The sequence below is a fragment of the Vipera ursinii genome, assembly GCF_947247035.1.
Source record: "Vipera ursinii genome assembly, chromosome: 1".
In the NCBI taxonomy this organism is placed as follows: domain Eukaryota; kingdom Metazoa; phylum Chordata; class Lepidosauria; order Squamata; family Viperidae; genus Vipera; species Vipera ursinii.
Window position 1 is genome coordinate 273,788,512 of NC_139512.1, and position 243,793 is coordinate 274,032,304.

The following is a 243,793-nucleotide window of genomic DNA, read 5'->3' on the forward strand; positions in this document are numbered from 1 at the left end:
ATAATACCTTCAAAAATTCTTAAAATACGTATTGCTAATCAACTGAATCAAGGTATTGATCCTTTGTTTGGCCAAAAACCTCTAATAAAACATATCCAAATTAAGATCACTTCATAACATCAATCTTTTATGTGAATTCCAATCATTGGCACCCTTCAGTCTCGAGGGACTATGGTATCGTGCTCTGGAAAGAGGTCCTAAAGCAGCATCTGGTATGGCTAAAAAGGCCAATTCGAGAGTGGCAGTCCCTTCCACACTGAGGGCAGATACAATCTGTCCCCTGTCCAGCCCCCAGATATTGCTGGTTCCAGGACTGCCTCTTTGCCTCAGCCTGCCACGCAAGTGTCTCTTTGAATTGGAGAAGGCCATGCTGCGTCTTTAGCCTCCAAGCTGAGCGATCAGAGGTCAAGGTTTCCCAGCTGTTAATGTCCATTCCCAAGGCCTTTAGATCTCTCTTGCAGATATCCTTATATTGCAGCTCTGGTCTCCCTCTGGGGCGCTTTCCCTGCACTAGTTCTCCATACAGGAGATCTTTCAGAATCCGACCATCAGCCGTTCTCACGACATGCCCAAGCCAGTGTAGACATCGCTGTTTCAATAGTATATACATGCTAGAGATTCAGGCACATTCCAGGACTGCTCTATTTGGAACTTTGTCATGCCAGGTGATGCCAAGAATACGTCAAAGACAGCGCATATGAAAGGTGTTCAACTTTTTCTTCTGCCATACATAAAGGGTCCAAGACTCACTGCAGTACAACAGTGTGCTCAGGACGCAGGCTCTATAGACCTGGATCTTTGTATGTTCTATCAGCTTCTTATTAAACCATAACCTCTTTGTAAGTCTAGAAAATGTGGTGGCTGCTTTACCAATACGTTTATTCAGCTCAGTATCTAAAGAGAGAGTGTCGAAGATAGTTGAGCTGAGGTACACAAAGTCATGGATGACCTCCAGTTCTTCTGCAGAGATTGTAACACAGGGAGGTAAATCCACGTCCTGATCCATGACTTGTGTTTTTTCAGGCTGATTGTTAGTCTAAAGTCTTGGCAGGCCTTGCTAAAACAGTCCATAAGTTGTTGAAGGTCTTCGGCAGAGTGAGCAGTAATGGCAGCATTGTCAGTGAAGAGAAAATCCTGTAGGCATTTCAGCAGGACTTTAGACTTTGCTCTCAATCTAGAGAGATTAAAGAGTTTTCCGTCTGATCTGGTCCAGAAATAAATACCCTCTGTTGCAGTTCAAAAGCGTGTTTCAGCATGATGGCAAAAAAGATCCCGAATAAAGTTGGCACGAGAACGCAGCCCTGCTTCACTCCACTTCGAATGTCAAAGGAATCTAATGTTAAACCATCAAAAACTACAGTGCCCTTCATTTCCTCATAAAAGGACCTGATGATGTTAAGGAGCTGAGGTGGACATCCAATCTTGGGGAGAATTTTTTAAAGGCTGTCCTTACTAACAAGTCAAAAGCCTTCGTAAGATCTATGAAGGCTACCAAAAGTGCCTGTCTTTGTTCCCTGCATTTCTCCTGCAACTGTCTAAGGGAGAATACCATGTCAGTAGTGGATCTATTGGCTTTGAAGCCACACTGTGATTCTGGATAGACTCTCTCTGCAAGCACCTAGAGCCTCTTCAGTACAACACAGGCAAGCAGCTTCCCTACAACACTGAGAAGAGAGATTGCGCGGTAGTTGTTACAGTCACCCCTGTCACCTTTGTTCTTATACAGTGTGACTATATTTGCATCCTTCATGTCCCGTGGTACTCCACCTTCCCTCCAACAAAGACAGAAGATTTCATGCAGTTCAGTAAGGATGTTCTCTTTGCAGCACTTCAGAATTTTGGCAAGGATATTGTCTTTCCTGGGTGCCTTGCCAGAGGCAAGGGAATCCAGGGCCGTGTTTAGTTCTTCTAAAGTTGGTTCACTGTCAAGCTCCTCCAAGACAGGCAGGCACTCAATATTATTTAATGCTTCTTCAGTTACCCCATTTTCTCTGGAATATAACTCAGAGTAATGCTGCACCCAGCATGCCATCTGCTGTGCTCGGTCCTGGATAACCTTGCCTGTAGCAGACTTCAGAGGGGGAGATTTCTTCTGTGTTGGACCTAAGGCCTGCTTGATGCCATCATACATCCCCTTGATGTTGCCTGTGTCAGCTGCTATCTGGATCCGAGAGCAAAGCTGCAGCCAATAGTCGTTAGCACATCTCCTGGCGGTCTGTTGGACTTTGCTATGAGCAGTTCGCAGAACCTGTAGGTTGCCCTCACTGGAACAGGCTTTATATGCAATTTGAGCTCTCCTTTTTTCCTCGATGGCTGGTGTCAACTCCTCCAAATGGGCTTCAAACCAATCTGCTGTCTTTCTGATCTCTTTACCAAATACTGACAAGGTGGTGTTATAAACAGCATTCTTGAAATATTCCCATCGTTCAGATGCATTTGCTTCAGCCGGGCCTGGGAGAGTTTCCTTGAGCACTTGTGCAAATTCTTCCACTTTGCCCTGATTGCGGGTCTTGCTGCTGTGGATTTGTGGTCTTCCTTCCCTCTTTGAGTGATGCAATCTCTTTGTTTTCAGTTTTATTTTGCTGCACACCAAGGAGTGGTCTGTATCGCAATCAGCAACCTGATAGCTGGGTGTGATTGTAATACTGGGAAGGTTGGAGTGCCTGGTAAGAATCAAGTCGAGCTTGTGCCAATGCTTCGATCTTGGATGTCTCCAAGAGACTCTGTGTTGAGGCTTTGTTTTAAAGAATGTATTGCTAACACAAAAACTATAGTAGCAGCAAAACTCCAGCAGGCATTGATCATTTTCGTTCATCTTCCCAATGCTGAACTGACCTAAACAAGTGGGCCAAGAATTATAATCAGCTCCAACTCTGGCATTAAAATCGCCAAGAATAAACAGTGGTTCTTTCTCAGGGATTTTCTTGATAGTAGCAGCCAGATCTTCGTAGAATTTGTCTTTGGATTCTACTGAGGATGATAATATCAGTGCATATGCGCTAATAAGAGTAACCAGCCCTGCTGTTGAGTGGAGCTGCAAGGACAGAATTCTTTCATTTCTTGCAGCAGGTAGAGTAATGAATCCTAGTAGGGTGTTTCTGACTGCAAAGCCAGCCCCATATTCCCTAGTCTCATTTGATGGTTTTCCCTGCCAGAAGAATGAGAAGTTTTTCTCCTTAACAGATCCCGAGTCTGTCAGCCTTGTCTCTTGAAGGGCAATGATGTCCATCTGCAGTCTGCTCAGCTCCATGTCGATGACAGCTGTCTTACATATGTCATCTATTTCTTGCAAATCGTCAGAAAATCTGGGGGTCATTGTCTGAACATTCCAAGTGCCCAACTTTAGGGCTAAAATTTTCTTATGTTTGTTGCATGGTGCAGAGTTATTGATCTGCTTGTCGGCTTGACCCTAAACCCCACACACCCTGTGAGGTTAACAGACCATGGCAGGGCAGCACCTTACTGTCTGGGGGCTGCCCAGCTTAAGGCGGGTGGTTGCTGCTCAATGAGGTACAATGACCTCTCCCACCATCGAAGGTGGTCCCTGGCATCACGCTCTATGTCAATCAAGCAAAGACTTATAACCGCTGCCACTTCCCGTGTTGTTTCGATGCTGTATGCAAAGCTGGAGTGTCCTCTCCAGAGCACGAGACCTGGGTAAATTAATATGGAAGATAAACTGTTACCCAAGCAGCAGATTCCCCCCTCTCCATGTCGCTGAAATAGTCCAATGGAACGGTGAAGCCGATACGATTAGTTCCAGCTGCGTTGCAGGAGTTACCAGAACGTGATTGTACACAGTTACAAACTGCTTCCAGGACTCCGGCTCCGGATTTTGCCTTGAGGTTGACTCCTGAAGCCTTTTCCAGTAGTAGATATAGCCACAAGGCAATGAAGGTTTGAAATCAGAGTTTCCCTTCTCCTAGAAGATGGTTCTGCCATTTTATCCACCTTTGGGGCATAGAGCCCTCTTCTACCTTCAAGGCCATTGACCGTCTTCTCCTGTAACCCTGGAAAGGGGGCCTTACGAGGTGCTACCAGCCAGGCCAGCTGGACCAAGGTTTTTTAGGGAGGTATTACTCCTCCAGGGATTCCAATCAAAATCCAACTAATTCCCTATTAATGTCCAAATATATCTAGCAATTTTTAAAGCTGGAGAAGTTAGCTTTTGCTTACCACAGCTTGATTCAAGATCTTGCCAGGATTTTAAAAGAGACACATACTGGATCAGTAGATGAGCCTAAAGGGAATAATAATAAAAATGTTTTTATTCTATACAAATAGAGATAATATGTTTTTATTCCATACAAATAGAGATATTAAAATTCCCCTAATAACATTGAAAATCTGGCAGATTGTAACTGCTGTTTTCATAAAGCAATCTCAATTTATCCAAAAAAGAAAAATAATTCTTTCTGACATTTGCTTTTTGTTTCATCTACTACTGTTGTTGGTCCAGGACCATCATGCACTTTTGCACAGGTACACCACGTGTGTCAGTTGTGGCCCTTCCTTCACATAATCATTCATGCTCTAATCATGGACTCAGACTGGACTAGTGAAATGTGCTTTACGTGGGACTAACCATGAAGACCATATGGAAGTTACACAGCTGGTTTCAAATGCAGCAGTATTGGTGCTTTTCATCATGCCCATATGTCATTGTTGCTTTGTGAGCTGCATTCATTATCCCTTGGTTTCTGGATGCATGCAAAGTCTGGCTTGTCACTTATAAAGCCCTCTTGGGTTGGCACAGGGACAGGGACAGATTATTTGCGGAAATGTTCTGTCTGGTACAAAAAATTGTTTTTGCTGTCTGGTACAATCAGACAGAGTACATCTAGGCTCATCAACTGGTACCTCTTTTAAAACCCTAGAAAGTTCTTGAATCAAGAATTTTGGGTCCCTTCAATTAAATGTTGTCATCTTATGGGACTGAAGTGGCCACTCATTTTACCACAGGGTAACTCTGGGCAGCTTACAATATGTACCGTAAATGAAATACTACAAAAATATGTAAATACACAATACAGTAGCTAATAGATGGGGAGGGAGGGAGTAGGACGAGCAGGGAGGGAGATAGGCTCTGATATCAATTTATCAACTGCCCCTCCTCCTCCTTTGGAGCCCCAAGCCAACTGGCAGAGCCAGGTCTTTAGGCTCTTGCTGAAGGTCAGGAGGGTCGGAGTGGACCTCATTCTGGGGTGGTAAGATGTGCCACAGGGCAGGCACAATGGCAGAGAAATCCCTTCGCCTGCATCTTGCCAACCAGAATACCCTGGCCGACGGAGCATTCAGCATGCCTCCTCTGCTGTCATGGGTGGAAGAGGCTAATCCCAGTGGGATGAGTTACCCTTCAAGTTTGTTGGAAGTCTCTTAAGACCCAGCCCTAGGGAAGGAGACCCTCTGTTGTTTTTCTGGATGTTATTATCTATGTGCTATTTTTCCAGGCAGTAATATTCCTTTTCAGTGATTGAGGGACAACTGTGAATACTGTTCACAATAAGCGTTCTATCCGTTTGCACTGATTTAGTCTTTGACATAAACATTTATTATGTACAGTGAGTGATTATCTTTGATCCAGTAGTCAGAGAGATGGATTTTGAATCTACATTCTGAAGATTTTTCAGGCCCGTTTGGGAGTAATATGGTCCCTGTGCTGTAAATTCAGTCTCTGAAGTTTAGATAATGACTTGCCATTTCCACAGGGTTAGACTTGACTTCAATAATAATTAGTACATAATAGGAATCAATTTCTGGAAGTAAGAATTAGAATGCCAAATTCTGAATTAATTCCAAGAACCAGCGAAGAGGTTGACAATATTAACTATTTCTGAGACCCTGAGCTACTAATTGATTGTAAATGTATATACTCTTGCTTGTCTGTCTTGCAAGTAGACTATGACTCCCCTCATCATGAGTGTTCAGGATTGTAAGAATAATGATTCTGTACCTAAAGAGCAGAGGAGGTCAAGGTAAAGAGAAAAATTTATCCAGCAATTATGGTGGATCTACACTGCAGGAGCAGATACCAGCTCTAGAATTGTTACAGCATTCATACCGGTAGTCCTCATTTAGCAACTGCCTTGTTTGATGACTGTTTGAGTTATGATGGTGATGAACAAGTAGCTTTATGATCAATCCTTGCCTTTGCAACCTATGATGTCTACAAGCAATGGAAAGCTGAAGTCAGGTCACAATCACAGTTTCATTTAGTGACTACTTTGCTTAATGACCGAGTTGGTGCAATTACAGTCACTAAACCAGAACTACAGGTAAACATGCATAACAAAGTGTATCCTTTTTGTATTGCTTTATTTTTTGCCTTATAAGCTCAGACAGTACATTTTTTGTACTGTATTTTGTCCTCTGTGTGTCTTTTAGAATGCTGACTGATCACTTTCCCATCCCAGAATATTCTAACTTGTGTACTAATTACCTTGATTTTTTACACATGACCTGTTTAGAGGTAACAGAGAAGGCCTTTATTTATTTCTGTGTGCAGATCTCATTATCCTATTGCTAGTCAAATCCCATCTGGCTGTATAACATGGGTGACTTTAACTTGGTTCATTATTTTGAACGGTACACACATATTTTGTTACACATTAAATTGGACATTTACTGAGGCTGGTCCCACATAATCAGTTACCGTACTTTAGTTTCTATAGCTAGTTTCTTTTTATTTAAAATCTGCATTTTCCGTGACTAAGAAGACATGAAAAAACCCAGGAAAGGAGATGGCTAAACACGTAAGCATTTACATGCATTTCATTTGATTTACCTTCCAGCGTCAGGCAGGTTCACCTAAAAAGGAATATTTTGAAAGCCTCCCACCTGCCCAATTTTTGTTCTTTTAACAAAGTCGTAAAAAGGGGTATAGCCAAGGCAGTGAAAACAATTCACGTGCTTTCTAACAATTGTCTGAATACTCACCCCATGCCTTATCAACTCTTGTAAATTGGCAGAGAGCCCCTCCTTTTTCAGTTCTATGAATTACAGCCATGGGGTGAAACGTGAACTTGGAATGGTTCCTCAGAGGAGAAATGGAATGCTTCTAATTTTCTCCTGTTGCCCGTTTCATTTAGAGACGAGCAAAATCAGGAATTAATACAAAGTAGGCCATTTGGATTTTACTTTTTTTTGCAAAGTTCAGATGGTTGGGATGCAATTCTTTATTTAATGAGAAAAATTGTGGGGGGAGTGGTTGAAATAAATAGCTTTGGCTCATTTGGAGATTTAGTAGATGTTTCTCAAGTAAGTATTTATTACATTAATTTGGCTGTTCTAAAAAACATCATAAATCTCAGGAAATTCTCTACAGTATCTTTGTCTTTGGAGTATGCCAAGCCATGATCTTATCCTCCCAAGTAACTATTCTGTTGGAATTAGCTACTTCTGACTTGGATGCAAAATTATCTTTCTTAAATGGAAAGAGAGGCAGGCAGGCATTTTGTAACTCAGAGCCAGTCTTTATGGTCCTTGTGGCCATTATTGTTCGGTACTTTTTCTGCATGTCAGTGGCAGAGGGATAACTTCTGTACAGAGTTTCATCTATATCGAAGGATAAGAACAACATTCTGACTTCGCAAATTGGAGTTGTTACTTATTTGGAATTCATTTCCTTTGGCATCTTTCTGTTTAGCAATGCATTCCTCGTGAAACCATTTTCGTTTACCACTTACCTTTATTTCCCCTTTCCTGTATTCTTTTCACTATTATTGTCAAAAGTAAACAACACTTGTCATGTAATTCTTTCTGGAGTTTATAAAGGCTATACTTTTGTGTGCCTTTACAAAGAAATGTTTTTTTTGTTGCTTATTAAATAGCTGAATGCACAAGAATTCCTATCAAAATAATAGATTAGTGTATGTTTGTCCTATCCCAAGGATATGAAATCAGGAAGCACTAGAATTCAGTTTCTAACAGTGAGTCTGAAACTATTAATTCTGTAGGACCACAGCCAAATAGGACATATCCGACTGGAGATTTTCTTCTCCATAATGTGAGAAATGAATATTAGCACAGAAACTCTGGAGGGCCAAAACCAAAATGAATTGTGGCAGGAGGTTCATACACTCCAGGACTGAAGGGTCAAAAAACTAGACAAAACAAAACAAATGGACAAATCTGTGCTTTCAATCTCCAAATACGAACTGTAGCTTTATAATTACTTCGGCCATTGACCCTCAGTTATTTGGTTAAGTAATCAGAGTTTGAAGAGAAAAGATAAATTCTAGGCTTTTAAATTAAAAAAATATTGAATCTTGGACATAATTGATATATAAGATATTGACTGTTCAAGGATTGCAGGACAAAGAACCTTGAATGACCCCTGCAAAGTGTGTTGGTTGTAGACTCAGTTTTTACAAGCATTACTCATTGTATGAGGCCATAACTTCTCAAAGCAAAGAATTATTACTCTGCTACAACTCTGCAACAAAGACATATGTCTTTATGGGTATGTATTTATGGATCTCTCTATCTCTCTGTAAGCACAGCAGTGGAAACTCTTGTTTTAAGCTGAATTCAGCTAAAAAAAAGAAAACAAAAGATACAAGACTGTTTCCATAATTGTTAAAGAATAGTAAACCTCATTTGTATACTATCAAAGTGGGGAAATCAATCATGTATCACCCCAAATGAATACCCTAAGTATGCAATCCTTACATTTGACAAAGTCAGTCAAATGTAAAAATGCAGACTACTATTTATAGTTGAAGTTAAACCTAACATTTCCTTTCTTAATCCTTCCCTACACTTTTTTTTGTGTAGCATCAATGTATATTAGAACATGCATGGACAGTGTAACAACGGATAAGTGCATTAGAGTTTATGGGAACTGTAAACCCTGGATGACTGCAGAGATACGAACACTCCTGAGAGCCCGGGATTCTGCCTTTAAGGTGGGGGACAGGGACAGATACAGAGAGGCCAGGGCAAATCTCAGAAGAGGCATTAGGATGGCAAAACTGTTGTGACTCAGGGCCAGCCTGTGGGCCCGACAGCCGGGTCCGATGTATCGGAGGACTCAGATGTGGGGGAGGAGGGAAACGAACCGGCTGATGATGATTTGGAGACTTTGCAGAGTCCTCAGCCGGGAACCTCTTCTCAGCTGTGTGAGCCCGAGAGTGCGGAGGATGATGACCCACAGCTGGCCCTGTTCAAGGACGCCCGACGCAGGAGGCAGACGAGCAGGGACAAACAAAGGAAGGCTATGGGACTCCTCGGGAGGAGGCACAGGGAGACCACGCCCTGAGCTCTCTATAAAAGAAGTGTTTGGGGAGGGGCTAGTTGCTGAAAGCAACTTTTTCTTTGAGAAGTCAAGCTCTTGTATTTTTGTAACAGTGTAATTAAAACTTGGCAGAAGCCTTTTGATCTTGGACGCTTTCCAGACTCTTCCTTTGATTAGGGGTGCGAGAAGAGGGCTGGTTTAGAACAAAAACAACAATACAAACAAAAGGTGGAGAACCATTTAGCGAACAACGATCCGAGGCAAGTATGGCACGGACTGCAGCACTTAACCAACTATAAGGGCAGCACGAGGAGCATGGCAAACACCGATGCCTCGTTGGCTGAGGAGCTGAATATCTTCTTCGCCCGCTACGAGGTTAAAAGACCAGACCCCGTAGCCTCTGCTGGCCAGCCTTCTGACTCTCAGCCACTCACCCTGTGTGAACACCAAGTGAGAGCTGTATTAAAGGCTGTGAATCCCAGCAAAGCCGCAGGCCCAGATGGGGTGCTGGGGATAGTGGTCAGGAATTGTGCCGATCAATTAGCAGGGGTCCTGACAAGGATTTTTAACATCTCCTTGCAAACAGCATGTGTACCATCATGCTTGAAGGCAGCTACCATTGTCCCAGTCCCCAAGAAAACGGCAGTTGAGTGCCTGAATGACTACAGACCTATTGCATTAACGTCTGTAGTCATGAAATGCTTCGAAAGATTGGTTCTCCAACATCTTAGGACATGCCTCCCACTGGACTTTGATAAACATCAATTTGCCTACAGGGGAAATAGGTCAACAGACGATGCCATAGCTACTGCTTTACACTCTGTAGCAAGTCATCTCTAGAAACCTGGAAGCTACGTCAGGATGCTTTTTGTTGACTACAGCTCGGCTTTCAACACCATTTTGCCGAGCATTCTCATCGAGAAGCTGACTGACTTGAAATTCTCCCCCGCTATCTGCGATTGGATTCAAGACTTTCTTAGGGATCGGGTACAAACAGTGAGGGTCGGGTCTGCTTTGTCCACCCCCCTGAAGCTTTGCACCGGCACGCCACAGGGCTGTGTGCTTAGCCCCTACCTGTACTCTTTATACACTTATGATTGTGTATCATCTGACCCATTCACTGTGATAATCAAGTTCGCAGATGATACAACTGTGGTGGGTCTTATTACAGGTGGGGATGAGACAGCATATAGGGCGGAGGTACAAAAACTATCCATATGGTGTAGTAACAACAACTTGCACCTAAACATCAGCAAGACGAAAGAGATGGTGTTAGACTTCCGGAGAAAAAAAGAGGAACCTGCCCCACTTTACATCGGGGAGGACTGTGTAGAGAGAGTTCCCTCCTTTAAATTTCTGGGAGTCTACCTCTGTGAAGATCTGACCTGGAAAGTTAACACAACCCAGGTGGCTAGAAAGGCCCAACAAAGGCTTCACTTTCTTAGGATCTTGCGGAAGAACAGGGTAGAACAACAGCTAATGACCCTCTTTTACCGGTCTACCATAGAGAGCGTCCTCTCATATGGTATTGTGGTTTGGTATGCCGGTCTGACAGCCGCGGATAGGAAAGTATTACAGAGGGTAGTGAGCACAGCACAAGACATTGTGGGCTGTTCCCTGACACCACTGGATGACATCGCCAGGGCTCGTTGCCTTGGAAGAGTGAGGAAGATTCTCAGGGATGACTCACACCCTGGACGGTATCTCTTTACTCTCCTACCATCCGGTAGGAGATATAGGAATATAGCCAGCCGTACCAACAGGCTGAAGAACAGCTTTTATCTGTGGGCTATTAGGCTTTTGAATGGGATATAATCTTATGAAGAGTTGACTTGGGAGGCCGGTGTGTGGTGTAGTTGGTTCACATAGTGTGGTGGGATGGAGGGTTTGTTGTCACTGTGTGTTGGGGGGAGAGAGCACAGGGGGAGGCTCAGCTAATCTCAATGTACACATGTTGTACTTTGACAATAAAGGTTTATTTATTTATTTAGTATTGTACTTCTAGAGTTTCAACCACTTTATCAAGCTATTTGGAAGCTTCCTCAAACTGAAAGGAATTCTTTCCAGATCTTAACGGTTCTCTTTTAGATTGCTTAGAATGAGAGTAAAACAGAATTGCAACAACAGAGCTACTTCCCATTTAGAACCAATTCACCACTACTTAGAGTGTTGGCGGCAAAGAACCTTTTTGTTACTTTCTAACAATCTTCCTGTGATCTCTTGGAAAGGTGGATCTTTGCACTGAAAACCAAGCTTTGCAGATGGCCATTTGCTTGTGTTTCCTGAAGTCTTATCAGTGCAGGAGACAATTCACTTTGCATTTTGATAAATATCATTATATGATCTGGTTTCAGAAGCAAGTGAATTTTATCTCCCCTCCCAATCAATGGATTGAAGTTCTAATAAAAAGTGTAGTGGGGCAAAACATCAAAGCATCTGCCTCTTCCAAATGAGAGCCATGGAACCCTTAAAATGGATACCAGTTTTTAGACAATGTTAAAATAGAGCAATTTTGCAAGATATCATATGATTAATCTTATTTATTTATTAGCAATAGCAAGTAGACTTATATTTAATTTAATTTAATTTAATAATTTGATTTCTATACCGCCCTTCTCCCGAAGGACTCAGGGCGGTGAACAGGGCAATGCACAATAAAAATTAAACATTATGCCCTTAAAATTAATACATATTACAATTAAAACTATTTATAAAAACCCAACCCCATCCCATCAGACCAGGCCAGCTTGTTTGAAAAAGAAAGTTTTGAGATCGCGCCGGAAGGAGCGAAGGTCGGGGGCCATCCGGAGCTCAACCGGTAAGCTGTTCCAAAGGTCTGGCGCACCCACAGAGAACGCTCTCCCCCTGGGGGTCACCAATCGGCATTCTTTGATCGGTGGCACCCTGAGGAGGCCCTCTCTGTGGGAGCGCACTGGACGGAGGGAAGTTGACGCCAGCCGCAGGTGTTGCCGTAGGTAATCCGGACCCATGCCATGAAGGGCTTTGTAAGTCATCACTAACACCTTGAACCTCACCCGGAGAGCAACCGGTAGCCAATGCAGCTCGCGGAGCAAAGGTGTAACATGGGAGTATCGGGAAACTCCCAAGACAACTCGCGCGGCCGCATTCTGCACCAGCTGGAGTCTCCGGGTGGACCTCAAGGGCAGCCCCATGTAGAGAGCATTACAGTAGTCTAGACGAGAGGTCACGAGCGCATGAGTGACTGTGCGCAAGGCATCCCGGTCTAGATAGGGCCGCAACTGGCGCACCAGGCGAACCTGGGCAAAGGCCCCCCTAGTCACAGCTCCAATATGCTCTTCCAAAGAGAGCTGTGAATCTAGAAGGACCCCCAAGTTGCGGGCCCTATCTACGGGGGGTAATAACTACGGGGGGTAATATATTGCTTCATAGTGCTTTACAGCACTTTTTAAGCAGTTTACAGAGCCAGCATATTGCCCCCAACAATCTGAGTCAGTCAGGATCGAATTCCCGGCAGTTGGCAAAGTCAGCCTGCAATACTGCATTTTAACGACTGTGCCACTATAGTCGTATATAGTGATTTATTTCAAGAACTTAGGGCAGGATGCATAACACAATCTTCTCTCACTTTTCCCTACAACAATCATGTTTTGGGGAAAAGGTTTAGATTCTGAAAGTCTGGATAACTGGCCCAAAATTACCAATAGGTTTCTGTGGCTAAGGGTGTACTGGAACCTGAGTCTCCCCAGTACCATTCCAGCACTTTAACCACCATTCCATATTGGTTCATGCAAAGGTTCAGGTGAGTATGTTACATCAAATATTAATTAAAACTTGTTTTGTTTTGTGGGTGCGTCAAAGTCAGTCCTAACTCTTAGTCATTGCTTGGACAAGTTCCTGCAATTTTCTTGCAATATTTTTAGTTTGCCATTGCCTTCTTCCTAGGGCTGAGAGAGAGTGACTGGCCTAAGATCACCCAGCTGACTTCATGCCTAAGGTGGGACTAGAAATCAGAGTTTCCAAGTTTCTAGCCTGGTGTCTTAATCACTAAACCAAGCTGGTTCTTTACAAAAATGTTTGTAATGAGAGAAATCTGCTGCAGTATTGTCACCCTAATGATTGCAGGGGTGAAAATGCATCTGGATCCGTACCAATCAGGTTTCAGGCCCGGGTACAGCATGGAGACGGCATTGGTCACGCTGGTGGATGATCTCTGGCGGGCCCGGGATAGGGGTTATTCCTCTGTCCTGGTCCTATTAGATCTCTCAGCAGCTTTTGATACCATCGACCATGGTATCTTGCTGCGACGTCTTGGGGGGTTGGGAGTGGGAGGCACTGTTTTATGGTGGTTCTCCTCCTACCTCTCGGGCCATTCGCAGACAGTGTTGGCAGGATGGCAGAGGTCAACCCCGAGGCCCCTTAGTGGTGGGGTGCCCCAGGGGTTGGTCCTCTCCCCTCCTGTTCAACATCTATATGAAGCCACTGGGTGAGATCATCCATGGTTTCGGGGTGAGGTATCATCAATATGCTGATGATACCCAGCTTTTCATCTCTACCCCAAACCGACCCAGTGATGCCCTCAACATGATGTCCCGTTGCCTGGAAGCGGTATGAATCTGGATGGGGAAGAACAGGCTCCAGCTCAACCCAGCCAAGACTGAGTGGCTCTACGTACCGGCATCTCATTTAGTCCAAGAGGTTCCGTCTTTGGTTATGGGAGGAGAGGTGTTACCTCCTGATGATAGGGCACGCAACTTAGGCATCCTCCTGGATACATGACTCAGTTTTGAAGATCATATAGGAGTTGTGGCCAGGGGGGCATTTGCCTAGGTTCGCCTGGTGCGCCAGTTGCACCCCTATCTGGACCGAGATGCTCTACATATGGTCACTCATGCACTCGTTACCTCCCATATAGATTACTGCAATGCTCTCTACATGGGGCTGCCCTTGAAGACCACCTGGAGGCTCCAGCTGGTGCAGAATGTGGCCACGAGGGTTGTGATGGGAGCATCCCGATACTCCCATATTACACCCCTCCTGCGTGAGCTACATTGGTTACCAGTTGTCCTCCGGGTGAGATTTAAGGTAATGGTTCTTATCTATAAAGCCCTACATGGCTTAGGCCCGGGATATTTACAGGACCTTCTGCTGCCAGGAACGACCTCCCATCGCCCGGTGCGCTCACACAGGGAGGGCCTCCTCAGGGTGCCATCGGCTAGACAATGTCAGCTGCTGACCCCCAGGGGGAGGGCCTTCTCTGTGGGAGCGCCGGCCCTGTGGAATCAACTTCCCCTTGAGCTCCAGATGGCCCCGGATCTCCGGTCCTTTCGTCGCGGCCTTAAAACATTTCTCTTCCATCAGGCTGACCTGGACTGCCGATAGGGATTTTTAAATAGAATATTTTTAATATTTTATCCTTTTATCATTGGGGCTTGTTAGTTTAATCTTTTTTAACATTTGTATTATTGTGTTTTATTGTTGTTAGCCGCCCTGAGTCCTTCGGGAGATAGGGCAGCAAAAGTAAATAAATAAAAATCTCTGCAGCATTAAGCAGGCTCAAGGTTGACTCAGCCTTCCATCCTTCCGAGGTAGGTAAAATGAGGACCCAGATTGTTGGGGGCAATTAAGCTGACTTTGTAATAATGCCGCTTGGGGGGTGGTGGTGAAAGCCCTAATAAGCAGGCATATACATAGAATGAAGGCTACTGCTAAGCTTGTAAGCCGCCCTGAGTCTTCGGAGAAGGGCGGGATATAAATGGAATTAAAATAAATAAATAAAAAATAAAATAAGCATTATGATCCATCAGTCAGTTCTGCTGGATTTCTACTCTTGTTTCACTGCATAAGAATATATTTAGGAATTAAAAACATCTGTATATGAATACATACATACTGTACATACATGCCCAATATACTGTTCCCATTTACGACAAGGTATATTAGTAAGAGCCTGGAAAAGGAGTAAGAAATAGTAAGCCATCAAAATGAAAGGCTAGAATAGAATAGAATAGAATAGAATAGAATAGAATAGAATAGAATAGAATAGAATAGAATAGAATAGAATAGAATAGAATAGAATAGAATAGAATAGAGCTGGAAGGGACCTTGGAGGTCTTCTAGTCCAGCCCCCTGCACAAGCAGGAGAACCTATATTGTCTCATACAAGTGACTGTCTAGTCTCGTCTTAAAAACCTCCAGTGATGGGGTGCCCATATTTTCTGAAGGCAAACTGTTCCACTGGTTGTCCTCACTGTTGGGAAGTTTCTCCTTAATTCCAGTTTGCTTCTCTCTTTGGTCAGTTTCCAGCAAACAAAACTAATTTATGCTAAAATCATTTCCTATACCTCTCCATACCATCCCCTTCTTGCCAACCATCCTGGCTTCTACTACTCCATGCCTTGTATTTTATTCTTTAAACTTCTCACCTTCTCTTTCTGAGAGGGATGATTATTTAAGGTTTTCTTGTGGCTTGTTTGTTTTGCAATGAGATGATTCAGAAAAGAAACAAGACTTCCTTACCGACAAAAAAGACCATGTATCTTATACAGTGGATCAGCAATTTGATTTTGGGGATAATTAAAGTTTACTGGACCTGTAGCTCTGATTCAGAAAGCCCAGGAGAAAAGATATTAATTAGCATGCAACTATTAGTTGGACATCATTATTTTGCATTAGCATTTCCCAATATAATGGTATGAGGGCCAAAATTACAAAAATACAGTATTGGAGTAGAATAGAAAATAATAGCTGTGATATTTGAGTGTTTTGCAGTTCAAACCTACCCTATAGCCTAGGCCAGGGGTCTTCAAACTCGGCCCTTTTATGACTCATGGACTTCAACTCCCAGAATTCCTCAGCCAGCATGCCTGGTTGAGAAATTCTGGGAGTTGAAGTCCATGAGTCATAAAAGGGCCGAGTTTGAAGACCTCTGGCCTAGGCAAAGAAAATATTGTTTTGTAGGTCATGGAGTTCCCTAACTTTGTGTCCTTCAAATATGTTAAGGTTATCCAGAGAGAATGGCTGTCGGAGGACACAAAACTGGGGATGGCTAATCTGAGCATTTAAATATTTGTAATATAGACAAAGTGAAGTACGGTACAATGAATAAATCTTTTAAGAAATTCTATTTGGTAACCAAAACAATCTAAGTATTTTGGAAGTGGCCTTTACGAGCCCTGCTTTTAGTTGCTATTTAGGGTGCTTTAGCATCTGAGTGGAACTGAGAGTCTCAGAGATCATTTTTGTGAAAGTTCTGCGCAATATGTATGAGTTTTCAAGTTGGATGGATAAACGAGGTTTAAAACTGGCTTCAGTGAAAAGGGTAGTGAGCTTGGGTGTGGAATGTAGATCTTTGTTGCCATCTTACCATCAAACAAAGAAAAATGATTACTTCAGGCAGGCAGTCTTGAGTGTCTTGCAAATTTATTCATTTTGTTTATTGCTATTGATTTGGTTGTTGCCATAGATGGTGACAGCATTTCAATGATTGACAAATATTGAAAAGCTAACTAGTGTTACCTCCTGGGTGGATTTGGATGGAAGGCCACCAGAGTCATTTGAGAGTTAGACAGCACACTAGCAACAAAAGGAACAATAACAACAATTTCCTTGCGATTTCAGTATCGGTTTAAAAAAATTAACTTCACTGACTGCATGTCATGGATGGAAGGAAGTAAAAATGGTAAAGTTTGTGCATAAAATAATATTAGAAAAATGATGAATAGCAAACCTCGTTCTATAACAGAATTTTCTTTGGGCAACTGAGATTTAAAAAAAAAATAGGGAAAAAGCTATTCTGCCTTGACAAGATGTTCATTGCTACTTGCTCAGTCACTATTTCAGGTACTTGAAGCAAAGAACATTTCCTTTCTTTTCTGAACAAAAAAAATATTGCTGCTCACTCTTCTACTTTGTGAGAGTGGCAAAAACTCTATGATTGCTCCTTTTTCTTTTCTTAAGAAGAAATTCTGTATAGAAATTCAGTTAGCACTAACAACATGCAATTTAAAGCTTTATTGTAAAGGACTAAAAAGAAATATTTTTTCTGCCATCTGAGAAAATGGCTCTAGTTCATTTCCAAAACAAAGCAAAAAATCCCATCACCTCTATCAGTTGCCAACTAATGTCAAGAGAAGTTAGCTTTGGGAAGAAGTGTCTACAAAATAACTGTGTAATTGCAGGTACTGTCTGGATTAAACAGCTGAGAAAAGTGGAGTAGCCTTGGGTTTTCTTTAAAAATATTTCAATTGAACTTTGAGTGAGGATCAGTTGTGGTTCAATTCTTTTCTCTCTTGTCTATTACTTAATGTACATAGTGCAATATGGGGTAAACATACAGGCTATAGAAATATTTCATATTGCATTATGCACTTTGCTGAATGGTAAGCTAAACACTGTGTTGCTGTGAGGATTCCCAGGGGTGTGTATGTAATGTATCAAAAAAGTTAAGGTGGAGTTTGTGATGATCATAAGATGATGTCCACCATCTTGACTTTTTTTGATCCACTCGATGGATACCCATAATACTAATGACTGTGGATACATTCATTTATTTATAATTTTATAGCAAACTAATTTGGATGGGTTCAAATTGGCATACATTAAAAATGAAGGGATGCAAATGACTTGAAAAGATGCAATAGTGGCTTCCGGTCTGCACGTGCGGCGCTGGCGGACGTTCCGGGAGAAACTTTCCCCCCCCCGCCATCCAGTCTTTCTTCCTCGGAGGACCTTGCAAAGGGTTAAAAATCACCCTGGAGGGGCGACCACTGTGAGGAGGCTATCTCTCTGCAATCGTGGAAGGGTGGCAGCCCTCCGTTTGATCTGGAGTTACTCCTCTGGCCCAAAGAAGAAGAGATCGGCCGTTCCCTGCCGAAAGCCAAAATCACTATCAAGCACAACAAAGCAATCTGGAGGATTTGGGTGAAACCTTACCCTTCTTACTTCCTTAATTACTTTCCTGTGGGACTTTCTTGAAAATCTTTTCCCCCCTTCTTGAAACTTCGGTGACTGCTTACTTGGGGATTTACAACCTTAAAGTCTCAAAAGAAATCAAATTACTAAGCTAAATAACTAAGCAACTCTATCTGTACCTCTGAAATTTTTGGGCCACTAAAAAGTTTTTATTGTCTATTTTTACAGGGACCTACTGCCCTATTTACTACTAAAAATGAATTAATTGGATAAAAGACTTATATTATATTACTCTGCAAAACAATTGTATATGCTATTGAGGACATCTTGTGGCAAAACCTGGTATAGCAAGTAAACCTTTTTTTTTTTTTGCTCCGAGACCTGGCTCTAACAGATTTGTCCTTGACATTATATTTAAAGATAAAAATTGGGAACACCTGGCACTGAAAACAACCTTTAGGAATAGTGGAGGTGGACATTTATTGATTTTTATTAAAATAGCCTCCACTAAAGGCCTATCTGTAAAATATTAAAGAAATGGAAGAATATATCCCACCACTTAACTATAAACTCATACTTGATACAATTTTGGCAATGACTACAGAAATAAAAGCCAAACTTAAAGACAAATTTGATAGCACAAATGAGACTCTTACTTCAATTGATGAACTGACAATCCAAAATGAACAGAGGATAAGGAATTTAACAACAAAACAGGGGACTTTAAATTACAACAAGTACAATCTACTGAGAGCCTTGAAGCCCAAACTTTGATTTCAACTATAAAACCTACAATCCAACAAAAGCTGAAGAAAGCAATACTAAGATGGAGGATGCCAAAGGTCTTCAAATACAGTACACCAAGACTTCAGCTAACCAAACAATAATTATAACACCAGACATGACCTCTTACTTAAGCCAGATGGATTTGAAGGAGGAAGAAGACCAGAGTAAACTAAGAACAACTGCACTACGCCAAACACGGAGATTGGATTTACTGGAACGAAAATTTAATGACTACAAAGGGGTCACTCTCTATGAAAAATTCGTAACTGGATGGTCTCTCTGGATTCAAACAACGTGCGTAGGAAGAAAGGGAGACCCATTTGAGAAGTTAAAGGCAATGATATGGAAGCCTGCCTGGCACAAAAAGAAAGCTAGAATTAGATTTAAATGAAATTTTCTTCTTTTTCTGTTGTAAGTGTTAGGACTTGCAATAATAAAGCTTAAATTTTCCTCTCAACTGTTAAAAGATATAAACTGAGTCTATATTTAGGATCTAGATTTTTAAGAGAATGAAAATTAGCTACAAATAATAAAAAACATACTTTCTTAACTATAGATGAATTGTAAGGATGGCAAATAGCATATGTATCTATTTCAGATATGATAATTACTATATAATGAAATAGATTAGCTATCAGAACATAATTTTGAATTATATTATAGAATTTGCAATGATATAATAAGATATTATTTTAAAAATGGATGAACTAGTAAGATGTTAAATAGAATATATTTGTTGTAATGATAGAGCTAAAAAAAAATCTTAATGGGCTAAGGGGAATCTTTAAAACATACACGTTGATTTTTACTTAACTTTTAGACCTTTAAAGGAAAGGAAAGTTAGCTATTAGAGTTGACTTATATTACAGAATTTGGAAGGATAAAGATATTTTCTCAATAATTAGTGAACTATTAAGATGTTAAATAGAATAAATTTGTATAACATAAGAATGAACTGAAATGAAAAATATATGTATTTTAGACAGGATAATTACTATATAATGAAATGGGGAAATGTGGGCTACCCGAAAATTAAGTTTTCTTTTATATATTATAGGCTAGTTCGGAATATCTTATTCCAATTACGTAAAAACAGGACATGGATATGTATATGTGAAAATATATTGAAAATTGTTCTAATTGATTGTGTTATAATTATAAATGCATTAATTTGATTAATTTGACTATGCTATCATAACTAAGGGAATTGGAGAGGGAATTCTTGTTGATGTAACTTGACCTATCTACAAATGACTTTGTTATTTACTATTGTTTACTTTTAACTACTCAACCACCTTATTGCTTCATAAATATCTGGATGTAAAACTGAAAAATAAATAAAACTTGTATTAAAAAAGAAAAGAAAAGATGCAATAGTCTTTTAGAGTGAATAAAAAAGTATTACTGACCAATGCTGTTATAGTTGAAATTATAATCCTTGCATATGTAGATATGGTTCTATTCATGTCCCAGGCATGTCCCAGGTTAATGTTGCACAATCCAATCTGGGTCAGTCACCAGGACTACAGGTTTTTTCTTCCAATCTTTCAGAGTCGTGCTGGAGCCCATTTTCAGCGAATTTCTCTTTAATAGTGTGTGTGCTTTGGGCTGTTCTGTGTGTGGTATTTATATGGTGTCTGTTATATGTGGCTTTTTAAATGTTGATTGGGGTTGGCTGACTATTAAATTGTTGTTTGTTGTTTGCTTGTGCTGCCAAGCTCTCACTTCCTAAATACTTGATAAGTTGGTGGTAAAACTTGCTTCTATTGTCTATGTATCTGGCTGAATAAAGGAGTGATTTTGGCTTAGAGTATAGTATTTTTTTTCCCTTCTGTTCAGTCAGGTCCAGTTCTTGGAGACTGCCTGGACAAGTCCCTGAATTTTTCTTGGCAAGGTTTTTCAGAAGTGGTTCTCCATTGCCTTCTTCCTAGGGCTGAGAGAGAGTGACTGGCCCAAGGTCACCCAGCTGGCTCTGTGCCCAAGGTGGAACTAGAACTCACAGTCTCTCAATCAAAGTGGCTCTCTATTGTAATTAACAATAGTTTAAAAGAGGGTCTGCAATCTCTTTGGGACCACACTTGGCTTTTTCATTTACTTTAAATTTTAAAGCAACTAAAACAGAGTTAATGTGCTTACTCTAAATGTATTACATATTTTTTTTCTATTCCAAACTCCAATTATGTATCTCTGATTCAAATTAACAAGAGTTTGTTTTCATATGCAATGACCAGCTCCTTTCAATCCAATTCTCTATTTTATGCTGGATGAAGTTCAAGGAGGAAGTTTAGGACTTGACCAAACCTATATTAAGCTAACATTATAGGCTGAAAAGAAATGTTACCCAAATGTTTTGGCAATTTTCCTATTTTTGCTGAACCTATTTGTACCTATTTTTCAAAAATAATTCTTGTATTTATATACTATAAACAAAAGAGACTGACATGGTATCTCTTTCAGATAGGTCATATCTCACTAATTTGATGCAAAAACATTCCTTTGCAAGGTCAGAGTGGAGGAAAGCAAGATTTCTAATTAATCACTAATAGACGAGTCTTTCCCAATTTATAAGTAGGTGATGGTGATGGCACTCTAAAGTCTTTGAATCTTAAATTGGAATATGTTACATGCCCTCAGTGCTATTTCTTTTATTATAAATATTTTATTAATTTTCTAGTTTTACAGTCAAATACTTAATAGACAATGTGTTGTCTGAGTCCATTAGAAATTCAGTGGTATATATTAACTTCTTCAATCTAGATCCAATATTTCCTCTCTTCTTCCAATAGTACCTGTTTTCCCACATTGGGTGAAAAGAATTCTTATTGTTATTAATAAATATACAATTGAATATTAACATCTTTGTTACATTTTTCTCATAATATCAATAATATCAGTTTTAGATGACTTTTCTAATGAAAAAATATCTTAATTGCATTTGCACTTAATATCCATATGTTCAATCAGTATCTTGTTTTCACTTTTTAAATTTTTTTTAATTTCCCCTCAGTATTCAAAATATCTCTACTGTTTATAATTTCAAAGTAAGTTATATATGGGTAACCAAAAGCTTCCCTTATTCAAACTCTTGGCATTTTCCTGTTTCCCTTCTCATACCAAAATCTAATATTCTAATTACAATTCTAATCAGTGCTATTTCTAATAAGATAAGATAGCTTTGTGTTCAATCACAGCTTTGCACTACTGCTGTCTACTGCTCTTAGTTTATGAGGCAACAGACAGAAATTACATTGTGTTGCCAGCAATTTCTGTTGTGGGTCTCTGTGGTTGTTAGAGGCAACCTCCTGATCTTTTTTCAGCCATAATCTTTGCACGTACTGTAGTTGATTGCACTGGAGCTAAAAACTCTGAAAATCTCAACTTTTGCTTAGTGAAGTATTCCTTTTTTGAGGATAAGAATAAGGCATGTACACTGCAGAAAAGAAAAACAACATATGAATGTACCATTAGATGAATAGAGATTTGCTGCTGAGTTTTGCACTCCCTATATTCTTGCCTATAAAACTGTAATGTAGGTGAAAAAGTCTTTTAATGTCCATTTCCAAAAATAATGTATGTTTTACAGAGCTCACATAATTAATTTATATTTCTACTGAGCATATTTGTTGTAGTACAAATATGCAGAAACCCCCCCCCCCCCAGGTCTTAACATCAGGAGACTTCTGGAATACAGTGTTATTCATTTCTGTAGCATGCTGGGTTTTTTGGAAGGGAATTGTATGGTCCATCTGCTGAATTTTAACTGTACCCCTCTCTTTCTTAAATTATGTAGCTCTATTTTATCTGATGACAGTTTTCCTCCTTGGTAAGCATGTATGGATAAGATAAAAGTGTTTTATATTTTTTTAAAAAATTCACATGTAGAGGCCACCCGACTCCTTGATAATTCTGGGTAGCTTACAGATAAAATAAGAAATGTAGCATATAGAGCGAAAAGTAAAAAAGAATCATGGGAAACTGTACATAAAGCCTTTCACCCAACATGATAAAAAGTGGGGCCCCTAAATATTCTAAGTCCTAAGACAGGCGTAGGCAACCTTGGCTCTTTTATGACTTGTGGACTTCAACTCCCAGAATTCCTGAGCCAGCCACAAGATAACCCCAATCAATTGATAGGCCGAAGAATGTCCCCACTTTGATTGTACTGGGTGGGCAGAAAAAAATAATGATAGGCAGGTGCCTCAAATAGCCAGAGCTTATGGTCTGAAAATGCTAACCAGCATCTTGAATTGTATCCCAATATTGCCACAGTTTGGACCAACTGTAGCTTCCACATGGTCTTAAAGGCAGCCCACCATAGAGCACGCAATCCAGTCATGAAATGACCAAGGAATGAGTGACTTTCTGGGAAAAGGCACAGGTGTCACTGCATTGATTCCTCTATCAACAATACTGAAGAAGTTGGGGCATAGCTATCAATCATTTAAAACATCTGTCAGGCTATCTCACCTCTTTTACATGGATGATCTGAAGCTCTTTGGAAAAATACTATCTGAAGTGGAATCACTGCTCAACACTGCACTGGACAAATATACCACCTTTACCATCAACAGGGGAAAAATGTGAAAACTAAAGGAATCAAGATGCCCTATGGTAAATCATGTTAAGAGTTTGGATGAAGATGGTCACTACAAATACTTTGTCAAGCTGACAGCTTGATGCTGTCAAGATCAAAAAAGTTATAAGTGAACACATAATGAATGAAAAAGATCTAAATATGTTGTTTATACATTTTATGTTTTAACTAGCTATGTTTTATAGTGTTTTTTTTTAAAAAATGATTTAATATTTTTAAAAAATCTTTGATTAGGAACAGCTCAGAGTTGGTTGAAAGATGGGTGGCTGTATAAATGTTTTAAATAAAGAAACAAATAAAATTTTAAAATTTAAATGCAGTGGAGGAGCAATCTAGCAATTAATATGCAGGTAATTCCAGTTAATAGATACACGAATTGGACCAGAAGAAAAAACGACATTGGTAGAATATCTGAAAGACAGTGAAGAAGATGCACTGAAGCTGGCATATCACAGAGACCATACTGATCTACAAGGAGGACCAACAAAATAATAGAAAAGAGACATGGTAAGATAAAGTATTACGTGGCCAATACATAAAAAATAGCAGATAAAGTAGATAAAAAGAGATGGCAATGGCTAAGAGCAGGAGAGTTGGAGAAAGAGACAGTGAGGCTAATTCTGGAAGCCTTAAAAACAAAGCCAGAAGGCAGCCACAGAGAATAAATACCATCTCTGCAAAGAAGCAGAAGAAACAGTGGACCACCTACTTAGCTGCTGCAAAAAGATCACGCAGACTGATTACAAACAGTACTACAATACTACAAATAGTATGATAAAATAACAACAATAGTGCATAGGAATAGCTGGAAGAAATACCATTTGCCTGCAAGCAAGAATTGGTGGGAACACCAAATAGACAAAGTAATAGAAAATGAAGAAACTAAGCTGCTCTGGGAGTTTAGAATTAAAACAGTCACGCACCTGCTACACAACACCCCAGACTTATAATAGGGTGCCTTGACTACAATCCCAAAATATTTGAAGCACCACATGAACACCATCAGCTTTGACAAAATCACTACGGGTCTTGGAACAGCTTATATCCTAAAATGGTATCTTTAACACCATCATATAGCAACTTGTTCTATCCAAGGTCCTTGGGAAGGACTTGATAGGTGGATAAAATGACAAAATCCAGTTTAAACATCTGGCTGACTGTGTGACCAACCATTATAACATTGATCTGTTGAATATTCTCATTGATCCTTACTATTGACAATTTTGGCGAACTCTGTTTCAAATACTCATATTTGCCTTGCTGTGTAATATGTCTCTTTTCCATATTATTCTAAAGTCATCCTTCTTGCCACAAACATGTATCTTAGTAAATTGTAATATTTTGCAATTGTTTTTGAATTATGCCTAGTAAAGAGAATTGTGGTTTCACTTTAAATTTGATTTCTAAAATTCTCTTAATAGTGCTTTGTATTTGTTTTCAAGACTTTTGAGGTTGTTTTTTTACCATGTCCACTATGTGTGATAAAATACTCTTTTTTGTTTCATAACATTTCCAACATTTATTACTATATCTTTTGTCTACCCTGGCAATTACTGACTGAGTTGTATACTACCCATAAAAGATTTTACCGTATACCGGTTTTCTCTTGTTACTTGGAGCAAATTTTATAGATTTATTTCATTTTTTTTCTTGTTACATCGTGTCTGTTTAAAATTTTACATCCATTTTATCGTGCAATTTTTTTTTGTACTCTCATATCTGAGTAAAAGTTTACATATGTGCCATGGTGGGTGATCTTGCTTCCATATTACAGTTTCAAATTCTGTCATTTTTTTAGAAGCTCTCCCTTATCTCTGTTATTTACTTAACAAATGGCATGTCATACATGGACTAGTAATATATATTAACATTTCACTTTGATTAGTAAAATACAACAAAATATAAATTTAACATTTATATTTTGTTGTATTTTACTAATCAAAGTGAAATGTTAATATATATGTTCTATGTTCATATAGTCAAGTCCATCTAACTATTGAAGCACAACATTATTTATATATATAGATGTTGGACCGGTATATGGCCCTCAGCTTATAGCTCGTCTCAATGCGATCTATAGTTTGGCGTGGGACCCCCGCAGTCACACTGAGGGGAGAATGCTGTATCCCATTTATATGGAGAATCCTAGCAGACACTGTGTGATTTGTGACTCCTATTCAGGATTGCCCTTTGCTGGCATGGTAGTTCAAAGCCTGGCACCTTTCTTGTGAGGTCATTTATATGTCAATCAATGCCTGGGCATTCAGTGACTCCTTTGGCTGTCCATTGGGAGTCAATGTTAACATTGTTGGGCAGATGTTGTATAAGTTCCAGTGTGGGCTTCCTGGATTGGAGTCGTCTGGGTAACAAATAAGGAAGGTTGGCATGCACCCATAAGAGTGAGTTATTCATAACAGAGGATTATTAATTATTAATACCGTGATGAATTTCATCAGGCACCACTAAAAATCTTAAAATTAACACATCCTAGGATATTATAAAAGGCAAGAAATAGTTGCTGAATTAAGGAAATCTGGGGGAGGAAAAGCCCTTACTGAAATCCAGAATCAAACTTTTTTACCCCAATATGGCCCAATCATGGTCTGATGTCTCTGAAAACATCTGTAAAGGAAATGTTGTGCTAAAATATTTTTAAAAATATGTCTTTGACCTCTTCAGTTATTTCAAAGGCCCTTTCCTAGGTATCTTGGCTAAATGCAGGTAACCAGCTGGCCATGTTTCTTGTTCATTGTCTATGCTGAGCATCCATATTGTTATATTTTGGGTACTAGGTGAAGACATTATTATTATTTTTTGCAAGGCATTTAGGATTTAGAATTTTTATGGATAATTTTAATGTGCCAAAGAATAGGTATTTTATATGCTTTATAATTTTCCTATGTACAATTGTATTGTTTTTTTATTTTAGATTTTTTGTGTGTGATTCATCCAGAGAAGTTTTTGTTGAGTGGATTAAAAATAAAATGAGTCAATACATTTTATTAAAAGGTCATTCATAGTCCTGTAACACTGTGAAATCAACATTCATGATGAAGAAGCCACTTTTAATTTTCTGGAAGCACAGAATTCATTTCAGGAAATAATTGGACTGTCTATTGTGTATGGTGTAACGGTATTATTTCCTTACCCATTTAATCATATGTATAAATAAGTTTCTTTGAGTCCAACAGTTTGGGAATTGTTTTCAGGAACATATTTGCAGATTATTCATGTAATTATTCATGTTCATTAGCAATTCTGTCTACCAGTAACAATAAAAATCATATAAAGATTTTATAATCATATAATTTTTTTAAAGTTACAATTGCTGTGAAAAGGAACTGCCAGGGGATTATTTTAATCAGATATTATACTGATTAAAATAATGGTAAAATTATTTTAATTTTACCAGATGGTAAAATTAGATATTTCTGGTAGTAGCTGTGATAAAGTGGAAATTCTCTTTTATTTAAAAAAAAAACTGCCTATGTGACACATGTTACCTGAACAATATGTGAATGTAAAATTATATTGTCTATTGTTAAAATGAAGTAATTTATGCTATGCTCATTAAATACAAGATCTTTTAGACTCACTTCAATGTTATAAAATAAGATATGGAAAATCTTTGCAAAAATTTGCTTTTACTTGTAGATCTCTTACGATTTGTCATAAGTGAGCATGAATTTATGACTCTTTAATTGTTTAAAAAATAGCAAGAACAAACTTTATTTTCTAGATAATAATCTTCAACTGAGGAAAAGTTTGGTGTAATTAAAAACCAGATTGTGAAGACTACACCATGTTTTATTTGTAATTTTTTTTACAAAGAATATTTCACCTCTCAGATGTTCCAAATTGTCTGCACTCAATATCCCCCCAGATTCATGATTTTCCCAATTGGGAATTGGGCAGTTCTGAAGATTGTGAGTTCTGGAAATGAAATCTTAACAGCACTAGAATAGGTGAAATTTAGAACAGCTCGAGTAAGATCAAAGAGACTGCATTGTCAATTAGTTTATCATAGTTGGAAAAACATTAAAAAACTCAGTGTGGAAGATTTTAGTGGACTGAACATAGAGGTAAGTCTATTTATATTAGAGAAATTAGAAAGATATGGAAGCGTAGGCAAGAATACACACTACAGCTTTCAGTTTAATGTTGTGATAATTTATTTTGCTGTTGTCACTGTGAAACGTTTAGCACTTCAGAATAAAAATAAGAGGAAATTTCAATTGCCATTTCTCTGCTATCCAGTTATGACATGTTAGGAAGATCTACTTCTGATATTTGCTTTCGTGACCATACTGTATATAGGATGTCAGATGCAAATAATAAAGGCATAAACAGAATTTCAGTGAACAATTTTCTCTGAATACATTTCATACATATAATATGGAAGGAATATATCTTTAGTCTCAGCATTTCCATACTTGTATATTAAAATGTTGGTAGAGAAATGCATCTTAGCAATAAAAGAACATATAAAGTACTCATTAAAACAGCAATAATGGATTATAAGGTATCTATGGATGTGTAAATATAGGTAACTATGGCTAGATGAATACACATAAATCAGCCTATTTATGTTGCAAACCCTGCAAAAAATACTAAAAAAGTACTTGAGAATGTAAGTATTGAATCTACAATAGATTTTGAAACCTATTTTGTCTTAAGTTATAGTTCAGAAACCTATATTATAATCTCTCTTAATGTTTAATATGTGATAGAGCAGTTGTTATGTATATAGGGGATGTTTCCACAGTAATGAGCCACTGATACCACAAGGTGGCATGGTACCCTGTCCAGATTGACAGGGTAGTCCTCGGCGGGAAATCCTGATAAGTGGATTGGTCCCAGGTATACCTGGCTAGGTATATAAGTGGGGCTAATAGCCCTTTGTGTTGAGTCTGTGCTAACATCAATAAAAAACTGATATGCTGAACCCTGTTGTCCGGAACCATCCATGCGGTCCAGAACCCACTACACAATAGTGGTGACGAGGATGGGATACTGCTTCACACAGAGCTGAAGTCACTGGGAAAGGAGGAAAGGCAAATCTTTCCTAAGAACCTTCCTAGTGAAGCAGTATCAACGGACTGGGCACACCATGGCTAAGTTCGGACAGACCAGTGAATTCCGTTTTAACATCGATGAACCCGAGCAGTGGGAAGTGCACCTGGGGCGGATCGAAGGGTTTCTGCTGATCAACCAGATCACGGAAGACCGGATGAAAGCAGCAGCCCTGCTGTGCCTCAGTGGTCAAATCGTGTATGATGTGGCCGTTGGATTGTGCTCACCGACACCCGTCGCATCTGTCCCGTATGGAGAACTCAAGAGTAAACTCGCTGAACATTTCATGCTGTCAAGGTCCCCAATCTTTTGGCGGTTCCAATTTTCCCAGTGCATCCAGCTCCCGGGCGAGACAACATCTCACTATGTCGTGGCTCTGAGATAGGCTGCCCGTTTGTGTAAGTTCCCTGATCTCAAAGATAGAATTTGAGACCAGGTGGTGTTCAGGCTTAGAGACCATCGGTGCCGACAAAAAATCCTCGCAAAACTGCCGATGAATCTGCGAGAACTCCTAGACGAGATAATGGCTCATGAGGCAGCCAATGGCGCCGGTAAGCTCACACACTGTCCTGGCAGCAGCCCAGGAGGGACAATAAATCATGAATGTGCCATGAACTGTGGAAACAGAGAAATGGACAGAGAGGCAGAGATAGATGTAGTACAGCAAAGGCCCGGGAAACAGCCAACACGGTAGGACAACGACAGAAGCCATCGGAAACACACATCAGCCAGCAAAAGCACTGCTTGCAGCTGCAGCTGCAGAGAACCAAGAGCAGCCAACTACTCCAACCAAAAATGTGCCAGCTGTGGAGGGAATCATCCGAGAGCGACCTGCAGATTCCAAACTGTGAAATGTCGTTCCTGCGGCAAGACGGGGCACATCGCAGCTGTCTGCCGGAATCGCAACCAGGACAGTCTGAACAAATTACAATCCATGGCATTGGCACTTGAAGGTACTGTGTCCCCACAGCGCAAATCACCAAAATCTGGGGGGAGCAGGCGGACCGTGTCTCATACGGAGATCCACCAGTTGCTCAAGCCAAAAATTACTATACAGATTCATCTGCAAGGGGTACCTTGCACAATGGAGCTTGACTCTGGCTCCGCAGTCTCAATAATTTCATATGAGACATTTAAAGGAATTTGCAACTGGAGCAAGCAGAGGGTTCCTTTAAAGCCTACCACATTGCTGTTGTCTGATTTGCAGCACACCCCCATTAAAATCAGGGGAAAGGCCACCATGATTGTGGGGTTCAAGGAATTCCAGGGTCCTTTGGATGTCCTGGTGACCGACGGGTGGAGGACTAGTCTAGTGGGGCTGGACGGGTTCGATGCCCTGGGCATTTGGTTGGGGGGAGTACATAACATCCAGCCCAAAAGTCTCTAATCTGTCTGCAAAACGTTTGCAGATGTATTCGATGACAAGCTGGGTAAATACACGGGGCCCCCATTAAATTTAAGCTAAACCCAAGGGTCCTACGGATTCGTATCAAGCCCCAAAGAGTCCCATTCGCCCTCAAGTACAAGATTGAGAGCGAATTGGACAAGTTGGTGGAACAAGGGGTGTTAGAGCCCGTGGATTGGGGAGACTGGGAGACCCCTATAGTGACCCCACTTAAGGATAATGGGAAAGAAAGAATATGTGCAAACCTTTGGAATCATTTACCGGTTGAGCTCCGGATGGCTCCTGACCTTCGCTCTTTCCACCGTGACCTGAAAACTCACCTATTTGAACAAGTCGGCCTGGCCTGATGGGTTTGGGGTATTTTAATTGTAATTTTAATTAACTTTTTATTGTAATTGGGCTATTCTATTTAATTCTTATTTTAACTTTTATATATTGTATTTTTATTGCATCTTATTGCCCTTGATACCGCCCTGAGTCCTTCGGGAGAAGGGCGGTATATAAATCAAATAAATAAATAAATTATAATAAATTATAAGGCCACAGTAAACCGGGCCTTGAATCCGCACGCTTACCCGGTCCCGACGGTCCAGCATGTCCTCTCTGCAGTACAGGGCAGCGCCATCTTTGCCAAGCTCAATCTTGCGCAGGTGTACTAGCAGCTCACGGTTACTAAGAAAACGGCAGACGCTCAAACAATAGTGACACATAGAGGCGCTTTTAGAGTTAACCGTTTGCAGTTTGGCATCTCTGTAGCTCCAGGAATTTTTCAAGTAGTGATGGAGAGGACTCTGAAGGGCGTACCTGGTGTATGTTCTTATTTCAACAATGTTCTTATTGCTGGAGAGTCTGAAGAGACCTTGGCTGACAGGCTGCAGGCTGTTTTAAGTAGGTTTCGCTCTGCTGGGCTCAAACTCAAAAAGAGTAAGTGCAGTATTGGAGTGGCATCCACTGAATTTTTTGGGTTCAGGATTGATGCCAAGGGAATTCATCCTACTGACTCCAAGGTAAGAGCAATCAAATTGGCTCCAACCCCAACTAATAAGGCTGAATTGCAAGCTTTCCTGGGGTTACTTAATTTCTATCATGCGTTTTTGCCCCACAAAGCAGCAATTGCAGAACCTTTACACAGACTTTTAGATAAGAAAACCCCATGGAATTGGACAACGGCCCATGAACAGAGTTTTTAGAAACCTCAAACAACTATTGTCCAGTGACTCAACCATCACACATTTTATAGAAAATAAGCCCATCTGCATTGTGTGTGATGCATCCCCTTATGGTGTGGGCACTGTATTAAGTCACATGGAGGAAAACGGGGAGCAAAGGCTGAACACTGTCAAGGGCAGAAAGGAATTATGCACAAATTGACAAGGAAGCCCTGGCAATTGTGACAGGAATCAAGAAATTCCATGACTACCTGTATGGCAGGGAGTTCACTATTTTTACAGATCACAAACCATTGTTGGGTGTTCACAACTGATAAACAAACACCACAAATTCTATCCCCAAGGATGCTAAGGTGGTCCATATTCCTATCTGCATCCACTTGCAAACTGGTCCACAAACCAGGGAGGGACATGGGCCACGCTGATGCATTAAGCAGATTACCGCTAATGATCACTGAACCTGACCCAGCACCTGCGGAGCAGATCCTAGCCATCCAAGATCTTTCAGATTGCCCCCTCCAGGTGAAGGACATTGCTGATGGCACCACATCAGACAAGGTACTGTGCAGGGTCCTGTCTGGGTGGCAGGAAGAGTCCAGGTCCAGATTTCCAGGCATATTTCATGAGAAGGCATGAGTTGTCTTCTCATAAAGGATGCCTCTTGTGGGGTAGCAGAGTTATTATCCCGGAGAAGCTTTGATAGAGGGTTTTGCAGGCGCTACACGAGGGCCACCCTGGCATAGTCAGGATGAAGGCATTAAGCTAGGAGTTACTTATGGTGGCCTGGTCTTGACAAGGCCATAGAGGAGCAGGTAATGGGGTGCTACACATGTCAAAGATCAAGGCCAGAGCAGCTGCAGGCCCCCGTACACAAATGGGAAGTGACACGTACCCTGTGGTCCAGGGTGCATATTGATTATGCGGGGCCTTTTCAGGGACAACTGTTTTTGGTGGTGGTTGACAGTCACTCTAAATGGCTGGAAGTAGTTCTAGTTTCTAGCATGACCACTGCAAAGACTGTTCAGGTGCTTCGGGAACTATTTGCCACTCATGGGTTGCCTGATGTGTTGGTCTCTGACAATGGCCCACAATTCACATCTGCTGATTTCAAGGCATTCACCAGGGCCAACTCGATTAGGCACGTCACATCCACACCTTTCCACCCGTCGTCTAACGGTCTAGCAGAACAAATGGTGAGAACAACTAAGGATGCATTGAGGCGCATCATCAGCGGAGACTGGCACCAAATGTTGGCTCAATTCCTCCTGGCACAACACACCACACCATGCACAGCAACAGGCAAGAGTCATGCAGAGTTACGGTGGGGTTGTCGCCTCATTACTAAGTTGGACAGACTACACCCCGACAGAGTGGCCGCACAATCAGAACAACCTCAAACTGACACCGCCAGAGAACTTCACATTGGAGAAAGGGTTTGGGCCCGGAACTATGGGCCAGGCCATGCCTGGATTCAGGGGGTGGTGGTTGACAAAACGGGGCCTGTATCATACATTGTAGAGGTGGAGGAAGGCCGCCAGGTCAGAAGACACATAGACCAATTGAGGAAGCGGTCCCCCGAAAAACCTCAAGTTTTGAAGTCAGATCAACCGGCCTCTTTGGAGTTTGGGGAAGGGGGTAATCAATCTGACACCGGACAGTTACCTAGTAACGTTGGCTGGGCTGAGCAACATCAGGACGGGCCCCCCAATGACATTGGGGTGGATAGGGCTCGGAATCAGGACTCAGTTGATGACTCAGTTGATGACTCAAATGTGGACCTGGTCAACAAGAACATGGAGCAAACCCTGAAATGGTCAGCCAGAACTCATAGGCCACCGGCATACCTAAAGGATTTTGTAAGGTTTTGAGGGAGGGGCACGACGTGTTTCAAATAACCGGATTCACACATTGGATGTTTCTCATTATTGTTTTTATTTGTTATCATTATTATTTCAGTATGGGGGAAGGGGTGTTATGTATATAGGGGATGTTTCCACAGTAATGAGCCACTGATACCACCAGGTGGCATGGTACCCTGTCCGGATTGGCAGGGTAGTCCTCGGCAGGAAATCCTGATAAGGGGATTGGTCCCAGGTATACCTGGCTAGGTATATAAGTGGGGCTAATAGCCCTTTGTGTTGAGTCTGTGCTAACATCAATAAAGAACTGATATGCTGAACCCTGTTGTCCGGAGCCATCCATGCGGTCCAGAACCCACTACACAATAGCAGTAGTCTTCAAACTTGGCCCTTTTCTGACTTGTGGGCTTTAGCTCCCAGAATTCCTCAGCCAGCGTGCCTTGTGGACAAGTCAGAAAAGGGCCAAGTTTGAAGACCCCTGTGACAGAGCATTATCTCTAGGCTATTAAATTCAATGAATAAAGAACATTCTAATTTATCAGCTTATTTTGCATATGAGTATGCACTTGTATTAGGGAAAGAAATCTTCTCCTTGTTTTCAAAACCCTCTTAAAAAAGACTTTCCCCCATTATTGGATTCACAAGTTTATATTTTTTAAAACTCCCAACCAATATTGTTCATTATGTTAACTGGGAATTTGGGAATTGTGATTACTGTACTATTAATTAAGGCAGGCACTGGGACAGAGAAGGCATACTTTTGGGTTCCCAATAGATGGCATTGTTTAATAGAAGAAACCTGGAGTATACTAACCTTGTCAGAACAAATTATTTGGTAGATACTATGAGAGAGAGGTGTTCTTGTAAGTAACCAGATCCTGAATTTTAGCTTTATAGCAACTTGAATTGCACATGGAAGCAAATTGGCCCCCAGCGCAGCTTATAAAGCAGAGCTATTACATAGGCATATCAAGCCCCATGTAGAAAGCATTGCAGTAGTCAAGCCATGAAGTGATCAGGATATGAATGACTGTTTGAAGAAGTTTCCTCATCTAGGAAGGGTGCAATTGACGGACCAGATTAAAGTCTAGGAAAACCTCCAGAATCTAGATAGCACACCCTGTGACTGAATGAATCTAAAAGGTGTCAGATTGTATAAAACCATAGGTCAATAAAAACGTAATGAACAAGCTAACCAAAGTCCTAAAACAGCCTTGTTCAGAAAATTTACTAGGTTACAGGGTTGTTTTCTAGATTTGCTAATTTGTCTGTCTATCTGCCTGCCTGTTTAACGTATTAATGGCCTGAAAGCAAAAAAGAAATAAAGTAGTGTTTTTTTAGTAGTCTTCTCTCCTTTTCTCCCCTCTTCTCTTTTAAAATCAATTTCCATTACTTTAGTTACCTGGAAATAATTATTTCTTATTTCAAAGTACTCATTGACATTCCATAAAATTTAAAGCAAGATTCTGTGAAAATGCTACAACATGATTAAAAAAAAAAGAAAGAAAGCATCATTAACAATTTCTCAACCAACTTGATTTATGTAAGAACATAAAAATAAAAGTCTTTAAGATATATGGATTGGTCTTTGGGCATGACATTTCCAATTGGCCTCCACATTAAAATTTGGCCTCTTTTCCCTAGACATTCCTACCACTGTCAAATCTGAACTTCAATACAGTACCACATTTCCTGAATTCTGTTTTTTGAATGTTTGTGTCCCTCACAGATTACATTTTCTAAGTAAGTAATAGGGCTTCAGAGTAGACTTGAAGGCTGGCAATTATGCAATAGATTGATGTGCTATTGGCAGGGTTTTTTTTGCATAAAAGCCACAAAAAAGGAGGTAAGACTTTGATTACATTACACATTACTTTTTTAAAACACCCCTACCCCCACCTCACAGATGGTCTGGCTTGTAGGGCAAGTTGCTGGGACAAAATTATTGTGGTGAGCAATAGCATTGATTGGGATGTGTCAAACAAACTAGGTCATTTGCTTGTTACCCAAAACACAGCATCCGACCTGAAATATTTTAGTATGCTTGAACAAGGTCATTTATTGAAAGAGTCCTCCTTGGGGTTTTCCCTCTATGGGGAAGGAAAAGTTGGAGCCTGAAGTAATAATTTTAGAAATAGGTTTGACAATTAGATTCTGAAGATGATAAAACTTGAAGGATTTCAGAAGTACAGGCATAGCTTGTTTTATTGTGCTTTGCTTTATTGCACTTTGTAGACATTGATTTTTTACAAGACCCTCCACCAGCAAAAAGATTACAACTTGCTGAGGGTACAGATGATGATTCACTTTTTAGCAATAAAGTACTTTTTAATTAAGGTATGTACATTGGGTTTTTTTTAGATGTAATGCTATTGCACATTTAGTAGACTATAGAGTAAACATAACTTTTATACGCACTGGGAAACCAAAACGTGTGTGTGTTGCTTTATTACAATAGTTGCTTTATTGTGATGGTCTGGAAGAGAACTCACAATATCTCTGAAGTATGCCTGTACAGTTTTCAGAATGACCTGGTGGTTTTTTTTTTTGTTTCCTAGTAATGTAGTGATGCAGTTAGTTTATTTACTTATCTTCATTCGTGTTGCTTAAAGGAATGTTATGCCCTTCTAACAGAAGCTTGCTATTACTCTTTGAACTGAACACAATCTGAAGTTTCTTCCCAATAGATTTTGAAGAAAACAGAATATTCCAAATAAGGTTGTAGGTTAATAACAATGTACTACTTAAAGAATACGCTCCCCTCCCACTCCAGAAAAGGAAGAGAAAATATAAGAAGAAGCAAGCACTGAGTGAGAGAAATTTTGAATTTTTTATTTCAGACAGAAATCTTATTTCTTTTTTCTTGCTCCATTGGTTCATGAAATGATTTATGATTTTAAAAAAGTCTTACTTTGATTTACTTTGTTTGCCTTTATTGGCAACATTACCAGTGTACTGGTTTGGCCTATGAAGTGGAAAAGCTATAATTTTAATTGTCATTGATGTTTTCTTCACATGGAAATTTGAAAAAGACTAGTACTACTTTATATACCATAAAATAGGACATATACCTTCATATTTATTTAAAATACTTCATACATAAGCATTTCCAAAATATATTAGATCTATTTTATCTTCTGGGTATGGGAAATGGATTTTACAACAGTAAAATAGCCAGCAAATTATGTGACATGTTTCAGGTGAAAAGTATACTTTTTAAGCTATGTAGAACAGTAGTTTTGACTATCCTATTCTTTTAATTACAAATACATCTTTTTCTGTTAAAATCAATAGACTTAAATAGTTTTGTTTTCATTGTCCCATAGAAGAGATCAAGCTTGATGTCTATATGGAATGATCCCTTCTTTCCCACATTATTCTTCTCATTTCAATTATGTTCATAAATTCTTCCTCTTTTGATGTCATGTTATTTTTGCTCTCTTCTTCCTCTTTGTCTCAACAAGCAAAAATGGCTGAACTGCACATTTCTTGAAGCATTATATGTAACTAAAAGGAGATAAGCATAAGCCATCAAGGCAGGTATTGTAATGCACGATTGTGTGGTTTTGCTTGTTTTTTAACGTATAGTAAACTGATTGCAGATATAGCACACACTTTCCATAACTGTTGGTATATGGCAGAGGTCCCCAACCTTTTGGGCACAAGGAACTGGTTCCGTGGAAATAGATTTTTCTGTGGACCGGAGAGTGCGTGGTTTTGTGTGCTGCCTGCATCTCGCGGATGGGGCTTTGCTTGTTTGTGCGGACCGGTTGCTGGCATGCCACAGCCCAGTACTGAGCCACGGACTGGGGATTGGGGACCCCTGGCATAGGACTAAGTATGCCTTCTTGGTCAGCCCAAGTATGTAAGCGCCAGATGTTGGGCATTATAAACACAGTTGCACTTGAAGCACAGAGTATAAAGAGCTGGTCAGAAAACTGCTTAATATTGAGAAGCACATTTTGTTTCTAAAGTGGACATTAAAGGGAGAATTTCTTAGACCTGTTTTTACAGAATTGAGTTATCTTCTTGCTGAATATTTAAAATAGAGAGTTACTAAGTTTTGTCATAGAAGTCGCTGCAATTCTATTTGGGTAAACTTACAAATATGCTTTGTTGCAACTACTTTGTGAGGTTTGGATTATACAAAGCAACTAACTAACTAACTAACTAACTAACTAACTAACTAACTAACCAACCAACCAACTAACTAACAGCATGGGCCTGACTTGATAAATCCTTTTTTAGAATTGTAGATATCTAAAAGAGATACAGAATCCTTTCTGTTGTTGCCTGAAACCCTATGTTATAAATGATGTTAAAAGGGTTACAGTCAGCTGGGTATTAATCTATAGCATACTTATAATAACCACATAAAAGGCCTGCACAACCTGAAGGTTAACAAGCTGCATGCAAGTGACCAATATATAGGATGGATAGCGAACAGGAATTTTTAACTGGAATCTTTAGAAAGCCATTTTTTATATCAGATTGACAATCTCCATACTATGCCCATACTGCCTACATTGAAAACAGCAGCCTTTTTAAAAGTGGGGTAGGTACCTCCATGCCCACTAGGTTATACTTAAGCAACTCACCAAGTCTTTTATGCACTCTTTTATGCATATAGGTGTAGGAGTTGCGCTGCAATCTAGAAAAGAAGATTCAAATGCACACATTGCCTCTCTCAGCCCCTCTTTAAATCATGCATCCTTGTACCTGGGATTCTTTTACGGAATTCCAACCGGTGTCATGTGTATGACCATAAACATTCTGAATCACACTATCAGATTCCTGCATGACCCTAGAAGTGATAGCACTTAATTTGCTCCTGGGAAAAACCAACCCCGGAAAGCAACTTCATTTTCCTCTTCCATAAAATACTTGCGGTACAAAACTCTTGATCTTTTGGGTCAAGGATTGATTTTCCCACCAGTTAGGTAACAGTATCATCCTTTATGCAATTAGTTGCATTTTTTAAATGGTCTATAAATGATTATTTATTCATACAGTTTCTGTGTTGGCTAAGTCTCACAATTCTGGGTAGTGAAAAAATGTATATTGGAAATAGGCTGACATTGGGTGGAAGAGCAGGAATCATCAAGAGTCCCTGTTACTCTTAGAGTTTATGGCACTCCATAGTTCTGGCTCACCCACTACAGCTGTGAATATGTTTTCCTTTCAGTCATCTTTGCATTTGACCTTCCATCTATCCTTTGGATATATGATCATCTGTTTCTGTACCTTTCTCTCCACTTTCTATTTTTTTCTTTCAATCCTGTCCGTTGCTTTGTCGCTGCCTGTTTCTTGCTGTATCCCACATTTCCATAGGCATCTGCTCCAAATCCATGATGATGCTAAAATGGGGAAACTTATCTTGTGATGTCACTACTGCAAGCTCTGTTGTTTGTTTTTTACTTGCATTGTGATTCACATGCAGGCATAGGGTTTGCATCATTGTCTATTTGTAAGAGATCAGAAATACTGTACAAGCAAATCTCATCCAATAGTTGTGACACCTTTGAAAAATCCTAAGTATGCATCCAAAGATCTCAAGAAGTTGGGAATCCTTTAGCAGGGATTTAGGGAGAGCTCTTTTAAGTTTGAGAATGCCCAGAATAATGAAATAATTTCTGTAGAAAAGGGCAGGTACCATTTAATAGAAATACAGTATATCTGTTTATTATGCTTCTTGCAAAAGAAGGCCAGAGGAGGAGGAGGAGGAGGAAGACGAAGACAAAGTGGAAGAGGAGGAGGAGATTCACAGAAGTTACTGTTGTCTTATTACCTTTTAAAATCCTACAAATGAACAGCTAACAATCTATACTGCAGATGCGTGCCTCTCAGATTGTCTGGGTTGTTTTTTTCTTGAGAGACATGCATTGTTCTCAGAATAGCATTCAATTTTCTGTTGAATGACCTTTTGGGAATGGAACATATATGTTATTAAGGGAAGGACATAGAACATTCTGATGGCTTTTAAAATGATTACTCCAGATGTGATATAGACTCCCAATTATTATTCTTGGTAGTGGTACTATCTTTCTAGTGATTTCATGAGTCTGCAAGCTCGGGGAAAACCCTGACAGTCTGTTATGCAAAACACTTGTCAGCAAGCAAATTACAAGATGCTTAACAATTATTATTTTTTTTAACTCCTTGTTCTACAGACAAAATAGGAGTTCACTCCTATCATTTTTCCCATTTATGCTCCCCTGGAATCTTATGCCCTCTCTGACAGGGGAAAAAGGTGCTTTGCTCAAAAGCATTTTAACATCCCATTCCTCATCCTTTACTCAAAGACTCCTAATAGGATTTGTGGATTTGGCTCAGAGCTCGAAAACACCATCACTGGAAGTACCATGGATTCTTGAAACTTACCGTACGGTATTCTAGTTACTTACTTAATGCTCTTTCTCTTTCCACTGATGCTTGGCTCAGTTTGCCTAGCTGTTTTTAAGAATCCTGCACCATTTTTTCCATGCTGCAGGCTTTCCTTTCTCCCATAACTCCCTTCTGTCCTTTTTATGACTCACTGGCTATTAACACAGTTAGGCCAAACCAAATGTATCCCACCAGGTTCATCATAAAACTTCTTCGTGTAGGTACATTTCACACTTATAGTAATGGATAACCGAAATGTTGTCAGACTAGTTTAGACAAGCTGGAAATCGCTTTGTGGAAAAAACTGCTGTTATGTAAACTGCTATTATGTCTTATTAGATGAAAGAAGATGGAAATGTTCTATAGCTTGAGGGAGAGCATGTGGGATTCTAAGTGAGTGTAATAATTATGTGAAATGTGTGGAATCTATGGCTACAGAAATCATCCCATTAACAGCTTTCTAAAAGGTTAAGCATACTGGAAGTGTCTGAGAGTTGTCCTTGAATGCTCCAGTGCTGGATGTTCAGCTGATGCCTTTATCCCTATTTAGATGGTGTTTTGGGGTAACTACACTAGCACAGTTAGTGGGCTCCCTGCCATATGAGTAAGTAAGCCATAAAACTGAGTTCTTGTTAGCATTTAGCAATTGCGTTTTTAGTTGTTATCCTATTCCCAGATCGGTATCTGTATCTAACCCCAATGAAGCCAAAATGATGAAAGATCCACCCTTTTGCAAGATCCACCCTTTTGTATCTGAAAATATCTGAAAAAAAATCACAAAAAGGAACACAAAAACATAAAGGGTTGAGTTTGCATTGCACCCCGTGTTTTGTCACTTGCTCCCTTTGTCATCCACAATTTCTACTGATTTCATAGAAAGTGTGGACTATTGTATTTATTCTCAAAAACCATAACTTTATAAGAAGCTCCATGAGAAGCAGACAAAGAATTGAATCAGTAAATCAGTATACATAGGTTCCTGGTACTTGTTTAAACAACAGTTAACATAACTGAAATTCCACTGACAAATAGAAACCTTTGTGCAAACATTCTGAAATGCTGCTGACTTAAGTGAAGAATATCTTTGTAGGCAAGGATATTCTGTATGAAGATGTTTGCCTCTTGCCAGTATAATTTGCATGTTATGGGTTTATTAAAATACTTATTGAATTAGGGGGAGGAAAATATTTGATCAGGAACTTGTATGTGAAGTCAAACAACTTTTTTCTTGAATGAAAAAAATAATGCAAGGCTTTCATTTGAGAAAAAAATGAGTGAAATTAAAATGTTTTTAAATGCCTTCAAAAAAAACCCCAACTCCAGAGTTTTGTGATAGTACCTCATTATTCTTTCTGGTAACATCATTGTGGTTTCTAGAATATTCTCCCAAATGCAATTGCTTTGTAGCAGCAATATTTGGAGCAAATCCCAACCACTCTTTCCCGTGCTAGCCTTGCAAAGAAGGAATGATACTTTACAAGATTCCAGGAACTGGATGATTCCTTGGATTTTACTTTTATTTTCTCAGAATTCTGAATGAGAGCAATATCCCACGTCAAAAAGTAATGATCAATACTAACAGTTAAGCTGATTTAAAAATAGAGGGTGTCATTGACAAGAAGGCTCTGCTGTTCTGGGCTCAGATCCACTCATGCACTAGAAACAATTCAAGCCTTAAATCCACCAAGAACCTTGGAATTTAAAAGTACCTTTTGTAGGGTAATTTGTGTTTTAATTAAAATCCAGATATTGCACTTCAGTGGGTGAAAATAAAATATTGCTTTGCAGGCAGAACATATGCATTCAGAAGCCAGTAGGGCTGAGTGAAGGAATGACTACCAGTAGGCAAACAGGCAGATACTTGTGATTGTGCCACAGAACAATGTAATTTGTAAGGCATTTAGTACTACTACTTGAGAGTCTAATCAATTGGTAAGAACAGGCATTTCATGAAAAGGAGATTCTTACTGTCAGAAGTCCTTTTTGCTTTAACATGACATTTTGTATACAAGTTCCAGTGTGGTTAATTGGAGTTTATATAAAATAAAGCAGCTATGTATAAAACATAGATACAGGGAAGTTTTTTTCATGGGCCTTCTTGATGTCCACTGGGTGCTTTATCATGGTGGCTGGGGAATTCTGGGAATTGAAGTCCACACTACTTAAAAATGTCAAGATGGAGAATCACTATTCTATTTTTATAAATATATTGTATTGATTTTTTTAATATAAACACCTTGATATTTGGTAAACAGTGTGTTATCTGGGTTTATGTTTACAAAGTAATCACTAACAGTCAGTTTCTGTATTCCAAAGTCCACATAATAGTTTTGCTTGATTTTCTCTTCTTCTAATAATATTCTCTTTGCAACCTTAAATTAATACAATTCTTATTAATTTGATAGGTAACAATTAAATATCAAGATTTCTCTAAAATTTCTAATCACTATTCTAGATGATCGTCAAATGGCAGAAAAGATGCAGGAAAAAAATTAACTCTTGTTTCCATTTAGCGTTTGTGTGGATTTTTGCACATTCTCCTCTCTTGGGAAAGGAAACTGGGAAGTTATAAGATAGGATGGGAAAAGAGATAGATTGGAAGAAATATATATATATATATATATATATATATATATATATATATATATATATATATATATATATATATATGTATATATATATATATATATATATATATATGTATGTGTATATATATATATATGTATGTGTGTGTATATATATATATATATATATATATATATATATATGTATGTGTATATATATATATATATATATATATATATATATATATATATATATATAAAACAAAAAGGGTTTGTAAAGATTTTGTAAAGACATTTAACTTCCTGTGAAATATTTCATAAAAAGGCAAGCCAACTCTAAGGCATTATTTTCCAAAAGAATCCACAATCTGCAGTCAAAATTCCAACTGCAGACATAGACCAAAATTTTTGTTTCCCTGTGAAAGAGGAGGAAGCAAAAAGGGAGAGTTTTTTTAATGTAAAAATATTGCTTGCTGAATCTCTTTTCCTTTCCTCAAAACCGTGTTATTATGCTAGCACTCCAGAAGGAAACATTCAGAGATCAGATTGATACTCTGGAAGTCAGGATAAGGAGGGTTGGACCTGAACCCGTGAAGACAGTTTCCTCCAGATATGTGCTGTGTTTCCCATATCAGTCCCTCTTAGAAGTTTTGTATTCTCCTCTGTATAATTCACTTTCAGGCAACTCGTTGGTCAGCATTTGACTCTTCAGATCAAAAGGTTAGGTAAGCAAAAATCTCGAACAGGAGTTGCAAGAGTTGAAGGCAAGAGAAGGCACCTGCCCAACTTTCTCTTGGTGATAAGAAGAAAGCACACAATGAGCCCAGGCTGAGGCAGAATAAATGTGCTGCTATTTCAAAAGGGTCACATCATACTGACCAAGAGAGCATAAATCGCCCTCAGCAAAAAGAGGATCTGCAGCCATAATCAATAAACCCAGTGCTTTTTTTGTAAAAGAAAAAGGTGCCGGAACTCACACATGTCATACAACCCGCCTTGCCTATCCTACAAGGTTCCATCCAAAAAAGGTGCCCGAACTCCGTTCTGAGCGTTCTATGAGAAAAAAGCCCTGGATAAACCTGTCCTGTGATCTAAAACACGTTGTCAAGTATTCTATGTATGCCATCCCTTTGCCCTCCCTAGCTCTCCCCCCACTGCACAGTTCAAGCTATGGCAGAGATGGGACAATGGCTATACTGTAAGTAGAGGGTATTTGATTTGAAAAGTGTATTTAGTAATTTAAGTTCTGTATATTTTATATTTGTAACTGGAAGAGGCAGAACCTTGGCTTTGCTATATCCTGGCAAAAAGATTGTCCAATGTATGACAAAAGCAAGGATTGGCAGCTGTTACTTTTGAAGAAAAGCCCTTCAGGAGAAATAGAAAAAAAGATACAAATAGATCCCAATAAATTACAACTCTAGAAATAGTCCTTGCTTAATGACCAGTCACATAGCAGCCATTTGAAGTTATGTTGGACTCTCCCAAAAGGCGCTTATGACCCTGGTTCTGGAATTGTGATGGCAGCACACCCTGTGGGTAAATGACTGCATTTTTAGTGCTTGGCAACTGGCTCATTTTTATGATTGGTTGAAGCATTCTGCAGTCATATAACTCTGTTTTATATTTTTTTGCCAGTTTCTGGCCTTTTGTGCCGCTTTCTGGAATTCAGAACAAGCTTGTAAAATTGGATTGATCATGTGGGTACCTTGACTTACAACTGTTTTGATTTAGAATGGAAATTCCAGGCTCATTATGGTTGTAAGTCAAAAACCACCTCTACTGGATTGAAGACACTGTAGAATAGTGGAAGAAATAATAATAATAATAATAATAATAATAATAATAATAATAATAATAATAATAATAATAATAATAATAATAATAATAATTTTATTTATATACCGCCCTTCTCCTGGAGGACTCAGGGCGGTGAACAGGGCAACCATATAAAAATACAAAAAATACAAAAGTTAAAAGAGAATTAAACATATGCCCAAGCTAAAAAACAGTAAATACATATATTAAAATGACAATAAAAACCCAACCCATCCCCCATCAGGCCAAGCTGGCTTGTTCAAATAAATGCGTCTTCAGATCGCGCCGGAAGGAGCAACCGATTCCATAAATCCGGGGCGTCCACAGAGAAGGACCTCCCCCTGGGGGCCACCAAACGACATTCTCTGATCGGTGGCACCCTGAGGAGGCCCTCTCTGTGGAAACGCACAGGGCGGAGGGAAGTTGATGCCGGCAGCAGGTGCTCCCTAAGGTACTCCGGACCCATGCCATGTAGGGCCTTGAACACCATTACCAGTGGTGCGGGCTACAGAGAATCTGCGGTGTTTACCTCCTCCTCTTTCTACCCATGGAAGCATCCTAGTTGGCCCTCCGGTTAGAGAACTCTGGGTTTTTGTTTCAAGCAGATAGATCCAAAGATGTATATATGTAATATAACTGCTGATCCAGAGATTTAACAAAGGGTATTATTTGGCTTCACAGAGCAACTGTTCTATTTAGTAAAATGCTACTTTTTAATAAGCAGCACTGCTCTCCTTGTTTTTTTTAAATTATGTATAGACCATTATAAAGTATTATAGTAACACGGCATGAATCTAACCCATTTACATATCCACATATATGTACATGTTCCATATTTTATGTATACATACATGTATACATACTTTGGATTTGTGCTGAAAAAATGCAAAATCTGGTTAAATAAAAACCACAAGAATACAAGTATCCCAACCTTCAGGCCCTCACCTTAAAGCTTTGGCTTGAAAGTTCCATTACATAATGCACACAGGTTGCAAAAGCTTGTAATGCTTGCCAGGGACCTCTACAGCAGGCATGTCAAACTGCTGGTCTGCGGGCTGGATGCGTCACACCAAAACCGCGTCCACCCCATTGCCGGCAATGGGGAAAAAGTCCCAATACGTCGTGCGATGTCACATAATGTCATGAGTTTGACATGCCTGCTCTAGAGGAAGGTTTACATATCACATGTGATAGCAGAGTCAACCAGCTGTAGTGTGCAGGAAGACAAATACCACAGAAATTCAATCTGCTACTTCCTCTTAAGGCACAAGAATGAATTGGGAACTAACCAAAGGAAAAATCACTCTGAATGTTGGAAAGGCAAAATGGTTGGCCTCATGAAAACACAAGGTTTTCCAGAAATGCACCGTGTTAATTCATTAAACATTAATTAAATATGAATTTAAATTAAAAGAGGCATGTGTTCACAGTTCAGGAAATTTTAATGACAACCTCATCCTGCAAGATTTTGTTTTGCTTTCCATAATTAATCAAACTGATTTATTCAACATTATTAAAAGACATCAGTTAAAGTTTCTTTAGAGTGGGTACTACCGCAAAAGCCTAGGAAGACAAAAATTACAATGATCCAGCATATCAGCAATTTTAAGAGGCAAATATTAGTTACCTACTAATTCCATCCCCACCCAATTTGTCTTACTAGTCATTGTTTTGTTGACTGTCAACAGTAAGATCAGTCCCATGTGCAGCTATTTTGGAATGCTGCTTTATTCTATAGCATGTAGGGAAACACAGAAATGACCTTGGAGAAAACATGTAGAAATAGTTATTAAAATAAAAGCTCAAGAATTGAAGACAATATAAAACAGAAACGGAAATTGGCTGGGTTTTAATAGACTATGTTTTGTTGCTTACAGCCACTTACTTGGAAGCTATGGTTGTATATTATTTTAGAAATGTTTATCTATATTCTATATTTAGCTAAAATATTGATGCTTGAAGGAAAGCTGTAATTGCTGCCCCTCTTTTTATATCAGACTCCTACTTGAAGCCAGTCACATCAAATTGGTTAGAATAGAATAAGAATAGAATAGAGCTGGAAGGGACCTTGGAGGTCTTCTAGTCCAGCCCCCTGCACAAGCAGGAGAACCTATAACATCTCATACAAGGTGCCCAAAAAACCCCTTAAATTTTACCGTCAAAGTGGCTTCTCCCTTAACTTTAACGTGAGGATTTTGAAAATCGGTCAGGATTATATCTGAGGGCCTTAGTTTGGCCCAATTGTTACTGCACCTACACACGAAGTTAAAAGTGTCTTGAGAAATAATTGAAACTGCAGAGCCAGAGTCCAATTCCATCTTACATGGAACTCCTTGTAGCTCTACCTAGAGCCTGAGTTTAGGTTTGAGGGGTCGTCGAGCCCCGGTGTGGCACACGCTTCTACGGCTTCTGAAAAACCCCACACTAACTGGACCCTGGGCCCCAGTACCTCTCCTAGTTGGTTCTTCCGACTGGTGTTTGGGTGGCCGGTCTCTCAGGCGGGCTCTGCAAACCACTGCGATGTGGCCTGTCCTTTCGCAAGCTCTGCACGTGGCTGATTGGAATCTGCAATCAGCGCAAACATGGTTGCCGCTGCACCCCTTACATCTCGGTAAGAGAACTGCCTTGTAATTATTCTCTCGCTGCAGGCTGTTGTGGTGTTGCACGTTGGGTTGCTTTTGGAGTCTGTTGATTTGGGGCTCTTCTTCCTCAGAAGATTCCACGGTGCATTTGGTGTCCTCAAGGTGGATCGTTTCTTCAAACTTTGTCATTTTGGTGGGCTGTACTGAACTGCGCCCCTGGCGGCTTCAGCGGCCATCACCTCATCTTGTGCTTCAGAAAACGTTAAGTTTGATCTACCAAAGAGTCTCTGCTGAAGCGTTCGGTCCCATAGGCCGCAGACAAGCTGGTCTCGTAGTCGCTCTTCTAAATTTTAAAATTTGCAAAGGCGTGCGGCCTGCCTCAGGCCCGCTATGAACTCTGAAGCTGATTCACCAGGTTGCTGCACTCTTTGGTCGAACTTGAACCGCCAAGCCATTTCAGAGATCTTGGGCTGGAAATGTCCGGTTAGCTTCTTTTTGAGGTCTGCGTAGGAGACCGCTTCAATCGGTGTTGGCGCAAATAGGTTCTCGGCCAAATCAAAGGTTTCCAGGCCACACACGCAGAGTAGCGGTCCTTCTTCCATGATCTGATTAGCCCTGAGGTAGTTCTCTACCTGGGATAAATATGATGGCCATTCCTCTGGGTGCTTCATGTCAAATTCTCGAAGTTTCCCAACCTTCGGCATTCTTTCTTTGCTGGTTCCTGCATTTCTTTCCGAATCCTGCTTTCCAGGCTCAGGGAATGAGTCCACTGAGCACGAGGTCGCTAGCGTAGCTTGCTAGCCAACCTTGAGGGGGGGAAAATGCGTTTTCCCTCTGGCGTGCGCTGCCTTCCCCTCGTAGACTTCAACTCTTTTTTCAATGAAGCAGGATCCCGCCCTCGTCGCCAGTGTTAAATAGTGGGTTCTTTGGCGCAGGAATGAAGACAAGGTAACTGAGTACAGGGAAAGTGATATTTTATTTCGTGCAGAATCTGTACTGGCAAATGGCTGCAACTAGCCACAATATATAGTCTAGCCCCTAGGCGGCAGCCAATAGGTTTGAAGCAACCATTGCTGCCTAGGGATAGCCAATTATATCGCTGGAGACTTGTAGTCTGGGTTGCTAGAGAGCCGTTAGCTGCTCCAGCAACCCACATGGTATTCCTAATGAGCCCAGTACATAACATTACTCTAACTTCATCTTGCCACAATGAAGTGAAGCCCAACCAAACTGAAGAGTTTCTCACATCCACCTATTGTAAATCACTCTAATTGTTTCTGGGGATAACCATTTATCATTCAAGACCAAGCATCTGTAATGGAAGTGGAATGGACGGTTGCCAGAAACAAAGTGCTTTTATTGTTCTTGATTTAGAGGATTTCTGTACAGCTCTTATTCCTGGAACTGGATATGTTCTGTGAGAATTGTTTGACATATTGTAAAGAACCAGCCAAAGATATATGGCCATCTATTTTCCTTGTTCTCCTATTACATGATGTGCAACTTTATTAAATTATTATTAAATATACTCTCTTTCATGAGACACACAGTTCTAGATATAAACTATCTAACAGCAGTCTCCTAGTATTTCTTACATATGTGTTTAGAAATAGAAATTCAGTGCTTCTCATGCACAGAGTAAGGCTGATTGTTCTCCAATACCTTCTCACTGCTTCATACAATTGATACCACAATGAAGCTCTAATTGGATATCTCTGACTGGTTATAATTTTGTTGGTGTGTCAGAGGCCTGCCTTTCAGTCTGACGGGAGACGATAGTGGTCTCCAGGATAAGGAACACATTTTTGTCCACCCTCTTTCATGTTTAGAGGTGAGGCATCTTTTCCAGCAGATTTTTTAAAGGTGAGGTGATTTCTCCACTTTAATTAGCTTCAGCTGGTCCAGTATGCAACTGCATAAGCAGCAATAGACGTGCCTCCAGATGTCAGTGTAACACCTCTGCATTGTGACCTGTTCTGGTTGCCAGTGTGCTTTAGGTGTGATTGAAGGTACTGATTATTTATAAAGATCTACATGGCTTTAGGGCCTGGTTATTCAAGGGACTGCCAGGATAATTTGACCCTGCAGGGTTAATGGGTTCCTTTGATTAAACAATGACACTTCTCCAGATTGCAGAAGGATACCTTTTCTGTAGCAGCCCCTATCTTCTGGAAACAGGTTCCCTTTGAGATCTGAATGCCCCCAATTCTGTTGTTTAAAAGAGCAGGGAAAGTCTGGCTCTTTCCTTAGGCCTTCGGTGAGGGAGAGCAAAAAGTCTCACTTTATCAGGCTTGCTTTCTCTCTCTCTCTCTCTCTCTTTTAATCTATGTTTTATTGTAGTTTCTTTAATTGTTGTGAGCCTCCCTAGGCTTGGGTACCATACAGATTTATTATTAATGTATGTTTTTTTAACATTTTTGCATTCTTTTTGTAGTTTGTTAGCTACTATGAATGCTCACTAAAGTAGAAAAAGGATGTGTGCATAGAAATATATCAAATAAGGCAAAAAATAAAAAAACCAGCAAAATCTAATAATATTATATAACGTTATTCTAATCTTCCAATGCCAATACATTACTCAAAGTATTTTACAGTATTTAAGATCAGTACAGTTTAAATGTTTGGGAAACAGAGCCAAAAACCTATGTACATGATCAAAACTAAAAATTACAAAAATATATAATTAAAAATATAAACAGATAAAGATCAAAGATAATGTAATGTATTGGGCCTATTTACATGAACTATTTTCACGTGTCTTTGAATGTTGCTTGAGATTGCTTAATCAGGGAGTCTGTTTAATGGTTGTCGGCTGCCCAGACATGCAGTCTCCAGGACGAACATTGGTTGGCTCTAGGGTGGGAATAGGTTCCTTCAAACCTATTGGTCGCCACCTAGTGGCCAGCCATATAAGTAGCTGCGTAGAAGTGTTGGTTACTAGTTCTGTTTCTGTTCTACAATAAAGCAATGTTCCTGTTTGAACCCTCTCGTCTCGCCACTTGCAAGAAACTCAGTACACAACAGATAATATATTCTTCCTTTTACTTCGCTGTAGGAGAGAAAAATTGATAATTAATTGGTAACTAATTGGTAAAATCCCAGCAGAGAGAATGCCTTCTTGGCCTTCCAGTGTGGAGACTTCCAGACTCCATCCAATATGGCTACCAGAAAAGCTCTTTCTGTCTTTTACACAGGTAGAGCCTATGGAAACATCTTTCCAGCAATTTGTAGGAAATGACTAATTTGTCTGATATGAGAGGGAGTAGTCCATGATGAGTCTTGGATTAAAACTCTTCAGAACTTACTTCTCTGCACTATGCCTGGAAACAAATGGATGTCCAGAGTAACCCTTGCAGGACTGATATCATATAAATACAACCTGCAGCAATCAGATTCTTGCAGATGTAAAGTATTCCTGGGAACCTCTGTTCCCAAGTTCTTGTCCAATTAGCTAACCTCACTTCTTCACAAAGGATGAAGGAAAATATAATCCTATTTATATAATCCTATTTATATTTTAATTGTCAAACTGATTATGTGTCAGTCTGATTGATTCCTCTTCATAGTGTTTCAAATGGCCATGAATATTACTGAGAGTCTAGAAGAAAATGACCAGAAATATTATATAAATAAATTAGTGGCCTATGCAACTCTAGTTTTGTTCATGCTAAAATCACCAGGAAATTCCCATTGAAATTATTGAATATTCACCAGCACATAGACAAGTAAGGGGACACAGGAGAAAGTATGAGCAGTTGACAAACCTGTCATTTTTAATTCTGGAAGATTTGTCTCAGGATAAAGAACTTTGATATCCTGTTATATTGTTGCTTTAATGATTTCTGGTCCACCTAAATAGACAGCTATTTTCTGTGACTGAGTAACAAAAGAGTTGAACCACTCATTTATCACACCATTAAAAAAACATAAAGTGCAGCTCCCCTAAACTATATTCTGTTCAAGTTTTATTGGAATGAAGAGGCATGTATAAATAATGTAAAGAATGGGCATTATACAATAGTAATTATTTATAACTGGCTGTGTGCAATGTCACTGTCTATTCTCACTTCCAACTGCTTTGATGTATTATAGCATTTCCGCTTCCAGCAGAACTGGAATATATTTATAAGAACGGCTTTGCATTGCTTTGTAATTTTATTCCAAAAAAATGCTTCAGAGTGAATGAGTGCAAATCTTTTACGAGTTTAACTTCTTGACATAACTACATCGTTCTTCGGGATCCCTTGGAAAAAGACATAGCTGCTTAAGAAATTGCAGCCCCATGGCATATATGTGCACCCTGCAAACTCCAGAAGACCTTTTCATAACTGAAAAGAAAACAATGCATAGTTCTATTCCTAAAGCATATTGTGCAATATCTAGGTAAAGTTGTGGAATATTGTGTCTTTGAGCAAACTAATGTACTGTGAATCACTACATTTGATATTAAGAGGGGAAATTATGGTTTTCGTTAAGGTTTGTTAAGGTCTTTAAAGCATTGATTGATTGATTGATTGATTGATTGATTTGTTCATTGATTCATTGATTCATTCACTTTCTATAGCAACCCATCTCAGCCAAATGTCTCTGGCCGGCTTATAATTCTTTTAAAAAAATTAAAATAATAATAATAATAATAAAAATACTTGTAGCACCCAAGATAGTTAACAGTAAAGCCAAGAAACAGGGCCCTTAACACAGAGGTCCCCAACCTTTTGTGCACCAGGGACCAGTTTCTTGGAGAGAGGTTTTTCCGCAGACCGGAAGTTGCATGGTTTTGTGTGCTGCCTGCATCTCTTGGATGGGGCTTTATTTGTTTGTGAGGCCCGGTTGCTGGCATGCTGTGGCCCGGTACTGGTCCATGAACCGGGGGTTGGGGACCAACCGCATTAACACATTCAGAATCCCAGTCCCAAGTACACAGCCAAAGTTTTAAAGTCTTATTAAAGGCCAACAGGGTTGGGACCATTCTAATTTCCAAAGGAAGAATATTCCACCAAGCAGGGGCTACAGCAGAGAAGGCCTGTCTTCTAGTTCTCACCAGTCAACACTCTTTGGCTGATGGGATCTGTATCATGCCCAATCTGCTGGATCGAATTGGAATAGTAGAAACTCTGGCGTTGATGTCAGGTCAGAAATTGCCTGATAGAAATTAATCACATTTCATTATGATTTATTAGTCACTAAATAAAGTGCAAAATTCAGCACAAGAAGGAACTTTCTCTTGAAAGACTAGTGGACATGCAGGTTCTCTAATTCAGATGTTCTTCTGTGTGGTGGGCTTTAACTTTCATAATCCTTAGTTTGCATTGATGATCACTGACTTCTGGAACTACTGTGCAGAGCTGAAGTCCTGCACAACCGGACATAACAGGTTGTGTAAAGGGGAAAATTATTTATTTTACTCTGGGGACTTTGGGGCAGAAGGTAACATAGCTTCTGCTGACTTGACAGCCATATTGGAGCTTTTCCTAGCATGTTGAGGCTTGCCTTCTAAAATTTATGCAAACAGAATTCAAAGTAGGTGGGGCCACATTTTATATTTCTAATTTATTGGGGGGATTAATTATTATTGGAAATTTTTTTGCTCTTATTTTGTAAAATAAAGGGGAGTGCAATATCACTAAAAAAGAAACTATCTTTTTTCTTTGTCAGCAGAGGGAGATTTGAGAGAGAGAAAGTTTTTTAGACTACGGTATTTAAAAAAAAACAACCTAGAGGGAATGTGACCTTGAAGATCACAGCGTCTTCTCTGCAATGAGGAAAAATCCTATGTTTCCCTCCTTTTGGATCAGATAAAAAGACTTAGAGAAATCTAAGAAGTTAATGACAAGTTGGGAGAAGCAATGTGGGCTGTTTGCAGGAAATAAGGTGAGAAGTAGTAAGTGGGCAAAACAGATTGGAAGTAGAGACAGGAAAAAAAACAGGAAATGCAGAGAAGTAAAGTTCATGGTGAGGACATAAGGATCAGGTAGACAGGGTGACAGAAGCCAAAAAGATGAAAAATGATTAGTGGATAGAATTAGTAATTAGGAAGTTATGGCAGGAAGTGGCGTGCTGGATACTTTAAAGCAGTGTGTGACTGTGTGTGGGCTCGAAGGAAAGGCTTTGAGACGTTGAAGGCAAGGGAACTCTACACTTTTTGCTGTCCTATCAGAAAATCCAAATCAAATCTGGAGCGATACCATCTTTTATGGGTTGAAAACAATGCAAACCAAAGAAAAACAAACAAACAATCCTAAAGTAATAAGTAACCCTGATGTTCTCTCCTTTGGCACTGGCACTTTGCTCTTTGATCTTTTCTGATCTGTGAATTGAGATTTCTGCCAAAAAAGAAAAAAAAAGAAATGGTTACTGAAACACCGAGGTCCTATTTGTTCCACTTGAGAGATGAAGATACATTCTTGTGTTTACACAATGCGTTAAAAAGCCAAATAGCTAGTAACAAGTTTCATTTTTACTAGCACCTTTGTCAATGCAAAAATGGGATAGCCTTTTTTTGTTTTGTTTTTTTTCTTTCAATTTGATTGGAGTACTTACTGTTTGGCAAATACACTACTGATTTCATATTTCAGTCATATGTGATGCTTAGTAGTGGAATGGTACACAAGGAGTAGCTTGTTATTTGATGTATTAAATCCTTAGCAGTGTTGAAGCTCGGTTGAACAGTTATGTATTAATAGAATTTTGCGGAAGCAGAAAAGGCAAGGGAAGGCAAACATTTGTTCCAATGTGAGCCGGGGAAAGTATTTTCCAAAATGGGGGACAGTTAACAGTAACAAGTGAACCTTTCCTTCCTGCCTAGTTATTATTCTTTCTTTTTACCCCTCCATCCAGAGTCAAAATCCACTCTGAACCTGCACTGAGGGACCCAAGCAGATTTGGAGAGTAGGTTGAGATCAGTGGTGGGATTCAGCCGGTTCCCACTGCTTTGGCAGATCTGGTAGCTAATTTTTTGTTGCCCAGGCCCAGAATGGACTTCCGGAAATGGCATACAAACAGAGAACCAGTTGTTCACATGTTTGAATCCCACCACTGGTTGAGATGATCTGTAGTGGAGAGGGGGAAAAAGGACATCCCAATCTGCAAGAGCAAATCCACTCACTTTTGCTTAGAAGATCAGCTTTAAACAAATGTTTCTGCATTTAGACGCAGGAAGATCCGAACTGAACAAGAATGGTAGCATTGGTCTGGGAAGGCTTTTTGAGAAAGAATAACCATGCAGTACTACTAAACGGAAGGAAAAAATGATACCTACTCTGGAGAGGTAACTTTGTTGATTTCATACTACCTGCACATCTGGTTGCTTTCCAGTTGCTAGAAACAAAGAGCTTTTGCACACATCTCTGCATCTTGAGGAAAGCCTTTGTGAGCACAATCGTCAAACTCTTATGACACTGGAAATGCTGATTTCCTATCTAAGCCCTCCTTCCCAGCGTGGTTTCTTAGCAGAGAGGATTGTAGATTATGTCAGCCATGAGACGTTGTATTCCAGATCAGATTGAAGGTACGTTTGGAAAGGCTAGCAAATGGATCATTCAGCTTTGTAGAAGCATTGAACGGTTAAACCCTGGTGGAGCAGTGGTTAGATTGCAATATTGCAGCCTAACTCTTGGAGTTAGCTTGGAGTTTGATCCTGATAGGCTTAAGCGTATCAGCCTTCCATCCTTCCAAGGTCAGTAAAATGAGAACCCAGGTTGTTGGGGGCAATATGCCGACATTGTAAACCACTCAGAGAGTTCTGTAAAGCACTATGGAGCAATATATACATCTAAATACTATCGCTATTAAGCAAGATAGGGAAATCTATATTTCTCTTGATGCTCCCAGTATCACATACCCTTAGCTCTGCTGGCTGAAGTTACTGTTCAGCAATATATTTAACCAGCTGGAATGTTTTCAACTTTGATTTAAACTTCAAAAAAAAAATCAGTACAACAAACAGTGTTTCATAAGAGATTAAGTAATATCAGTAATACACTGAAAGAAAATCAATTATTGAGTCTCCATCTGAACCTACTTGAAAAATGTTTTTACATATTCTAACAAGCAGATGTTACAAGAAGATATAATATGGCACCAACTTGCAAGTAGGAGCATATTATGGGTGTTTCTCTTTCCTCTAAGGCCGATTACTGTCAGTGTTGCTGGGATGGAGTGCTCTAGCCCTAGAGTCCCATTCTGCTCTCTTCTTTAAAAACATGTACATGGAATTGCTGATGGGAGGAACTCCATCAGCACTGGATGCAATATCATCAGTATGCAGATTTATTTATTTAATTTCTATAGCCACCTATTTCAGCCAAGTGACTGGCAGAAAACAATTCTAAAACAATTAAAATATTAAAAAAAACAATACAAAATAAGTACGTACAGCAGCCAAGAAAATTATCATAATAATTATTAAGTAAAGATAAGAAGTAGGGCCCTTACACGTTGGGTTATATATCTGTGCCCTTGGTCAATCAAGTGAGCTTGTCAAAGTATTGTCTCAGAGGCCAAATTCCTTATATGGAATTGGGGGTACACCCACATAGCTGAAATAAACAGTGGATATCTGCCATTGTAGTTTCATTAAAGTATCCAAAATCATGCACATAACAAGACCTGTTTTTGGAAAAAGGTAGATAATGGAACTTCCACCTTGGGGAAAAAAAACCCTAAAGTTAGCTTGTCAAAGAGATAGTGTGCTGATGGTCATGTAGTGGAGTTGCAGCAACAATGACTACATTCTTGGAAGAGGGGGAATCTTCTGCTTTTGAAGATATAAAAACTTGTGTTAGTGATGCTGGCCTTGCCCTTTTGTACCTTTTGAAGTTGTTGGTAAGCTTCATGTTAGTAATCTTTACAATAATCTTGAATCCCTGGAAAGAATAACTCCATATTGCAGCTGTGTGCGTGTGTGTGTGTGTGTGTGTGAGAGAGAGAGAGAGAGAGAAACAAGAATAGTGGTTTGTCCAATGATAGCTATTCATGCCTGAATTCTTGCCCTTTACAACACAACATCACAGAAAGGAATTTATTAGGCTCACCAGGAAAATATAGTATTATTATGAGAAAGCTGTTGGAAGGTCACATAAGCCTCACTGTATATTTGCATCTGTTTTTTATTTAATAAAAAAAATAGAGAATGGCGGAGGTGGATCAGGGCCACACATGATGTGTAAGGAGAGATTTAATTATTCCCTCTCTAGCTATGAACCTCCCAAATTTAGTGCCTCTCATCTGGCACTTAGAAATGTACTAGTACTTCCTTGTGTATGTGTTCGTATGTGAATTTCAGAGTGCTTGCATAGGGGGAGGAAAATCTATCATGCCACAATCGCCATGTGGTTTGGACTGCAAAACTGACTTTTGCATTTAAAAGTCCTAAAATCAGGCACTATCCCAAGAAAAGACATAGCTACTTTAAAAGTTGCAGACAAATGCTGTGTTGGCTCCCACTGCAGCAATGTTTAAAACAAGACTTTAAAACCTGGCTCTGTCCCCAGATTGAGTTAGAAGGGGTAGTAGACCCTGGCGGGATGTTTTGCTTCTTTAACTGATTAATTTTCTCTAGACTTCGCTTTGATAATACATTTTCTGTTTATATTGTGTTTTATTTTACTTTGTAAGCTGCCAGGTGTTGTAGCAAATTGGGCATCTTATCAAACTCAAATCTCATAAATCTTAAAAATGGCATAAATAACTAAATGTTTGCATCCCTGTATGCTGCAAAGCATGATGTGTGTGTGTATCAAATTATTATAATTATTTTCAGATTCTGTATTTGCAAATTTGCCTACTTGCTAAAATGTAATTGTAACCCAAAATCAACACTCGGAGCACTTTTGTGGTCATTTGAGGAAATGCACTGAAAAATTTGAGTTGCCCGATATTCAGATTTCCAGCTGAGGTCAAGCAAGATGATACTCTGCCTTGTTACAGATCCCATACAGTAAATAAATGTCCTATATGTCCCTTGGGATCGATATTCAGTATCCACAGAATTATAAAACAAAGTCCTATAAAGAAACTTACTGCAAATAATGAGAATCAACCGTATTTAATAGACTGTGAAGCATTCTATGATGGCATACTCCATTTAATAATCCATTTAATATGGCATACTCCATTTAATCCATTTAATACGGCATACTCCATTTAATCCTCCAGGGAAAGATTGAAGGCAAATGAGGTCCAGGCAGAAGAAGAACATCATGGCTTCAAAATCTAAGGGACTGGTTTGGACAAAATTCAGCAGCACTTTTTCATGTGGCTGCTGATAAATACAGGATCGCCAACATGATCGCCAACGTCCGATAACAGATATGACACAAGAAGAAGAAGAAGCATTCTAAGGCCTGACTACACATTTAGAGTAGTGGAGCCTACTCTAGTACACATTTAGAGTAGTGGAGCCTACTCCTTTTGATCCTAAGCCACATGGAACCATTAGTACTTCTAAGAAAAGGCAGTTTTGAAGAGAAGAGGAACCAAATGTAATTCAGTTGGAAAGAAAGTTAAGTTACTTGATGTTGCCACCAAAAGACGTCTCATGCTCATCAGGATACACATATGGGTCATCTGAAAGCCAGTAGGGAGCAGTGATTAAGGAGGTTAAGAGGGAAGGCCCAGGTTCTACCTCTCCTTTAGGCCCAAAAGCCAGCTTGGTGACCCTGTCTGAAGAGGATCACGGTCACACAGGGTGTGTAAGGAGATATTTAATTATTCCCTTTCTAGCTATGAACCTTCCAAATGCTAATGTCTCCCATCATTTGCACTAGTGCCAGCCAGTCATTCCCTCTAAGCCCAAAGAATTGTCAGGCTCTGTGACAGCTGGCTGAGAAACAAAAGCCTTTGTCACAACATGCACTGATTGCTTCACTGTGTGAACGGCAGAGGGCACAGTGCAAAACAAGAGGACACTGAAATCAAGTGGAGCAAATGCTAGAAAACAACAAACACACACCATGAGTTTTTTTTATATACTTTGTAGTTCGAGTATGAGTAAAAAATAAAATTCAGCTGTTAAGGACCTTCAGTAAACCAGTATGGTTGGTTTCAGTTTTGCTCCCTACCGCTTAGCTTCTTAAGCTTTTTTGCATTATATTGTCTCATTCATACTGAATTCATTCGTAATGATCTTGTATATTACTGTTCTTCTAAAGACAGCGTCTGCAAGATGGAATTCAGACAGAGTCTGGGACTAATCAAGTTTTATATCTAATTATTATGATAGAGTTTTGTTGCATACTTCAAGCTGCTTATTTGTGGTTTCCCTACCAATGATGAATGGGACTGGAGACAAACTGCCTGTCACAGTTTGGTAACTCATCATGGCCAGCAAGCTAGAGGGTGTCTCTATCTGTATGTGTCTCTGAATGAGTGACAGTTTTCTACTGAAAAATTATGTTAGTTCTTCTTGCAATTTCACATGATATTTTAGTAGATGAGTGTAGAAATAACTCGAACCACGATATATATTCTAAGGGTTTAAGCTTTATCCTGTTTCATAGGATGGTAGTCCAGAACTGAAGTCAAATTCCCTATAGATGTCCACAGGCAGGATAGAATAGCAGGCAAGTGAAAAAAAATTATTGTGTTGTTGCAATGCAAACTCAGCTCCTCACTTATTTGTAGGCAACATCGCAACACAAGTATGAAAGGGCAGAGCTTGCACCATCATGTTACAAAACACATTTCATCATCTTGGCATTGCTCTGTTAGGGAGAGACATTTTGTGTGAGTCTTTGTCATTTTAGTGAAATAGAAGCAATTGTGTTTCCCTTTCCCTTTGATGGAAATGAAACAAAATGAAAAAGCCTGTTCCTTTTGCAGGAGAGTTATAATCCTGCAGCTTTCTATTCTTGACAAAATAGTATTAGATATTTAGATATTAATGGAGCAGGATAAACATGGTAATCTTTACTTAATTATCGGAATCAACGTATTCTTGTTTAAAAGGGAACAAAAATCAATAGCATGATTCAGTGTAAAACATCCTCTATTCAAATCAAAACATCACATTTCAAGGTTTATTACTCTGGAGAATACTTAAACATGTTTACTTCCTAACATAAATATAAGTTAAAATCAGGATAGTTCCCTTCCCTTTCCTTCTCCCAGCTGGAAAATATAATGTATAATAAAGACACATGTAGTTATTTTCACATTTACTGAGTTTATATCCCAGCCTTACTTAGAACATTATAGTATATAACAAACATACAAACATAAAAGTGTAGAATCTCACTAATATCTTTTTCAGGGCCTGTGGAAATGCTGGGAATGGGATCTGTTTTATTTTATTTTTATATATTAATATTTGCTCAGTAAGTGAAAGTTGCACCATAAAAAAGGCTGAGCGCCAAAGAATTGAGGCCTTTGAACTGTGGTGCTGGAGAAGACTCCTGCGAGTCCCTTGGACTGCAAAGCAATCAAACCGGTCAGTCCTAGAGGAGATCAACCCTGACTGCTCTTTAGAAGGCCAGATCCTGAAGCTGAAACTCAAATACTTTGGCCACCTAATGAGAAGGAAGGACTCACTGGAGAAGAGCCTAATGCTGGGAAAGATTGAGGGCAAGAGAAGAAGGGGATGACAGAGAATGAGGTGGCTGGATGGAGTCACTGAAGCAGTATGCGTGAGCCTAAATGGACTCCAGAAGATGGTAGAGGACAGGAAGGCCTGGAGGAACGTTGTCCATAGGGTCGCGATGGGTCAGACATGACTTCGCAGCTAACAACAACATTTGCTCAGTAACACCCCTGTGATTTTCCCAAAGGGTTTAAGCAAATTCTTTTAAAACATCTGTAGCCTTGTCCTAAAATAGTTCTCTCACCTCTAAAGTTATACAGTTTAGCTAAGTAATCATAGCACTTGTTTTCAGGTTTGTTAAGGTGAAAAAAATCATTTATGCTATTTAGTGTGCAGTTATTTTTTAAAATGCTACATTATGCGAGAGACAGAGATAATGAGAAAGTGCACAGAAAGGTCTATGACTTGGGTCCATTACTTAACAGTATACCTTTCTTGTAAAAGCAATTAGGAGTTTTGTGACATGTAAAAAACTACAGATTGACTATTGCATGTTCCATGCATCTGACTAGGTGGACTGATGACAATTTGTGCAATTGATGACAATTTGTGCAATTGTGTTATAAGTCTTTAGGGTTTCACAAGACTCCTTGTTTGGTAGAAAGAAAACTACCATAGTGATCCTCTAGTAATGATAACTCTTTAGCTGCCTAAACAGTGATGTAGTTAAAATTCTAAAACTAAAGTTAATTAAATTCTTTAACTGTGAACATTTTCCTTAAGCATATGGGAGACATGTCTTCAGTTGAACTTTGTTGTAAAAGACTTTATAATTATTTTATACCTCCTTAAATAAGATGACCCAACAGAGAATTTATTTATTAGTCAAATTTATATGAAGAAACCCAAGTGAGGTTGTAGGACTGTCGGTTTTTTTTAAAAGGCATATTGTACTGGTATTATACTTTAGAGTTTCCTCTATTTTTTGCTGACCTCTAATGGATTTTTGCAGTCTAGATCTGAAGTTCTAGTTTAGCACATCAGCAGAGAAAAGGAACTAAAGGAATTGGTCCAACGCTGCTTCCAGTCAGTCTCACCATCCTAGGCCATCATCATTCAAAAATACCTGTTTCCTTTCACCCATTGTTTCCAGGATGTCTGTGACAACACATCTGCTGCTGAAGACCCATACTGCTGGACCGATTCCTAAATCTCCATTTTGCATTAGTTTCTTGTGGGTAATCTTTTGAAAAAACACCACTTGAGAATGGAATATCTTACAGTCACAACCACCATGGAAATATAAGCAACATAATCAAACCCATCTTCTGAAGCTCATAAAATGTAACCACATTACTCAAGAGAATGCTTTTGGAAAGAACATATTTTTAACAAGGAAGGATATGCTTGAAAAGACCTGTAGAGAAGAACAAGTTGCTCAGTAAACCTTTTTGGCAGCCATTCTGCCTCAACCAGGTTATTTTTCTCAGCTGTCCCATTACTTCATATTTTATATCTCAAATGCTATTAATAAATACACCATTGGTAGCAAAGGAATAAGTGGATATAGAAACTCTCTTTGGCTCACTAGATTATTGCATATATCAAGAGAGGTATATATTTAGACAGTTTTGATCTTTCTGTCATAAATTACTTGTTTTGCTGCTTTGTCTCAAGAAATGTAGCTACTTACACTTAAACCGAGCTCATTAGCCATTTGTTTTACTTTAAATACATGGTGGGTTATTATTTATTTATTTATTTATTTATTTATTTATTAGTTTTTATAAACCGCCCTTCTCCCGAGGGACTCGGGGCGGTGTACAGAGGAAGGGAAGGTATACAGACCGAACAATAAAATAATAAGAAACACTAATGCACACAAACTGGGACCCCAATTAACGCTATCATGCCAGGCCAGCCTGCTGGAACAAAAAAGTTTTTAAGTCGCGACGGAAGGTACGGAGGTCAGGGGCCATCCGGATTTCGGTAGGTAAGGTGTTCCAGAGGGCTGGCGCACCCACTGAGAATGCCCTCCCCCTGGGGGCCACCAGCCGACATTCCTTGAGCGGTGGCACCCTGAGGAGGCCCTCTCTGTGGGAGCGCACAGGACGGTGGGGTGCTGACATCGGCAGAAGGTGCTCCCGTAGGTAGTCCGGACCCATGCCATGTAGGGCTTTGAATGTCATTGTTAGCACCTTGAACTTCACACGGAAGGCAACCGGAAGCCAGTGCAGCGCATGGAGGAGAGGTGTGATATGGGAGTATCGGGAGGCTCCCAAGAGTGTCCGTGCCGCCGCACTTTGCACCAGTTGAAGCTTCCGAGTGGATCTCAAGGGCAGCCCCATGTAGAGAGCGTTACAATAGTCTAGGCGAGATGTCACAAGGGCATGGGTGACTGTACGTAAGGAATCCAGGTCTAGATAAGGCCGTAGTTGGCGAACTAGTCGAACCCGGGAGAAGGCCCCCTTGGTCACAGCTCCAATGTGGTCTTCCAGGGAGAGCTGCGAGTCTAGGAGGACACCCAGGTTGCGGGCCCTATCAGCCGGGGGAAGTAACTTGTCCCCAATGTTAAGCAGTGGGACGTTCTGACTCTCCTGGCTTGCCGGTACGTACAGCCATTCAGTCTTGTCCGGGTTCAGTTGAAGCCTGTTTCTCCCCATCCATTCCCGGACCGCTTTCAGGCAGCGGGACATCACGTCTAGGGCATCACTGATATTGTTAGGAGTTGAGATAAAAAGCTGGGTGTCATCAGCATACTGATGGTACCCTACTCCAAAACTGCGAATGATCTCACCCAGCGGTTTCATGTAGATGTTGAACAGGAGAGGCGAGAGGACCGACCCCTGAGGGACTCCGCAAGCGAGAGGCCTCGGGGTCGACCTCTGTCCCCCTGTCAGCACCGACTGCGAGCGACCCTGGAGAAAGGAGGAGAACCAACGTAGAACCGTGCCTCCCACTCCCAGTCCCCTGAGGCGTCGCAGCAAGATACCATGGTCGATGGTATCGAAAGCCGCCGAGAGGTCTAATAAGACTAGGACAGAGGAATGGCCCCTGTCCCGGGCTCTCCAGAGATCATTCATCAGAGCGACCAATGCCGTCTCCGTGCTGTAGCCCGGCCTGAAACCCGATTGGTACGGGTCTAGATAAACCGCTTCATCCAGGATCTGAGGAAGTTGGTGCGCCACCACGCTCTCAACAACCTTCGCAAGGAAGCGAAGATTGGAGACTGGACGAAAGTTATTCAAAGAGGATGGGTCCAAGGTGGGCTTCTTGAGGAGAGGTCTCACCACCGCCTCCTTCAAGGCGGTGGGGAAGTGACCCTCACTCAGAGAAGCAGAGATGACCGCTAGGAACCAGCCTCGTGTCGCCTCTCGAGCTGTATAGGCCAGCCAGGAAGGGCACGGGTCCAGTAAGCATGTGGAGGAGCTCAACCTTCTCATAATCCTGTCCACTTCCTTAGGAGTTACAGGATCAAATTCTTCCCAGATGACGTCGACAAGACTGTCCATGTCTTGTTCTTCCATCTCAGCCCAGTTGGAGTCCAGACCAGTTCGAATCCGAGCGATTTTATCCAGCAGATATTGACCAAATTCCTCGGCTCGACCCTGCAAGGGTTCCTCCCTCACCTCTTGGTTTAATAGGGAGCGAGTCACCCTGAACAAGGCAGCCGGGCGATTATCTGCGGACGCGATGAGGGTGGAAAAGTAGTTGGATTTTGCCACCCTTATCGCAGCGAGATAAGACCTGGTGAGGATTCCCCCATCACGTACATATTTATTCAGCAGATTGCTCTTGTTGAGTTTTTGCACTTTGCAGGCAATAAGCACAAATACCTACTTATAAAAGGTTGCTTGCGGTGGATGTCTGAATGAATACATGGAAAATTCTAAAAATGATGGCCATATTTATTTATTTTTATTTTTATTTTAATTCCATTTATATCCCGCCCTTCTCCGAAGACTCAGGGCAGCTTACAAGCTTAGCAGTAGCCTTCATTCTATGTATATGCCTGCTTATTAGGGCTTTCATACACCCCCCAAGCGGCATTATTACAAAGTCAGCTTATTGCCCCCAACAATCTGGGTCCTCATTTTACCTACTTCGGAAGGATGGAAGGCTGAGTCAACCTTGAGCCTGGTGGGATGCGAACCTGCACTAATTGTAGGCAGCTGGTGTTACTTAAGGAGGCATTAGCCCACTGCTCCACCAAGGCTCTTTAAATCTATTTGGTATTATAAATAGTTCTGAGTATTGGGTGGCATTAACTTTTGAAACAATGTTTCAACACCAACCATATAAATGATTTTGCAAAAACCTTAGCAGCCTCTGAGCACATGACAGATGTCAAGCCTTACCATTTCTGTCAGGAAAGAATATACCACCAAAAGGAAGATGGTCCTGAATTTCAAAATGACTCTCCCTCAAAGAATGATAGTGAGAGGAATGAATGCAAACCCACTCAAATATCCTATAAACTACATGTAGTCCTCACTTAGCAAGCATCTATTCAAAGCTACTGTGGCACTGAAGAACTAGACTTATGACAGGTCCTCAAAGTTGTGGCCATCTTTGATGTCACATGATTGTGTTTTGGGTGCTGGGCAACTAGTGCACATTTATGACATTTGCAGCATCCCGCATTCATATGATTATCCTTTGAGCCCTTCACAGCTGGATTCCAAGAAGCACAGTCAATGGGGAAGCCAGCAGGAGGTTATAAGTCACGGTCTCATGACCTTGCACTTAATGACTGTGGCTGATTTGCTTCAAGGCCGCAGTTGGAACTGTCATCAGAAGTTGATGCAGTAACATGACATTGGGTTTGACGACCATGACGCCTAGCAACAGAATTCACAGTCCCTGTTTCTATCAGTAAGTGAGGACTCAGCTCAGTAGGCAACTCCCACCACAATCAATCCAAGTCATATGTGCATATGTGACACATTTGTATGTTTACAAACATGCACACTCAAATATGCACAAAACTCAAAAAAAGGCAGTAGCCCCCCAAAACAATGACAATGCATATTAATTGAATTAATAGTAATTGATTGAAACCAACTGTCAATGAAACAATGCACCTCGCGCAAAATGAAATGAGGCCTGCCTGCACAAACCATTATTTCACACACTAGCTACTAGTCTGTCACACATTTACTCATTTACACACAGTAGATTGTAAACTCAAGGACACTTATGGATTCCTTCTGTCATAAGTGCCATTGGGTTCTGAGGCACTCAATCCCACATAATTAACTTTTTGATTTTTGGACCTCTTTAAATAGAGTATTAGCCCTTTTCTATTTTTTTCTCTCCTCTATATACACATTGTCCTCGATTTATGGCCACAACCGACCCCAAATTTTCAGTTGCTAAGGCAAGACAGTTGTCAAGTGAGTTTTGCCCCATTTTATGGCCTTTCTTGCTACAGTTGTTAAGTGAATCACTGCAGTGGTTAAGTTAGTAACATGGTGATTAAGTGAATCTGGCTTGCTCATGGACTTTGCTCGTCAGACGGTCACAAAAGAAGATCACATGACCTGGGATGCTGCAACCATCATAAATACATGCCAATCGGCAACTTTCTTTATTAGGATCATGTGACCATGGCGGAAACAGTGAAAAATGGTCATAAGTCACTTCTTTCAGTGCCGCTGTAACTTTAAGCAGTCCCTAAAAGAATGGTTTTGAGTTGAGAACTACTTAGATAGTGATTACGTGACTGCAATAAACCGTCTTCCCATCTATGGAGCTCCAGTGACCGAGGTTTTGAATTTTCTTGAGTCCTCACTAGGATGGACAACTATATTACCAGAGAAGGCTTTTATTCTCTCCATGAGGGAGATACATAGACTCACGAGCAAGAAGGTAGACCTAGAGACATTGGGGTTGCCCCCTCAAAGCAGAGGCATTAATTTCTTCTCCATTTCTCTTCCCCTTCTTCCATTTGCTTGTCTTTGCATTTCCTACCTTGTTCCCTTGCTTTCAGTAGCATCTTGAGTTTTCCCCATGCTCTCAATGAATGGGTTTCAGCCTACATGCATTTCAACTGAGCTGCACAGAATGACAATTTCAGCAAAACTGGCATAGTTGGTGGGTTGTTACATTAGGGATGGTACACTATTAGATTCTAGTCTTGGAGACTGAGTTTCCCACTTTTTCACAGCTGCAACTATTTTATAATCGCTTTCCCGTTATCTGGACCTCCTATTCTGCAGACACCTTAATGAGCCCTGTTTGTTCTTGACTTCAAAGTGAGTCTTTTCTCTTATATCCTGATAAAACTGCATTTTTTAAAAAAAAACACCATCCATTCGTCATATGGGTCTTTTTAAATGGTTAAGAGATTATGAAATTGCATTTCTGGTCATCTATAACCTGTTTTCTGCTACAGGATTAAAGCTAACTTCAAAATAATTAACAGCTAAAACATCTGTTTCTTTAATGAGTCTTCTGTAGAAGAGTATAACACTGCTACATTACATGATTGGCTGAACAAATAAACTTTCTGCATGCATTATCTAGCCTTTGACTTAGAGCTTTTATGTAGAAATGCTATTCCGTTTCAAATTTCAGAAGATGCGTGAGCAGAGTTTCATTGCTGTCTCATGAAAACTGTCAATATATGAACACTCAGAGCTGCATAGTTATCGGTTCACTTGTTCTCAGAAGCATGCTTGTAATGTATTCAGACTGATAGAATTTCTCTAGGATCTGCCTCTATAGTCAGGTATGTGATTTTCTTTCTTTCTTTCTTTCTTTCTTTCTTTCTTTCTTTCTTTCTTTCTTTCTTTCTTTCTTTCTTTCTTTCTTTCTTTCTTTCTTTCTTTCTTTCTTTCTTTCTTTCTTTCTCTCCAGTCAAAATTTAAACTAAATGAGACCAGTAGAAACTACACAAATAGATCAAGACTTCATATTTAGAATAATACTTGAAATAATTTTCAAAATTAAATAATTAGAAATGTTTTAGCAGTTGTATGAACAATTATAGTTATGATCAATGCTATGTTGTGACTGCTATACTATATTGCAGGAAAATATAGGACTTTATTGGACTTCATATATTGTTAACATGTCCTGCAGAGTTGGCAAATATATGTGGGATATTAACAGAGACATTTTGTCATAATTCATAGGATTGTTTTAAAACTATTTCTTATCAGAACTGATTATCAGTTCAGTCCTGTGCATGTATAATATATGTCTAACTAAGGAAGCAGATCTTAGAGAACATAATAAAAATCTTCTTTGAAATAACCTAATCTGTTTAATTCAAATTGGCTAACTAAAATTTGTATATTTTAGTATTATGGGAAAAGTACATTTTATCAGCTATTATGTCACTATAGCCATGTATGAATGGTGTAGAAGTACATAGAAATCCATGTTTGTCAATGGGCTTGACAAATAAATTATTTCTGTAGAGTATGATATAGTAAAATAAATATTCTGATTCTCTTTTAATTATTTTAATCTGAGTGTGCCAAAATCTATTTACTTCGACATTCCTAAAATTATATTTTTTAATCTCCAAACTAAATATGCAGTAGGAAACTCAAAAATTCCAAATGAGTATTTTTTGCTAGATTTCTCTTCTTCTTATAACTAACGTGCAATAATGCAAGCAGTGCATGTTTAGTTTTCATTTCTATATATTTTGCTTCATTTTAAATTCACATCAAAGACTTGTGCTGATAATAAGTATGAGACAACAGCAAATTTAACTTATCTTTCTTTTTTCTTTTTCTTTTCTTTTTAAAAAAGCATTGGGCTGTATAGCTAAATAATAGAAATCAGGATCACTGCAGTAAGCACGTATGTTTGTGTGCCTTTTCTCCTACATAGATATAGTCCACCCTTTCATTTCTGTTTGGTGGGATTTGATGGTTTGTGGCTGGATGCACACAGGAGCAAGTGCAGCCACACAAACACACTTTGCCAGACTGTATCTCTGTTACACTGTAGTCCTACTCAGGGTCATTGCACTGTACACATTACATATTTCTAGCAAACATGAAGATGAACAAAACAAGGAGTCTAGATAAGCGGAGATAAATTGGAGCCAGTTTATTACTAAATACAGTGTAAACGGAGAGAGCTTTGAGTCAGCCCCTCGCTGTGATTTTCTCCTGTGCCCGTTTTTGACTACTGGAACCACATATAGTAAAAAATTAAATGACTAGAATAGTGGAACAATTATTTGGTGGAGATCCAGAACCAATTGTTTTTGGAGTGATGTTTAAACCAATGTCAGGCAAGGCAAATACCTGGCTCAGTGCCAGCACCTTTGTAAAGTATATTAGCTCAGAGGAAAAGTTAGACTCCGAGGCAGAAAGAGAGAGCCAAAGAACTCCTGGTGCTTACCTGGCTTGTGTGTTCTTCTAAGCTGGGATAAGCTGGATACATACATGATTGCATAAGGTGGCTGAGGAGCAGGCTTTTGCCAAATGTTTCAACTCGATTCCTGCTCCCTTTCCAGGTGGATAGCCAGCTGCTGATTCTCCTTCAAGCACAGAACCTAGATATGCGACGTGTTCACTGCCACTGACTATGACCATGACTCTTCACACAAAAACCTCCGGGGTTGCCTTATTGCACCAAATACAAGGCAATGAACTAGAGCCTCTCAGCAGAGCACAACTGAAGATTCCTCTGGAACGGCCGATCAACGAAATGTACGTGGACAGCAACAAGACCGGGGGGTTTAACTATCCAGACGGTGCTGCCTACGATTTTTCCACTGCCGCTCCAGTGTACAGCTCCAGCAGCCTCACTTATGCCCCAGCGAGTGAATCGTTTGGCACCACCAGCCTGGGAGGATTTCATTCTATGAACAATGTTCCCCCAAGCCCTGTTGTCTTTTTACAGTCGGCTCCCCAACTTTCCCCTTTTCTTCATCACCACAGCCAGCAGGTACCTTATTACCTTGAGAATGAAGCAACCAGTTTTGCCATGAGAGACACTACTCCAACAGCTTTCTACAGGTAAATCATTTCATTGGTTTCTCTCTCTCTCTCTCTCTTTAAAAAAGAAATTCAATATAAAAAAGAGAGTTAAGGCAAGGAAGGGGGAAATTCAATGTTAGATATATGGGTATGCCTTCAGGATGGTGACTCGCTGTTGAATAATTAGACGTTGTGTTAGCATGCTGAAAATTAAAATCTCTGTTATGACTATTAAGCAACTGTTGTTGCTGTGTATGCTAGAAATGAAGTGCTTATGAAAAACAAGTCAGATTTCCAAAGGAAATCTGTGGCCTGGGGAAAAACCAGAACAGAAGCCCCAATACTGAGTTACTAAAAACAATAAACTGAAGCAAAAGTAAAACTCCCCAAAGTGAAGATGCCGGGAAATTAAAATGAACAATGCGAACTTCAGGTTTTGGCTCCTCTCAGTCCAGGCTGTTCCTGCTCTGAATTTATGTAGCTGAATTTGCACTCCATTGTCAGAAATATTTTGTTCCTTGTCTGCCTTTATATTGCACTGACTGACTTTTATATAAAATGTTCAAGGTACCTGATGATTCACCTTCCCAAACAGTTGTAACTGACTTAATGAGAGCATAAAACAGCCTTTGGAAAGTATACTTAAGGGTTTGGAGGGGAAGGCTCTTTACGCACACAGAGAGCGTGTTTTGAAATAGACAGAGTCTGTGTTTTCAAATAGTGTTTTCAAATAGTGTTTTCTGTACAACTCCTGGTATTCACATCAAAGAGTTAAGACCTAATTTTAAACGCGCAGGCACACTTTTAGGAAAACAAGGGGGAGTACCCGATCACTATTCTAATAGGCCTGCAGCTGTAAAGAGGCACTAGAGCTCTTTCAAGTAGGTGGCTCCTGCAATGGTGACAAGATAATAAAAACAAAACATAGTAAGCATTGTTTCACTCTGTCAGGTTTATAATTAGCAGGTTTAATTCTGCTAATGCAGAATTAAAATTAAAAAAATGCAGATATATATGCATTATGCATAATGAATTTAGGATCAAGCTACCTATTATGCTATATTTGGAGTGCGCAGTTGCTCTTTGCAATTATTGAAAAGCAAGTATGTGGGGTCCCTAATCTGGGTCTAGAGCCCCACACATAGAGTAGCAATTTTAATTTAATCTCCTAGCTATTTCCTTCCTTGTTACTATCCATTAAAAAAGAAAAGAGAGCCTTCACTGGATCCTGAATGAGAATTTGGAAAAAAGACAGTGACAAGCACGCGTATGTGTGTGTACTTACACACACCGGCACACAGAATAGGCAGCAGAACTTAAAACAAATGCATAAAAATATGCCTGCATTACTGAAAAGAATATCCCAATCATATCTGTTCTCCATTAGTTATTTTGTTTAATGTTCTGCAATAAAATGTGGACTTAATTTGCATCGATTGAAGTGAACCTGTATCAAATGTTAACTGTGCGGTTATTCTACCTTCACTTTTCATTCCTCCGCATTTTAGAAAATTTGTGATTGCTGCTTCACAAACCATAATTGGTATGTGGTTGATTTTGTATTCTATTTATACCACAGAATATTTTTTAAAAAATCCTTGATCTCTGGGTTAAATACCGAAATGAAATCAAACAGGTGAATGACAGTTACAGAAAAAAGGGAAAATCCTTGGTGTTCTCTGAGGATGGTTGTTTGCTTGAAGAAGTTTCATTACTCCAAAAGAAGTCAATAACAGATGCATTCATTCTGCAGGGATTATTTTAAGACAACAATAAAAGCTTACTTAAACTTCAAAATGAAAAATTGAAATCAGGAAGAAAGGATCTGAAAGTGTTTCTCACCTGAATGGAAAATACACCATGTGTAGTGAGACCACACGTGGCCTTTGAGGAATAGCCATATCTTGACATCTATGTTGGTGACTCCGTAGGGTGGAAAAAAGCACTCCATGTTCCCTCTCGGCAATGGTCTTGTTGGCAGGCTTAAAAAAACCCATCACTTGATTAATAGTGCATTTGAGGAATGTCCAATGCCTGTAATTCCATTAGGCCAAATCCTAAAAAGCGGGGATTTTGCTGAGAAACTTTGTTCAAAACTAGTAGCAGAAGATGATGGGTATCCCCAGACAGGTAGCATCCAGAACGGCTCTCTACCATTGACTACTTTGGGCAGTTTAAAGGAACTCAAAGACAAGGCAAAGTCTAAGTACTTCTTTGTTTTGAGCCTGAGGATACCATTCTCCTTCCATGTATAGGAGCCAGTATACCTATAGCCTGGAGGAATGTTGTCCATAGGGTTACGATGGGTCGGACACGACTTCACAGCTAACAACAACAACAACAACATACCTATAGCAGATGTTAAGGACAATGGTGGATGAATTACCTGAATTGTTGACTGTTTCTCTTCATTGGAGGAGAAAACTGTATAGGCCATTTTAAGGACTTTGGCCATCAACAAACTGACATGGCATATAACTTTGCTTTCAACAAGCTGGGGAATTTAGGAGAAACACCTACCTCTGATGTTACCCAGATGTTTGCTAACTGAAGAGATCATTCCTATTTTGTCACAGAGGGCTAATTTTGCCCAAACAACTACTTGGACCCAAGGATCTGAGTTCTCTTTCCTCAGAACATTTTTACTGGGAAAGGGAAGGGATTATTCTAGGATATGATCTTATTTGCGATGGGACATAACATTTCATTGAGGTGTAATTTTTTAATTCAGATAATGGGAACATTTAAACAAATATGAGGAAATAAGTGTATTTCAACAGGTCTTTAGGTTTGCCTGAGGAGCAATAGGGAGCATGGTGTGTTTTGTTGCTATGACATTCTTCAGGTCCAAAAGACTTTGCAATTTTGTATCAGTTCATTTTTTTATTAAATATTCTTCATAAATTTAAAGACTCTGATATTAAGTTAAATTACTGTTCTGATTTGTTAATCTAGTCGCTTTTAATAGCTATGCAGTGCTTGTAGCACTTGGCTCTTCAGCTGGCCAGTGATATTATTTTAATAATTGTGCAGTGCAATTCTGCACAGGCTTATTTAGAAATAAACCCAAGTGGTCATCAGATTTATTCCCCCAAAGAGTAAGTGCACAAGTACAATTTCATCTACCTGTCTCTTATATATTTGGTTCTGTTTTTCTAAAGCTAAATTTTCATTAACCTTGATATATATAGGGCTAGTAATTAATTATTCCTAGGTTTAGAGGTTGTGCTTTGCCTATGAATTTTCATCTAAAGCAAATAAAGTTGTGTACTAAATATTATGACTAGATGTTACTATAACAAAGCTGGAATATTAATTTGTATCTTTGGATGTTGAAATAATAAAACAGGAGAGATTTTAGCCTTGCATCCTTGATTCACAAACTGACCAATATACAGTAAGGTTGCATAGGATCTGGGCAGAAAAGAAAATGTTTTCCTATAATTAATTCTAAATTTCATATAGAGACTGAAAGATCTCTACAGAGAACAAAAGGACAAAATTACTACTGATACTTGTTACTCGGAGTCTCTTATGAAGATGCTTCTATAAAAGTTTATAATTGTAGACTATGATTTTTTAATATCACATTTGTCTGAAATATGTATACTGGTAACATTGATAAGTTACTATTTCTACTGGCACTTTCCTATTCTCCTAGTCTGCTATGAATTCACTTTTCCCAGTATGCAGAGATCATAAAGATAGTAGAAGAATGCTGTTTTTAAACTTCACTAGCTTCATTCCCCACCCTGCACCCCCCCCCAACCCAACAGCTCTGTGAAATTACCTCTTGGTGGCAGTCAAAGAACAATGTTCTGTCTTTTACAAGGTTTTTCTCTTGGCTGCAAAATGGGAAAAATCATGACATGCATCCAACTATTTTCACTTGGTTCAGATGATGATTATGTTCACTTTTTAATCTAGTTCGAATCTCCCCACTCACCTTCCCATTAGGTTTGATGACATTACGATATTACGTCTGGTTATTTCTGTAACAAAGCTTGAGTGTTGATCCCTACCTTTGGATGCTTCGTGAATAAAACACAGAAGATGCAAACAAATTCTTCACCTCTAAATATGTGCTAGAGTCCTCAGGTCACATTTGGTCTTCTGTAACTTTCCACTGACCATCTAGTTGTTGAATCTGAAGGTACATGCTGTTCAATGGCCTCTTAGTTGAGAGGAAGCTTTGCAATGTCTCATTGTCCAGGTTATCAGACTAGTCATGGGCATGTAATTGAGTAGGATTTATTGGTAGAACTCTAAGTGATTTGCAGTAGAACAGCAAATGTATCCCAATTGTTTAAAAACAATCAGGGTTAAATTATCTAAATCTATATTAGACAGGCAATCCCTAATCCGGTGTTTTTCAACCTTGACAACTCTAACATGTGTGGACTTCAACTTCCAGAATTCCCCAGCCAGACTTCCTGTTCCTAACCCAACCAGTTCCTAAGGTTGAGAAATACAGACCTAATCTGTGGGGCCATGAAAATCTTATTTGTACATGTACTGCATGGATCATGGAATCTAACAGGATTGTTCCCTTGGAATCGCCATTTTTCATCTGTTTCTGTTGCTTGTTTTTAGAGTTTTGTCCTCCCATGTACTAATCTGTTGATCAGCTGTATTATTCCTGCTCATATTTTGGCCTGGTGATTTATCTCTAGTTGGTTTCTCAGTTCTTCCTATCTGCCCATTGCCTTACTTTCCAGTTAAGAATATTCACCAAGGTATAGATGAACTAGAAAAACCTTTATCTGGTCTCCTTGAATGGCTGCTTTTTTGTGGAATGCTTTCCAGAAACAGCTTAGCCATAACTAAGATAGGAGATGCGGCTGGCCATATCATTCACAGCTGTGTGGCTTCAACCACAATGGCTGTTGGAGTTAAAACTTCATTTTTGTGCCATTTGTTATACTTCCTGTAAGAAATCAGAGTACCTTCTACTCTCGAATATAAGCATGAAAAAAAGTCCAAAGAAATATTTATGGCATAGACAGCACCACTTATTATAAAGAACCATGGTACCACAGTGATTAGAATGCAGCATTGCAGGCTAACTTTGCTCACAGCCAGGAGTTTGATCCTCACCAATTCAAGGTTGACTCAGCCTTCCATTCTTCCAAGATCAGTAACATGAGGACCCAAATTATTGGGGGCAATATGCTGACTCTGTAAACTGCTTAGAGAGCGCTGTAAAGTACTATGAAGCGGTATATAAGTCTAAGTACTATTGCTAGTACTATGACTATTATGACCATTTGTTATTAAAATCCTTATTACATTGTATGATTATGCCTGTGATTGTTCATATCTTTCTACCTGATCTGGAAGTCTTTATATCCTATCCCATTGTTGAGTCAGTAGACTGTCCACAGTTTTCCTAAACCTGATATCTACCATATATGTTGGGTTCTCAGTCACAATAGGCACCTTAGTTTAACCAAATAATTAGTTATAAAGGTAACATTGGAATTAATAATTTTAGTAAAGGGGGGGAGTGTGGCAAGAGAAAAACAATTTGCACAAATAAATTGGCCATCAGAGAATAGGTGAGTACATTTGTATTCTCTCTAGTGGGGTTCTAATTAATGGAATTAAGTTTAGTTCATGTGCATTATATTACATTATCATTTGTGAAATCAAAGCAAGAATCGGCTGTTATTAAAAGATTCTATCACTTTTGTTTATTTAGAAATGTTGTCTTTTGCCCTTTCAAATTAAAAATTACTACTGGACATAGCTGAAACAGAATTAATTATTTTTAAATCCAATGTTTTACTTACATTTGTCCCACTGAAGCTAATAAGACTAGACAGAGCTCAACTGGGCTGGAGTCTGGGTTAAAGTGTTCCAAATTTCACACATTAGTACTTATTGAAATATCAATGCAGGTGCCTTTGTGAGGAAATGTGGCTTAACAATGTGCTATACAACAATGATCAAAATACAAGCTCATTAATAATTAATATGTAATAGAGTGCCAATTAAGCAAAATGAATATTGCTGTAGTTGACTTGTTCCCAGTTCCACTGTTTTGGCCTTGAAACAGCATTGCTGTCAGCCAAGATTTCAAACACACAATTATGTTTGCCGTTTCGATTGCACAATTTGTGCAGCATGAAATAACTTGTCACAATGTAAAAGGTACAAATTTTATTTTTTTACTTTCTTCTCTGAACAGCATAGAACCTCCCCCTCCCTCTTCCTTTTTCTCCTTCTTCCCCATATTTTTTTATACCCAAACTCACAGTTTTTTCAGTAGGGTTATGGCTTTTAAATCTATTATGTAAATAATCTCATATGCATAGAAGATACTAGAAGCATAGTTAAACTAATGCAAATGCATGAGGAATTATCACAGTTCACTAGAAGTATTCATCTCCATCCTTCTCATGCATCTGTTCCCAGAGAGGTATCATAATTAACTATTAGCAAAAATTAAAGGTCTGCATAGGCTTGTTATATTGACAAACAGTTCATTTGTTCTAGATAGTAAGAATTCAGATATTAATAATTTATCCTATTGAACTATGGAGCTTCCCCCAACATAAACATGATTAGCTTTAACCTCCAAGGGGCTATGTAATAAAAATGCTGAGAAAGTCTTTTGAAGTATGGAAGAATGTATATGAAAAATGGGTATAGGAGTAATGATACGAAAACAAAGTAATTTTTAAACTTTTCCCCTTCAATTCAGTCAGGATGCCCTACACATCTTAAAACTCTATAAAACAATATATTAACTAGAAACATTAAAAAAAAACACCTCCAAAACAATTGGAATTGAGTGAAAAAGCATTCCATGGAAGTTTTTTTTTTAAAAAAAGCAGTAATCAGGAGCCTGGTGCGTGTACATTGCATGCATATATGAAGAAAATATTTTAATGCTTAAATTTGTCTGATAGGGTTTTTAAAATTTTCTTTAGAGAAGGTGTGCCATTGAGGTCATGTTAAAAAAGAGTGTTTTCCCCAATGACTATCCAAAAATAATCCCATCCTACTTTGTGATTAGAGGACATATTTGGGCCACCAGATTTATTACTTGTGGAACACACTCAACTCTGAAATTTCTAGAAATAAATTATTTTAAATGAGCCCCAGGTCTGTTAAAAGAGCAGAAAAAGTATGTTGTGAAGAGAAAGGTTCAGGCATGACAATCCTACTTCCTAAAACAAACCAATACCAAAAAATGTACAGGTGTAGTATATGGGGTACCTTGCTCAATAGTAGTAACTGTGAGAGGGATCTCAGAGTCCTAGTGGACAATCACTTCAATATGAGCCAGCAGTGTGCTGCAGCTGCCAAAAAAGCCAACACAGTGCTAGGCTGCATTAACAGAGGGATAGAATCAAGATCAAGTGAAGTACTAATACCACTTTACAATGCTTTGGTAAGGCCACACCTGGAATACTGCATCCAGTTTTGGTCACCATAATGTAAAAAAGATGTTGAGACTCTAGAAAGAGTACAGAGAAGAACAACAAAGATGATTAGGGGACTGGAGGCTAAAACATATAAGGAATGGTTGCTGGAATTGGGTATGTCTAGTTTAATGAAGAGAAGGATTAGGGGTGACATGATAGCAGTATTCCAATATCTCAGGGGCTGCCACAAAAAAGAGGGAGTCAAGCTTTTTTCCAAAGCACCTGAAGGCAGGACAAGAAGCAATGGATGGAAACTAATCAAGGTGAGAAGCAATCTAGAACTAAGGAGAAACTTCCTGACAGTTAGACCAGTGGAACAACCTGCCTCCAGAAGTGGTGAATGCTACAACACTGGAAGTTTTTAAGAAAAGACTGGACAGCCATTTGTCTGAAATTGTATAGGGTTTCCTGCCTGAGCAGGCGGTTGGGCTATATGACCTTCAAGGTCCCTTCCAACATTATTATTATTATTATTATTATTATTATTATTATTATTATTATTATTATTATTATTATTATTATTATTATTATTATTATTATTATTATTTCTATCTTGAAATCTATCTTGTTAAGTATCAAATCCAGCAGGTTCATACCTCAACTCCTAAGCAAGTTATTACATTATTAGTTCAGGGGGCTCCAGATATTAAACAGTAACTGTGAAGAGCTGTGTTTCAAAAGAAATTTGAAATTTCTTTTTTAACAAGTAGTAGCATAAAATATTACATGGAAAAAAATCTTTTGATGTGGGAAGTGGAAACAAAACATTACAATCCACATTCGTTTTATTTTAGATGAGTTGAGTTTCCAGCTATCTCTCGTGTAACTGGATAGACAGCTGGTATAAAAAGATATAAAATACCATATGACTGGAATTAGAAGTATTTTCCTTTGCAGTGTTGGCAATCATACATGGCACAGAACTGAACACGAGAATGGTGGTTGTGAAATAAATCTGGATTAACAGCTTCATTCAAAGCAAGTCATATTTCTTGCCAGACAACATAATTTTGAGGGATGAAAAAGAATGGCATTAAAATGTATTTCTGCTCTTGAAGTTTGTTTTTTAAGCAAATGACATAGGGATGGAAGGAACACCTTGTGGTATCCTTTCTATACTTTGTGAGAAGTGTAGATTGTAATTTGACTAAAAAATAATGTTTTATGTGTGTTAATGTCTTGCTTATATTTTGATCCACCCACTCAGTAATCTCTCTTCTGTGTTTTGACCTCATTCTGATATGTCCATTGTGATCCATAAAAAAGAGGGCAGGGCTTATATCCCATGATTGTGGGCAACATCTTGACTTTATTAAACACAAAGACACATACTCACACAAATCCACCCACAGACATACACCTCCCACCATGGACACCCTCAGGCTTACTTTTTTTTCCTAACGGCAAAGACTCTGGTGACTTCGCTAGATCATAGTGTAGGATTGTTCCTCTTAGGCCAGTCTTCCACATTTGATGAGGTACTGCACAGTATGCTTAACTCTCATTTAAATGATACCAAAGAGCTATCTGGTTTGGAAATAAGGCCAGGTTACTCTCCCTTTCCCCAGTTCAAAAAAGATTTCAAAAATCTCCAGGCATCATTTCTTAATCGTTTTGAAATGCTGAAAATGTTGAAGTGTTTATTGCCAACTTTAAGCCCACGTTATTTATGGATATTTATTTTGCTGAATTTGATGTTAGTAAATGCATATGTTATCCTTTATATCATGTTGAGACTGGATTTCATAACTACATAGAAAAAGATTCATAGAAAGAAAACTACTGTACCTTGTTAGCCTTCCCTTTTCTATGCACCAGGAGTAGATGACCTACAAGGTCCCTTCCAACTCTGTTGTTCTGTATTCTGTATTTGGAGTGTAAGATGCTTCCATTTCCAAGACAAAACAGTGTTTTGAACATCGAGTGGGTTGTTTGAAGCAGTGAGTGGGCTTTTTGAGGTTTCAAGCTCTTCACAAATGCTTGAAGCGCCCCATTTTGCTTTTATTTAAAATAGAGCATTTCATGCTAAAACGTGTAGGTTCCAGTTTGAAATATTTAATTTAACCTAAGAATTGAATTTATTTATTTATTTTTTTAAAAAAACTTTATTTAGCTTTCCTTTTCCATTGCAAGTCCTAAGCAAGACTTTCAGATAACGGTCCATGCCTGCAAGATAGTTTGATATGACTCTGGTGGTCTGGAACATTGTTCTGGTCTACATCACATTTTAATCTAGGCATTTGCCACGTGTACAGTAAGAAGAGAGTATAGTAGGTAGCAGTCCAAAAATCACAGTGCACACTCATGCAGGGAAGGTGGAAAGAATCATGACTAATCATTAAAGGAATCAAAGGGATTAAAAATAGCAACAGCAATAGCACTTAGGCTTATATACTGCTTCTTAGTGCTTTAGAGAGGTTTACCATGTCAGCCTATTGCCCCCAACTATCTGGGTCCTCATTTTACTGACCTCGGAAGGATGGAAGACTGAGTCAATGTTGAGCCCATCAGGATCAAACTCGTGGCTATGAGCAGAATTAGCCTGCAATATTGTATTCTAACCACTGAGCCACTAGGGCTCAATCAGTTAATCATTTATATTATACATAACGTAGAGAAAAGGAAATTCTGAAAAGGGAATCCTTGGCATTTTCATTCTGAGAAGTATTGTGTCCAAGAGTCCCTTTTCCCCCTGAGACAAAATTGACTCCCAGTGTAAAATATGAATTTGTAGGTTTATATATTGCTTTGATTTTAAAAAAGGCAAAAAAATGAATACTAACGGATTCCAGTTATAGAAAACAATGAAATAGCAAACCTGAAAATGAGCGATTGGTATTACAGGTAGTCCTCAACTTACAACAGTTCATTTAGTGACTGTTCGAAGTTACAACAGCACTGAAAAAAGTGACTTATCGCCATTTTTCACACTTATGACCGTTACGTTATCCCCATAGTCACTTGATCAAAATTCAGACGCATGGCAACTGAGTCATATTTATGACAATAGCAGTGTCCCTTCTGCGACCTTCTGACAAGCAAAGTCAATGGGGGAACCAGATTCACTTAACAACCATGCCACTAAGTTAAACAAATGCAATGATTCACTTAACAGCTGTGGCAAGAAAGGTTGAAAAATGGGGCAAAATTCACTTAGCCAATGGCTCGCTTTGGAACAGAAATGTTGGGCTCAGTTCTGCTTGTAAGTCGAGGACTTCCAGTAATCAATTCGATTACACATACTGAATATCTACCAAATTGTTGTCCTTTTTATGTAGGTAATGAGGAAGTCAGAAGGCTTAATTAGACATTCACTTACCCAGACTTCTCCATCACATCACATAGGCTGCCAATCTGCTCTTATTTTCTTTTATTGCCTAGAGTTAGAGCACGTCCTGTACCCATCCATCTATCCATCTATTGTATAAGGTTGCCTTACTCCATAATGACAAGATACATCCTATTTCACTATACCTCAATATGAAGATGTCAGAACAATATCCTTGCTTTTGGAATTTTGAATTAACTATCTATCCTATGAGAAACTTCAGTTGCCTGAAAGAGATATTACTTCTCTATTTATGATGTCGGACGTGCGGGCGGCCGTGTGAGGTTGAGCTCTGCAGGTCCGAGAAGATAGGCGTCTTAGGAGCCCCTCAGGGCTTTTTCCTTTATGCCCTGGGTTGGGGGAAGGGTGACAGCGATGAATTTGCAATTGGTTAGGTTTTATCAGCTTGACCGGCATTTCGCTGGGCTGCCGGTTTGCTATCTGCTCAGCTGCTCGGCTGCTCAGCTGGTTGTCGGGAGTTTCCGGCTATGTCGGGCGGTCTTGGCTTCTTCGGCGGTGGCGTTTGGAGTTCCCGGCGGCTGGCGGCGGCGGTGCTACGGCGGCGGCGACGGAGCTGTTTACGAGTTACGAGCTGCTTGGCCCGCCTTTTCTATCGTTTTCTTTTCGACCGGCCTGCCTCTGCTTTCTGCCTGCTTTTTGCCTGCATCGACGACGACGCTTTGGGTTATCCTAATGGCGACGATGATGGCGGCGGCGGTGGCGTTGTTCCCGGGCCGTTTTCGGGCCACTTTACCATCGACTATTGTGGTCTGGCCTGCTTTTACTGAACCGTTTGTCCCGCTGCCGCCTGGGCCTTTTTGGCCCGTTTTTCATCGGCGGTGGCAGTGGCTCTCCCCGGATTGTCTGCGGCCTTGGCGGCGTTCCGGTGGCTACGGTGGCTACGGTGATGGCGGCGGCAGTGTCCATAGCGGCCCAGCGGCAGCGGCTTTGATGATTCAGCGATGGCGTTATGGCCGGTTTGCCGGCCCCCCGGTTGGTTCTGCATATCCCAGATGGGTTGGCAGCCCCACTGTTTCTGATGGCCCTGAAGGTTCCTGGGCTAGCCGGTGGATTCCGGTGGAGCCCAGTGGAGCCTTGTGGACTTGGGTCATTTCGAAGGATTTTGGAAGACCGGTGGGGAATTTAATGGACCTGGGGGAGCCAATCTTTGTTGACCACAGTCTGGAAGGCCCTAATAATTATGGAACTGAGGGCCTATGGACTGGTGGTCAGTTACAACCTCTAGGAATGACGGGACAACGGGGGACTTGGCTGTTATCAGAATTGACTATGATGGCTTGTTTTTGTTTTTACAATCAACTGCGCATTGCCCCTTACACCCCAAAGGACAGAGAACTCTGGGTATTAGCCATTGTGAGAGGATGGCCGAATTTACATCTGCTGCCCCTAGAGGTGAGAGCTCTATGGGGCAGGCCATACCCAGTGTGGTTGCTCCAGACTTCCATCCCCCCCCCCGAGAATTGGCTCTGTGGCCGTAGTGAGAGGACGGTGGCAGGCCTGCCCGGGGGGTTTATCCAGCTGAGTGGCAGCGGCTGGACGGAGGCCTGGGACTCCCTCTCCGAATAGATCCTCCTCATGGACTATTATCTATGGACTGCCTGCGATCCGGACTGCTATTTATGCCTTCCTTTAAATATTCTTCCACGGACTTGTGCGCCCTCAGGGGTGCTCCCCCCTCCTGGGTGCGACCCGCCTTGCCAGCCGATTATAACCTCGAGGAAGGGCCCATTTATTGGGACCCTGAGAGTTGGCTGGGCACGGGTAGGGGCCTTCGACGTAGACCTAATAAGAGGCCCCTGATTATTTTTCTTTCAAAATTTTTTAGGGGGTTAGGGAGGCGGGAGGGTTCTTTTGGTTGTTTGGATAAGGGGGGCTATCCAACCACCGCTGTTCTGGCTAGGGCCGATGGAGATCGCAGGGGGGAGGAGCGGGGGTCGGTCACCTCCGGGGCTCCAGGGCTGGTCGTGGGGCTACCTATTCCCACGACATCAGGGAATGGCAGCAGATGTAGGAGCAGAGGGCCGTATCGATCTCAGGGAAGGCCTCTCCGCTGCTTACAAGCGGTGGGGCACTCCGACCCTCTGGCTCTACCCCAAGGGCCCGGGAGTGAGGGTGTGCAGCCCCCTGAGCTCCGGCTGGTGTATTTGAACGCCAGGTCCGTCTCTAATAAGGCTCCTCTCGTTCGTGATCTGGTCGAGGGTGAGCAGGCGGACCTGGCTTGCATCACGGAGACTTGGTTGGGCCCAGAGGGCGGGATTCCTCTGGTTGACCTTTGCCCACCAGGTTTCCGGGTGCTGCACCGGCCTCGGGCTCAGGGTAGGGGTGGGGGTGTGGCTGTTGTTATGAGGGAGACCTTGTGTCCGCGGGAGGCCACTGTTCCTCAGATAGTTGGGTGTGAGTCTCTCTTTCTGAGATGCGGCCCTGGTGCGTAGTTGGGCCTGCTGCTGGTGTACCTTTCGCCTAGTCACGCAGCAGCAGCCCTGCCTGAGCTGCTCGATGTCCTCTCTGGGCTGGTGGTTGAGTTCCCGAAACTTATAGTTTTGGGGGACTTCAATCTACCATCGCTGGGAGGTTCATCTGAGTTGGCTCGGGAGTTCATGGCTTCCATGACGGCCATGGACCTGACGCAAGTAATTTCGGGACCGACTCATGAGGGAGGCCACACCCTTGACCTAGTTTTCTTATCTGGACGGTGGTTAGATGATCTTGGTGGGGGCTCTCCAATTATTATGCCCCTGTCATGGACCGATCATCATCTCCTGCGGCTGGTCTTCCGTTTTGCCACCCCCCGCCGTGGGTGTTTGGAACCAATTAAATGGTACCGCCCCAGACGCTTAATGGATCCCCAGAGGTTCCAGGCAGCGCTGGGGTCCCCACCTGCCTCCCTTGCTCACAGCTCGGCAGATGCCTTAGTGGAAGCCTGGGAAAGGACGGCCACTGAGGCTCTTGACCGAGTTGTACCCCTGCGGCCCCTGACCCGGTGCAGATCCCGTCGAGCTCCATGGTTCTCTGCGGAGCTTCGGGAGATGAAGCGTCGGAGACGGGGCCTAGAGAGCGGTTGGAGGTCCAGCCGATCCGAATCCGACCGATTGCGACTAAGAGCCTACATTAGGTCTTATCTCGCTGCGATAAGGGAGGCGAGGTCTAACCACTTCGCCACCCTTATCGCGTCCGCAGATAATCGCCCAGCCGCCCTGTTTAGGGTGACTCGCTCCCTCCTAAATCAGGAGGTGAGGGAGGATCCCTTGCAGGGTCGTGCCGAGGAGTTTAACCAACATCTGTCGGACAAAATCGCTCGGATTCGGACCGGTCTGGACTCTGACTGGGCAGAGTCTGACGATCAGGACACTGGCGATCTTGTCGATATCACCTGGGAGGAGTTTGATTCTGTGACTCCGGAGGAAGTGGACAGGATCATGGGGAGACTGAGCACCACCACGTGTTTATTGGACCCGTGCCCTTCCTGGCTGGTTTATGCAGCCCGGGAGAGGACACGCAGCTGGTTCCAGGCAGTTATATCGGCTTCTTTGAGTGAGGGTAGCTTCCCCGCCGTCTTGAAAGAGGCGGTGGTGAGGCCTCTCCTCAAGAAGCCTGCCTTGGACCCAGCTGTATTAAACAACTTTCGTCCTGTCTCCAACCTTCGCTTTCTTGCGAAGGTTGTTGAGAGTGTGGTGGCGCATCAGCTCCCTCTGGTCCTGGATGAAGCGGATTATCTAGACCCGTACCAATCGGGTTTCAGGCCCGGGCACAGCACGGAGACGGCATTGGTCGCGCTGGTGAATGATCTCTGGAGGGCTCGGGACAGGGGATATTCCTCTGTTCTAGTCCTATTAGACCTCTCGGCGGCTTTCGATACCATCGACCATGGTATCTTGCTGCGGCGTCTCAGGGGATTGGGAGTGGGAGGCACAGTTTTACAGTGGTTCTCCTCCTATCTCCGGGGACGTTCGCAGTCGGTGTTGGCAGGAGGACAGAGGTCGACCGCGAGGTCTCTCATTTGTGGAGTTCCTCAGGGGTCGGTCCTCTCGCCTCTCCTGTTCAACATCTACATGAAACCGCTGGGTGAGATCATTCGTGGCTTTGGAGTTGGGTATCATCAGTACGCTGATGATACCCAACTTTTCCTTTCGAACCCAAACCACCCCAGTGATGCCCTCAACGTGATGTCCCGGTGCCTGGAGGCGGTTCGGGTCTGGATGGGGAGGAACAGACTCCAACTCAACCCCGACAAGACTGAGTGGCTTTGCATACCTTCATCCCGGGTTTATTCGGATGTTCCACCTCTGGCTATGGGGGGTGAACTATTACCCCCCGTAGATAGGGCTCGCAACTTGGGAGTCCTCCTAGATTCACGGCTCACCTTGGAAGACCATATAGGAGCTGTGACTAGGGGGGCCTTCGCCCAGGTTCGCCTGGTGTGCCAGTTGCGGCCCTATCTTAGCCGGGATGATTTGTGCACGGTCACTCATGCGCTCGTGTCCTCTCGTCTGGACTACTGCAACGCTCTCTACATGGGGCTGCCCTTGAGGACCACCCGGAAGCTCCAACTGGTACAGAATGCAGCAGCGAGAGTTGTGTTGGGAGTCTCCCGATACTCCCACGTTACACCGCTGCTCCGTGAGCTGCATTGGTTGCCAGTTGTCTTCCGGGTGAGATTCAAGGTACTGGTAACAGTGTTCAAAGCCCTTCATGGCATGGGGCCGGAGTACCTTAGGGAACATCTGCTGCCGGCATCAAGCTCCCTGCGCCCTGTGCGTTCCCACAGAGAGGGCCTCCTCAGGGTGCCACCGATCAGAGAATGTCGATTGGTGGCCCCCAGGGGGAGATCCTTCTCTGTGGGCGCTCCGGAGCTGTGGAACCAGCTACCGGTAGAGCTCCGGATGGCGCCCGATCTTCGCTCCTTTCGCCGCGACCTCAAGACGTTTCTGTTTGTACAAGCCGGCCTAGCCTGATGGGGATTGGTGGGGTTTTTTAATTTTTTGCTTTAATTTTAAATTGGTGTTTTAGAATTTTATTCCAACTGTTTTAATATGGGCAATTATTTAATCTTGTTTTAACGTTTGTATGTAGTATTTTATTCTGCCCTGTGAACCGCCCTGAGTCCTCAGGGAGAAGGGCGGTATACAAATATTATTAAATTAAAATTAAATTAAATTCTTCATCTTTAACTACCAGTTATCAGTTGTCTTCTGGGTGAGATTCAAGATTTTGGTTATGATCTTCAAGTCCTTACATGGCATGGGTCCGGGGTACCTTGGGGACCACCTGCTGCTGGCATCAACTTCCCTCCGCCCTGTGCGTTCCCACAGAGAGGGCCTCCTCAGGGTGCCTCCGGTCAGAGAATGTCGACTGGTGGCCCCCAGGGGGAGGGCCTTCTCTGTGGGCGCTCCGGAACTATGGAATCAGTTACCGGTTGAGCTCCGGATGGCACCAGACCTTCGCTCCTTCCGGCGCGGTCTGAAGACCCATTTATTTGAACTAGCTGGTCTGGCCTGATGGGGGATGTTAGGGTTTTTTTTAATGGATTTTTATATTGCTATTGTTTTTTATTTGGGCACTTGTTTAATTCCCTTTTAACTTTTGTATTTGCTATTTATATATGCCCTGTTCACCGCCCTGAGTCCTCCGGGAGAAGGGCGGTATACAAATTTAATAAAATGAAATGAAATTAAATATTTGGTAAGCCTGTGGTGATCTTGCTGCTTCCCACCCACCCCCGCCACTCTAGAATTTAGACTAATGAATTCTCTTCCAACTTGATATTTAGTCAAAGGTCTTTCTGGATTTTGAATTGATGGATCTGTAGTTCAATGGACATTGAGAAAATTAGGTTAAGAAAAATTCTTTTTCCTGGCTGGGCAATAGCTTGCTGTTTGCTGCAGATGTAGGTACATTTGCTTGCTTTTGTCAGTTCACTATATATGATCAGATGTTTCATAATGTCCATAAACTTGACATTGACCAGCAGCATTTATTTCATATTGAAGAAAACATTCCTTTTTTCTGCTCCTGCAGGAAATAATCAGTTGAACAGGAAACTATCTGAGGGGGAAAACTCAAGAGAATATTTTTAAATTAAATGTCCGATAAAATCATACAGTACTTTGAAATAATATGATTAAAGCTCATTAACTTAATGATTAAAGCTTAATTAGGCTAATTAAGTGGATTACTCTATACAGATTGTCTACATTAAAAGGATTTTAAAAAATATATCAGAAAGAAAAAAGTAGATCTCACTATAGCCCCAAAACATTCAGAGTCCAGAAACATGGATTATTTTTTACAAAAAATGTTTTTAAAAGTTTTAAAATACGAGCATTAATCATGCTTGTTTAAATACTTGTGTATTATGTCCTTAACTCACAATGCACCCATAAGAAACAAATAATTTAGAATTTCAAAAACTCTAAAGAGCAATAATGAAGTCAAAGGGAAAACTTTCTCTAATTTCCATTGTACTGATTGGATGGAGGGTTGCTAATTGTTTGTAAAATACCCACGTACACATAAGAACTGTCTGATTTCTTGATTGCTACTAATGTGCAATTGACATAAGACATTTCCACAAACACCCTTTGAACTGCTTCAGTATCTGTCTCTATTCAGCACTTGACCTGGTTTACTCTGTCTCAGTTTCCAGTGAAAGCTCTGGACTGCTGCAAAAGTTTTTATTGTCCCATTGGAGGAATGCAGTTGGTGGAATCTGATTTGCCTCCTGACTCCTCTTTCTTCCCCAGACATATTAAGCTACTGTAAATTATTTCTTAAAGAGAGGACACCTTGTCAGTGTTGCAGGCTTCCATCCCTGCAAATGCTCAGGTTTTTTTTTTTTTTGCAAAGCACCAAATGCCAACTGCAGCATGAACTGTGAAAGTGGAAAGTACAGTGATTGAATGCCATTTTTAAACTCTCTCCTTGGCCAGCTAATTAGGTGATGATATTGCCTCTTGTGCTGCAACCAGAATTTTTTGATTGGTGACAGAGAACACAACCATTGGCCTGCTTGCAATAGCTTTTGAGGTTTGGAAAGCAAAAATAGCAACGGAACAGAAGGGCTTTTGAAAAAATGATGATTATAGAGGAGAATAATGATCAAAGGCCAAATGCTGTTTATTATTTTATTGGTTTACACAGGCCTCAATGAATTTTCATTCATCGTTCCTGACCATTAAAATCATATTCAGCTGTGTGTAAAATTGCTTGTATGAGTGGTTTGTCACACAACACAAGAGAAAACCAATCCTCTAAGATTGTTATAATGTGATTTTATGACAATGTAAGAAAGGTCAGAAACATATTGTTCTGAGTTTGTAGCTCCTAGATTATACCACTTTACGACTATATCACCTGAAAACAGATTGCAAGAATCAGACCGAGGAAAAATATCATTGACTAAAACTTTAGTTGGCAGAATCTTCCAAATAAATAAGTAAATAAATGCTGCTCATATATATTTTTACATTCCAGCAGCATTGGACTCTTAGTTTTCCGGGTATTTCTGGAAAACATAACAGTGTTCAGGAATCATTCTTGATTTTTTCCCCCTGCAGAATAGGAAAGCTATCCCTAAGAAGTAAGAAACTCTGTTTCTCCAGGAATTAAGTGTTAGTATATTCAGTAATGCTGTGTAACACGTAGATAAGGGATTTTATATGAAGTCTTACATGATCTGTAACTTTGAGATGGGATTAACTTCATCCAACCATCTACTATTTTCTTTTGACTTACTCAGAGCCTGAATATCATGAGTAAGTAGAAGAGCCTTGACTAGAAAATTTTGGTGAGGAACTCATAAACTCTAGAGACATTGATTCAAAAGCCTGTCCCTTTCATGTTTGCTTTTAAGAAACACAAATCTTCTGCTGGAAGTTTTCTGTCTGAAATAATGAAATATAAAAAAGAAGATGAAGAAGAGCAAAGATTACTACAATTGCTATTTGGATATATATATCTTAGAAAAATCTTTGTTTGTATCTTGCACATTTTGGTTTGGCCAATCGCTCATCTTAAGATGCTGGTGATTTTTATAAGTTAGGGTTTTCCACCACTGTTTTTATTAGAAAATAGTTTAAACAGCCCAAAGCCAAACTATATAATAAATTATTATATGGTGGATTTTATTACCCACCAGTTTATTATAAAAAAGCCAGCCCACCCCCTATGACAACAACAACACAATCAAATCAGCCACTTGATTGGTGCTCGTTCAAATAGCCTGGCCCCAAGTCATGTAGGACGTTAAAGGTGACAATCAGCATCTTGAATTCTTGAAAAGAAGGCTTTTTGGCCTCAAGTATAGATGTCTCCTTAGGCATCTTTAGGGAAGACAGCAACAGATTGTATGGAAATAGTTTCTGATATTTCATTTATTTATGGCTGGTTTTATACTGGTGTGAAGCAGTCAAATTTAAAGCAGCTAGATGTGGCTATTTTAATGCATCACCAATGAAGACTGCATTCATGCCCCTACACATTCTGAAGAACATTTTCAAAGTGAAATCTGAAGAAATGCACAGCCTCCTATTTACTCATAAGCAATCATGCATCCCTGTCAGGACCCACCCCAATCCACATCTTAGGAAAACAAAAAATCTTGGAGTCAGTTCTAGTCCAAAAGGAACGTAACATCTTAAATATTGCTCAAGTACTGCATTAGATCTCTCACATTGCCCGTTACCTTGAGAATGATGAGTAGATGTCAATCCTTGGGTAGTTCCTAACAGGGATAAGAATTCCTTCCAAAATGCCAAGGTAAATTGCACCCCTCTGTCATATATGATGCATAGTGGTGCCCTGTGCAATCTCTAAATATGCTGTACAAAAAGTTTTGGTAATGCTTTTGCAGTTGGAATTTTTTGGCAAGGTATGGGTCCTGCTGAGGCAGCGACTCCTGTTCCGTTGGATGGCCCCGGGGTTTCAGGTGCTGGATCCCCTCCGTTACCTTTCCAGTTACGGGACCAGGCGCTGCCTCGGTTACGTTTTTCAGCTCTCTCCTCCCTTAGTGAGCTCAGGGTTGCTTTCATCAGATCAATGGCTTTTTCCAGGATCCACTCCTCCTCACTGGCGTGCAGGGAGCTCTCCATCTCTTGCCTCCATTCCGGCTGGTGGTCGCTCCGTCTCAGGGTCACTTCACCCGATGCCTTTTCCCACTCATTTTTCCTTCCAACGCCCATCGACCACCGGGGTTTTCGGTCGTGCTGCTCCACCGCTTCTTCCCCAGGGAAATATGCCACTTCAGTTTCCCATTGTCTCTGGGATTCCATTCGGGGGGGAAGACTCCCTCTCTGTGGGGCTTCCCTCCTTTCTTGCTTCGTCGCCAGACATAATATTTGTTGCAAAGTCCCCGGGTAAGGTTTCTCCCTTCCAGGTTGACTTTCAGTGCAAGTCCTGTCTACTGTCAGGACCCACCCCAATCCATGTCTTAGGAAAACAAAAACTTTTTGAGTCAGTTCTAGTCCAAAAGGAATCTTTACTAGGACATGCTTGGTTGTGGGAATACAAGACAGGACTTAGTATTATTTTACAAATTGAAATTTTATAAAGGGTACCCGGTTCAACCCCCCTTCCCTCAACCCCATTTGGTCAGCCCCCATCCTTCTACTTCGTGTCATCCCTTTCATGGGGAAAAAAAGGAACTTCGAATCTTTATGGTTATTGCTTTCTTCCTTTCCAGAATTAAAAGAAGCCAGATGCCTTCTTCTCTAACCCTCCCTTTTCATCCCCCCAGTTCAAAAGGTTCCCTTGGCCTTTGAAATAACCTAAGGCAGGCTGAATCCACATATGCTCCTCCTTCCTCGGGAGATGGCAGAATCCATAGGGGGGGGGATAATGTTTTAAACATACATTTATGAATGTGATATAAATGGATTCTGACAATCCCTGACAAATGTTGAGTGATGTGGGTGGTTAAACAACAAACAAGCATTAATATTTTGACTCTGTCTGGAGGGAAGGCCAAAGCCTCTTGTTCCATTTATGCCTAGTTTCCTGTGGTATAATTTTCAGTGGACTGTTCCTCATACCCAACTGGGCTGGGAACAGTAAAGAGATAGGGGAAGTTTTACTGTTTTTTAAATTGTTTTTACATGTTGTTAGCTGCCCAGAGCCACATTTGCAAGATGGCAGCCATATCAATAAATCAAATAAATAAATTCCCTTAGGAAAAGAGATTTCAGTTTGGGGTTATTTTATGTTTAATTCATTTTTCCTGTTTGATATCTACTTATGTTTAGTGAATATGAGTTTCTTCTTCTATTTAGAATTTTATAATTACACTTAGCACATCTTTCCTAATCCCCGCATTGACAGATTGTCTACTATTTTTTCATAATAGAGGCAGCATGCATATTTTCTTATGGCTATTTCAATTGGCATGGATGTTTTGTACCTGAATGTCAGCCTTACTATGTAGACCAGATTAAGAAACCAATACTGGATAGGTCAGGATTATATTTACTGTAACAGCTATAGGAACAAAATTTTGTGAGTCTGAATGTGCTTTTCTCCTCTCTCCCTTTATCTCCATGTGAACTCGGGAGGGACTTATCTGATATGTTTTTTCCAAGTTATTTTCTTGGACTGAGCTCAGGGCCTTTTTATCTGAGTACTGCTCCTCCTCCTATCTTTCAAGACCATCCCTTTTTTTAAAATAAAGATTTTATTAGTTTTCTCTTACATACATATATTAATTTTTCAACCAGTGTGCTGTCTGTATTCAAAAGGGCTAATACATAGTTAATTCCTAAATCCTTGGTTCTTTCCTCTAGCCATTTGTAGAATGACTCCCAGATTTGGCAGTATTCTGTTTCTTCTTTATCTTTCAATCTCATAGTTAATCTGTCCACCTCTGCGCATTCCAATATTTTTTTCACTATTTCTTCCTCTGGTGGTACTCCTTCATTTTTCCAGTATTGTGCGAAGACTATTCTTGCTGCTGTTGTGACATGTAGAATCAAATATAAACTTTGTTTATTGATCTTTTCTGGCATTATACTTAATAAAAAAGTTCAGGTTTAAATTCCACATTTTCTCCCAACATTTTTTCTAACCAAGGTAAAGGTAAAGTTTCCCCCGCACATGCGTGCTAGTCATTTCCAACTCTAGGGGCCGGTGCTTATCTCCGTTTCAAAGCCGAAGAGCCAGCGCTTGTCTGAGGACATCTTCATGGTCATGTGGCTGGCATGACTAGACGCCAAAGGCGCACGGAACGCTGTTACCTTCCCACCGGAGTGGTCCCTATTTTTCTACTTGTATTTTTACATGCTTTCGAACAGCTAGGTTGGCAGAAGCTGGGACGAGTTAACAGGCGCTCACTTTGTTATGTGGCACTCGGGATTTGACCCGCCAAACTGCCAACCTTCTGATTGACAAGCTCAGCATCCTAGCCCAATGAGCCACCACGTCCCTATAAAAATAATAATAAAGCCCTAAATTTCTTCTGAGGGCTCATGGAATGCCAACATCTTGTGAGATTTCTGTATTCATGAGAATTTCAAAAAGCTGGCATGATTTTGCAATCTTGTATGATTATTTCAATTGATCGCTGGAAGACATTCAGGACATTTCCTGAAGCTTACAGAACCTTGTTGCCAAAATTGGATGCAATACAGTCACAACCTCAAAAAATGACAACAGAGAAATTGTATTAGTATTAAATATGCAGTACAGGGCTGTTACCCAGGTATAATCTCCTGTATCCTCTGAACATGTAGCATGTAGTAATACAATTTGACAGACAACAAAATAAAAGTATGGGACATTAGTTCAAATTGTGTTGGTTCAAATAAAGTAAGGCAGTAATATATCAATTGTATAGAAAATGCTTCATTCTAGTTTTTTTTCCTGCTTCTGAGAGCCAGGAAGACTCCATCCAACATTTCTGTGGAATTCAAATAACCACAGAAACTTTTTAGCAACTGTTTTATTTTCAGAGCTAGATCAGACATGACATAAAACTGTATTTTTCCTTTCCCCAGTAAATTCTCCACCCAAAATGAAAAGCAACCATGAAATGTTCAGATGAGAACTGAAAAGCAGTTGAAATGAGGCTGATTGAAGCCTTTGAACTATGGTACTGGAGAAGACCGCTGCGAGTCCCTTGGACTGCAAGGCGATCAAACCGGTCAGTCCTAGACTTCTCTTTAGAAGGCCAGATCCTGAAGTTGAAACTCAAATACTTTGGTCACCTAATGAGAAGGCAGGAATCACTGGAGAAGAGCCTAATACTGGAAAGGTTGAGGGCAAGAGAAGAAGGGGACGACAGAGAATGAGGTGGCTGGATGGAGTCACTGAAGCAGTAGGCATGAGCTTAAATGGACTCCAGAAGATGGTAGAGGACAGGAAGGCCTGGAGGAAACATTGTCCATGGGGTCACGATGGGTCGTACATGACTTTGCAGCTAACAATAGCAACTTCTCTTTTCATTCTTCATTTAAATTCTCCCCTTCTAAACTCCAGTCCCACCCATAAAGCGAGATTATTTTCCAAATTTCTGTCAATATTATCGTTTATATGCACTACCCACTTTTTAAAAAATCATTCTACTATTGCTCTTAATGTGTGTTATTAAATCCACACCAGGCAGATCCTTGTTGAATCTAAAGGTAAATATCTGCTGCTTTGGTGAGACTTTTGCTCTTTTCCTGTGTTTATAGTTAGTCAATTAGTATGGATGCCACTTAATAAAAGGCATCCACAAAAGCGCCCTAAAAGAAGATGGAGCAATGACATCAGAAGTATTGTGGGCCCAACTGGCAAAGGAAAGCTCAGGACCGTATTGGTTGGAAACCCTCAGAAGAGGCCTTCATCTTGCACTGGAGAGACAATGGTTAGGATGATGATGATAGTTCATCAACTGTGTGCCGTCTCTAAACTGAGTTTATACTATCATAAATTGCAGAAATAATGTGACCATCAGGCCATTTTGTCAAATTATATGGATTCAAAGCCAAAAAGAAATATGACTTATGAAGTAACTTCACAAAATGGGTGAATTTCCTCACTGCACCTTTGCTTGAAAGTAGAAAGTCTACCTAAGATATGGAAAACGCATTTTAAATATGCCATATTTTGATACTTCGGTCTCAAATATGCCAAGATTAAGGCCATGCTTAGATCCTTCCACAGGAGTTCAACTTAAAATGCAAATAACTCTGGTTCTAGTCATAATAGAGATTAAATAGGCAGGATTTAGAATAATAGCATAGCTTCATTTTATTTCTTAAACCAGATTAGCCATGTTAGGGACAGTTATTAACAAACATGTAGAAATACTTACAATGTATTTTAATTTCCTAAGATTTCTGGCCAGTTTGACTGGGTCTTACTCCTCTATGTCATTCAATCTGCCCACCCCCATTCTCCATCCATTTTTCTTTCCAGATTGACCTGCAATATTCCAAAAGATAAACACTTAATATCTTTGCCTGTGGGAGGGTATTTTCCTCTTTAAAAATGTTTCTATACTTTTGTCAACTTTGCAGCTTGTCACGTAGAACCCCTCCACACTTTTTTTTCCAGTGGCTCTATTTTGTCAGCAATTGATACTTGAATTCAATATTACACAAAATGATGTTAATTTTCTTTCTTGTATAAATCAGGAAGTTCCTCCAAATGCAGTTTTCAAGAAGGAAGATCTTGAGTAGTGAGAAAAATTTAAGCATGATTTTGAAAGACCTTGCATATATAATAGATATATGTCTGTAACGGTGGAAACTTTACAATAAATGTTTGTTCACAGAATGCATAAGTGATATATAATATTCAACTTCTATAAAAAATGGCCATCAATTATTAAAGTAATGGCATGGTGGTGCTGTAAAAGATCAAAGATTCTCTGCTGAATATATGCATCTACTTTTCAGAAAGAGATAAAAAATGGATGGCTATCTACTAACTTAGCAAACCAATTTAGAAATGGTACACCATTTTCACACACCCCTTAATTAGTTGTTTAAAAAAATAAATATGAACTATATTTTCAGCAAAACAGAGTTAACTAAAACAGTGGAAAACAGCAGTTGCTTTCATGGACACCAAGGAACTAAATATCCATTATATGCAGATAATAATGGCAGCCTTATTATCTTACAATAAGAAGAAAAAATATCTAAGAGGTGTATCTGGGATCAGAGTAGTAATAAGCAAATCTTTTAGGGAGGGGTGGAAGGAAGCATTAAAGAAACTGCTTCCCACTCTTTTTTTTGAGGCAGGAAACACCTTCTTTAGTTAAAAAAAACCTAACGTTTGGAAAGCAGTGCTAATAATTAAAAGAAAGTTTGAAAGCTAAAAGCGTTCTTCTCATTTCAAAAGGAATGTAGGGAGTGTATTACCTATCAGTAGATGTATACTGTAATACATGGTAGCAGGTTGCGCAAGAAATGGACCCTTTGATCTTCCGAATACTTGGCTTTGAAACCTTTCCTCTTGTTTAAGAGATTTTGGAAAGGTTTTTTTTAAATACAACCTGTAATTAATAGCAGACATGAACTGTTTTTAAGTATATGATCTGATACCAGAGCAATCTGTCATAAATATTGAAATGTGTTCAACATAGCCCAAGAGAAAGATTCATAAACCAATCTAAAGGCTTGATTGCAAATGTTGAGTCTGAATGTTGTTTGCCTGACCCTGGGGATGCTGCAATGGTCATAAGTGTGAAAAATGGTCATAAGCCACTTTTTTCAGTGCTGTTGTAACTTTGAACAGTCATTAAATGAACTGTTGTAAGTCAGAGGCTACCTGTACAATAAAGGAATGACAGATGTACTGAGACCTTAACAAGGTTTCAATAACTGTTAATTGCATTTTACTGCAGTAGAAGCTGGAAACATTCACAAAATTCCACCCTTTATTTTAGTTTTTGTTCTGGGCACATTTAACTTTGGAGATGTTCCACTATATTCTGTGGAGCTCCCTTCTAAGGAAGTAGGAGTGAACTCCTCTGGTCCTATTGATTGCTAAGGGCACTTCATAAAATATGAGAAGATAAGGTTTAGCTCCAAGATGCTTACAGTTCAATGTCATAGGAATAGAGTGGAGGAAATGTGGAAAATAAACTTATTTACTTAGTTATTTTTACATCATCATCATCATCATCATCAAATTGGAAGGGACCTTGAAGGTCATCTAGTCCAACCCACTGCTCAGGCAGGAAACCTATATCATTTCAGACAAATGGCTGTCCAGTCTCTTCTTAAAAACTTCCAGTGTTGGAGCATTCACCACTTTTGGAGGCAGATTGTTCCACTGGTTAATTGTTCTGTCAGGAAGTTTCTCCTTGGTTCTAGTTTGCTTCTCTCCTTGATTAGTTTCTATCTGTTGCTTCTTGTCCTGTCTTCAGGTGCTTTGGAGAATAGCTTGAGAGGAAACATTTAATAATGAGAGGCATGTGAAACATTCTGTTCTCATTGAAAAAGTAGCAACTACTTAAACAAGTGGCATGTAGAGAAAAAGCTCTTTTTCCTCTTCTTGCCTTCATATTTCCCAAAGCAGAAGGCACTTGGGAGAATAAACAGAATTAAAGATGGCCTAATTTGCTTTCCCAATAGGTAGCAGTGGTAATACAGACACTGTTAAAAATCCAGATGTTACAGCATCTTCTTGATCATGGGATATGTTGTACATTAATTGGCAAAGAGAAAGGGAAAAAATCCAAAATGCAGGGAAGAAACCTCACTGTATTATAATATAATGATGATGATGATGAAGAAGAAGAAGTTGGAAGAGACCTTGGTCAACTAATGGACCTAGTATTTCCTTAACTTTTTTCCTGTTCTTTACATGTTGAAAGAAGCTTTTTTGTTATTTTTGACTTTGGTTGCAAGCTTTAGTTCATTTTGAGCCTTAGTTTTCCTCATTTCATCTTTGCAGGCTCAGGTTATTTGCTGATATTCTGCCTTAGTTATGTGCCCCTCTTTCCACTTTTTATATCTGTCCTTTTTATCTTTCAATTTATCAGAGAGTTCTTTATGCAGCCATGCTGGTTTCTTTTGAGAGCTGTTATTTTTCTTCTTTGTTGGTATTGTGCTAGACCGGGCTTTTATTATCTCACTTTTCAAAATTTCCCAAGCTTCTTGAGTTGTTTTCCCCTTGAGGATTCTCATCCATGGAATCCTATCCAAGCTCTCTCTAAATTTATTGAAATTAGCTCTCTTAAAGTTCAAAACTCTAGTTTGACTGTGTTCTATTGCTTGTGCTTCCACAATGTTGAATTCTAATACTGCATGATCATTTCCCCCCAAAGTTCCTGTGGCTTCAACACCTTCCATTATTTCATCTCTGTTAGTGAGGATTAGATCCAATATGGCTAATCCCCTAGTTCCCTTCTCTACTTAAATAAATCATTTAAGCTCTTGAAACATCCAGTTTTCCAGCTACAGTATATAAAATGGATCTTTCAGGACAATACTGATTTTGCAAAAGCATTTATTCTAACTGTGAAAAACCCCTTCCCTTGACATGGTGAGGTAGTGCTTTAGATCAAAGGTCTCCAAACTTGGCAACTTTTAGAGTTGTGGACTTCAATTCACAGATTTCCTCAGTCCCAGGATCAAGTCCACCCTTAATCACAGAGGTTCATGGGATAACTTTGGGACAGTCATTCTCCCTCTCAACTCAGCTCACCTCACAGAATTAGGGTTGTTGTAGGGATAAAATGAGAGACTATGTAATGTTTCTTGAGCTCCTAGAGAAGAGGTGTAATATAAGCTTAACAACAAACAAGTAAATAAATAAATGTCACCACCCTATTTTTTTGTTCTTATCTTTGTATGAGATCTCTGGTTCTCTAACTTCACCATGTTAACAATTAAAGAGTATATACTTATTCTTGGTATATACTATATATAATATAGGATTCCCAGCAAGCTATAATTTTTTTGGAAGTCTACAAATATAAAAGACTATTTACAAATGATTTACCAAATTACAATAAGTGTGGAATTGTTATAATAATGATGATGTTGTGAATTGGAATATTTAACAGGTTGAATTCATCCCTTCCCCACCATCTTATTTTTTTAAAACATGGTTGTAATATCCTACCATATTATTTTATGTCACTCATTTGTTAGTTACCATTTTTTTGTGCTTTTACCTTCTTCCCTGTTTTTCTCCCTACACTTATGATTACTCTTCATAAATATGTCTTTTTTGCCATATGAAACGTTTGTTAATATTCAGTTTATCTATTGGCCTTTTTTGGATCAGCAGAGAATCCACATTCGATAATGCATTTTAAATTTGTTTTGGATGACAGGCCAATCCCACAGTCAATGATTAATTCAATTTTATAAATGCACTCTCTCTGGCCCTGGCTCTTTATGTAAGGTTTCAGTGATTAGGGAACCTCAGCAGTTTGAAAAACATTGTGCAAGTTTTGTTATTTTGTAAAGGGCAGAGAGGGAAGCTGCTTTTGTAAGTCTGGGGTCACTTGTTTTATGTCCCTTTTCCTTGTCAAGGATCCATTTTCTTTCTAAAATATAGTCTAGATAGGTCTCTATAAATTACAGTCTTAGCTTGATTTGGGATGAAAGCTATATGAACATAGTGAGACTTCTTTTTATGTAAACATGCATAGATCGTAGAGTTTTATAAACTTGTTGTTGTTAGCTGCAAAGTCGTGTCTGACTCATTGCGACCCTATGGACAACGTTCCTCCAGGCCTTCCTGTCCTCTACCATCTTCTGGAGTCCATTTAAGCTCATGCCTACTGCTTCAGTGACTCCATCCAGCCACCTCATTCTCTGTCGTCCCCTTCTTCTATTGCCCTCAATCTTTCCCAGCATTAGGCTCTTCTCCAGTGAGTCCTTCCTTCTCATTAGGTGGCCAAAGCATTTGAGTTTTAGCTTCAGGATCTGGCCTTCTAAAGAGCAGTCAGGGTTGATCTCCTCTAGGACTGACTGGTTTGATCACCTTGCTGTCCAAGGGACTCGCAGGAGTCTTCTCCAGCACCATACTTCAAAGGCCTCAATTCTTTGGCACTCAGCCTTTCTTATGGTCCAACTTTCACTGCCATACATTTATAAACTAAGGCATGCCAATTTTTTTTTGTTTTATGAAAAGCAAATATTATCATATTTAATTAGTTGTACATCATTTCTACACATCGTTATCTAATATTTAATTAGTTGTGCGTCATAGTAAAATCCTAATATTAAATTATGGCAGCCAACATAGTTTCTTGTAAAGTAAAATGTTACAAAAAGGAGGAAGCACTTGCAATTTACTTTCACACAAGACTTACCTAGGGAAAACGTGGACAGGCCTTTTATACACATAGTAGGAGGCAAATTGCAGCACAAAAAAGCAAACGCATCCATTATGTGATCATCTTAATGGTCACTCGAAACCATATGCTGAGAGGTGATCTGCCAAATAACCTCAGTATAAGGTTTTAGGGTACAAAGTCCCAAGAGCAAAACCTTGAACCTGTCTAGCCAACCAGCGGGTTGCTTCATTACTGGTGTACTGTGTGTATAACCAAGAGCCCAATGTCTCCAATTGCCAGCTGCATTCACACTGACTGCAGCTTCTGGACCACACTCAAGAGGAGCCTAACATAAACCACATTCACAGTAAAGCAAAAAAACAAAGGTTCAATATGGGTAGATGGACTTCAGCAGTTGGTAGGAGTCGCTCTTTACAGCTGAGCTCCCTAATAACATCAGTGAATCTAGGAGCTTTCCCAAAAGGCTTAGTTGTCCTTTCTGAGGGAGCAGAAGCCCAAATTGGCAAGCATAGCCTGAGAATTTACAAAGCCCTTGGGAAAGTCCACATTTTGCCATGTGTCCACATTCAGGAATTTTCCACTGATAATCTCTTTCTTGCTGGAGCTCCCCTTCAACTTGATAATGTTCTCCCAGCATGTGAATGCAACTCCTGAATCAGACATAAAGAGAAATAAAGGCAATTTGCATTTTCCTTTGGGCTGTATAGATTCAACATATTGTTACTGCCAAAGCTAAACTTCTACCACTTCTTAACTGATTAAAGGAAGTCACAAGAGATTAGCCTACTCAGTGTTGCCCTCCGTGTCATCAAATATGAATGATTAATTTCAGGCTCAGCGTAGCATTATTTTAAAGAGGAGGGTGTTGATGGGTGCAATCATTCAATGCATTTCCTTGTTGCCTTAATTATCCCCATCTGACTTACTGGTATTTGGAAAACCTGTTTCAAGTACCAATCATTGGTTAAGGAATAATATATACAAGATGGTCAAATTGTCATTGACCAGAAAAGGCCTAGAATTGAAACCCTATAACAGATATGTAGTATAAAAAGGTTTTATTTCTGTGAATTTCCTTGGTCTACCAAACTGGATCTTATGAAGAAAAAAAGAAAGAAAAAATGACTAAACTGGCATGGATGTGAGTTCCTGCTGAAAGTGTCTTGGAGCTGAGATTTATTGACATGCTTGGCATGGTTTGACAGACGGAGTCAGGAAGGCTGACTGAGTTCTGAATGAGATGTGTTCAGTGAGGAATGCAAATATAATAAGCAGGGCAGTAGAGTCAAGGAGACTGTTGGTCTGCTGTGTAAGAAATGTGGAGAAGAAATGATAGGCAATAGAAAAGAGGTGCAATAATTTCTTTGCATCCATTTGCTATCAAATAGAATTCTCAACACAACTGAGTAAAGGAGAAGTATACATTTCAGGATTGAAAAAGGTATAGTAACACTGCCCTTCTTGTTTCCTTAGACAAATTTAAGTGTTCAGGATCAAATTCCATCCTAATTGTTGTGATTCAGGGTCAGCCTGTGGGTTCGGCAGTTGGGTCGGACGATTCAGAGGAGGAGGAGGGGGGTGTTGGAGAGCTTGCTGATGAGAGCCCTCAGCCAGGCCCCTCCCATCTGGTTACGACGCAGACCCAGCTGTGTGAGCCTGACAGCGTGGATGAAGATGACCCACAGCTGGCCCTGTTCAAGGACGCCCGACGCAGGAGGCAGTCAATCAGGAGTAAACAGAGGAAGGCAATGGGGCACCTCGGAAGGAGGCAGAGAGAAGCCACGCCCTGAACTGTTTAAAAGGGGAATGCATGGGAGGGCTGGTTTGCTGAAGGCAACCATTCGAATAGCTCCTGTTTCATGGTTCGTGTCTTGTTTTGCTCTGTTTTATGTTAATAAATTTGGCAGGCTTAGTTCCAGCCTCTTGCCTTCTTGTAAAGGGGTTGTCCCTGCCTTATCTGCAGGGCCGGTAGTAGGCTGGTACAGAACACTAATGTATTGGAACCGTCAGAACCACTTATAATAATCTTTGAAGAGTCCTGGTATTTCAAAAGGGGAAGAAGCAGCACCCAGGAAATTTAGAACTAAACAAAACATTTAGTTTATCATCCATATAGAGCAAGATAATTGAACAGTATTCAAAAGGCATATTTGCAAGCACTTTTAATGCTCACAGTGCTATTATTACCCAGAGCCAATAAAAGAGAATATTTGTAGCTTTGGGTTGAAATGAGGGATTCTTGGTGCTCTCTGAGCTTGGTTATTTTCTTGCAGACATTTCATTATCCAAACTAGGTAACATTATCAGTGCACTGATTATGTTACCTACTTTGGGTAGTAACATGTCTGCGAGAAAACAACCAAGCTCAGAGAGCACCAAGGACCCCTCATACCAAGAGCCAGTATGGTTTCTCGGTAGCATGTTGTATCAACCGGACCTTGTCTTTCTTTATGAGAGAAGGGAAGGTGGGAGAGGGAAAGATACTGAGATTAGTTTGGTATACCAAGGAAATGCTGTGGATATAATGCATCTTGATTTTAGTAAAGTATATTTGAGAAGACTTCTCATGATATCCTTCTGGCAAAATGATAAATGGATCTAGCAGGTAATGTAGTCCAGTGGATTTGCCACTACTTGAAAAACCATGTTTACTGATATTTACATATGATTCTGCATCAATGTGAACAGCAATATGAATTTCCCAGATCTTTGTCCTGAGTCATGTGCTGCTCAATATGTTTATAAATGATCCAAGAAATGGAATGGAAAGGAAAGTACTGGTCCAGAGCCCTGGTGACACAGTGGTCAGAATGCAGTACTGCAGGCTACTTCTGCTGACTGCTGGCTGCCAGCAATTTGGCAGTTTGAGTCTCACTGGATCAAGGTTGACTCAGCCTTCCATCCTTCCGAGATCAGTAAAATGAGGACCCAGATTGTTGCCGGCAATAGGCTGACTCTGTAAAACCACTTAGAGAGGGCTGTAAAGCACTGTGAAGCAGTATATGTCTAAGTGCTATTGCCATTTCTATACTTACAGAACTAGGTATACAGATGACATCAATCTAATAGGCCTAGTTAATACATCAAAGCAGTGGGCTTTTGGACACTAATCTTTTGGACACAAGGGATCAGTTGTGTGGAGAAAGGTTTTTCCGTGGACTGGAGTGGGCATGGTTTTGCATGCTGCCTGCATCCTGCAGATGGGGCTTCACTTGTTTGTGTGGACCAGTTGCTGGCATGCTGTGGCCAATCCATGGACTGGGGGTTGGGAACCCCTGCCTTAAATCAATTGTTCTCATCTGGGCTATGCTATAGGTCTAGGGGGCCATGGTAGGTTTCTTAGGGGGTTGCTTAAACTTAATTGCCAGGATAATTTCTCCTAATCCTCACAAACACTTTGTCTTTATATCAAACAGTTGACATTAATAAACAGTGCAGATAGTAAAGTACCTTTTTCAAATTAACAGCAACTATGAGGGGGAGGTTACATGTGGTGACAAATGTAGCCCAGAAGAGCCCATGAGCAAAATTGAGAACCCCTTCTTTAGAGGACAAAAATCGTGATTCAAAATGACCTCAGGTAGCTTGATCATAGGGTCAAGTCCAACAGGATGATCTTCAGCAAAGTCCAATAGTAAGGTCCAGTACTAAGTAGGAAAAATTAAATGCCTAGGTATTGTTGTTGTTGTTGTTGTTAGTTGTGGAGTTGTGTCCGACCCATCGCGACCCCATGGACAACATTCCTCCAGGCCTTCCTGTCCTCTACCATATTCTGGAGTCCATTTAGGCTCACGCCTACTGCTTCAGTGACTCCATCCAGCCACCTCATTCTCTGTCATCCCCTTCTTTTCTTGCCCTCAACCTTTCTCAGCATTAGGCTTTTCTCCAGTGCCTAGGTATATGATGGGGAAAACACTTTTGTCAGTTGTACATGTTAGAAAGATTAATGGTCTTTAGTGAAGTACTAACTGAACATGAGCAAGGAGTGACATTAAAGCCGTTAAAAAGGCCAATTCAAACTTCATTAACACAAATATCATACAGTAGTCTCATACTGTAAATTGACTAGCTCGTATTTGGAGAATTTCTGTCTGATTCTGGATACCAACCTTCAAAATGGCCATGGAGGAGATTGGATTTAGAGGAAAAATACCAGGATGAAACAGACTGGAAATGAAGTTTACTAAGAAATTGTTAAAGTTGCTCAGTATATTTAGCTGGCCAATGGGAAGATTGAGTAAAATATGCTACAAATATCTAAGTTTGTTATTTGGAAAACAGGCACATTTGTTTTGTGTTAAGAGAATGAACAGGATGAAATTAAAAGATAATTCATGCTGAACATTAGGAGGAACTTCCTCTTGTGAAGAGATGTAAACAGTGGGTTTGTCCTTTGAAAGACCATCCTCCCCAGAGACTCATATGGCCCCAACCCTCTAGCCTTCCCTAAAGGCATTGAAGACCTGGTTGTTTCCCAAGCATTTGGGTCTCGGGTAGATGAACTGTAAGTGGGGCCAACTATTTATCTTTGAGTGCCAGGGGATATGATTGCTGGGTTTGTATGTTTAAAACATGTAAGCCACCCATAGCTTACATAGGTGACATGGGCGGTTCTATAAATCATATAAATAAATGAGGAAGTAAGTGAGGCTTCCCCCTCACTTGATCTTTTCATAGGACATCAGAATGGAGAACTATTGGGAATGGCAGAGGACTCCTAAACTAAACAGAATGTGAATGTGAGACTCCATGACTATAACTATGGATGATTACAGTTGGGGTAGGCGAAGCAATGAATCATAACACCAGCATGCAGTGTATGGACTTGCATCAGACATCATGATGTAAATACATAACCGCAAATATGCAAATAATGCACATATCATTCTGACATGGTGGCTTGTTCTACCTGTCTATCCCTTCAAGTCCACCATTTTATGATTCTGTAATATTTCAGAGCTTCCTCTTGGTCAATTACCCTGAAACTTAACTGAATGCTGCTGGCAATCCGAGAGATAATTTTAAAGCCTATTTTAAGGTAATGGAACTTATTATGGTAACAGGCATTTGTTAATCACCACTCCCCTCCCCACAGTCTCCAACTATTTCCATTTTTTAAGATTTTGGAATTAAATAACTTTAATACAGTCTGAAAAAATGTTCACTTTTCTATTTATATAGGGGTTTGACTGCTGTGTAAGGCTTCATTTGGTAACTATAGCTACTTGTCAACAAAGTTTGTTAGGCTAGTAAACTCTTCAAGTGAGAAAGTAGTGACATTCCAGTGGAAAGGGTGCACTGAATGCAACTGAAGCACAGCTCGAGGTTGTGTTTAGGGTTGGTGTTCTCATTCATGCATAGATCTCCTTGGCATTTGTTTGCACAAATTTAGTCCAGACATAATCTTTGGTTTTATTGCTTGGCAATAAAACATAAAGACTTGGCAATGGAAAACATAAAGACTTCCTAAAATAAAGTATGTGCCTAAGACTGGTGGTTAAATGGATTTTACTAGAATTGCCAGTTGCCGCTCCCATCTTTGATAGTTAGAGTACATTCTATAACTAGTTTATATCTTGAAATGAGAGGAAATAATGCCTCCAATGGAAAACAGCTCTGTTAATGTTTAAATAATTTTTAAATCAAGCAAATCAAGAATGGGGATGGGGTTAATAAGTAAATATAGAAGAAATCAAAGATGTTTGTCTCAATGTCTGAAAATTGCATTTCCTGGCAATTTCAGTCTTTTAAAGCCTCTAGGCTAGTTCTTACTGAATTTAATCTTTTCTTAGCAAGACATAATAGAAGATTTCAAGGAACAACTGAGTCAGAGATTCTCTAAACAACCAATAGATTATAAGGTAGTATGCAATCAATTTTCTCTGTGTAGTTGATCCTGCTGTTCAGATATCAGTATAAATATCCCCGTTCCACTAAAGAGAGGACAATACTTACCATTTTATAAATGAAATTTTAATTCCAATCTTGCTTTGTAACAGACTATTTATGTAAGCCTAAGTAAGCATTACCAAGAAAAAACCACATTATTTCTCTCTTTTCCATTGTCCTTGGGTTGGATTTTAAACTGTTGGCTGATTAGGGCAAGAACATATCCTTAGTAAATTTCCAAGCACTTTGGTAACAGTATATAAATAATAATAATAACAACAGATTATTCCTAGAACATACCATTTCCTTGTTGAGGAAGTTAATTTTTGGGGGGAACCTTCATTTTTTAAAATATACATTCTGAGGAGGAGGGGGAGGAGGAGGAGGAGGAGAAGGAGAAGAAGAAGAAGAAGAAGAAGAAGAAGAAGAAGAAGAAGAAGAAGAAGAAGAAGAAGAAGAAGAAGAAGAAGAACAACAACAACAACAACAACAACAACAACAACAAACCCACACAAATGAAGAGAAGGCCATGTTTCTCTGTTTGAGAATATCAAGTTTGGGGAACACTTTTCCAATGACTAAGCACCATCTATATATGGTGAATACATACTCTTCAAGCAAGTCTTATTCACTTTGTACCAGTAGGCTGTACATCTTAAAACACACCCAGATCCTTTGCTGCTCTGGATTTCAAGAGAAACTCTTAACAAACCATTTCTCCACAATCTTCTGTATCCCATTTCTACCAGTCTGCTATGCAGGGCAACGTTATTTCTTATGGAAGGAAAACACATTTTCTAATGCATGAAGGATGAAAATACTATTCATGGAAATTAACCAACAAGGTTAGGGCCCAACTGAGCAGCTTTATAGCTCACTGTAATGTCCCATGTCCTCCTGAGTTGTCATTCAGTCTCCTGTGATATGTTCCTGAGTAATTTTTCAGGGAAAGGTTCAGCCAGCCAAACTGGACAGCCTAGCAGTTACCCAAAGTATCAGTAATTTTTTCTCCTGCTTCTGAGGAAAAAAAAAAACATAATTATCCCAGAATTCTGAGAGTTTTCTCCTCCTTCCCCCCAAATATATTTACTACTCAGGAAGAAATTTTCAGTCTGCAATATTCAAAATGTGTCCGATCAAATTATAGATGTATTTTACGAAAGGATTTTCTCCTCCTCATACCATGACATAAAATACAGTTTTAACAGAGCGGTTGGAAACTTAAGAAAATGCAGGTTTCTTTTCGAAACTATAATTTTTGTGACTCCCTGATTAGTTTCTTTCAACAGGAAAGAAACAAGAAGTTTCTTCCCTCATAAGCTGTAACAATGAGCCCCATTAAATCATCAAACTCTTTCCAGATTTTATAGAACAGCACTTGACAGCATGAAATGAATGATTACAATATAATTCTATGAAATTTCATTGTGTCATAAGGTTGCAGTCTACCAGAAGTAATATCATGTTATTCTGCAAATTATAATGAGAATAAAATGGAGGTTTAACTCTTCCTAATTAACCTATGTCCTTATCTTATAATTATGTTAGCTTTCAATGGGTTAATATATTTCTGTTGACTGCTTTGAGATGAAATTTGAAGCCAATTCAAATCGTATAAGGGAGAAAAGATATTAATGCTTACTAACAAAGACTTTCAAAGATACTTATTCCCAAATACAGATATCAGTCACAGACTCAAAAAGATTTTAAATGTAATATATATTTTATTATTAAAAACCATTCATGCCTTGAATAATTATCTATTAATGAAAGAAGAAATAATATTTTGACCAATGACAATCAGCATTATTCTTACATTTTAAAAGAGGATAATTTCTTTGTTAACCACAAGGGTTTTCACAGTACTTTACAGTACAATACTAATGCAGTGATTAAATAAAGGAGAATATTCGTAGTTCAGGATTGAAGTGAGGTGTCCTTGGTGCTCTCAGAGCTTTGTTGTTTTGTTGCAGACATTTCATTAACCATACTAGGTAACATAATCAGTGCTAGTGACGGGCAATAAAATGTCTTCAAGAAAATAACCAAGCTCAGACAGCACTAAGGGCAGTGATTAAAACGAGGTATAGGGTCATTTAATGGCTTTTACGTGCTAACCCGATTCCTTTCTGTTATCTTCACCTTTCTTCATATACCTCTGTTTTTATGCTTGAATTGCTCCTAGGTTACTGTTTTCTAAGCTGAAGAGGTGTATCATTGTATGAACAGGAGCATTCAGGACCTTTTAGGTTTTTTGTGCAGATGTTTCATGATTTTATGTCTTTCATCTTTCTTCTTCCCAAGTTTTTTTTTAAATTTGTACTTGGAAAAACCCATTTTAAGCACTATGTAACCAGTCATCAAAGGAATAAGAGCAGTATCAGAAAAGTGGGAAACTTTCCAGGAACATTGAAGAATGGAAATGAGCAGATAACTAGGCAACTAAGACTAATATTTCTTCAAAAGAGTTGAAAGTAGGAGTTAACAGAGAAATGTCTGGGTATTTTGGCTGAGAACAAGCTGTCTCCATACACTTCAGTTATTCATACACGGCTGTTTTTCCCCGAGTATCAGACAAAGAAGTATGTTTGCCTTTACAGAAGAAAACTGAACAACAACAACAAAAGGTTAAGTTTTGAAGTCATTTGGGACAACCTTGTGGTTATTTTCATGCTATGTTATTACTAAATTAGAATAATGTATGTTTGTTATTATATATCAAGTTGGCATAATTGTTCAATATGTACTGTCTTTCTGACTCATGAAGTTCCAGAGCTGAAAAGGATCTACCACTTAGATCTCAGAAGTATGATAGGCTCCTCCATTAATTGATAGTGTTAAGACATCATTTGATAAAATAACGCCAATAATCAGATAAACTACTGTATGTCAAGGGTAATATTGCCATGTTGCAATACCTCCTTCAAAGACAATCATTTCATGAATGGCCATCACTTGGCGATGCTGTAAGAATTGGTTCTTGTAGTGGTCAAGGTGGTAGACTAGATGTCTTCCTAGGGTCATTTCACTTACATTATATGGTTCCATTATATCTCCAATCTCCTTTTTGTGTGTGAAAAGTTGTGCAGTGTGCATATGTCAATCTCATGTTCTTACAGTAAGTTGACACAAAGAATAAAGGGACAAAAGGGGAGTGTAGTTGATATCTTTTACACCATACATTTGAGTTCTCTGAGTAGAAATTCAACTGTAAACATGTTTCTTCACATTATTTCAGTGAAATTTGTATCCAGGAATGTGTAGCATTATGTACTTAAATTCTTTAACAATGCATCCCTCTTTAAATTAGTTGGGGTTATTAAATTACTTTTTATTCTAATGGAAATGACTAACATTTCTCATTTTGGCCAAGCTGAGTTATTATCTATTTAAGGATGATATATAACCATAAGAAACTAGCACATTACCTTCATATTTTGTCTGTGAGGAGAGATGGTAGGAATGAGGGAGAAAGTTTTTAATACAAAATATCTGCTATTTAAAAAATATTAGTCCCATCTCCATTTGAATTGGGTCCAAGCAACATACGATTGGTATGTCTTTCCTGCAAATCTGAGGATTTAGGATCAAGAAATGTTTGATCAAGAAATGGAAGCCTCTATTGGAATCTTATGTAAGATCAGATAGTAGATTAGTCAGATTTTGCTGAATCTAAGAGAGCTATTCTTGTTCAGGTTGTCCTCAATTTATGACCACAATTGAGATCAGAACTTCAGTCATTAAGCAATGCAATTATTAAGTGAGTCGTCATCATCATCATCATCATCATAAGTTGGAAGGGACCTTGGAGGTCATCTAGTCCAACCCCCTGCTCAGGCAGGAAACCCTATACCATTTCAGACAAATGGCTGTCCAGTCTACTCTTAAAAACTTCCAGTGTTGGAGCATTCACCACTTTTGGAGGCAGGTTGTTCCAATGGTTAATTGTTCTAACTGTCAAGAAGTTTCTCCTTAGTTCTAGGTTGCTTCTTTCCTTGATTAGTTTCCATCCATTGCTTCTTGTCCTGCCTTTGGGCGTTTTGGAGAATAGCTTGAGTCCCTCCTCTTTGTGGCAGTCCCTGAGATATTGGAACACTGCTATCATGTCCCCCCTCGTCCTTCTCTTCATTAAACTAAAGGTAAAGGTAAAGGTTCCCCCGCACATGCGTACTAGTTGTTTCCAACTCTAGGGGCCAGTGCTCATCTCTGTTTCAAAGCCGAAGAGCCAGCACTTGTCCGAGGACGTCTCTGTGGTCATGTGGCCGGCATGACTAGACACCAAAAGTGCACGGAACGCTGTTACCTTCCCACCGTAGTGGTCCCTATTTTTCTACTTATTTTTCTCCTTAGTTCTAGGTTGCTTCTCTCTTTGATTAATTTTCATCCGTTGCTTCTTGTCCTGCTTTCAGGTGCTTAGGAGAACAGCTTGACTCCCTCTTCTTTGTGGCAGCCCCTGAGATATTGGAAGACTGCTATCATGTCACCCCTCACCCTTCTCTTCGTTAAACTACACATACCCAATTCCAGCAACCGTTCCCTATATGTTTTAGCCTTCAGTCCCCCAATCATCTTTGTTGCCCTTCTCTGTACCCTTTCTAGAGTTTCAACATCCTTTTTAACATCGTGGTGACCAAAACTGGATGTGGCCTTACCAAGGCATTGTAAAGTGGTATTAGTACTTCACGTGATCTTGATTCTATCCCTCTGTTAATGCAGCCTAGCACTGTGTTGGCTTTTTTGACAGCTGCAGCACACTGCTGGCTCATATTCAAGTAATTGTCTACTAGGACTCCGAGATCCCTCTCACAGTTACTACTATTGAGCAAGGTACCACCTATACTATACCTGTGCAGTTGATTTTTCTTGCCTAAATGTAGAAACTTACTTTTTTCACCACTGAATTTCATTTTGTTAGATAGCACCCAGTGTTCGGGTCTGTCCAGATCCTTCTGTATTTTAAGCCTATCTTCTGGAGTATTGGCTATTCCTGCCAGCTTGGTGTCGTCTGCAAATTTGATGAGTTCTCCATCTATCCCCTCATCCAAATCATTGATGAAGATGTTGAAGAGCACTGGGCCCAGAACAGAGCCCTGGGGCACCCCACTACACACTTCTTTCCATGTAGATGCAGTTCCATTGAGGACCACACGCTGAGTATGGCCGGTCAGCCAGCTACAAATCCATCTGGTGGTGATGCTATCTAACCCACATTTTTCTATCTTCTCAAGTAGTAGGTTGTGATCTACTTTATCAAATGCCTTACTGAAGTCCAAGTAAATTATATCTACAGCATTCCTCTGGTCCACTAATTTTGTCACTTGGTCAAAGAATGTAATAAGATTTGTCTGGCATGATCGGTTTTTGACAAACCCATGTTGACTTTTAGTGATGACTTTGTTTGCATCAAGGTGTTGTTTGATTATCTTTTCCAGAATCTTCCCAGGTATTGAGGTAGGGTTGATAGGTCTGTAGTTTCCTGGATCTATTTTTTTCCCTTTTTTGAAGATGGGAACTACATCAGCTCTCTTCCAGTCCTCTGGTAGTTTCCCAGTGCTCCAGGATCTTTGAAAAATATAGTTCAGTGGCTCTGAGATCACGTCTGCCAGTTCCTTGAGAACTTTGGGGTATAATCCATCTGGTCCTGGTGATTTGAACTCGTCTAGACAGGTGCTCACTTACCATTTTCTTGCCTATGTTAACTTGCATTTCTATTCTGGTTTTTATGGCATCAGTTTTGGTAGGTTGGACTGTTTTTTTCCCTTTGTGTAAAGACAGATGCAAAAAATGAGTTAAATAGTTCTGTTTTCTCCCTGTTGCTTGTCACCTTCTTGCCATTTTCCCCCACTAATGGACCAATCATCTCCTTAACTTTTTTCTTGTTTTTTTATATGTTGAAAGAAGCGTTTTTGTTATTTTTGACTTTGGTTGCAAGCCTTAGTTCATTTTGAGCCTTAGCTTCCCTCACTTCATCTTTGCAGGCACGGGCTATTTGCTGATATTCTGCCTTAGTTATGTGCCCCTCTTTCCACTTCTTATACTTGTCCTTTTTATCTTTCAATTTATCGGAGAGTTCTTTATGCAGCCATGCTGGTTTCTTTTGAGAGCTGTTGTTTTCCTTGGCACAAGTGATAAGCAAATCACATGGGCATTAAGTAAATCAGCTTCCCTCAATGATTTTGTTTGTCAGAAGCCAATTCGGAAGTCACAAATGGTAATGACATTTCCCTGGAATGCGGCAACCATTGTAAATGCATGCTGGCTGCAAGCACACAAACCATGATCATGTGACCCCAGTGACAGTTATAAGTGGTCTGGTAACACCGGCCATAAGTCACTTTTTTCAGCACCATCGTAACTTAGAACAGTCGCTAAATTAATGGTCATAAGTCAAGGACTCATTTGGATGGTATATAGTCACTTCAACACCCTCTCTTTTCATGGCACCTAAAGCTTAAGGATGACGGTGCCATCTAAATGTATTAATTTTGGTCAGAATATTCAAGAAATGGCTTTCTATGCTTCCTGTTTAGTTGTTTGAGAAATGGGACTCTCTTCAAACTTTTATTTCATTGGTTATATTATTCAGTGTGAAAAACCCGGAGACGTGAGTGGCCAAATGCACCATTAGGAAATAAGAGTAATGGGAATGATAGGAATGCAAAGTTTAGCTGCTTATGCTTGTAGGGAAAAATGATTGCGATAGTCTTGTCTGCATTATGTTCCCAGGACACAGTTCCTTTCAGGTATACATAAAGCCTCTCCTGAGGTGAACTCAGCTTCTGGGGATTATACAGACACCCTAATATTTGTGGTTGGCATCAATCTACCCCTCCCAGATTTGACAGTTCCTTGTAATGAATGATCATGCTTCATTAGCTTGGCGAATTGTCCCTCCCAACCAGAATGATATTTTCATGTGTTGACTTGTACTGCCACTACCCACTCACTAATGTTGGGATCTTGGTGTTTGCTTCTTGCAAACATTTCTTTACCAAACTAGGTTACTAAGATCCCAGTGTTTTCACCCTGAGCTATTCTCCAATGTTGAACTCACTATTGTTCCTTTTGCAGGCCCGGCTCGGAGACCAGACGTCACAATGGCAGAGAGCGAATGTCTAGCACCAATGAAAGGGGAAACCTGTCTATGGAGTCTACCAAGGAGACCCGCTATTGTGCTGTTTGCAATGATTATGCCTCTGGCTACCATTATGGGGTTTGGTCCTGCGAGGGCTGTAAAGCCTTTTTTAAAAGGAGCATTCAAGGTAATATAACATTGACACACCCGACATGTAACCTTCTTGTTCATTCTAATCAGGTAATGAGAGTGTTGTTTATTACTGAACAGACTGAAACTGTGGATCAGGATATGGCTGATACAATTAAACTTTTAGAATAAAGAAATAAACTAAATAGTTCACAGCATATTAAAATGCATATTTAGTCTCTGTTTAATATATACAGTGTGAATAGATTGAGGTATGTAAGCATGACTTGGAAATTAAAAAAAGACTACTCTGGACTATTATCTGTATTTAAATATTTTGTAAATAACTTAGATTTGTAAATGACAAATGTAATCTCAAATACCCATTTTGCTTGTTTCTTCAATACTTGCCTGCCCTATCTTTGAGTAATGCTGCTATTACAGTTCATGTAACAATAGTAGACAAAATAAATACAGGACTATCTAAAGGAAGCTTTCCATGAGGTGATTCCCCTAAAATGTGGGACACCTACTGTACAAATCCCAACTCCAACTCAAAACCGGAAAAGGCTTCCAGGAAGTCCTCAAACTGTTTGCCAAAATGAGGCGACTGCTTATGAATTGACCCAAGTAAGCTAATTATTATTGGAAAATTCTTAATTCTAATGGTAGCCAGGTAGATGTTTGAAAATACTAGATTCTTATGCCGAACTATATGTAGTCCTCAACTTAACAACAGTTCATTTAATGACAATGGGACTGAAAAAAGTAACTTATGACCGTTTTTCACGCTTATGACCGTTGCAACATCCCCACGGCCAGATGATCAAAATTCAGACACTTGGCAATTGACTCAAATGTATTAGTTTCTGGGGTCATGCGATCACCTTTTGCAACCTTCTGACAAGCAAAGACAATGAGGAATCCAGATTCACTTAACAACCATGTCACTAACGTAACAACTGCAGCGATTCACTTAACAACTGTGGCGTGAAAAGTCGTAAAACGGGACAAAGTTCACTTAACTGTCTCACTTAGCAACCAAAACGTTGGACTCTATTGTGATTGTAAGTTGAGCACTATCTGTATTACCAGCTTGATGGTAGGTTTCCCCCTGCCCCTCTCTTTCTTGGCCTCCTCTAACCATCCTGGGCAGACTTTCAGTATGAATGGAAACTGAAAGCCTTTCAGTCTTTAAGGTAGAAACAAAAAACGTATATGGAAGAAAAAGTAAATACATGAAAGAACAAAAACATACATTTCTCTTCCTCTGAGCTGCTCTTAATAGCCCAACTATTGTTTCTTGATTTGGGGATGAACAAATTGTTGCTAACACCACAATCAGTCCTGCCTATCCGTGATTAATAATTTTAAATTCCTACTTACTTTCCATTGCTCAGCACTTCCCCCTTTTGCCTTTCTCAGGAGAAGCTTCCTGCAGTTGAATCTATTACTGTCCACTGTCTTCTTAAAGTGACGCTTCTCAAGTCGTGCACTATAATCTGGTTACAGAGATGCTCTTTTTTTAAAAAAAAAAAGTACATCCCTTATACTCTAGTAATTTCACTGCTGCTTTAAGACTTTCTGTTTCATCCAAAAGCTTTTCTCAATTGCCACTAAGGGGTGCCATGTGTATTCTTAATATACTCTCACGTCAGTACATGTTGCTTTTAATTGATTTTCCATATCAACACGTAAGAGAGTAATCTCAAAATGGGAGAATGTCGGATAAGTGAAAATAGCAATCTTGTGTATGTACAACATTTACTTTATATATATTTACTCCTTCCCTGGCGAATGTTGAAGTTCCTGGACTAATAGAATAGTGGTGAAATCAGTGGACCCTGAAATATTCTTATCCTATCTCTGCAATAAACTCAGCAATAATGATGGAGTTCATAGGGTTGAGGAAGAGGTTAATAACCAGAGAAAGCTCACGAAGCGCATGTTGATAATCTGGAACATGAGTAAAAAAACATTAAAAGGATTGTGAAAATGATTTAGAAGGAAAGTTTTGGAGTTCACATGAGTACAGGACTTTTCTGATGCTCATTAAAGCACTGGTGTCTTTTTTCAGGCATCCACATGAGCTGAAAAAAGCTGCCGATTTGTGTGCTTTAATACAGAGCAGAGGGATTGTGACTTATGAAAAAATGAAGCAGTTCTTCCAAATGGTTTTTAAATGTATATCTATTATATTCCTTAATAGAAACAGGAAATATGTGAACTTCAGTTAGCTAGAATGTGTATCTGCACTTCTTTTGTGTAATAAATGGGTAACAATGAATAGTCTCCTTAATATTTTCAATACAGTAGAGAAGCATCACCTCATGGGAACCAGTTGCTGCTACTTACTTACATGAATTTAGTTTAAATTAAGTTTTTAGCAATTGAAAGGGGATCAGATTATTATATTACCTCACCCTCATAGAAGTATGCTCCATGGTTTCAAATTTTCAATTCTGCACTCATGGAAGAAAGTTTTTGATATTATATTCAATCATATTCTCTTTCTGAAAGAGATGGCTGGCATTATTCAGCTCCTGAAGTACTTGAAAATCATTAGTTGCTTGAGGTACTTCCAATCTATGGACCTTCATATATATTTTTTTCTATTTTCTTACAAGTTGTGAAATCAATCAAGGCAATACCCACTGTAACTTTCACAAGACATGGATATTCAAGTTACAAAAAGTTACTTAACGACAGTATCTTGAAAGTTCTCCAATTTATCTTGGAATGCTTCTGCTCTTTCTGAACAGAAGGCTATGAAGTTGAAGACATGAAGTCATCCATGACAATTTTTGGATGAGATTCTTATTGTATTATTGTCTTCTTTCTTCACAGAAGAAATGATGCGGAGAAGGAATATGTGTAGTCTTTCATATCTAGTTGTTCTGTCTGTTTTTTTTATTTATTTCTGTCTTTCTGGCTTGAGAAAGTCATTAAGGAGGGAAAGATGGAATATCTGCCCAATGTACTTTGGTTTTTTAGGCTGTTTTTCCCCAGTCTTTATGTAAAATATCTCAAGTTCTCATGGAGACAATATTCTGGTAACATGGTCTAGCTGTGAATTTTTCAGTCAGCTTCAGAACTCAGCTTCAAGTGCATATGAGACGTCTTTTGGTGGCTGAAGAATTGATGTACACGAATTAATATCAGTACAATAATATTTATCCAAAAAAGGTTCATGAAACAAATAAGCATTCTAACTATCATACCATGAGTCATACTGAGGGACTGATAACTGGCAATGTCCCTCTATTCAACGTCACAATCGATAATCAATATTGAATAAAATAGAGACATTGTTTTGCAGTTCTACAAATTTGTGATCTCCAAATCATTTAAGCCTAGAAAACCTAAAAACAGTAAGTTCTAGTCCCAGTTTAGGGTGACCTTAGGCCAGTTACTCTCAGCCCAATCTAGCTCACAGGACTGTTGCTGTGGAAAAAATAGGAGGAGGAAGGAGTGTTTTGTAGGTTTGTCTCCTTGAGTTATTTATAAAAAAATAATAATAAAGGTGCGATATGCACGTGTGTGTGTAAAATGCTTCCTCCTCCCTACAGCCAAGAAAGGTTAGAGACCTCTAATCTACAACAAGGTCACTAAACCCTGAAACCCAATAGTGCTACAGGGATTATTTTTAGGACAAAAATCTTCATGTTAATTTAAAGCAATAGGTAAAATTTTGCTGAGCTAAAACTTCCCAAATCCTTGAAACAACAGATAGGTAGGAAATGCTTCAGAGTACAATTCAGCAGCCTGGAGGACTATAGTTTCCATATTCTTCATTTATGCAACAATTTGAAGCTTAATGGAGTTCTTGGTGCAATAATCAATGATTAATCAGAAGTAAAAGTGAACAAACCATCTGATTTTAATTTTAATTTAATTTAATTTAATAACATTTATATACCGCCCTTCTCCCTGAGGACTCAGGGCGGTTCACAGGGCAGAATAAAATAGCAAATACAAACATTAAAAAAGATTAAACAATTGCCCTAGTTAAAAACAATGGAAATACAGTGCTAAAAACCCCAAGAAAAATTAAAAAACCAAAGATAAAACAACCCCAGCAATCCCCATCAGGCTAGGCCAGCTTGTACAAACAGAAATGTCTTAAGATCGCGACGAAAGGAGCGAAGATCGGGCGCCATCCGGAGCTCTACCGGTAGCTGATTCCACAGCTCCGGAGCGCCCACAGAGAAGGATCTCCCCCTGGGGGCCACCAATCGACATTCTCTGATCGGTGGCACCCTGAGGAGGCCCTCTCTGTGGGAACGCACAGGGCGCAGGGAGCTTGATGCCGGCAGCAGATGTTCCCTGAGGTACTCCGGCCCCATGCCATGGAGTGCTTTGAACACCGTTACCAGTACCTTGAATCTCACCCGGAAGACAACTGGCAACCAATGCAGCTCATGGAGCAGAGGTGTAACGTGGGAGTATCGGGAGACTCCCAACACCACTCTCGCGGCTGCATTCTGTACCAGTTGGAGCTTCCGGGTGGTCCTCAAGGGCAGCCCCATGTAGAGAGCGTTGCAGTAGTCCAGACGAGAGGACACGAGCGCATGAGTGACCGTGCATAGATCATCCCGGCTAAGATAGGGCCGCAACTGACGCACCAGGCGAACCTGTGCGAAGGCCCCCCTAGTCACAGCTCCTATATGGTCTTCCAAGGTGAGCCGTGAATCTAGGAGGACCCCCAAGTTGCGAGCCCTATCTACGGGGGGTAATAGTTCACCCCCCATAGCCAGAGGTGGAATGTCCGAATAAACCCGGGATGAAGGTATGCAAAGCTACTCAGTCTTGTCGGGGTTGAGTTGGAGTCTGTTCCTCCCCATCCAGACCCGAACCGCCTCCAGGCAACGGGACATCACGTTGAGGGCATCACTGGGGTGGTTTGGGGTCGAAAAGAAAAGTTGGGTATCATCAGCATACTGATGATACCCAACTCCAAAGCCACGAATGATCTCACCCAGCGGCTTCATGTAGATGTTGAACAGGAGAGGCGAGAGGACCGACCCCTGAGGAACTCCACAAATGAGAGACCTCGCGGTCGACCTCTGCCCCCCTGCCAACACTGACTGCGAACGTCCCAAGAGATAGGAGGAGAACCACTGTAAAACTGTGCCTCCCACTCCCAATCCCCTGAGACGCAGCAGCAAGATACCATGGTCGATGGTATCGAAAGCCGCCGAGAGGTCTAATAGGACTAGGACAGAGGAATGCCCCCTGTCCCGAGCCCTCCAGAGATCATTCACCAGTGCGACCAATGCCGTCTCCGTGCTGTGCCCGGGCCTGAAACCCGATTGGTACGGGTCTAGATAATCCGCTTCATCCAGGACCAGAGGGAGCTGATGCGCCACCACACTCTCAACAACCTTCGCAAGAAAGCGAAGGTTGGAGACAGGACGAAAGTTGTTCAATACAGCCGGGTCCAGGGCAGGCTTCTTGAGGAGAGGCCTCACCACCGCCTCCTTCAAGACGGCGGGGAAGATACCCTCACTCAAAGAAGCCGATATAACTGCCTGGAACCAGCTGCGTGTCCTCTCCCGGGCTGCATAAACCAGCCAGGAAGGGCACGGGTCCAGTAAACATGTGGTGGTGCTCAGCCTCCCCATGATCCTGTCCACTTCCTCCGGAGTCACAGAATCAAACTCCTCCCAGATGATATCGACAAGACCACCCGTGTCCTGATCGTCAGACTCTGCCCAGTCAGAGTCCAGACCGGTCCGAATCCGAGCGATTTTGTCCGACAGATGTTGGTTAAACTCCTCGGCACGTCCCTGCAAGGGATCCTCCCTCACCTCCTGATTTAGGAGGGAGCGAGTCACCCTAAACAGGGCAGCCGGGCGATTATCTGCGGACGCAATAAGGGTGGCGAAGTGGTTGGACCTCGCCTCCCTAATTGCAGCGAGATAAGACCTAATATAGGCTCTTAGTCGCAATCGGTCGGGTTCGGATCGGCTGGACCTCCAACCACTCTCTAGGCCCCGTCTCCGACGCTTCATCTCCCGGAGCTCCGCAGAGAACCATGGAGCTCGACGGGATCTGCACCGGGTCAGGGGCTGCAGGGGTACAACTCGGTCAAGGGCCTCAGTGGCCGTCCTTTCCCAGGCTTCCACCAAGGCCTCGGTCGAGCTGTGAGCAAGGGAGGCAGGTGGGGACCCCAGTGCCGCCTGGAACATCTGGGGATCCATTAAGCGTCTGGGGCGGTACCATTTGAGTGGTTCCAAACACCCACGGCGGGGGGTGGCAAAACGGAAGACCAGCCGCAGGAGATGATGATCGGTCCATGACAGGGGCATGATAATTGGAGAGCCCCCACCAAGATCATCTAACCACCGTCCAGACAAGAAAACAAGGTCAAGGGTGTGGCCTCCCTCATGAGTCGGTCCCGAAATTACTTGCGTCAGGTCCATGGCCGTCATGGAAGCCATGAACTCCCGAGCCAACTCAGATGATCCTCCCAGAGATGGTAGGTTGAAGTCCCCCAAAACTATAAGTTTCGGGAACTCAACCACCAGCCCAGAGAGGGCATCGAGCAGCTCAGGCAGGGCTGCTGCTGCGTGACTAGGCGAAAGGTACACCAGCAGCAAGCCCAACTGCGCACCAGGGCCGCATCTCAAAAAGAGAGACTCACACCCGACTATCTGGGGAACGGTGGCCTCCCGCGGACACAAGGTTTCCCTCATAACAACAGCCACTCCCCCACCCCTACCCTGAGCCCGAGGCCGGTGCAGCACCCGGAAACCTGGTGGGCAAAGATCAACCAGAGGAACACCGCCCTCTGGGCCCAACCAGGTTTCCGTGATGCAAGCCAGGTCAGCCTGCTCCCCCTCGACCAAGTCTCGGACGAGAGGGGCCTTGTTAACGACCGACCTGGCATTCAAATACACCAGCCGGAGCTCAGGAGGCTGCACATCCTCACTCCCGGGACCTCGGGGTGGAACCAGAGGGTCGGAGTGCCTCACCGCTTGTAAGCAGCGGAGAGGCCTTCCCTGAGACCGATACGGCCCTCTGTTCCTACACCTGCTGCCATTCCCTATCGTCGTGGGAATAGATAATCCCACGACTGGCCCTGGAGCCCCAGAAGCAGCCGACCCCCGCTCCTCCCCTCCGCGATCAGCCTCAGCACTAGCCTGAACAAAGGTAGTTGGACTGCCCCCCTCGTCCAAACAACCAAGAAAAGAACCCTCCCTCCTCCCTAACCCCCAAAAAAATTTTGACAAAAAACAAATCAAGGACCTCCTATTAGGTTTACGTCGGAGGCCCATAACCGTGCCCGGCCATCTCTCAGGATCCCAATAAATGGGACCTTCCTCGAGATTATACTCGGCTGGAAAGGCGGGCCGCCTCCAGGAAGGGGGAGCACCCCTGAGGGCGAGCAAGTCCGTAGAGGAGTACCTAAAACAAGGCATAAAAGCAGTCCAGATATAGGCAGTCCATAGTCAGTTGATTTAAGGAGGAACCAAACAGAGAGCAAATAGATGTCCCGAGCCTCCACCCAGCCACTGCCACTCAGCTGGGTGCCACCCCAGGACAGGCCAACCAACGCCCTCTCACGACAGTTGGAGAGCCTATACCAGGGGGGAATAGTCCGAAACATCCCTCCTGGGTACAGCATGTCCCCTAGAGCTCTCACCTCTAGGGGCAGCAGATGTAAGTTCAGGCCACCCTCTCACTGTGGCCAGTACCCAGGGGACTCTGAATCCTTTGGGGCCGATATGTGAATGGCAATAAGGAACAGTCCGAAAGAAGGGATGAGATAGTGTGTTACATCATCAAAGTCTGCCCTACTAGGCGGCCAAATCCTCCGCTGCTCTGTCCTTCGAAAAAGTTGATCATGGCCAGATCTGCAGTCATTGGGGTCTTCCAAATTATCTAATTCTTTTAGGTCCACAAATCCAATGGCACCAACCAGAGTCACAACTGGTGCCACGGGAAACATAGATCTTCCAAGGGACCACTGGGCTCCACTGGGATCCACCGGCATTAACCGGCTAGCCCAGGAACCTTCGAGGCCACCAACAGCAGTAAGAGTACCAGGCCATCTAGAAAGAGCAAAGTAAGCAGAGGGAGCAATAAGTTGATTACAGCGTCGCCGCTGAGCCGCCAGGGCCACTGCCACCACCGGAGCGTTGCTGCAGACGCCGCCGCCATTGCCGCCATTTTCTATAACTTGAGTTGTTTAAAAGCACATTTTTCAGAAGAACTTGATTGGACAAGTTCATAAAATTGTGAGGGAGGGAGGGTCTATGGAACCCACCTATTAAAGCACATTTTATCATTCTGTATACTGGATCTCAGTCCCTGGTCATCCAAGCAATGCTGTCAAGGTTTTGATGGAGTCTATGGCAATATGAATGGAGAGAAACAAGCTGAGGCTCAACCCTAACCAAAAGGAGGTGGCTGTTGATTTGGGTGCTGTCAGATCTGAAAGATCTTCTCTTTCTAGTTTCTGGCTGGGTCTTACTGGACTTTTGGCTTCTTCTTCAGGAGCAGGTGATAGCCATGCCTAAGATGGCCTTTAAACAAATCTATTTTGTGCAATTGCACCTACTCTTGAATGGGGGGGGAACTCTGCTCATGATCACTTATTTCTGATAACTCCTTATCTGGAGTATTGAAATGTGTTCTACTTGGGGCTACCTATGAAAACTACTTGGAAGCTATAGTTAAAGGTAAAGGTAAAGGTTCCCCTGCACATGCGTGCTAGTCGTTTCCAACTCTAGGGGCCAGTGCTCATCTCTGTTTCAAAGCCAAAGAGTCAGCATTTGTCCGAGGACATTTTCATGGTCATGTGGCTGGCATGACTAGACGCCAAAGGCGCATGGAACGCTGTTACCTTCCCACCGTGGTGGTCCCTATTTTTATACTTGCATTTTTACGTGCTTTTGAACTGCTAGGTGGGCAGAAGCTGGGACGAGTAACAGGTGCTCACTCTGCTACGTGGCACTCAGGATTCGACCTGCCAAACTGGCGACCTTCTGATCGACAAGCTCAGCGTCCTAACCCACTGAGCCACCGCGTTAGACATGGATAATTCTGAATTATCAGTCCCGCTAGATAAACCAGACCAGGAAAATCAACTCTGAGAAGACTAGAACTATATTTTATTGAAATAATAACAGAATCTTGCAGGTCTAATTATGCTATATCTCCCCTCATTCTTATATCCCAGTAAATCAGGGAACCATTTATCCATGCCACTGTTGAATATTATCTTGTTTCCACAACTTAAACAATGCAATAGCTGTCTTTGCATGGCTAATGGTTCTTGTGTGTTACTCTCATCTCCCTTACTCTCTACATGGATGCATAACAATATGAGCACACTGGTTAGTGCTAGGCTTCTGGGTGTACAGGCAGACCTTGACTTGTGGCCATAATTGAGACTAGAACGGTCAATTGATACAGTAATTAAATGAGTTGCGCCTGATTTTATGAACTTTTTTTTATTACGGCTGTTAAGGAAACCACATGGCCATTAAGTGAGTTGTGTGGCCATTAATCAAATCTGGCTTCCTCCATTGATTTTGTTTGTCAGAAGCCCCTGGAAAATTTATACCTAGTGATCATATGATCCCAGGATGCTGCAACCATCATAAAGATATGCCAGGTGCCAAGTGTCCAAATTTTGATCATGTGACTGCAGGGATGCTGTGATGGTTGTAAAGGCAAGGATTGGTCATAACTTTTTTTTTTCAGCACCATTGTAACTTTGAGCTGACATTAAATGAATGGTTGTAAGTTGTAAGCCTGTAATTCAAAATCCTGGATGTCATCTATGAACCCCTTCATGACTCACAGCCAGGATATTTGATGAACCTTTTAACTTATCCTCACCCAACAAGATCCAACAGGGCTGGCATGCTCAGAATCTCATCTAGTAAACAGTGACATTTTATGGAACTCGGGAAGTGTGTCTTCTCTATCATTGCTCCTGCCCTGTGGATGAGCATTTTCCCCAAGATTTGGATGCCCTTCACCTTGCTGGCTTTTGGAAAAGTCTTGAAGACTTTGCTATTCCTTCAAGTAGGGGACGATGCTGTATGAGTTCTAGGTAAAGTTATTTTTCTGATTGCTATATATTTTCCTATCTTTTTATGTAGCTGGCTGCCCAGAGATGCTTGGTAAATAGGCAGTCATATAAATAAGAAATAAAAATGTCCACTTTGATAAATAACTTCCGGTGCTATTTCTGTTTTATGCAGGGCACATAAACAACTATCAATTTATGTATTGCATTTCTGATGTTGCCATAGCCTCCATTAGAATCTTGACAGTATCGCTTGGGTGTCCTGGTGTTGTTTGTGCATCTTTTTTTAAAGAAGCAAAGTTTCTTGATGTATATTTTGCCATTGTTTCTGTGTGGTGATTATAAAATTCAGAGGAGCAATAACCTGAAAAGATCATTATATGTTGGTTTCCACTGGGATCTAGAAAAATTGAAAGAATTAGATTAATTTCTATTACCATGTGCATCAAGTAATTTTTCCTTTATTCTTAGTTAGGAAGGACCTAGATTAGGTCAGTGAAACATTGGCTCATTTTAACCCTGGCAGCATGGGGCATAATTGATTTCCTTTGAAAACTTACAGCATTTTTTTAAGTGGCATGATTTTGATATAATTTGAATAACGCTATATTGCTAACACAATAGCACTATGTTAGCAATTGAGCTGAAGTGTTGCTCAACAAATAAGTTTTAAGAATGTGTGTGTCAGAGAGAGAGAGAAGGGGGGGGAGAGAATGAGAGAGAGGGAAGAGATGCAAATGCATATTGATGTGAAAAACATGCCTCCCTGGATGCATCTGCTGTTTTTCCACCAGCATGAATACGGATGAAAGTCAGTGGCACAACAATAATAAGGGCAGAGTTTGTTGTGCTGACCCCATCATCTGCAATCTCCATTGACAATTAACATTTGATCCCACGTAGCTGGCATGTTACAAACCAAGAGGTGTCATTTTCTTTAGTCTAGGCCAGGGGTGTCCACAAGCTGGATGTGTCACACGGAAGCCACGCCCACCCTAGCTCTGGCAAGGGGAAAAAAGGGGTGATACGTCGTGACACTTCACATGACGTGGCGAGTTTGATGCCCCTGGTCTGGGCAATGACTAGCATTGTTTCTTTGGATATTTCAACTCTATACTGTATTACTTCCTTAAGGTGAAAACTCCTTCTTATGGTGCATACAGGTGGGACAAGAACATAGTTGCAAGGGAATCCCAATTCCTTTCTTTTGCTAGGGTTTCTTTTGCTAGAGCTGCTAACCTTGTATAAGGTAAAGGTTCCCCGCACATGCGTGCTAATCGTTTCCAACTCTAAGGGCCAGTGCTCATCTCCGTTTCAAAGCCAAAGAGCCAGCGCTTGCCTGAGGATGTCTCCATGGTCATGTGGCCGGCATGACTAGACGCCAAAGGCGCATGGAACGCTGTTACCTTCCCACTGTAGTGGTCCCTATTTTTCTACTTGCATTTTTACGTGCTTTCGAACTGCTAGGTTAGCAGAAGCTGGGATGAGTAACAGGTGCTAACTCTGTTACACGGCACTCGGAATTCGACCTGCCAAACTGCTGACCTTCTGATCGACAAGCTCAGTGTCCTAACCCACTGAGCCACTGCGTCCCTTAACCTTGTATACATGTGCACAAAGTAGGTAAGATAAGTGTGGAGATGTAAAATGTCTGTCTCCAATTTATATCCTTCCCTCTTTTTTGAAGTTTTTAGAACTAGCCATACTTTATATTCAGTGGCCTTCTTTCCATAATGTACTTTAACTGGGAGGGTTACCAAAAGGGAGAGGTCAATTCACTCAGTCAATTTAACCCCAAAGAGATTCAGTCATGCACAAAGATCACACCACTGGACATGTTGTAGCAATACATAAATCTAGTCAGTTAACTTATTTTGATTGTCTAGTCCTCCAAGAAAAAGCATTGGAGAGAAAGAGTGGTGATAAAAGCAAGCCTTTCAGTTATACAACTTACTGCCAAGGCCTGGTGGGAGAGATGACCTATTCCAAATGTCAGCAGACTGCATCCACTAAGTCATGCTACTGTGGCTTGTCTTGTCAATGGAGAAGGAGCTAATGACAGTATGAAGTCTTGCCAGTGTTAGTTTATTTTTAGCTCACATGTTCTGAATGTTCTCCATTTTATAATGCTTGCAGACATAGATCTATCTTGTAGAAACTTCCAATCCTTATTCTGAAGTGGTCCCTGCGTGTAGGATAGAATTGATTGGTTGATGGCCCTGGTCCCAGTATCTTTGGATTCAATGCAAAGAGGTTAATCCTGCCATTGCAGGATAACCCCAGCTCTGAAATTACTGGGGTTGTTAGTAGGCTTCTTGGTCCAGTTCAGAAAAATGCAAATTAAACCAAAGTGATAGAAATAAGCAAGGCAGTGTTGCAAATGTATAGTGCTTTCCCTGAAATAGTTGGATATGCACTTATCCATGTTTCAGATTATCACTAGGCAAGAATAGAAAACAATGTCTGCATCGCGGCATGAATCAGGAAATCAGTTATTTGCCAGTTCAATGGGAACTTTAAGCAAGACACTTTTCTCCCATCTCTACCTCCTCAAATTTCCTATTATGGAGATAATTTTTAGAGTTCTGATTTATGGCACAGTTGTTAAGATTAAAGCCATTGCTTAATGTATTTGAAGTATTCTGAATATGCTTTAGTGGTATGTAAGTGCAAACTATTATTACAAGTAATAATAGTAATCCATGTTTGTTCCACCTTAAAATAGATACTGTCAAGTGCAGATCTGAGTAGACAATATGTACTAATCCTTTCAACCCCCTGGGTGTTCTATAATCGCACATAAAATTAGGACATAGCTTACGTAAAGACACAGAAATTGACAATCTCAGCAGTTCTTTAGTGAATAGTGTTTGCTATATTCATATCAAGTACATTTTAGGGAAATGTAGAGATAAAGCCTCTATCATGCTGAACTTCTGGTAATGTTGTGGAATTAGTTTTCTTGTTTCCCACTGCTTTCATTTTTTTTCAGTTTCCCAGTATTTTTAATGGTCTCTCCTGCAAGTCCAAACTGGTCTGGTTCTTCTTAATTTCCAAGATCAGGCAAGATTGGCTAGCAACTGCTATACATCTTGACTCTATAGCAGGGGTGTCAACCTGCCGGCCCGCAGGCTGGATGCGTCATCCAGAAGCCGCACCCCCCCATTGCTGGCAATGGCAAAACTCTCCTGATACGTTGCATGACGTCACGTGACGTCGCAAGTTTGACATGTCTGCTCTATAGTTCTATAGAAATGCTCTACACCCAGTGGTGGGATTCAGCCAGTTCACACCACTTCGGCAGAACTGGTAGCTAATTTTTTGTTGCCCAGGCCCAGAATAGACTTCTGGAAATGGCATCCAAACAGAGAACCAGTTGTTCACATGTTTGAATCCCACCACTGTCTACACCCTAGCCCAAGATCTGTGGGAGAAACCATAATTTTGTGCTCTTTTAAAAGCCAATAAAATGGAGATTGTTTCCTGGGTCCTATTAGATAAGTTTGCTTACTTGACAGGACCAAGAGTAAGCCAAATCTTTCCAGACCTTACAGTGTGTGCTAAACCATTAGGAGACATTTCTTGGTTAACTAGGCTTCCGTAGGCTTTAAAGGTGACAACCAGCACCTGGAATTGTACTCAGAAGCAAACTGGTAATAAGTGCAGTACTTGGGGGACTAATAGTCTACGAACATGTTGTGACCCCACCACCAACAACAACCATGCCACTGTGATTTGTAGCAGCTGTAGTTTCTAATTGGATTTCGGGGCAGATCCAGTTAGAGTGCATTGCAAAAGCCTATTTCTGATGTGACCAAGCACAAGTGACAATAAGAAGGAACTCCCACTTTAGGAAAGGATGTAGCTGGCAGACAAGATGAATCCGTGAAAAGACTCTGCTGATCATAGTTGCCTTCTGCTCTTCAAACAAAGGCTGCAAATTCAAGAGACACCCCCCACAGTTTGTGCACTAGATGCACAGAAAACTGTTCAGGGCTAGAGATAAAAGGTCCCTAGCACCAGGAAGCTCAATCACTCACATGGACTTAGTCTTGCTAGGGTTGAATTGAGATTGCTATTCCCATCCAAATTCTTAGTGTCTCCGGGTCCTGGAACATGACTTCAACAGCATCTCTTGGCCAGCTCAGGGATGAGATTTATGCTTGAATGTGGTGATATATGAGGCTCAGTGACCTCATATAAATGTTAAATAGGAAGGGAAAGAGCAGAGGTCTTCAAACTTGGCCCTTTGATGACTTGTAGACTTCAACTCCCAGAATTCCTCAGCCAGCGTGCCTGGCTGAGGAATTCTGGGAGTTGAAACCCACAAGTCATAACAGGGGAAAGTTTGAAGACCCCTGGGATAGAGCATCAATTCCTGAAGCATCCTACATTGGGCTTGATATTTCTCTTCCTATAAACACCAACTGGAACCAGCCATGGAGAAAGTTGTTGTCTGAATGCAATTCATATCTGAGCTAGGACATAAAAACATGGAGAACTGATGGCAGAAAAAGACCTAGTGGCCCATTGAGTCTGCCCTTTGAAGTTTTTTTTGTTTTGTTTTTAATTTATGTATTTGTTAAATAGCAGGTTCTTTGGTGCAGGAATGAAGACGCGGAACAGAGTACAGGATAACTCATTGTTTATTTTGTGCAGGAGCTGTACTGGGGAAATGTCTGCAACTAGCCACAATATATAGTCTAGCCCCTAGGCGGCAGCCAATAGGTTTGAATCAACCATTGCCACCTGGAGATAGCCAACTGCAGCACAGGAGACTTGTAGTCTGGGTTGCTGGAGAGCCGTTAGCTGCTCCAGCAACCCACGTGGTGTTTAACAAGAGCCCAGTATATAACACCCCTCCCCTCTTAGATCAGACTATGACAACACCAATTACGTTTTACGTTTTACGTTTTCGTTTTATTTAATTTATATACCGCCCTTCTCCCTGGGGACTCAGGGCGATTCACAGGGCATATAAATAAAAATACAGTACTATACAAAAGTTAAAACAAAGATTAAATCAGTGCCCAAATTAAAAAACAATAATGCAATCTAAAATGACAATTTAAAACCCAGCTCCCCCATCAGGCCAGACCAGCCAATTCAAACAAATGGGTCTTCAGGCCACGACGGAAAGTTCGGAGGTCCGATGCCGTCCGGAGCTCCACCGGCAGTTGGTTCCACAAAGCCGGGGCACCCACAGAGAAGGCTCTCCCCCTGGGGGCCGCCGGTCGGCATTCCCTGACCGGAGGCACCCTGAGGAGGCCCTCTCTGTGGGAACGCACAGGGCGGAGGGGAGTTGAAGCCGGCAGCAGGTGGTCCCCGAGGTAACCCGGACCCATGCCATGTAGGGACTTAAAGATCATAACCAAGACCTTGAACCTCACCCGGAAGACAACTGGCAACCAATGCAGCTCGCGGAGCAAAGGTGTAACATGGGAGTACCGGGAAACTCCCAAGACAACTCTCGCGGCCACATTCTGTACCAGTTGGAGCCTCCGGGTGGTCTTCAAGGGAAGCCCCATGTAGAGAGCATTACAGTAGTCAAGGCGAGAGGTCACGAGCGCATGAGTGACCGTGCACAGGGCATCCCGGTCCAGATAGGGCCGCAACTGGCGCACCAGGCGAACCTGGGCAAAAGCCCCCCTAGTCACGGCCACTACATGATCTTCTAGGGTAAGCCGTGAATCTAGGAGGACTCCCAAGTTGCGAGCCCTATCCACGGGGGGTAAGAGCTCACCCCCCATAGAAAGAGATGGAACATTTTGAATGTCCTGGGATGCCGGAATGCACAGCCACTCAGTCTTGTCAGGGTTGAGCTGAAGTCTGTTCCTCCCCATCCAGACCCGAACCGCCTCCAGGCAACGGGACATCACAGCGAGGGCATCACTGGGGTGGTTTGGGGTCGAAAAGAAAAGTTGGGTATCATCGGCATATTGATGATACCCAACTCCAAAACCACGAATGATCTCATCCAGCGGTTTCATGTAGATGTTGAACAGGAGAGGCGAGAGAACCGACCCCTGAGGGACTCCACAAACGAGAGACCTAGGGGCCGATCTCTGCCCCCCTGCCAACACTGACTGCGAACGTCCCAGGAGATAGGAGGAGAACCACCGAAGAACTGTGCCTCCCACTCCCAATCCCCTGAGACGCCGCAGCAAGATACCATGGTCGATGGTATCGAAAGCCGCCGAGAGGTCTAATAGGACTAGGACAGAGGAATATCCCCTGTCCCGAGCCCTCCAGAGATCATTCACCAGAGCGACCAATGCCGTCTCCGTGCTGTACCCGGGCCTGAAACCCGATTGGTAGGGGTCCAGATAATCCGCTTCATCCAGGACCAGAGGGAGCTGATGCGCCACCACACTCTCAACAACCTTCGCAAGAAAGCGAAGGTTGGAGACTGGACGAAAGTTGTTCAATACAGCTGGGTCCAAGGCAGGCTTCTTGAGGAGAGGTCTCACCACCGCCTCCTTCAAGACGGTGGGGAAATAACCCTCACTCAAAGAAGCAGATATAACCGCCTGGAGCCAGCCTCGTGTCCTCTCCCTAGCTGCATAAACCAGCCAGGAAGGGCACGGATCCAACAAACATGTGGAGGAGCTCAGCCTCCCCATAATCCTGTCCACTTCATCAGGGTCACAGAATCAAACTCTTCCCAGATAACATTGACAAGACCGCCCGTGTCCTGATCGCCTGACTCTGCCCAGCTGGAGTCCAAACCGGTCCGAATCCGAGCGATTTTATCCGACAGATGTTGACTAAATTCCTCGGCACGAACCTGCAAGGGATCCTCCCTCACCTCCTGATTAAGAAGTGAGCGAGTCACCCTAAACAGGGCGGCCGGGCGATTATCTGTGGACGCAATGAGGGTAGAGAAGTAATTACACCTCGCCACCCTCATCGCTGCGAGATAAGACCTAATATAGGTTCTTAACCGCAACCGGTCGGGTTCGGATCGGCTCGACCTCCAACAGCTCTCTAGGCCCCGTTTCCGACGCTTCATCTCCCGGAGCTCCGCGGAGAACCATGGAGCTCGCTGGGATCTGCGCCGGGTCAGGGGCCGCAAGGGTACAACCCGGTCAAGTGCCTCAGTGGCTGCCCTTTCCCAGGTTTCCACTAAGGCATCCGCCGAGCTGTGAGCAATGGAGGCAGGTGGGGACCCCAGCGCCGCTTGGAATCTATCAGGATCCATTAAGCGTCTGGGGTGGTACCATCTAATTGGCTCCGTATCCCCACGGCGGGGGGTGGCAAAACGGAAGACCATCCGCAGGAGATGATGATCGGTCCATGACAGGGGCATAATAAATGGAGAGCCCCCACCAAGATCATCCAACCACCGTCTAGATAAAAAAATCAGGTCAAGAGTGTGGCCTCCCTCATGAGTTGGTTCAGAAATTACTTGCGTCAGGTCCATGGCCGTCATGGAAGCCATGAACTCCCGAGCTAGCTCAGATGAGCCTCCCAGGGATGGTAGATTGAAGTCTCCCAAAACTATAAGTTTGGGAAACTCAACCACCAACCCTGAGAGGATATCGAGCAGCTCGGGCAGGGCTGCCGCTGTACGACTAGGCGAAATGTACGTCAGCAGCAAACCCAACTGCGCCCCAGAACCAAATCTCACAAAGAGAGACTATCTGAGAAACGGTGGTCTCCCGTGGACATAAGGTCTCCCTAATAATAACCGCCACTCCCCCACCCCTACCTTGAGCTCGTGGCCGGTGCAGCACCCGGAAGCCTGGTGGGCAGAGGTCAACCAAAGGGACCCCACCCTCTGGTCCCAACCAGGTCTCCGTGATGCAGGCCAGGTCCGCATGCTCACCCTCAACTAAATCCCTAACGAGGGGAGCTTTGTTAACCAAGGACCTGGCATTCAGATACACCAGCCGGAGCTCAGGAGGCTGCACATCCTCGCTCCCGGAACCTCGGGGAAGAAGCAGAGGGTCGGAGCGCCTCACCGCTTGCAAGTAGCGGAGATGGCCCTCCCGGTAGCGATACGGCCCCCTGTCTATCCGCCTGCTGCCATTCCCCGTCGTGGGAATTGGTAATCCCACGACCCGCTCGTGAGCTCCGGAGACAGCGACACCCCGTTCTCCCGTCGCGCAGCCAGACCCAAGTCCGGCCTGAACCATGGTTGATTGGCCACCCCCCAAGGCCAGACAACCCTTATCACCCACCCCGCTCCCTAACCCTATAAAAAATCTAGATAAAAAAATGATCAGAGGCCTTCTATTAACTTTATATTGACGGCCCCTGCCCCTGCCCAGCCATCTCTCAGGGTCCCAAAACTCAGGCCCGTCATCGAGGTTGAAAGTGTTTAAGGAGGCGGGTCGCACCCAGGAGAGGGGGGTTCCCCTGAGGGCATACAAATCCGTGCTAGTATATTTCCGCATAAGTCTAGCAAGTCCAGGAAAGGCGTCCCATTAGTGGGAGGATCGAAGCATAAAGACAGATATCTTGGTCCCCACCCAACTTCACTGCCACTCAGTTGGGTGCCCCCAGAGACAGGCCACCCCCCGCCCTCTCACGACGGGTTGCAACTCTATTCCTGGAGGTGGGCCAGATATCCTCTGGGTAGGCAACCCCATAGAGCTCCCACCTCCATGGGGTTGCAGATGGAAAAAGTCAAGCCACTCTCCCACCGTGGGCGATACCCAGTTGTGTCCCAAAATCCAAGGGGAGAGGGGGAAGGTAGGCAGACAAGATGATAAGTATGTATGTCCATATGTCCGAGGCAAAAAGGGCAAGCAGGCCAAGATAGTGAAGATGGTCCAAATCGCGAACATCGCTGCAAAAGCAGTCCAAAGGCGGTGCGGGAACCACGTCATCCTAGTACCATTATGATGATCCGCGGTCATCTTCTCCGCCACTGAATGGACTGAAGACGCCGTCGCCGCCAAGATGACTAACAGTTGCCCTTTCCACCGTCGAAACGGCCCGAGGGCGACATTGCCGCTAAAGAGCAGCCCAAGGCGAGGTAGGGCAACGTGGAAATCCCACCGCCGGCGAGAGGGCCAAAAGCCGAAAAAGCGCGAGGCCAGCCACCGGCAAACGGGTACACAGTACAAGAAACGCCGGTGCAGCCGTAAGCAGTCCAAAAGCTGGCCCCCGAAATGTCTCATCAGCTGTTGGGCCGCTAAAGACGGCCAGAACATACCATCTTCGCCGTCGCCGCCGAACATGTATTGCCGCCGCTGCCGCCGAGCGCGGGCCGCCGTCGGCGCCAGGCACGGCCCAAACACCACCGCAACCAGCGCCGGGGACGCCACCCACGCCATTGCCGCCATTGCCGCCATCACCGTCATTGCCGCCATTACCGCCTTCGTCATCGCCCGAAATCGCCGCCGCCCGAGCAGATTCACCGGCGTCCACCCCGACAACCGGGGCCAGTCCGGGAGCGCCTAGGCGGCCCAAAACGGCCCGAAGTGCAGGAAAAAACGCCGGCGTCAGCCCCGAGCAGCCGCAGACAAACCGGGGAGAAACAGCTGACAAGAAAGAAGACAGCCGGCGTCGGCCCAAGCAGCCGCAAATGGTCCGGAAAGGCGGCCGCAGGAAAAGACAGCCGGGAGACAGCAAGAAGCAGGCGACAAACAGCAGGGCCAGCGGGCGGCCCCAAGCAGCCGTAAATGGTCCGGAAAGGCGGCAGCAGAGAGAACAGCCAGCGGACAGCAGGAAGCAGCCGAAAAACAGCAGGGCCAGCAGACGGGCAGCTCAGTAGATGGAGTAAGTCATTGCCGGCTTCGTCGACCTCCTAGTTGTCTCGCTGCCTAATTCCCCAACCCCTCAATCCCCATACTCAAAAAGCCCAAAGGCTCATGAGGGGCTCCCAAGGGACGCCTAACAACTGGTGCTCGCGGAGCTCAGCCGAGCACGTCCGCCATCTTGGGTGGGGGAATACTCAACAATTGTCAAGACTCATTATTCAAACATACTAAAGTAAAGTGATAATAATAAAAAATAAAAAAAACAACAATGTAGGTTACAATGAGATTAAACAACGTCTCAATGAGCAGGCTTCTATTTGCAGTAAAAGACAGTTACAACATAGCACTAGTTTCTGAAGTCTAGTGGCAACAGGAATTACAACAATATATAGCTTTCTATTTTACAATGTAATCTGCAAGATATGAAGGAAGCTTGTGTGCCCTAGAGGAACGTCTTGGAGTTCCCATCACTTTGTGGTCTACCAGCTTACCCAGTGGACTGGGTAGACTTGTGTTCCACTGTGCTCCTGAGTCAAGGGGATTCAATGCACTCTGGCTGGCCTCTCCAGGTTGGCCCACCCCAGAGTCAGACTGTTTGGCAGAGTAGGCGCAGCGGTTGCTGAAGTTCTGTTGGCTTGCTCTTTCAGGGGGTCCATGTTGCACTCCAGAGCAACCTCATCCACCACAATGTCCTTGAGTAAAATGCTATAGGAACCTGACTATAGGAGTTTCCCACTCCCCACCATCAACAGGCTGTAACATGCCCTGTTCTACGAGCTTATCAATTTCTGAATCAATTTTATGTTTTAAGGCAAAGGGGACCCTACGAGGCTTAACCCTGATTGGAACTACATTGGGATCTAACTTAAATGAGATAGGCGGGCCTCTGTATGTGCCTAGGGTTGAATCAAAAACATCCACATATTCCTCGCACACTGATGCGAGGTCTGCAGTTTGTGTCCGGTTTATGCCAGTAATCTGAATACCTAAGGCATCAAACCAAGTCCAATGAGACTCGTTCTCTGGCCCCCTACTACTATTACATCCAGGTGCCCCAAAAACCCTTTAAACTTAACCAACAAGGTGGCTTCTCTCTTAAATTTAACATGTGCATTTTGAAAATCCGTTAGGATTATATCTGAGGGTCTTAGTTTGGCCCAATTGTTACTGCGCCTACACATGAAGTTAAAAGTGTCTTGAGAAATGATTGAGACTGCAGAGCCAGAGTCCAATTCCATCTTACATGGAACTCCTTGTAGCTCTACCATGAGCTTAAGTTTGGGTTTGAGGGGGCATCGAGCCCCGGTGTGACATATACCTCTATGGCTTCTGAAGAATCCCACACTAACTGGACCCTGGGCCCCAGTACCTCTCCTAGTCGATTCTTCCGACTGGTGTTTGGGTGACCGGTCTCTCTGTCGGGCTCTGCAAACCACCGCGATGTGGCCTGTCCTTCCGCAAGCTCTACATGTGGCTGAACAAAATCTGCAGTTTACGTGGAAATGGTTGCCGCCGCACCCCTTACATCTTTGTAAGAGAGCTGCCTTGTAATTGTCCTCTCGTGGCTGGCTGTTGTGGTGTGGCACATTGGGTTGCTTTTGAAGTCAGTTGATTTCAGGTTCTTCTTCCTCGGAGAGTTCTTCAGTGCATTTGGCATCCTCATGGTGGACTGTTTCTTTGAACTATGTCAATTTGGCGGGCTGTACGGTTTGAACGGTGCCCCCGGCAGCTTCGTTGGCCATCACCTCATCCTGTGCTTCAGAAAATGTTAAATTTGGCCTAGCAAATAGTCTCTGCTGAAGCGTTCTGTCCCATAGGCCACAGACAAGCCGGTCTCGTAGTCGCTCTTCTAAATTTGAAAACTTGCATAGGCGTGTGGCCTGCCTTAGGCCCGCTATGAACTCTGACGCTGACCCCCTGGGAAGCTGCATTCTCTGGTCAAACTTGAACCACCAAGCCATCTCAGACATCTTGGACTGGAAGTGCCCGGTTAGCCTCTTTTTGAGATCTGTGTAAGAGACCGCTTCGATTGGTGTCGGCGCAAAAAGGTTCTCGGCTAAATCAAAGGTAGCTGGGCTGCACACGCAGAGTAGTGTTGTGGCCTTCAGTCCTTCTTTCGCGATCTGGTTGGCTCTGAGGTATTTTTGTACTTGCGATAGATATGATGGCCATTCCCCCATGTGTTTTACGTCGAACTCTCTCAATTTGCCAACCTTTGGCATTCTTCTTACTGGTTCCTGTGTTTTCCAGATGCTGCTTCAGGCTCAGGGAATGAGTTCACCAAGCACGAGGTTGCTAGTTTAGCTTGCTAGCCGACCTTGAGAGGGGGGGGGAAATGCCTCTTCCCTCCAGCGTGCGCTTCCTTTCCCTCGTATACTTCAGCTCTTTAGTCGGTGAAGCAGGATCCCATCCTCGTTGCCACTCTTAAATAGCAGGTTCTTTGGTGCAGGAATGAAGACACGAAACAGAGTACAGGATAACTCATTGTTTATTTCGTGCTGGAACTGTACTGGGGAAATGTCTGCAACTAGCCACAATATATATTCTAGCCCCTAGGCGGCAGCCAATAGGTTTGAATCAACCATTGCCGCCTGGAGATAGCCAATTGCAGCACAGGAGACTTAAAGTCTGGGTTGCTGGAGAGCCGTTAGCTGCTCCAGCAACCCACGTGGTGTTTAACAAGAGCCCAGTACACAACAGTATTTATTATTTTTATGCACAACATAGGTGTGAAAAGAGGTGTTTTTTTCAGTGAAGATGATTGTTTAATTTTGTAAAAACATTTCCAAATTGAGTTGTTTGGGGTTGGATAACACAATAGTCCAGTAAGAATACTAAACACTAAAAAAACTTATTTTACAGTAGCAGCAATGATCCACATGAGGAAAAAAAATTTCTTTTTCTTTGCCAATTGTGTGCTTTCATCTTTTTCTTATTTTAAGAGAAGGAAAACGTGGTATGAAGATGCAGGCTGTGTAAATTCTTGCTTTGCAGAAACAGGGCTGGGATGAAAATGGTGGCACTGCTGAAAGATGAGATTGGCATTTGAATTCTTTAAAACTCTTTTGCAAACACTGACAGTCTGTTTTCATGTACCATATGCTGAACAGGAACTCAGTACATGGAAATGAGGATTACATGCACTGGTCTTGTACTGCAACTCAACTTCATTAGATGCTAATTATAATAAAAATTGTTAATCAAAAAGGTCTTTCTTACCATCATTATTGTAAGTCAATAGATTTTAAATTACTTGTTAACTCACACAGCACTTTTATCTGCAAGCTTTATGAACTAGTATTTTATGTAGAATTGTGGTGGTGCTTTGGTTAGAATGCAGTATTGCAGGCTAATTGTGCCAACTGCCAGCAGTTTGACCCTGACCAGCTCAAGGTTGCCTCAGCCTTCCATCCTTCTAAGGTTGGTAAAATGAGGACCCAGATTGTTGGGGGCAATATGCTGACTCTGTAAACCATTTAGAGAGGGATGTAAAGCACTGTGAAGCAGTATATAAGTCTAAGTGCTATTGCTATTATCTCTTACAACTTTCATTAAACAAGGACTAGAAACAGAAAAACTCTCTTGATTACTCTTATCCTTGAACTGATAAGCGTTTCAGCCATTTTCTATTTAGCCTATAACTTATTATATTTTAAATGCAAATGAGTCAAACGTGAGTAAGTGGTTTTTGCAATGTAAGCTACTCACATTCCTGTTAGGGAATAAGTAACTATAAGGTTTAGTTGCTCCTTCCAAAATAATACTATTTATTGTTAATTTCACAAAATAGTAATTGAATGGGTGACATTGAAAGCTATCCTAGAGAAGAGCATCAGTGAGAAAAAGAGTGGAAATGAGTAAAATTCTGTTTGGTTTGCATTTCCTTGCTGGAACAGTGATGAATAGAGTTTTATAATAATGTCAGGAAAGGAAAGAATCCTTTAAATACATGTAGGGTTTAGTCTAGGCTGCATTTGTTCTCTGTCATATGCCTAGCTCAACTTTTCCCCCTTGATTGTAGTGACTCCTGAAAGTCAACAGTATCTGCATGTTTAATTGTTTTCTCGCATGAACACCTTTCTGTGTTGTGTTGATATGTGAAAGCCTAGTAGCGTCTCTGTTCCCATGGCCAGTCTGCCGAATTTGAGTTTCTATTGATTATTGGCTCACAACGTTAACTAGAGCCATCGTTTCACTTGTTATTCCTTCCTGCTCTTTTCAGCTTACTGTAATTTTGGGAAATCTGTTTGTTTTCAGCTTTAGCTGCTGTTTCCATGAAGCAGACAGGAAGCAAAAGCACTTAGCCTTATTGCTTAGTTAAATCTTCTTTCCATAAAAATTGCTTAGGGAAAAAGGAACCATCACAAGCATTACTTAAGCCATTGATGTAGTTTATAACCCCCGCTTATGTGGGAGCATGAATAGTTGGTTTATGTTCTACACAGATTTTCTCTTCTATAAGTCTGAAGAAATAAAAACTACATTTGTGGCTAAAGTCACAGTTGATGTTTCGCCCAGAAAATGAAGAATATTCTCAACACATACTGATTATTCATGTTATGAAAGCAAACAGATTTCTATTTTGTAAATGTGACATAACATTTATTAAAAAAAAAATGATCGTTTTATATTCCGAATGAATCATAGATCAAAATAGTTGGTTGAAAAAGAAGCACAGAGTGTTCATAATTTCCTGCCACTTTGTCACTAGATTTCAAAGGTATCTCTTCTCATCTATTCCCCCCCCACTTTTTTTTCTTCTGAGGCAACAGTAGATTGTTATTCAGATGTTCCTGTTCAGGGGCAGTGATCCAGCTCCTATACTGATAGAATGGAAGCAATCGGAACCCAATACTCTGAAATATTTGAAGAAGAAAGTCCCCTATCATCCCTACAAACCCAACACAGATGTCACAGCTAAGAAAGCACCACATCTGTTTCCAGCCCACATCTGTTTTTGTACCTTATTCATGAGCCCAGGCATTCCATTGCTAATCATAAAAAGTCTCACTTATCACAATTGTATGTGACAATCACACAAGTTATAGGATAATAGGACAGTTTAGGAAAGCATTGTACATATACAGGCAACCTTGGACCGAGGCGAAGTTAAAAGCAATATGTACAGGAGATAAAAGGTAGGCATAATGATCAAACAGCGAGCCCATTATTTGGAAAAAGAAAGTAGATTGGTAGCAGAAAACTGGAAAAGGGCAAATATTGTGCCTTCAAAAAGGAGAAAATTGTGGACCTGAGTAATTACTGGCATCAAAACTCTGGATAGGATTATTAAACAGTTTTTAAGCATTTAAAAGGAATACCTTGCTTATCAGGCATGAACAGCAGTTATCAAAAATGAGTCATATCAAAATCAACCTTCTTTTGATAGAAGAACTAGTTTACTTGGCCATAGAAGTGTGGTGGGTATGGTGTACTTTCAGTTCAGAAATGCATCTAACCAGTGCTTTTTTTCTAAAAAAAAAAAAAAAAGGTGCCGGAACTCTCATCTCGGAGGGCGCAGGAGGCAGGGGTGGGGGTGGGGTGGCGGTGCTGCTGCAGTCACAGGTGGAAAGGGTGTTGGCGGTGGGCTCCCCTCCCTGGGGCTGGAGCCGGCGCAGCTGGTGCTGTGGGGGCAGCAAAGCCCACTCTATATGGCGGGGCTGCGCAATGCGGGCAGTGGAGGTGGTGCGGGCCAGGCGATGTTTTATGATTTTAAATATATATTTTTTCTATTGTAAGTTTCCCCAAACCTCGCCATGTGGATTGCATACAAATATTATATAATTGGTAAATAAAGGTAGAACATATGTTAAATATATATCAAATGATAATATGCTTCCCTACAAAGTCAATTCTTGCTCAATGACAGACCAAGGAGTTAACTCGGAAAGGCAAGAGGAAAATCTAGAAGAGGTCTTCAACATCTTCATCAACGATTTGGACGAGGGGATAGATGGGGAACTCATCAAATTTGCAGACAACACTAAGCTGTCAGGAATAGCCAATACTCCAGAAGACAGGCTTAAAATACAGGAGGATCTGGACAGACTCGAACACTGGGCGCTATCTAACAAAATGAAATTCAATGGTGAAAAAAGTAAGGTTCTACATTTAGGCAAGAAAAATCAAATGCACAGGTATAGTATAGGTCGTACCTTCCAAAAGACAGAAGCAGATGAAAAATGTGAGGTTCTTTCCTGTTGGCTTTTCTGAATTAGCTGTTTTAGATTCTAAAAGTTTAGTTGCTAAAGAAGTAATCCTGTAAATAATTTTAATGTCCTCCTCTAGTGCAGGCTCTTTTATGACTCACAGACTTCAACTCCCAGAATTCCTGAGCCAGCCTGGCTCAGCTTGGAAACCTCTCCCTTTCCCCTCAGCATGGTTGGCTCAGGATTTCTGGGAGTTGAAGTCCACTAGTCATAAAAAAGAGCCAAGATTGCTAGCCCTGTAATTGGCTTAGGAAAACCAATAAGGGAGCTGGGTTGTTTTTTTTGTTGTTGTTGTTTTTGCAAAAAAAAAAAAAAAAGGTTCCGGAACACCGTTCTGAGTGTTCTATGAGAAAAAAAGCCCTGCATCTAACATCCTGTAATACTACTAAAATAAAATGTCGGGTAGATTATACTAATGCTAATTGGACAGAAATCTGCAGGATCCAATCTGAGTCAGTCACCAGTACCAGAGGGTTTATACAGTACTTCTGAGCTTTTGGACTCATGCTGGAGCCCATCCTCAGGGTACTTCTGAGAGAGAGATAGAGATCTGGTTCAAAAATTGCATTTAACAACTATATATCAATAATGGCCATGTCAAATGGCAAACTGCAAGACTTGTGCTTTACCATATATATTGTTTGATTTGTAAATGACTTAAAATAAGGGGTTCAAAATATAATGATCAAATCTGCAGAAAATACACAGTTACAGAAGGTAGTTAACAGTTTAGGATAGCTTCTAGATGTAAAAAGATCTTGACAAATGCAAGTTACTGTCTAATGTTCTTTGGACAGGAAAAAAATCAAAGACATGAGATAGCATGGGTGTGTGTGCTCATGCTGGGCAGCAGAACATGCAAATAGGGTTAGAACATGCAAATAGGGTGTCTTGGTGGTTCACAAACAAGACATGAACCAACAGTAAGATGCCCCTACCCCCTAACTTCTCCCTTTTCTATTCCCAACTCAAATGGCGTCCTTAAATGTATCAACAGAATAATATAGTGTCAAGATGAAGAAAAGCCATTACTCCTTTCCATTTTCTGTTGGACTGACCAAATCTAAAATGTCGCATCCAGTTCAGGGCACTGGATTGTAGGAAAGACATTACAAAGCTGGAGTGTGTCCAGAGGAAAACAATCAAGATGATAAGTGTTCAGAAAGCAAATACTTATGGGAATGGTTGGAAGTATTGATTATGTTTATGGAGAAGTCTGTAAAGAACCAAGTGAAATATATTCAAGTATCTGAGGGGATGTTATGTAGAAGATAGAATAGACTTGTTCAGTATTGATTCAGATGACAACAGACAATGTATTTTCATTATAAAGAAGCAGATTTCAAGAAAACAATGGGAAGAATTTCCTAATGGTACAGGTTGTTCAACAATAGAACAGATTGTTTTGGAAAGTAATATACTCTTACAAGCTTTGATTTGTTAAATTTGTGTTCTGTTGAATATTGAATGAGGCTCACAAATGCTTCTGTTCTTAAAACTGAGTATTTCTGTATTTGGATCTAATGGCAATTAGATTGGTTTTCAGACAGGGCCCAAACTGCACAGACAATTCAACCAGTTACATTGCATTATTGTTTCTTTACACATTTGAAGAATGCTTAGGTCCTACTGGAATGACAGTTGAACCAAACTGATCAGAGTATATTTTTCTGATAATATTTCTGAGACTTGTTCTTTTTCTTATTTTCTTACGTTTTGCAGAATTTTCTACAGAACTTTCTACCTGGTTTTTTGGATGGTAGCAGGTATTTTCCCCTTACAGTGCTTAGAATAATGGGTCATTCTGGTGTAACACATTATGAAGTTGAGATACCACAAGCCCACATAGTTGTCACTGCTATTTGCAGAAACTAAGACAAATATTTTAGGGGACAATATATATTAAGTCACTAATAATAATAATTCCACCCTGTGGGACTATTATATACCTTCTGTTCTCTGGTGAAACATTCAGTGAAATGGCCCATCCTGCAATTTTGTTGTCCATAAATAGACCAGAGAATATTTATATAGGTTATTAACAGCTGAGTCACTGAAACGTATATTACTGTATTGATTTCAACGGATCGAAGTATGATTTTTTAAAAAAATACAGGCACCTAAAGCTTTATTTGCCTCAATTTTAAACACCATATTTAAGCAGGTTTTGAATCTGATAGAATTCCTCTTGCAAGAAATAAGTCATGTAAAATGTATTTGACCTCTTAATGTTGCAACATATGAATTTTGAATATTTTCTAAAGATTTCATACTATGTATACCAAAAGCTCACTTAGCATAGCTACTTTAACCAGAAAATTCTGTAATTCTGTCAGTGTTTAAAAACAAAACGGGCTGGACCCAGATAAAAGAACCATTTACTCAGCCAAAATTTCTGCTGTCTAAAATCTGCTGCTGTTGACTTTTCTAAACAATCCTTCACATACATCTTTAAATATTAATTAATAACATTATTAGCTTCAATTATTTTATGTTTCCTTATAGCTATATTCCTACTCACATTCTTGTTTTCATTTCAGAAATTACCCATAACTACTTTTAATTGATGCTTGGTGTAATAATATTGCAGGTTCATAAAATGAATTGTTGATAATCCACATGTAATCAACATCTCACATTAATATAGTTAGTATAAATTATTGTTTATTTATGTAATCATATGAGATACCCTCTCATTAAAGGCTATCATTAAAACATTCCCTTTCACTTCAATAAATGAAAATTTTCTGCTAAATAAATAACAGATAAAAGTATTATGGTTTTCTTTCCCCACATTAGAGGTTCTAAGAATTTTTAATGAACAAGTACTTTCCTGTTTGACAACAGCTTATATTTAATTTACAATAACAGAGTGATGTACTGATTTTTTTTCTTATTATATATTTAATGTCAATTTAATGTTTCTGAAGTTTAGTCTGAGAGGCACATATAAAAAAATCTATTTAGTTCAGTATTTACACTTTCCTTTTTCATCTTTCTCTTGAATGATGATCTTCCCCATGCCAGCAACTTTATAAATAAGCTTCAATTACCATAAAATAATAAACAGATAGTGTCATGATTGAATAAACTCCAAGTGTTTGTAATTAATATGAGAGAGAGAGAGAGAGCTGCAGCTGCCAAAAAAGTCAACACAGTGCTAGGCTGCATTAACAGAGGGATAGAATCAAGATCAAGTGAAGTACTAATACCACTTTACAATGCTTTGGTAAGGCCACACCTGGAATACTGCATCCAGTTTTGGTCACCACGATGTAAAAAAGATGTTGAGACTCTAGAAAGAGTACAGAGAAGAGCAACAAAGATGATTAGGGGAATGGAGGCTAAAACATATAAGGAATGGCTGCTGGAATTGGGTATGTCTAGTTTAATGAAGAGAAGGGCGAGAGGTGACATGATAGCAGTATTCCAATATCTCAGGGGCTGCCACAAAGAATAGGGAGTCAAGCTATTCTCCAAAGCACCTGAAGGCAGGACAAGAAGCAACAGATGGAATCTAATCAAAGAGAGAAGCAATCTAGAACTAAGGAGAAACTTCTTGACAGTTAGAACAATTAACCAGTGGAACAACCTGCCTCCAGAAGCAGTGAATGCTCCAACACTGGAAGTTTGTAAGAAGAGACTGTACAGCCATTTGTCCGAAATAGTATAAGGTTTCCTGCCTGAGCAGGGGGTTGGACTAGATGACCTCCAAGGTCCCTTCCAACTTTATGATGATGATGATGGAGAGAGAGAGAGAGAGAGAGAGAGAGAGAGAGAGAGAGAGAGAGAATAAATAGCCTTAAAAATTGAAAAAAGAAAGGGGAAGGAGAACCAACCAAATGAAGCTGAACTCTAGGGCATGTCTTCAACTGTTTTCATGTCTCTAAATCTACAGAAATATTTGCCCACTGCTTGATGCTGCTGCCATTCTTTCTGTTAAATAGCGGGCTCTTTGGTGCAGGAATGAAGAAATGAAGCTGAGTACAAGGTAACCCATAGTTTATTTCATGCAGAAACTGTACTGGGGAAAAGGCTGCAAGTAGCTGCAATATATAGTCTATCCCCTAGGCGGCAGCCAATAGGTTTGAATCAACCATTGCTGCCTGGAGATAGCCAATTGCAGCACAGGAGACTTGTAGTCTGGGTTGCTGGAGAGCCGTTAGCTGCTCCAGCAACCCACATGGTATTCTTTAATAGCCCAGTACATAACACCCCTCCCCTCTTAGATCAGACCATAATAACACCAAATTAGTCTCAATAATTGTCAAGACTCATTATCCAAACACACTAAAAAAGTGATAATAATAATAAAAGTAAAAAAACAATGTAGGTTACAATGTTATTAAAAAACGTATCAATGAATAGGTTTCAAAAATGGCACTATTAGACAGTTACATCACAGCACTAGTTTCTGTAGTGTAGTGGCAACAGGAATTACAACAATATATAGCTCTTTATTTTACAATGTAATCTGCAAGATATGAAGGAGGCTTGTGTGCCCTAGAGGAACGTCTCGGAGTTCCCCTCACTTTGTGGTCTACCAGCTTACCCAGTGGGCTGGGTAGACTTGTGTCCCTTTGTGCTCCTGAGTCAAGGGGATTCGATGCACTCTGGCTGGCCTCTCCAGGTTGGCCCACCCCAGAGTCAGACTGTTCGGCAGAGTAGGCGCAGCGGTTGCTGAAGTTCGGTTGGCTTGCTCCTTCAGGGGACCCATGTTGCACTCCAGGGTTCCCCAGTTCTCCCTCCGGTTCTGCCTCGGTTAAGAAGGAAAAGTCCTGATAGTCCATGTGAGGACTGGCTTGGCCGTACGTTTGAGGATGTTGGGAGGGACTTATGATGCAGTCCTCACTTAGTGGCCATTCTGGAAACCGTTTCCTGAGCTGATCAATGTGTCGTCTGACAACTCGCCCTCCCTCCAACCCCACTTCATAAGATAGGGGTCATTAGAAGATGGATGAAAAGGTGCAGACGTTGCATATCTGATGGGATTACCTCTAAGGAAGGCCTGAAATTCAGCAGCAGTGAATTGGGCCCCATTGTCTGAAACTAAGACATCTGGCAACCCATGTGTGCAAAGAGTTTTCTCAGCACCTGGATGGTCCTAGCAGTAGTCATGTTAGGAACTGGAATTACTTCCAGCCATTTGGAGTGGCTATCCATTACTATCAGGAAGAACTGCCCCTGAAAAGGCCCAGCGTAGTCTATGTGAACCCTAGACCAGGGAGTGTGCATTTCCTCCCACCTGTGAACTGGAGCCTGTGGCATTTCAGGCCTAGATTGCTGGCATGTATAACAACCATGGACTTGAGCCTCAATGGTCTTATCAAGGCCAGGCCACCGTAGGCAGCTTCTAGCTAAAGCGTTCGTTCTGACAATGCCCGGATGGCCTTCATGTAATGACTGTAAAACCCTGTCTCTTAGGGAAGTGGGAATTATGACTCTGTTCCCCCATAATATGCACCCTTTATGTGCAGATAACTCATGCCTCCTGACAAAATAGCTCTGAAATTCTGAGCCTGGACTTTTTTCCAACCAGCCCGTGTATACCCATGACAACACTCTACTAAGTATTTTATCTGTGGCAATTTCAGCAACAATGTCCCCTGCATGGAGGGGAAATTCAGATATGTCCTGTATGGACAATATTCTAGCAGCTGGAGCCAGATCTAGATCCATTAGTGGCAGTGGTAGTCTGCTGAGGCCATCAGCATGGCCCATTTCCTTGCCCGGTTTGTGAATTAATTTAAAATTGCATGTAGATAGGAATATAGACCATCTCAGCATTCTTGGAGAAAGTATGTGGGGTGTTTGTTTGTCCCAACAGAGGTTTGTGGTCAGTGTATACCGTGAAATCCCTGCCATATAAATAGTCATGGAATTTTTTTTATTCCCGCAACGATGGCCAGGGCCTCTGTGTCAATCTGAGCATAGTTGCACTCAGCAGAGGACAATGTCGTTGAGTAAAATGCTATTGGAACCTGCCTCCCATTTTTTTCTATATGACTTAAAACTGCCCCCACCCCATAGGGAGATGCATCACATGCAAGACATACAGGTTTAGACTCTTTGTAGTGAGTTATAGTGGACTTTTCTGACAATAGTGCTTTTAATTCCTGGAAACTTTTTTCATGTAAGTTAGTCCAATTCCATGGAGCTTTCTTATCTAGAAGCCTGTGGAGGGGCTTTGCTATTGCTGCCTTATGAGGTAGAAATGTGAGATAGACATTTAGGAGACCCAAGAATGCTTGTAGCTCTCCTTTCGATTTGGGCCTAGGAGCCATTTTACCTCTCCTAGTCAGTTCTTCTGACTGGTGTTTGGGTGGCCGGTCTTTCTGGCGGGCTCTGCAAACCACTGTGATGTGGCCTGTCCTTCCGCAAACTCTGCACGCCAATCTGCAGTTGGTGTGAAAATGGTTGCCACCGCACCTCTTACATCTCATTAAGAGAACTTCCTTGTAATTGTCCTCTTGCTCCTGGCTGTTTCGGTGTTTCGTGTTGGGCTGCTTTTGGAGTCGGTTGATTTCAGGTTCTTCCTCCTCGGAGAATTTTTCGGTGCATTTGGTGTCCTCATGGTGGACCATTTCTTCAAACTTTGTCAATTTGGTGGGCTGCACTGTTTGAACGGCGCCCCCGGCAGCTTCATCGGCCATCACCTCATCTTGTGCTTCAGAAAACGTTAAATTTGGCCTAGCAAAGAGTCTCTGCTGAAGCGTTCTGTCCCGTAGGCCGCAGACAAGCCGGTCTCGCAGTCACTCTTCTAAATTTGAGAATTTGCAAAGGCATGTAGACTGACTCAGGCCCGCTATGAACTCAGAAGCTGATTCACCCAGTTGCTGCACTCTTTGGTCGAACTTGAACCACCAAGCCATTTCAGACATATTGGGCTGGAAGTGCCCGGGTAGCTTCTTTTCGAGGTCTGCATAGGAGACTGCTTCGATTGGTGTCGGCGCAAAAAGGTTCTTGGCCAAATCAAAGGTTGCTGGGCCACACATGCCGTGTTGGGCCGTGTTGCGGCCTTCAGTCCTTCTTCCGTGATCTGATTGGCCCTGAGGTAGTTTTCTACTTGTGATAGATATGATGGCCATTCCTCTTGGTGTTTCACATCGAATTCTCTCAGTTTCCCGACCTTCGGCATTCTTTTGCTGGTTCTTGCATTCTTCTGGATCCTGCTTCCAGGCTCAGGGAATGCGTCCACTGAGCACGAGGTCACTAGCATAGCTTGCTAGCCGACCTTGAGATGGGGGGGGGGGAAATGCCTTTTCCCTCTGGCGTGCGCTGCCTTACCCTCGTATACTTCAACTCTTAATCAGTGAAGCAGGATCCCACCTTCGTTGCCACTGTTAAATAGCGGGTTCTTTGGTGCAGGAATGAAGATGCGAAGCTGAGTACAAGGTAGCTCATAGTTTATTTCATGCAGAAACTGTACTGGGGAAAAGGCTGCAACTAGCCGCAATATATATTCTAGCCCCTAGGCAGCAGCCAATAGGTTTGAATCAATAATTGCCACCGGGAGATAGCTAATTGCAGCACAGGAGACTTGTAGTCTGGGTTGCTGGAGAGCCGTTAGCTGCTCCAGCAACCCACGTGGTATTCTTTAAGAGCCCAGTTCAATTCTCCCAGGGGGAAGCAGCTGATAATGAGAGAGAGAGAGCCAACCCCATTCCCCCTATCTCTTGTTAGTGTTGTTGCCACAGGTCTGTAGTTTAACAGCAGTGAGGTGCCATGGAAACGTGACTTCAGCAAAGAGGGCAGGAGAAACGAGGAGTTAGAAAGGCAGGATGAGGTGAGACATATTAGGCATGAGAAGAACCTGCCTGGCAAATCCAGTGTGAATGCTGCAGAAGTCTTCTCATATATTTCTTCCTGTACCATAACTGAGCTGTGGGATAATCCCAGAAGCATACTAGAATTGTAGAAGCACAGCAGTGCAGATCCCAAATAATCATTGGTCGAAATGAAGCATCTACAAGAGTCTCAAGAAACAACCAGTGCCCACATTCCCTCTACCTTACCCCAATTTAAATCCTACATTAGTCTAGCTACTCAATGTATCTGATGAAGTGAACTATACTAGCTTTACCAGCAGTCAGCCTCCAAAGAATGATGTCAGACAGGAATCTGTTCTAGATCTAAAAGCAACTATAGCTCTTTTATGACCTATGGACTTAACTTCCAGAATTCCTGAGCCAGCATTGTCTCACCTCATCCTGCCTTTCTTGCTCCTCAGCTATCCTGCCATCCTTGCAGAAGTCATGTTTCCATGGCTGTCTTAGGAATTCTGGGAGTTGAAGTCCATAGGTCGTAAAGGGGCAGTTGCCCGCCCCTCTCCAACAATTTGTCATCTCTAATTTCAGATAATAGGAAGAGATAGGGAGGAAGCCCCTTTATAACAACCAAGTCTCTAAAATGTTTGAAAGGCAATTATCAGGCCAGGAATAATTAACTGAATTGTAGCTGAACAGTACCTCAGAAATAATTTATTCACTATAATAAATCCAGTTTAAATGTACCCATGGTGGCTTTGTTTTGTATTGATAGCAAACATTCCTTATCCTTTTGATTTTTATTGGAAGCAGAATGTGTGAAAACAGAAAGTGTAACATAGCAACCACATTGATTTGGTTTTGTAAGCTGAGCCCCCCCTTCCTGATCTGCCTGTCATGCTTGTATCCCAGCACAGCCATGATGGAACTGGAAACCACAGAAACATCCTGACCCATGGGGACTTTCTCCTTGTCCTCTCGGTGGAGGAGCAGGAGGACCTTAATTCACACTTCACAAGGTGAAAGAAAACCTTATCATTCCCCAAAAGTAAGCTGAACTTGCCTCACTTGGAAGGAGAGGATGCTCAATTGTGCAATGGTTAGCTTGTCAAGGTAGAACAGGACCAAGTGCTGACATCAATGCGGCACCATGATTTTGTCTGTGTGGTGCACAAATGTGAGGAACGTTGCAAGCCCAACTACTTGGACAATCCAACAGCCATGATTTTGGGGTTTTCTTCTCCCTCTGATTGTCAAGCTTTTCCTGATATTCAGCTGGAGGAGAGCAGCCTACTCAGTTAAGCTCTCAAAGCCTACTAGGCATGGGATGGCACCAGGACTTCCATCTTTTTCAGCACTGGGCAAGTTGAAAAAGGAATTAAATCTCCTCATCCAAATGTACTGAAAGTAGAAATCAACAGATCAACATTTAGTATGTAATCTGTATAAACCCTTTTGGTTGGAATTAAAATGTCTTTAAAGCAAAGCATAGAAAGGCCTCTATTAAGTTCATACAAGTTTAATAAGTTTAATATATTGCTTCTTTGATCTCTTCATGGAAACGTCTGCTACATACATAATTTGAAACATTGCAATATTTTGCCAAGAGTCATTATATAAATGGGATACAAAACATCAGGCCAATAAATATAAATAGGACTTAATGGAAGAAATTTCAAAAGGCAATTATAGTGGGCAACTGGAATTCATCAAGAGGCTTGACTGTGTTTCTTAGAGCTTTGTCATGACTGTGTGTGGTCCTAGTTCACTTAAGTGTAAATATCTTTCCATTTGGAGATATTTTGTATTAATAAGTCCTTAATTCACTAGCCAGAAAAGTGTTCTGTTTAGTTTTTATTGTTTGCTTGTTTACTCTTCTTTTTAATGCTCACCTAAATATCATGTATCTTTGGGCTGAGCTTGGCTATGAATGCACTGAGTGAAAAAAATTGTAATCATTTGTTTTGCTAAGCAAACATTTCTCCACAGATGCTCTATTCCAACTTCAAAGTTGCAAGGAATATCAAGAAAAGCATTAAGATGTATATACATAGTTGGGAAGGACTGAATTAGACTCTTCCCATGCCACTTTCCCAGCCAAACTTCTTAAATTTCTCTGAAGCAGCACTGTGCCAGGTTTGGAGTGTGGAGTTTGCATGACCACAGCTGTGTAATTTTGTTACTCACTGCTGCAACCAAAATGTATAGTTCTTTTACCGGTCTACTATAGAGAGCGTCCTCTTGCACTGTATTATGGTTTGGTATGCTGGCCTGACAGCCACAGATAGGAAGACATTACAGAGGGTGGTGAGCATAGCACAAAACATCGTGGGCTGTTCCCTGACACTACTGGATGACATTGCCAGGGCTCGCTGCCTTGGAAGAGTGAGGAAAATTCTCGGGGACGACTCACACCCTGGTCGGTATCTCTTTACTCTCCTACCATCAGGTAGGAGATACAGGAGTATAGCCAGCCATACCAACAGGCTGAAGAACAGCTTCTATCCATGGGCTGTCCGTCTCTTGAATAGGAAATAACTTTATGTATGATTGACTTGTGAGGCCGGTGTGTTGTGCCATTAGCTCACATGGTGTATCACGATGGTGGGTTTGTTGTCACTGTGAGTTGGGGGGGGCGTGAAGGGAGGCTCAGCCAATCTCAATGTATACATAGTTGTACTTTGACAATAAAGGTTTATTCATTCATTCATTCATTTAGAACAGAACTTAGACTAGGGACATTTAGTGGCATTGCTGCCTGATACTCCCCCCCCAAAAAAAATGGTACCAAACATCTCTTCAGTTTTTCTAAGAAAAATGTCCAATTTTGGGGCGGGGGAGAATCTACAATGATATAACAGTTCTCAGAATGGTGCAGTTTCTAGTTCCAAGCAGTGGTGGGATTCAAATATATGAACAACCAGTTCTCTGTGTGGGTGCCACTTCTGGAAGTCCATTCTGGGCCTGGGCAACAAAAAATTAGCTATCAGTTCTGCCAAAGTGGTGTGAACTGGCTGAATCCCACCACTGGTTCCAGGACTATATATGGGATCAAGATATATAGTAGTCAAGACAGCTTGGCATTTGAAATAAAATGCAATCAGTGCAGTAGCCACTCCACTTTCCTTATGTCAAAACTCGTCCTGCAACAAGCAGGGTAGGTGCCGAACACAGGAACGAGAGACTTCTGCTGCAGTCTAGAAGCACTTTATTCTTCAGAGCAATAGCCGCAACGAGAAACAAAGCCAGCGTTGGCTGCTATCTGCACCCAACGCTGCTATATACACATCCAAAAACCCCACCCAAACTCCACCCAAACATGCCTCCGCCCTCCCATTCCCTATAACTTCTCCACCCCTCCCCTACAAGGCCTTTCGCCCATCGCTCAGGCAGGTAAGGCCCCCCCAACGTGTCGCCACCACCGTGCCCTTTTCCCTCACCCACTCCCTGCTGCACCCACCCCCGAAGCCCCCTGTCACCCAGCCACCCGGACACCATAGGGGGGAGGGACCCATCCCCTATCGGCGTTGCCACACAGTCCCGCGCAGGCATGGCGTCGGAGTCCTCCCAGGCCGCAGAGACATTGAGCCGGCTCAGGCCTCCACCGGGCAGGCTGCAGGCCGGGGTCCGTTGCTCGCACTTGCCGCCGACCGAGCACAGCAGCCGTGGCGCATTCCGAGGGAGCAGAAGCCGCGGCGCAGGTCCCGGAGCCGTCCGAGTCGGAGAGCCGCGCGCAGACGCGCCGCAGGGCGAGGCCGGCAGCCGCGGCGCGTCTGGAAGCACCAGAAGAGGCGACGCGGGCCCCGGAGCCGGCCGAGCCGGGGAGCCGCGCGTAGTCGCGTCGCCAGGCGAGGGCTGCAGCTGCGGCGCATCCGGAAGCGCCAGAAGAGAAGGCTCGGGTCTCGGAGCCTTCCACGCCGGGGAGCCGCGGGATGACGCGCCGCCGGGCGCTGGAAGCAGCCGCGGCGCGTCCGGAGGCGACGAGGGGAGCGTTGCGGGCCTCTGGACTCTCCGGACCATGCAGGAACCAGGTGGGGTCGGTGGGAGGGAAGCCGGGTGTGCCGGGGGGGTGGAGGGGCCCCCCCTCGTGTGTCGGGCTGCCGAAGCCCGACACCTTAATGGTATAGTGTAGTAACTATATATTGGAGTAGGTCTGGGCAGACCCACCCTCAGCCATGGAAATCCAGTAGATCATTGTGTGTTGGACATACTGTCTTCAATCTAAGCTATTTTTCAGGGTGGTCATTATGGCAAAAATCAGACACTGCAGCAGTGTATATACACTGACTTCAGCTGCTAGAGGAATAAGTTAATATTCAGATGAGGATAAGACTGAGATTAAAACAAAGGCATGCATATGCAGAAGACACAATATGAAGATGAGGAGGAGGAGGCTGAATCAATCCACTGCAGGATAAATTCCTCTTCATTTGAAGATTATGGGTTGTAATGTATATGCTAGTTTCTTTCTTAGGTTGAGAAAAGTGAAAAGGATGGACAAGAACCTGTGTCTCCCCATTAGTTTAGCACTTTAATAACCACACCACACTAGCTTTCATTCTATAGCTTTATCTAAATATCTAAATTTTGTATGCATTACTCTTTCTGCTCCCTTATATTGAATTACAGTATAATTATCATTGTTCTCATAAGTTTAACCACCTGAACCACCTTGACTCCGGTGTTGTGGTATTCTTATTGTTTCCTTAAAGATAAAATAATTATATTGTTTCTAGTTTGTACACACTCAGAATGCATCATGTGAGGTGCAGGTTATTATCTAATTTAGGATAATATAAACTACATGTTGGTTCTAAGATACCCATAAGAACTGACATCTATGCTTTTTAAATTATACATTTCTTTGGCAAGATGTCAACATGAGCGTTTATTTGGTATGCATAAAATTGCTTCACTTAAAAAAAGGTTATAGTGAATTTTAGTTAAATCAGTTATAAAGAATCAGAAGCTATGCAAATTATAATTACAGTCGTAGAAGCTGTACAAATTATTATGGTACATTATAATAAATGAGTGGGAGAAAACCAGCTTGATAAAAGGGATTCCACTAAAATATCAATCTGAAGGCAGAATGAGGGAAATCATCAAGCTTTATTCATTCATTTTTGGGGAATAGAAAGTTTTGTGTTTTTTATTTGTCTCATTTTTTTTGCTTTGTTTAGGGTTTAGTTCAGTTAGGCAAAATAACAACATTGCTAATGCTTAGATTGATTATTATTGTTCATTACTTCTATAATTGGTAATGTTTGTGCAAGAAGGAAAGTAATGCTTTCCTTTGATAAGATAAAATTTACTGCAACAACAGTTTACAAGCAACTGTTTAGTTGTTATTAAAACAGCTGTATGATACAATTCTTCCCTTTCAAATAATGTATTTCTAATAAATGTAGTCAGTGTCTCAAAGATTACAACAGTACGTCAGTACGTGAAAAAGAAATGTGTACCACTTTTGCTTATTATCCTTTTTTGACATCTTGAAAAGAAGATAATATGAATGAAAATTGAATTAATAGGAAACTTACACATTGAATGATCAATGTGTTAAGCTTCCTGTTCCTGCTGAAAAATGATTTTGCTGAGTAAAAGAATTCTGATCGAGAAGAAAAAGAAAGTTCAGTTAAAATGGTAGTTCCAATTCAGTGCCAGTTTTTATCATGCTAATTTTATTTTCAGATACACAGTTTGGTATAATGGTTAAGGCACAGGCCAGAAACCAGGAGACTAAGTGTTCTAGTCCTACCTTATACCGGCATCCCGGGATATTCAGAATATTCCATCTCTCTCCATGGGGGGTGAGCTATTACCCCCCCATAGATAGGGCTCGCAACTTGGGAGTCCTCCTAGATTCGCGGCTTACTTTGGATGACCATATAGTGGCTGTGACTAGGGGGGCCTTCGCCTAGGTTTGCCTGGTGCGCCAGTTTCGGCCCTATCTAGACCGGGATGCCCTGTGTACGGTCACTCATGCACTCGTGACCTCTCGTTTGGACTACTGCAATGCTCTCTACATGGGGCTTCCCTTGAGGACCACTCGGAGGCTCCAACTGGTACAGAATGCAGCCGTGAGAGTTGTGTTGGGACTCTCCCGATACTCCCATGTTACACCTCTGCTCCGCGAGCTGCATTGGCTGCCAGTTGTCTTCTGAGTGAGATTCAAGGTTTTGGTAATGGTTTTCAAGGCCCTACATGGCATGGGTCCGGAGTACCTCGGGGATCACCTGCTGCTGGCATCAACTTCCCTCCACCCTGTGCGTTCCCACAGAGAGGGCCTCCTCAGGGTGCCACCGATCAGAGAATGTCATCTGGTGGCCCCCAGGGGGAGGGCCTTCTCTGTGGGCACCCCGGACTTATGGAATCAGTTGCCGGTTGAGCTCCGGATGGCGCCTGACCTTCGCTCCTTCCGACACGATCTGAAGACCTTTTTATTTGAACAAGCCGGCCTGGCCTGATGGGGGATTTGTTGGGGTTTTTATTGTGGTTTTACATTATTATTTATTGTTTTAGCTCGGGCCCTGTATTTAATTCTCTTTTAATTTTTGTACTTTGTATTTTATATGTGCCCTGTTCACCGCCCTGAGTCCTTTGGGAGAAGGGCGGTATACAAATATAATAAACTTAAACTTAAACCTTAGGCACAAAAGCAGCTAGGAGACCTGGAGCAGTCACTCTCAGTCCTAGAAAAGAGGTTGTGGTAAACCATTTTTGAAAAAAACTCCAGTGAATACAGTAGTCCAGGCAGTTGCCAGGAGTCAAAAACTGACTTGAAGGCATGATAATTTTTTTAAAAAATTTCTCAGTCTGCAATTGAAGCCAACTACTACAGAACTATACTGTATAAATAACTTAAATGAACAGAAAATATTTTTCCTGTCATTTCTACTGCACAAAAACTCACTCCTGTTATACAGTATTGGCTAATGAAAGCTTAATTTGTAAACAGTAAATTCCTTCAAATTCATTTTGTACCATTTGAGGAGCTTTTATAAGCAATCATATTATTGTGACTTTTTCCCACTGTGCAAAAGGCATTTCAAAAATTGAGATGTCAACTGTATCATTTGCAGTGTATAAGAAAAGTAATCCACATGTCTGTTTAATTATGTAACTTAATATTCAGCCATATGTGTTTTTGAAAATGTGGATTATCTCAAGGGTGATTGTCGGAAAATGGAAATGGATGATTAATGGTGTTTTGTTTATGCCAATACTCCAGCTGTTGGTTTGATCATATGCCACATACTGAAAGCAATTGTAATCTATCAGATGGGAAGAGTGAGGCAAGATAACGTAACTGTGAGCCAGATATCCAGAGATTGGAATCTCCTATGGCCAAATTGAACCAGCAACATTTAGTGGGCTGAGGAAAAGTTATATATCTGGAAAAGAAATGTTGCCTTTTTATTAATTGTCTGAAATGGGGAAAAAGATAGATGCTGTAAAAATCTTAATGGATCCAAATCAATGACTTACTTTATAAAAATAGTGAACTCAGTGTCAATATGACGACACTTGAACCAGTGGGAATTCAGGCATGGTGAAGAATTCCAAATGGATGATAAATAATAATCAATATTAGTAAAAAAAATCTTGCACATTTGGGAACATATCTACAGTACTGGACATCTCACTGAAAGTAGGCGCACATTTCTGCACTAGTTCGAAAGCAGCTGTAGACTTCTGGACAGCACAATTGACAAAATGTCCAAGAGCTAAGCCAATGCATTAGACATTCACAGTAAAACTTTGGGTTTTCTTCTGCAATGTTTGAAATGCTGAGCTTGTGGATAGTCTGGTTTCCCAATTGATAGGAACTCTTCTTTAATATCCTTGAGTCCTTGGAGAGCAGTGGTGGGATTCAGCCAGTTCGCACCACTTTGGCAGAACTGGTAGCTAATTTTTTGATGCCCAGGCCCAAAATGGACTTTCGGAAGTAGCATCCACACAGAGAACCAGTTGTTCACATATTTGAATCCCACCACTGTTGGAAAGTATGGTGGAATAAAAATATAACAGTAAATAAATACATGAACTCTTGCCTTGCTGCGCCTCCAGAACTGAGAGCAATCATTACTTTCTCTTCCACTGTCTCAACTTCAAAATGCAGTTGGAAAAATGTGAAACTAGCAGCCTGCCATTTGCTCTTCTCCTCTGGGATATAGCTGGAGGAAATAGGGAGAACTCTTATTGATTTCATACTCTCTTATTAGCCCAGTCAACTGTGCACCTTTGCAGAATTGCAAGGTTCTGCAAACAGTTTGAAAAAATTGCAGCTGTACTAAGTGAATATGATTAAAAACAGTGTAAAAAAATGTGGGGAAATGCCAACAAAACTATCCCTTTACTTGCAAAGCCCCCAGTTGCTTTTAAATAAAAAAAGAATGGTTGAATAGGTCTTAAATTTAATTTATAAATAACTATATAATTGGTTGAATGCAATATGTACTTAAAAATGGATGGGGAAGCACTAATAGTTTATTTGCTTTTTTAAAATATGTAACAAGGATTAGGACATTTTTATTACTTTTAGAGCTCAGGGGACAGTTGAATAATGTTGCTGTGCATTCTTTTAAGGTCCCAAGGGGTAACTGGAAGGATTGTTGTTTGGCTGATGGTGTTCATTGCTTCTTCCTAGGTTTTTTAGGTCATCAGGACTGAAGAGAATTGCAGATCTCTTTTATATTGCTTTGGAAGATTTGTGAAGTGAAATTGATGGCAGTCTATCAGATTAATTATTTTTTAATAGTAAATTTCCTGTTAGGAGAAGGTTGACCATATTATAATCTTGACAGACTTGAACATTGGGTGTTATCTAACAAAATGAAATTCAGTGGTGAAAAAAAAGGTTCTACATTTAGGCAAGAAAAACCAAATGCACAGTTACAGCATAGGCGGTACCTTGCTCAATAGTAGTAACTGTGAAAGGATATCGGAGTCCTAGGACCTAGTGGACAATCACTTAAATAGTAGCCAACAGTATGCTGCCACTGCCCAAAAAAGTCAACACAGTGCTAGGCTGCATTAACAGAGGGATAGAATCAAGATCATGTGAAGTGTTAATACCACTTTACAATGCCTTGGAATAGTGCATCCAGTTTTGGTCAACACGATGTAAAAAAAAATGTTGAGACTCTAGAAAGAGTACAGAGAAGAGCAACAAAGATGATTAGGGGACTGGAGTCTAAAACATATAAGAAACGGTTGCTGGAATTGGGTATGTCTAGTTTAACGAAGAGAAGGGTGAGGAGTGACATGATAGCAGTGTTCCAATATCTCAGGGGCTGCCACAAAGAAGAGGGAGTAAGCTATTCTCCAAAGCACCTGAAGGCAAGACAAGAAGCAATGGACAGAAACTAATCAAAGAGAGAAGCAACCTAGAACTAAGGAGAAATTTCCTGACAGTTAGAACAATTAATCAGTGGAACAACTTGCCCCCAGAAGTTGTGAATATTCCCACACTGGAAATTTTTAAGAAGAGATTGGACAACTATTTGTCTGAAATGTTATAGGGTTTCCTGCCTGAGCAGGGGGTTGGACTAGAAGACCTCCAAGGTCCCTTCCAACTATATTATTATTATTATTATTATTATTATTATTATTATTATTATTATTATTATTATTATTATTAATCGCACAGTCAGCCAGATGTTCAGACTGGAGCTGGCATTTTTGTCTACCTATTGAGTCCTTACCAAGGACCTGGGATAGGCAGATGTAGATGTTTGATGGTATTACAGATATCATCCCAGGATGGAAGCAGTTCCTAGTAAGGCCGCCTTTTGCAATTGACTAATAGCAAACTTGTCAATGCCAATGGTGTTCAAGTGGTGCTCCAGTTGTTTTGGGAGTGCACCCAAGGTGCCTATTAGTATTGGTACTACTCTTGCTTGCCTTTGCCACAGTCTTTCTATTTCTATTTGTAGATCTTTGTATTTTGTTATCTTCTCTAGTTCTTTCTCATCTATTCTGCTGTCTCCAGGCACTGCCACATTCACTATCCAGACTTTTTTGTCTTGAAATTTTCAGTCATGCTTAATTACCAAGTCATTAGATTCATAAGCCGCCTTTCCCTCAGCAGTTCTAGGGGGCATAGATAGGCCTTCCTCAATTTATTTTGGATTGAATAATGTAGTGGAACATCAAAACTGTCTCTATTGTTTCATGGTCTTCACTGATGAAATATTAGATTAAAGCAATAAGTGTGCCTATTCTACATTCATTTAGTAATTAAGGATTACAATTTGGTGTCAAATTTTGGAAAGTCTCAGAGAGATACATTGAGTAATTAATGAGAGGCAAGTATTGGGCAAAAACCGTGCCATGAATTTGATATGAAATTTATTTACAGTCACTGGCATTATCTCTTTATGTTACTTCTGGTGAAAAACATATTTTTTTTAATTTTTATAAAATATATTATAAATAATACCTATTAAAAAGGTCTGTAATATTATTTTTGTTTTGAATTTGTATCGGTAATTTCACGTGGTTTCTGAATTATAAAAGAACACCATCAGCCATTATGTGCAGTGATTTTTAAATGATTATGTATTAGTACTCTTTTCTAAGGATTTTTCACCATGGGGAGGGCCATCCATAAGTGGTAAGAGAAAGTCCATGAGGCAATTATGACTATAAAGCTGCACTTTTTTTTTACACAAATGTGTATGTGTGGGGAACCAGTAAGGCTTCAGTTGTGTGGTCTCATATTGACTTTTTTTCCCTACGTACTTTCCCAGATGTATCTCTGAAAGTGGGAAATATACTTTGCTGTACTGTATATGACCAACTATAGGTCAAAACAAAGAATAAAGTATTAAGAAAATGTTAACTTCCGAGATTTTGTTGCTGCTTTATAAATGTTATCAATGAATGTTTCTTTTTCAGGCATAGTAGGGAGTGACATAAATTAACATATTTACATGGAGTTGTTGCTTTCCAGGAAAATTCACATTGTTCGGTACAAGTCAGCCGATGTCCCTGGTATAATCTGATAGCTGCATATTTTAATTTCCATTATATAATAGTAAGAAAAGCTTCAGTCCTTGATCTGATGAGACTCAGGTTCTTTCAAATTCCAGCCATCTTTAACAGCTCAACTGAGTTAAAAAAATTACTGCTGTCAGTAAAATATTTCGTGATGCACTTTATTTAGCCAGTTGAAGAGGGTTTGTTGTTTTTTTAATTGGAATCTAATCTTTACTATTATAAAATGTTCAGGTGAATGCTAGTACATACGTATTTTGGGGGTTCACCATTCATTGTCACAAAAATTGCAGCATGGTAGGTAGACCTGGATAGGAAGTTATGGTCTTATAATCAGAAGAAATAAGTGTAAAACTATGACTTTATTCAGGTCTTCTTGAACTGTTATTTTATCCAGGTCTTCCAAAGGGTAACAATGTGGTAACCATTTATAGCACTGGAAAACAAGCTATTGCAGTCATACTTTCACTTATACCAGTTTACATTGTAAGGTAAAGGTAAAGGTAAAGGTTCCCCCGCACATGCGTGCTAGTCGTTTCCGACTCTAGGGGCCAGTGCTCATCTCCGTTTCATAGCCGAAGAGCCAGCGCTTGTCCGAGGACGTCTCTGTGGTCATGTGGCCGGCATGACTAGACGCCAAAGGCGCACGGAACGCTGTTACCTTCCCACCGTAGTGGTCCCTATTTTTCTACTTGCATTTTTACGTGCTTTCGAACTGCTAGGTTGGCAGAAGCTGGGACAAGTAACAGGCACTCACTCTGCTACGCGGCACTCGGGATTCGACTCACCAAACTGCCGACCTTCCGATCGACAAGCTCAGCGTCCTAACCCACTGAGCCACCGCGTTTACATTGTAGGCATTTAAAAATTGCACATTGAAGGTTTATTCAGTGCTGAATCAACATATTAAAAAAATAATAGCGAATTTCAGGGGAAACTATTTAGCAAATTCTAAACCAGAAGGTGCCATAGGTACACTTAAGATTGATAGCTTTTTTCCCCACTGATTTTATAGGTCACAATGACTACATGTGCCCTGCTACCAACCAGTGTACCATTGACAAGAACAGAAGGAAAAGCTGCCAGGCTTGTAGGCTCCGAAAATGCTATGAAGTTGGAATGATGAAAGGTGGTATGTATGACACTATAAATCTTAAATCTGCATTACAAATATTTTTCATCCTGTGTAATCCCATATATGGCTAACTTTTCAGTAATTAATCCCATTGCATCCTGTAATATTTACCATCAGATTAATTGGTGTTTGGTTATAGTCCAATTAACTTTTATTTTCAGTGCATAATTCCTAGTTTTGAAGTTGTTACACAATCTCACTTTTAAATGAAAGGAATATATAGTTGTGGGTAAGTTAAGAATTTTAGATGCCAAAATACATCCCCCCAAATTGAGTTCAACATACAGGTAGTCTTTGACTTACAACAGTTCATCTAGTGATTGTTTGAAGTTACGACGGCATTGGAAAAAATAACTTATGACCATTGCAGCATCCACATGGTCATGTGATCAAAAGGCATACTCATGACGATTGCAGTGACCCTGAGGTCATGTGATCACCTTTTGCGACCTTCTGTCAAGCAAAGTCCATGGAGAAGCCAGATTCACTTAACAACCATATTACTAACTTAACAGCTATAGTGATTCACTTAACAATTGTAGCAAGAAGTCGTAAAATGGGGTAAACCTCACTTAACAAAACTCATGCTTAGCAACAGAAAGTTTGTGCTCCATTTGATCGTAGGTTGAGGACTACCTATATTTGTGAACATACACAGTAGTGTTTTTAGAAAGGACCAATATATCTTCATGTACATGCCCAAATATAGATAAGCCCACCCTTGAATTTTTAACAAAATACTATGAAAAATACAGGCTGTCTTATTTGTGGGTGGTACATTTGTAATGGTATTTTTGTTAAAATTTGAGGTACAGATTATTCATAGATGGGATTCTATATGAGTATATATTGTAAAGCTTCCCTCCTTTCCCCCCTCCCTCAAAATAAATTCTGGATCTGACTTAATTTATGTTAGGTTTTCTGCCATTCTGTAACATCTTAATACAAAATGTGAATGGGGCTGACGATCGTCATCTTCCTTTAAATGGACAAGTGCTTTTGATTGAATGTTTTTTCAATAACTGCTGTGAAAATGAATATGACTTAAGACCAATTCACATACTTCTTTTAGGTTTTGATGATGAAATGTTGCACGCATGATAAATAGTGATTTCCCTTAACTGAAAATACAATTTCTGTAATGGAAAAATAAACATCTATTGCCTAGATGTAAAATGTCTATTATTAATTCATAGGTTGGTGTTTACAAATAATCATTTAACTGGTGCTTCTTATAAACTTTTGTTAAAAAGAGAAAATATTCCTTAGATCTCATTATCTTTTCTAGTACATTTTCCAGTATTCATTTTAAAGGCTACGTCACATGTCAGCCTATTGGAGAACTAAACTCATCATTTATTTGCATTTGGTTACCGAGGATCATAATCTTAATCTTACCCAAACAGAACAAAATTTAAGCATTGTTACCAAAAGCAGTCTTTTAGAAGTGATTCATTTATTAGTTAATTAATTAAATGTATGTTTTTTAAACAAAATATTACTATTAGTCCATACTGAAGAAGTTTGCAGAGATGAATTATTTTAGAGAAACATCTACATTCACATGTAAGCCAGTGAAAATATTTTAAATTAAAATCATTAGCTATTAATTCACAATGATTGTCTTTAAGGATGGACATTTATTCCCTATTGAAAACACTTCTTTAAAAGTTTATATCTACCCTTTCCCTGTTTTCTGTCATTGTATGATGAGATTATATTGAGTAACAAATAAAACAAGGGAAACAGATGTGTTTTTTCCCCAGAAACACAGATGCATTTATTTTAGTGCATCATCTGAACTGATTCCAAGAATTCTAATTTGGCATTCAATTATTTTATGCTGTAGTGATACAGTATACGTAAACTAGTAAAAGAGAAAAGTGCAGAAAACTATTTGTATTGCTCTGATTGACTCTCTATAATGTTTATGAAATAAATCTTTTGAAATGCAAACGTGTACAGTTGAAGGGCATCATTACACTTATTAATACTTATGTATTTGCAGAACCAGTTAGTTGAAATATTGTAAAAATAAATGTTCCTTCAAAAGACTGTTCATCTTCTGCATACATAGAGTATGCTTGTTATTTAAATGTTCTTCACAGTGAAAATCTATGTCAGCTGTTCACTTTTATATTGTGTAAAGGATATACTAAATGCAGAAGTGATTTTGAAGAGCTGTTTACTCTAAATATGCTACTGGCTAATCAAGTGCATATGCATTTTTTGCTTCCATATTTATAAACTTACTTTTCTTACTTTTCTCTAACCAAGGTCCCTGTGAATGAGATTAAATGAGATTAAGAGATTAAATGTGAATAGGGAAGTAAAGTTTAGAATAGAAGCCTCTGTATCTCTTAAATAAAGGTCACATGTAAAATTAAAACAGATATCTCTGAAGCTAACTTAGTCTCTTCTGAAATAAGGGGAATCTTCTCTCAAGCAGAGCAAATATTGCCTGTCTCTGAATCTTTGGACACAAGGCTTCCTGACTTCATGCATGCCCTGAGTTTCATCTTCTTGTTCAGATAAGGCAATGTCAAAGGATAAAAATAATTAAAAAATAGGATTCCTGTCTTGATCAAAGGTTCAAAGTTATATCGGATCCAGTCCCTGCATCAGAGGTCTTCAAACTTGGCCCTTTTATCACTTCTGGACTTCAATTCCCAGAATTCCTCAGCCAGGCATGCTGGCTGAGGAATTCTGGGAGTTGAAGTCCACAAGTCATAAAAGAGCCAAGTTTGAAGACCCATACTCTGCATCATCACATGAAACTGCGTCTTTAATATCGTATCTTGATCTCTAAGATCCATCACTTCCAAGAGGAGGAACAGAGGGCTGAATGGCAGTGAAACCACAGATTGTAGGGTTGTGCTTGGTGGGAGAGATGGCTAGTTTGGAAGTCAGAATTGTGGTGGGCACCAACGGGTCTGAAGAAGACTACTAACGGGAACTTTGTTCATTCTAAATATCTGTATACTACTTCCTTTAGAAAACTTGAGAACATAACATCCAAAATGGTTCAAACGCAAAGTAAAGCAGCTGATTAGAGCATATTGTATACAATATCCAGAGTAAAATAAACAACAAAATACACAGTAAGACAATAATAAAGGGAAAAAACATCAGTAAAAATAAAAACAAACCCCCACAGCATTAGCAAATTATTAAAATGTCTGGGAGAAAATAAACATATATCTTTACTTGGAACAAAAGAGACCATAAAGATAATCCCAAAGGTACCTCGATTGGCATGGCTTTCCTAAGACAATGGCCTATCTCTCACAAGGCTCCCTCTTGGTAGCTATTTGCTGCACTTTAGCATGTGAGGGTACCTAGTGTAAGGCCTTCTGGAGAGGTTTGTTGTGCACAGGTGGGAGCTTATAGGAAGAGGCATTCCTTCAGCTCTTTTACATACTGTATCCCTTGTCTTGACCAAATCACACTTATACCCTGATATTTTTCAGAAACAGAACTGCTTTTCTTGATTTCTAAGCAAAGACTGATTTTGGAACAAGTATTTATTGAGCAATTTACTATTTTTTTTAATCTTGGTGAGGACGAGGTGTGGCCACTCTTCACATACTGTACATGGTCTAGCAAACTTCTCCCACAGATGTTGAATAAAGGGGGTGCAAAATGGCAACTTGATCATCCTTTGAGATCATGATAAACCACAGTGTTCCTAAGTTTTGTTCTGAACACAAGGCATTGTTCTTCTGTCCTTGGAACAAATCAACTGTATTTAATGTTCTGGATGTCTATAGGGAGCCACATAGATGACCTTGGAGAAACTATTTAGAGATAGTCACAACCTGTGCAAAAATGTGCATCAAGTCTAGGAAGCAGAAAAGAAGAGATTCATGATGACTCCTTGACTCCCTAGGCCAGGGGTAGGCAACTTTGGCTCTTTTATGACTTGTGGACTTCAACTCCCAGAATTCCTGAGCCAGCTATGCTGAGGGGAAAGGGAGTTTCCAAGCTGAGCCATGCTGGCTCAGGAATTCTGGGAGTTGAAGTCCACGAGTCATAAAAGAGCCAAGGTTGCCTACCCCTGCCCTAGGCTCTAATAGGAAGGGAAGAGCTTGCAAGATTCTGAAGCCTAAGTTAATACAGTGTAGTTCTAGTCTTCCTGGGCAGCCAGTTTCCTGATCTGGTCTACCTCAAGGAGTTAATTTTGTTCCAAGTGCTGTGTTTGGTAACTCCCCCTCTCCCCTCCCCCAAAAAAATCTAAGAATAGACAACAGGAACCAGTTTTATTCCTACAACTATTGGCTGAGATTGTACAAAATGATCAGGGAATAGATATGAGAGGAAAGTAATTAAGCACAGGCAGGTGCATTGCTGTTAGGACTTTTCCCTCAGCATGCTAATGATTAGCAAATGTATTATCTTTGGGTTTGGTTACTAATTTCTTTTTATAATTCCTTATTCTTTTTTTTTGTATTTTTGGAGCCGAATGACACAGAACCTGCAGGATAAATAAATAAATGCCCAGAGACACAAGTTGTAGTTCTCAGATCCCAACCATTGATCTGCCTAGGCCAGATAGAGTGTTGCATTTGCATTCAGAGTTTGTCCTGGGTGGGTAATCCAAAGCATTACCACTGCTGAAGACCGTGTAGTTCCCTGCCTCCTCAGTAAATAGCTGTAAAGCCCTTTAGTTTCCTTGCAAAATGGGATTTAGAGTCCATGGGTTATTGTGCGTGTAAAGTGCAGTGTTCTCACCTGAACAGAGATCTTCCAGAGGAGATTCAGGCAGTTTCAAAGCAATGAGAATATGGCTGTTTGCAGTATGTGCATTACACAAATGTTGTTAACATCAGTATGCTTTTCAGATTTCAAATTGTAAATGCAATTCTATAGTATTGGTGGTGTTGGTTTGTTGAGCTTTAATGTATATGCAGTGAGCAACCAGCATTCTATTATGTCTTGTTGATGTTGTATTTCCAAAATAGAGTTTATTCTGTTGGTTTATTGAGCTGGCAAATGATAAAATGTCTTAACTGTTGTCTAAACCTAACCTTCTATGCTGAGGTTGACAGGGTGGGTGGTAAAGAAACAGTCAACAGGGAGTAGAACTCAGCTTCTTTTGTAGCTGTGAAGTAAACATAAATACATAAGCAAAGTGGTTCCTCTCAGTTCCCAATGTTTCCAGTAGCTAGAACATTTGAACATTTGAAAACTCCCCGCCAAATTTTGTCCCAGCAAAAATATTCAAAATTAAATATTCCAATAAAATATTTTGAAGGAGGGTGTCTTGTATACAGTATATGCAAAACAAAATACATTTTCCATGTAGAACTCACACTTATTTCCATATTTATTTATTTATTTATTCAATTTATATACCGCCCTTCTCCCGTAGGACTCAGGGCGGTTCACAAGGTTTTTTAAAAAAACAATACAACAATTACAAAACTTAAAATCAATTAAAAAGATTATATAGACCTTGCGATAAAACCCCAGTTAAAATACAGTTAAAATCCCAATTAATATGCTCAGACCAGGCCAGAGAGCTCAAAGAACCAGGTCTTCAGGTCCCGGCGGAATGAACAAAGGTCAGGGGCAGCTGATTCCAAAGGGCAGGCATACCCACAGAAAAGGCCCTCTCCCTGGGTATTGTCCGCCGGCAGTCTTTTACCAGTGGTACCCTGAGAAGACCCTCCCTGTGGGAGCGCACAGGACGAAGGGAGCTTGATGCCGGCAGCAGATATCCCTCAGATATCCCGGACCCAAGCCATTTAGGGCTTTATAGGTCATCACCAGCACCTTGAATCTCACCCGGAGGGCAACCGGAAGCCAATGCAGTTCGCGGAGTAGAGGTGTTACAAGGGAGTATCGGGAAACCCCCATCACAACCCGCGCGATTGCATTCTGCACCAGCTGAAGCCTCCGGGTGGTCCCCAAGGGCAGCCCCATGTAGAGAGTGTTACAGTAGTCCAATCGGGAGGTCACGAGCGCATGAGTGACTGTGCACAGGGCATCTCAGTCCAGGTAGGGCCGCAATTAGTGCACCAGGCGAACCTGGGCAAAGGCCCCCCTGGTCACGGCTCCTATATGGTCTTCAAAACTGAGCCGTGAATCCAGGAGGATGCCCAAGTTGTGAGCCCTATCGATAGGGGGTAACACCTCACCCCCCATCATTAAAGGTGGAATAGACTGGTTAATCCAAGATGCCAGTATGCACAGCCACTCAGTCTTGGCAGGATTGAGACGAAGCCTGTTTCTCCCCATCCAGACCTGGACTGCCTCTATAGTATTGCGGTGTGTATGAAAATAGGTCATCCATTTATTGCTGAAGGACTTCATCATCATCATCAATCACTACATAAGAGATAGGCAATGAAAGCAAATTCTGCCCTGGGTGGCCTACTCAATCATAATTCTAATCACAGCCTTAGGAGCTTCCTCTATGTTTTATTTCACATGAAGCAGAGAATCAAATGGTTTACCTATCCCAGACATGTCAAACACAAGGCCCGGGGGCCAGACCCGGCCCGTGAAGTGCTTTCATGCGGCCCATGAAGCCATCCTGGAAACAGTGAGGGAATGGCCCCCACTGCCTTGGCCCTGGCCCAGAGACCCTCCTTCTGCCAGAGACCCTCAGATCTGTCCCACTCCTGCCCAGGCCCCCATAGGCACCCTTGATGCGAACGATGTAGAGCTGGCCATGCCCACCCAAGTAGGCCATACACACTCTAGCCATGCCCACCCAGTAGGCCACATCCATCCAGGCCATATCCACCCGGCCCCCTGAGGGCAACCACAATGCTGATGCGGCCCTCAATGAAATTGAGTTTGACACCCCTGACCTATCCCAATGGTTGTTTGGGATATTATTTGGATATAATTCTCTGCAGTCAACTATGTAACCATCTTTTTTTAAAATTTTCTCAGAAAATCTTCTGAGCACTGCTGCAGAACATTGAAGGGAAGTGTGAAATGCCAGCCTTCTGGCAATTTCCACACTGTTCTGCAAGTAGGTACAATAACAGATGCTTGCTTTTACTGGATTACAAGAAAAATGCTATGGAAAGTAACTAACAGCTGATTGGAAATACACCTGAATTTGTATGTTAATGCTTCCTGTGATAGATATGTGGCATAATATTAAACAATTAGAATTGTTTTTAAATTATTCTGAGGATGGCCTGAACTCTTTTTTTTAATTAAATTTATTATTTAAAACATTGGACACGGTACAAACGGACTGACATACCTTCTTGTCTACAGTATTCATATATGTATATATACACATAAAATACACTTAAGATACATATCGATTTTATATAATACAATACTTAGAGCAATCAACCAATCTATAAATTCTAATAGAGACCTTCCTTTTGTTCCCGCCAAAAATAAAACTTATTCCAAATTTTGTAGTAACCTGATTGGTCTTTATTTTTAATTTCCAAAGTTAATTTATCCATTTCTGCGCGTTCCCAAATTTTCCTTATTACCTCGTTTTCTACTGGGATTTCACTCCTTTTCCAATTCTGGGCAAATGACATTCTTGCTGCTGTAATAATATGAATCATCAGATACAACTTGTCTTTGGGGTATTTCTCTTTTGTTATGCCCAATAGGAAAAATTCTGGACTAAACTCAACTTCTTGTCTTAATATTTCTTTTAGCCATGTCCAAATCATTTGCCAAAATCTTTGTGACTTGCTACAGGACCACCACGTATGAAAATAATGTACCTAATTCTTCCGAGCATTTCCAACATTTGGGAGATACTGTCTTATACATTTTGGCTAAACGTGCTGGGGGAAGATGCCATCGGTAGAACATTTTGAATAGGTTTTCTTTGTAAGATGAAGCCAGTGTTATTCTTTTATTTCTGTCCCAGAGCGTTTGCCATGTATCAATAATAATAATAATAATAATAATAATAATAATAATAATAATAATAATAATAATAATAATAATAATAATAATAATTTTATTTATATACCGCCCTTCTCCCGAAGGACTCAGGGCGGTGAACAGGGCAAATATAAAAAATACAAAAATACAAAAGTTAAAAGAAAATTAAACATATGCCCGACTAAAAACAGTAAATACAAATATTAAAAATGACCATAAAACCCAACCCATCCCCCATCAGGCCAGGCCGGCTTGTTCAAATAAGAATGTCTTCAGATCGCGACGGAAAGAGCGAAGGTCGGGCGCCATCCGGAGCTCAACCAGCAGCCGATTCCATAGCTCCGGGGCGCCCACAGAGAAGGACCTCCCCCTGGGGGCCACCAATCGACATTCTCTGATTGGTGGCACCCTGAGGAGGCCCTCTCTGTGGGAACGCACAGGGCGGAGGGAAGTTGATGCCAGCAGCAGGTGCTCCCTAAGGTACTCCGGACCCATGCCATGTAGGGCCTTAAACACCATTACCAGTACCTTGAATCTCACCTGGAAGACAACAATCAAGGTCAATGCCATGTCCCAAATTTTTAGCCCAAGTCAACATAGGGTCCTTCACTTGTTCCTCGAACAACTTATATCCCAGAAGCAAATTATATAATTTCTTTATCTGTTTATTATCTGGGCTGAATAATATTTTGTCCAAGGCCGTTTCCTGGGTGTTTATCCCCCTTTCTTTTTTATCTTTCCCAAATCTCGATTGAATCTGTAAATAGGCCCACCAATCTAGTTTTATTCCTTGTAAATCTAATTCATTTCTAGACTTCAATTCCCCCTCATCATGCATGATATCCTTATATGAAATTATGTTGCCCAAGTCGAATAGATTTGGATAGACAATCGCTTCGAGAGTGGATAGCCAGACTGGTACTTTAGTATAGTTGTGAGTTCTAATTTTGTTCCAAATGCTTGCCTAATCCGATGTTTTTGAAAGTGTGAAAATAATCCTTGTTTCTCAGTCCATAAAAAGGCGTGCCAACCAAATTGTAAATCATGACCTTCTAAAGTCAGTAATCTTCTATTTTTCAGAATTATCCATTCTCTAATCCAATTTAACGCCGCGGCATGGTAATATAACTCCCAGACTGGCAATCCAAAACCCCCGTTTTCCTTTGTATCCTGCAAGTATTTCATTTTAATTCTTGTTTTTTTCCCTTGCCAAATAAAATTTAATGACAGTTTGTTCAGATTTCGGAAAAAATTTGAGTCAAGTTGTATTGGAATATTTTGGAACAAGAACAAGATTTTGGGCAGGACATTCATCTTGATAACCGCAATTCTCCCCAATAATGAAAGGTTCAGGTTTCCCCATCTTTCCAAATCGCCTTTTATTTGTTTCACTGTTTTATCATAGTTATCTTCTTTAAGTGAAGTGCATCTAGCCGTAATATTGATTCCTAAGTATTTTATTTTTTTGACTATTTCTATGTCCATAATTCCAGCCAATTTTTCTTTTTGTTTGTTAGTCATATTTTTAACAATCATCTTAGTCTTATGTCTATTTATTCTCAATCCAGCAACTTCACCATATTTAATTCTTCCAGTAATTTTGGTCCCGTGTGATATGGGTCCTCCATGATAAAGACCAGATCATCCGCAAATGCTTGAAGTTTAAAAGTTTCCTTTTTAATAACTAATCCTTTTATCTGTGGTTCATTTCTAATTATTCTCGTTAGGACTTCTAGTGTCAATATGAACAGCAGTGGAGATAAGGGGCAACCTTGCCGTGTTCCCTTTTGTATTTGAAATTTCCTAGATGTTTCCCCATTAATAATTACTTTTGCTTCCTGGTTGGTATAGATTGCCCTAATTATGTTTATAAATTTTTCACCCATAGCCATAAAATTAAGTTGTTGATATAAAAACGACCATTTTACATTATCAAAAGCCTTCTGGGCATCTAGAAATAGTAACGCCATCTGTTGTCCACTGTGTAGTTCGTAATATTTTAACGTATCCAGTATTACTCTAATATTATGTTTAGTTTGCCTCTTAGCAAGGAAACCATTCTGGTCTACATGTATGAAGTCATTCAGGAATCTTTTAAGTCGTTCAGCTATGATTGTTGTGAATATCTTATAATCCGAATTGAGTAGCGATATAGGTCTATAATTTTGAATTAATGTTTGGTCAGTATTATCTTTTGGGATAAGAACTATATTTGCCTCAGACCATGATTTAGGCGTTCTTGCATCTTCTAATACCACATTGAACACCTCCAGTAAGGGTTGTGCTAAAATATTTTGTTATTACTTATAAATTTCTATCGGAAGACCGTCAGGACCCGATGCTTTATTGTTTTTTGTTCATTAATGGCCATTATCACCTCGGACAACCTAATTTCTTCGTTCAACATATTTCTGATTTCCTCTGTAACCTTAGGTAATTTGGCTTTTTAGAAACAATCCTCCACTTTCTCCATGTTTACCTGACTATCATCTTTGTATAATTGCTCATAAAATTCCTGGGCTATAGTTTTTTCTCCTCTTCCTGATAGTGTATTCTCCCTTTGTCATCACATAGTTTACTAATCCAACTTTTCTCCTTTTGTTTTTTCAATTTATATGCAAGCCATCGGCCCGGTTTGTTTGCATTTTCAAAACAGTTCTGTTTTATGCCTCTCATCTGTTGTGCTAGTTTCTCTTTATCTAGAATATTAAGTTTATGTTTAATTAAATCCATAGATTGTCTGACATTCTTTTTTTGTGGTTCTTGTTGGAGTATTGTTTCTAATCTTTTATATTACCCTTCTAACCTTTTCTTTTGTTGTTTTTTCCCCTTTTTCTTATTTATCATATATGCCATTGCTACCCCTCTCATTATCGCCTTGGCTGTGTCAATTATTTTGTACAGCTTTATTTTCCTTAAAGAAGAGATCTAATTCTCTCTCCATCTTTGACTTGAAATCATCTTCTTTTAAAATTGATCTTTGTAAGGTCCATCTAGGTATTTTTTTTTAGCCTTTCCAGCTAAATTTCATAGGGTTATGGTCTGCCCAGGTACCTGTCTCAATACACACCTCTTCAACTTCGGAATTAATTTCTTTTGACATCCATACCATATCAATTCTAGACCATGAATTATGTTGATTAGAGTAATATGTATATTGTCTTGCCTTGTGGTTTCTTTTCCTCCATACATCCTGAATGTTTAAGTCTCTAGCCAAATTAAAAAAGGATCTCGGTAATGTTCTTCTTTTCCTTTTCCTAATCATCTTGCCCATATAGTCCAAACTGATATCTAAAATAGCATTAAAGTCTCCTAGCAAACAAATCTCATCATGATCTATACTACATATCTTATTATGTAGTGTTTTAAAGAACTGTTCTTGATTTCGATTCAGGGCATATATCTCTACCATCATCACCTTCCTATAATTTATTTCAACCTCAACTATCAATATTCTACCCTCTTTGTCATTATAGATTTGTTTGGCTGCCAATTTCTGATTCACATATAGTGCCACCCCTCTCTGTTTCTTTTGTCAGTCTAATGAAACGAATAGATTCTCTAGTTTTGGTTGGGCTAGCAAATGTTTTTGTTGTTCCTTTATATGCACTTCCTGGACTGCAACGATATCTAGTTGTTGACTAATGAGCTTATTAAAAAATTTCCGCCTTTTCATTGGTGAATTTAATCCGTTGATATTTAAAGACAAAATTCTACACTCTTCTCCCTTTATTTTTACTTATTTCTAGATTTTGTAGATCTCGTTGTCTGGGGCACTCTCGCATCTTTATCTCTAGCTCCATGTGACTCTGTAGACTCTCCAGGTTTATTCCTTCTATCCTCTACTCCTAAAGCTTTCCCTTCCATAGCTATCCATCTTGTGTCTCTTTCTCTTACCTCCCTTCCGTCTTGATCTTCTACTTCTACTTCATCTTGGTTGTTAAAGTGGAGTTTATAGAAATCTTCTGTCTTCTCTATTGAATCCAATCTGTACCTTCTATCCTGCCATGTAACTAAAATACCTTCTGGAGTTAGCCATCTAAAGTTCACATTGTCACTAATCAATTTCGATGTTAAAAATTGATAGCCACGTCTCAAATCCCTCATCCTTCTAGGTATCTGTTTAAGGATAGTTATTTGTTGTCCTCGAAATTCTAATGGCTCCTCTCTTGATCTATGTAGAAGTTCATCCCGGATCGATTTTTTTAACCAGTCTTACATGTACTTCTTTAGGGAGGTTGTGTCTCCTCGCATAATTAGTTTGAACCCTGTATGTTTCGTCAATTTCTGCCAACATTTCCTCCTTCCCTAAACCAAGTGCCTTTGCCATTAATTCTGCCATAATATCCAGCAGATCTTCCCCTCTTTTTTCTTGAACATTTTGGAAATGTAAGTAGTGAGCAGCCTTTTCCGCTTCCAGGAAAATAACTGTTGTCTCTAGTTCCTTATTTGCCTGAAGTAGTGTTTCATTTAAATCCTCTACTTTCTTCTCCTCTTTTTCCATTCTAGCTTCCATATCCTGTAACCTTTGTTCATTTTTAATTATTTGTTGTTGAATCCCTTCAAATTTATCATCTATCGCTTGAATTTTCCCCTTAAGTTCACCAGTGTCACTTCTTATTTGACCTATCTCTTTCTTCATCTCCTCATGGTCATTGCCTCATGCATATTTTGTAAGAGAGCATGTAAATCTTTAAAAGAATTTGAATTTGATCTTTCCCTTTGCAACATGTCCTCTATGGACTTCTGACTAGAAGGGCTTGAAGACATCCCTTGCCCCTGTGTTGTCGCCTTCTTACCTGAGCTAGTCTTAGTTAGATTCGGAATGCTTGTCATATTTAACCAGATTGCTTAATCACAAACGCGCTTTACAAATATTTAGTTCCTTTTAACCTTATATAAACCTTTAACTATATAACAAATGGTTATATATAACAATTACAGCCAGATATTTATTACCAACTAAACAAATTATATAATATATTTATCTAGATATGTTCAAAATCACATTCCTATTTAATTTCCGGCTCCAAGATTAGCACCTTTTATGTCTTTCTCAGCCACCAAAGACCAGTAGATGTCCCACTATCCAGACTTCAGTTCCTAAATTGCTATGTCACTTACTCCATCTTAAGTCCGTTAACCACCTGTGGCATGTAGAGCAAAGTTTCAAAAGTTCAAAATTTACCAAGACAGTCCAAACAATTCACTTTCCTTCAATTCATAATCCACGCCCGGTTTTTCAAAGGCTCAGTCTCCGAGACTCCAAAGTTTATCTTTGCCCTGTTGCTTTTCTGTCGTTTCGTCTGTTTTCACAGCTAGTTTACAGTTTACAGCAGTTTTCACAGCTAGTTTACAGTCTATTAACTTCCTGGCTTCCTCTTCTTGTCACTCTCGCCTAACGCCTTCTCTCAGCGCTTCTCTCGCCGCTCGTTCCCTCTCCGTAAGGCACCCACTTCAAGCCAGTGCCTCTTTCCCAAGTGCTTCCTAATATTTTCAGATATAAATATTTGGATATACTTTCCATCAGCTCCGTTCTACCGTTGTACCGCTAAGTCAGTGCTAGCTCCGTCCCTCTGTCAGGTCTTCTTGTCGGCCATTACTGGCCTCCTTCTCCCCAGTTTGCTCGCATCAGGTTTTTTCCGGATCTCTGACACGAGCCGCCGCACATGTAGGTTCTCCAGGACGCCTGCAACTTCAGCTGTCCCTACAGGACCTCCTAGGACTCTGAAAAGCCCTTGCAAACACTGGGTGAGAAGTTGTGTGTGATGGAGAAATCCGTTCACACAGCCACCCGCTCTGACAGCTGGCTCCGCCCCCCGCCTGAACTCTTATATTCTGCTGGTATTAAGACTTTATGTAGCATCCTTCTTTATTTTGAACGTATTTGTGATTTAACATTTATCCTAGCATTTTCATGCCAATATAGTTATCTGTCAACTCAAGCATGGATGAACAGCACTATAACATGGTTGAAGAAAAAAAAATCTCTTAATGTTTTTCAGTACATACAGGTTTATAATAAATTACTTCCATATGACTATAAAAAGTTTAGGATAGGAAATGTTGGTACATTTAGGGAAATCATTTTAGTTGAGTCCCTAAGATTGTTCCATCCATGTATTCTTGCCATTTTAAGTAAGGTTAGATGACTTATATGTTTTACAATGAGGTGAACAACTTTTTTCCACAGCTTCGCTTTTGTATATTTACACCCAGCCTCAAACACACACAACTTTCAAGGGCTGCTGGAGGTGTGACAGCTGATATAAGATTAGAAGAGACTGAATTTTCAAGCCTTCCTTGTATTTTTGTATGATAAATTTTGTTTGGCTTATTTCTTCAGGAAATCTGGTATAAGTATATCTATTCTATAATGTAAATAGTTAAAATAAGACAAAAGAAAATCACATTGCTAAAACTTTGTTGTGCAAATTTGGAGGGCTCTTGAGCCTACATGCAGCCCCATAACCTGTAAGTTACAAATCCTTGATTAGGAAACGTAGGCAAGGACTCTAAAGATCATTCCCTTCTAATATTGTGTGCAGTTCTTATTTGGAGGACTTACAGTGTCATTACCTATTAGCTGTAAATGAGATCCACAGAAATAATACATGTTTGTGAGAAAATCTTTTCAGGGGAAAGTAATTGATCGTCTCACTGTTCCCAGAAATAAGAAGAGTAGATAGACTTAATAAAAAGCCATCCTTCTGTTCGTCTGCAACATTTTACAAACCTAGACTGGATAGTACTGTCTACAGATTGTTCTGGGTTACAACAGCAACTGGGTCTGGAATTTCAGTTCTAAACAATGCAGTCCTAAAGCACAATGTCACGTGACTGCATCTTCTAGAGACGGCAACCACAGCAGTCCTAGTTGCTTAATAACCCCAGGACAATGTGGGTTATTACAGGTGAAACTTGAAAAATTAGAACATCGTGCAAAAGTTCATTTATTTCAGTAATGCAACTTAAAAGGGGAAACTAATATATGAGATAGACTCATTCCATGCAAAGCAACAGAGTTCAAGCCGTGATTTGTCATAATTGTGATGATTATGGCGTACAGCTCATGAAAACCGCAAATCCACAATCTCAGAAAATTAGAATATTACATGCAATCAATAAAACAAGGAGTGTACATAGAACAATATTGGACCTCTGAAAAGTATAAGCATGCATATGTACTCAGTACTTGGTTTGGGCCCCTTTTGTAGCAATTACTGCCTCAATGCGGCGTGGCACGGAAGCTATCAGCCTGTGGCACTGCTGAGGTGTTATGGAAGACCAGGATGCTTCAATAGCGGCCTTCAGCTCTTCTGCATTGTTCGGTCTCATGTCTCTCATCTTTCTCTTGGCAATGCCCCATAGATTCTCTATGGGGTTCAGGTCAGGCGAGTTTGCTGGCCAATCAAGCACAGTAATCCCACAGTCATTGAACCAGGTTTTGGTGCTTTTGGCAGTGTGGGCAGGTGCCAAGTCCTGCTGGAAAATGAAGTCAGCATCCCCATAAAGCTCATCTGTGGAAGGAAGCATGAAGTGCTCTAAAATCTCCTGGTAGACGGCTGTGTTGACCCTGGACTTAATGAAGCACAGTGGACCAACACCAGCAGATGACATGGCTCCCCAAATCAACACAGACTGTGGAAACTTCACACTGGACTTCAAGCATCTTGCAGTGTGTGCCTCTCCATTCTTCGTCCAGACTCTGAGTCCTTGGTTTCCAAATGAGATGCAAAAGTTGCTCTCATCAGAAAAGAGGACTTTGGACCACTGAGCAACAGACCAGGTCTGTTTTTCTTTAGCCCAGGTAAGACGCTTCTGACGTTGTTTGTTGTTCAGGAGCGGCTTGACAAGAGAAATACGACATTTGAAGCCCATGTCAAGGATCCGTCTGTGTGTGGTGGCTCTTGATGCACTGACTCCAGCCTCAGTCCACTCCTTGTGAAAGTCCCCAACACTTTTGAATGGCCTTTTCCTGACAATCCTCTCCAGGCTGCGGTCATCCCTGCTGCTTGTGCACCTTTTTCTTTCACACTTTTCCCTTCCACATAACTTTCTGTTAATGTGCTTTGATACAGCACTTTGGGAACATCCAACTTCTTTTGCAATTACCTTTTGAGGCTTTCCCTCCTTATGGAGGGTGTCAGTGATGGTTTTCTGCACAACTGTCAGGTCAGCAGTCTTCCCCATGATAGTGATTCCTCCTGAACCAGACTGAGAGACCATTTAAAGGCTCAGGAACCCTTTGCAGGTGTTATGGCTTAATTAGCTGATTAGAGTGGAACAGTTTGAGCCTAGAATATTGCACCTTTTCACAATATTCTAATTTTCTGAGATTGTGGATTTGCGGTTTTCATGAGCTGTACGCCATAATCATCACAATTATGACAAATCACGGCTTGAACTATCTTGCTTTGCATGTAATGAGTCTATCTCATATACTAGTTTCCCCTTTTAAGTTGCATTACTGAAATAAATGAACTTTTGCACGATATTCTAATTTTTCGAGTTTCACCTGTAAGTGTGAAGAGGTAGGAATCCCAGCCTAGCAAGGTGAAAGCTACAAGCAGGATGGGAAGGCACTCTGGAGCACAAGTGGGTGCACGGGGTCTGTGAGGGGTAGGGGCTGTTGCAGGCACATGTTACAGAGCACAGGGCATGTGAAAAAGCAGTGAGGGTGACTTCTGACTTCCTGCTGCCTTCCCCTTTAATTTTGCTTGTAGGAATCTGGCAGGGAACAGATTCATATAATCTCAGCTCACTGTGACACTCTAATTGTGACCCAAGTGCTAAGTGGCTGTGTTTCAATCACATGACACAGGGAAAGTGTAATACATGGAACTCTGAGGGTTGGTTGTAAGTCTTCCTCGTTCAGTGTCACTGGAACTTTGAACAGTGGCTGAACAAGTAGGCATAATCCAAGGACTATCTGGATCCAAGTGATCATTTGTGGAAGATGGCAAATTAAGATGGTGGACTCTACGTAGTACATTTATACAGAGGCATGTGAACAAAGGACCACAGTAGACAAATCAGATTTTCTTTTTTTTTATTAAAAAGTTTTAGAGTACATTTTATCTTTAACAATCCCCCCCTCCCCCCACCCCAACCTAACCCTCCCTATCCCTCCCCCCATTCCCCCCTCCCCCACCCGACTTCCCAGAGCTAAGTACAAGCTAAGTACAAGATTTAGATGTTTAGATTTATTGTCATTCTTTTCCTGTGGGCACAATGTTACACATTAAAAATAAAATTTAGTTGCTTCCTCTCAAAGTGTACATATACATAACACATTTAAAATGTACTATATACCAGAGCTTTTCAACCTTTTCACCCATTGTACCACTTTTAGGATATGGCAACCACCAGTCACCTAGCAAAGTGTCAAAAACTTGGTGACCAAAAAAAAAAAGAAAAGAAAAAAAGTGATGAAGTACAGGTAGTCTTGAACTTACAACAGTTCGCTTAGTGACTGTTCGAAGTTACAATGGCACTAAAAAAAATGCCCCCCAAGCCACAGCCGAGCAAGACACCTGCCTGGCTACCTGGTGGCACTCTTCCTTCTGTCTGAGTTTTCACTGTTGTGAGCATTTCTGTTGAGGCTTGGCAATGGGGGTGGTGTGGTGGGTGTTCGGTTTTTATTCCCCCCATCTGCTGGGTGGTTGCAGCAGGTTTTAGTCACTTCACATGACCCTGGGACACTGTGACTGTCATAAATATGAATCAGTTGCCAAGCATCTGAATGTAAATCACAGGACCCTGGAGATGCTGCAACATTCCAGCTGATCGGCGCTTCTTCTGGGCTCAAAAGTGCCAAGATCAGTGCTGAACTCCAGCTGGAGCCTGGTGCTGATCCTGGCACTTCCACTGAGCCCTGACAGCTCTGCAGCTCCAGCCATCTCTCGCTCAGTCTTGTGCGATGCTGCCACTGGTTTAGCTCATTCCCCTACCCCGCTACCACTTTTTTAGGATGGTCGCGTAACACCTGCCAGGTGCCAATGTACCACAGGTGGTACCCATACCACTGGTTGAAAAGCCCTGCTATATACAACATACTGTATAGACCTACATCCTTACATATAAGATAATAGATAAAAGAAAAATTTCTTAATTTAGATAACATGATTTGAGAGCAGGCAATGTATTTAAGGTGCAAAGTAAATGGAACAAATCAGAGAGTGTAAACAATCCCAGAAGTACTGAGTTACAAAAAGAAAATGCCAAACACAATACAGTATCTGTATAAAGTTCTCTTCAATAGCAAAAGTTGTTTTGATATTTTATAAAATAGAAATAAATAGATGCTGCACTAAGTGATATTTTAAGTAGTAGTACAACAGGAATAGTAGCTTGAGGAAATGCTTTTCTGAAAAAAACAAATATCCCACAATGTCTCCTAAAGAACATACCATCTAGAGCACAAATACACTCAGAGCAGAAAACAGCAAGGTTTGGATCAATACAAAAGCAGCTGGGACAAAATAAAAAATCACCTGGGATGATTGAAAATGGGGGGGGGGAAGAAATGATTTATAAACTTTAAAATATTTTCTAAAATGTTGACAGGTAATGCCAGCTAGTTGTAGATCTAATTAATGGCTAATTCTTTTTTTTAGAATGAGAAATGCATTTGATAATAGTTGGGTTCTTTTTCAGACATAATTAGCCTCATTTATATGATATATACCTGATATAACAAAGGAAATAGATTGCTCCTTTTGATCCTGAGTATTTTATGTTCTGAAAGATTCTCACCCCTCCTACATTAGTCCATTTTCAACTCAGACAAGTGTCTGCAAAGCTATTGTGTAATTACTCATTTACCATACTTTATGAATAATCTTCAGTTTGAAGTTGCCACCTTTTTCAATTCGTACACACATTGTGAAACCAACTTTTGACTCTTATAAGATGTATATAAGTATCAACTAATATTTGTTGCCTGCTTGATGCGTTTTAACACATCTTTCAAAATTTTTGCTCTTTATTCAGAGATACGTGTAAACAAATAATGCATGGACCAGTCTAGCGAATTACCACTATCTATGTAATTTAAAGGGTTAGGCATACATAGTTTTATCTGGTTTGATGGGCAGCCGAGAAGGTTGCTAATTATTTTCTGAGGAGATTAGTCTATTCTGTTTGAAGGAAGCAGGGAAATTAGTGTTAGTGTATTATACTATACTAACTCTCTGTGTGCTTGTACTAGAATGAGGGAATCACATTTGAGGCTGAATCCTATATTTATCATATTGTTGGAAATAACTGGCTGATTAGTTAGTGGCTCCTTCCTTCTATGATGTAACAATTAAATGTCAGTTCCTGGAAGAATCAAATGGATGGTCATGGGATAAGTAGAGAAACAATGGTAATAGGAAATTTGGAGAAGGCACTTAATATTTATCTATATTTGAATTCCCTTTAATAACGTATACTAGTATTGTACCAAGATTGTGAAAACAGCCATATTGCAAATGTTATTAGGTCCAGCAATTATACTGACTTACGCTAAAGCAGCAAAAAAAGTAACTACATAAAGTCAACAGTTTTGCAAAGTTTTTCTTCTAGAGTAGCAGAACTAGAATAAAGCATGTATAAATAACAATTTTTAAAAATAAAATTGAAAGCTTCCTTCCTCCCTCCCTCCCTCCCTCCCTTCCTTCCTTCCTTCCTTCCTTCCTTCCTTCCTTCCTTCCTTCCTTCCTTCCTTCCTTCCTTCCTTCCTTCCTTCCTTTTAAAATAACATGGTCTGAAAGCTCAGGGATAGAATAGACTAGAAGTGACTCATTCAGCATAACAGTTGCCTCTTAAGTTTTAGGGATCTGTTCTTGTCTACTGCTGAGTTTCTATCCTTTTTTATTATATCAGGAACTCATGACAAAATTTGATGAACTGGAAAAAAATAGGAACATTCTTTTTTTCCCCTTTTTTCCTTTTTTTTCTTCAAGAGAAAAAAACATCCATACTCCCTCTCCGTACCAGAGAATTAATAATGTTCTCTCCTTGTTTCCTATCCTTCTATGGGATAAATGGAAAGCAAGTAAGAAAAAAAGCCATATAAATCTCTTATGAGCATATACACATTTCTATAAGTCGGTATATTTCCCCTGCTGATGTAAGTGGAACAGAATACATAAATTAAGCCCACAATTACAACATAAAAAGCTATTCTCCAAAGCACCTGAAAGCAGGACAAGAAGCAACGGATGGAAACTAGTCAAGGAGAGAAGCAACCTAGAACTAAGGAGAAACTTCCTGACAGTTAGAACAATTAACCAGTGGAACAACCTGCCTCCAGAAGTGGTGAACGCTCCAACACTGGAAGTTTTTAAGAAGAGACTGGACAGCCATTTGTCTGAAATGGTATAGGGTTTCCTGCCTTAGCAGGGGGTTGGACTAGATGACCTCCAAGGTCCCTTCCAACTTATTATTATTAAAAGCTGTCAGGGAAAATTTCTACCAAATTTATAAGTATATGCAAATTTTTATTTGTTTGCTAGGGTGAAAAAAAGGGACAGCTATATGTGTTTCATTTTTTAAAAATAGATTTATTATACAATTGTAATTTCAAGCATATTGGCACATTTTACTGCATTCATATGTCAACTTTATGTATTTGCTTTCTGATTACGCACTACTTGGGAAAGCCAACAGTAATTAAAATATAAGGTACATGTCATTTATTTATGAGTAATTGGAGTTTTTAATCTTGACAAAGAATCTAATATTGTTGAAATGAATTAGTCTTTTTGTCTATGCCAGGGGTGTCAAACTGCCGGCCCACGGGGCAGATGCGTCATCCGGAAGCCGCACCTATCCCATTGCCGGCAATGGCAAAACTGTCCCAATACATTGCGCGACATCACGTGACGTCGCGAGTTTGACATGTCTGGTCTAAGTTGCTAAGTCCCAATAAAAAAAAATAATAATGTACCTAAGCATTCTTACTTAATTACTCATTGGCAGCAAAGTTAATTAATTAAATATTCAGATAGGTCTAGTCTGTATCTCTTTTTTGCTACAAAAAAGCAAACAGATTTAGCTAGAAGGGGGAAAAAAGAGAATTCCATCTGATTATTTAATAAGATTTAGTAGAATTTTTCTTGTGCACAGGAGTTGGCTCTCTCTCTGCTCCTATTTGACAACAACATGAAGTTACTGGGAGAGATTATTCATCCCAATGGGAAAGGTATCATCAGTATGCTAATGACACTCAATTGCCCATCTCCACCTCTGGCAAACTAAGCAATGCTATTAATGTCTTATCCTGATAAGTGTGTGAGTCTGAGTGAAAAACCACAAGTTCAATTGAACACTGGCAAGAATGAATGGCTCTGGATTTTGGGGGGAGTGGGAAAGGTTTCTGGATTTGTGGCTTTACTATCTTTGGTACTGGATGGGGTGGCCCAATTTTTCACTGTTTGGGTCCTACTAGACTGACAACTTCTGCTCAAAGAGCAGGGCAGTAATGGCCAGGAGGGCTTTTGCACAGCTTTGAGTTGTGCGCCAGTTGGGCCCTTTTCTAGATTCTGATGCTCCGCTCACAGTTGTTCACACCCTGGTCATCTCCAGAGTAGATTACTGTCATTTGCTCTACATATGCTTGAAGACTATCTGGAAGCTTCAACTAATGCAAAATGTGGCTGCGAGTACAGTTATGTGTACCCTTAAGATGGCACACATTACATCTCGGTTCTGGGAGCCACATTGGCTGCCAGCCTGCTTCAAAGTATAACTCAAAGTGCTGGTTTTGACATTTAAAGCCCTACATGGCATATGATCAGGCTGTTTGAGGGACCACCTCTTCTCAATTATACAGTAGGTACCCATCCCATCACATCCAGCAGAGCTAGTATGTTGAAGATACTAGCTGGGATCCAAATGGTGTGCCTTTTCTGCTGTCATCATAAGATTATCCCCATCCTTGTTGACCTTTGGAAGGCCCTGAAAATGTGTTTTTTCTACCAACCTTGGGGATCCCATGTACAACGATTATACTGTGTTTACATTTATATTGTTTTGATGGTTGGTTGTACATCACCCAGAGTCATATTCAGTGAGATAGGCAGCTATATAAATTTGTTAAATAAATCAAAAAGTAAATAAGAGAATGTAGCTTAAATGTCTAAGTGTCCTAATGTAGCTTAAATGTCTAAGTGTCCTAAGAGTCAGTAAACTCAGTGGGACTTATGGTGGAATAAGCATGCATGAATTTAGAGCCCAGAACAAAGATCTCATTTGCTAATAAAAAGTAGGAAAAGCAGTACAGCTGTCCTAGAAACAAATATATCGGTGAAATAAGCAATAAAAACAGTTCACATCCTAATTGCTATTTGTGCAGGAAGACTCTAATTAGGTTTATAAAATAAATGAACTGACACTTGCTGCATTTTGTTAAAAAAACAACAACCCTCATTTATATTATTTTGTATTCAAACTCACCTTAAAAGTTGTTCCTTGGTTGGGTAGGAAATTGTTTAAGGTAGCTAACATTTCAGATGAGATGTTTTACTTGTGATTAAATCAGTAGAAAAACACTTTTAATAAACATCTTCCTCTAAATTTATTTATTTATTTTATTTGAATTCCATTTATATCCCGCCCTTCTCCGAAGACTCAGGGCGGCTTTACAAGCTTAGCAGTAGCCTTCATTCTATGTATATGCCTGCTTGTTAGGGCTTTCACACACACCCCAAGCGGCATTATTACAAAGTCAGCTTATTGCCCCCAACAATCTGGGTCCTCATTTTACCTACCTCGGAAGGATGGAAGGCTGAGTCAACCTTGAGCCTGGTGGGACTTGAACCTGCACTAATTGCAGGCAGCTGGTGTTACTTAAGGAGGCATATGAAGAAAGCAGAACTTTATCAGACATAATGAATCACTGAAACTGGCTTAAGCTTATTTTTTGCTAGGCCCCAAACATGGGGCAAATCTTTATTTCCTGTTTTCAGCCTTATCTCAAAGGCCATCGAACAGGCTGTAGTCACACCGGACAGTTCATATACAGTTCATACACACTGTCCGGTGTGACTACAGCCTGTTCGATGGCCTTTGAGATAAGGCTGAAAACAGGAAATAAAGATTTGCCCCATGTTTGGGGCCTAGCAAGGTAATCTAAATAGTTAACATTTGACTCATATCTCCCCTTGCAAAAAGCTAACAGAGAGCGAGAGAGAACCTGTGGCTCAAGAGGTAAAAATACTGCCTAACATGCAATCAGCCCAGGTTCGAATCTCAGAAGCGTATGGCTGACTGATGAAGACTAAAGAGTCAGAAATGCAGGTATTAGGACTCTATGACAAATTAAAGCATGCTATGCTCTTAGAATTCACATGAAATGAGAAGGGATAAAAACTGAAATCATTGTGGAGATTCACATTCAGGACAACTCTATAAAAATTCAGACTTAACTACTTTGTTTTTTTAAGGAAGTCAGCGTGCCATAATTTGTTTGCTTGTTTGTTTATAATTTTTTTTTGGCTGCCCATCTTACCACAAGGCAACTGGGCACTTACCATCATAAAAGATAAATATACTAAAAACGTAAATAAGTTAAAAGAAGACAAACACTATGATCCAATTAAAGATGGGGAAGGCAGAAAGCTATATGGACCCATCTACGTAATCACTAGGAATCAAGTTCAATTCAAGGAAGTCTTTATCTTCATAATATTTGAATAAAACAGAAAAGTGGGAGGGTTTCATCCTTGCTAATTTCCTTCTTGTCATACAGCTTCTAACTAAGCAATCTATTTTCTCATTTTTTTCTAGAAAAGCCAAAACATTTCTTATAATTGCTATTTTTCTCCAAGATGAATCTGTCACAATATTTTTCTAATGTTCTGATCAAAATAATCACAAAACTCTGTGCTCCACTTTACCTTTAATTTCTCACAAGTTTAAAAACTTATCTTCAGCATCGCTGTTCATCAGCTTAAAAATAATAACTGGTATAAACATTCTTATCAGTCTTCTGCTCTCTATGTGCTGATACACATAGCTTTATACCTTTTATGGTTCAACCAGACAAGGTACAAATCAGAATGGATTTCTCTGAAACTTAACTAGATAAAAGCTTTTCTATCTATGACAGTCACAGTCAAATCATTGTTGATCTCATCGCATCCGCAGATAATCACCCAGCCGCCCTGTTTAGGGTGACTCACTCCCTCCTTAATCAGGAGGTGAAGGAGGAGCCCTTGCAGGGGCGAGCCGAGGAGTTTAGCTATCATCTGACGGACAAAATCGCTCAGAGTCGAGCCGGTTTGGATTCTGACTGGGCAGAGACTGACGGGGAGGAATCGAGCGGTCTAGAGAATGTTACCTGGAGTGAATTCGATCCTGTGACCCCAGATGAGGTGGACAGGATCATGAGAAGACTGAGTTCCGCCACATGTTTATTGGACCCGTGCCCCTCCTGGCTGGTATATGCAGCCTGGGAGGAGACACGAGGCTGGTTCCAGGCAGTAATAACTGCTTCCTTGAGGGAGGGTACCTTCCCTGCCGCCTTGAAGGAGGCAGTGGTGAGGCCCCTCCTCAAGAAGCCTGCCCTGGACCCAGCTATTTTGAACAACTATCATCCGGTCTCCAACCTTCGCTTTCTTGCGAAGGTGGTTGAGAGCGTGGTGGCACTTCAGCTCCCTCTGTTCCTGGAGAAAACTGATTATCTGGACCCATACCAATCGGGCTTCAGGACCGGGTACAGCACGGAGATGGCATTGGTTGCTCTGGTGAATGATCTCTGGCGGGCTCGGGACAGGGGTTGTTCCTCTGTCCTAGTCCTATTAGACCTCTCAGCGGCTTTTGATACCATCGACCATGGTATCCTACTGCGGCGTCTCAGGAGGTTGGGAGTGGGGGGCACTGTTTTACAGTGGTTCTCCTCCTACCTCCTGGGCTGCTCGAAGTCGGTATTGACGGGAGGGCAGAGGTCTGCCCCAAGGTCTCTGGTTTGTGGAGTTCCTCAGGGGTCGGTCCTCTCACCCCTCTTGTTCAACATCTATATGAAGCCGCTGGGTGAGCTCATTCTTTTTCTTTTTCTTTCCACCCCGAACCAACCCAGTGATGCCCTCAACATGATGTCCCATTGCCTGGAAGCGGTCCGGGTTTGGATGGGGAGAAACAGGCTTTGTCTCAATCCTGCCAAGACTGAGTGGCTGTGCATACCGGCATCTCAGACTAACCAATCTTTTCCATCGTTAACTATGGGGGGTGAAGTGTTACCCCCCATTGATAGGGCCCGCAACTTGGGTGTCCTCCTGGATTCACGGCTCAGTTTGGAAGATCATATAGGAGCCGTGGCCAGGGGGGCTTTTGTCCAGGTTCGCCTGGTGCGCCAGTTACGGCCCTATCTGGACCGAGATGCCCTACGCACAGTCACCCATGCACTCGTGACCTCCTGGCTAGACTACTGCAATGCTCTCTACATGGGGCTGCCCCTGAGGAACACTCGGAGGCTTCAGCTGGTGCAGAATGCAGCCGCGCGAGTTGTGATGGGAGTCTCCCGATACTCCCATGTAACACCTCTTCTCCGTGAGCTGCATTGGCTTCCAGTTGCCCTCCAGGTGAGATTCAAGGTGCTGGTGATGACCTATAAAGCCCTAAATGGCATGGGCCTGGATTATCTAAGGGAGCACCTGCTGCCAGCATCAATTTCCCATTGTCCTGTGCGCTCCCACAGGGAGGGCCTCCTCAGGGTACCGCCGGTCAAGGATTGCTGACGGGCGATCCACAGGGGGAGGGTGTTCTCTGTGGGTGCGCCTGCCCTATGGAATCAACTGCCAATGGAACTCTGGACTGCCCCCAACCTTCGTTCATTTCGCCGGGACCTAAAAACCTGGCTCTTTGAGCTATCTGGTCTGGACTGAGGGGTTTAATGTTTTTAAGTTGTGATTAATTTTTGTGGCTAGACTTAATTTAATTTATTTTAATTTTATATTGGATTGTTTTTAAATTTTGCCTTGTAAACCGCCCTGAGTCCTTTGGGAATAGGGCGGTATATAAACTGAATAAATAAATAAATAAATAAATAAATAAATAAATAAATAAATAAATAAATAAATAAATCTTGGTCATATGTTTTCTTATAAATATATTTTCTAAACATTTCACAAAGTTTCATGCACATTTGTTAATGTGGAGAATTTTTGTGAAAATTTAAAGAATGGCAAAGCTTGGAAACTAAACAATATCAAGCCTGAATAAAACTTTGATGCCCGATCTCCACGAATCATAAAACAAAGGTTTGGTCAGTTTGAACATTTAAGAAAAAAATCAGGGTGAAATTTTCACTTGTAAAAAAGTTCTCAGATAATAATGTAATCTTTTCTTTCAAAGTCTGGGTCTGCAGTGTTCTTTCTCATTTAGGAAGTAGGCCTAAAGATTGTTCTCTAATTCTTAACTATTCCTTGTCAAATGTACACTTTCCTCATTTGAGAGAAGAGTTACCTCACAATCAAATGTTACAAAGTTGAAAATAATAAATATATATATTTAAATATTGATTCCTAGCTGTCGATGACTGGTTTAATGTTTGGCACAGAAGGAGATGATTTGACCAGATATCCCATAAATTGTCTGTAAATTTAGTTTACATTCTACATTAGGAGGTACTGAATGAACAAATAATTGGTATCAAATAATTTATTTCAGAACTGGCCCAAGGTATTTTATTCCTGTAATGGGCTAGGCCACGGGTCGGCAACCCGCAGCTCCGGAGCCGCATGCGGCTCTTTCAGCTGTCTCCTGCGGCTCCCAGTCCTCTGCCATGTGCAGTCCAAAAAAAAAGTGGGACTAAAAAAGTTCAACCAATCAATTCAAACTTCTCATGGGAAAGAAAAAACTTGTGAAGTTTGAATTGATTGGTTGAAGTTCTTTGGTTTGTGGGATTGCCCACAAACCTCTTCTTCTTTGGACTGCACATGGTGGCAGTGGAGGAAGAGATGGGAGGACTGCTGGAAAGGTAAGTAGTGGGTCGGTCGGATGGGGTGTGCGGGTGTGGTGGTGGTGTTTCTGAGCAGCATATGGAGTCTCGGGTGCTGCCAGATCCCCTCCTTCTTTCCCCCCTTCTCTCTCTCTCTCTCTTTCTCTCTCTCTCTCTCTGTGTCTGTGTGTGTCAGACCTGCGGGGAATGGCTGGTAGGGAGGCGGCAGTCTGGCATTTCCCCCCCTCTCATTTGTGTATGTGTGTGTGTGTGTGTGTGTGTGTGTGTGAGATCCACGGGGAACGGCTGGTAGGGAGGCAGCAGGCCAGCATTTTTCCCCCTGTCGTTTGTGTATGTGTGTGTGTGTCGGACCCACGGAAGACGGCTGGTAGGGAGGCTGGTAGGGAGGCGGCAGTCTGGCATTTTTCCCCCTCTCATTTGTGTGTGTGTATGTGTGTCGGACCTGCGGGGAACGGCTGGTAGAGGCAGTGGCAGTCTGGTGTTTGCGTCTCTCTGTGTGTCAAGCCTGTGGGCCCAACACACACATAGGAGGGGGGGAAACGCCAGACAGCCACCTCTACCAGCCGTTCCCTGCGGGTCCGACACACACACACAGGAGGGAGGTAAACAACACCGGACCACCGCCTCCCTAACAGACCTCTCCTGCACACAGAGAAATGCCCATTCCCTCTGCTGAGCCATCCCAGTTGCTTGCGTTGCAGAAGGCAAACATTTGGAACAAAGACACGAGATTCGGCGTTTCTCAGCCCACACTGATCTCGCCCTCCTTACAGTCTCCCTCTCTTTATTTCAGCTTGCTTTCTGCATTTGGGAGACTGTAAGGAAGGCGAGATCAGTGTTGTGACTCAGGGCCAGCCTGTGGGTCCGACAGCCGGCTCCGATGTATCGGATGACTCAGATGTGGGGGAGGAGGGAAACGAACCGGCTGATGATGATTTGGAGGCTTTGCAGAGTCCTCAGCCGGGGACCTCTTCTCAGCTGTGTGAGCCCGAGAGTGCGGAGGATGATGACCCACAGCTGGCCCTGTTCAAGGACGCCCGACGCAGGAGGCAGTCGAGCAGGAACAAACAAAGAAAGGCTATGGGACTCCTCGGGAGGAGGCACAGGGAGACCACGCCCTGAGCTCTCTATAAAAGGAGTGTTTGGGGAGGGGCTGGTTGCTGAAAGCAACTTTTCCGCTTGAGAAGACAAGCTCTAGTGTTTTTGTTAACTGCGTAATTAAATCTTGGCAGAAGCCTTTTAGCCTTGGACGCTCTCCAGACTCTTCTTTTTGAACAGGGGTTGCGAGAAGAGGGCTGGTTCAGAACAATCAGCGTGGGCTGAGAAATGCCGAATCTCGAGTCTTCATCCCAAATACTTGCCTTCTGCAATGCAAGCAACTGGGACAGCTCAGCAGAGGGAATGGGCATTTCTCCACACGCTGATCAGCAGGCGTGGAGAAATGCGGATTCCCTGTGCGCCCTTGCAAGATATGGAGGTGCTCCAGGGAAGTAACTGGGATGGCTCAGCAGAGGGAATGGGCATTTCTCTGCGCACGCTGATCAGCGCGCGCGGAGAAACACCAAATCTCGAGTCTTTGTCCCAAATGCAGAAAGCAAACTGAAGCAAAGAGAGGGAGACTGTAAGGAGCGCAAGATCAGCGTGGGCTGAGAAACGCCAATCTCATGTTGAGATTGTTAGGGGCAATCTCGCTCCAGTGTCTCGGCGAGCGCACTGGGCCGCTGCTGCCATGGGGGCCAGCATGGGGATTTGTTTCTTCGGGTTAAATCGGAAACAAACAGCAAGTGAAAAAGTTAGCAGCAGTAGCGGGAGTGGTTTTAATTGCCAAGCGTCCCCATGGAAGTCAATGGAGGCACCGCGGCTGGCCTTTTGAGTTGGTGAGTGAATGAGAGCAAGAGAGAAATGTTTTTTGAGCAGTGTGAGTGAATGAGAGCATGAAAGAGGCTTTTTAGAGCAAAAGTGAGGGAATGAGAGAGTGAGAGAGAAGTTTTTGCCAACAAAACATGAGTGAATGAGAGCGAGAGAGAAACTTTTCCAAGCAAAGGTGAGTGAATGAGAGCGGAGGAGGCAGGGCAGCTGCATGTCTCCACTGTTCTGTCAAGCCTCTTGTTTTGCGCATGCGCGCACATGCATGTCCTTCTTTGCGGCTCCCAGTTTTTTCTTTTGTGAGGGAACCGGTTCCGAGGGGCTCTTTCACTGTTTCAGGTTGCCAACCCCTGGGCTAGGCTCCTCACAGCTTTACAATGTTGCAATTAATCTTGTGTCCCAATTCTCCTATAAAATCCTTTTTCCTCAACCAGGTTAACACCCTATATTTTATTTCTGCATGCTGCTTGTTGTATTCTATAAAGATGCCGATAGTTTTGTAAGATTTGATGCTATCAATTGACAGTTGTTAAATGCAGGATGGCTTAAATAAACATTAGTCACATTACAGAGGTCAGTGGATAATATATGTTATTTGTATTTATATCTTCTTCCAGGCATAAGAAAAGATCGCAGAGGTGGCCGAATACTGAAGAACAAACGTCAAAGAGAAGAACATGATAGCAGAAATGTGGGCACAGTGGCAGAGGCAAGGAGCCCAAATCTTTGGCCAAGTCCGTTAATGATCAAACATGGCAAAAAAAACAGTCCAGCTCTTTCCCTCTCTGCAGATCAGATGGTTTCTGCTTTGCTAGAGGCAGAACCACCTATTGTCTATTCAGAATATGACTCTAACAGGCCTTTCAATGAAGCCTCAATGATGACGTTGCTGACCAACCTCGCTGATCGAGAACTGGTTCATATGATCAACTGGGCCAAAAGAGTTCCAGGTAAGAATCCTAGCAAAAGAGGTTTGAGCAACTATTCATATTGTTCCACATTTCAAAACATACTATTGGATATAAGGCACATGTTTACTTCACTGTTTTATAAATGACATCATTTTCATCATCATCATCATCAAAGTTGGAAGGTAACTTGGAGGTCTTCTAGTCCAACTCTCTGCCAAGGCAGGAAACCCCATATCATTTCAGACAAATAGCTGTCCAGTCTCTTCTTAAAAACTTCCAGTGTTGGAGCATTCAAATTTCTGGAGGCAAGTTGTTCTGCTGATTAACTGTTCTAACTGTCAGGAAATTTTTTCTTAGTTGTAGGTTGCCTCTCTCTTTGGTTAGTTTCCATCCATTGCTTCTTGTCCTGCCTTCAGATGTTTTAGAGAATAGCTTGACTCCCTCTTCTTTGTGGCAGCCCCTGAGATATTGGAACACTGCTATCATGTGCCCCCTCATCCTTCTCTTCATGATGTAAATGACATAAGTTCATCTTGTATATCAGAGCATTAAGATGAAATTAATTCAGATTTAACTTCCACATCAAAAAAAAATCTTTCGGATGCAATTGATTTGTCCATCACTTCAAGGAGATTTTTGGATCAAATTTTGTCTATTGCAACCAAAGTTTGGTAAATGTGAGACTAGGTTTTACGATGTTCTTTCTGCCTTCCCCCCTACAACATGGTATGTAGCAGCATAAGATATTTGCTTCACATCTTTACATCAACAATAGTAATTCAAATGGGTTATGGTCTGTGAAGTGGAATTCATATTGCAAATCACATGGTAAAGTATAACTATTGTGCAATAAAACTAAGGAACTGCTGTCCTCAGCAGGCCTCAAGTGTACTTGGTAAGGCGGTGTAGGAAGATTGTAGCTTCAGTTGTTTTTGCATAATACTGCTTTCAGCCATTAGCTATGGCCTATCTCACTTTTTCCTGGCAAATAGATGGGGATTCCTGGCAAATAGATGGGGATTCCTGGCAAATAGATGGGGAAGAAATGGAGGTAGTGACAGATTTTATTTTCCTGGGCTCCAAGATCACTGCAGATGGGGACTGTAGCCAAGAAATTAAAAGACGCTTGCTCCTGGGGAGGAAAGCCATGGCAAATCTAGACAGCACACTAAAAAGCAGAGACATCACCCTGTCAACAAAAGTGCGTATAGTCAAGGCTATGGTCTTCCCAGTTGCAATGTATGGCAGTGAAAGTTGGACCATAAGAAAGGCTGAGCGCCAAAGAATTGAGGCCTTTGAACTATGGTGCTGGAGAAGACTCCTGCGAGTCCCTTGGACTGCAAGGCGATCAAACCGGTCAGTCCTAGAGGAGATAAACCCTGACTGCTCTTTAGAAGGCCAGATCCTGAAGCTAAAACTCAAATACTTTGGCCACCTAATGAGAAGGAAGGACTCACTGGAGAAGAGCCTAATGCTGGGAAAGATCGAGGGCAATAGAAGAAGGGGACGACAGAGAATGAGGTGGCTGGATGGAGTCACTGAAGCTGTAGGCGTGAGCTTAAATGGACTCCAGAAGATGGTAGAGGACAGGAAGGCCTGGAGGAACATTGTCCATAGGGTCGCGATGGGTCGGACACGACTTCGCAGCTAACAACAACAACATCTCACTTTATCATAGTATATGGACTTCACTGTATGTTTCGCATGGTTTCTTCTTGTTTTGAACGTGCTTTTATTTCCTGGCATGCCTATAAACTCCCAATATACCCCAGCAGATCCAGCCAAAGCCAAGTTATTGGAAAATCCCACCCAACCGCCCCCCCCCCCTTGGCCTTAAAGCTTCAAAAAATTAAAACAAGCCATTTGGACTTAACTAAATGGCAACAATTAAAACTGCTAAAAAAATCTATTGGAAACAGAGAGAAGTTGGGCAGCCAAATTTTAACTCAGCTATAGACTGTAGACTTATATGTATGATGGATTGTGTCTCTGAAGGAGGAGGTGGCATTATGGACTACCATGAAGTGGCACTTTTCCAGGAAGGAGGGACCATATTCCAAGGAGGGGGAATGAGACAAGATTGACAAACTGGATTGATGTCTGAGGAAGAGATTTAGCATAGCCATTCCCTAGAATTTCCCAGGGTATATCTGTTTGGTTAGAATGGTATAAGTTTAATCTGGCAAGACTCTGTCTACAGGGTGTAAGCAAAAAACTAAATTTTGGCTGGATTGTTCTATGTTGTTCTTGGATTGGGCCTGACAAGGTAGCTCAGGGCAGAATGCATGGTAGAGTCTAATTTTGCTGCATATCCTAGGGACCATTTTTAGGATTGTTGCCATCTTTACTCCCTTTCAGCAATGTCAAATCCCTTTTCTTACCATCCAGAAGAAGGATTTTTTAGTCATTTTATCCAGCTTCTTCCTGTTATTCTTGTTCCAAATGCAGCTGACTGGTTTTATTATCTGGTTTTATTATCTGGTTTTTCTTATTTTGGGATAATGGACTATAACCTAAGAGCTGACTATGTTTACTTACTTATATGTCACTGCAGATAACAGCATTACAACTAAATTATGTACTTAGAAAGCAGCACTGAACAAAGGTCTTGTTCCGGGTGGCCTAAATTGTCTTTTGCAACTTTATATAGAGTCATATTTAACTTTTTTTTCCAACGGAGGTTTACACAGGCAGCAAGTGGGAAATGGATTTGTGTAGCAACCTATTGAGCTCAGAGATAGGCAAACTGACTTTGTTAGATAATTTGGACTATGGTTCCCATCAGCTCTGGCCCATTAGATGATTAGAAACAATTGTAGCAACACAGGAGATAGTGCAAGGATTATGGGAGAAAGAAAGATCCATCCAGTCCTGGAACTATTTCTATGAGAAGGCAACACAAATAGATTCACTTCTTATAGTTTCGCTTTCCTGAATCCAATATAAACTATAATGTGTAAGTCAAATTTATAGACTGTAACAACAACAACAACAACAATAATTAATAGAGTTGGAAGGGACCTTGGAAGTCTTCTAGATCTTATACTATTTCAGACAAATTTGTTACTGAAGCATACAGAGAATACTCTTGTCCTCTTCTTTGGAAGACAGTAATGTTCAGTTGTAGCTCAAGGTACTAACAAGTAGCTACTAAAGTTGGAAAAAAAGCATTCTGTTTGTGAGGAGAGATTTATTATTGTTAATCGTAGGCAAAATGTTTGGCGTTGGTTTTAAAGAGCTTGGGTAATTATTGACTTTCACTATAGTAGCTCTGTAGTTTAATAACCTTAAAACATTACACTGGGCGTGCAGGCTTTGAAGTTTCAAAGATTATTCACAGCATTGTGGTTATTTTTTGTGGTTTTCTGAAGCGAAAAGATAAATACCTGGCTTTAAAATAAATAAAAAAAGCTGCCCAAGCTGCTGATTTTCTAAAGACATTGTTTCTTTTTAAATTTGTCTTAGTTAACAGCCAGTTTTGTTAAATTAAGAACACTATGAAAACCCAATAATAGACTTGTGTTTTTATCTGACACAAATAATCCTGATTTAAAAATTGCATAATTGAAAAATACCTCTTGGATTTAATATCATTAATAATAATTTATTAACTATATATGTCATCCAAATCCCAGAGACTCTGGGCCACACTAACCAGTTTTTTTTCTTCTGCTTTTAAAATTTTTAAATCAGGATTGCCAAAGAGTTCATCTATTTCTTCTGATTGGGTGGGTGGCCTGTAATATACACCTATGGTAATGTCACTTTTTTTCTCTTTTATATTGACCCGTATGCATTCTGGAGAGATTTTATCTTGGATCTTGTGCATTTCTGTAGATATGTAGTGTTCTCTTACATATAGTGCAACTCCCCCTCCTCTTTTTGGAGACCTGCTTCTTTTGAACAATTTGTATCCATCCATCAGTCCATTCCATTCATGGGTTTTGTCCCACCAGGTTTCTGTAATGCCAACTATGTCATACTCACCCTCGTGTACTATTGCTTCTAGTTTGCCCTGTTTGTTCCCCAAGCTTTGAGCATTTGTATATAAGCATTTAAGACTTTTATGCCTGTTCATGGGTGCATTTCCTGCATCTCCTGATTGTTGTTTGGGTTTTTCTTTTTTTCTCGTCTCTGCCTACCTCATTGTTGGATTTGTTTTCTTGGGATTTATGATTGGTTTTGGGTTTTATAGATTCTAAAGATTGGTCACCCTCCCCCCTCAATTTCAGTTTAAAGCCCTCCTGATGAGTTGGGCTTTATTTATAGTATTTGTAGTATTTCATGAATACAAAACAGTAGTTTCCCTGATTGATTTTTCCTCCAGTTAGTTAACTAGAAAAGGATTATACTACCACAACTTCAGCTCCCCTCCCCTTTCTGGCTTCTGTTGTTGAAGAAATTTGGTAAATTGCTGTATGATCTAATTGCATTTTCCACGCAATTTTCCATTCCAAGATAAGCACCCTGTGTTCAACAGAATTGCTTTTGTTAATATGGCAACATCCTACCCTAAACGTACATAAGGTAAAGGTAAAGGTTCCCCCGTACATGCGTGCTAGTCGTTTCTGACTCTAAGGGCCGGTGCTCATCTCCGTTTCAAAGCCAAAGAGCCAGCGCTTGTCCGAGGACATCTCCGTGGTCATGTGGCCAGCATGACTAGACGCCAAAGGCACACGGAACGCTGTTACCTTCCCACCGGAGTGGTCCCTATTTTTCTACTTGCATTTTTTACTGCTAGGTTGGCAGAAGCTGGGACGAGTAACAGGCGCTCACTCTGTTACGCAGCACTCGGGATTCGACCCGCCAAACTGCCGACAGGCTCAGCATCCTAACCCACTGAGCCACCGCGTCCCTTAAACGTACATAGCTATAATTAAATTCCCAAACCTTTCAGGTAAAGTTTAGCTGGCAACCTATCATGGATAGCCTAACCTAGATCTTCTTTTCAGTATATCCAGAGCCTTCTTTCTCTCTGAATCTCAATACCAGGAGACAGATCCCACACCATATAGTTATCCTCCTGGCATAATGATTTCCATGACAATTCCTCTTTGGGATTCTTAAATCAGCCTGAAACCTGAATCTGTTCAGGAACCCACTATTACTTAATTTTATCTTAGTTTGCTAGCCATTTCTATTCTGTTTCTGCTCCAAGTCTATTTCTCCTGTCCCCCCGCCCCCCCCCCATTGAAAGACTCTTTCTGGGAGAGAAAAAACTGAGCTGTTTCCACCACCACCCCCGCCCCAGTTCTTCTGAAATGTTACATACAATCAGGGCTTTTTTTGTCATAGAACGCCGAGAACAGAGTTCCGGCACCTTTTTTGGATGGAACCTTGTAGGGTAGGCAAGGTGGGTTGTATATCATGTGTGAGTTCCAGCACCTTTTTCTTTTACAAAAAAAGCACTGCATACAATGTTACACACAAGTTTGTATAAAAGCCAGTTTTATGCAGTAGTTAAAACACCAGGTTAGAAACCAGGGAACTGAGTTCTAATCCCACCTTAGTCTCAAGGGTGCTTTTCCAGAAAGCAACTGGACTTGCATGTTTTGTTTTGGTTTTTTTTTTAAGATGTTTTGCTTCTCATCCAAGAAGCTTCTTCAGCTCTGACTAGATGGTAGGGAATGGAACGATTTATATTCCTTGCATACAGCTGGTCATTTGCATTCTTTTAGAGAGTCGTTGAAGCCATTTGGAGGTTTCCTCAGGTATCCTCAGGGTCATCTTTCTTGGCTACAGGATGTTTTCTGCCCTGTGTCCCTTCAGTGTTGAAGACAGGTGTTGTCTGCCTCTCACCCTGAAGCACAAATGGTTCCTGTAGTCTGCATTGGTGTTTTTTTTTGGAAATCCATTCATAATACCTTACCATTTGAAGGATGACCTTGGGCCAATCGTTCTCTCTCAGCTGTAGTAAGGGCAGAATGGCAGACTACGATTGAGAGGGGTGACAGGATGGTAGACAATATTTTCTTCCTCCATTGTATCACAGTGAAATTCCCAGATTTTTAAATGATTACTAACCTATCTATCCAACCCCTATGTAACACCAGTTATTTCTCCCACAAATAAATCTTTGGTGATATATTTCTCCATGTATACATATGCACACTGTTTAACATGAATCTAGCAATTTAGAAATATTCTCAATATTTGAGGAGAATGACTGATCTTTGAACAAACACACTGTAACTCTGCTAAAAAAAACCATAAGAACAAAAATGATTTCCTTCTTTCCATATTACAATAGGAAGAGGGTGATAGTTCTGGGTCCACCAAACTAGTGTAACTAATTCAACTCTGTGTTAGTTGGCTGGAAACTCTTTCTGAAATTTTGCATCTCTTTACCAAATGTCCCCTTATGTCTTCAGGCAGCTGTGCTTACAGTTAGATAATGTTACGGATAGGTTTAAAGTAGGGTTTTTATTTTTTTATTTTTTTATTTTTTTATTTTAATCCCATTTATATCCCGCCCTTCTCCGAAGACTCAGGGCAGTTTACAATCTAAGCACAAATCAAATGTGCTTAGAAATAGCTTTTGTTCTATGTATATGCCTGCTTATTAGGGCTTTCGGGCCCACCCCCAAGCGGCATTATTACAAAGTCAGCTTATTGCCCCCAACAATCTGGGTCCTCATTTTACCTACCTCGGAAGGATGGAAGGATGAGTTAACCTTGAGCCTGGTGGGATGCGAACCTGCAATAATTGCAGGCAGCTGGTGTTACTTAAGGCTCTGCGCCTTAAGTAACACCAGTGTGGTGTATTTCGGCCTTCTATATAACTACTTTAAGAATCTCATTAACATTAATAAATTGATTTGTTAAAACACCCACACCTTTCTTCTAGAATCCTGAAAGGAAGTTGGACTGCTTTAATGAGTAGCAGTGAGGTGCTATGGGCCAAATTACTACTGAATTATTATTATTATTATTATTATTATTATTATTACTATTTTTAAGAGTGCACAACTCTAATAAAGTAGACTGAGTACAGCTCTAATTTCAGTCTGGGAGATGTATTGATTGCCTTTCAGGCTGGAAGATACCAGAACCTGTAATTCCCTAATTAATTCAAGATCTTTAAAGAGGTCAAAACAGAATGGAAATAGAAAGAAGTCTCTTTCACCAACCATTGGAGGGTAGGGAAGGTCAAGGAGGACAAAATGATGAACATGGCATCACTATGGTGCAATACAGTTTAACTCCTTTTGTTCATGTGTTCTTTGCATGCATGAATAAAAGGGATAGAGTCTGTATCACAATGGTGTGATGCTGCTTTTGTCATTTTGACAAAAAACTCCAATTCTGTAGCTGCTTCTATTCGCTAAGAGGGTTTTATTCTCATTTAGTAGGAAATAAAGTGATATAATGAACTCACTTCTTTTCAGTGTAAGTATATCTTTTTTTCTTTATTTCTTTTCTTCTGCTTTTCTCCATAGTTTTTCTTCCTCTCTGTAGCCAAGGTTTCCTTATCTCTTGCTTTCCCCCATTGCTCTGAAATAAATATATTAGCACACATAGCTCAGTAGTACAGACTGTTTCAATAAAGTAATCAGTTCCAAAGCATTTCTAATTAGGTCTGTGCAAAAAAATTTCTGCATTTCTTTTGATAACTGTTATTTAGTTTGATAAAAAAAATCATTAATTCTGACTGTTTTTCAAAAGGAGAAAAAATTTACCGATTCCCTTGGTTAGGATATAAAATTTTACCCTTCCTTTCCTTTCCTTTCCTTTCCTTTCCTTTCCTTTCCTTTCCTTTCCTTTCCTTTCCTTTCCTTTCCTTTCCTTTCCTTTCCTTTCCTTTCCTTTCTTTTGTTTGCCCTTGATCTCAATGTATTTCATTCAGTTATACAGCAAATTATGCTGCTGTTATTTTTCACCCAAATGCCTCTGCTTCTATCTTTATCCTTCAACTTGTTTGTGTAGCAGAACTATATATATTTAAAAATATAGAATTCTCATCTTACAAGCAATTAAATAACAACCTAACATCTGCCCTCTTTGTGACCTTTTATGAAATATGTCATATGCTCCAAAAAAACCTTAGATTCGTATCCTATATTAAGCCATAATATATTTTTTTACTCAATGTGCTGTATGAATCCAGCCACTGCTGTTTGTAAAATACGTTTTGTGACCTATTGCTATTGAAAAACCAATTAACATTCAGCAAACCATGGTTCAAACCTAGTGTGTTTGATGTGTGGTATCAGGCTTTGTATAGAGTGCCAAAAATAAGGCATGGGAAAAGAATGGGGAAAAATTCCATATATTCTTTTGAAACCTCTAAAAATTGTGTAACTGAATTCTGTTGTCAGATCATGAAAAAGAAGGAGAGACAATCTTCCACTATTTTTTGATGGAGGGTGAAAAAAGAGTTACCACTAGATGGGATTATCTATCCAGTCCCCCCTTTTGCAGGGAAAATAGAAAAAAAAGGAGAGAGGAAAAAAAACCTTCAAGTTTAAAAAGAATTAAAAATTAGGGGAAAAAAACTAAAAATAAGAAGTAAAAATTATGGTGGCTTTCACACAAACGCCCAATTTTATAGAAACAAAAGCTTTCCCAAGCTTTTAGACAAAAGCAGCCCTGTGATAAAGTAGTGTTTACACTTTGCCGGAAGCTTAAACCACCACTTGTAAATTGGGAGGGGGGAATAGAAGAAAATTCCACCCCCCTCCCTCGAGTAAGGGTTTCTCTCCCAAAGGCTGAAAAAATGCTAATTGCTAAGGGTCTTGGCTTGTAAAGAGAATAGAAGGAAATTTGTTACCCAACTTGACTATTTGCATGCAGATTAGAAGTCTTTTTGTCTCAGCCAAGCAGCTGGTAATGGCAGGTCGTATGAAATACGATCCGTCTTTGTTCCTGCCGGTTCCAGAGGCTCTGTTGGGACCAGCGGTCCGGCTACCGCCTGGCCGCAATCCTCAGACATTCACCCTTTGGGGGCTGCCTCTACAGAGCAGCATTCAGTCCATTGGGACCCACCAGCTGGTAGAATTCAGACCCAGGGAGGAGAGAGACCTTTCCCCGAGTCTGTTTTCAGCTGATGCCACCAGAAACTCCCAGCATAGTGCAGGTTATTGATGTTTCTTCTTCCAGCTTTAAAATGATACACATTTTCTTTAAATCCAGTTTCCTCTAATACATATTCCACACATAGGTTGAATAAATAAGTGGAGAACTTTAAGCCATGTCACGTTCCTTTACCAATCTGGAGTCATTCTGTTTTATCAAATTATTTCCAGACTGTGCCTTCCTGACCTGTACATTAGTTTTGCAGGACGACAATGAGATATTCTAAAATGTCCATTTTTCTAAGCACTTTCCACAGTTTGAAATGATCAATGGAATCAAAGCCTTTTCTATAATCAATGAAGCAAATGTTGAACTTCTTTTTGGTATACTTTGCCTTTCTCAATTATCTGTTTTGCATTAGCAAGAACATCCCATGCTCCTTTCCTAAAACCAGCCTAAATATCTGGGATCTGTTTTTCCATGTAAGGCTCCCATCTGCATTGGATGATCCTAAACATTATTTTGCTAGCATGTGGAATTAAGTGTATTGTACAACTGTTCATACACTCTCTTAAGCCTCCTTTTTTGGAATTGGAATGTAGGTCTTCTAATCAGTTGGCCACTGTGTCCTCCAGATTTGCTGGCATAGCTTGGTTACAAACTTGACTGATGCTTCTTCTGTTCCTTGCAGTAGGTATTCCATCACTTCCTATAGCCTTCCAAGTTGATAATGACCATAGTGCTGATCTAACGTCATCTTTCAATGCTAAAGACTCTTAAAAGTAAGGGATAACTTTTTGAATATCTTGGCATTGCATCTCTACTGTATAGCATTCCAGTATATTACTTCCACCTTCCCTTAATTTCTTTTGAATGTCATTGGCATCCTTTAGCATACCAATGTTTGCAGTGGTGGGATTCAAATAATTTAATAACTGGTTCTGTACGTCGTCATCACCAGCACAACATGCATCACATTGACATCATCACCAGAGCGACACGCCTCATGGTGGCAGCATTCATCAGTACAATGTACCCCACAGATAAGATAAGATAAGATAAGATAAGATAAGATAAGATAAGATAAGATAAGATAAGATAAGATAAGGCAAGGCAAGGCAAGGCAAGGCAAGGCAAGACAAGACAAGACAAGGCAAGGCAAGGCAAGGCAAGGCAAGGCAAGACAAGACAAGACAAGACAAGACAAGACAAGACAAGATAAGATAAGATAAGATAAGATAAGATATCCTTTATTGTTATTTTTTTTACTGTGGGCACAATGGCATACATCAAAAATGAAATTTAGTTGCCCGCTCTCATAGTGGAACACATACATGACATACACCTCACCACACATATGTATAGACCCACACCCCTACATATACATAACAATAAATATTAAATATTAAATACTGTCCATCTTAAATATCTTATAGTAACCAGTTCTCTGAACTCAACAAAAAAATTAGGTATTGGTTCTGCCAAACCAGTGAGAGCCAGCTGAATCCCACCACTGAATTTATGGTTGGAACAACCTTCTGAGTTCAGAGATTTTTTGAATAGACTTTGCTTGTTTTTAGATGTCTGTTTAGTGTGTTTATAGGTGTTGTAATATGCTGTCTTGTCTCTTCTAATAGCTCTCTGAAACTTCTTGTTGAGTTCCTTTCTGAGATTTCTGCCTTCCTTGGCTTTGATTCTCTTCTTTTCTTGTCAATTTTCAGGGTTTGTTCTGACATCCAGTTTGCTTTCTTCTCTTTTTTGATTTTTGGCAGTCTCTTTTCCCATCCAACCTTAATGACATTTAAGTTTATTCCAAAATTCCTCAATAATGTTAAGGACTTCAAAGCAATTCTTTGTAAATGGTGATGGGTTTTAATAGTTGTTTTAGACTTGTTCACTGTTTTTAACTGGGCATGGGTTTAATCTTTTTTTAATTTTTGTATTGTCTTTTTTATATATGCCCTGTGAACCGCCCTGAGTCCCCACCAAGGAGAAGGGCGGTATATAAATTAAATAAAACAAAACAAACAAACAAATATTGTGGAAATTGATTCTTCTTCTTCTTCTTCTTCTTCTTCTTCTTCTTCTTCTTCTTCTTCTTCTTCTTCTTCTTCTTCTTCTGTGGTTGGAGTATAAACTTGAATGATCATCATATAAAAGAATTGTCAATAGTGTTCTAGATATTATTTGGTCATTGATTGCATGTAGTCAAGTGCTATTCTTGCTATACTCTTCATAAATATAAAACTATTTCTTCTTTGTTTTTCATGTCTTGAGTAATAAACCATGTGATGTTCTGACTGAAAATGTCCCATTGCATTCCATCTCAGTTTGCTGATGCCAAAGAGGTCATTTCATAGTCATTTCATTTTATCTTTCACTATTGAGCTTTTGTGTGTTCATGCTTCTTATGTTCTATGCTCCTACTGTAATTTCATCTTAACTTGAATAATCTTAATCCATTTGTTGAATGTAGACTTTGTTATTGACCAGCTACTATCAATTTTATAGTCTGTTATGTTAATACAGTTTAAAGTGTGTTGCTGAGCACTGATAAACTCCAAAAAAGCAGAATTATGTTTGGTTTCAGAGATGGGAGTGGTAAGATTTGCAGATGTTCAAAGTGTGTGAGGAGTGGTGGGGAGAGGTGAGCCAGAAAAAAGTGCTCTTGGGAGCAAAAGTCCATTTACAATGAATTGTAAGTGAAAGCTAAATTGCTGACGGTCTTAATAAGATCATACTGAAAGGAACATTTAGGCACAGTCAGAGCCTAGGTAGCTGAGAATTGTTTACATTTGTAGAAATACAGGGGATTTATTTCTGGCTGAAATAAAGGAGGAAAATGCAAGCAATGTCATTGTCAATATCTTTCAGTGGCATTGTGAAACATTAATTAACAATTTGCTGCTGAAAAGTAAATTTTATAAATTGCCTTGCAAACTCGGCAAACATATTTGGTTTAGTTCTCCCATTGTCTAGAACATGGGTGGGAAACTTCGCTTGACTGAGAACTTCATTTTCATGGGAGTCATCTGTGAAGGATTTGACCACATACCAGCATTGGGCAGGACTGAAACAAATGGCAGGAAGAACCAGAGCCATAAAGGATGGGGGTGGCCATTCTTTTACCCCCCCCCCCCATTTCTGAGATCTTTTTGAACAGTTTGTTTTCCTCTGTCTTTGTCTCAGTATATCAAACTCTGGAGACCACACAGATCACTCCGGAGACTGGAATTAATCTCTCTTTTGGTGTAATTTTGAAATTAGGCTAACATTCCATATCTCCAGTCTACACTTAGGGATGTAAATCCCTCTCCTCTCCTCTCCTCTCCTCTCCTCTCCTCTCCTCTCCTCTCCTCTCCTCTCCTCTCCTCTCCTCTCCTCTCCTCTCCTCTCCTCTCCTCTCATCCCCTCCCCTCCCCTCTCTTCTCCTCTCCTCTCCTCCCCTCCCATCCCCTCCCCTCCCCTCTCTTCTCCTCTCCTCTCCTCTCCTCCCCTCCCCTCCCCTCCCCTCCCCTCCCCTCCCCTCTCCTCTCCTCTCCTCTCCTCTCCTCCCCTCCCCTCTCCTCCCCTCCCCTCTCCTCTCCTCTCCTCTCCTCTCCTCTCCTCTCCTCTCCTCTCCTCTACTCTACTCTACTCTATTCTACTCTCTCTTTTCTCCCTTTTCTTCCCCTCCCCTCCTCTCTTCTCCTCATGTTTTTATGAAAATATTTTATTTCACTAATACATACAGATAATTTCACAATTGGACAAAAAGGATTGTAATAAGCTCTCAATAACTATACTAATGCTTTGCTTTTCTTAAATAGCAGCTTGATAAAGAAGTATAAAATCATGAGACTGGAAGAAAAAAATCATGAATGGAATAAGTTAACGTGGATATTTTTCCCTCCTCACAATGTTAGAATTTGAGGCCCTCCATTGAAACTGAACAAACAGAATTCCAAGCTAGACAAAACGCAGTAAAACCTAAATTTAATAGATTGTTCTGGGGGCAGAGTGTATCTGTTACACTTGAATATGCATTATTTGTGTCAATTTACATCATTGTGTAATTACCTAATTGACATAAATATTGCCAATTGCATTTAACCTTAATTAAACAGACATCAGTCCATCAAATGAAGGTGAAGTCCAGGTGAAAAATATCTCTGGCTATCCAGGGTCCATTAAACTGAGGTCTGGTAAATAATAATAATAATAATAATAATAATAATAATAATAATAATAATAATAATAATAATAATAATAATAATAATTTAATTTAATAATATTTCTATACCGCCCTTCTCCCTGAGGACTCAGGGCGGTTCACAGGGCAAGCATAAAATACAAAGTTACAAATATTAAAAGGAAATTAAATAATTGCCCGATTTTAAAACAATTGATATGTTACAATTATAAAACCCCAAAGATACAATAATAAAAATACAAGAATAAAAAAACCCCACCAATCCCCCATCAGGCTAGGCCGGCTTGTGCAAACAAAAACGTCTTCAGATCGCGGTGAAAGGAGCGAAGATTGGGCGCCATCCGGAGCTCTACCGGTAACTGATTCCATAGTTCCGGAGCGCCCACAGAGAAGGATCTCCCCCTGGGGGCCACCAATCGACATTCTCTGATCGGTGGCACCCTGAGGAGACCCTCTCTGTGGGAACGCACAGGGCGCAGGGAGATTGATGCCAGCAGCAGGTGTTCCCTGAGGTACTCCGGACCCCTGCCATGTAGGGCTTTAAACACCATTACTAGTACCTTGAATCTCATAATAATAATAATAATAATAATAATAATAATAATAATAATAATAATAATAATAATAATAATAATAAAAAATAAACCTTTGTTGTCAAAGTACAACATGTGTATATTGAGATTAGCTGAGCCTCTCCCCGTGCTCCCTCCCCTCAACACACAGTGACAACAAACCCTCCATCCTACCACACCATGTGAACCAACTACACCACACACCGGCCTCCCAAGTCAATTCTGCATAAGTTCACAGAGATTATATCCCATTCAAAAGCCTAACAGCCCACGGATAAAAGCTGTTTTTCAGCCTGTTGGTATGGCTGGCTATACTCCTATATCTCCTACCCGATGGTAGGAGAGTAAACAGATACCGTCCAGGGTGTGAGTCATCCCTGAGAATCTTCCTCACTCTTCCAAGGCAACGAGCCCTGGCGATGTCATCCAGTGGTGTCAGGAAACAGCCCACAATGTCTTGTGCTGTGCTCACCACCCTCTGTAATACTTTCCTGTCCGTGGCTGTCAGACCAGCACACCAAACCAAAATACCATACAAGAGGACGCTCTCTATAGTAGACCGGTAAAAGAGGGTCATTAGCCGTTGTTCTACCCTGTTCTTCCGCAAGACCCTAAGAAAGTGAAGCCTCTGTTGGGCCTTTCTAGCCACCTGGGTTGTGTTAACTTTCCAGGTCAATCTTCACAGAGGTAGACTCCCAGAAATTTAAAGGAGGAAACTCTCTCCACACAGTCCTCCCCGATGTAAAGTGGGGCAGGTTCCTCCTTTTTTCTAACACCTAACACCATCTCTTTCATCTTGCCGATGTTTAGGTGCAAGTTGTTGTTACTATACCATATGGATAAATTACGGTTTAATGTACTTTGTCACAGAGGGTATTATTATGAAATTGTCTGTCAGCAACCAGGGGAACAACAATCAATTTGCAAAATTTTAAAAGGAGTTAGCAGATTTATGTACAGCCAGGTTATCAGTGGCTGCTAATATACCACTGCCTTTTTACCACCTCTTTACTATCGGTTGTAGCTTTATATAGCAATAGCACTTGGACTTATATACTGCTTCACAATGCTTTACAGCTCTCTCTAAGTCGGGTGTCAAACTGCTGGCCCGCGGGCTGGATGCATCATCCGGAAGCCACACCCACCCCATTGCTGGCAATGGCAAAACTCTCCCAATACGTTGCGTGATGTCACGTGATGTCACAAGTTTAACATGTCTGCTCTAAGTAGTTTACAGAGTCAGCATATTGGCCTCAACAATCTGGGTCCTCATTTTACTGACTTCAGAAGGATGGAAGGCTGAGTCAACCTTGAGCTGGTCAGGACCGAAGGAATCAAACTACTGGCAATGAGAGCTGAATGTTAGAAAGCTACAGTGCAAAGAGTTTATTTTCATACATCCCAAATATATCCTGTTGGTTACTATGAGATAGTATAACTGATGAAATGGGACTAGTTAATCCTGACTGGAATTTGCTCTTGGAATAGACTTTTGAAACTCCATGTTACTTCCTTCTGGGTTATATTTCAGAGATACCTATGAGTTTCCCTTAGTGATAACCTGAAACTCTACTGTTCGTACAAGTCTTCTCTGGCTTATATTTCTTCCATTGCCAGCACACTCCTTTCTTTGCTCACTATTTCTTTGCATGGCAGACCATGACCCTATTTCGATCTGCTACACTAGAAAAAATATTCTAGAGGGTAATGCAAATTTGGCCCCTAAAGGTAGGCAGCAATTGATTTAAAACAGGGGTCTTCAAACTTGGCCCTTTTAAGACTTGTGAACTTCAATTCCTAGAATTCCTCAGCCAGCATGACTGGCTGAGGAATTCTGGGAGTTGAAATCCACAAGTCATAAAAGGGCCAAGTTTGAAGACCACTGATTTAAAAGCTAAAATCTTGAGTTTTGTAATATACCGTAGTTAATTCTGAACTTAATTTAAATATGCACATTAATATGTTTTTTAAAAAAAATACACACAGTGTATAAAATTTGTGAGTACATCTCCACACATTAATCTTTCTATGTTCCTGTAGGACAATCTTCAGTCTCCATCTTATTTAGCTGTTACATTATCTACAATAAAGGTCATTCTTCACTTATTATTTTTTTATCCAATAACATCTGTCATACTCAGTGACTGAACATTCTATTACACTGTTTCTCAGAAATCATCCTTCTGCCCCTACATTCAAGCAATAGATTTAGCCAGTTGTTTGTTTTGCTCTTTTTTAGATTTGGCCATGAATGAACCTAAAAACATGTTGTTTTCCAAAGTTGTTTTTAGTTAAAATCTGTATTCTACATGAAGCTGATCCCTGAGTGAGTGAAAGCCTATCACAGAAATCAGGAGAAAAGCAGATTTATTCCCCCAGTCTCTCTCTGAAATCTTTCAAATAGGATTCTTTCAAAAGATCCAATGCTTAGAAAAACATCAAGACCTGATAACATATTCATGTGGGATTAAATTTACATATTTTTGTTTGTTTTTAAATTATGCTACATGCAGAGTGTTCTGATTTGAATCCAAATCAGAGGATGAATTTATCCTTGTTTCCTTACAGACTTCCAATGAAATAAGTCTCAAGAATAAGTTGAAATTTTTTTCATAAAAATATTTGTATATCATTACATTCCAATATTTGATTGGTCCAATTCACTGAAATTATCAGTGTACTGTACAGATAAAAATTAAGTTAATAATGCAGGAAGATAGTACAGCTAAATCTGTGTTTACATCTATAAATCATCAAACTGATAGGTTTCTTTTAAATATGTAAGCTATATTTTTCTTTTTTTCTTTATTAATAAAGCCAACAGATTAATAATGGTACCATTGCATCAGTTAAAATATAAGTGGCAAATGTATATTTAGATATTACAAATATTGACAATGAATATTATCTGAATTTTAAAATAACAGTGTAAACTCCACATGTGATAAAAAAACTTTAAAAAAATAGAAAAGAAAGAAGCCTGCAAGCTTGTATCATACCACCAAACAGCTGAACAAAATTTGACCAGCTTTCTCAAAATTTCATTTTCTTGCTTTTCCAACAGAAAAGCATCAGTTCAAATGTTGATGAATATTACTTGTCAGCCATCTGCTGTTGCAAATCAGTTGTAGATGTATCTTTTCTGTATCCTGCTACCTGCCAGACATCCTGATATGTTCCAAATAATAAGGATATAGATAAGAAGTATAATTAATAATTCTAGGAATTTCCAATAAAAGAATGACAATAGCAGCATAATGCTCCAAGTCTTGCAGCACATCTCCAACAGGAAGACAATCATAGTCAATCTTTATGCAATCATTGTTGCATTTTAAGAAAAAGGAAGGCTAATTACAGTTTTAAACACACCTGCTCCTGGTTTGCAAAAACTGAAGACTCCAGCTCATTGTTTCCTTGGACTGCTTATAAACATAAATTACAAACTTTAAAAACTCAGTTAATTCTTTTAAGAATGTCCACAAATATAGAGCTAGCTGTGGTATTAGTCCCAAAAAAGGCCAAATGTTGAATCAGACAGGAATCTGTGCTACATCAGATTCAGTTGTTCATTCTTTGTCTTTTAAATACTGTTTCAATAGACACCTAATTTACTAGAGGTTTTTCTGCTCAAAGGATTTATTAGCCTTAGTTGTAAGGAGATATCAAAGCAGTGCAGATGCCTCTGCCAAAGACTAATTCTAGTTTTCAATGACTTAAACAAATAACCAGGCCATGAACTCTGAAGATATCCTTCATTTCTTTGGTACAGCACAGTATGTTCAGTTTTCTAAATCTGCTGCATTCGAGTATATAATAGACCTGCATTCTTTTGAAACTGAAGAATCACATTTCTGCATCTATGTAATATGTTGCCACTGATGGTTACAGAAACAAATTAATTACTTTTTTTAAAAAAAAATCCCCTAAAACATTATTTTCGTTCCCTCATGGTTATTTTTGAAATGAGTGCTTCTTGCTGAAATTAGGAACTAAAGTTTCAACTTCCTAAGATACTAACACTGTTGTTGTTTTTTATTTACATGCAGAATATTTTAAAAGTCAAGAATGAGAATATCTCTCTAGCGTGAAAATATAAGCGCAATCTTCTGCTACCTGATTTTTTTTTCTCCCCGAGAAAGCTAGTCTTTGGCCATGAATCTAATGTGAACACAACCCTCACCTAGAATTCTGGGGCAGAATTCTGGTATATATCTGGCTGCTTCCCTTCCAGCTGTTGTAGCACTTCTAAGGTTTTCATTCCTCCTATTATAGATGCTACTAGAACTCATCCAGGTGACAGTTCCTCCACTGGTCATGGCTATTGGCAAAGCCTCAGCTGTCTATCAAGGGTGTTCTTATTTTCTGGGGGTATTACTTGCCAGGTCACAGCACTGTCCTACAATATGTGTAGCACTTTGTCAAGTCAGTCTATGTCATAAAGCCATATTCTTTGGTGTATTTGGTTTACTACTTCATCTATTTTATATGATTTGTTTTAGGCTTCTCCTTCTGCATCACTTCCTGGAATGTCAGTGTGACAATCACCCAACCCAGTGAAAGGGACATTCCAGGAATTATGGGTGAAGGAAAAGCTTTGTGGAGAAGTTTGCTATTGCTGGAGCATGCAAGGTATTTCGGAGGTTCAGTTCCTCACAGAGAGAGAACCACAGTTTAAAAAAAACTTTATGCCAGTATAAATTACAGATTTGTTTTTTTTAAAAAACTTTACACCTACAAGACAAATCTGATCTATATAGTAAAGGCAGCATAGTTTTTCAGCTTGGGAGCAAGCTTGCAGCAAGTTTAAGTATTGCTATAGAAATCTGTGATAGTATCATGCACAAGTTATTTAGAAGTCTTAGTGAGGTCGACAGGGTCTTTTTCATAGTTAATAAGGTTGAACAGCTTAATCATGTTTATGGAAAGATAGTAAGTAGAATCTTTTGTTGCCTTACCGTGTATTTGCAATGGAATTCAGGGAAATAAACCTGCAAGTTATCCCTTTATTGCAAAATAGGTTAAAGTGTGAATGACTGAAACAAGTATTACAGTATGTATTGTGTAGTGGGTTTCTTGCAAGTAGGAGGTGAGACGAGAGGGTTCAAACAAGAACATTGCTTTATTATAGAACAGGAACAGAACTGACAACAGAGGCTTCTATGCAGCTACTTAAATGGTTGGCCACTAGGCGGCGGCCAATAGGTTTGAAGGAACCTATTCCCGCCCCAGAGCCAACCAATGATCGTCCTGGAGACTGCATGTCTGGGCAGCCAGCGACCGTTACACAGACACCCTAATTAGGTACTTTCAAGCAGCATTCAAAGACACGTGAAAACTGTTCAAGTAAAAAGGCCCACTACATTACACCATGCACTCGTGAAAAGAAAATGCTTGAAAGTAGTAAAACTGGTCAGTCAAGTTTAATTTGGCTACTTCTCAATCTGTGAAAAGAGATCTCTCCCTACCTTGAGGAATGTGCTAACTGAATCTGTGTTAAGATCAAAGAAAAAGAGTTCTGATGAGGAGTTGCTTGAATGAGAAGTATCCCGTCAGCCAAAGAGAGGTGGCTACTATCCTGGTTTGCCACTGAACAGTTACTGTTAAGGAGGCCAGGAAAGATGGAGGGAATGTATTTGTTGTCCCCCAAGCCCTATAAAAGCTCAAGATTTATTTCTGCAATAAAAATGTATGCTGAATTATTTTAATTCAGGTTAATGGAAAAGAAATGGTGTGTATGGAAATATTTAAAAGAAATTTCTATGCTATTCTCATGGCTGAAATATAGATAGGTGTAGTGCAGTGTGAGATGAGATGGGATGGGATGATATAGGACGATGGGATGGGACCTGACAATAGAATAGAATAGAATAGAATAGAATAGAATAGAATAGAATAGAATAGAATAGAATAGAATAGAATAGAATAGAATAGAATAGAATAGAATAGAATAGAACAGGGAACTTTAACATACCCTGGAAAGGAGGTGATAAGTCCAAAAAAACCCCAGAACACTCTTTTTGAGGTAAAGAAAATTTTTGAATACAGCATTTGACTGTGTGTCACATAGTTAATGATATATCCAAAAGTTTTCCTTGCCTCAATAAGAGTGTGTATTTATGGGTAAATAAATCATACTGCCCAGGAATATGCATCAGTCTCTGGTGAGGAAGACTGAATCCTGACTTAGGTACTGGCATCCTCCCCCATGAGGTTTGACCCATCAAAAGTGGAGTTAATGTATATCACTATAACCACTGTATTCCGCCATGTTGATTTGTATATAAGGCTTGAAATTTCTGCTATAAAATTTACTGCAAATATACTGATTCTTAATAGGACATGGGCATATTGAATAAATGCCTGGGAAGAAGAATCATTTTTGGTGCTGTGGGTCCAGTTTTAAATTCAAAAATAGTATCCCCCTGGACACCAGTCTGTTTATTATAAAGTTCTCATGAAGCCCTTAGTAGCAGTTGCTGTCTGCCAGACGGAGAGATTCAGTAGCTATTGTCTTTTATGGTTGGTACAGAGGGTGATAAGATAATGGTAATAAGATGAAGGACTTTGTTCAAATATTGTTTTATTACCAACTACAAAAATAAACACAGTGTCTTGTCTGAAACATTTCTCTGACAGGGAAGTGTAAACAGCTTTGCCTTCTAGTAATCATATTGCTTAATCAGGTGATTAAAACTTGGTCTTCTTGAAAGAAACAGCACTTGATCATGTTTGTAGACAAATGGAAGGCCAAGGAAGATGGCAACGGAGAGGCTGACTAATTGTAGCTCAGGATTCCATCTCATTAATCAAGAAATCTGGAAATAATGTTAGGATTTGAATGGAAATGCGTAGGCATACTGTTCTGAGATCAAAATGCAAAACTGTGAAACTCTTATCCCACAAAGCACTTACAAAGCATGAAAGTATGTGAAGGTTGCTAGTCTAGATTGCTTCACAAATATTGAGTTAACTCATACTGGATAGGAACTTTTCAGCAATGCCGAACTTTGAAGATAATGAAATGGATAATGGGGTGAAAAATATCCATTAATGCATTTCTATTTCCATGGACATTTATCTAAACCTGAGATGGGAACTTTGGTCTACATGAGTTGGCTTCTATTTAATCCACATGAACCGTACATGGTATTCATATATTATTACAGTTTAAAAGGGGGAACTATCTAGTTGGTAACTGGGAGGCCATGGTTTTGAATTTTAAGCCTTTGGCTTGATCCAGCACAACTCTTCTTACATTGTTCTTGCATTTCTATCAAGTTGCATAACTTTGGGCTACCAAGGATGAAAAAATAGAGGCAATCACAGATGGCAATAAAAAATCCAGAGAAGACTTCCTGTTCCTGTTTTCCAGCGAGCAGTCTGAAGATTTGGAATGCTGAACTCTTCAGCTGGAATTTCTTTTTGTGGGGACCCTAAGGGGCCAGAGAGGGACGCGGTGGCTCAGTGGGTTAGGACGCTGAGCTTGTCGATCGGAAGGTCGGCAGTTTGGCGGGTCGAATCCCGAGTGCCGCGTAGCAGAGTGAGCGCCTGTTACTCGTCCCAGCTTCTGCCCACCTAGCAGTTCGAAAGCACGTAAAAATGCAAGTAGAAAAATAGGGACCGCTACGGTGGGAAGGTAACAGCGTTCCGTGCGCCTTTGGCGTCTAGTCATGCCGGCCACATGACCACGGAGACGTCCTCGGACAAGCGCTGGCTCTTCGGCTATGAAACGGAGATGAGCACCGGCCCCTAGAGTTGGAAACGACTAGCACGCATGTGCGGGGGAACCTTTACCTTTTTAAGGGGCCAGAACCCTCCCTGAAGGGGTGGAATGAAGGAAGGAAATCCCAGGGACTTAGTTGAGATGGTGGTCTCTATGAATGGTCCAGGAGAAGCCTCCCAGAAACCAACAGAAGTAAAGGCTGACTAACTGCATGTTCAGCCATAGCTGAAGACAACAGAAGTCATAAGCTTTTAAATTAAGCGGATTTAAAACAGCATACTTGAATCTGGGTAAGAATATTGATTTTCTCTATCCTACTTATTTTCCTGAAGAAGAAAGTCCCCAAAATAAGAGATCTCCGAAGAAGGAAAGGGGGAGGAGGATTTTGCTCCCTCCTTTTTGTTATCGGAAGCGGTGAAACTTACCCTTTAGAGAGAGAAAAAAGACTAGAAAGACCTGAAAAATGAGCAAACGCTGACACCTGCTGGTGGGTGAGGATTTTTTTTCTTTGATCCTCAAAGTTTTTAGAAAATGCAGCTGTGTAAACAAAGTGAGAGTAACAAAACTGAAGCAATGAATACTTCACAAAAGGAAACATATGATAAGCAGCAACAATTTCAAAGGACAATGACTTTAAACTACAAAGAAATGCAGAATAACCTTGAGAGCATGAATCAACTTATTTCCAACTTTTCACTCCAAGAAATTTCCCAAGAAAATACAGTAGAGATGACTGAACATAATTCTGAGGATAGAGACTTAAAGATGGAGCCATATAAAATAAAAAATCATGATTTAACCCAAATGGAAAATATTTCAACACGTCCAAGCAACTTTGAAGATAAGAAAAAGAATGAGAAAAAATTCTTTACAGGAAAACAAATGATGGAGCAAAACATACTTATTAAGAAAGGCAATGGCCAGAGAAAAAAGACTAAAATGGAAATCAAGAAAATAGATGATGGAACTTATCAGAGAGAATACTTAAAAAAGAAACATTTGTTTGAATATGGCTAAAGAAAGGGGACGCGGTGGCTCAGTGGGTTAGGACGCTGAGCTTGTCGATCAGAAGGTCGGCAGTTTGGCGGGTCGAATCCTGAGTGCCGTGTAACAGAGTGAGCACCTGTTACTCGTCCCAGCTTCTGCCAACCTAGCAGTTCGAAAGCACGTAAAAATGCAAGTAGAAACATAGGGACCACTCCGGTGGGAAGGTAACAGCGTTCCGTGTGCCTTTGGTGTCTAGTCATGCTGGCCACATGACCACGGAGACGTCCTCGGACAAGCGCTGGCTCTTCGGCTTTGAAACGGAGATGAGCACCGGCCCCTAGAGTTGGAAACGACTAGCACGCATGTGCGGGGGAACCTTTACCTTTACCTAAAGAAATGGAAAAACTTTGAAATATATTACTCTTAGAGGGATGATTTTTTTCTTTTTTTCTTAATTAATATAATATGGTTTTTTTTCTTTCTGTTAAAAAAAAGTTGAAATGATTTAAACAAAGCAAATGTTTTAGTTATTTAAATGTGACGATAAGAAAAGCATAAAAAATGTGTTTTGAATGAGAGTTAAAGGATTAGATGATTAGAACTATTGAATGGAATGCTTAAAGTTTAAATAAATTAAATACATTCCTAGCTATGGTCAAAAAGAGTAAGAAATTGAGAGAATAAATATATATTAAATTAGGAGGGATACATATTTTAAGTTGTATGTTATTTTTTGTATCTCAGTGCTCTTATCTTTTTTCCCTTTTCTTTCTTTTTCTTTTTTATTTGTTTTTCTTCTTTTTTGTCTCTCTCCTCTTTTCTCTTTCTACTTTTTTACTTATTAAGAAATATAAAACCATGAGAGGGCTTATATGGAAAAAACAGAATTAAATCCACCAATGTAAATATAGTTAACTGTTGAAAAAATTGTCACTGGTAAGAATATTTAGAATTTGGGGGGAGAAATAAGCTGAAATAAACATGGTAACAGGATTTACGATAAGGCATTTAAAATGACAAATAGGATTATTGAAATTATATATTTAATTGTTAATTAAAATAATGAGAATTGTTTTAATCTAATGTTTTGCAAAGAAAGATACTTTGGGGAAAGGGGAAATCAAATGAATTAACATATGGAATATAGATCATAAAAGTTAATTGTTAAAGATTGTCTTATAAATGCTACCCAGACAACATACTGTTTACAAATTACTGAATGATTTATGTTATGTTTAAAAATTCTAATAAAATATATATACAAAAAAATCCAGAGAAATATAAATCGTCTAGTAATAGTTAAGATTTTTGCAGTGCAAATCAGGTAACACTACCTTCACAGTTCAATAATTTGTAGAGATAGAAATAAATTATGCAAATAGCTCTATGTGTGAAATTGTGAAGAAAAAGTTAAACTGATTACACCCCCATGGTAGGATCTAAGTCAAAGGAAAGAATATGTTGGTCACATTCTCAACCTGTATTATGTAAGTAACATGACTTGGATTTTGCCCTTTTAGATCTGGTTGACAAGGCCAGATTTATTTTGTCAATAAAATGAAAGAGGAAGTCAATTTGAACAAACATAAGAGAAAGCTCTCTTGCTATAGTTATATGTTTGTGGGTTTTTGTTTTTTCATGCCTTCAAGTTATTCTTGACTTCTGGCAACCACCTGGACAAGCCTCTGCAGTTTTCTTGGCAAGCTTTTTGAAAGTGGCTCGACATAAATTTTTTCCTAGGTTTGAGACAGAGTGACTGGTTCAGGGTTACGCCTCTGGCTTCATGCCTAAGGCAGGACCAGTACTCGTAGCCTCCCAGTTTTCATATATATATGAAATTTACACACACACACACACACACACACACACACACACACACACACACACATATATATATATATATATATATATATATATATATATATATATATATATATATATATATATGTTTTCTGAGGTATTCGCGGGTGTTTGTATGTGGAAACCCGAATGACCAAAGATCCACATATATATATATATGTAGATCTTTGGTCATTCGGTTTTTCCCCCACATAGAATTGGAGGTATCAAGGCAACGTTTTGACGAAATCTTATCCGTCATCCTCAGGCTGGTGACTTCAGCTTCATTCCCAGACACACACACACACACACACACACACACACACACACACACACACACACACACACACATATATATATATATATATATATATATATATATATATATATATATATATATATATATATACACATATTACAATAAATGGTTGTAATTAAGGAGACTTTTTATGCTGTTACAATATTGTCTGGCTTGTGTCTGTCTAGCCTCTTTTAAGAGGAACACTTGTTACTTCTAAAATTAAAACTAAAGAATGTTGTACATCTATAACAGTTATCGAAAGCAACTATATATTGCCTTAAACTTGGCTTATGTCCCTGTAAAAGATGGTGCTGCCTTTCTTCCCTTATATTTAAGTACACTGATGAAACGAGCAATCATTTAATTATTTTATGTGATTATACAAAGAGGCTCTTTCCCTCTCTGTCTCTCTCTCTCTGAACACTGTGCAGAGATGGGTTATTGTAAATTTCCACTGAAGTCATAATTTTGGCCAGTTTAGATATAATGCTTGTCATGGCCTTTAAAATAGAGGACTTAATGCAAAGTTGACAATTTTTATGGTCATCTCTATAATTACAACTGTAAATACTATCTCAATTTTCCTTTAAAAGGTTTTCTTCTGACTTTTATATAGGATAGTCCATAATAGCAAATGTAAAATGACCTTTTAAAATAATTAACGCCAGATGTGGTACCTTGGACCATGACCCTAATGCAGGCTACAAAATAATTAGGCTTAAAGACTTCATTCTACAAGCACAGATTTGTTTTGTGATGAACAGAAAAGGGACCAAAACAAATTCCCTGCCAATTTTTTCAAGCATATCATTTCTTTCTTAATGTTAAAAAGAGGTGATGAGTTCTGGAGCTAGCAATTTGCAGCAGACTTTTTTTCTTGCAACACTTATGGATGACATTTTTACACACACACACGCATGCATGCACGCACACACACACCACTACTTTAAAAAAGAAGACTATTTATGTACAAAATAAAGACATCGTGTTATTACATCTACCCAAACTCAGACGTTCTGGATGATTGCTAGTTGGCAGGTAGAAGACAGAGTTTGCTACCATCTAAATAATCACTGGGAGTTTTATAGCTAAGATATGATATCTCTAATTTTAGTAGAAATCATCTTCCACAATCTTTTGCAAATAGGCCTTCTTAGCACGTGAAATAGTCCACTGTGTAAACTGCATAATGCTTTATTGGAACATGGATGTGCAAGAAAAGAAAGATGTATCCAGAATACTGGGAAAGAGAACTAATCCAGAGTTGGGAAAGAGAACTAATCCTGGAAGATGGTACATTTATAACTCAGACAAGTAAATGAATAACTAAATCAAACTTATACAAAAATCCATTTGCTTCATCTTAGCTCCTTCACACTGCACTAGTTTTCTTCCTCCCATTTCTTTTCCTGTCCGACTTGTTATTGGACCTGATATTTATTGATTTATACACGCACACAGACGCACCCACCCACCACTCATTTCTCTTGTATACCAACTTTGGGTGGCTTAAAATATAATAAAAATAAAATATAAATATAAAACAGCATCTCTGAGGAAACTTCAGAGGAATCTTTTTTGAAAAAAGGAAGAACAAGTAAAAATGCAGTTTTGAAAACAGAGAAAAGCAGGGAGAGAACACTTGCTGAGAAATAAGATTATTTCAGATATTGTTCTAAACTCTGACTGAGGACGTGTAACATGACATGTAAATTGACAAATATGAATGAGCAGTGCTTTTTTTGTAAAAGAAAAAGGTGCCAGAACTCAGACATGTCATACAACCCACCTTGCCTACCCTACAAGGTTCCATCCAAAAAAGGTGCCGGAACTCCATTCTGGGCGTTCTACGAGAAAAAAAGCCCTGTGAATGAGACAAGATGGCTTCAGAGATGTCCCTCAGGTAGGGTGGAAAAAGCTAATAGTGTCCCTCAGTGTTTTTTTTTTGTAAAAGAAAAAGGTGCCAGAACTCACACATGTCATACAACTCACCTTGCCTACTCTACAAGGTTCCATCCAAAAAAGGTGCCGGAACTCCATTCTGGGCGTTCTACGAGAAAAAAAGCCCTGTGAATGAGACAAGATGGCTTCAGAGATGTCCCTCAGGTAGGGTGGAAAAAGCTAATAGTGTCCCTCAGTGTTTTTTTTTTGTAAAAGAAAAAGGTGCCAGAACTCACACATGTCATACAACTCACCTTGCCTACTCTACAAGGTTCCATCCAAAAAAGGTGCCAGAACTCCGTTCGGGGCATTCTATGACAAAAACGCCCTGATGGTGCAATTGAAGTGCTGCTTATTTATTTTTTTTGAGTCATCTGTGTGATGCACATAAAAAAACAGAAGGAACTTTGACTGCATAGTGTTCCTGCCATCTTGCAGTATTTCACTCATATCCTCAGGATATTCTTGGATAGCTTCAACCCCTGGAGCCTGGATATAATCCATACTTTTATGTGATATAGGGGAAACACATTGCCTCAGTTTTTGACTAGCTGCAGATTTTTTTTTCCTGCTTGGATTCTTATTTGAGGCTTAAACTAAATAATTAGGCAGGTGACAACGTTTGTTTTTCTTCTGTGCTGCAAAAGGCAACTCATAAATGTTAGTCTTTTTTCCCCTTTCTATAAAGGAAGAATAAAATATGGGGATGAGAAGCTTTTCATTTGCTGATAGCATCAAGCTATATCTCTCATTTTTTCCACTTGTGCTATTCTGAAAATAATATTCAGACAGTAAAACTGTCAACAATGCTTTTATACCTTAAACAATCCACAGCTGGCTTAGGCTTAGTCCATGCAAAACTAAAATGATGTTATTCAGAAGAGGAAAGATTTAGCCAGCAAATCTTTCTGTGTCTTGTATGTACAGGCAGAACTTCATTTGTCATTTCTGGCAAAGTGATTTCCACAGCCAAAGCACCCAATTGATGGTCTCAACTTTTTGAAGTGGGAAATGATGCACAAGATGCGACAACTGAAGCATTGCTTGGACATTTGATGTCCCCTTATGACTGAATGATCATCTCTTTTGTTTCCCCTCTTGTGGCCAAAGATAGTTGCATGAGCAAACCAACAATGCAAATAACTCTACATGCATTAACTGAAAATTAAATCTTATGGAGAATGTAGTCACTGAATGCAGTCCGCAAGAGGGTGTCTGCCCTTTGACGGATGGTGCAGCCTTTTCTGTACATTTGGTGGAATTACCTAAGAAAAATCTGTACTGGGGGGAATGCACATTTGGAAAAAGGCAGCAGTTATGCAAGGTGGTGTTTCCTCCTGCAGAGTTGTGGATGTGAGTATGTTCTTGGTGGTCTGGAACGCAGATTGGAAAGGTAGCCCATCCAAAAGTTTCAATTTAAGTTTAAAATGAAAGAAGTATGGTTGTACAGTAAGTGGATGATTGGAGTGGGTTGTTGCTGCTGAAACATCAGCTAATGATGCAATCCTGCTTGGTTTTCCAAAAATAGATTAAATAGTCAGGGTCCTAATGTCAGGAATGATGTTGTAGTCGTTTCTCAGAGTCTACATATGAGTTTAAAGAATTCTGTCCTCCTTTCCCTTATGAAGCTACAATACACTGAAATACACTGAATAACACAAATGAATACCAATACAGATTCACAGACACACTATTGTTCTATCTGGTTTTCAAATAGTACAATTTTCTTTTCCCTTTGAAATCTTTTGCAATGATTTCAAATTTTGAACTGCCACTTTTAGAACAGGTGGGCACTCTGATAGTCCATTTATTTTATTTTTCACTATTCTATCTTGATATTCAATTGCGCAATTTAGATAATTTCAGAAGATCTTTTTAATTTGACTTAATCTAGTCAAGTGTACTGGTGGGAAAAAATGTACCTTGATTCCTGGTGATAAGAAAGATGTTATTTTATGGTGAAAGGCAGCTTTCTTCAATCTGATGCTTTCTGGATATGTTGCTCTTCAATTTATTTTGGGTAGGCTGGCTGTGAAGAGAGTTGAAGTTGAATGGATCTGGTGAACTTCAATAGACAGAAAACAGCTTGTTTTGTTTCAATAGTGTTCTCCTCACAGAATTTAGGTGGGGGTGAAAAAGTTGCTGCAGACACCAAAACCTGAGCACCAAGAACTTTTTCTTCTTTAGGTTGGTTCCACGCTTCTAAATTTCCCCAGCAGCTCCATGTTCTTGAAGCCAAAGTGGCACCTCATAAATCCCTTTGCAACTTGATACTGGTTCCAACTCATGCTGTCAACTTTTGGCTACTGTCACTCAAAGAAAATGATAGTGATGGAAGAAGATCTTGGGTTAGAGAGAGAAGCTACCTTTGGAAATAATTATACTTCCTCTCTGATGCAATGTTATGGAAGAATGACCTTGACAGAGTAGTGGAAGAGATGCTACCTAGGAAATAGACAACAGAATAGGACCGTGGTGGCGAACCTATGGCACGCGTGCCACAGGTGGCACGCAGAGCCTGTTCTGTACCAGCCTGCTACTGGCCCTGCAGAAAAGGCAGGGACAACCCCTTTACAAGAAGGCAAGAGGATGGAACTAAGCCTGCCAAATTTATTAACATAAAACAGCAAACAGAGCAAAGAGAGCAAACACAAACCATGAAACAGGAGCTATTCAAACGGTTGCCTTCAGCAAACCAGCCCTCCCACACATTCCCCTTTTAAACAGTTCAGGGCGTGGCTTCTCTCTGCCTCCTTCCGAGGTGCCCCATTGCCTTCTTCTGTTTACTCCTGATTGACTGCCTCCTGCGTCGGGCGTCCTTGAACAGGGCCAGCTGTGGGTCATCTTCATCCACGCTGTCAGGCTCACACAGCTGGGTCTGCGTCGTGACAAGATGGGAGGGGCCTGGCTGAGGGCTCTGTGGAGCTTCAATATTATTCTCAGCAAGCTCTCCAAAACCCCCCTCCTCCTCCTCTGAATCGTCCGACCCAACTGCCGAACCCACAGGCTGACCCTGAATCACAACAGAGCCCTCTTTGTGGGCACGCCTGCCATCGCCCCAGTCCTAGGCCTTCAGCTGGGTTTTATAAAACCTTTTCGCTTTAGGCCTCCGCCGCCGTGTGCAAAAAAAAAGGTTCAATCAATCAATCAATTTCAACTTCTCATGGGGAAAAAAAAGATCTCGCAAAGTTGGAATTGATTGATTGAACTTTTTAGTCCCACCCAGTCTGCCGTTACCACCGCAGCCATGCCCACCAATGGGCCATGCCCACCCAATTGGCCACACCCACCCAATTGGCTACATCCAGCCAGTGGCCCATGCCCACCCGGCACCCGACGATACATAAGTGGGTTTTGGGTTGCAGTTTGGGCTGTCGGTCTCTAAAAGGTTTGCCATCACTGGAATAGGGAGTCTCAGGGGCTTAACAGCCAGAGGAAGAAACTTAGGAAGGGCTCACACTTTACTGATGTGTTTATTTATTAAATGTATTCACTGGCCATCTCATTGTCGTACAACTCTGGTCGGTTTACAATCTAATTGATTGGGTGATTAAAATAGTGGCAGGAGGTTGGTACCTTCAGACTTGCAGGATTCTGTTAATGTAGCCTTACAATAAAGTAAAATTACTCATTTAATCAACTAATCCTGGGTCAGCTTCACCCAGGAGGGCTGACAACACAGGAAGTCTTTGACTTACAACAGTTTGTTTAGTGACTGTTCAAAGTTACAGCGACACTGAAAAAAAGTGACTTCTGACTCTTTTTCACACTGACGACTGCTGCAGCATCCCCAGGGTCACATGATCAAAATTCAGACACTTGGCAACTGACTCATGTTTATGATGGTTGCAGGGTCCTAGAGTCACGTGATCACCTTTGACAAGTTAAAGTCAATGGGGAAGCCAGATTTACTTAACAACCATGTCACTAACTTAACAACTGCAGTGGTTCACTTAACAACTGTGGCAAGAAAGGCCATAAAATGAGGTGAAAAGTGACAACAAGTGTTTCACTTAGTAACAGAAATTTTGGGCTCAATTGTGGTCATACGTTGAGGACTACCTGTAATGGAGTTTGACATTGCCTCACCTATCTGCACCCAAGGGTGGGGGGAGAAACTTTCTTTGGGGAATGCAATAGCAAATTATATTAAAAAATCTTACACATAGGAAAGATATTGCTGTCATCTACTCTAATGTTTGAGAGATTAAAAGCACAGATTCATATTCATGCCTCATTTGCAAGTCAGTAACCAAATTGGAAAAGTCATCCCACGTGTGCTTTTAATTTATTGTCCCCACTGTGACAGTCTTTCATAAGAACCTAAAGACCTGGTTTTGCCAATGGGCCTGGGGAACCCAGAGTGGGATGGAGCCCATCAAGGGGCTTGTTTGATTAAGTGTTGTCCCCAAGGAAATGGGGGTAATTATTTTTTATTGTTTTATATTAGGTTTTTATCTTAGTAAGCTGCCTGGATTCACTGAGACTGAGTTGGGCCAGGGGTCTTCAAACTTGGCCCTTTTATGACTTGTGGACTTCAACTCCCATAAATCCTCAGCTGGTATGCCTGCCTGAAGAATTCTGGGAGTTGAAGTCCACAAGTCATAAAAGGGCCAAGTTAGAAGACTCCTGGAGTTGGGTAACCATATATACATTTTCTTAAATAAACATTACCTTCATTTCTTTCCATTTCCTTTTGGGGGGGGGGCTTTAATTAAAACATCTTTATAACAAATTCATATGTATTGATTGTACATCATGATTTCCTATATCAGTGGTGGTGAACCTATGGCACGCGTGCCAGAGGCGGCACTCAGAGCCCTCTCTATTGGCACGCATGCCACCTCTGTCAGTAGCAGGTCCATCAAGCTGCCACCGCCTCCCGGAGCAGGAGCCCCATCCAGCACAAAGGAGGTGAAGCAGCCGACTAGCAAGCTTGAGTAGAGGTCACCAACCATTGTCGATTGATGGACTGGAAGAAAAGGGAGGGGCTGCAAATGGGGTGGGGCTAGTTCCTGCATGATACTAATTAGCTTTGCCCTGTTCTTGCATGGTGCAGCGCCTTGTATCTGCACCCTGTGGTGTGGCAGTGGCCATTTTTGCGCCTTGCAGCACAGTGTCCCATTTTTGCACTCCTGGTTTTTGTGTCCCAAATCGGCACTCAGAGACGCTTCCCTGCCCCGCCCCCCAAGGGCACCACAATGTTGATGCAGCCTTGGCACTTTGCGATAAATAAGTGGGTTTTGGGTTGCGGTTTTGGCACTTGGTCTATAAAAGGTTCGCCATCACTGTCCTATATAAATCTAATCTTTTCCAAACTTTTGTTTTTTTGTTTTTCATTGTAACCCTTTTAATGTTTTCATTTTTAAATATGACTATTTCTCTTTTATTCTACTTTTCTTTAGCCAAATAGCATATAAATTATGATCATCTGTATCTTGTAGATTATAAAAGCTGATCATAAATAATATTTGTACAGTGTAAATTATAAAATCTTCTTATCAAATCTTCTAATATCATACAGATTTGAAGATCTGGATAAAGAGCCTAACAATGAAATAGATGTACTTAAACCAAGACATGAGAGATCTCAGTCCTCTGTTAAAATCTCCTTTTACAATGACTTAATTAAAGAGACCAGACTCTTGATTTAAAAAGCAATTTGCTTGAAGCACGATGAGGGTAAGGGAAGTTAATCAAAGTTAACATTCCTTCTGCAAATATAACATATATTTCAATAGAATAATCAACCATTTATTATACTTCAATAAATTAGTACCCCATGTACATATCTCTATTCTGTTAAGACAGCACAAGAATAATCTATACCGCACAGAAATATAAGGGATTGTTTTCATATATTGCTCATGTATTGCTCATGTAGCATAATTAAACCTACCAAACCTTTTTAAGTATCTTTCATGAATGCTACTAATTTGATAATTGATATTCAGTTTTATGCCACTGAATATATTTATTATTTTACAAAACCATTGGAAAATAATGTCACTGATGTTAATCTGAATTCAAAATTCAATGAATACATGCTAATTGTTTTATTGTGGCTCATTGATTGAAGAGTTTGTTGTTGAACAGTTGCCGTACAACAGGGGTCTTCAAACTTGGCCCTTTTGTGACTTGTGGGTTTCAACTCCCAGAATTCCTCAGCCAGGCACGCTGGCTGAGGAATTCTGGGAGTTGAAGTCCACAAGTCATAAAAGGGTCAAGTTTGAAGACCCCTGCTGTACAATATGTGAGGATTCATTTAATCTCTGTGTAGAATTTCAATAATGTTTTTGAAATTCAGTTCATCTGCTTTTTTCAGAAACTGGGCATTTCTTTGAATGGCATTTGTGTATTATTTATAGCTCTTTCTTGGTCATTTCCCCCTTACCATTCATAAGACCTTTGATCATGTATGCTTACATACTATTTTATTTACAACCACTCAGAAAATCTACACCAGGGGTCTTCAAACTTGGTCCTTTTATGACTTGTGGACTTCAACTCCCAGAATTCCTCTGCCAGCGTGCTGGCTGAGGAATTCTGGCAGTTGAAGTCCACAAGTCATGAAAGGGCCAAGTTTGAAGACCCCTGATCTACACTGTGTGGTTTTCTGCCTCAATACCACACCTGCAGCAATTTGGGACAAGTACGTGGATCATCTATCATTGGGTTGAGATATAGTAAGATCTTTCATTTTGGTTTGGAAGGAAGCTGAATGGAGCTTTGTTCATTTATAAGTTAAACTGGCTTAGATGTGATCCAGCATTGGCTGATATCTTTTGAAAGCTAAGGATGCCTGAAGAGATGTTCAAAAATATACCCAATTCCATAATAGAGTTGCTAGGAGTATTAGAATAAAACCTCACATTAAATACTTTGTGAGTACATTGCAATTTCATTTAAATATATTTCAAAGGATTGAAAAATGAAGAGGCACCTACTCCTCTGATGCCTCAAGTAGTAACTCTTGTTTTATCATAAACTGGTAAGCTGTAGGTTTTGAATAATTAGATATTAATCTCCTTAAGTCGCTGTTATTTCTCATATTCTTAATGTTAGTACTCTCTAGATATTGTACTAGATAAACTGCATTTCAAAGAACAGAAAGAAGAAAAAGGAATACCTGTATTTATATCAGAATAGACAGACATATATCAGAATGGATAGATTAGTTGAATTTGAAACAGTATTTCAACAGTTTAAGCTCCAATAAAAGAAAGAACAGTTCCTATCCTCAAGCAGAATACTTTGTTCCCAGCTCCAGGAAGAAGACACATAGTTCTCAGATCTAATCAGAGCATCCTGTTCTTAGTTAATCTCATCTAAGCAATCAATTGTAGAACTTAGAGCTTTAGCAATCAATTGTGCAACTAACTGCTCTGAGCAATCAATTGCAGGTGTCCTGTTAAACTTCTAATTAGCATAATGTTCAAGTTTAAACTATAGCAGAAATCTATGCTAGACTTAAATATAGGAGGCACTGTTGACTACATTCTTACATTCTGGCTTACCCTTAGTTTTATTTTTATTAAATAATGTAAGGATGGGCTATTTAGTGTCTCACATAAATTATTAGATGAATTATTTTTCTTTTCACACAAACTTGTTCAGTTCTTATATAGGTAGTCCTTGATTAGTGATCACAATTGGGACCAGCAACTTGGTCATTAAGCAAAGGGCTCACTAAGGGAAACTGACTGCTTATGATCTCACTTCAGCTTTCCTTTGTTTTAAAGACCTGCACGGTCCTAACTGCAAATGGTCATTAAACAAGGCAGTTGCTAAACAAGGACTACCTGTACAACAGTTCTACCTCCTTGGAGATTTAGCTTTTGTGGGAAAATATAGCAGTGCTCAAAATAATCCAATTTCTGCTCAGGACAGAGAGTAAATGTATCTGTATTCTAACTAGATATCCCACGCTAATTTGATAATTTCTAATTCAAGCACATGTGGATAGGACCTACCATGAATATAGGATATATCCCTAATTTTGTTAAACTCAATACTTAGAGACCACTCAGTTATTGTAGAGATGGAGGGAGCCTACTAATGGAGGGCAAGGCAGTCCATATGGATGAAATGTTGGTTGACAGAGGCCAAAAGAATTGAGAATTTGAGAATGAATGAATCTGGGGAAAAAACTGTCTGAAAAATGTACCTTAAAAAAGAGAAGGGGTAACGATAGACATAGATGATATAGATGTATCATTTTTAGATTTATGTTAAGTAGCTACTTTTATATTGCCTTCAGTGTTAATCTGAGATTTTAATGCAGCAGGAAAATCAAAAAATGTTATACAATAGGGAAATGTGTCCATCATATAATCCCTAAGTTTCCTCTTAGTTCAATCTTAAAATGGACTAACCCCCAAATCAAAGCTCAAGATTACTTTTTTTTAAAAAAATGTATAAACACAATTCATATCTTCTTCTATTTTGAACTCGAGCATGTATTCTGTTGGTTCTCAAGAAGCTAACCAGAAAAGTTGGTCTTTCAGTGAGATTCTCTGTACTTATAGACAGACATTTGTGTTTTCTTCATAACAGTGTTAGGAAATGGGCAGAGAGAAAGAATTACTTTTTTTAAAAAATCAAAATTTTCCTAGCTGAAAAATAAGTTCTGATTGCCTAATAATAAAAGTCATACATTTATAAAGCCCGTAGTGTACATGAATGTGCGCACATGTATACAAATGTAATTCCATGTAGGGCACTTTGCATATAATACATGCTTGATTTCAAATACATGGTTTAAGACATTAGAATGGTAAGTAATTGCAAAACACAATATTTATGAAATGTAGAAGGACAATTATTCCCCTACACATTTCATTTAGGATTCCATTGTAAAAAAAAACATAGGAAATTGCCTTATGGTGTTTTACATCACAACCTTGGAAAGTGTGGAGAGAAGAGCAAAAAAGATGATAAAGGGTCTAGAGATGAAATTGAATGATGAATGGTTGAGGGAACTAGGTTTGTCTAGCCCAGGGGTAGGCAACCTTGGCTTTTTTATGACTCGTGGACTTCAACTCCCAGAATTCCTGAGCCAGCCATGCTGGCTCAGGAATTCTGGGAGTTGAAGTCCACGAGTCATAAAAGAGCCACAGTTGCCTACCCCTGGTCTAGCCCAAGGGTGTCAAACTGCCGGCCCATGGGCCGGACGTATCACCAGGAAACTGGCAATGCGAAAAAAGCTCCAATATGTTGCACGACATCATGTGACATTGTGAGTTTGACATGTCTGGTCTAGCCTATCAAAGAGAAAGATTAGGGGCATCATGATAACTGTTTTCCAATATTTAAGGGGCTGTCACACACAAGAGGGGATTGACTTATTCACCAAAGCATAAGAGGGCAGGACAAGAAGTAATGGATGGAAGCTTGTTAAAGAGAAATCCAGCCTAGAAATAAGGAGAAATTTTCTGACCATGCAAACAATTAATCAATAGAATAGCTTGCTTCATGGAGTTGTGGATGCTCTATTACTGGAGGTTTTAAAAAATAGACTGGATATCTATTTGACCAGGATGGTATAAAGCAGGGGTAGGCAACCTTGGCTCTTTTATGACTTGTGGACTTCAACTCCCAGAATTCCTGCTCCCAGAATTCCTAAGCCAGTCAAGCTGACTCAGGAATTCTGGGAGTTGAAGTCCACAAGTCATAAAAGAGCCAAGATTGCCTACCCCTGGTATAAAGTCTCCTGCCTTGAACAGGGGGTTGGACTGGAAGGCCTCCAAAGTCCCTTCCAGCTCTATGATTCTATGATAACATGTATTATTTTTTTCTATACTATTTTAAAGCACAGAAAAGCAACTATTTGTCAAATTGCCAATCTTGACTTCATATACTGTACATTTATCAGTCTAGAGCAGGCCAAAAAGATTAATCGATTCATGAATCTGCTGCAACGGAATGAGTCAACCCAAACTTTGGAGTTTTCCTAATTCTCATAAATTGTTCTTTTTACTGAGTAAATCCTGCCTTTCCGTTTCTTTTAGGCTTTGTGGACTTAACACTCCATGATCAAGTCCATCTACTAGAATGTGCCTGGTTAGAGATACTGATGATTGGCCTAGTCTGGAGATCTGTGGAGCATCCAGGAAAGCTGCTGTTTGCCCCCAACTTATTGTTGGACAGGTTAGTCTATAGTTTGGTAATGTTACTATTGCTGTTGTAAATGCCATGCTATGCAGTATAATTGCAGTCATTTTGACCTTCTATCTATTGTGCCACTGATGAGATCTGTAGGGAAGAGAATTCAGACCCGGGTTGATAGAGATGCTCTGAACCAGCCAGGCATCCTCGTCTCTCTAAAAAAAACCTGAGCAACTGTCCGCTGAACTTTTATTCATCTTTTTCTGAATACCAAATACAACCTTACATAAACCCCATCAATCTCAAAAAAATAGGATACGTAGTGATAATTGGATACGTAGTGAGAACTAGTCAGGTGCCTATGAGATCATTACAAAAACAAGATACTAAAAGATATATGTGAAAGCTCTATCATAGCATTTTCCCAAACCTCCCACATGCCATCCTGTGCGAACCAGGAGAGTGTGCTCATCACTGTAATCCACATAGAGGCCAATAAAAAACATTTGGGAAAGCTGAAGGTTGGGAGGCCAAAAGCTGGCCATTCCCACAAGATCCTATAGCCAAAAGGAGAGAAGGGTTACTGCGATAAAAAAAAACCTTGCTAAAACATGTAATCTATGCATTTACATGACCAAGATTTGAGCCAGCTTTACTGTGTATGGTAACATAGCTATCATTTTTATAGAACTGGGACATTTGTGACCCAGTTCATTTTTATCCATCATGGACTTCAAGCTGGCATGCAGAGGAAGGATCAAGCTGGCATTGGCAGATCCCATACCTGTTTAGCTTCAGCAAGATGGCAGCATCTCGCGTTTTCCAACCAATTTACTGTCAGAGTGACTAGGTGATATATAACTGCTGTATATATCTCTTTATCCTCTGGTGTGTATATGTGTGTGTCTCTGTGAATGTGTGTTATATACAAACCCATACACACATATTTTGACATCATTCCCTCAGCAGTGGTAGAGAGGAGAAATTTCAAAAATCTTCTGTCAAAACCTATTGTGCCCCTATGGGGATTTGGAGGTTGAAATAAGTATGTGTTACTAGTTTACTAATATGCTATTATATAGCCATGTAGAAAATACGTTGTATCATATCACTGTAAGTAGACTTCCCAGGTCATCCCAGATTTTTCCACAGTTCTGGCAAGAGCTTCAGTGTAACATATAACATAGCAATATTATGTGGGGTTGCAAGTAAGATCAGAAATATGTTGGCTCCCTAAAAAAAACATTTTCCCCCTTGTGATTGGACTTTTCCCCTACAAGCCTCTTAAACTCCTTTGTAATAACTTTTTTTTTTGTTTCGAACAGTGAATCGCTTCTTACGTTTATACCTTTGTTTTGTGGCAGGGTTTTTAAATTCATTTTTAAATGAACTGACATGTTCTTGTTTTATGCATCACCTAGTATATTTTATATAGGGTAATTATATAGTGGGTCTAGTTTTATTTTGAGTCTATGCATTTTATCTTTATTTATATATGGTATAAAGCAATTTGATAGCCCAGGACTTCAATATGATACATAAAACATACAATAATAAACATATTGTGATTCAAAACTATAAAAATTCTAATTAAAATAATCAAGAAATGTGGTTCCCGGGTCTTAAAAACTAATATTGTTTAAAATGTTATTTACAAGAAGAATCCACTGCAGAGATCAAGAGCAGCTAAGTTGAAGCCTCAGGGGAAAAAAATCCTCTTGGTAAGAGGTGTGCAATTCTGAGCAAAGATAGGAATTTTGACTTGGAAGTGCCAGCAACAATACATTATTTGCTATCTATTTTAAAGTCATTCTCTGTTTGTCTTTCCTGTATTCAAAAGCTTAGCAGCAAAAATAAAAAAACTCCCATGTTTTTTCTCTTTTGACAATGTCTTTTTTTTCCATTACTCCGAATTATCTAAATTATGAGTTAGCAGCCATTATTCTATTCTGTGGGTTTTTTCTTGAAAAGTTCCAACTCAGAAATTGTTATAAAAATTACTGCCTAATAGTCTTAATTTTCTCACCAAGCATATTATGTAAAACATAACATGATGGATTTATGTAAAAATATAAATGGTTTTATGTGGATGTCTAAAAGGAAAAGAGCAAAAGGCCATTTGTCTGTCTGTCAGCTGTCTTTTTTATGAAAATAGGGGATTTGTTCTTGAACGCTATCCCAGCAGGCTTGGTAAAAGGAATTCTTCACCTTAGAACAATCATTTGCAAGGGTATTTATATTAGAAAAGTGACAGCATAAACTGTTTATTGCTCTGAGATTTTGAAAGTCTTTCTTCTGTGACACCTGCTGAGCCTTTATGTCATGTATGTACCTATGTATGTATGTGTAATCCTTGACTTACGACAATTCACTTAGCAACCATTCAAAGTTACAATGGCACTGAAAAAGTGACTTATGTTCGTTTTTCACACTTAAGACCGTTACAGCATCCCCATGGTCATGTGATCAAAATTCAGACACCTGGCAACTGACTCGTATTTATGATGGTTGCAGTGTCCTAGAGTCGTGTGATTACCTTTTGTGCCCTTCTAACAAGCAAAGTCAATGGGGAAGCCAGATTCACTTAACAATCGTAAGGGGAGATTGCAGTGATTCATTCCATTAACATATATGATCCTTTCCCACCCTGGTGCCTTCTGGATGTGTGGAAATTACTGTTCCTAGAATTCCCAGTCAATCAGAATATTGGCCAGGATAGTTGGGAAATCTGGAAATTGTAATCTGTGCACATCTGGAATGTACCAATTTGGAGACAACTAGCATGTGTGTTCAACATTACATTGTGAAAATATTTACAGCAATACCATGTTAAGTCATGAAGAAAGCTGAAGGTTTCATAATGCTGTGTAGTTCATCAGTAACAATCCCCTACCTACCATTTTTCATCCTAGTCAGGTGCATTGGTTTGGTCCTGCACTCTTAGAAAAGCACTACAGTACTATGTAATTCTTATCCTACACATATTTATTAAGAGTCTTTCACTCATGGAGTTGGATGTGATCTTAGAAGTCAATTAATCCCAATTGGTCAGTGCAAGATCCACCACAGAACATCTCTGACAGATGATGATCCAGCTTCTGTTTGAAATCCTCCAGGGAAGGAGAACTTACCACCTCAAGTGGCAGTCTGGTCTGCCAGGCGACTCATACAATCTGCATGGTTGGTTTTTTTTCATATTGGACCTGAACCAACCTTGTTGTAGTTTAAGCCACTGTACCTGGGGCAATCAAGATGTTTCCTCTTCTACATGACAATCCTTCAACTCCTCTCATATCATCCATCAGCTAACTCTTCTGTCAGTTAAACATATAAAAAAATATTTTCCCCACTCCTGATAGGGCTAGATAACAAGGCCTTTATTATATTCATAGGCCTCCTCTGAATTTGATGCAGCACAGCAAGTGGGATTTGATTAGGAAAGAGTAGGGTGGAACAATTTCTTCCATGAGTCCCTGACTCTGTGCTCTTGGTCATATTATTCAAGATGGCTTTTGTCTTCTTAGCAGTTGCATCATACGACTGGATCGTATTGAGCTTGCTAACCAAAAATACCCAGATCTCTTTCACGTGCACTATTGCAAAGTCTGGGTTCCCCCACCCTTTGCTTAGGGTTTAAGTTTTTCATATCTAGAAGGCAGAATTTTATAGATATATTTTTAAATGCCAGTGATTGAGACAGTCTAGATGCTTTTGAATCTTCTTTTCTTCTTCTGGTAGTAGCCACTTCTCCTAGTTGGGTGTCATCTTTAAACATGATAAAAGTCCCGGGAATTCCCTTACCTAAACTATTGATAACATATTTATCTCTGTTATTTCTGAGCTTTTTAGCTTTGTAAGATGTCTGACTGGAACAACTCTGCACATGTTATCATATGCCAATAAACTGTTGATTGCATAGTCTAATCACATTCTACTTATTATTATTTTTTTGCTCAAACATTAGATTTTTATGAAGACTGATCCATTTTTAAATCTACATGTTTTCATAAACATGCTAATTTGTCACAGTCAAATCAAAAGACTTTGGACTTTCTGGAGAAGAATGGAAAGAGAATGCACCTATAGCTTCCAACAATTCCACTAGATTTAGGCAAAAGCTTAGGGAATTAGAAAGATAGAAAAGTGATTTTATAACTGCTCTGTTACTATACTTATCTAAGGCATTAAGAACCCGCCATGTGTAGTTGTGTTAGAGCCTTAGATAAACTGATTGGCTATTTACACAATATTTGAGGACACCAAAATTTCATATTATTTCACATCAGTTTTCTTGGTGCTGTAAATCTATCCCTTTACGGTGCCTGTGTAAAAAGAGACTAATTGAAGTCTTTCAAGACTATGTCCAGCTATGCATTACATACATACCACGCTACTGAAATTTGGCGGTAGACTGGACACCTTTGAGAGGTGCAGATTCAGGCTGTTCTGAGTAAATTTGGCTGGTTTAAAGTGGGGATAGCAGATGTTTGCCTCCAAGAGGCCTCCTGCTTTAAAATATCACCCCCACCCCCAATTCCAACTCTAAAATAGAAACCTAAAAGAACATGGTTTTGGTAGTTGAATTTCTTAATGAAAAGAAGAGAATGAATATGCTCTCCCGTTTACCAATAGCTTGTTAGGAAAATGGAAAGAGAGGGAAGGAAGAGAGGTTTTATTTGGACCATTTAATCTGAGATGAGCTGTTTTATATGAACTGCCAAAGAAATAAAACTAGACCATACCAGTTCTTGTGGAAAGAAATCCACTGTCTCCCTTTCAGTCCTTTGGATCACTTTCTACACTTTAGTTTTTGAGATAATATTTGCTATTGCATTAGTGGCAGGAAGATGGAAATTGCTGCTGTCACTATTGGATTTGGAACTTGGCATTTTATTTGCTGAAAAAGAACCCTTTTTGTAGAAAGAGGTCTGCAAGTTTACTGTTTTTTCTCCCAGGCTTTCCATTTCTTTTGCAAATAATTATCGTTGCTTAAACATCTTTATTTAAATTGTACTTGCCACTCTTGTGGCAAAGGTTTTGAAGCAATGCAAATACCTTTAAAAGAAGAACCTCATTATCACGATGGGTGGGCAGCATCTCACTGAACCCATTCCAAATAGTTTCCGCATAGGCCCAAAAGCTATAGGCTTGTCCACAATATATTTGAAAGCCCAGTGAAGTCAACCTTTTCTTTTGCAGAGTTTGAAACCTTGAATTTGGTGGCTTCCCAATTGATGAGAGCTCTTGTCACTTAGCTCTTGAACCGAAGGCATCAATTACTCTCTTCCTTTTGGGACCGGAGTCACAGGGGAAGGGGAAAAAAAAAACACACAAAACCCAACCGGAACAGTAACTCTCCTTTTGCAACTGGCTGATCCTCTTCTGAAAAGTAGAGGAAATAGAATGAATTATTGTCATTATCACACCTGAAATGAATACATCTAGGCTTGCCTGCATTTAGGAAGAGTTGCAAGAATCTGAAAGCAGTGAACACCACCTAAATCAGACATGTCAAACACAAGGCCCGGGGGCCGGATGCGGCCCGCAAAGTGGTTTCATGTGGCCCACGAAGCCATCCTGGAAACAGTGAGGGAACGGCCCCCACTGCCTTGGCCCTGGCCCAGAGACCCTCCTTCTGCCAGAGACCCCCAGATCTGTCCCACTCCTGCCCAGGCCCCCATAGGCACCCTTGATGCGAACCATGTAGAGCTGGCCATGCCCACCCAGTAGGCCATACACACTCTAGCCACACCTACCCAGTTGGCCACGCCCACCCTGGCCACACCCACCCAGCCCCTTGAGGGCAACCTCAACACTGATGCGGCCCTCAATGAAATTGAGTTTGACACCCCTGACCTAAATTAACCCAATCTCGGATTCAACAGCAACAAACAGCTAGGAGTGGCAGAATAATAATAATAATAATAATAATAATAATAATAATAATAATAATAATAATAATAATAATAATAATAATAAAAACATCTGGTTGCCAAATTGCTGACATGCATCTTTTTGCCATTCTTTCAGGGGATAGGCAAGGGTGAGCACTGATTAAATGCTTGCAGGATTCCCTGTCCCTCCTGCATTTTCCTGTCAACCAACTAAAGGAATGATGTTGTTCCTTGTTCTCAGGCACCCAAGTTGGCACAAGCGAATCTATCCTGGGATCAGACCCACATTGCTTTTGAGAGAGTGGGGAATGAAAACCCTAAGCCGATTCCCTGGATCATGCAGACACAGCACAATCTCTGTTCTTTGGATCACATTTTGCAGGATTTCTTTACCACTTAACAGAATAAGCTCTAGTTGAAAGACTCCATAGAAATGATGCCACTCCCTGAGCAGCAGAAACACCTTCCAAAGGGTTTGATTTACTTTAAGGATTGTTTTCAGCCTTTTTTTTTAAAAAAAATGTACTTTTCTCAGGAACATTAAGATATTGGCGGACTGCATACTTGAACATTTGCTCAGAAGTCTAAGCAGCAGTCGTAAATAATTGCTGTTAATCATCCCCCTTTTCTTTTGGAAATCAACTATGTGTAAAACTTCTCTAGCCGCACACATAAAATATGTCCATTTACTTTTGTATAGGAAAATGTATTCAGCCACTTGGATGAAATGTCTGCCTCTGAATGTAAGATGTGATTTACCACCTCACCGTAGGTATTGGGTTAAGACATCACCAAACAGGCCTCCTTAGAATTTTTTGAACCAAGATTTGGAAGCAATGCAAAAGAGAAAAGCTAAGTAATATAGCACATGTGGCTGAAGCTCTTTCTGAGCGATCTTCTATAGCAATCCATAAGAACATGTTTTTTTTAAAAAACAACAACACATTTTTGAGAATTAAAAATCACTTGGCTTAATCTCAACTGCATGATCAGGATTAATGTTGAAAGCCTTTGCAATGACTGCAAATTTCCAGCCTGGTCTTGTAGAGAGGATAGTTGGAGGAAAAAGTGTCTGATGGTTTCTATACCACTTAAACAGTGGGCTACATATGTGTAGAATAGGAAGAATGCGTAATAAGTCAAACATTAAATGGGTATTATTTGCACAGATGTTAGCTGTAGTTATTCAGTGTGTGGAATTTTGAAATGAAAATAAAATTTTCTCAAATACATGTATTTGGTTTACAGTGTTGGAGGCAAGAGAATTTTAAAATGGGTGATTCCATTTATGAATTGCATGCTTATGTACACCATTCTATTGTGTTCTGTAATCTAGTATTTACCTTATCCAACATACGTATCCAAATTCAAATGTCAGCATGGGGGGGAGGGGCGACTGAGGAATTCTGAGAGATGAAATCCACAAGTCTTAAAGTGGAGACTCCTTCCCTGGACAAATGGCACATGAATATTTCAGCTCTCTTTGTTGAACACTCATGCACACACACATACCACTTTGTTCTTGCAGGAATCAAGGAAAGTGCGTCGAAGGCTTGGTAGAAATATTTGACATGCTGCTGGCTACTTCTTCTCGCTTTCGAATGATGAACGTCCAAGGGGAAGAATTTGTCTGCCTTAAATCTATCATCCTACTCAATTCTGGTAAGTGAGATATGTGTCTTTAAAGTTACAACGTAGCCTAATGGATGACTTATTCCAGGAGGATAGAAGAATATATATATATTTTTCTTGGAGATCTCAGTGGCTTCCGAAATCACCAACCATTGTGTCCTTCCTGGCATTATTAGGTGGCACCATATTATAGGCCATTCTTATTTGAAATATTGATTCCAGAAGATGGTTCTGGGGAGGTTAATCCTTTGATCCCTGGCATTCTGCTGCAGACCTGCCAAGCTTCTGTTCTATGTCTCTGATCTTTTGTCATTGATATGATATATAGGTAGTCCTCGTCTTACCACAACTGAGCACAAAATTTCTGTTGCTAAGTGAGATAGGTGTTAAGTGAATTTTGTCCCATTTTATGACATTTCTTGCCACAGTTCTTAAGTGAATCACTGCAGTTGTTAGGCTAGTAACAAAGTTGTTAAGTGAATCTGGCTTCCCCATTGACTTTGCTTGTAAGGAGGTCACAAAAGGCGATCACGTGACCCCGGGACACTGCAACCATCATAAGTATGAGCCAGTTGCCAAACATCCAAATTTTGATCATATTGATCATGGGGATGCTGCAATGAGCATAAGCGTGAAAAATGGCCATAAGTCACTTTTTTCAGTGCCATTGTAACTTCATTCACTAAATGAATGGTTGTAAGTCAAGGACTACCTGTATATAACTGAGATGATTATCTGAGGTGGGAAAGAGCATAGGAATTTCTAAAATGTTGGCCTTATTTGTAGTTTGCCTTTGACATAGTACTATGGACAGTAGCCCCTGTAGTTCAGGTGTTCAAGAAGGAAAGTTTTGTATTCTCTCCTCTTCTTCGCTGCCATCCATGCTCCATGAAAAACACTCCATGTACATCTCTGGGCTGTCCTGAAGAAAATAGGAAATTCCATAGAGACAACTGCAGGAAGAAAAGAAGACAAGATTTTTCTTCCGTGTAGTTCTTTGATTGTTGTTAGTACAGTGACTTGTCTTTAGACCTAAGAGAATGTTTTGGAAAACAATCTTATCCTAGAGCAGGGGTGTCAAACTGCCGGCTCACGGGTCGTATGCATCATGCTGAAACCATGACCTCCCCATTGCCGGCAATGAAAAAAAAGTCACAATACGTCATGACACGTCACATGATGTCATGAGTTTGACACCCCTGTCCTAGAGTAACAATAGTCCCAAATACATTCTGTACAGCAGGGGTCCCCAACCCGTGGTCTGTGGACCGGCACCAGACCGCAGCATGCCAGAAACCGAGCTGCACAAATAAACAAAGCCCCATCTGTGGATGCAGGCAGCACACAAAACCACGCTACCTCCGGTCTGTGGGAAAACATCTGTCCACAGAACCGGTCCCTGATGCACAAAAGGTTGGGGACCACTGCAATATAGTGTATTCTTGAGGTGGCATGGTGGCTAGCACTTAAGATGCTGGGCTTGTTGGCTGGAAAGCCAGCAGCCCAGGTTCAAGAACCAAGAGCCATACAAGGGGGTGAATTCCTGTCCCAGCCCCAGCTCCTGCCAACCTAGAAGTTTGAAAGCATGCAAATGCAAGTAGATAAATAGATACCACTTTGATGGGAAGGTAACAGCATTCTGTGATGTCATGCTGGCCACATGACCACCCCCTATATTTAGCAACTACTAGCTGAGAAAAATCTACAGCAATCCCATAGTGCATTCTTATCTCTAAATCCTTCTTATTAGGGTTAGTAACTGGCCCTTGTTATTTACAACTAACAATTTGATGTTAGGTGCTTATGGGGTAGCATGTTATTCATTTTTGTTGAGTGTCATTTTATTCTCATTAGCCTCTGTGGATTGAAGCTGCTGTAGTCAAAGCAACCAGCAACACAAGTTATTGTGGCATCAGCATTCTGAACAGATTATGCAGAAAGCGCTTCTGTTTGCAGAAAGCAAAACCAAACCAAACCACTATTAATATATACAAAATAAGATAGCAACACTAGTTTTAAATAAAAACAAGATACAGCACTGTGAATCATATTTTATTTTAGAAACTGCTTGAAGAGGAAGTGTAATATATTGGGGGTTTTGCTTGTACTGATTCACATGTCTGTTTAAATGCTGCATTAACGGTTGCTCATTGGTGTGTATGTGTAACGGCTACTGACTAAGCCAGACTTGTTGTCTCCAGGAATATCATTGGTAGATTTGGGGCGGGAATGGTTTCCTTCAAATCTATTGGCCACCGCCTAGTAGCCAACTGTATAAATAGCTGTGCAGCAGCCACTGTTTCAGTTCTGTTCCTGTTTACTTCAATAAAGCATGTTGCTGTCCATCTCACTCAATGCCTGCAGAGAACCGACTACACAACAGGAAGATTTGTTAGAAGACAAGGCAGCATTCACAGCAGTTATTGTGAGTCAGTAAATCAAGAGCAAGAGGCAGAAAATGAACTTTGAATGGGTATCTCTGACTAAGGCAGTCAAAAGCAACATAATACCACTACAGTTAAATTACCTTAGAACTAGGCTACATATTATATTATTAATGTAGACTCATAAAGAAAAGGCAGGATTAAATCTAACACACAATTATCATATATAATCCATAATATATTCTACTTTCTACTGAGGAACAATCCCAAAGTGAACACATGTTATTTCCAATTAAAATAGATTACAGTTAAAAGCAATTTACAATATATAGAAATATAGTAAAACCTGCTAATATAATTTATTTAGAATCATAAATTATTAAATATTAAATGTCCATAATGCAATCCCCCATGGTCCCAAGTGAAATAACTCTACAGATCTATACAATTCATGTCTTCCGAAGTTCAACACAATTCACCACCTATGTATTTTGACTTGCTGGTCCTGTCCAACTAAAAATTGGCGGACGTGAGAGGGAAGAGATTTGGCAAACATGCTGATGGGGTACGTGTTAAAATGGGTTAAATGTGGTGGATCCCAAACTATATATGGCAAATTTTTACACATATCCTCTGCAAATCAAGACACCACAGGTGGAATTTCTCCAGATATTAAGACAACAGCTTGCTTCTTGATATAAGGGCATAATCAAGTCATTTCGGTAACAAATATTATCTTGATTACTGTACATAAATATTGTCCATTTAATTACATAAAGTTCTTTTTCATAAAAAATAAAAATAAAGTCATATTAAATTTATTTGCAGGCTATCTCATTTTAAAGTGACTGTGCAACATAACATTGGACTCTTCTGAGTACCATAGCTTATAGCCATATTATGCAAGTGCCTCAGCCCTAAATAATTTGATTTTATTTAGAAGCCTTACAGCTATTGTATTGTGCACTAGAGTTAGAACTCCACTAGGATGTTATTTGCAGTTGATTATCATGGGTTCACATAAGTAACTTTCTTTAGAATGGAGCTTTTGAAACCAGGAAATAAGGTCAGAAAATTACACTGAAGACCCAATTTTATGTATATTCCAAATTGTTTGCTTTAGAGAAGAAGAGAAATAAAAAATGAACATGCATAAACTCAGCACTTAGGCTGATGCCACTAAGAATTTGGCTTCTAGTCTGCTCCCTCCTACATTGTGAAAGAGACTGACTGACAACTTTTATAGGAATTCTCTGGAGTTAATGTGTTTCAGCTTGCAGTCCAAGCACCCAGCTGCAAATTCTGAGCTATACAGCCAGAATACTGATGATCTGATAAAGTGGTCTGATAAAGCCTGTTACAATGTGATTTTCTTATTTTGAGAGTGATCAATGTTTATGTTCGGTTCTCTCCTTTCTTTCTCTTCCTTTTATTTTATTTTTTTGGTGTGAATAAAAGGCTTGTTGTTTCAAAAATGACATCTCTGAGCGAAGGCTTTGTTATCATCATGGCCATCATGACACAAAAAAACACATAATTAACTTAATCATGATGTATTCGCTTTGTTGAGCTAAAGGGTGGTCATTTGTGGTTCAATATGTCAGACTGATAAACCTGTAAGTCACATAAAGATGTTATTTCATATGGAGCTCTTTTTTTAAAAAAAATGTTCCAGTGCCATCTTTGAGTTGTAAGCCTCCCAGAGTCATTTGCTGAGGATGGGCAGCTATAGAAATCAAGCAAACAAATAAATACATCTCACCACGAAATGTTTTGATCGGTGCTGAACCTCTATGCTTGCTAATAGTCCTACAATTATTTTCTTCTATTGTATATGTCAGAATCAGAAACTCAGTTCAAATTATATTATTTTTGGATAATATTTGCAAGTGTTAAAGCAATTTTTCAAGTTTATTGTGTTGTGCTTTCATTTATTTAGCTCACTTAGAGTTTGAGAAGACTTTCTCTAAGCTGGTGCCCTTCAGACATGTTTGTATTCAGACTTTCAGAACTTCAGAAGCTATAGTTCCATCTATTAGAATAGAATAGAATAGAATAGAATAGAATAGAATAGAATAGAATAGAATAGAATAGAATGGAATGGAATGGAATGGAATGGAATGGAATGGAATGGAATGGAATGGAATGGAATGGAATGGAATGGAATGGAATAGAATTGACCTGGGAGGCCTTCTAGTCCAGCCCCCTGCTCAAGCAGGAGAAGCTATACCATTTCAGACAAGAGACTTCTTAAAAATCTCCAGTGATGGAGTGCTCATGATTTCTGGAGCTGTTCCATTGGCTAATTATCCTCACTGTTAGAAAGTTTCTCCTTGATTCCAGTTTGCTTCTCTCTTTGGTCAGTTTCCAACCATTGCTTCTTGTCATGCCCTCTGGTACTTTGGAGAATAAGTTGATCCCCTCTTCTCAACATCTTTTTTGTAATATGGTGACCAAATTGGTTGCAGTATTCCAGGTGTGGTCTTACTAGGGTTTTATAAAGCGGTACTAATACTTCATGTGTTCTTGATTCTATGCCTCTGTTTATACAACCCAGGATTGTATTAGCTTTTTTGGCTGCTGCTGCTGCTGCTGATGATCATCCACTAGGACTCCAAAGTCCCTCTCACAGTTGCTGTTTTTGAGCCAGGTTTCATCTAATCTGTATTTAAACCTTTGATTTTTTTCCCCTGCCTAAATGTAAAACTTTGGTTTTCTCCACATTAAAACTCATTTTGTTGGATAGAGCCCATTGTTCAAGTTTGTCAGGATCTTTGTGGATCCTGAGCTTGTCTTCTGGGGTGTTGGCTATTCCTGCCAGTTTAGTGTCATCTGCAAATTTGATGAGTTCTCATTCTATTCCCTCATCTAAGTCATTAATGAAGAGTACTGGGCCTAAGATGGAGCTTATCTCATCTGGAAGGCACCAGGCTGGGGAAGGTTGCCTTGAACATTTGTTCCTTTCTTCCTATTGAGAAGGTTGAGTCATTGACTTTTGTGGGCCTTACTCTCAGATACTTGTATAACAAATTAAACCTCTTTCTGTAGTACATCCCTCATCTCACCTCCTGAAGGTGAGCACAGTGTGCTGGTCAGCTATGCTAATATGTCTTTTATGGTTTTTTTTAAAAAAACTTTCTAATTGATAAATTGCACTCCAGTGATAATCAGCTTACCAGGTTACTCATATCCTTTCTGATTGCCAAATATATGCTTCAGCCATAGAAAAGCATTTGAAGTTGCTAATTAACACAATAGCCCATTGGGACCCCATCAAAAGGCTTATCTTACTTACCCCAAGGTTCAAATACATAGGCAGTTAAGAAAAACTGCCACATTTATAGCTAAAGCCATTTAACCGAGAGTTATCTATTTAGATCAAATGGTGATCAGCTTACTAAGGGATGATCTTACCTGATTATTTAACAGAATATTTTTATATCACAACACACCATATTGTTTTATCATTTGATATGATACGTTTATTAGACTAATCAATAAAATACTGCTATAAAATACTGATAATGCTAGGCATCCTCTCCTCTCCTCCCACAGGGATCTACACATTTCTTTCTAGCACCTTAAAATCCCTGGAGGAAAAAGAACATATCCATCGTGTTCTGGATAAGATTACTGACGCTTTGATGCATTTAATGGCCAAATCCGGCCTTTCCCAACAGCAGCAACATAGGCGCCTGGCTCAGCTCCTCCTCATCCTTTCTCACATCAGGCACATGAGGTGAGTAGTACCCAGAGGGCTTTAACACATGGCAGCTTAGTGCTATCTTCTGTGTAAAAGAGACCCCCCCCCTTCCTGAAAGGTGCGATCATGGTTAAACGTGAGGGAATGGTAAGAGTCATAGAAAATTTGAAAGTCCAAGGTAAAGTTTGCCAACATCTAAAATCCCTTGAGAGCAGCTAGAATTTAAACTTCAGCATTCATTTGTGCTGCACATGGCAAAGGGAGGTGCATCAGATGATGTTCTCAAGGTGTATTTGGGCTTGACCTCAATTACTTTGGAATATAATCATAAATGTGCTAATTTTATTATGAAAGCCAAATGTATTTCATGTTAGACTTCTGTAATTGCATTCTTTTGTTTGTTGTATGTTTACAATTTTTCATTCATTCCAGTGGAGATCCATCCACTATACGGTGCCCAAGTATTTTTCAAATGCACTGTAAAGAACAAATGGGATTAGAAAATTCTGTGTTTGTTTCAAAAAGTGCTAGAGTACCAGTGTTCCTAAAATTGGGTACTAATCTGAGGGTTGCAGATTGCTTCTCTGGCCTGATGCCTTCTCTCTGGAGTACTATCTCCCTCCACTGAAATTTGTGCAGCTCCCACCCCAATGAATTCCAAAAGTCTTTGAATTCCTGGTATTCTCCCAAGTCTTGGGTAGGGTGTGGGTTGAGCCCCTGTTGCATGTTTCATTTTGTATATATTTTTTTTCCTGGATGTGCATGATTCTTTTTCTTTCTTTAAACTGTAAGCCACCCAGGGTAATCTGGAATTGGGTCGGCTCTAAATTTAATTAATTAAATAAATAAATTCTCCATAGTCATCTTGCTATTTTCCAGTATATGTCAGAATCTAAGTTTTATTGCCCCACTTAGGCTATTAATCAATACATTTGAACATGCTTTGCATCATTCACCCTAACCCTAACCCCAAGCAATAGTAGAGCCAAACTTGGACTCTCTTGGGATAATTGTAATTAATTTTATTTTTTATGTGAACCTCTAGCAATAAAGGGATGGAGCACCTCTATAACATGAAGTGCAAGAATGTGGTCCCACTTTACGATTTATTGCTGGAAATGCTGGATGCTCACCGTCTGCATGCTCCTGCAGCTAGGAACACACCCCACAACGAAGAGGAACTTTCAAACCAGTTGGCCGTGGCACCTGCTTCAATGCATTCCTTACCACCTTGCTATGTGAACAAACAGGAAGATGAACCTGTGCAAGAAGCAATCTGAATTCAGATTACAAACAGCCTACAGGATTCTGAGCATCCCATCAGATAACACCAGGCTTAGATGAACTGGTACCATGTCTAAGCACTCCAATACTCAACAATCAGTGATTCCCAAAATATTGATGGTCAACTTCATTAATGGTAGAACATTTATAATTTTGGACATAATATGTGGTTTAATTAAAAAAAAAACATGTTTGTGTTAGCAAAACACAGGCCTGAGGATTCCTGTACTCTGTTTGCTGGTATCATATAGAGAAGTTGGATTATCTTTTCATTTTTAGATCAATTGGGCAAAAATCCCAGCTGAGTTGAGTAGGTGATGTTTACATGTAATGTTTATTGGCTGTTTTGTAGATACAAGAAGAATACACCACATAAATACAATATACAAAGAAATGGTGGTTAAGGACAAAGATTCTGTTAGACTCCCATTTTCAACTTTTTTTAAGAGAAAGGAGAAGGGAAAATGTGAATTTAAGATTTCCCTGTTGGAATTCAATGATATACACAACGTACAAATAGATAGATTAATCTATCCTTTCAAACTTCGTAGACTGTTCCAGTTTATTTCAGCAAGAAAAGCCCCTCAATTAACTTGTTAAAATAACTGTGAGATGCTAAACTCTTGTGTTATCCCCAAGGATATTTACCATAGTAAATACCATAGTTTACCATAGTAAAGATAAGCAGGTGGATTGAAAATTCATATTAGCATTTTTTTTTAAACTGGCATAATTTCAATGCATTGTTGGCCTGCTAAATTTACAATGAAGGTCCAAACGTAACAGTTTTCTCCCCATATCTGTCTGAGGGTGAACTTCTGTGCTGACCATTACAGTCGCTAATAGATCATAGCCCAATTAAAATATGAAATTATATCAGTTGATGGTGAATCACCTAAGGACCCCTGGCTGAAAATATTTAATTTAATTTAATTTAATAATATTTGTATACCGCCCTTCTCCCTGAGGACTCAGGGCGGTTCACAGGGCAGAATAAAATACTAAATACAAACATTAAAAAGAGATTAAATGATTGCCCAAGTTAAAACAATTAGAATAAAATTCTAAAACACCAAGTTAAAATTAAGACACCAAAAATAAAAAACCCCACCAATCCCCATCAGGCTAGGCCGGCTTGAACAAACAAAAACGTCTTGAGATCGCGACAAAAGGAGCGAAGATCGGGCGCCATCCGGAGCTCTACCGGTAGCTGATTCCACAGCTCTGGGGCGCCCACAGAGAAGGATCTCCCCCTGGGGGCCACCAATCGACATTCTCTGATCGGTGGCACCCTGAGGAGACCCTCTCTGTGGGAACGCACAGGGCGCAGGGAGCTTGATGCCGGCAGCAGATGTTCCCTAAGGTACTCCGGCCCCATGCCATGGAGGGCTTTAAACACCGTTACCAGTACCTTGAATCTCACCCGGAAGACAACTGGCAACCAATGCAGCTCACGGAGCAGAGGTGTAACGTGGGAGTATCGGGAGACTCCCAACACAACTCTCGCGGCTGCATTCTGTACCAGTTGGAGCTTCCGGGTGGTCCTCAAGGGCAGCCCCATGTAGAGAGCGTTGCAGTAGTCCAGACGAGAGGACACGAGCGCATGAGTGACCGTGCACAAATCATCCCGGCTAAGATAGGGCCGCAACTGGCACACCAGGCGAACCTGGTAATTGATCAGTTGTACATATTACACCATCTACTCCTTACCTTAACTGACAGTTCACATATGAACTGTGAAAACCCGACTCATCATGTGAAAAATTAAATCTGTGTTGCCAACCCCCAGGAATGGGATGGTCTGCCCATTCTACTCGCTTGAGGTAACTTTGTGGGAAAGCTGCACCTGCACATATTTAGGTGGTATCTGAAATTGACTTTTTAGAAAATTCCAGGTCTGTTTAATTCAATCAGTGCTCCGCAGTAGGAAAATTATCTGTTTCCTTGAGCAAGGCCCTGGATTTGCATGTAATACTCTCTAATATCTGCCAAAGCAACAGAGCTTCATGTTGAATCACAACTAGTGGCGAGAGAGCAATGAAAAAAGGACAAGAAAGTTTTGCACTGAAGTTGAGAGCACATTCTGTCCTTTGGGTCCTGCACATATCGACTCCTTCCAAAGCGAGACGCACGCATCCAGGACTGGGCAGATCAAATTCTACAGATGATCAATAGCAACCACTTTTGTTAAAATCTATTCCCTTCCCAACTATATGCCTAAATGTTGAGACTCTCCTCTTGTTTTTACAGTGTTCTTGCCAACACTTCTAGCCCAAGCTTCGTTGCTAGTGGCCTTGCTTTTTATTAATACCACAAAGTACCTATTTTATAAAACATAAAAAGAACAAAAATCAATGGTCCTGCTTTGATATTTCCCCAAAGCCACTGGGGATATGAAGTGCCTTGGCAAAAATGGATACAGTTGTATGCTCAAATGCCCACACTGTATATATGCTGTGTATACAGTATATTACATTGTTAATATTACATTGTAATATAATGAATGATACATTAACAACAAAAAGAGTTCTTGTAGGACCATAATTAAAGAAATTAATTTTAGTCATTTGTACCCAGGTGTTTACTGCAAATCTAGATATTTTTAACTGGGAGTTAGCCCCGTAGAATGCCGTTGGACATACTTCTGAATAGACAAGCATAGGATCAGGCTACAATAATATAATTCAGTATTTCTATTTTTATAAGGGAAAACAATTTTGCTATTTTTCTACTGATTCCTTAAGGGTAGAAAAGTTTCATTGTGTTTTGTTGCTTTGGCTGGGTTCCCCCCCCCCATTCACTTCTGCTGGATAGGAACTCCCATCATAGCATCATAAAGAATGCTTGGAAGCTTTCCTCCCCATCCAAGTGAATGGTGAACATTTCAAGTACAGGACCTCCATAGGTCCATTGTCCATTGCCAATTGGGTAGACGTCTGAGTAGATATAGTTACTCAATTTCTGTCTATCCTCACACAGTGCAAAAGATTAAAGTTGGTCTCAGTCTATTTAAGTAATTACACAACATCCATTTTCCTAACAGAAACCATGATGTTGCCTTGAGAAATTAACAGGCAAAAGGGGTACAAGCAAGGAAGCTGGAGATGGCAAGGGATGGGAATAGTCTCTTAGCACGGGAAGGTGAGATGTTTTTAGCTTTAATGCCAGCATACCTGGGACAGGTCCGACTTGGGAATTGAAATCGCTTTTTGTTAAATGTGTGAAACTTAAGAAAAATATCTAGTTGTCATTATTAGCATTGTATTATCCTTATTGCTATTGTTTGTTGAAAGCACCTTACTGAATGTAGTGTGTGTGTTTCTGTGCATATAATACACACATGCAAAGCTCACCTATCAGACAACTGAATGTAGCTCTTCTATATAACCAGTTGACAGGTTAAAATACAGCAAAATCTCAGAAAAAACCCTTTTCAGCTATCTTCTCTCATATGCAATCATGTGTGCCTAAGGCTTAGCGATTGTTAAAAATCATTACTGCATTTCAAATTTTATATTCCTGAGAGACAGGACAGTTTTCACTTGGTCTTGGAGTAAAAACACAAAAAATCTTGTCCTTCAACAAAGGACTTTCATGGTAGCTAATTCTGCTTTTTGTTCACATCCAAAGGACATTGCCTCAAATGGGTTCCTAACAATATGCAATATGCAAGGATGGCTTTGTAACCCATCCTCTGAAGTTCGATTTTGAAACAGCAAACCAAACTACCCTTTAAATGTGGTACGTGTTGCTATTTATCAACTCATTATACTACAACTAATGAATTGCTACATCTAATTTTTGATTTAGATTAGGGATGTCCAACGTTTGGCAACCTTATGACCTGGGGACTTCAACTCCCAGCATGGCTGGCTGAGTAATTCTGGGAGTTGAAGTCCACAAGTCTTAAAGTTGCCAAAGTTGGACACCTCTGATTTACAGGCTCAAAAAAGAAAAGAGGGAGCTGTACATTTTTATTTGGGCTTTTATAAGGGCGATTTTTCTGTGTGCAAAACCTTTCTTTAAATCTGAGTGCCATTGTGGATTCTAGCTCAGGTCGATTTCCTGCAAACCATCTCCATGGCCTCCAGTCCTCCTCTTTTGGGGTGCTGCCCCTCTGATCACATTCCCATTACTCGCAGCACACCTATAAACAGGTGGATCACTGACTCCTGGGTGAAGAGGCTGAGTTGAAGAATTATGCCCTTCAGTGAAATGGCAAAAGCCATTCTGCTTTTCCAGCCACATATGAATCTGTGATTTTGGGCGCTATTGAGAATTCTTCATAGGCACTAGGCTTCTTCACCACGAAGGAATCTCAGTGAGAGGCAAATGGAGGAAGAACACAAATTAACAGCTGCAATCCCATGGCTGTACAAAGCACAGGATTCTGCTGTTCTTTGAAGGGACTTGAATCTCTTGAAAGCCTTTGAGACAAGATTGCCCTATGTTTTGTGCACATAAGGCAGTCCCCCCCCCCATGGTTGTCCTCTTAAGCTCCAGCTAAGAAACATTCTCCTTTTGTGATGTTTTGATATTCAGGAGAAAGATGGACACAGATTAGGCTCCGAAGCAGATATAAGATCGCCAGTTGTCTGGCAAAGGAAGGGCATGTCCTCCTTTTTGCCTTCAGATTCTCTGCCTGGCAAGCATAGCCTTAAAAATCAGATATCAGCTGGCTCTTTGAGTATCTACAAGCTATCACTTCCTGAGCAACTTTTCTCCAGAGTGCAGCATTCACTTAATGAGTGCTAACAGCAAGTTAACAAGCTCCACACTGTAACCTTGATTAATACCCTCCTGCTAGCTTGGCTGCTTTCTGAAACTGACAAGACCTTAATCAGTTACATGCCTCTAGCACATTCTGCAATTGAAAAACTAGTCTTTCTGATGTTGGAAAAGTATTTTCATATACTTGTACATGCAGGCTTATGTTTTGGAGGCTTTTTCTCCCTGTAATTTTTGTCACAGATGCCATGAAAGTGAAACAATTAGTGTGTCATCCTTTGTCATTTGTCCTCATTCAGCTATCTGATAACCTGATACAACAGGAGTGTCCAATTGCCGGCCTGTGGGCTGGATGCGTCATGTGGAAGCCGCGCCCACCCCATTGCCGTCAATGGCAAAACTGTCCCGATACGTTACGCGACATCACATGACATCGCGAGTTTGACATGTCTGTTATACAACAAAGACTCTGCTTTCTGTGAAAAGTTTTGCAATCATTGTGAGGGGTCATTGTGAGACCCAGTTTCTGAAATCACTCATGTTGCTATGATCTCAGAAGGTGGACACCACCAAATTGCCATATCCTTCCTGCCGTAAAAATCAGGATGGTTGATTCAGCACCACTGAAAATCAGCTAGGCCTTTATCATACATATCACAGCCTTGTTAATCACCCTGAAATGAAATGTGCATTCCCATTTACTACATCAAACAATGCATCCATCTGGTTTAAAAGGCACCTAAATAAGCATTGCAGTCTGTGTCTTCATTCACACAGTGGTTCTGTCCACAACTCTTGCTGGTTATTGGTGCTAGTGTTTGCCATATGTTTTGGTGTGAATCTGAGCCTTCATTTTATACACATGTTCCTAATGCTATTGCTTTTAAGACTTAAGCTAGAAGCCAAATGTTCGGCCAGCGGACCTTTGGATCTCAAGCTATTTTTTTTTTTTGCAGAATCAATCAAATGAATCAATTGTTCTGCCTTGCAAGCTCGCTGTTCTGAAAGCTCTTTTCAAACACACTGTGGCTTTGTAATGTGATTTTTCAGATCTGAAGTGAGCATTAGTCAAGATCTGGACTTCATGCAGTGCTTTTAAGCTATCAGCCTAACCTTGTTGAAGTATAATTGTCATATAAACCGTGGAGGTACCAAAAATACTTTTGATGCTCAAAACCCCCTTTTCCTGTCATTGGTGCATTCTCTCATTTTAATTAATTTCTGGATTGTATTTTGGTCTTGAATGATGTTCTGTAAACAATTGTTGCCTTTTGAGGGACTTGACAATTTTGCACTGTCCTGGAAAGATTTTTGTAATGAAACTAACTGTTTTGCATTCAAACGTGCCTGAATTTATATGCTGCCATGCTGCCAATCTGTCTTTAGTAGGAATGTTATTCTGCAATGCACCTTTTAAAACAAAGCCGTTTGCTCCTCGGTCTTGAAGTGCCCGCTGGATTATGATAAACCGTCAGTAGTGAAAAGATGCTAGTTAGAAAATAAACTCAACAGGTTACTTTATGCCGCATTATTGTACTTTTTTTTTTAAAAAAAATGAAGTTTTGTGCACTACATTACCCCTTCATTGTAAAGTTTTCCCTTTATTATGAGGCACATGTGCCATAAGGTATTTGTTGAATTATTCTGCTCTTTTGCTAAAGCACATAATAGCATAATTGGTGTATCTGTTTTGTTAGAGTTGCTTTGTTAAATGGAAAAAAAAAGGTTTAATCCTTTTTTTGTTTCTTTTTTGCACATTTGAAAGAATGTTACAAACAGCTTTTTTAAAAAAATCAGCAGGATACCTGATCTGTCAAGATTTTCTCAGCTTTGATGTTGAAATAAAAAAAGTGAATTACACCATTGGGTTATGTCAACGGTTTTCTAAAGTTCACCTCGGGATGGGGTGGGGTTAAATTAGGATCAATTAACACTGACATTCGTATCATTTAGCTGTAGTTTGTATTTGTTTCTGTTTGAATCTAAGGTAATGTTATCGGATGTTTAATGATATGAAGAAAAAGACAGGAATAATTGAAACAGAATTAAGAAAAATTCCAATGGTTGTAAAATGTAAATGAAAAG

General features: G+C 40.5%; 1 protein-coding gene across 1 annotated transcript; it reads left to right on the forward strand.

The window, feature by feature from the left end:
* Positions 1–67,431: 67,431 nt before the first annotated feature.
* On the forward strand, positions 67,432–236,976 carry ESR1 (estrogen receptor 1; the record flags this gene model as incomplete). The annotated part of the gene is made up of 8 exons (XM_083348730.1): positions 67,432–67,865; positions 109,801–109,991; positions 155,683–155,799; positions 185,113–185,445; positions 221,987–222,125; positions 229,506–229,639; positions 235,549–235,732; positions 236,742–236,976. The coding sequence occupies 8 exons, from the start codon at positions 67,432–67,434 to the stop codon at positions 236,974–236,976; spliced, it is 1,767 nt and encodes a 588-aa protein (XP_083204856.1).
* Positions 236,977–243,793: the final 6,817 nt, after the last annotated feature.